The 281,387-nt window shown below is 42.0% G+C and overlaps 1 protein-coding gene across 8 annotated transcripts; it reads left to right on the top strand.

Annotated features, from left to right (window-relative positions):
• Window positions 1-80,605: 80,605 nt before the first annotated feature.
• LOC125466721 (rho guanine nucleotide exchange factor 10-like protein) lies at window positions 80,606-268,479 on the top strand. Of its 8 annotated transcripts, XM_048561632.2 has the most exons (30): window positions 80,606-81,188; window positions 109,149-109,236; window positions 146,363-146,500; window positions 149,381-149,704; window positions 151,879-151,926; window positions 153,209-153,236; window positions 172,904-172,995; window positions 189,097-189,192; window positions 190,451-190,626; window positions 195,877-195,993; window positions 197,452-197,560; window positions 199,889-199,995; window positions 202,479-202,556; window positions 203,210-203,389; window positions 203,645-203,761; window positions 206,614-206,706; window positions 208,192-208,362; window positions 215,135-215,280; window positions 217,498-217,676; window positions 219,093-219,208; window positions 220,625-220,752; window positions 226,212-226,312; window positions 228,206-228,327; window positions 235,270-235,356; window positions 235,471-235,688; window positions 246,368-246,522; window positions 247,092-247,234; window positions 256,329-256,500; window positions 261,724-261,846; window positions 262,680-268,479. In XM_048561632.2, exons 2-30 carry the CDS (start codon window positions 109,200-109,202, stop codon window positions 263,201-263,203), a joined length of 4,125 nt encoding a protein of 1,374 aa, XP_048417589.1. In that variant the 5' UTR covers window positions 80,606-81,188; window positions 109,149-109,199; the 3' UTR covers window positions 263,204-268,479. The 8 variants fall into 8 exon arrangements, with proteins under 8 accessions (XP_048417589.1, XP_048417592.1, XP_048417590.1 ...); XM_048561635.2 differs by lacking the exon at window positions 151,879-151,926 and having other exon boundaries at window positions 80,607-81,188; window positions 149,381-149,521; XM_048561633.2 differs by lacking the exon at window positions 151,879-151,926 and having other exon boundaries at window positions 80,607-81,188.
• Window positions 268,480-281,387: the final 12,908 nt, after the last annotated feature.

Here is a 281,387-nt window from a genome sequence, read left to right as displayed (position 1 = left end):
AAGGAAGGCTAGTGGAGAGTTTTAAGGAGAGAGTTCCAGAATAAAACTAGGTGGTTAAAAGCTTTTTTATCATGGTGGGCCAAAATCCTTGGAGTCCAAGAAAGTCAGTGAGTGAAATTGGGTATTAGGATTCAGAGCTGGAGATGATTCCATTAAATCTGTGCAAGTCAGTTTTCTTGAATCCAATTCACCCAACTCTTGTGAGGTCATTAGATAACTGATAAGCCTGAGTTGCACTTTCATGATTCAGCAAACAGGTACCATCAGTTTACTTGTGGTAATAACTCATCAAAAAATGATAATGTGTCACTGAACTTAGGGATTGATGGATTCTTTGGCAGACAAAGATAAATTGATCAGGAAAGTGCGCCTGAGGTTGGACATCAGCCATCATCATATCAAATGATGGCCCAGGCAGAAAGGTTTGACTGGTGGACTTCTGTTACTGATGTCCTTTTGCCACCTCTTGACTACAACATAGACAAGTTGTATACCCTAGTGGTTTCTTCTGATCATCTGTACCCATCTGGTTTGGGGAAAGAAATCTGCCATCCTTACCTGGCCTGGCCAACAAGTGTCTCCAGACTCACAGCAATGTGGTTGATTCTTTCCTGCTAACAAAGTGTGGAGCTGGATGAACACAGCAGGCCAAGCAGCATCTCAGGAGCACAAAAGCTGACGTTTCGGGCCCAGAAGAAGCGTCAGCTTTTGTGCTCCTGAGATGCTGCTTGGCCTGCTGTGTTCATCCAGCTCCACACTTTGTTATCTTGGATTCTCCAGCATCTGCAGTTCCCATTATCACTGATTCTTTCCTGCTGTCTGGGCAATTAGGAATGGACAATCAGTGATAGCCAGAGAAGCCCTAATCCCATGAGTGAATTAAAAAAAAGAGTTGTTAGATTTTTAGTGGCCACTTCTTGTCCTGCACTGTAATCAAATTGTTTTAGACACAGAGCCCTAGATAGGAGGCCTGATTTGTAAGATATGGTTCTGGATGCTCTATAAGATGTGTTATAACTTTGCATTGCCCAAGCAATTGATTTGTAAAAAGGGATATATGCCCCGTTTTTAAAAAAATTCGATATGTATTGTGGATACAGATTTAACCTGGATATGGTTTAGATTAGATTCCCTACTGTGTGGAAACAGGCCCTTTGGCCTAACAAACCCACACTGCCCCTGAAGCATCCCACCCAGACCCATCCCCCTATAACGCACACACCCCTGAACACCACGGGCAATTGATCCACCTAGCCTGCACATCTTTGGACTGTGGGAGGAAACTGGAGCACCCGGAGGAAACCCACGCAGACACTGGGAGAATGTGCAAACTCCACAAATATAGTTTCCCCGGGCTGGAATCGAACCCAGGCCTTTGGTGCTGTGAGGCTGCAGTGCTAACCACTGAGCCACCGTACTGCCCCAGTATTTCAGGACAGTGCTGAAATGTGATTGAAGAATGCATTGGTCGTGTTTTTCAATGATAAACAAAGGTATAATGAAGAGTACATCTGTAACATCTAAGAAATGTACCCAGCATGTAACATCTTTAAAGTAAAACCTGTCCTAAGGTAATTCACAACTAAGCGAAAGGAATTAGATGCTGATCTTAATGAAGGGAGGGATGAAGTGGAGAGATGGGTTTTGAGTAGTCTTTTAAAGTAGAGAAAGTGGTGGAGAGATTTTAAGGAGAGAGTTACAAAATTAAAATGTTTATTTATAAGCTTTTTCATCATGGGTGGCCCATAGATAGATGTTGTTTAGCAGTCCCTCCACTCATTGTGAGTTCCAGCATCCAGCTATGAGGGAGATTTATTGTAAGAAGGGAGCTTGCTGAAGTGATGAGAGTCTGAATTAGATGAAACTCATTGATCATTCAGGTGGGAAATCATCCTACAGGACATGCATCTTTTTGTCAAAGCTGTTCTCATGAGTACTTAATGATGAGTAGCCAGATAAGTGGCATTTGACTTGGACATTCGGTATATTAAAGTGGTTTGCACTTTGGAGCTATCCTGCATAATATCTTTCTTCACGTTGAAGGAAATGTTGGGATTTTTGAAGAGGGTTATTGAAAGATATGTTCAGGAGTCCAGGCATGTGACTTTATGTAATATCTTTGCATGCCAATGGTCAACATCCTGTCTGTACTGGTTGAAAAAAAGCTATCCAGGTTAATCACATGTCCCAGTTCTAGGGATATAAATGGGTTTGGCACTTCCAGAGCATATTTGAGTATTTATTAAATGTGATGAAGTTTCAGCCTTGAAGCAGACCCTCAATGTGAAAATAATTTCTCCTCAATTTTCCACTGGTCTTTCTGCCATCTTCCCCATAGTTATTGATCTCTGTCTGCTAAGGGAAATAGGTTCTTAGCTACTTTCTTTAGGCACCTGATTATCATATACATCTACATTACATGTTTGTTCACCTCCTTCTATTTCAAAAAACATCCTCAGCCTAGCTAATCTTTCCACTTAGCTAAATTCTTCATTCCTCACAATAACTTTGCAACATCATGTGTACCTTGTCGACACCATGGATCAGAACTCCAAATACTACAGACATTTTAATTTTTAATTCCAAAATGTGCTCTTTAACAGAAGACTATATAGACAAAAAAAAGACTATGAATGTAAATTCAGTGCTCTTGGGCAAAGTCCTGAGGGGAGCCATGGATTGTTGCACGAGGAAATTTTAAACTGAGAGATGTAACAGGAAGAGATACCGACTGACTGTCACTCCCCTTTTAGCAAAAAGCCACATTGCAAACATTTTTTGTGCTTTACCTTTCCAGGAATACACAAGAACGGTGGTAAAAACTGACTGTAATCTGATTTGTATGTGTTAGAGGAAGAAAATGAGCTAATGAACTGGGGTATTTATGAATACCCTAACCTGGGTCCTAGCACTAGTGCACTGTGAAGGTCACAGTCTGAGGGCCAACATTTCTTACCCATGTATTCCAGGTAAATGGTCTCCCTTGCTCTGAATGCCGGAAACCAACTAGTCAGCAAGCCTGTTCAAATTAAACAAGACAAGAAGACTCTCTTGCTCTGAGGTCTACCAAGAAACAACCATCAAAAGGAAACAGGACAAGAGGATAAATAACTGCAAAGCCCAGAATCCCAAATTGACTGTTTAACCGTCAATGTTCAACTGTCTGCTCTTCATGAACCACCCAGAGAGGTTGACCCCTATGTCTACTGAATTTTTAAAGCAAGAACTTATTCCTGTTATGGGTATATGTCTTGCATTATTTTTTGTTCTCAAGCTTAATAACCAATAAACTCATTCTTTAATTAACTTAAGAGAGCCTGGTTTAAATTGGCTCCTTTTAAAACAACTTCAGTTCATCTGGGAGAAAGCGAGCCATAAAAGGTGTGATCCTTTTTAAATTAACCTTGTTAGGACAAAGTGAAGGGCCAGATGAATAAAGAAGAGGAGCAAGTTTATCCCCCCTCACCTGGGAGCTTAACAGATTCTGATATCCATCTGGAACTATAATTACTTGAGGCACCTCACTCAGATCTGGTTGTAACAGCCTTGTCTACTGCAATAATTTACATCCGAGATGTAATGAACCAGTACTATAATTTTCATGTTTTTATAATAAAGATAGAACAAAGCTGTTGATAATCCTTCTGATGATAATTTTATGACATCAATCCCACTTTTTTTGCTGAAATTTTATTCCAAAAGTTTTGACTTCCTTCTGTTAGAATTCTGGTATGATATATTCCTTCTCTAGCCTTTCTGCATTTACATTTTCTCGGTTCCTACGATATTCTTTTCTCTTCCATACATTAGCTTTCACATTTTAAGTCTTTATCCATTTTCTTTTGGCATTTCCAAATGTTATACTTGTACTTTTAGCCATGTTTTTCACCTCTTCCCTTACTTCATTTTAAGCCTTTCTTCTGGTTTGAAACTTAATGTATTTATTATTATTATCACATGTACTGAGATACAATGAAAAGTACTGTTTTGCATGCTGACCGCACAAATTATACCTTACATAAGTGCATCAGGATAATAGAACAGAATGCAAAATATACTGCTGCAGCTACAGAGAAGGTGCAGAGAAAGATCAACTCTAATATATGAGAGGTACATTCATAACTCTTGATAAAAGTGAGCAGGAAGCTGTTCTTAAATCTGTTTTCCAACTTTTGTATCTTTTGTCCAATGGAAGAGGGTGGAAGAGAGTATAAGCGAGTGGGAGGGCTCTTTGATTATGTTGGCTTCTTTTCTGAGGCATCGGGAGGAATAGACAGAGTCAGTGGAAGCAATGCTAGCTTTTGTGATGGACTGGTCTGCATTCACAATTCTCTGCAACTCTTTTCTTGTGGTCTTGGCCAGAGCAGTTGCTATACCAAACTGTGATGCATCCAGATAGGATGCTTTTCATGGTGCACCAATAAAAATTGGTAAGAGTCATTGTGGACTTGACAAATTTCCTTAGCTTTCTGAGGAGGTAGAAGCTTTATTGTGTTTTCTTGACTGTGGTGACAATGTGGATAAACCAGGATACATCGTTGGTGATATTCACTCCAAAGAAATTTAAGTTCACGACCACCTCCAGCTCACCACCAATTTTACAGACAAGGGCGTGTCCTCTGTTCCACTTCCTGAAGTTGATGACCAGTTCATTCATTTTGCTGACATTGAGGGAAAGATTGCTGTCTTGATGCCTTGTCGCTAAAGACTCTATCACTTTCCTATCCTCTGTCTCGTCATTGTTTGAGATCCAACCATCTGTGGGGGCGTCATCAGCAAATTTGTAAATGGAGTTAGAACTGAATGTGGCCATAGCAGTAATCTACACAGTTGCTGCCTTTGCTGTCTGTTTTCAAGTATCTTTGGATCTTGCAGTTTGTTCTAAGGAAAATAAACAAACAGCAAAATTCATAGCCGACCTTGGAGAAACCTGTGCATGGGATCGCTTAGCAGGGGAGCAGCTAAGTGGCTTTTTAAGTGTAACCTTACTGGATTTCTTTTGCAAATCTAAAATATTGAGTAGAGTGGGGTTTTTTTGTTGTTATTGAGATCTGTCTCTTGACTAAACTTTAAAAATATAAAAGCATAAGTACTAAGCCAGCCTGGAGGATTGTTTTTAGAGTAGTAAGACTGTGCTTTTTTTTGGGTCTATAGATTGTTAATGTGCAAAGATGACCTTTAGCTGAGTGATGTGCTCTTCCTGTTGGGTGTGGAAGATTAGGGAGAGTTTCCACGTTACTGGTGATATGTCTGCAGGATGTGTATTTGTTTGCAAATCCTGTTGGAATGCATGGATTTGTTGGAGTAGCAGTTAGAGGAATTTTCTGGAACTAGGGGGTGTGATGGATAGCAGTTGCAGGAAGGGATGTAAGCAGAAGATACACTCAGGTAGATGGGTTATCTCCAGGAAAGTTAGGAGAGGGTGGCAGGTAGTGCAGGAGTATCCTGCAAACGCCATCTCAAACAGGTATGCTGTTTTGGAAAACGTAGGGGATGATGGACTCTCAGGGGAATGTAGCACTGACAATTAGGTTTCCGGGACTAAGGCAGGCTATAATGTAATGCACTCCAGGTTCCAAGCTATTGATCATGATAGGGGACCCTTTCGTTAGAGACACAGACAGACATTCCCATGAGTAACAGCAAGACAACAAAATGGTATGCTCCGTCCCAGGAGGGAGGATCAAAGATATCTTGGAGGAAGTGCAAAATACTCTCAGAGGGGAGCAGGACCAGCAGGAGATCATTGTACATAGGAAGTGAAAAGGACAAGATTCTGAGGACAGAATATAGGGAGCTAAGCAGGAATTTAAAAAGTAGGTCCTTGAAGTTAATAATATCTGGATTACTCCGAGTGTCTTGAGCTAGCGAGGGTAGGAATAGGAGGATAGAGCAGATGAATGTGTGCCTGAGGTGTTGATGCAGGGGAGAAGGGTTCACATTTTTGATCATTGAATGTCTTCGAGGGTAAAAGTGACCTGTATAGGAAGGATAGCTTGCACCTGACTTGCAAGGGGACTAATATTTCAGTCCCTTTGCTCGAGCTGCTTGGGAGGATTTAGACAGGCATGCATGGGAAGGTGGATGGGACCCAGGGAGACAGGGAGGAAAGTGATCAGCCTGAGACTGGTAGACTTGGGAAAAAGACTAACTCAGACAGGGTAGGCAGGAACAAAGTAGAGAGTGTGGCCTAACACGATGATCTCAGGGCATGGTTAGAAACATGGGACTGGAATATCATAGCAATTACAAAGATGTGGCTCAGAGATGGACAGGACTGGCTGCTTAATGTTCCAGGTAATAGAAACTATAGGAACGATTGAAAGGAGGGCCATAGAGGAGAGGGAGTAGCATTTTTGATTAGGGATAACTTTAACAGCTGTATTTAGGGAGAATATTCCTTTGAATACATCTAGGGAAGTTATTTGGATGGAACTGAGAAATACCAAAAGGATGATAACCTTGTTGGGATTGTACCATAAACCCCCAATAGTCAGTGGGAAATTGAGAAACAAATTTATGAGGAGATCTCAGTTTTCCATAAATAATAGGGCGGTTGTGGTCGGGGATTTTAACTTTCCAAACATAGACTGGGACTGCCATAGCATTAAGGGCTTGGATGGGGGGAAACTTGTTAAGTGTGTACAAAAAATTTTTCTGATTCAATGTGTTGATGTACTTACTGGAGAATGTGCAAAACCCGACCTACTCTTGGGAAATAAGGCAGGGCAGATGACTGAGGAGGTGGGAGCACTTTGGGGCTAGTGACCATAATTCTGTTAGTTTTAAAATAGTGATGTAAAAGGATAGAACGAATCTAAAGGTTAAAGTTCTAAATTGGAGGTAGGCCAATTTTGGTGGTATAAGACAGGAACTTTCAAAAATGGATTGGGAGCAGAGTTTTGCAGGTGAAGGGACGGCTGGAATATGGGAAGCCTTCAAAAACGAGAATATGCGATTCCAGAGACAATATGTGCCTCTCCGGATGAAGGGCAAGGCTGGTAGGTGTCGAGAATGCTGGATGACTAGAGAAATTGAGGTTTTGGTCAAGAATAAGAAGGAAGCATATGTCATGTATAGACAGCAGAGATTGAGTAAATCTTTAGAAGCATACAAATGCAGTAGGAGTATACTTAAGAGGGAAATCAGGAGGGCAAAAAGGGAACATGAAATAGCTTTGGCAAATAGGGTTAGGGAGAATCCAAAGGGTTTCTACAAATACATTAAGGACAAAAGGGTAACTGGGGAGAGAACAGGGCCCTTAATGATTAGCAAGGCCACCTTTTGTGGAACTGCAGGAGATGGTGAGATATTAAACGAGTATTTTTAATAAGTGTTTACTGTGGAGGAGGATATGGAATATAGAGAAAGTGGGAAATAATTAGCGACAACTTGATAAATGTCCATATTACAGAGGAGGACTTGCTGGACGTCTTAAGCTACATAGAGGTGGATAAATCCTGGGACTCGAACGGGTGTACCCTCGAAATCTGTGGGAAGCTAGGGAAGAGATTGCTGACCCCTTGCTGAAATATTTATACCATTGATAGCCATAGGCAGGATGCTAGGAACTAATGTGGTACCACTTCTTAACGAAGGTGGTAAGGAAATGCCAGGGAATTACAGACCAGTGACTCTGACATCAGTGATGGGCAAGTTGTTGGAGGGAATCCTGAGGGACAGGATTTACGTGTATTTGGAAAGGCAAGGACTGATAGGACTAGTCAACATGGTTTTGTGCATAGGAAATTGTGTCTCATGAACTTGATTACGATTTTGAAGAGTAACAAAGAGGATTGATGAGGATGGAGTGGTGGATGAGATCTATATGGACTTCAGTAAGGCATTAGACCAAATTCTTCATGGTAGACTGGTTAGCAAGGTTAGATCACACAGACTAGAGGGAGAACTAGCTATTTGGATGCAGAACTGGCTCGAAGTTGGAAAACAGAGGGTGGTAGGTGGAGCATTGTTTTTCAGACTTGAAGCCTGTGACCAGCGGTGTGCCACAAGGATCAGTGCTGGGTCCACTGTTTTTTATCATGTGAACACAGGTGTATGGTTAGTAAGTTTGCGAATGACATCAAAAACAGTTACCTCAGAGTACAATGGGATCTTGATCAGATAGGCCAATGGGCCAATGAGTGACAGATGGAGTTCAAATTAGATAAATGTGAGGTGCTGCATTTTGGTCAGGCATATCAGGGCAGGATCTATACACTTAATGATATGGTCTTGGGGAGTGTCGCTGAACAATAAGACCTTGGAGTGCAGGTTCATAGTTCCTTGAAAGTGGAGTCACAGGTAGATAGGATAGTGAAGAAATGTTTGGTATTCTTGCCTTTTTTGCTCCGTGCATTGAGTATAGGAGTTGGGAGGCCATGTTGCAGTTGTACAGGACATTTGAAATACTGTGTGCAACTCTGGTGTCCCTCTTGTAGTAAGGATGTTGTGAAACTTGCAAGTATTCAGAAAAGATGTTCAAGGGTGTTGTCAGGGTTGGAGAGTTTGTGCTCTCGGGAGAGGTTGAATAGACTGGAGTTATTTTCCCAGGAGCGTCAGAGGCTGAGGGATGACCTTATAGAGGTTTATAAAATCATGAGGTGCATAAATAGGGTAAATAAGATAAGGTCTTTTCTCGGGGTAGTGGAGTGCAAAAGTAGACGGCATAGATTTAAGGTAACAGGAGAAAGATTTAAAAGAGATCTAACGGGCAACTTTTTGGTGCGGAGTGTGGTGCGTGTGTGGAATGAACTGCCTTTGGAAGTGGTGGAGGCTAATATAATGACATCATTTAAAAGGCATCTGATGCGTATATGAATAGGAAGTGTTTCGAGGGATATGGGCTGAATGTTGGCAAATGGGACTAGATTTATTTAGGATATCTGGTTAGCTTGGACGATTTGGATCGAAGGTCTGTTTCCATGCTGAATATCTTTGTAACTCTAAGTGTGTAAGGAGTGTAGTCAGAAGTGGAGTACGCAGGTTTAGGAGGCACTGGTGTTGAGGATTATTACGTAGGAGGTGTTGTTGCCTATTTTTACTGATTGCAGTCTGTGAGTCAGGAAGTTGAGGAGCCAGGATAACAAAGTATGGGGCTAGATGAACACAGCAGGCCAAGCAGAATCTTAGGAGCATAAAAGCTGATGTTTCAGGCCTAGGCCCTTCATCAGAAAAGGGGAATGGGAAGAGGATTCTGAAATAAATAGGGAGAGAGGGGAGGTGGACTGAAGATGGATAGAGGAGAGTATAGGTGGGGAGGTAGGGAGGGGATAGGTCAGTTCGGGGAGGACAGACAGGTCACGGGGGCGGGATGAGGTTAGTAGGTAGGAAATGGAGGTGCGGCTTGAGGTGGGAGGGGGGATAGGTGAGAGGAAGAACGCGTTAGGCAGGCGGGGGTGAGCTGGGCTGGTTTTGGGATGCAGTGGGGTGAAATCCACATTGATACCATTGGGCTGCAGGGTTCCTAAGCGGAATATGAGGGTCTGTTCCTGCAGCCTATGGGTGGCATCGTTATGGCACTGCAGGAGGCCCAGCATGGACATGTCATCTAAGGAATGGGAGGGGGAGTTAAAATGGTTCGCGACTGGGAGGTGCAATTGTTTATTGCGAACCGTGTGTAGGTGTTCTGCAAAGCGGTCCCCAAGCCTCTGCTTGGTTTCCCCAATGTAGAGGAAGCCACACCGGGTACAGCGGATGCAGTATACCACATTGGCGGATGTGCAGGTGAACATCTGCTTGATGTGGAAAGTCATCATGGGCCCTGATATGGGGGTGAGGGAGGTGGTGTGTGGACAGGTGTAGCACTTCCTGCTGTTGCAGGGGAAAGTGCCAGGTGTGGTGGGGTTGGAGGGGAGTGTGGAGTGGATAAGGGAGTCCCGGAGAGAGTGGTCTCTCCGGAAGGCAGATAAGGATGGGATAGGAAAAATGTCTTTGGTGGTGGGATTGGATTGTAGATGGCGGAAGTGTCGGAGGATGATATGTTGTATCCAGAGGCTGGTGGGGTGGTATGTGAGGACTAGGGCGATTCTCTTTGGGCGGTTATTGCGAAGGCGGGGCGTGAGGGATGAGGTGCAGGAAATGCGGGAGACACGGTTGAGGGCGTTCTTGACCACCGCGGGGCGGTGTTCCGGTCCTTGAAGAACGAGGACATCTGGGATGTGCGGGAGTGGGATGCCTCATCCTGGGAGCAGATGCGGCAGAGGCGAAGGAGCTGGGAATATGGGATGGAATTCTTGCAGGAAGGTGGGTGGGAGGAGGTGTATTCCAGGTAACTCTGGGAGTCGGTGGGCTTGAAATGGATGTCGGTTTATAGGTAGTTGCCTGAGATAGAGACAGTTGCACAGGGGGGAGCAGAGTCCTAGGTCTCAGAGTTTGGAGATGAGTTTTGTTGGTATTATGGTGTTAAAGGCGGAGCTCAAGTCAATAAATAGGATTCTAACATAGGTCCTTGTTATTCAAAGTATTTCAGGGAGTTTAGGGTCAGGGAGTCGTAAACAATAAAGGTTCAATGTTTTCTTTCTGGCTGTGAGCTAAATATGTACACCATGCAGAAAAGCCAGAGCTTTCTTGCAAAGGACTTTCTACGTTGCAGTAATTGCAGTCAAAACATCTGACTTCAAATGCAGTCATGTGTGTAAACGGAAGCCCTTTTAATTATGCCACAAAGAGCTGCTTACGCTGTATTATGCAAAAAGTTAGAAATTCATTGTAAAAGCAATCTGTGAAACTCTTTGGTATTTTTCTTCTAGCTGAAACTCTGCATTATGCAATTGCAGCTTTATTTCCCAGTTTACCTCCATTTTCTTCTAACTTGAATTCTTTTTCCCTGGCAGCAGTTCAAAATCTGGCTCAAGTGGCCATTCTTTTTCTGTGAGACTATGTAGTGAGTCACACCAGGCAAATGAACCATGGTTTAGCCCATATCCTAGTCTCGCTTGATGTTCAAACACACACAGTTTTCAGCATCGAGTCACTGAATGTTGCTCAGATTGAAATTCCGGTTGAATTCTATGCTCTTTATTTTAGATAACGGACATTGATAGCAATTTCGGTGCCTCTTTTGCCACCTTGATCTTGTCTGGTTATTTGGTGCAGGTGAGCGATGAAATCTGAGACCTTCTGTTTAGTGAACAGTTGCATTTTGCAGGCCAGGACTTTTAAGTTCTGATAATGTAAGTGATCTTTCTTTGAATCAGTCCAAGATGCAAGCTGAATGCATATTAGTGTTCAACTAAGGGAAGTAGCATTGTTATGATATTGTATTATGATATAAACCCAGCATGATTGTTAAGATAGACTGATGACCACACAGACCAACAACAGGCACCCATAATACAGTTTTGAGCTTTTGGCCAACGGTATCAAAGAAACAAAACCTGGTGAATTTATCATGCTGGTATTTCTCGCTGTAAGAAATCTATACATTGACAATCAGCAGAACAAGACTTTGCATGAGGAACTTGCATGATTTAACATCATTCCAGGGATTACAATTGATTTGTATATATTGTGGGTTTCAGCAGAGGAAGATTATGGTTGTAGGTGGGTGTGGTAGTGTTGGTGAATGGGAGTGAGCTGATAATTGGAGGTAAACAAATGAGGAAGCATGTATATATAGCGTTAACCCCGGCAGCATGTTCTAAACGCCTGCCATCCTTTGTGTAAAAGATTTTCCCCATGCATCTCTTTTAACTTGCCCCCCTCACCTTAAACCTATGACCCCTAATATTTGACATATTCATCCTTGGAAAGAGACTCAAACTACCCATCCTATCCATGCCTCTCATAATCTTATATTCTTCTATTCATTCTTCATCCTCTGATGCTCTAACAAAAACAATTCAAGTTTGTACAACCTCTCCTTATAGCTAATACACACATCTTGGTAACAAAGTGTGAAGCTGGATGAAACAGCAGGCCAAGCAGCATCTCAGGAACACAAAAGCTGACATTTCGGACCTAGACCCTCTGATGAAGAGTCTAGGCCCGAAACATCAGCTTTTGTGTTCCTGAGATGCTGCTTGGCCTGCTGTGTTCATCCAGCTTCACACTTTGTTATCTTGGATTCTCCAGCATCTGCAGTTCCCATTATCTCTGATCACACATCTTGGTAGACCTATTTTGCACCTTCTCCAAAGCCTCCACATCCTCCCTATAGTATGGCAACTGGAACTGCCCACAGTACTCCAAATATAGCCTAACCAAATTCATATACAGCTGCAACATGAATTGCCAACTTGTATAATTAATGCCCCGACAGATGAAGGCATGCATGTAGTATGCCTTCTTTATCATCTTATCCACCTGTTGCCCCAAGATCTCTCTGTATAGCAATGCTGCTAAAGGTCTGGCCATTTAAAGTTTAATTTCCTCTTGGATTTGAGTTCCCAAAATGCAACATCTCAAACTTATCTGGATTAAACTCCATTGGCCATTTCTCCGCCAAACTTTCCAGTTGCCCTATATCCGGCTGCATCCTTTGATATCTTTCCTCACTATCCACAACTCCTCCAATTTTCGTGTCATTTGCAAACTTACAGTTTGATTGCTGACATTTTCATATCAGCACTAATCCTTTCCAAACACCACTGGTCACCGATCACAAGTCAGAAAAACAACGCTCGAGAACTACCCTCTCTTCTATGGCTAAGAATAAAAACCAACAAACTCTAGAGAATTTATATTAACTCTCTGACATTTATTTGTTTAATATTAGCTTCCTTCCATATAGGACAGATGATAGACATGCAGCAGACAATCCATTCAGATAGGTATCATCATGAGATGCACCTTTGCTGAAGCTGTCAAGACCAATCCTTGAGAGGCAGGATCTGTCATAAGCACACTCATGAAGCTGTCAAATGACTTTGCACGTTGTTGGTTTTGGCATTGGTGCCCATTGCCAAGTTCCCTTGCTATCGGTTGCACACCAACTAACAAAAGGTATTGCCATTTTCCACTTTAGCCAGCTAGTGATGCCTAGGCATTCTGAGTAATATGTTTGGCTTTTGGAACAAAGGTACCTGTATCCTTGAAATATTCATGGACACTCAGCTGGTCATCTGCTCTGGCTACTTCACCATACAGAAATTCTTTGGTTATGTAATCATCTTATGTCTAGTAAATGTGCCCTTCACACATTTGATTAGTACCAACACACTTCAAAGCTATGCTTTTGAAAGATCTGCCACATTCTTGATTTTGTTCTGCCAAGATATTCCTATGTACTGCTGCAGACATTGAAGATGAAAATGATTGAGCTTCTTCTCATTGTATTTCGCAGCCATATACAAGATGCATCCATATTCAGCTTAGTCCTAAGGGTTATTTTATAATATTACAAGCAATATACATTTAATCCAGCAATGTCAATAGACTTTGTAAAGAATTAACATCAATACTTTATGCTAACGCCCTTCAAAATCTTCCTGATCACCGTCTGATCACTGAACAATTCATCTCAGTGACCTGGTTACACAACAACATTATAACAATCTTCCTTATCTCATCAACATCATCATTGCTACTACTGTTTACTTTGACCTTATAATTTCACAAGTGATTGTCTTCAATGCCATTGAACCTATCTAATATTCCATATATTGGAAATTATTTTTTGGTAGTACCAGGATTAAGTTGAATTCATGCAAATATGACCCATTGGCTCAATGTTGCTCGTGAAACACTTTCATTCGTTCACCTTTAAATAATCTCTGTTCATCTTCCACCATTCAGTTGGCCTTGCATAATGTCCTTGAGTGGTTTACTTAAGCACACATCCAAGGGTACACTGATAAGACGGTCAGGAATAGCTGCCATATCTGTATTGGTTGATCTGACATCATGAACCTGATTGCTGACAGGGCAGGATTTGATTACGTCTCGGATGGGCAAATCTTTACATTGTTCTGAGCTGGAAGCGCAGCCCCTTTACGGCTAAAACAGATCAGCTGCCGACCTGATTGAGAGCAGGTGGTATTCTTTTATGGTTGCACTACGCTGGTGGTACTGATGCAGTAATTGGAATTCATGACTTATTTAATTTGCTAATTAGGTTATTCAGTGGTGCATCTTCAAAAAAACAGTTGAATTCTCTACACCCCCTGTTTAGTTATTTGAAAAATCTTTGTTGTTTGCTTGCACTTTAACCCAAAGCTCTTGATCTTTGGATACCTGGTGCTAAGGGGGCACAGCAAGTTGGAGGGATTCCACATGGGCTTGTTCCTGGGCCTGGCTAAAGTAGCCATCAACAAGTTCAGGCAATAGGCCACAGAAAGGGTTGTCAGTGGCGATTGTCTGCCTCTCTTCTGTGGCTACATTTGTGCCCGGGTATCCTTAGAGAGGGAGCACACAGTATCCACCTGCACCGGAGAAACCTTTGGAGAGTGGTAGGCACCATGGGGTCTGGAGTGCATTATCTCCCCCACCAATTCCATTTTGATTTAGTCCCCTCCCTCTTTTCCTACCATTCCTTCATTTTGTGATTGTTGCGTTACTTGTTAACTGTTGTTTGTTTCATTAGCTAATTGTTTAACTTGGTCGTAGGGCTTTCAAAAAAGAAGAGGAGTTGGAATTCTTAAGGGTTTTATAGTGCAGTGATCGTGTCGTTCCCACTGGGCTAGAAGATCAAATTCAAGTCCCTCCTGGATGAACACAGCAGGCCAAGCAGCATCTTAGGAGCGCTGCTTGGCCTGCTGTGTTCATCCAGCTCCACACTTTGTTATCTCGGATTCTCCAGCATCTGCAGTTTCCATTATCTCTCAGGTCCCTCCTGCTTTGGCAGTGCATTATAACATATTCCAGCAGGTTGATTTAAAATGTATATATACTTATGATAGTTTTAATGAGAAAAATGCAATTCATTAGATTGTTTCACTCCCAAAATCAGCCTGCAGCATGTGAAAATTGAAAACTTTATACAGTCTTGTGGTAGGACCCTGCTTCTGAGCCAGAAGGACTGGTTTGAAGTCCTACCCATTTCAGGGGTGTTGTAACTGTAGATTGTAGTTGTAACGAATAGATTGATTTAATAAAAATAATTATTAGTTGAGTACCATGGAAGCTATATCCCCCTCCAACACCATTTTGATATAGTCGTTTCCCTTGTTTCCTGCTGCCTTTTTGATTTTTTTGTTCTTGTTACATTGCCCCTTCTAGGCAAATTTGGTATTTATTCAGTTGTTGAAAAGGTGATTTGGTGATTGTATTTATTAATTCGCAACATTAGTAGAGATTCTCCTGATGGTGTTTTGGTTTCTGAACAGGGAAAGGCTCTGGAAGGGAAAGATGTAAAATATTGTTTGTACTATATGATAGATTTAAAATTAAATTTTTACAAATCTCTGAAAGTCAGTTTGATGCCTAATTCAACATATCAATATAGGTGTGTCAAACAGGTCTCCACACTTCTTTCACCCATTTCTTGCAACTGCCTTCATCCATCCAGCTTTTCCCATGAACATGGATGATAATGCATTTCTGAAATTTCTCTTTGGGAGAGAGCTTTATACTTGAGAATCAACATTGGCTTTAATCTTGTGCCACGCATAATAGAACATAGAACATTACAGCACAGTACAGGCTCTTCGGCCCTCGATGTTGTGCCAACCTGTCATACCGATCTCAAGCCCATCTAACCTACACTATTCCATGTACGTCCATATGCTTATCCAATGATGACTTAAAATGTACCTAAAGTTGCTGAATCTACTATCGTTGCAGGGAAAGCGTTCCATTCCCCTACTACTCCGAGTAAAGAAACTACCTCTGACATCTGTCCTATATCTTTCACCCCTCAATTTAAAGCTATGCCCCCTCGTGCTCGCCATCACCATCCTAGGAAAAAGGCTCTCCCTATCCACCCTATCTAACCCTCTGATTATTTTATATGTTTCAATTAAGTCACCTCTCAACCTTCTTCTCTCTAATGAAAACAGCCTCAAGTCCCTCAGCCTTTCCTCGTAAGACCTTCCCTCCATACCAGGCAGCGTCCTAGTAAATCTCCTCTGCACCCTTTCCAAAGCTTCCACATCCTTCTTATAATGCGGTGACCAGAACTGTACGCAATACTCCAAGTGCGGCCGCACCAGAGTTTTGTACAGCTGCAGCATAACCTCTTGGTTCCGGAACTTGATCCCTCTATTAATAAAAGCTAAAACATTGTATGCTTTCTTAACAGCCCTGTCAACCTGGGTGGCAACTTTCAAGGATCTGTGTACATGGACACCGAGATCTCTCTGCTCATCTACACTACTAAGAATCTTACCATTAGCCCAGTACTTTGACTTCTGGTTACTTCTACCAAAGTGCATCACCTCACAGACAAGTCTGCATTAAACTCCATTTGACACCTCTCAGCCCAGCTCTGCAGCTTATCTATGTCTCTCTGCAAACTACTGCATCCTTCATCACTATCCACGACTCCACCAACCTTAGTGTCGTCTGCAAATTTACTAACCCATCCTTTGGAATCACTTTAATTTGAGTTTTCTTTCTATTTCTGGATGTGCTAAGTTTTGTTTGCGTATGGTTCCAAATACTTAATAGCATCCACTTACTCACAAAGAATCCATTTTCCAAAGGCTTTTTCCTGACTATAACTCTAGATTAGTTTGGAACTGTGCATTAAGCATTCTTTCCACATTCACCAGGGTAAGTTTCATCAGGATCTTCCATGTTTCGCCTCCAACTCTTATATACTTTGAGGATACAGGCCTTGAGTTGAGTTATATTATTTATGCCTTTCATTCATGTAACTTTTGAAAAGTGACTATCCCTATGAGGCTGACTGTGTGGTAACTTAGCAGGATCAGTGTTTAACTATGATTTCAACCTATTCTGAGCCCAGCTATCTCCTCCAGTCGAATCCCTTGTTTGAATGGTAAGGAGGAGAAGGGCTGAGTTTGTTCCCAGTTCTGTGTGCATCGTTTTCTTAACATAAACTGTTTCCTATTGAGTGATGGCCGGATGGCAGCCATGCACCAGCAGGAATGCTATGCATCAATTAGTTTTTGTACAGAGTTTTTATTTCTCTTTATCAGAAAGTCTGGAAGAAATGCTGCATACTCTTTCTTGCCCGAGGAAGAAATCTGACTGGGCTTCAGTGCGTACCTGGATGTATTGATGCAATTTTTCTTCTTGGATTGCTAATGGATCCTAGCTACATCACCTACATACCTCATGAGAGATTGCTATTTCTAACATTTTAAGAAAATTGGTGTGGTCACTTTTGGAATACTGCATACAATTCTGGTTTTCCGGCTATAGGAAAAATGTTGTAAAGCATGAAAGGGTTCAGAGAAGATGTAGACACATGTTTCTGGGTTTGGAGAGTTTGAGCTAAAGAGAGTCTGAATAGATGGGCTATTTTCCCTGGAGCATCGGACGCTGAAGGGCGACCTAATTGAGGTGTATAAAATCATAAGGGGCATGGGTAGGATGAATAGCCAAAGTCTTTTTCCCAGGGCAGGGGAATCCAAAACTAGGGGGCATATGTTTAAGGAGAGAAGGGAAAGATATAAAGGACACCTGAAAGACAACCTCTTTCACAAAGAGGGTGGTGCATGTAAGAGTGAGCTGCCAGAGGAATTGGTGGAGGCTGGTACAATGACAACACTCAAAAGGCACCTGGATGGGCACATCAGTAGAGGGAAATGAGCGAAATGCTAGCAAAAGGTCGAGATTAATTTAGGATTTCTAGCTGTCACAAAAAAGTTGGACCAAAGGTCTGTTTCCATGCAGTTCGTTTCTGACTCTAAGTGTTATCAATACAAAAATTAAAAGTGGGAGCTACAGACATCATCTTTCCAGAAAATAATTTTGCTTACAAACATTGTTGTTTTATAAACATACAGCGAACTTTCTTATTAACTGGCACCCGTGGGATGTGGGGTTTGCTGGTTCATTTAATATTGTGGTCCTAATAATCAATGCAAAAATGCACACTAAGTAATAGGAATGTAATGTAGGGGTCATATACAACACTATTATATTTTATTTACAGCATAAATCACCTAAATAATAATGCATCTTTATCTTAAATAAAACTTCGCAGCGTAGAGCCTTCTCACCTGCACTCTCAATTGACTACTTGACACTGCAGAAATCACAACACTACAGTAAACCAGTATTTGAGGTAAATTATATTTATCGGTTTATCAAAAATGCCAGTTCAAACAAAGATTGCTGTAGCTGTCCACTTGTAATTCAAAGATCAATAGATTTACTTTGCTCCTTCACTCCCAACAACCAGGCAACAAGCACCATAGCACTTTCCCCTGCAATCACAGAAGGTGTAATACCTGCCTGATACCTTCTCCCTCCTCAATATCCAAAGGCCCAAGCACACCTTCCAGGTGAAGCAGCACTTTACCTGTACTTCACTCAATCCTGTCCACTGCATCACTGCTCACAATGTGATTTTGTCTACATTGGGGAAACAAAGTGTAGGCTTTGCAGAACACCTCCGTTCTGCCCACAAAAAAAAACCCTGACCTTCCAGTTACCTGCCACTTCAAAACACCACCTTGTTCCCTGGCCAAAATCTGTCTCAGGCCTGCTGCAGTACTCCAATAAAACGCAGCAAAGCTGAAAGAACAGCACCTCATTTTTGGCTTGGAGTTCCTACCGCTTTCTGGACTTAATCTCAAATTCACCAACTTTAGGGCTTGGGATATCCCATGTCCTTACCCCTATCCCCCCACACACCAGGCCTTGTCACATTGTCTGCTATTACACACAACCCATTGTTAGCTACTAACACTCCCCATTAAAGCTATTCACCCTCCAAGCCTGATCGTTATTGACTCCTTTGTCTGTTAAACTATTCTTCTCTGTCTCCACCTGTCGTTTACTCCATTCCCTCCCCCTCCTTACCCTGTCTTCTGCATAAAAGCTTGACATTTTCCTAGCTACGATCAATTCTGAGGAAAGATCACCAGACCCGAAAGGTTAACTCTGATTTCTCTTTAGATGCTGCCAGACTTGCTGAGCTTTTCCAGCAATTTCTGTTTGTGTTTGTGATTTCCAGTATCTGCAGTTCTTTTGGTTTTAGAACATAGAACATAGAACATTACAGCACAGTAGAGGCCCTTCGGCCCTCGATGTTGTGCCGACCTGTCATACTGACCTCAAGCCCATCTAACCTACACTATTCCATGTACATGCATATGCTTATCCAATGACGACTTAAATGTACCTAAGTTTTATTTAGATTTAATTTCATAAGCTATCTTAAGAATCATAGAATCCCTACTGTGCAGCAAGAGGGCATTTGGCCCATCTAGTCTGTATCGATCCTCCGAACATGATCCCACCCTGGCCCAGCATCCTCCTTATCCCTATTATCCCATATTTACCATGGCTGCACATCCCTGGACACTATGGGGTAATTTAGTAGGCCAACTACCTGACCTGCACATCTGGACTGTGAAAGAAAACTGGATCACTCAGACACATGGACTGTGCAAACTCCACATAGACAGTCACCCAAAGCTGGGATCAAATCTGGGTCCCTGGCATTGTGAGGCAGCATTGAGCCGTCATGCCACCCACAAGTTTCGATACTGAGCGAACTAAGATATTTTGATAGCACAAAGAACTGCAGATTCTTGAAATCTGGAAGAAAAACATTGCGCTGGAAGAACTGCAGCATGTTAAGAAAAAACAGTATTAATGTTTCAAGTCCTGTGACCCTTCATCAGAACTGGGCAGTTGCAATTTTTTTTTAAATCAACCTGACCATATTGGTTTTGAGACCCCTGGAGCAGGTAAGACTTCAACCCAGACCTTCAGCCCAGAAGAAGGGGTACTACCACGATACCAAATAACCGTCTAAATCCGTCAGTTTACATAAGCTGTGGTCAGTTCTGATGAAGGGTCACTGGACTTGAAACATTAGTTATATTTCTCTCAACAGATGCCAGACCTACTGTATTTCTCTAGCACTCACTGATTTTATAACTAAGCTACTTTCCTATCTTCACAAGGTGTGGCCCAATATTCTGTGTGTATCCAGAGTTGACCATGACATTTTAGCCTAACAGCTCATGCAGATTAGGGATATCATAATGCAAGCTTGGTCATGTGTTGCCTATTAAGATAATAAATTCAGCTAGGCTCTTTGGATAGCACCTTCCAAACCCATAACCACTACCATCTAAAAGGACAAGGATGGAAGATACTTGGATACACCACCACCTACAAGCTACTCATTATTCTGAGTTGAAAATATATAGCTGTTCCTTCAGTGTCTCTGGGTTGAAATCTTGGAAGTCCCTCTCTAATAATATTGTGGGTCCACCTAGACCAAATGGACTGCAGCAGTTCAAGAAGACAGCTCACTCCTACCTTCTCAATAATAAATAGGGATCGACCATAAATGCTGCTCAACCAGTGACATCTACATCCCACAAATAATACAAAACCATTAAGGAAGGTGCGACAAGTGATTAGGGTGTCGAATACATTACTAAGGGTGTAATAACATCGATCAATTCCACCTCTGCACCAGCTCAACCTCTGCTGAAACTATCATACATGCCTTTGTTACCTCTGGAGTTGACCGTTCTGACTTGGCTGGCCTCCCACATTCAACCCTCTGTAGTGTTGCTTGGTGACAAATTTTCTTCTCTTGTCTGTGCTGATCACATTGTTATACTAAAATTGCATTATTACATTAAAAGCAGCATATAAATAAAGTCTTTTCTGATGAAGGGTCTAGGCCTGAAACGTCAGATTTTACGCTCCTAAGGTGCTGCTTGGCCTGCTGTGTTCATCCAGCTCCACACTTTGTTATCTCAGATTCTCCAGCATCTGCAGTTCCCATTATCTCTTAGCATAAAAATGCAACTTGTTTGTGTAATTTCAGTCTAATATGATTGACATTCCTTTCTGTGTTTTAATCTCCATTGTTGAACAAACCATGAGAATGGAGAGGTTCAGTGATAGTAGACCAATCATTGATGATATCACTTCATAACATCACATCAGGATACATGAGAAAAGTCTGGATTAAAAATGAACAGAAGGATTCATCCTAAACACTGTTTGCAGTAAAGAAAATCTACAGGTTAAAGAGATATTAACATCAATCAGTTAAGGTAAGTTTAGGATTGATGCCAGAGAACAACTTCATCGAAATATATAGAATTAATCAATGTATGGAATTATAAGATAGTGGAAATAAAATCTCTAAGGAGAGATACTGTAGTCGGGAATATTAGATTTCTACCAACAGGTTGCTAGGTAGGCCAAATGACCTGCCTTTACTGTGCTTAACTAAATCCTATACAGTTTCAGTATTTATTTTGCAGCTAGAGGGCGTATGCTCATTTCTTATTACCTTACTGTTGTATCAGGATCAAAGGTAAAAGGACTACTAAAGTAAGAATTTTGACATTTAGAGTCCATCAGATTAAATTTGTGCAATTAATAATTAAAAGTAATTGGACAGTATTGCAGATAACAAAGTGTGGAGCTGGATGAACACAGCAGGCCAAGCAGCATCTTAGGAGCACAAAAGCTGATGTTTCGGGCCTAGACCCTTCATCAGAGAAGGGGGATGGAGAGAGGATTCTGAAATAAATAGGGAGAGAGGGAGAGGTGGACCGAAGATGGATAGAGGAGAAGATAGTTGGAGAGGAGAGTATAGGTAGGGAGGGGATAGGTCAGTCCGGAGAGGATGGACAGGTCAAGGAGGTGGGATGAGGTTAGTAGGTGGGAAATGGAGGTGCGGCTTGAGGTGGGAGGAGGTGATAGGTGAGAAGAAGAACAGGTTAGGGAGGCGGGGACGAGCTGGGCTGGTTTTAGGATGCAGTGGGGGAAGGGGAGATTTTGAAGTTTGTGAAGTCCACGTTGATTGAATTGGGCTGCAGGGTTCCCAAGCGGAATATGAGTTGCTGTTCCTGCAACGTTCGGGTGGCATCATTGTGGCACTGCAGGAGACCCAGGATGGACATGTCATCTAAGGAATGGGAGGGGGAGTTAAAATGGTTCGCGACTGGGAGGTGCAGTTGTTTATTGCGAACCGAGCATAGGTGTTCTGCAAAGCGGTCCCCAAGCCTCCGCTTGGTTTCCCCGATGTAGAGGAAGCCACACCGGGTACAGCGGATGCAGTATACCACATTGGCAGATGTGCAGGTGAACATCTGCTTGATGTGGAAAGTCATCTTGGGGCCTGGGATGGGGGTGAGGGAAGAGGTGTGGGGGCAAGTGTAGCACTTCCTGCTGTTGCAGAGGAAAGTGCCAGGTGTGGTGGGGTTGGAAGGCAGTGTGGAGCGGACAAGGGAGTTGTGGAGAGAGTGGTCTCTCCGGAAGGCAGACAAGGGTGGGGATGGAAAAATGTCTTTAGCGGTGGGGTCGGATTGTAGATGGTGGAAGTCTCGGATGATGCGTTGTATCCAGAGGTTGGTGGGGTGGTATGTGAGGACTAGGGGGATTTTCTTTTTGCGGTTATTGCGGGGGCGAGGTGTGAGGGATTACTTGTGGGAAATGCGGGAGACACGGTTGAGGGCATTCTCGACCGCCGCGGGGGGATCATAAGACCATAAGACATAGGGGTGGAAGTAAGGCCATTCAGCCCATCAAGTCCACTCCGCCATTTAAATCAAGGCTGATGGGCATTTCAACACCACTTCCCTGCACTCTCCTTGTAGCCCTTGATTCCTTCTGAGATCAAGAATTTGTCGATCTCTGCCTTGAAGGCATCCAACGTCCCTGCCTCCACTGCACTCTGTGGCAATGAATTCCACAAACCCACCACTCTCTGGCTGAAGAAATGTCGCCTCATTTCAGTTTTAAATTTGCCCCCTCTAATTTTAAGTCTGTGCCCACGGGTCCTAGTCTCCCCGCCTAACGGAAACAACTTCCTAGCATCCACCCCTTCTACACCATACATCATCTTGTAAGTTTCTATTAGATCTCCCCTCAACCTTCTAAACTCTAATGAGTACAATCCCATGTTGCGGTCCTTGAAGAACGAGAACGTCTGGGATGTGCGGGAGTGGAATGCCTCATCCTGTGAGCAGATGCGGTGGAGGCGAAGGAATTAGAAATAGGTGATGGAATTTTTGCAGGAAGGTGGGTGGGAGGAGGTGTATTCCAGGTAGCAGTGGGAGTCGGTGGGCTTGAAATGGACATCGGTTTGTAGGTGGTTGCCTGTGATGGAGACAGAGAGGTCCAGGAAGTTGAGGGATGTGTTGGAGATGGTCCAGGTGAACTTAAGGTTGGGGTGAAATGCAGCCAATGGTATCAATGTTGGTTTCACCAGCTTCAAAATCTCCCCCCCCCCCCCCCACTGCATTCCAGAACCAGCTCAGCTCGTCCCCGCCTCCCTGACCTGTTCTTCCTCTTACTTATCTCCTTCCTCCCATCTCAAGCCACACCTCCATTTCCTACCTACTAATCTCATCCCACCCCCTTGACCTGTCTGTCCTCCCCGGACTGATCTATCCCCTCCCTACCCCCCCACCTATACTCTCTACTCCACCTATCTTCTCTATCCATCTTTGGTTCCCCTCCTCCCTATTTATCCTCTCCCCACCCCACTTTTCTGATGAAGGGTCTCGGCCCGAAATGTCAGCTTTTGTGCTCCTCAGATCCTGCTTGGTCTGCTGTGTTCATCCAGCTCCACAGCTTGTTACCTCGGATCCTCCAGCATCTGTAGTTCCCATTATCTCTGCACAGTATTCAATATTTTATGTGAAATATGTTGTCTTTCGTTCACTTTGTTGAGTCTAACTTGTGAAAATTCAGCCAACATATATTACACATACACTAATTTTACATACATTAATGTCTTTACATTATATAGGAAATAGCAGGAGTAAAGCTTGTCATCTAGCATTAATTGTGATGCTCTGACAACTCATTTGGGTGAATTCATGGACATCTGAATCCAGTTGTGGGCAAGAGAGCAAAACTCAGGAAGTGGAGGGTTTAGCAAGAGATGCCAGGAGGTGGCCATGGATCACTGAAAACTGACTTGACAGCTGCAAGCATGCCAAGTTGCGTTAAAGGGGCATCATGATCTAGGGCTTCATCAGCAGGAACAAAGAGCATCTTACCAAGTTTGCTGTTGCGATATGGAGATGCTGGTGTTGGACTGGGGTGGACAAGGTCAAAAATCACACCACACCAGGATATAGTCTCACAGATTTATTTGAAAATGCAAGCTTTCAGAGCTCAGAATTTAGAAGCAGAAAGGTAACAACCCTAAAACTAGTTGACTTGTTGAACCTTTAATCATTTAGGAAGGAGACTACTGATTGAAGGAATCTGCATTTTGCATTTCAGTCAGTAGTCTCCTTCCTAACTGTTTAAAGACTCAACAGTGGCTAGGTGGCTAGTTTTAGGGTTGTTACCTTCCCGCTTATAAATTCTGTGTCTTACACATTCTGTCACACTATGCCTGAGGAAGGAGCTGAGCTTTGAAAGCTTGCATTTTCAAATAAACCTATTAGACTGAAACCTGGTGTTGTGTGAAGTTTACACTAATTGTAGCATTGCACAGACAAGTGCAGAGGCAAGAACCAATCCAACAGTTGAATGCTGTTTTTGGCATCTAGCAAGTTCTTCTGTCAGGAGACCATGACCTGATAAAAACACAAACTTCAAGGTCAATTTTCACTCATCTTTGTCTGATGTTAATAGGCTGCAAATGATCTTAAAACAGAGTCAGCAGTCTTGATGAAAACGAAACGTCAGCTTTTGTGCTCCTGAGATGCTGCTTGGCCTGCTGTGTTCATCCAGCCTCACATTTTATTATCTTGGAATCTCCAGCATCTGCAGTTCCCATTATCTCAGCAGTCTTGATGCCCTGTTAATAGTGGATTATGCAGCTAGCACTATTTTAAAACCTCAGGATGTCATCCACTTGGTTAAGATGACAATTACCATATTAAAATGGATCTAAGGTCCTAGGATGTATATAATATCAAAATTACATTTCTTAAGGGAGAAACTTATCGTTGTTCCACAGAATGACAATAGGCCCAGAAACACTAAGTATTAAATTATTTATTGTGGGCCTCAAATAAGCAAGAATGCATTTCCGCTGTCCATAAAAAAAAGACTTAGCCATAGCCACCCTGCGATGTGCGTTGTCCCTCATCGCGACAACCTCAGCTGACCATATGCATTTTGGCAGAAGCTGTAGCATTTTTGCCTTTGCTAAATGCAGTGGGCTTATAGCAGCCCAAAAATCAAGCTCAACACCGCAAAAATCTGCCCTGAAAATGTATATGTAACTGCTGGATTTTAATGCTGGGGCTTTAGTAACAGCTTCCTGATATAACACAAATGGTTCTAAACATCATGAATGGGATCCCACTAGCATGATCTAAGCTTGAACCAATCTACGTCATCTTATTGGCAGTGCATGGGTCGGCTGGTTGCAGAGTTCCTCTTAATGTGGCAGCCAAGTAAGGCACCTCATTGGAGTAGGGGAATCCCTTGTGGGAATCTCTTCTCCTGTGCTATCTAAGGAGGGGAAGCTGATAGTCAGAAGTTAAGCTACCATCCCATTTTTGTCTGTAAAGTTGAAAAGAACCATGGATGAAAATGTTAAATCTTTTTTGAATCTTTGAAAGCTACCAACATTTGGCATTCAGTTCAAATGTTTACCAATTTAAGATAATCAGTTAGACTTGCAATATGATGCATTTGCCTGTGTTAAAAGCAACATGTGTTAACATGCAGGAACTTGGTTTATCTCGGCAAAAGGAATTTGTATATACATTTATTTTTTTCCCATTGGGGAATAAGGGTGTAATGGAGAGTGCCAGTCTCCAGTGTATTCCCTGGTCCCACTCTGACTAATCAGAGTCTCCCTGTCTGACTTGGGAACTAAGATTAATGATTAATTGTTACTGCTTTATCTCAATGCCAAAGATGGTGTAGCCAATCAGCACCCTCTGCTCAGGCTGCATCAATAGATGTCCCTTTTTCCCAAGTTTGCTCCTTGTGTCCTAGCCTTGATGTGTACAAGATGAAACCTTTTAATGTCTTGTCATCTTTTAGCATTGTTTAAGTTATGCTCTGCCAAGCAATTCTTTAACACTTATGTTGTTTGAACTCTTATTTATCGCTTTTAGAAAGCTTGCTTGATTGATTTATTGTCACATTTACCGAGATGCAGTGAGAAGTGCTGTTTTGTGTGCTATACAGGGAGATCGTACCACACAAAGTGCATCAGGTTAGCAGAACACAGTGCAAAATACGGTGTTACAGCAGCAGAGAAGGTGCAGAGAGAGGGATCAGAATTAACATTTAAGTGGTCTATTCCAAAGTCTGATAACAGTGGGGAAGAAGCTGTTCTTAAATTTATTTGTACATGTATTCAAACTTTTTTATCCTCTGCCTAATGGAAGAAGGTGGACGAGAGTGTAACCAGAGTGGGAAGGGTCTTTGATCATGTTGGTTGCTTTCCCGAGGCAGCGGGAAGAATAGATGGAATCAGTAGATACAAGGCTGATAAGCATGATGGACTTGGCTGTGAGCACAACTCTCTGTAGTTCCTTGCAGTCTTGGGAAGAGACATTGTCATACCACGCTGTGATGCATCCAGATAGAATGCTTTCTATGATGCATCCATAAAAATTGGTAAGAGTCCTTGTAGACATGTCGAATTTCCTTAGCCTCCTGAGAAAGGGGAGATGTTGTGCTTTCTTGGCCATTTTATCGACATGGGTAGACCAGGACCCATTGTTGGCGATCATTGTTCCCGGGAACTTGATGCTCTTGACCATCTTCACCTCAGCATCATTGATGCAGACAGGGGTGTGTCCTCCACTCAGCTTCCTCAAGTCAATGATCAGTTCCTTCATTTTGCTGACACTGAATGACACGTTGTCGTCTTTACACCATGCCGCTAAGGGTTCAGTCTCTTTCTTTTTTATTCTTGTCTTTTTTAAAGATCCAGCCTACAACGATAGTGTCATCAGCAAACCTGTAAATGAAGTTGGGGCAGAATTTGGCTACACTGTCGTGAGTCTATAAGGAATAAATTAGGTGGCTGAGAACGCAGCCTTGAGGGGCACGGGTGATAAGGAATATGGTGGAGGAGGTGTTGACATCTATTCTTACTGATTACGTCAATGCACCAGGAAGTCAAGGATCCAGTTAGAGAGGGGGATCCGAGACTGAAGTCTCGGAGTTCATTGATACGTTTGTTTGGAATTATGATATTGAAGGTGGAACTGTAGTAAATAAGTAGGAGCCTGCCATACGTATCCTTGTTTTCCAGATGTTCTAGGAATGAGGATATGGCGTCAGCTGTAGACCTGTATAGACAAATTGCAAAGGATTAAGGCAATTTAGTAGGCTGGAATTGATGTGAGCCATGACTAACCTCTTGAAGCATTTTGCAATTTTGGAGGTCAGAGCCACCAGCTGGTAATCATTGAGGCACACTGCATGATTTTAGTTTGGCACTGGTGTGATGGTGGTCTTTTTGAAGCAGGTGAGGACTTCAGATTGTGGTAAGAATAGGTTAAAGATGTCTGTGAATACTCCCACCAGCTGGTCCGCACAAAATCTTTGCATAGACAGGGACTCTGTCCGGGCTAGTTGCTTTCTGTGGGTTCAGTCTCGAGAAGGCTGATCTGATATCTATGATGGTGACCGTGGGTACAGGTACATCCGAGGCTGTTGGGATGTGACATTGTTCACCGACCTCCTGTTCAAAGCAAGTGTAGACTGCATTGAGCTTGTTGGGTAGGGATGTACTGTTGACCATGATTCTGTTCAACTTTCCTTTGTAGCCTGTTGATTATGATGCAGACCTCCTCGCCTCTTGCCTTTCCCAAGGACACCAAATGGTCCATTCCATGGACTGAGAAAACTTCAGGTTGTAAAGCACAGTCAGGTGTAGCAGGAATGAGCCATGTCTCTGTAAAACTGAGCACATTGCAGTCTCTCAATTCCCTTTGGAAGATGAGTCTAGCTTTGAGTTCTTCCATTTTGCTTTCAATGACTCGGATGTTTGCCAGGAGTATACTGGGCAGAGCAGACTTGAAACCCTGAAGTTTCAGTCTCACTTGAAGTCCAACACGTCTCCCTGGGCAGATGGCTTCTCCTAGTTGACGTCAGGCATCAGTGAAGAAAGTCTGTTTCTCCAAGAGGTAAGTTACCAGCTAGGGTCCTGGGCACTAGCATTGTTCATGAGTGCTCCAGGAAAAATGTGTTCATTTCAGTCACGGTGATATTCCTTGTAAGCACAACATACTCGTTAATTCATGGTGAGAACTTTGCAACAATTCACTGTACAGCCATAGTGAACATGAATCATTTTCAATTTATGAGATTGAAAGCAACAATAAATAGAATACTTGCGCTGAAATCAGAACAAGGATCGCAATTGCCTATTATGCAACTCATCTGGTGAATGGTGTATGCTAAGTACACAAATTGGCCTGCACTTGAAATTATGACTTACAAAACCCTCGATAGGAGCAAGGTGCTGGATGGCTGAAGAGGTTAGAAAGCTGATTAGAAGAGGATTACAGCTCCTGAAATTTGACTTTGCCAAGGGTCCTTACAATCATCTGGTCTGAGCACTGACCTGATTAATTTTCCACAGGAAAGTTGGAGCTCCAACATTTAGCAAGCCTTTAGCTGAAGTGAAGAGTAGAAGTTGAGAAGGTATGATTTCTGAAAAACAGGCCAGGTTAAGGTAGGACTGGAATGGTGCACAGCATCAGAAGCTGGACAGAAAGAGCAATGATAGTAGCACATAGAATTGGACTGCAACAGATGCCTAGGACTGAGGTAATGGCTAATTATGGTTGGATCCTTCATTGTCATTTGATTCGACCTGCACAGATTTCTTTACAGAAGGATACAGGTAAAGTTGAGGGACGTAGTCACATTCAAATTGACTAGTGATACTCTGCAGCATGTGGAATGTGACTTTTCATTTTGGCCACTATCTGATGGCATCCTTTGTGCAATACAGTGGGTCATCATCAACTCTTCTGAATTCCTCAGTAATGTCAGTTGAGACTGCACACATCTGACCATGGCTGTCTTTGAACTGGGTGCAGGCTCCTCTAGTACTGCATCCTAACTGATTCTCCAGTCTTTTTATAATGTTGTTGCTATTATAACATAAGTGCTTCCCTGCACTCATACAAGTGGTGGTGGCTTCTATTCTCCCCCATCAACCTATCTGTGCTTGGTTCAGTTGACCTATATGCCTAAAAATTCAGCTGCACAAAATTCTGCAATCTTTTAAGCCTCGTAATTTACTTATCTCTTCAGGAAAAATGTAAAGAAAACTCCAGGTTATTTGAAGTTTTTTTCCCAGTAACAGGCAGGTAGGAGTAATATGCTTGTCTGCAAAAAGAAGAATAATAAAAATAGAGCTGGAAATTCAGTGTCGACTTGCCCATAAGCGAGACTATTATGATAGAGACAGTTAAAAAGGAACAAAAATGCTGGAAATACTCATCATTTTTGATGAAAGGTCTTTAACTGAAATGTCAACTCATTTAATCTTTTTACAGATGCATCTCAACCTTTTAAAAGTTTTCAACAGTTTCTGTTTCTAAGTGACTGAATTCTTGATACGCTGTGAAAGAGACAGTTTGTAATGTTCAAATCACGTTAATGGCTTTGACTGTAGTTCTCGAGGGTTGGGAATATTGATACATAAACTCCTTTCATAACTGGTCAAGGTCAGAAACCATGCAACACCAGGTTATAGTCCAACAGGTTTAATTGAAAATGCAAGTTTTATTACCCCTTCATCAGTTGAAGTGACAGCTGAAATTGAATCATACAGATCATGAAGGCTCATGAAAAAAGCCAACAAGGCAGCCCTCCAAAGTGGAACAGTCCCTCTTCCGCACCTACACAGGCCCCAAACCCCACCTCTTCCTCCGTTACATTGATGACTGTATCGGCGCCGCCTCTTGCTCCCCAGAGGAGCTCGAACAGTTCATCCGCTTCACCAACACCTTCCACCCCAACCTCCAGTTCACCTGGGCATCTCCAGCACATCCCTCACCTTCCTGGACCTCTCAGTCTCCATCTCAGGCAACCAGCTTGTAACTGATGTCCATTTCAAGCCCATCGATTCCCACAGCTACCTAGAATACACCTCTACCCACCCACCCTCCTGCAAAAATTCCATCCCCTATTCCCAATTCCTGCGCCTCCGCCGCATCTGCTCCCACGATGAGGCATTCCACTCCCGCACATCCCAGATGTCCAAGTTCTTCAAGGACCACAACTTGCCCCCCACAGTGGTCGAGAACGCCCTTGTCTGCGTCTCCCGCATTTCCCGCAACACATCCCTCACACCCCGCCCCCGCCACAACCTCCCAGAGAGGATCCCCCTCGTTCTTTCACACCACCCCACCAACCTCCGGATACAACGCATCATCCTCCGACACTTCCGCCATCTACAATCCGACCCCACCACCCAAGACATTTTCCCATCCCCACCCCTGTCTGCTTTCCGGAGAGACCACTCTCTCCGTGACTCCCTTGTTCGCTCCACACTGCCCTCCAACCCCACCACACCCGGCACCTTCCCCTGCAACCGCAGGAAATGCTACACTTGCCCCCACACCTCCTCCCTCAGCCCCATCCCAGGCCCCAAGATGACATTCCACATTAAGCAGAGGTTCACCTGCACATCTGCCAATGTGGTATACTGCATCCACTGTACCTGGTGTGGCTTCCTCTATATTGGGGAAACCAAGCGGAGGCTTGGGGACCGCTTTGCAGAACTCCTCCGCTCGGTTTGCAATAAACAACTGCACCTCCCAGTCGCAAACCATTTCCACTCCCCCTCCCATTCTTTAGATGACATGTCCATCATGGGCCTCCTGCAGTGCCACAATGATGCCACCCGAAGGTTGCAGGAACAGCAACACATATTCCGCTTGGGAACCCTGCAGCCTAATGGTATCAATGTGGACTTCACAAACTTCAAAATCTCCCCTTCCCCCACCGCATCCCAAAACCAGCCCAGTTTGTCCCCTCCCCCCACTGCACCACACAACCAGCCCAGCTCTTCCCCTCCACCCACTGCATCCCAAAACCAGTCCAACCTGTCTCTGCCTCCCTAACCTGTTCTTCCTCTCACCCATCCCTTCCACCCACCCCAAGCCGCACCTCCATCTCCTACCTACTAACCTCATCCCTCCTCCTTGACCTGTCCGTCTTCCCTGGACTGACCTATCCCCTCCCTACCTCCCCACCTATACTCTCCTCTCCACCTATTTTCTTTTCTCTCCATCTTCGGTCCGCCTCCCCCTCTGTCCCTATTTATTCCAGAACCCTCACCCCATCCCCCTCTCTGATGAAGGGTCTAGGCCCGAAACGTCAGCTTTTGTGCTCCTGAGATGCTGCTGGGCCTGCTGTGTTCATCCAGCCTCACATTTTATTATCTTGGATTCTCCAGCATCTGCAGTTCCCATTATCACCTCCAAAACTAGATTGCCAACCAAATGTATGTGGACAGGGTGCGGCTTGACTGTCATGTTCCGTTGCTGAATAAGCTGTCCAGCTTTAAAGGTGCGTCCCTTATTTGGATCAGCTAACAGTTAAGTTTTATTGTGACACCACACCCCAGTGTCATTTAATACTATTATAAGGGAAGGAATCAATCAAGTTACTCCTACTTCCAGTTTAGGTGGTGATAGCTATTTTGTCATAATTCACTATTTGAAATTGGGATCTTCAGATGGCCCACAGTGAAAGTACTCATCATCCCAGTTACTCAATTACAGAAGTTACTGGATGACACAGAATTCAGTAGAAGAATGAAGGAAGCTGTATTGTCTATTAATAATTAATGTGATATCAGCCAGTTGTAGCAGTGAAGTGACATGTAGACTAATTGCACCAGTTTCTAAGGTCTTGAATAGGAATCATTTCAGGAATCTGTGTAGTTGCTACGTAGGTTGTAAGAATGTGTTCTGACAGGTGAATGGTTACACGTTTTCTGAGTGAGGCACCCAATGGGATGTAACAATATTCAACATGATTGCCATTATTTTATTGAAAATGTAGTTGATTTTCTTGCATCCATTTCTTTCCTTGCACTCCTATCATTGCAGCCAAAGGGCAAAACAATAATTAGGGAGAGAACAGGGCTCCTTAAAGATCGGCAAGACCACCGATGTGTGGAACCACAGGAAATGGGGGATCTTACTAAACTAGTACTTTACATCAGTGTTAACTGTGGAGAAGGTTATGGAAGGTAGAGAATATGGGGAAATAAATAGCAACATCTTGAAAAATCTCCATACTATAGAGGAAAAGGAACTGAATATCTTAAGACACATAAAGTGATAAATCCCCGGGACGTGATCAGATGTACTCTAGAACTCTGTGGGAAGCAATGAAGAGATTGCTGGGCCCCTTGCTGAGGTACTTGTACCATCGATAGCTACAGATGAAGTGCTGGAAAACTGGAGGCTGTCTAATTTTGTGCCACCGTTTAAGAAAGGTGTTAAGCAAAAGCCAGGGAATTATAGACTGGTGAGCCTGACATCAGTGTGGGGCCAGTTGTTGGAGGGAATCCTGACCGATAGGATTTACATGTATTTGGAAAGGCAGGGACTGATAGATATAGTGAACATGACTTTGTGTATGGGAAATCATCTCTCACTAACTTGATTGAGTTTTTTGAAGAAGTAACAAAGAGGATTGATGAGGGCAGAGTGGTTGATGTGATCCATATAGACTTCAGTAAGGCTTTTGACCAGATTCCTCATGGTAGACTGGTTAGCAAGGTTAAATCTCACAAAATAGATGGAGAACCAGCTATTTGGATACAGAACTGGCTTGAAGGTAGAAGACAGAACGTGGAGAGTTGGTTTTCAAACTGGAGGCCTGTGACCAGCAGTGCACCACAAGGATTGGTGCTGAGTCTGCTGCTTCTTCCCATTTATATAAATGATTTGGATGTGAACATAACAGGTATGGTTAGTAAGTTTGCAGATGAAACCAAAATTGGAGATGTAGTGGACAGCAAAGAAAGTTATCTCAGAGTACAAAGGGATCTTGATCAGATGGCCAATGGGCTAAGGAATGGAAGATGAGTTTAATTTAGATAAATATGAGGTGCTGCATTTTAGAAAGGCAAGTCAGTGCAGGACTTATACACTTCATGGTAAGGTCCTGGGGAGTGTTGCTAAACAAAGAGATTTTGGAATGCAGGTTCATAGTTCCTTGAAAGTGGAGCAACAGGTAGATGGGATAGTGAAAAAAAACATTTAGTATGCTTGCCTTTATTGGTCAGTGAATTAAGTATAGAATTGGGAGGTCATGGTGTAAGTGTACAGGACATTGTTTTGGCCACTTCTGGAGTATTGCTTGCAATTCTGGCCTCCCTGCTGTAGGAAGGATGTTGTGAAACTTGAAAGGGTTCAGAAAAGAATTATAAGGATGTTGCCAGGGTTGGAGGGTTTGAGCTTTAGAGAGAAGTTGTATAGGCTGGGGCTATTTTCCCTGGAGCGTTGGAGGCTGAGGAGTGACCTAATGGAGGTTTATAAAATCATCAGGGGCCTTGATAGGATATATTCCCCAGGGTAGGGGAGTCCAAAACTATAGGGCATAAGTTGAAGGTGAGAGGGGTAAGATATAAAAGGGACCTAACGGGCAACTTTTTCATGCAGAGAGTGGTGCTTATATGGAATGAGCTGCCAGAGGAAGTGGTCGAGGTTGGTATGATGACAACATTTAAAAGGCATCTGGGTGGGTATATGGATAGGAAGAGTTTAGGGGGATATAGGCCAAATGGGACTAGATTTATATAGGATATCTGGTCGGCATGGACGAGTTGGACCGACGGGTCTGTTTCCGGGCTGTATATCTCTGTGACTGTATGTTCCTGGATACCTGGGTTGGAGTCCTAGTGTAATAAATAATGCCAAGAGTTCTTTTAGCCCAATATTCTACAACCTTTCTTATCAGCTGTGGCTCTTTTGCTGGCACTGTTCCTTGTAAATTGCAAAACTTCAAGTTTATATTCCATTCCAGGGTTGGAGTGCAAAAGTCAAGGCCAACATTGCAATGCAGTACAGACGGAGTGCTATAATGTTGGACATGTTGGCATGTTGGCATGAGACATTAAACCAAAGCTCCACTTGCTAGCTTGGCCGGATGTAAAAGATCCCCTGGCGTTATGTTATGGCAAAACAGACATTACCTCTGTTGTCTTGACCAGTATTTATCTCCTCAATCCAATGTAAAAAAAAGCTTATCTGTTTTTGTCACATTGCTGTTTGTGAGAGCTAGTTGTGTGCAAATTGGCTGTCATATTGTCTTGCCTTACAACAGCAACTACTTTTCAAAAGTAGTTTATTGATACTAACGCATTTGAGTTAGCTGGTGGTTGTGAAAATTATTACATAGACGCAAGCCTTTCTTTCTCTTTGGTTCTTACAGGATGCTGAATAAGACGATGACTTTATGTATTTGCAAAGCTCTGCAAGCTGAGGAGCGTGTTGTGTTACATCTCACAGTCAGTACATCATTATACCTTTAACAGACATGCTCATGATATCACTGCATCATAGCAGGTGACCTGAAGATATAAAGATCACAAAATCCATTTAAACACAGATCGCTTGAAGCATGTCAAGCTGCTCTGTCATGACCTATTAACTTAATACTAGCCCAGACACTCAGTATCTGAAAAATTAAATCTGTGTACATAAAGTTGTTAGAGCTGTGTTTTGGAACAGCAATATATACAGATCTCAAAATACTGAATATTCATGAAATTTAAAATGCATCTGTTGTGGCAGAACAGATGACATATGATTTGCTTAAATCAGTCAAAGTTCACCAGCGATATGACTTTGAAATCATATACCATCAGCACTAGGATGATTATGTCTGATGTGCTGGACAGTTTACCAAACCTATGCAAAGGCCAAGATATTCCTTTTGACCTATGCGATGCTGTAGAAAATGAAATTTAACATGTTCTCAATGTTGATCGTCTACATTTTGGCCAGAGCCAGTGTGAGTCAGTAAGTGCCAAAGATGAGAAACCACAAGATTTGCAAAAAAAAATCATTATCCAGGGATGCTTGACCAGACAATTCTTAAGAAGAACCTAAAACATTTTGTTCACTTTGGCCAGACAGAGATAAGTTGGTATTGCACGATCTGTAACCTTCAAGCAAAACAAATACGAATACCAAAAGCATTGCATCAAGGTTTCATGTCCTTGTTACACTTGAGTTACATAGATATTGAACATCAAAGTTGGTTAGCACGTGAATCTATGTACTGGCCAGGCATGAACTAAGTCGTCTTTTTTCCTGTATTGTCCTCTTTTAGAAAACAAATTTTGGAATTACGAGTTAAAAACACCCATAGTGCTTTGGATTTCTGATCCGTCATCATGACATAGAGAATGACTAATACTAGGCACTTGGCTGAGAGTGCTAGTTTGAAAAATAAATACAAATACTTGGGATACTATCAATAGTTTCTAGTTTTGCTACCAGCCCAGATCATAAGAAATCATTACTTGATCATTGTGCAACATTGTGAAGGAACAGATGTCAGCTCAGACCAATATACAACATACCATCATCGCAGAGAATGTAACAAAATTCTGATGATGATTGTGCGACGATGTTGAGCAACATAACCAAGTTGTCAAACAAATAGAAAAGAGAACAATATGTACCTCTCTAGGCGGTCATACGGTAACCAGATAAGTTGTCAAACTTCCTTGCATTGAAATTTGAAATGTTCATTTTGCATACCCCATTTTACCAGTTTCTGTAATTATTGTACAGATAACTTACCTCAGCGGATATACACATTTTGTCTTTGAAGGGTGATGCTTTATTATGTCTCCTAGTAAGTACGTCAGTATTCCTTTAAAAAACATGCTCAGGATATAATCACTGTCTTGTGGCATATGACCTAACTGTATAAAGATCACATACTCCATTGCAACTCAGATTATCCAAACCATGACACACTAGTGAAAGTATTCTGTTTTGTTATAACCCTTAATATGAGCCCAGGCCTCGCGTCTGAGAAATCTAATGTTTGTATGTAACTCTAACTGTAATAATAGCTGTTGGCTTCTTCAATACCATGTTGTCCACTCCCAATTTCTTACATTACGAGGGATAACACAGGCATTGCCACATCAAGTGAAATACCTTGCTGGAGGCAAAATCACATTAAAGCAAAGTGATGAAGGTTTGAGGTGCATCCCTGGCAGAAGGTACCACAAACAAACCAAATGGGCAAGAAAATTGAAGCTGATCTATTACGACTACTCACATATATTCGATGGCTGGAACATTACGACTGAACCTTCTATTCATTCCTACAATCATGTAATATTGTGGGAAAGGCCAAAAAAAGAGAAGAATACAAGGACCATAGAAAGAAACCTCTCTAAAGTTCCACTTTTACATTCTAAGGCAATCAAACCCAGTCTAGGAAATTTCATAGGTGTTACATACATTATTGTTATAAACATGCATTGCATCATATAGTTCTAATTTAAATTGGTGATGTCAGTTGCTGCATAGCATGTTGCAGCATTATTGCTAGGTGTAACAGTGTGACTGAGCATGAGGTAGTGGCCTAACAGTCAAAGAAAACAGATCTGCCATTCCAATGACTTATTGGGTTAAAAACATCACTAAATATAACAATAGTCACTGCATATCCCAGTAGGTGAACCCGAAGTGGATAGTGGAGCGCAGATGGAGTCCAGGAACCAAAGTACTGGCAATCAGTAGAGGCTGCATTTAGTGTAGTGGTGCCCAATGTATGAACATGGCCTATAAATTGATGTTAGTGTTTTCAGATGTAGTTTTGATAATGATTGGAATCTCTTAAACCTTAGCTCTCCTCAATTAAGTGGTGGACCAATGAAGATTGAGAAAGCTGATAGGGACGAAGCATGAACAATGTTTACATTAGACACAGAAGTCACACAACAAAAGGTGATAGAACAACCAGTTTATTTGAAATCACAAGCTTTTGGAGCGCAGCTCCTTTGTCAGATGAAATGAACAGAGGCCCACAGGCATAGAATTTATAGGCAAAGAGATCAAAAAAATCAAAGAAATGTTGTGAGTAGATTGTCAGCAAGCTGAATAATAAGTCTGTAGGTGATCAGAAGTGTTAGATGGTGTGAGTTGTGTGTCAACAGGGATGACCTATAATCCGATTAATTGAGGCAGCTAGATAATTGCAAAAAAAAACAAAAATAAGGTAGCGCTTGAGACAAACCAAAGGCTGGAATAACACAACAGGTATAAGAGTCACATGCCAAGGGACAATCCACGGTAACAATTAATCCAAAACTGTACAAGCCAATTAAGGTAGCGAGGTTGTAACACGTTATCAAGCTGATAGTGTTAAAATAGGACAGTAAGGAAGATTTTACAGATACAGAACAGTATGGTGGGGTTACATACAGCACGACATGAACACAAGATCGTGGTTGAGGCTGACTTCATGGGTACAGAACATGGCTGTTAGGTTCTGCTTGTCAATTCTGCGTTGTGTATCTCGAAGGCCACCTTGGAGGATGCTTAACTGAAGATCTGAGGCTGAATGTCCCTTACCGCTGAAATGTTCCCTGACTGGGAACCTTAGATTCAAATATTAAGGAGCTGAATAGAGATTTGATGGTTTTTCTCATATATTCTGCTGGGCAGCATGGTGGCTCAGTAGTTAGCACTGCTGCTGCCTAGCAGTGTGAGGGACCTGGGTTTGAGTTCACCCACCAGCAACTGTGTGGAATTTGCACATTCTGCCTGCGTCTGTGTGGGTTTCCTGCGGGTGCACTTGTTTCCTCCCACAGTCCAAAGATCTGTAGGTTAGGTGGATTGGCCATGCTAAATTGCCTATAGTACCCAGGGATGTGCAGGGTAGGTGGATTAAATATGGGAAATGCAGGGATAGGGTGGGTCTGGGTAAGATACTCTTTGGAGGGCAGAGTGAACTCAATGGGTCAAATGGCCTGCTTCCACACTGTACTAATTCTATGAACTGTCGTCCAGGGGGATTTTACTCTTGATGGTAAGATTGCCTTTTTAAAAATTCATTTTATGGGATGTGGGTGTCGCTAGCCGGGCCAGCATTTATTGCCTGTCCCTACTTGCCCTTGCGAAGTTGGTGGTGAGTTGCCTTCTTGAACTACAGCAGTGCACTTGCTGTGGATTGATCTACAATGCCATTAGCGAGGAAGTTCCAAGATTTTAACCCAGCAACAGTGAAGGAATGGTGATATATTTCAGAATGGTGAGTGATTTGGGGGGGAACCTGAAGGTGGTGGCGTTCACATATAACTACTGCCCTTGTCAGTCTAGATGGAAGTGATCATGGATTTGGAAAGTGCTGTCTGTTAACCCTGACATATTGCTGGATAATACCAGGGCTACAAGTGGACAAGTATATTTTGTCACAGTATATTCACCTGGTGATAATGAAGATGGCAATTCTTTTATGGTCAAGGGAACGCACAGTTATAATTGGTACATTGGTCACTTCACAGATGATAAAATTGCACCTTTTGTAAGGAATCTCAGTAGATATTACAACGGTACTATTGTGATGTTGAATGTATCAGTCGCAGACAGCTCCTTCTGCCTTCTGCATCCAGGAAAGTTTGGCCTTCATCTGACACAGAAAAGAATGTTTGTCTGGCTAAGGTATTGAAGGATGATTGACATGTGTGGAGCTCCACCTGAGCAAATCATTAGCATTGTAAGGAGAGAAGGGCAGAAAATGAATAAGGAAATACCTATTCAGGATTTGGAGTCACCAAAATGGTATCTGAAGCCCACAATGTCCACTAATATATATCGACAAATTCTTTAAGCATGCTGCAGTGCTCAATTTGCCAATACAAGGACATTAATGGGTGAGAATTTATGATGCTCCTTAAAAGTTGAGACTGATTTAAACAAAACCAAATGTACAAATTAATTTGATAAATGGTATTCTCATTATAACTCTGCTTGGACACATTCCCAAAGGTTTCAACACATGACCTCCTATTCAATTGCTCCACTCAGTCAGTCAGCCTTTTCCAATCCTTGATACTTTTATAACTAATAAATGAATGTATTCAAGGACAGTGAAAAGATAACATTTTTGTTTTCTACAGTCATTACGATGTTGGCTACTCTCAGCTGGATCTAAAAAACAAACCTTTAATATCTTAAGAATCAAGGACAATTTTGAAAAGTTGGCACACCGAACTGAAATTTTAAGAGGTCTGATAAGTACCAACCATCTGGATTTGGCTCAGACTCATTATAAATAACTCTGGGCCTCTGGCACTATACAGAAATTCACAAGCAGCTGAAATATGATACCAGCCTGAAAGATATAGATATTTGTGTTACATAGGAATTATAGTGTTTAAAAATATTTTTAAAAATAAAATGCAGTGATACTAAAAGGAAAACATGAATATCAAATGAATATTTAAAGCTTGAAAACTGTTCAGTCATGTGTGCAGTACATAGTAGGCAGTGGAAAGCATCTAAAAGCTTTGGAATTTTCCTCGTTTGGTCCAAGACAGATTTTAAGGGATATTGGAGAAGGTAATGGCAATAAGCATTGAAGTGGACAGTCTGCAGGCCAGAATACCATCAGTGCAAATGGAAATAAGGCTGCTTATTCAAGCATTTTATTGTTCTTAGTCAACTGTATATAGTTGTGAAGGATGCTTTCAATATTGCTTCGCAAAAGAAGACAGAACAACCAGTCACAGTTTGCACTTGAACTACAGCTGAGAAGCTGTAAAATGAAAATTAAAACTTGAAGCTTTAAAGTGATGTCAGTAATACCAACAGTCTTAATACAGGATAATCAAATGTGAGGCTGGATGAACACAGCAGGCCAAGCAGCATCTCAGGAGCACAAAAGCTGACGTTTCGGGCCTAGACCCTTCATCAGAGAGGGGGATGGGGAGAGGGAGCTGGAATAAATAGGGAGAGAGGGGGAGGCGGACCGAAGATGGAGAGTAAAGAAGATAGGTGGAGAGAGTATAGGTGGGGAGGTAGGGAGGGGATAGGTCAGTCCAGGGAAGACGGACAGGTCAAGGAGGTGGGATGAGGTTAGTAGGTAGCTGGGGGTGCGGCTTGGTGTGGGAGGAAGGGATGGGTGAGAGGAAGAACAGGTTAGGGAGGCAGAGACAGGTTGGACTGGTTTTGGGATGCAGTGGGTGCGGGGGGAAGAGCTGGGCTGGTTATGTGGTGCAGTGGGGGGAGGGGACAAACTAGGCTGGTTGAGGGATGCAGTAGGGGAAGGGGAGATTTGTACCTCAACCTTTGTGCTTTGCTGGTGGGGATTTCAGTTAGCTCAGTTGGCTGGACAGCTGGTTTGCAGTCAGAATGACAGCAACAGCATTGGTTCATTTCTCACACCAGCTGAAGTTACCATGAAGGTCTCACCTGCTCAATCTCACTCCTTACCTGCGGCATGATGACCCTCAGGTTAATGACCACCAATCACCTTTTGTCTGATGAGACAGCAGCCCAGCTTCACTTTTGGCAAAGGAAAACTTGCTTGTATTCGTCATTTTAAAGAATGGAACCAAATTTCCCATTTCTTGTAATCTGTGCCAGGAACCTGCACTCTGGTCAAGCGCAGCACTGTTTAGATGTAGCATACAGCTCCCTCTACACTATTTCTGCTTCGTGATTTTACTCATTTAGAAGCACATTCATTACTGAAATTGGAAATAACAACCACAACTAGGGCCTCTGACTGAAAATCCCAAATTGGTGCCAAATTACAGCAGTTTTAGTGTGCACACAGAATGTTCAAAATATTTTTTGCGAGGGTCCTGGCATCTGATCAAGTTTAGGAATGCACTGAAATTTACGATGGATGTATAGCAAATTGACTTGTTTTCATTTCATGAACAGCTTCATATTGATTCTATAGCTTGTGATATGATTATTCTAGTTCCAGTAAGACCCCAAACTATGTTGTATTTATATACTTCATAATATATGGCAGTGCTGTTTACTGTTTTCTCCTGTTGGTTTGTAGCTCGTCCCTTGTATTGAATCTATTTGAAGGCTTTATGCAGGAGCCCACTATAAATAAGTTGCTAAACTAGAAATTAACAACTGATTGCAGTTAAATTAAACTATTATACTAAATGGTGCAAAAGACAGATTTAAAGTTCCATAAATAATTAGAATGAACTACTGGCCCTTAGAATTGAGTATGAGGGTGAGATGGCTGTGAGGTTGGCAATGGAACTACTTCTCCCCAACCAAAGACGAGAAAAAGTGCCATTTTTTTCTTTCACGACAAAAATAATCAGCTTCCCAATGCATAGCAAACACTATATCCCCTCAACAATATTGCCACCTTCAGTTTCAGAAAGTGGATGTTGAAGTGTAATATTACTGAACACATAACTCAAATGTATTTTCTCACCAGAGTTACCAACATAATCTCTCAAATGAAGGTAAAATATTGCAGATGCTGGAAATGTGAAACAAACGTTAGTTCCGTATCTCTCTCCGCAGCTGCTGCCAGGCCTGTCAAGTTTCTCTGGCATTCTTTGTGTTTAGACCAACATCTCCTTGTTCGCAAATCTGCAATTCAGCAGCTACAAATTAGTGATACAAAATGTAACACTTCCCTCAGAGGCTGATGGACGAAAACGCTTCATTTCTTCCTTTTGAAATTGGTGCTAAGTTAAAATGCTTTGGGAGCCAGTATAGACACAGTGGGCCCAGTGAGTTCCTTCTGCCCTGTAACAGTTGTGATTCTGATTTTGCAAGTTACCAGCAGAGATAGCACTCTGGCTAGTATATCCTCTCCCCCACAATTCCTGTGTCTGAGAATAACAAGCCCTAATCTGACAATGGGCTGATTGATACAGCTGGATGTTGCATTCATGCTGCTTTTCATTTTGCTCATTTCAGGCTGCCCGTCATATGGAGGGCAATGAAAAGACTTGAATCTTTACAATGTGTTTTAATGCAGTGTGCACAAATGCACCCATTACAGTGTCATTTGTTACAGACCATCTCTGTCTGAATACTACTTCCTTTTTATGCTCTGTCAGGAATTTTTATGCTGGATGCACTGATCTAACATTCAGTTGTTCTCTGTCTGACTGTGTGTCTGAATTCACGCTCACTTTGATTATGCTATACTCATAACCATTTCTACTTACCCCATTATCCAGCTAGCAAAGCTAGTTCACAATCATTTGCAGAGGCGTGAGTGAGTGCAACAGCGTGTACACTGATTAGTTCTGTTAACTATTCCTGACATCTTGGTACAAATCTCAGTTCTCCAAAAAAAGCACTCCTGGGTCTAATCTCAACTGCATTTTAAGTTCTGTATCACCATTTTAGTGTTATGCGAACAGTATGGGTCCATTTTAACCAGTTATTTCCCCTTGTTTCCTGAGGCCAATTATTCTTTGCTAGGTTGTGTTCCACAAGCACTGCTTATATTCTGGCACCTTACCTGAGTGCATTTTTAATAAAAATTAGCGGGTGCTTATAATGCAAGGAGTAGCATAGCCAAGCCCAATCCTGTCCCTACCCCAAGTTCATACACTTTCTACAATGGGCCACTGCATAGAGAGCAAGAATACAAACTTTACTCCTGAACATGCCACAGCAGTTGTCAACTTTTTCCAGGTTCAAGCTGGTCAAGAAATGGGTGGGTATATGGCAGGGAATTGAATCATGGCCTCAGTCTTCAGTGTTTAAGTTGTTGCTGGTGTGGCCCAGTGGTTAACGCAGCTGCCTCACAGCATCAGGGACTTGGGTTTGATGCTATTTTTGGGTGACTGTCTGTTTGGAATTTGCATGTTCTCCTCATGTCTGCGCGGGTTTCCTCTTTGTGCTCTGGTTTTCTTCCACAGCCCAAAGATGTGCAGATTAGGTGGATTGGCCATGCAAATTTGTCCTGTAGTGTGCAGGTTGTGTGGAATAGCAATAATAAAATGTGAGGATGGGATGCTGTTTGGACAGTCAGTGAAAACCCGATGTGCTGAATGGCCTCTTTCTGCACTGTGAAGAATCTGTGGTAAAGCTTAGTCTTAAATTTAACAGCCTTTTTTTTTAAGATTCCCTACAGTGTGGAAACAAGCCCTTCGGCCCAACAAGTCCACACTGCCCCTAGAAGTATCCCACCCAGACCCATCTCCCTATAACCTACACATCCCTGAACACTACAAGCAATTTAGCATGGCCAATCCACCTAGCCTGCACATTTTTTTTTTGAATTGTGGGAGGAAACCGGAGCACCCGGAGGAAACCCATGCAGACACGGGGAGAATGTGCAAACTCCACACAGACAGTTACCCGAGGCTGGAATCGAACCCGGGTCCCTGGCGCTGTGAGGCTGCAGTGCTAACCACTGAGCCACCGTGCTAATTAGGGGTTCAACCCCTCAAGCCTGCCTTAGCATCCAACAATTAATAATTTCCATTTTCACACTGGGAGACAAAATAACAAGTGAAAAGAATAAACTCAGATTCAAGTCTTTTCATTGCCCTCCACATGCTGGGCAGCCTGAAATGAGATAAATGAAAAGCAGCATGAATGCAACATCCAGCTGTATCAATCAGCCCGTTGTCAGATTAGGGCTTCTTAGTCTCAGACTCAGGAATTGTGGGGGAGAGGATCTATTAGCCAGAATGCTATCTCTGCTGGTAGCTTGCAAAATCAGAATCACAACTGTTACAGGACAGAAGGAAGTCGCTGGGCCCACTGTGTCTGTACTGTCTCCCAGAGCATTTTAACTTAGCACCAGTTTCCTGTCTTTTCCCCATAACCACGCACCCAACAAGAAATGCTGCATCAATGAGACTCTTTTTGTGACTGATAACTCAAATCATATTTATTTAAAATCAATTAATTTTCAGCCACATCACAGCATGGGAGCATCAAAAGGAAGAATTGAAGAGTTTTCGTCCATCAGCCTCTGAGGGAAATATTACACTTTCTATCATTAATTCATAGCTGTTGAATTGCATAAGGTAATGATTGTTCGAATTCTCTACCCCAAAGAGTTGTGAAGGCTATATCACTGAATATAATTAGAGAGAGTTTAGATAGAAATAATTTGAAATATCACGGCCGTGTTGGGCTCACAGGAAAGAGAAGTTGAGCCCTGGGGCAGATCAGCCATGATCTTGTTGGATGCTAAGGCAGGCTTGAGGGGTTGAATGGCCTACTTCTGTTTCTATTCCTTATGTAAATGAAGGCTTTTGAGTCCCATGAATTTTGTCATCCCTTCCACACGAACATGGTAGAACAGTAGCTCAACTGACCTGAGCTGGAGAAATGAAAGGTGCTGGAGGCAGAATAAAACTGGAGGAGATTAACAGGATAAGGTAGACGAGGCCATAAAGAGATTTCAAGATGAGAACAAGGACCATCTTGGAGTATCTCAACCTCCTATATCAGGAAGTATTTTTATTCACAGACCAGGGCATTTAAAAAAAAATATTAGCCATTTATTATTTCTGTCCTCTGGCTTCTGTGACTGGAATATGCAAACCACTGAACATAACACACTCCCTGAATTCTTTTTCTCCCCCTCGCAGAACAAAAATATTGCCGTGTACCAAGTTCCTGCTCAACGATTTAACAATTCCATGTGTCTTCCCCAACACAGTTGAGGGGAGGTGGGATAATGGTTTGATGCCATTGGTAGAAGTGGTTGCCCATTATGTGTGAAAATCAAAGTCTCACAAATCACATGTTAGTATGGCAATTAGAAGCCTTCAATAAGTATTTCAACATGCTTGGATTGTTCTCCTGATGGCGCACGGTGGGGTCTGCAAATATATATATTTGCATACTTTAAATTTGTTTTCCAACTTCAGGCTGTCTTCCACTGGTACTTCCCCGGCTGTGTTTTGGAACAGCCTAAGCATTCTAGAAGGGAAGATTAACTGCAACTAGATATCAGTACTGAAGGCTGACAAGGCGAGGAACATGCAACTTGTGTTGTATCACAAAAGAGACATCTGTTGCACTTTATATTGAAATGGCTGCCAAACAAAAGAGATCTGTATCTAATGCCAGCAACTCACTCGGTGATACATTCACAAAACAATCCAAAGTTCTCAACTCTATTATTTAGATGCATCCAGTAAGGGAAGTTGGGTTGGGTTTGCTTAAATATAAACAAGTTGGCAATGGGAAAGGATTTCAAATTACATTCCAAGTCTCAGATAAGAGCCACATTTTGCTTTTGTTTGACATTGTTGCATTGGCATTTAACTGTCATTATCTCCCAAAGCTACGGGTTGTCCTAAATATCACTTTAATAGGCACCCGTTGGTACCTTAGACAAGTGGCCAATCTTCATACTCAACATGTTAGTATTGGCAGAACCTTTGACCATTTTGGGCAAAGTGAGAACTTGCTTGTGCCCAGATTTCAGACTTATGCAACTGCAATTTTTTGAATGTGAGATCGGGAAAGGTTGATGTTGGGGGTGGGGTGTGACATGGAATTACTGGGTGATAATAAAGACAAAATACCATGATGGATTGCTCCCGTTTGTTTTCCAGCAATAGTGAATGACTCCATTTGAAGATTGCTTATTATCAGTGTTGAATAATTACATTTTGTCTGTGGCAAATTTGGTAGCACCCCTAACTAGGACAGAGAGTGTATACTGCACGGTTCAAGATGCTGTCTTTGAAATGCACTATTAAACCGAGACCACACCTGCTGGGTCTGGTGAAAATATCAGAACACATGGTACTGTTTTGAAGTTGATCGGGATTTGTTTCTAATATCTTGACCAATATTCATTCCTCAATGAGCATCACAAAAACAGATGATTATTGTTTATGAGAGCTTGCGGTGGGCAATTTGGTTGCCATGTTCCCTGCATTGTTTCAGTGACTGTACTTCAGAAAATAGCACTGTAAAGCATTATGTTTTAGGTTATGAAAAGCAGTATATAAGTGCAAGCCTTTCTTTTCTGCATGTTTTACAGGACGCCTCGAGGTGGGAAAGCAAATCAGCAAACAGTTCCAAGGAGGTCAGAAAATTATTGATGTTAAAACAACAAATAATTCTGGAGATTCATTGTGTATTATTCTGAGTTCCTGATCTCAGTCTTAAATAAAAGGGTCTTTAGATTCTTCTCCAGAAGCATCAATGGCAGAAAACAATGATGACCTATGCTGCTCTGACCGAGAACCAGAGGGCAATTTCAAAGCAAAATTTATGCCAACCAGTTCTCTTTACCCAGATGTTGTATGTTAGCAGGGATAGCCAAAGAAAGGGGTTGGGAAAATAACACAAAATAGAAAATAATCTTGATATCTAAATGTAAATTTAGATACCTGTGATGTTGTCTGTAGATGCTCAGTATGTAAGCATAAAGTGTCACCACATATTAACATTCTAGATATCCCCATTGTGGCAAACGATGCATCTGGCCAGTCACTTGGTCTGTACTGCATTGCCTGTCCCTCGTGGGTAAATTTGCAAAAAAAATCTACCACACATCATGAGTCTCATCTTCTCCACTTGCTGCCTTCGAGGCAGCTACATTGGGGAAGAAACCATCCCTCATATCCTTCTGCAATGTTCCTTTGCAAAAATAGGCCTGGGAGGACTTTCAGTGGTTCAGTTAAACCTGAGCGATTTTGTAAGATAGAACTTCATGCAGGGTCACTCTGGGAGACAACCATCAACTGCTGCTTCAAGACCGTTAACTTGGTGAAAAACATTTGTTCTGCCTGAAACCTGCTGGTCTTCCAGTGCAAAGGCCTGTTGATGATGGAGTAATGCTACTAGTACATTCCAAGATCCAAGAAAAGATGGTGAGTGACACACAAAGGCTTGGGGCAGCCACCACAACAGCTTAACGGAGAAGGCCACTATTTTAGGCTGCAGTACACCTGAGAGACTGGAAATCGTGCAAAACCCCTTGGGCTGTACATTTGACATGAAATACAGATTGTTAATATAATCTGAAATTGTATGTGTAAGGAAATACCTCAGAGTGCCATATACCATATGAAATACAAGTTTGTTTTGCAGTTTATGCGGAGTTAAATCTGAACTGGAAAATCAATGTTGCTGGAAAAGCTCAGCAGGCCTGGCAGCATCTGTGAAGGGAAAAACAGAGTTAACGTTCGGATCTAGTGACTCTTCCTCAGAACAGGTTCACCAGACCCAAAATGTTAATTCTGTTTGTTCCTTCACAGATGCTGCCACACCTGCTGAGCTTTTCCAGCAATTTTGTTTTTGTTCCTGATTTACAGCAGCTGCAGGTCTAGCGGTTTTTATTTAAATTTGAACAGTTATGGAATGTACCTTTAGAAATTTTAATGGATAATGTAACCATATAGAAAAAAAATGTAATTTAGAATCCGTACAGCACAGAAAGAGCCATTTGGCCCATTAAGTCTGCATCAACCTTTCAAAAAGCATCCCACCCAGACCCACCCCCATTAACCACATCCAACCCACCTAACCTTCATATCTGTGGACTGTGGGAGGAAACCAGTGCATCCAGTAGAAACCCAGACAGATACAGGGAGAATGTGCAAACTCCACCCAGACAGTCACCCAAAGCTGAAATTGAGCACAGGTCCCTGGCACTGTGCTACCCTGTTTTGTTCTGATTGGATTTAATGATGTTTGAAATAGATGGCAGCATATTATGGGGGAGGAATGATAGTGAAATTTCTGCTCCTCAGTGCTCCCCACTGTCTGGAGCTCCTGGCCACTCCAATCGACAGGCAGCTCTGGCAGTCCCGGCAGAGCCAGAGCCCGATGGTGAATGTTGCCAGGATATCAGGCAGGCAAGCAGGAAGCCTTATGGATTTCACAATAAGGATATCAGGGGTTCCGGGAAAGTGCGTGAGGCTATGGCTGGGGTTGTTGTTACTCTGGGGAGGGACTAAAGTGGGATTGCGAGTTGGTTTTTAAAGTACATGCAGGCAGGAAGGAAGGTTGTGCCATCTTTGCCCATCAGTACCATTCTCATAGTCATGCAGCATGGAAACAGACCCTTCAATCCATCAGTCCATGCCAATTATGTTCCAAGACTAAACCTGCCTGTCCTTGGCCCATATCCCTCCAAAACCTTTCTTGTACGTGTATTTAACCAAATGTTTTTGAACATTATAACCGTACCTGCATCCACCACTTCATCTGGAATTTCATTCCACACACAAACCACTCTCTGTGTAAAAGAATTACCCTACATGTCTTTTTAAATCTTTCTCCTCTCACCTTGAAAATACGCCCCTATTATTGAAATCCTCCACACTAGATGGAAGTCACCTGCCATTCACCTTATCAATACGCCTCATTATTTTATAAACCTCCTTAAGAAGACAGGACATGCTTCCTCCCACAACACTTAAAATAAAGGGAGTCCCACACCCAACCACTTTTAAAAAACTCAATTGACCCTTAGTTATTTATTTACATTTGGTAGTTGACTTGCATATGGTAGGTGCTTACCCACCCTCTGTAACCTGGGGTAAGTCTGTGGGTTGTGGATGCAAAGTTTGATGGCCTAGCTCCTCAAACAACATTACATTCCACTCATCCTCCTCCATCGCCACCAAAAACACATCCAGCAGAGGAATGTAAGATCTAGAGTATAGTTTGTATGTTAGCAGAATAGATAGTTTAATCAAAAAGAGACATGCATGGCAAAGGTTCATTGCACAACACTGAACAAAATAATGCATATGCCATTACATTTCTCTAGCCCAAAAAACATAAAATAGATTAAAAGAGCTAACGAAAGCGAAATGAAAAAGTAAATTACAGCAACATTTAGCACTTTAGAGATTTGGGCCAAAGCCACTGTTTTGTAAAAGAACTTTGTGATTGATGACCTGTTGAAAAAATTATGGAATGCACAACCTTGAAATATCCATATAAGGCTGCTTGTGTAACTTGACTTTGTGGATCAAGCAGTCTTCTAGTGCCAATGCCAATGAAAATACTAAATACAGTACAATCAGGTATTTAAAGAGAAGTGCGTTGCAACCTGAATTCATCAGTAAGTTTTTATAACTGTTTTATGTACTTGTGAGTTTGAGGTCTTTTTACAGTTTTGAGATACCTTAACAGCCTTCCACAAATCAAAATCAAATCCAAAATATATTTGCAGTTGTGTAAAGGGGCAAACTCGATTCTCCAATTTTGAGTGTGTTCGTATATTGTTTGTGATCTAGCCTTTGCTGAGAAGTAGATAGACTTTACAATTTTGGCATTGGAAACATGGTGATTGGAATGATATAGGCCAGTTGAATCCATAGAATATGAGTTCCCTGATTGAGGCTGTTAACATATTCCAATCAGGGAGTTCTGGCTGACAGATATAAACAGGAGTGTCAGGGGTTTGCTCACTCTAGGGGCCAGCTCTGTGCTAGCTTGGTCAGTGTCATATACTACGCACATGTAAATAAAGGGTGACTTGGTGATGGCCTTCATGGTGTCATTTCATTGAGGGGTTAATATCCTAAAGGGTCAAGAGTGGTAGCCAAATAGTGATTAGAGGGGTTCAGGATGCAGGAGCACAATGAAAGAAGACAGCTATTTCTGGCCTGACTAGCAAACCATTGCTATCTCTCCCATCTGCACATGATATGAAAGAAAGAAAAGCACAATGTAAATGGACAAGGCCAGATCGAGAGTTGGATGCCAGGATAGAGCAAGGACTTATTCATGTTATTAAGACTTCATTCCTAATCTATTGAAGAATAGACTTGCTTCAACAATTTTATGTTTTTCAATTAAATACAACTTTTTCATTCTTCTGTCTCTGCTGGAGCTGCTCAACTTTACACAGCTCTGAATGACATCAGCCCCATGACAATTTATTAATTTTTCTGAACAGGTAAGGAGGATTATGGTTCCTATCTTTTTTAAACTCCACTTGATCAGTTGCAACAAATTTTTGAATTCATTTTTAAGCGCGTAGCTGCCAGATTTCAATGAAAGTGAGTTAACTAGGTTAAAAATGAAGGAGAATTAATACCAAGGTTATCCTGACTGAAAGGGAGAGCAATTTTATTCTTAGTACTACTGTCAAAAAAAATCACAACAATGCACAAAATGCAGATAATGTGCATGCAAAGAAGCTGGGGTTTGGGGTTTGGTAATAATCTTACAAAACAAGGTGAGAGTGCGGTATCTAGCTCAGACGGGAAGGTAAAAGCAGTTGTAGTTTAAGGCTCTTTTGAGTTTTTGATTCAGAGATGTTGGGAACTGCCAATTTTGGAGAATCTGAGATAATGAGGTGTAGAGCTGGATGAACACAGCATTAGAAGAGCAGGAAAGCTGATGTTTCGGGTCTGGACCCTTCTTCATTTCTAATCTTTCCTGCTCCTCTGATGCTGCTTGGTTTGCTGTGTTCATCCAACTCTACACCTTGTTATCTTAGAGTTTTTGAGCTGTGAATGAAACCTGGTCCCAACTGTTTAGTTGATGCATTGTTTCCCCAGGAAGTGACAATGTTCATACATACACTTATATTATCAGTCACTGGTGTTTTTTCCAAGTTGCTTTCTTGATGGTGTTGGCCTGCTGGTTTTGGGATTGAGAGACACAGAAGGACAATTTCCAGTATCCTTGCCATTGTCAATCCATGTTGTTTTGCTCTCTCTTGCTCAAAGCAAACTAGTGAAATATATCAGAGATAATGGGAACTGCAGATGTTCTATGCCCGAAATCTCAGCTTGTGTGCCCCTAAAATGCTGCTTGGCCTGCTGTGTTCATCCAGCTCCACACTTTGTTATCTTTAGTGAAATATATGTTGTTTTTGTATTCCAAGTCCTGCTTAAGTTTTCACACTGAACACTCAGCAAGCAACCTTTCATCCAGATTATGAGTTTACTATTCAAGCACGTATAAAGCAAGATATGTGAATTTCTTGATGCCTCACTGAGTTTCAGTGCTTTTTGATTAAAGTAGTGATTCTAATGTAGCTGGCCTCATGTATTCCATGTAGATTATCAGCTGATCACAGCTGCCATTTTAGGCCAGTAGTGTTATTTTAAAAAGACATCTTTAGTCCATGAAAGTTTGAGGTATTAAAGTCAAGTGATGAAAGTTGAATATCAGTAGTCCATTTTAATCTATGATTGGACAACCTGAAAACCTGTCAGAATTGCATAATCATTTTAATGTGGCTAATTAATGATGCAGAGAACTTCATTCCCTTCCTACTCTCTGCTTTCCTCTTGCTCTCACGGAGACCCATAGAGCTGGGATCAGGGACAGAAGTCGTGCTGCCTGATGTCAACAATATCTTTTTTGGTCACATGCTTCCATGCCAATCCAACTCAGTGCCCAAAAGTCCAGTCCTAATTTCAGTCAGTGCAGCAATTAGTCATAAGATTTGAAGTTAGTGCACTGTTAGGTTGGGAGAAGTAAACATTTAGTCACAGCTTCAGTTCCTGTTCATCATCCAGTGACTTTTTCCAGTGATGATGAAGTACCTTAGAAGTGTAGCCTCTGTTGTTAATGTAGGAAATGTGACATTCAATTTGCTTGATTCCCTAAATAGAAAATTGATAATGACCAGATAATCTGGTTTTATATTGATTGAGCATTACATTTTGGCCAGGACACAAGGAGTAACTTCCCAGTTCTTTTTCAAAATATTACTATGGACTAAGATGTCTGCCTGTGATAGGGCCTCGATTTAATGTCTCGTAATTGGATTGAGTTTTGGAGCCATGAGGTCATGTTGCAGCTTTACGAAACTCTGGTGCGGCTGCACTTGGCGTATTGCATACAGTTCTGGCCGCCGCATTATAGGAAGGATGTGGAAACATTGAAAAGGGTGCAGAGAAGATTTACCAGGATGTTACCTGGTATGGAGGGGAGATCTTATGAGGAAAGGCTGAGGGACTTGAGGCTGTTTTCATTAGAAAGAAGAAGGTTAAGAGGTGATTTAATAGAGACATACAAGATGATCAGAGGATTAGATTGGGTGGACAGTGAAGGCCTTTTTCCTTGGATGGTGGTAGCTAGCATGAGGGTACATAGCTTTAAATTGAGGGGTGATAGATATAGGACAGATGTCAGAGGTATGTTCTTTATTCAGAGAGTAGTAAGGGCATGGAATGCCCTGCCTGCAACAGTAGTAGACTCGCCAACTTTGAGGGCATTTAAATGGTCATTGGATAAACATATGGATGATAATGGAATACTGTAGGTATGATGGGCTTCAGATGGGTTTCACAGGTCGCCGCAACATCGAGGGCTGAAGAGCCTGTACTGCGCAGTAATGTTCTATGTTTTCAGTATTGCACTGGAGTATCAACCTAGGTATAAGTGCCCAAGTCCTGGAGTGCGACTTAAACGTATAACTTTTATGATTCAGAAGCAAAGGTGTTGCTACCCGGGCCAGAACGAAAGGGTAAATTTATTGAGTATCTATTCACCTAGGTAAGAGTATAGTTTGAACATTTAGATTTTGATGTTAGATTCTATCTCTGAAACATGACCTTACCTAGTGAGACTCAATGCCAAGAATGGAACCTCAGTGAATATGCCCTGACATTTTTATCAGTGTTCTGACTCGAATAACAATAGAGCTTAATGTTGGGCTTTCTTTTTGTATACCTGTATTGTTATGGTCCAGACCAAATCCCCTAACTTTTTCTTATTTTAAAGCTAATCGTAAGGTATTACATTCCAGATGCAATTCAGTTGGTCAAACAAAACACACTTTATTCATATCCTATAATTAAAATACAAGAAAAGAAAGAAGAAATTGGAATAACAACTTGATTGGAAAACTTAACAGAATAAAAGATTATTTAACTACTAAATAGTAACTGTTCCAACATAGTAACAGCTCATAAACACACACTTGATAAAGACAAATTCAGTAAAATAGATTGTCTCTCAGGCAATTCTCCAGTCTGGAGGAAAGCACCAATAGAAAACCCAGAGAGACAGAATAGCAGGGAGAGATGTACAGAAGCTTCCAAACCCAACTTCATGATCCCAGCAACAACTGCTATAGAAAAACTGAAACTAAAAATCCTGAAACTGGGAGTCCTTGGCCCCACCCATTACGGCTGCTTCTATTGTTCCAACTTTTAAAATAAACCAAGGCCTCATAAGCTGTTTACCTTACTGGAACCAAAAGGCAGCTCGATATCTCTGTCTTAAAACCTCTTAAAAAAATACACTTCTTAAAGCCATTGTAATGTCACACAATGTAGCTGACTAACTCATCTTTCATTGGGTTCATCACTTAATCTGTGCATGTCTTATTAGAGTTATTGACCTTCAGGAGTCATTGCGCCATTACTAGAGTGTTGATTTGCTCAGCTACGAAGCTCCCTATGCTGAATGACCTGCTGACATGTGCCAAGTAACATATTGAACAAGGCCCTGAAAGGGTAATGTTGGCTGTACAAGAAATAATCTGTGTAGGAGATGGGAGAGTCTGAATGAGGGTGATATGGAAATCAAATTCCTTGTGAAAGTGATTTTTTTTCAATTGGGAAGAATCTTTGAATCTCTTCCATAATTGTCCTGACATCAGTAACACTATCTGTATATTTTTTTAAACTGCCTCCCTTTATCCCAAAGTTCCCTCGATTAAATTATGACAAAAATATTGCTGGGATTTTTACGTATTAAATTTGGCCAAAGAACTTGCAAGTCTTTGCTAAACTAAGGATGGGAAGTACATATCCTTGTCAATCTGAACTTCAGATTTGATTATACAATCTTTATTGAATGTATTTCAGACGGCAGTTCCCGAGGACAATATGAAATGCAGACTAATTGTTGCAGAGGACTGCCTTTTGTGGCACAAAACATTCACCAATTAACTCATGCTTCTGTTGTAGGTGTATCATTCACATGAGGCTTCTGGATCAGGAAACACAAAAAGGAAATGGACAGTAAAATTATTTCAAAGCACCCAGCAGCTAATCTAACAAATTAATTATGTGATATTTTGATGTAATGGACCAAGGAAGCTTTAATGTAAAAACCCAAAAACTGTATGATTAGTACAACTAGTAGTTGCACCCTTGAGGTAGGTTGGTGAATAAACTTGAAGCTTTTTATACAATCAACATTTTAAATGAATTAATCAATAATCAATATTTTTATTAGTGAAAGGATTTTGACAGAGAATAAAAGTATGGTTACGTCACAGACAGAGGCCGTTCGGCCCGAGCGCCTCTCTGAAAGAACTGTCCTACGCTCTTTCTTTTCAACACTGCACATTTCCCTTCACGTGTATATTTAAAATGTAGTAAATCCAGCAGCTTTCCAGAAGCTCTGTGTGTAAATACTCTGAATATTACAGTGTAATTTAAGAAGCTGCAAAATTCTCAGATGGTCTGTGACTTTATGAAAGTCTACCAGCTAAATAACAAAGCTAAACAAACTGGAGCAGTCAGTGACTTGATTACAGCTGCAATAGCACATCAATACCCAAAGCTCTTGAGTTGCAGTTAACACTAAAGTAATACCTGTACATATGATGGTAATTCTGATGTACTTTTCAATTCATCTCGTGAAAGTGGGCATTGCTGGCTGGGCCAGCATTTATTGCCCATCTCATGTGGGCTTTGAGAAGGCGTGGTGAGTTCCCTTCTTGAACAGTTGCATTTGGTACAGGAGCCACCGCAATTCTGTTGAGGAAGGAGTTCCAGGATTTTAATGCAGCAATGCTGAAAGAAGGGTGATGTATTTCCAAATCAGGATAATGAGTGCCTTGGAGAGTAACTTGTAGGTGGTAGTGTTCTAATGTTCTGCTGCTATCCTTCTAGATGGTAGTGGTTGTGGGTTTGGAACATATTGTCTAAGGATATTCCACAAATTGACTCATTAAAAGTTTAGTTACTAAATACACTGGCCAGAATGTAATTCAGCAATATACAATGATGTGATCTCACCTCTGTTATGAGTCAGTTGATCTTAAATTGATCAATAGTTCATGTTCTGCAATGTACCTTAACATACTGGGTTACGGAGAGAAAAAATTTAAGTTGTTTTCCCAGCCTTGATCATTCACAAATGAACCCAGCTGGACAGAGTGTGAGATTTTAATGCAAAGTAGCATTGGGGTGGGTATGGAGTGGTCTGAGGGTCAAACATGCACAGTACCATTAGCTTGCTGCCCAGCATCTGCTCACTCAAAATTAGTGGGAAGCAGTTGACCTGAGGGTGTGGATGTTTGATTGCTAGGGGGACCAAATGATCTCCCCTGCATATTTGAAGGACTAACCCACTGGGTTTCAGCTGGTATCCTCTCCAAATACTGAGATGAACAGGTTAAAATTCAGAGATAATGGGGACTGCAGATGCTGGAGATTCCAAGATAATAAAATGTGAGGCTGGATGAACACAGCAGGCCAAGCAGCATCTCAGGAGCACAAAAGCTGACGTTTCGGGCCTAGACCCTTCATCATCTGATGAAGGGTCTAGGCCCGAAACGTCAGCTTTTGTGCTCCTGAGATGCTGCTTGGCCTGCTGTGTTCATCCAGCCTCACATTTTATTATCTAGGTTAAAATTCAGATCAGCTGGGGTATTGGCACATAAGTCACCCAGTGGAATTTAGTAATCTGGTTTCCACCCAAACCAAACAAATTAAAAATGGCTTCAGAGATAGTAGGACCAGCTCTACACCTTGTTATATCACATTAAAAATGGCCGTTGGACTTGGTATTGTTTGAAGATCTCTGCCTACTGCCAGGTCAAAAATCTTCAAGAATCACTGTAGAATCAGTTGGAAAAATGTTCTCCTATGTGTGCATGGGAGGATTGTTAGTGCCTGGTGGAATTGCAGGTGGCTAAGAACCAGTGCCTCCAGGAAAGGTAGGGAGAAAATTGGGAGGAAAAAGGATTGGTTCTGTGAAATTCATTTCTTTCTCTCTTTTCCACTCAGTTGCTTTCTGATTATTTCCTTTAATTGCCACCTTCACTTTCTCTTCTGTATCTCTTTGTAAATGCGTACATCTGCTGGATTTAATCCATTTGTAATTTTTACTGGGAATCCACACCTTCCGTAGGTTAACCCTGTGATCTCATTTATTTCCTAAGCATAATGGAAGATCATTCTACAGAAGTGACTGAGGGCCAACACATTTTAGGTAAGACACAAGGTTGAGAAGGTGGGATCTTCCTGGTAACCTCAGCCGGTGCTGGAATTGAGCATGTAATCTTGGTTTCCTTCTGCATAGCAAACCAGTTGTTCAGCCAACCGTAAAAGCTCAGCAGGCCTGGCAGCATCTGTGGAAAAAAAAAATCAATGTTAACGCTTCGGGTCCGGTGACCCTTCCTTGGAACTTCCCCAGTTCTGAGGAAGGGTTACTGGACCTGAAACATTAACTCTGATTTTTTTCTTCACAGATACTGCAAGACCTGCTGAGCTTTTCCAGCAACTTCTGTTTTTGTTCCTGATTCACCACATCTGCAATTCTTTCAGTCTTTGTTCAGCAACTGAGCTAGTTTGTGTTGTAGAGTCCCACAGACAGTGCAGGTTTAGTTCCCACAAGGCTACCATGAAGGACACACCTTCTTAACCTCACCCCGTCCCTGAGGGCTGATGACCTTGAATTAAAAACTCACCAAACTGGAGGAACAATATCTCATTTTCAGACTAGGCATTTTACAACCTTCTGGACTTAATATTGAATTCAACACCTTCAGATTGTAAATGTACTCACATTCCTTCCCTGTCTTTTAGCTTTACTTGTTGCATTCTGTGTCACCATGTCCCCTTTCCCCTTACCCCACCCCAGGAGGACTTCTTTCCTGTCTGGCAGTTAGACACACAGTTGTTCTGTCATCCCCACATTCTGATCACTTAATCTGCGCGATCAACAGCCTTTCTCCCCCAGCACTCCACACCCCCCAAACTGTTGCATAAATGCTGCCCCCTGCACACTTGATGTCAGCTCTGATGAAGAGTCATGTAGACTCAAAACGTTAGCTTGCTGTCTCGCCGTGGATGCTGCCTGACCTGCTGTGATTTCTAACATGTTTCACCATCAGTCATTTTTGTCTTCAATGTGAGAGCAGCCCTATGTCCTCTATGATCATGATCATTTTACCAAGAAAATAATTATTTTGGTAGCATGTTGCTTCTTTGCTAAACTATTTGCATTTCCAGAACGCACTGTCAGAGACACAGTAGGAGATTCCTGTGAATGTGCAGTGCTGTTTTCCATGTACAAAGAATGGTAGATTAATAAGGGAAAACAGCATTTATCAACATAAAACATCACACCTCATAATAAATGAGGCTGAGGACTGATTGAGCTGTGATGCAGTACACCATAACAAGCATTTGTAAATTCCTTGACCAGGGTTGATACAGAGCTGATGGACGTCCACAATTCCTTTTTCTCTTTCTCTGATCCTGCCCCCAGCCTTTAACTTCAACTATTTAACTCTAACCTGAAGAAAGGAGTTGCCTCTGGTGACCAGGTGGGAGCTGAGTGCATGGACCATGTCCTGCAGCAACAGCGGAGTGAACGTGGGCCGGAGCAACATTGGCGGAATGGACATGGGTCAGAGCAAGTCCTGGAAGGGCCGAATCCCGGAGTGACAGAGAAGCCAAGGAGCCCTGTCCCTGGAGCAATGGTGAGGCCATGTACCCAGGGCAAGGTGGGGCTGTGTGCTGGAGTGACGGGTGGCCAAGAGAGCACTTCGGTGGGAGGTAGCTTTAATAGGCTCCAGAGTAGCGACGGCGTTTTTGGAGGCAATGGCTGAGTAGGTTGGTCGGCCTGTGATGCCTAGATCAGAGTTCTCGTTTTCTACATGAACTACGCACCCCTCCACCAAAGTAATGGCATGGTATGGACTGTTTTACCCCAGAGCAGGACACTCTCCGCAGCATAACATAGGCTGAAAAACCCAGAAGGGGACTCTGGCGGTATAGCAGCGATGTAGGCAAGTTGGTGCTCTTTAAGTTCTTTAAGCTCTTTAAGTTCGATTCCTCCCACTTTCTGCAGACAAAGGGGGTGGCCATGGGTACCCGCATGGGCCCAAGCTATGCCTGCCTCTTTGTAGGTTACGTGGAACAGTCTCTCTTCCGCACGTACACTGGCCCCAAACCCCACCTCTTCCTCCGTTACATTGATGACTGTATCGACGCTGCCTCTTGCTCCCCAGAGGAGCACGAACAGTTCATCCACTTCACCAACACCTTCCCCCCAACCTCAAGTACACCTGGGCCATCTCCAACACATACCTCACCTTCCTGGACCTCTCAGTCTTCATCTCAGGTAACCAGCTAGAAACTGATGTCCATTTCAAGCCCACCGACTCCCACAGCTACCTAGAATGCACCTCCTCCCACCCACCCTCCTGCAAAAATTCCATCCCCTATTCCCAACTCCTCCGCCTCTGCTGCATCTGCTCCCACGATGAGGCATCCCACTCCTGCACATCCCAGATGTCCAAGTTCTTCAAGGACCGCAACCTTCCCCCCGCAGTAGTCAAGAACGCCTTTGACCGCGTTTCCCGCACCTCATCCCTCACACCCCACCCCTGCCACAAGCACCCCAAGAGGATCCCCCTCGTTCTCACACACCACCCCACCAACCTCCGGATACAACGCATCATCCTCCGACACTTCCGCCACCTACAATCCGACCCCACCTCCCAAGACATTTTTCCATCCCCATCCTTGTCTGCCTTCCGGAGAGACTACTCTCTCCATGACTCCCTTGTTCGCTCCACACTCCCCTCCAACCCCACCACACCCGGCACCTTCCCCTGCAACCGCAGGAAGTGCTACACTTGCCCCCACACCACCTCCCTTACCCCCATCCCAGGCCCCAAGATGACTTTCCATGTTAAGCAGATGCTCACCTGCACATCTGCCAATGTGGTATACTGTATCCATTATACCCGGTGTGGCTTCCTGTACATTGGGGAAACAAAGCAGAGGCTTGGGGACTGCTTTGCAGAACACCTCCACTCGGTTCACAATAAACAACTGCACCTCCCAATCGCAAACCATTTTAACTGCCCGTCCCATTCTTTAGACGACATGTCCATCATGGGCCTCCTGCAGTGCCACAATGATGCCACCCGAAGGTTGCAAGAACAGCAACTCATATTCTGCTTGGGAACCCTGCAGCCCAATGGTATCAATGTGGACTTCACCAGCTTCAAAATCTCCCCTTCCCCCACCGCATCCCAAAACCAGCCCAGCTCATCCCCTCCACCCACTGCATCCCAAAACCAGCCCAGCCTGTCTCTGCCTCCCTAACCTGTTCATCCTCTCACCCATCCCTTCCTCCCACCTCAAGCCGCACCTCCATTTCCTACCTACTAACCTCATCCCGCCTCCTTGACCTGTCTGTCTTCCCTGAACTGACCTATCCCCTCCCTACCTCCCCACCTATACTCTCCTTTCCACCTATCTTCTTTTCTCTCCATCTTCGGTCCGCCTCCCCCTCTCTCCCTATTTATTCCAGAACGCTCTCCCCATCCCCCTCTCTGAACGGTCTAGGCCCGAAACGTCAGCTTTTGTGCTCCTGTGATGCTGTTTGGCCTGCTGTGCTTCTCACTTTGTTATCTCTGCTCTTTAAGTTATCTTTATTTTATTCTGTGAATGGTGCTTAGGTACGAACGATGGTGCACACTTTTCACTGCATTTTATTTTGCATGTATGTGACAATAAAGGATATTCAATTCAATCCAATATGAACTTGGCAGACTAAGAATCTGGCCTTAGTTGACACATAATATTACAATTTAATGGCAAGCTGCATTGGAGGAAGATATTTAACATCTTACCAAATATTGCTGTCTGCCTCTCGTAGCAATATATGGGCTCATTGATGGTGCAGCAGATCTCACAACAGAAAATTGTAAATTTCAGTGTTACAATGCATAACTGTCAAGCCAGTGAAAACAACTGAACCAACAGATTGGAAAACCCGATGTTTGGTTGTGTAATAAAGATATCACATTGACTTACTGGAATAACCCTCCAGGCTAGCATCTAGCAATGAACTTCCTCGAGGTCAAACTCTGCTGCATATGACCTTACTCACATTCTTGACCCCTGAGCTTGCTCTTTTATGTCAGTATCCAGTTAAGCAATATTTCAACACTAAAATAGTTATATTTTCCAGCATGGTGGCTCAGATGTTAGCACTGCTGCCTCACAGCGCTAGGGACCTGAGTTCAATTCCACCTTCAGGTGGCTGACTGTGTAACGTTTGCACCTTCGCCCTGTGTCTGTTTGGCTTTTTCTCCCGTAATCCAAAGATGTGCAGTTTTGGTGGATTGACCATGCAAAATTGTCCATAGTGCCCAGGGATGTGCGGGCTAGGTGGATTAGTCACAAATGCATGGTTGCCGAGATAGTGTTGTGGGTTGTAGGAAAGTCTTCAGTGGGTTGGTGTGGACTAGATGGGTTGGATGGCCAGCTTCCACACTGTGGGGATTCTATGATACTTATTTTCAAGACCCTCCATGGCTTCATTGCTCCTGATCTTTGTAATCTTCACCACCCCTACAATCATAAAGCTTCTCCAAATCTGACATTTTGAGCATTCTCAATTTTATTTGCTTTGCCACGTATGTGCCTTCAGCTGCCAAGACCCTTAGCTATGGAATTCCCACCTTGCATGTCTCCATCTCTGTTTTTTTTTCTTCCTTTACAACAATCCTTCAAACCATTTTCCAGGTTTTTGGCCATCTAGCCTGATAATTCCTTCTGTAACTCGGAGAGTTTTTAAAAATACTCCTGTCCAGCACGTGCGGGTAATTTATTTATTAAAAGGACTGTACAAGTCCGAGTTGTTGTTTTTGAGTTCTCATTTTGTTATTTTCTGAACAGCATATCATGGAAATCATAGAATCCCTACTGTGCGGAAACAAGTCATTTGGCTCAACAAGTCCACACCGCCTCTCTGAAGAGCATTCCACCAAGACTCATTCCCCTATCCCTGATTTCCCATGTCTAACCCACCTAACAAACATCCCTCGGCACCATGGGCGATATAGTATGGCCAATCCACCTACATATATTCTGTCACCCTTGTTTAGCCATTTGGAATATCTGGAACTATTATTCTCCCCAAACAATAAATATTATCCGATAATTCATACATTTGTATCATTGTCTATATGGCAAGATCATCCCTCCTGCAATTAAATATCAATGTGTATTATCTGTCAATCGATTTGCATTTTCTCACACATTTCTATTATGAGATTTGTTGGCTGTATAGCTGGTTTGTAATGTAGACTGTTTCAGTTGGAGTCCCGCACTAGTTGAAGTCACCATGAAGGGTTCTCCTTCTCAATTTGCCCCCTTGCTTGAGGTGTGGTGACCCTTAGGTTAAAGCACCACCAGTCATTTTCTGTAATGAGGCAACAGCCCTGATCCAATTGGACTGTAGCAACTTTTATTCTGATAAATCTTTGCTACATTTCCCTTTGTTACTGTTCCAATGTCATGATTTTTGTCATATATGACTTATGATAGGTTTAATACCTGAATTGTTGCAAACTGGAATGTGAGCTTTCCATTCTGTTTTGTTCCGTTTGGAATCTGGCATGACTCACATTTCACCTCCGGTAGTTAAGGGATGCTATGGCTATATGGTTGTAGTTAAATGTTTTCCCGTGTCCACTTGATCTGTTGTTCAAGTCATTATCCTGCTCATTTAGAATCTTTTTAAAAACAATGCATCAACTATGCCACTAAAAGTGCAGCTTGAAATACTTAACAAAAGAATCTAAAATGAAAAACACCCCATTTCTGCTTAAACCTCACCTTGCCAATGATGACTAAATCTATGAACTAGGAAACTATGTATGGCTCTGTGCAGCCAACTTGAATCAAACTTGTATTTCTCAGTCACAACTAGAACATCCACATTAATTGCTGATGGCTCAGTTTCACAAGACACTAATTATGCTCAACAAGGGAACTGTGCAACGACAAACTGTGCAGCAACAGCAACTATGCATCATGGGGTTGAAATACATTAGGAGAAAATCCAAACAGCACCTCAAAATATGATCCACTGAGATTCGCTGGAAATAATTTCTAATCAACATGTTCAGAGTTGCAGTTACACACCTCTGGACCAAGTGGAACTTGAACCTAGACCTCCTGAATCAGAGGTAGGGACACTACCAACTGGGTTTAGTTGAATCAGAGACAGTGGTAATTACCAAATTAATACTTAATTAAGGTGGCGGGTAGTGCAAGTGCCACATTGGGCACATCTCAGACATTGGCTCGCCCCATGTTGTTGGACACTTTGACTTTGGCACAGGGTTTTAGCAGACACCGCCAACCCCAACACTCTCCATGTTAAAATGACAAACCCTGCCCTTGAATTAATAAGTTGGCGCCCTAATTTCATATCTATCTTCATAATCGTGATCACTCAGTTCTGGTAACAATGTAGTGGATTTACTCAGTGGGGCAAACATCCATCCTTGCAGAAGTCAGTACCTGACACTTGATTTGCTAACCACTATTAATGAAAGGAGAACTAAACCAGAAGATGGGATTTGATGACTTAGTCCATGTTGAGCAAAGCACTAGCAGATTCATGGGGCTAAATCTTGACTTTCTGAAGTAGACAGGTGACTTTTATTACCACAATGAAATTAATTTGTGGGCATAACTGGAGCTGTCGGTTTGTTAATATGCCCTATTCTCTGTTGTTGAACAAAGTCTAAATCTATCTCCGTGCATCAAGTGGCCTATTCCCCTGCAGTAGGATTTTATGTTGTTCATTAATCAAAATGTTAGTACAAATTCAAGAATATGGAAGCTCTTAAGTTGTACCCTGTTTACTGGAGTAGGAATGTTAGACAGATTAGGAACAGTTAGACTGATTTTTGATCTACGAAGAAGCCAGATGGAAAGTGGAGCTGAGGCTCAGATCAGACATTATCTGACTGAATGACAGAGCAGACATGAAGTGATGAATGGCCTGCTCTCCCTTGTATTTGTAATGTTCTAAAAAGAAGGTTCAGGATATAAAATAAGAAAAGCATAAATTTCCTTCCCTTCAATGATGATTATACCCTGGTGAGGTTTGAGATAATGAAATGAGTGGCAACGATGTCTCAGCCTTCTTTCTGAAGAGTTAGGTTCACTTGTTTCTTGGCTTACATTGACCTTGGAACTGGAGTGTGCATTGCTAATTAAGTCCAAGATTTGTCATTACCCAGTACTTTGTACCATCTTCAAAAGGGCATGAAGCAGTTGGTCAAATATCTTCCTAAAATCAATAAATGCAGTGTACATTTGTTTAAAGTTGTAACTTTTCTTACAAGAGTGACATTCTGCACATATTAGAAGAAAGAGGATAGCAAGGGAAAGAGTAGGCCCACTCGAGGACAAAGGAGGGAAGTTAAGCGTGGAGCCACGGGAAGTGAGAAAGATCCTTAATGAGTGCTTTTTATTAATAGTCACTGAGGAGAAGGGCACGACTGATGTTGAGATCAGGGATGAGTGTGTGAATACTTTAGAGAATGTCAGTATATTGAAGGAGGCAGTTTTGGGTATCCTAAATTGCATTAAGGTAGATAGATCCCCAGGGCCAGATGGTATTTTTCACAGATTAGGCTTGAGAGGCAAGAGAAGAAATAGCTGGGGTTTTAGCAGCTTTGTTCATATCGTCTTTGACCACAAAGATTCTAGAGGACTGGAGATTAGCCAATGTTGTTCCCCTCTTTAAGAAAGGAAGCAAGGATAATCCAGGAAATTATAGGCCGGTTATCCTGATGTCTGTGGTGGGGAAGCTCTTGGAGGCGATACTGAGCAACAAGATATATGCACATTTGGAAGAAAGCAGACTAGTTCATGACGGGCAGCATGGTTTTCTACAGGGAAGGTCATGTCTCACTCACTTGATTGAACATGTTGAAGAGGTGACAAAGATAATTGATGCGGGAAGGGCTGTGGATGTAGTTTCTATGGACTTTAGAAAGGCATTTGATAAAGTCCCGCATGGTAAATTGGTACAAAATCTAAAATCACGTGCGATTCAAGGTGGGCTAGCTAGATGGATACAAAACTGGCTTGGTCATAAAGACAGAGTGTAGTGGTGGAAGGGTGTTTTTCAGAATGGAGACCAGTAACTAGTGGTGTTCTAATGGCATCAGTCTTAAGTATTCTGTTGTTTGTAGTTATATACAAATGATCTGGAGGAAAATGTGGATGGTCTGATTAGTGATTAGTAGGTTTGCAGATGACATGAAGATTGGGGGAGTTGTCTATAGTGTTGAAAGAATAAAGAAGATATAGATAGATTAGTGACTTGGATACAGAAATGGAAGATGGAGTTTAATCCAGACAAACGTGAGGTGATGCATTTTGGAGGATCAAATTTAGGTGTGAATTATACTGTTGACAGCATAACACTTTGTAACATTAACATACAGACAGATCTGGGCCTACATTTCCACAATTCCCTAAAAGTGGCAACACAGGCGTCAAAGTGATTAAGAAGGCAAATGGTATGCTCGCCTTCATTGGCTAGGGCATAGAGCGCAAGAGTTTGCAAAACATGATGCAGCTATATAAAATCCTTGTTAGGCTGCATTTGGAGTACTGTGTGCAGTTTTGGTTTCCCTACTACCAGACGGATGTGGAAGCTTTGGAGGTAGTGCAGAGAAGGTTCACCAAGATGTTGCCCGGTCTCGAGGGCTTTGAGGAAAGGTTAAAAAGACAATTATTGTTTTCACTGGAAAGATGGTGGCTAAGAGGAGACCTGATAGAGGTCTACAAAATTATGAGAGGCATAGATAGGGTGGAGAGTCAGAGGCTTTTTCCCAGGGTTGAAGTTTCAATTATAAGGAGACACAGTTTCAAGGTGAGAGGGAGAAAATTTAAGGGAGCTGTGCAGGGAAAGTTTTTCACGGAGTGAGTGGTAGGACCCTGGAATGCACTGGCGCAAGAGGTGGTGGAAGCAGGCATGTTGGCGACAGTTAAACACCATCTGGATGGTTACATGAATAGGGACGGAATGGAGGAATGCACACTGAATAAGGGCAGAAGGTTTGTTTTTTAATTTAGTGAAGGCATGATGAACAGCATACACTTTGAGGGCCGTAGGGCCTGTTCCTGTGCAGTCTTTCTCTTTTGTTCGTTTTGCTCTGAGTTTCTTTCAACTTGCACCATTCTGGTCCTCTGATAATTGCCATGACAATCCAAAAAGCCTGTGATAATCATAAAGTTTCCTTGGTAGTTTTCAAACTCTTTAGAATCCCCTTTCTTGTTGATGTAAAGTAAACTGTTCACTGGAACGTAATACGTATGTATGGCTTATAAAGACTCTAAATCAACAGGCTAAGAAGAGGAAGTTCCCAAGTCAATTGGTAGTTCCATGTACTATTGTTCAAGATCGGTGCTGTTTTCCTTCTCCTGAACTAACTTAAAGCTTTTAGGAATTCATTATGGCTGGCTACACCAGAAATTTTATTATTGCCCTGGGGGCTGGAGACACAGAGCACAGTCCACTTCCACACATTGAGCTACCTCATTGAGGCCTTCAATCTGTGCAACACACTTGACCCGGCCTTCCAGTCTTCATGTAGATCAGCACTTGTTATGGAACATATGTCAGCAAAAGATATTATTCCCTCCAGACCCTGAGAATCATGCTATTATGGATCTGTTGGAGAACATTGAACTTATCAGCAAATGGGATAAAAGCATATCTTTCTCTAAATCAGGGCTTGTTTGCAAAATGTAACATATGACTGCCCTTGTTTAAATCAGAAAACAGATCAACAATGCAACCTGAGACTGCTGATCTTTAAGGCACAGTGTCAGATTGGAGGGTGCATTGTGCACTGATAAAATGTTTGTTAAATTATTGTGTAAGTAGAACATTCAAAGGTTTTTCTCTAGACAGAAAATTGATAAGAAAAGAACTTAGTCTGACCACACTTGGAGAATTGTATGCGTCTCTATATGACAGGGAGAAAGTAGAGACACTTGACAACATGCAGAGTGGATTTACAAAGATGACACCAGAAAAATGAAGTGGTTCGTAGATGGAGGATCTACTGAACAGAGGTCTTTAAAATATGGAAAGGTTTTGATGGAGTAAAGGCCATTAATCTGATAAAGTCATCAAATGGGGATTTTGAAGAAACTCCTTTGCCAAGAGTATGGTGAGAATGTGGAACATACTGCCAAAGGGAGTGGTCAAAGACTGGTACGTATGCATGTATAGACAGCTAAATAGACACACAAAGGGCAAGGAGATAGAGAGTTATGTGGAGAGAATTATATGAGGAAGATCAGGAGGAAACTCAAATGGACATAAATGTTGGCATGGACTTGCCAGTCTGAAAGGCCTGTTTCACTGTTCTATATATGTTAGAATCCTCCTGCGTAATATTTCTTCCTAGTGCATTCAGTGCATTTGAACATGCTGGGGCTATTCAGAAAATATCTATTATTCCATAGACATTTTTAAGTCCTCCTGAGTTTGAATACAAAGAGGTGTGGGGATATCATCATGGCCAGGAGGAGTTCATTGTATGATAGTTGATCATTCTATTACCTCAACCCTGAAGACGTGATCATATCCTAGCAATTAAGTTGCTCTCTATTTAACCACCCGTTCTATGTTTGATGTATCTTTAAACTGTGGTGTTCTCCTAAGCTGCAAACTCTGTCTGGTATGTTTTACTTCCTCCCACATTCCTCATTTAGTTAATGGTAGCTTCCTGTTCTGAGTTTTCTTTTTCTAAGCAAGGCTTCAAACTGTGGAATTTTTCACCTCATTTATTCTTTTCCATCTGTGCTTTTCAAATCTAAGCTCGGAATCTTCCAGTCTAAATTTCCAAAATTACCTACCTAACCAACTTCAGTGTTGTTCTGAGAGTTAGCCCTTCATAGAGTCATAAAGCATGGAAATAGACCCCTCAGTCCATCTTGTCCATGCTAACCAGGTTTCCTAAACTAAAATAGTCCCATTTGCCTGCATTAACATGCTTTATAGCAGAAATATCCGTATCTCAGTATTGTTTGTAGAATATGGGGAGCCGATTTTGGAGAGGACAGCAAATGCTCAGAGTAAATATTTACACTTCTTGAATTGGCTGCAGGACAAAATGAACATTTGTCCATGATATTGTTTATAATCTGTATCCATTGTGAAATTATAAATGAGAAGTGTTCTTGACTGTTTTGTAAAGGAATTATTAAACCTAATCAGAGTTATTCGACTGAAGCATACAACTTTCAAAGATACAATGTAAAAACAAGAATGCTATAAAATGAGTAATAAAAATGGAGCACCATTGAAACCCACAGTGAGTCAATCAGATTCTAAGGAGAAAGGTAGATCAATTTTCAGTCATACCTTTGAATTAAACCCTATTCTGACCAAGAAGTTTTATTAATACATTTAATACACATTATTATTAATACACTTGTTAATACATTTTAGACAAAGTCTACAGTATTTTAATGCAGTCATTGACTTGAAAGCTCACAAGGAAAGAACTCCATTTGAAAGGACAGAGCTCAGAAATATAAAACACTTTTTTCTATTAATGGTCACTGGCATAAATTGCTGATTCTGTTCCTCTCCCCACAGATGCTGGCAGGTGCCCTGAGCATTTCCAGCGTATTCTGTTTACGTCTTAAATTTCCAGATCTGCATATTTTGCCTTTCTCTGTCAGATGTTTTTCAACTCATCTATTAATTCTCAGTAGTTTTCACGGTTTACACCCATCAGCTGAATGAACAGGGTTTCTGTACAGATGCAAAACATTGATCAATCCTGGCTAACATTCTAACCCACAACCTGCTGTCTTAACTAGTTTCATTTTTTGGGCCATAGGTCTCTGTATTCTTGATGTCACGCTTGATGTAATCTTAGTACATCAGGGGTAATTGTTAGACATCTGTGTTTTCTCAACACTACCGATCAAAGATTGGTCATGACCAGAACACATCATGTATACATATAGCTCCATCTACAATATTTAGGATTATATTTGACAATCAACGGAATTAGCTTTTCTTTTAAACAATTTTTGAAAGTGCCATTCCATTGTTATAGGCTTGTTATTGTGAATGTCTTCCCCAATGGTTTAGGGTGAAGGTCATTACCAAGTGTGCGACTGAGCTGCATAGACAAGAACATCCATGTTCCCAATGGTTCTAAGTTAAGGTCACTATAGAAGAGTCAACAGTTTGCTTCAGAGTCCTTGGTCCAGGGAAAGAGCTATTAACTATGGTTCCCATCCTTGATGGTGTCCAGTGACATCTAAGGGTGCACAAATGGGATGCTGAGTGACCACAGAATTGGGCAATGACTGTCTTGGTTGAGTGGCCAACTGACTCTCACTTAATAACGTTCATGTAGGGAATGGTTACTCATGAGGTCTGCTGAGGGAAGGAGGAGTGGGTAGCAATGGCACTTTAGACACCTTTCGGACAAACATTGTAGCAGAAATAAGAACATTGTAGTTGCATCTTGTCAATTACAATATCAACTCTTCCAGCAACCAAAGTGCGGCTTTTAAAGCCAGATGTAGCAGCCAAGTAAAACTCTAAAATCACAAAACCCACTCACCAGATACAGTGCAAACACAGCAGCCAGGTGCTCATGAGATTAGCATAATATAAAGGCAACAGTTTATCCTGGACAGACATACATCCAACAAAGGTATCTACTAAACAAAAGAAGGCCCATATGGAAAGGCACCAGGTCTTGCTGCACAAAGAAACAAACAATAGCAAGAAAACCGAATGATTGACACTATTTCAAACTATAAAGCAAGTCTCCCTAGTTGGCCAGAACTATTGAAAGTTCCAGAAAACCATCTAAAAATGGATAAAAACAGGGTTCACTAGCAGACCAAGCTCTTGGATATTTTAGACCTTCTGAGGAGACCAACATGGCCAAAGGCAGTGACTGCTGACCATCTAGAGAGAGAGACAGAGAGTGAAAGCAGCTCCACAAACCCTCAGAAACAGAGAGAGAGAGAGCAACTACACAAATCTACAAGAGACTCGGAAAGTGGTGTAAGCTCAATGGGCTGAATAGGATTTGAGATAGAATCTAAAAACTGAAAGAACTGCGGATGCTCTGATTAAGGAGCACAGACAAAGTTGCTGGAAAAGCTCAGCAAATCTGGCGGCATCTGTGAGGGAAAAAACAGAGTTAACATTTCGAGCCCAGTGACCCTTCCTCAGAATTGTTTGTGCCTGGAAAAACGTCAGCCATCAGTTCTGGAGGGGTCAGTGGACCTGAAATGTTAACTGTTTTTTCCTTCACAGTTGCTGTCAGACCTGCTGAACTTTTCCAGCAACTTTGTTCGTGTTTGAGATAGTATTGCTTTGTAGTAAAAGCTACTGTAACTTGTTTCCGAATAAAGTTGGGTCTGTTTTGCATTAGTATTTGCTTGATTTTGTAATGATTTGACTGCTTTGGTATTATAGGACACCTGGGCAAATTCATTCATAACACTGGAGTTGTCTTAACTTGTTTAATGGAGAATCTCGACGTCACAGGTGTCCCAACTGTTTCAATCTGCATGCAAACTCCCCAGGAGTGCTCCAAGACTTCTTCATTTTGTTTGCTGCTTATTTTCTCCCTCCTCATCTTAGGAGGTTAACATCTTGAGGAATAGTTGTACCATTCATTCTCCAGTGCCAAATGGCCATTCTTCATGTATGAATCTTGACCTAGTTCAACAGCCTCTTCAACCATGATCTGTGAGTAGGTAGGGAGGTGAAGTACATATGAACATGTTCTGACAATTGCTTTCACTTGTGCTGTGTCAGATAGATATGGAGGTAGGTTTGAACGATCAGGTGAATGACCAGTGACACAGGTTAGTTGCAAGGTCGATTTCCATTTCAAGGGCTAGCTGTCATTCACATACAGGTGAGTACCTGTTGTCATCTAGCAGGTGTCTGAATGCAGCTCACTGACTTCATGTTTGAGTAAGAATCTTAACACTGGATTTTAAGCATTGGCTAGGGACGGGAACAGCGGTGGCAAGCCATGTAAAACAACCCCAATGGCCTGCATACTGGTTCCTGTACAGTCTCCATCACCCCTCCTGGGCCATTTCTATGGAGGTAGAACAAGGGCCTGCACCACAATGTTCTGCTTGGGCGGGTAACCAAATAAACTAATTAACAGCCAGTTAGATTGAAAGAGACCGGGATTTTCCTGTTGGTCTCCAGGTTGCCTGTTTAGTTGCCCAGAGACAACATCCGAGCAGCAGACCAGCTAGGACTCAGGCAGGCTTAGAGACATTTTGAACTTCCTCTGTGCCTTCCCATCATGCCTGAGTCTGATTGAAGCTGCGACACATCCTGTGGAGTGGTTGCCCCACAATGTTGATGTAGCTACAAGACGACTTTTTCATTTTAAAATTTGAAATGTCCATTTTGAAATGCTCTCTCCTTCACTTATCTGCTATGACATCTTGGTGCTGCTTTAAATTTTGAAAACCTGATTTTTTCCTACCAGCTTGAGAGCCTACTAGCCAATCTTTATTGGATAGTAAACCCATTTCTCAGTCATTAGTTGGCATTACTGAGAAAAACCAGAAAGAGTGCCCATTTCCCAAACTGTGGGGCTTCAGAACCCAATTTGAGTGTTAGAAGGATTCAGTTACCCACACAGAAACTCCGGATCCTGGAGTCCAATGGAGCTAGGGAACAGGTAGATCCAATGAGATGTTGCTGTGGTGGGGTTAAGTAAATTTGCTCCTTGTGTCCACAAAAATAATTTTAGGACTTGCCTGGAAGTTCTCTTTCTGCTGTTCTGCCAAAATTTTGTCCATTGTGAATTATAAAATAATAGAGTTATAGATATTGTAACATGTGGGTACCAAACGTTGGTGGCTTGTGGATGGGGTAGTTCACTGCCAATCCTCCCTGCTACACCATGAGTCTATAGACCTACCTAATTATCACTGATAGAGGACCTTAATAGGGAATCTTAACAAGAAGAGGCAATTGTTTTGGATAACAAGATGTGGCTTATTGCATGATAACAATTGATACAATTAATGTGAACTAGCTTGGCATAATTTCAACTATCAGGAGCCAGGTATGTAATGCATCTCTTCACTGGGATATTGTATAAGATTAATAGTTTCTTTACTCAGAAATTAGTTGATATTGGAAAGAGATAATTAATTATTTTAGAACAATTACCTTTTTTAATAGAAATTTATAACATGGAAGGAGGCTACTCGGCCCATTGTGTCTGTGCTGATCCATAGTTGGCTATCCAGCGTAGTTCCACTTGCCAGCACTTTCTAGACTCGTTGAATGATAGAGTACAAAAGAGGCCAGTCAGACCATCTAAATCTACACAGGTTTCCAACACTTGGCCCATTGCCAAGTGACAGTGCTATGACAGTTTAAGTGCTTATCCATGTACTTTTTTAAAGTTGTGAGGTCTCCCATCTCAAATACCCTCCCTTGCATTGCATTCCAGATTCCACAGCCACTGGGTGACAACCTGTTTCTTCAAAATCACTTGCCTTTCACCTTAAACTGATATCCCTTGTTATTGACTATTCATGAAAATGGAGCAGCTGCTTTCTGTTACGCTGTCCATGCCCCTCATAATTTTATGAACCTCAGTCGGGCCCCCTCTCCAGTCTTTTTTGCTCTAGAAAAAAACAACCTGAGTTTATCCAACCTACCTTCAGAACTAAACTGCTCTGTGCCAGGCAAAAACCTCTTGAATCTCCTCTGCACCCCCTCCAGTGTAATCACATTCTTCCTACATGCAGTGACTGGAACTGTACACAGCACTCCAGCCGTGAACTAACCAAAGTTTTATACAACTTCAACATAACCTCTATGCTTTCATAACCTATGCCATAACTGTTAAAGGCAAGTGTTTTGTATGCCCTCTTAACTACCTATTAACCTGTTCTACTGCCTTCCAGGATCTGTAGACAAGAACCCCAAGATTCCTCAGTGCTTCCAAGTTTCCTAGTGTCCTGCCATTCATTGAGTACCTCTTTGTCTTGTTACTTGTTCCAAAGTTCATCTCGCCACACTTATCAAAGTTAACTTCCAACTGCCACTATTCATCTGACCAATTTGTCTATAACATCCTGTAACCTAAGATCTTATTCCTCAATGTCAGCCATGTGCCAATCTTTGTATCATCCATAATCTTACTAGTCATCCCTCCCACATTCTCAACTATCTTGTTTAGATATCCCATGAACAATAAGGGATCCAGAACGGATGCCTGTGGTACACTACAACTCACCGACCTTCAGTCACACAACAGCCTTCTACCATTTTCTTGTGTTTACAGTTTTGGAAAAGGTCTGTAGCTCGGGTGGATGAGGTTGTTGACTTGCTCACTGAGCAGGCCTGTTCTTGTTCAGACGTTTCGTTCATCATTAAAGCCTCTGAAGAAGCGATGTTATTCTACTCAGCTTGGAATTTATACTGTTGTATGAACATCAGTTAGCAGCAAAACAAGCTATTGCTTGGGTTGTTAACCTCACAGTCTTCTAATACAGTGGTTCAATTTCAGGGGCTGTCTGTACACCGGCATATTTTATAAAATCTCCAAGCCTAGAAAAAAATCATCTTTTTAAAGGGACGAGGCACTCTTCCCTACCCTATCATTTTACAAACATCAAATTCTAATATGCTGCCTTCCAATCCACAAATACACTACCCTACCTTGCAATGATTTCTGCTTTTTAGAAGGTAGACAGATATTGGAGAGACAGATGAATTTGTGGCTACAGACTTCTCAGCCTCTGATCTGCTCCTGCAACCAAATATTTACAAGGCTGGTTTAATTCAGTTTTTGGTAAATAGTAACTCTCAAGATGTTGACAGTAGGACATTCAGTGATGCTAATGCTATTGAATATCAGGAAGAGATGGTTAGACTCTCTCTTGTTGGAGATGATCTTTGCCTGACACATATGTGGTGGAAATGTTGCTTGTTACTTACCAACACAAGCCTGGATGTTGTCCATGTCTTGCAGTATATGGAGGTATGCTGCTGTTGGAGCTCTGGACAGTGATGAATATGGTATAATCTTTGAACATCCCTATGTCATAGAGATATGCATCATGGAAACATATCCATTGGTCCAATTCCTCCATGATGACCAGATATCCTAAATTAGTCTAGTCCCATTTGCCAGCATTTGTCCCATATCCCTCTAAACTTTTTCTATTCATGTACCCATCCAGGTGCCTTTTAAATATTGCAATTGTACCAGCCTCCACCACTTCCTCTGGCAGCTCATTGCATTCATGCACCACTCGCTGCATGAAAACGTTCTCCCTTCAGTTCCTTTTTTATTTTTACCTTCTCACCTTAGATCTGTGCCTCTAGTTTTGGCTTCCCCCACCCTAGGAAAAAGACCTTGCCTATTTATCCTATCCTTACCCCTCATGATTTTATAAACTGCGAAAGGTCATCCCTCAGCCTCTGACACTCCAGGGAAAATAGCCCCAGCCTATTCAACCGCTCTCTATAGCTCAAATCCTCCAACCTGACAACATCCTTGTAAATCTTTTCTGAACCCTTTCAAGTTTTAAAACATCCTTCCTGTAGCATGGAGACCAAAATTGCACAATAGAATTCCAAAAGTGACCTATCCAATGTCCTGTACAGTTGCAACATGACTTTAACTCTTATACTCAGTGCACTGATCAATAATGGCAAGCATACCAAACAACTTCATCGTTATGCTAGCTACCTGTGACTCCACTTTCAAAGAACTATGAACCTGCACTCCAAGGTCTCTTTGTTCGGCAACACTGCTCAGGGCCTTACCATTAAGTGTTTAAGGCCTGCCCTGATTTGCATTTCTGAAATGCAGCATCTCACATTTATCTAAATTAAACTCCATCTGCCATTCTTCTGCCCATTGGCCCATCTGATCAAGTTCCTTTTGTACTCTGAGGTTGCCTTCTTTGTTGTCCACTACACCTACAATTTTAGTGTCATCTGCAGACTTATTAACCATAACTCCCATGTTTACATCCAAATCATATTCTTGCCTTATAATGAAGCAGCTGAAGATGGTTAGGTGTCATAGAATCAGAGAGAGTCATAGAGTCATACAGCACCAAAACAGACTCTTCAGTCCAACCATCCATGCCAAACATAATGCTAAACTAAACTAATCCCACCTGCCTGCTCCTGGCCCATATCCCTCCAAGCATTTCCTCAACACAACTCTGAGGAACTCCTGCAATAATGTCCTGTGATTTTTGATATCCAACAACTGTAACCATTGTCCTTTGTGGTAAATATCTAGTTACAACTCCAACCTGCAGAATGTTTTCCCCTGATATCCATTGAGTTCGGTTTTGCTCGGGCTCCTTGATCCCATATTTGGTCAAATGCTGCTTTGCTGTCAAAGATAGTTATTCTTAACTCTCTGGGGTTTAGCTCCTTTGCCAATATTTGAAAACATAGATGATGTCTGGAGCTGAGTGCCAGTGAACAGGTTATTGCTGAGAATGAGCACTTTGATAGCACTGTCTATGACCCCATCCATCGCTATGCTGATGACTTAGACCGATGGAATTGTTGCATTTTCCTGCTTTTTGTGGGCAAGACATACCCAGACAAATTTCCATATTGCTGGTTAAATGCTGGTATTGTAGCTGTACTACATCAATTCAGCATGGGATACCTCTAGTTCTGGAGAACAATCTTCAGTATTACTGCTGGAATGTTGTCATCGCTAACTGCTTTTGTAAATTGACTTCAGCCACAAACTGTCAACTCATGGCATTATTAAAAGAAGTCTTGAAGCTGGTTGTTTAATCTAAAAGCAAATATATATTTGAAAATTAGGGGAAAATAATTTTCATCCCAACCTCCCAATTTCATATCTGCAGATTGCAATTTGAATTCTAAAAGGTGAGAGAGTGCAGTACTTCACAATGCAGCTTTCATGTGCAAATTCTTTAGTTTTCAGTTGTGGTGTGTAAAACTATCTAAAAGGGCACATTCCAATCATATCACATTGTATATCAGTCCTGTTAATTCAATGTAAATAAATAGTCATGTGGAGCAGTCTGTTCCTTCCTGTGGCAGCTCTTTTAGATTAAGGGACATGGAATGCACTGACGGCAGTGATAGTGGAGGGGAATAGAGACTTTTAAGCAACTCTTGGATTGGCGGTTAGTAAAATGTAGGGCATGCAGGATAGATTGATCTTAGTAGGATAATAGTTCGGCACAGCATCGTGGACCAAAAGGCCTGTACTGTGCTGTACTGATCTATGTTCTATAACTTTCTTCCCTTGGGATGACTCAGCAAGTTTATCTAATGAGTAAGTGTGCCCAATAAGCATCAAGACATAGTTTGGCTGGGGGTGAAAAAGGCACTACCCATGAGACCCTATCTGTACATCTGGACTCCCTCCACCAGCACATGCTGCCCTCCAGTCAGCTGCAGTAGGGAAGAGACTATCATTCATTTCCTTTTGAAATGTGCCTTTGCAAAGAAGATCTGGAGAGAAATGCACTAGTTTTTGTTGAGGTCTGTCCCGAGCGGTTCCGTGACGCAGCACTGTGCTGTATGGGCAGTTTCCTGGGATGCACACTGAGACAAACGTCAACTGTTCAACGACACCGTGGCTCAGTAAGAGCAGCACAGTGGCTCATACAGCTGCCTCACAGTGTCAGGGACCCAACCTCAAGTGACTGTCTGTGTGGAGTTTCCACATTCTCCCTGTGTCTGCCTGGGTTTTCTCTGGGTGCTCTAGTTTCCTCCCATAGTACAAAGGCATGCATGTTTGGTGGTTTGGTCATGCTAAATTGCCCACAATGTTCAGGTATGTGCATGTAAGGTGGATAGCCATGGGAAATACAGGGTAGCAGGGTCGGTCTGGGTGGGATGCTCTTTGGAGGGTTAGTGTGGACTTGATGGGCCAAATGGCCTGCTTCCCTACTGTAGGGATTCTATGAATTGCGCTTGGAAGACCATCTTTTTGGTGAAAGTCACTCTTTGGTCTGCTTGAAACATTTTGGTCTTCCAGTGAAAACAACTTGCAGACTGGTACATTCCAATGCTCTGTGCTGAGTGACACACTAAAGCTTGGTGCAGCTACCGGCAAGGTGCAGTGGAGAAAGACCGCTCTCTAGGGTCTTTCTGCCAGAGTATAACAAGAGTCTGTTCAGTTATCAGACCGTCTCATTTTTCAATGCACGTAAGTAGTGTCCGGCATAAGTAAGAAATGCTTTTGGCTTTTGCAACTTACAGGGAAGGTCAAATTCCGATGTTTGTTTGGTTATCTTGATCCAAAAAGATTAAACAGAACTGCTTTAGTACCTGTGTCTGGGCATGAAAAAATTATGGATAAAATATATTTTTATAATTAAAAAAAAAATTCATGCAGGTGATTAAGGTCCAAAGTTTAACTCCTTGATCTGTGTTAAACTATTTAATCTCAGCAGAGATGACAATGAAGAATGCCTACACTTATCACAAGTGTCCAAGATTAGAGTTGGGTAAAATTAGTCAGATTTCTTGCTCAAGTAATTGGAAAAGATCTACATTTGGTACCAGGACACTTGAATGAAAGATGACAAAAAACATTGGATTTCATCTCTTAGCTGCTACCAGAAGAGTCATTTTAAAGTCTGTGCCTTCAGAGGGATGAACTGAAAGGGGCTTCAACATTATAGGTAACTCACTTTTTAAAAATACTAAAGTAGATAAAAAACAGAAAATGGGAAGAAACGAGTTATATTCTGATCTTACGTGATATTTTACTTATAGCAGTAACAAAATATTTATACAGAGATTCCAAGGTATAGAGCTAGATGAACACAGCAGGCGAAGCAGCATCAGAGGAGCAGGAAAGCTGACGTTTCGGGCCTAGACCCTTCTTCAGAAAGCACTTTTACAACTTCAGGACATTCCAATGCACTTTAAAGCCAATGAAGTATTTTTAATAAAGTACTTTTATGGTAGTGATGCAACATCATACAATGCGGGAGTCAATTTGTGCACAGTAAGATCCCACAAACAATTGTGTGACCATGACTGAATGATCTGTTTAAGTCAAGTTGGTTGAGGAATGAATAATATCTAGAACACTTTGGAGAACTGCTTTTCTGTTTTTCAAAATCATACCATGGAATCTTTCATATTCACCTCAAAGGGCAGACTCAACCTCAGCTTAACATCTCATGCAAAAGATGATGTGCCATAAATCTCAGGGCAACTTATAAAATTCTAGCAGGACTAGACAGAGTAAATGCAGGAAGGATTTTCTGATAACCAGGGAGTCAAGAACCAAGAGTCACAGTCTAAAGATATGGGGTAGACCATTTGGGATTGTGATGAGAAAATATTTCTTCAACCAGAGCGATGAGTCTGTGGAATTCTCTGCCACAGAGAGTGGTTGAGGCCAACACTTTGAATGTTTTTACAAAGAAGATGCATATAATTCTTACAGCTATGGGGATCAAAGGGAATGGAATTAAAGTAGTAACGGGGTACTGAATTGGATGAACAGCCATGATCATGTTGAATAGTAGAACAGGCTTGAAAGGCTCAACGACCTAATCCTGTTTCTGTTTACTACGCATCCAACAATGCAGCACTCATTCAGCACAGCACTGACATGACAGCTTGAATTTGTATTCGACTCTTCGGAGTGACTACATAGTGAATAAGAATGTTTCCTCCCGAAAACAATGTCGCTTATGTATTTATCATGCTCCAAATAACGTTATAGATATTATCATTTTGACCTAATGAGCACAGATAGGAGACGAAGCCTCAAGCCACCTGTGTTCTTACAGATTGGTTCTGTTCTAATCAATATCTTTTACCAACTGAACAGTCTTCCTGAGTTTCTTGTATATGTTAAATGCACAAAATACACCAAAAACCAGTCAATTATTGATCTTCTTAAAAGGTGCAGAGCGTATAATATTCTCAGTGACATATGTGTCTCTTATCAAGGTGAAATATGATGAGCCACCCTATTGACAACCAAATTATAGACAGTACATTTTCAGAGCTATCAGTAATGGTTCTTCAGTCCGTGGATCTAGGGTACATCAAAAGCACTCAAGAAGTAATCTTAATTAAAACAAAACTTTTGACCTCTGATGAACTGACAAGTTGAATCTAAAGGATAAGTTATAGTTATTTTACTGATGGGGTGGAAGGGAAATGTAGCTATCGTTTGTGCTCTACTTCACATGAATCGCTGCTTTTGTTCATTTTTAACAAAATAGTTACTAACAGTTTATCTTGGCTGTACATTTATAAATATCCATTATTTTGACTGCAAGCCAACACAGTGAGGGTGGATGTTTTAGGAGATATTGACACCTCTAATTATACACAGGTAAACCTTTGTCCCTCGCAGCTCACTTGCTAAATATTCTGCGCAGACTAGTCCTGAGCCACATAATATAGAGACAGAAAATGTTGGAAGTGCTTCAGCAGGCTCAGCAGCAACTGTAGAGAGGGCAACAGAGTTAAAATTTCATGTCTGTGATCTTTCATCAAAACTGGCCCAGACCTACTGACTGTTGTCTGCATTTTCTGTTTTGTTTAATTTCAGATTGCCAGCTGTTGTGTGTTTTATTTTTGAATGACTCGCATGTGATGGGCAGGACCCAGACTTGATCCCCAAAAGTGACAGTGTAGCCACTGGTCTCAGTGATCCCTGGATTAGAATGGGAAAAAGCAGAGTTCCTAATTTTAGTCACTAGCTGGTGAACAATGTTATTTTTTTCCTTTATTCATTTCAGGGATGTGGGCCAGCATTTTATTACCTGAGATAATGGGAACTGCAGATGCTGGAGATTCCAAGATAATAAAATGTGAGGCTGGATGAACACAGCAGGCCAAGCAGCATCTCAGGAGCACAAAAATTTTATTACCTGCCCTAGTTGCCCTTGAGAAGGTGGTGATGAGCTGCCTTTTCGAACCTCGGCAGTCTACCTGCTGTGGGTTGACCCAGAATGCCATTTGGTAGGGAATTCCAGGATTTTGACCCAGCAACAGTGAAGGAATGATGATATATTTGCATCTCAGGATAGTGAGTGGCATGGAGGGGAACTCGAAGGTGGTGGTGTTCTCATATGTTTGCTGCCCTTATCCTTCTAGATGGATGTGGTCATGGGTTTAGAAGGTGCTGCCTGAGGATCTTTGGTGAATTTCTGCAGTGCATCTTGTGGACAGTACACACTGCTGCTTGTGAGTGTCGCTGCTGGAGGTTGCTTGTGGATGTTGTGCCAGCAAGGGAGCTGCTTTGTCCTGGATGGTGTCAAGCTGTTTCAGTGCATCTATGTGGATATCTAACGAGGAAATGTCTGTTGACATCCCTGGAACTACATACTAAAGGGGAGAAACTGATAAGGATTTGCACTGTCATGGCATTCTGTATATTTCAGGACAATGGAGCAATTATGATTTTTTTTCAAATTAAACAGTTCAGACATGCTATGATGCTCTCCGGAGCTTGTAGGTCTTGAACCTGCACCTTCTAAGCCAAAGGTAAGGACACTTCCGTTATATAACAAGTGCCTAACCAAAATTTGTATGCACAGCAACCTCTAGATTAAGACACAAATGAGTTACAAGCAATTTTTTTCAAAAATATACTATATTCATAAAAAAAACTTTGTATACATAGTCAGAAACCAAATGAACGGAGGATTCTGTAAATCAGGAACAAAAACAAAGTTGCTGGAAAAGCTCAGCAGGTCTGGCAGCATCTGTGAAGGAAAAAACAGAGTTTACGTTTCCGGTCCGGTGACCCTTCCTCGGACCCAGAACATTAACTCTGATATTTTCTTCACAGATTCTGCCAGATCTGCTGTGCTTTTCCAGCAACTTTGTTTTTGTTTTAGTCACAAACACAGTTTGGTTCTGCACAGTAACATATCAAGGAAGCAAACAACAATTGGCGTTTGACTCAATCCAAACAAACCTAAGGCATCTCTTCCACATACAAAGCTATATTTACATGCATTTGAGGCACTGGGAGGGTATGATAACTGAATTGGCCCCCATTTAACTTCAGCAGAAAGACAGACAATGGTCTTTCCCCACTGTGCCTCATTGGCAGATGCCCCAAACTTTAATGTGTCCCTCAGGGTGTATTCCTGGACCTTGGAATGTGTCAATTTGCAACATTCGGTTGGGACCAAACTCCTTGTTCTGAAAGACCAAGAAGTTTCGGGGGGAGACCAAAGAGTGTCTTTCATTGAGTTGATGGTCTTCCAGGTGCAATCCATGTTTGTCTTGGTGTGCATCCTGGGGAACAGATCCCAGAGCACAGATTCATTCGTCACCCAGCCGCCTGGGATCAACCCCACCAAAAACCACTGCATTCTTCCTTTGCTAAGGCACATTCCAGAAGGTGTGTGACTGCTTAAAAATATTAAAAGTAGACATTCTTCCAGTATTTCCCCACACAGGGTTAATGACACAAACCGTGCCTTTGCAGAATTTCACCTTTAACATTTCATTGAATTAATCCACAGCCCCGCCAGAAATTCTATCACGTCAGCAGGGCAGAATCTCAAAATCTGGGCACAATGATATTTTCAACGCGTTTCCCTGGCCACTGCAAATTTCTTTATAACAACGAGGATGGGTTAGTGCTTGAGCAAGCCGGCTTCCCCCACAATCGAGATCATGCCTCCGCCGTCATCGCGGGAGGTGGGTTTGCTGTATCCTGGAAACCAAAGTCTAATGAAATCTGCCCGTTCCCAGCGATGAGCTTTCAACTCCCACCCAGATTTTTTTTTCCTGGCGTGTTGTTTGCTGTCGCCCCACCTCCTTTCCCAGAGAAATTCTGAAAGCCGACGAAGAGATTTGAACTGGAAATTTATATTTCAACAAAAAAAGCGCACGTTGGAGGCAGCTCAAAAGAGAGAGAGCTCAGAGAGACTTGATAAATATTCATTGCTGCAAGACTCAAACGCCCTGGAGGATTGCGGAGCGATCCTATTGGTTGTATGAATGCCCAGCTCTGTGCGGGATCTGAGGCTGTTTCTATTAATCAGAAAGAGGAGGAGGAGAGAAAAAAACAACTTGAGTCCTGGCTTCACCGCCAGACATGCCAGTGTTATTCTTGAAGGATTGCCTTTCTGACGGCTGTGCGGACTGAATGTGGCCCGTTGATGCGGAGAATATGAGCGGGCAGGCTTTACGTTGCGAGTTGCTAGGGGTCCCGCAGAATCATTGCAGCCTCTTGCTCTTCGTATGTGGTGACAAAAGCATAACCGGGTAAGTGAGGGTCTGCAGCCAAGATGCTGCGTTTCAAACAGTGAGGACATTCCAACACTGGCTCGCCTTGCCATCCCAATGTATTAGAGCGGGACTGTGTGTGCCCAGACAACTCTCCATTCCACTTACACAAAGGGAAGGGAGAGAGAGAGAACGACACTGGGACACATAATGCAAGTTCAATCTATTATCCAGTCGGAAGGCTCTGCTGAATTATTTCGCCGAGGCGAGCTACTGAGTAACTGCGAAATACCAATTCCGGGTGACGGCGGTGTTCTTTCAGGGTGTGTATCCGTACATTTCGGGATAAAGTGGGAGGGTTTTCTTCTTTAGGAAAACGACTGAGGTTCAATTCACGAACACAGACAGAAGTTGCTGGAAAAGCTCAGCAGGTCTGGCAGCATCTATGAAGAAAAATCAGAGTTAACGTTTCAGGTCCAGTGAGCCAGACCTGCTGAGCTTTTCCAGCAACTTCTGTTTTTATTCCTGATTTACAGTATCCGCAGTTCTTTCCTTTTTTATAGAGTTCACTGCATTTCCCTGGAAGTCCAGCTGATTTCTAGAACGCAGAACTAGGAAGGGCAATAGGACTGGATCATCGTTGGAAAATATGATCAAACTCACACCTTGTGATCTTATGTCTCTTTGGCCCATTTCTGGCATCTGTTTGAGTCCATGCAAATTTATTTCATTGGTTTTGGGATGGCTCAGAGGTCCAGTGCCCCAACCATTGTAGCAATATGTCAAGCATTGAGACGCATCGCCGACACGGTGCCCTTAAAATATTGAACGATGTGGCATCAAGCTGGAAGTTCCAGCGCTCTGTGTGAGACATTTGCAATTTTTCCAAAGTTTTCTTCATTGCCAATCTCTTCTGCTCTGGCGATTTTTGCTGGTCTACAGTTCTGCGGGCACTGATTATTCTCGATGTGCAAACCTAGACATTGACTATTGGACAGTAAGATGGAAAGCACAGTCATCTGTGTCCACAAGTATGCACACAAGGCCATTGCGACCCAATTATTGCCCCATTTAAGGTTGTTAACTCCATACTGTTTAGGAATTGGAACTTGGCGCCAAATGCATAGCTTTTGGTAAGGTAATCCAGGTCGTAGAAGTGAGGGATCCGTCCACGGGCTCAGTAGAGGCAGTGCCTAGTCTGGTGTTGTGCTCCCTAAATTGAGGAGGATCACAAGTGCAAATAATGGTCTGCAATAGGTTAATAGTTCCCAGTTGGTGTAGCACATAGGTTGCACTGTAATTGGCTTGTTGCTCCCAGGACTGGTGGGGAGAATATGTGGCCACTTTATTGCTTGCTCAAGAGTCATAGCTGAGACTATTAGGTAAGTTAGGGTAAGGTTTGGTTTCCATGATCAAGCAACCTGCTAAATATTATTTAAGCATTTTCATACTCACATTTCATGATTGGTGGCGTGCGTGTGTTACCAGAGAACTGCCTGGGAGGAATTCAACCTGCACAATCTCTATGATTCATTACCCATTCTCAGCCTTGGCACAGAACTACATTGTAGTTTTTTTCCTACTGCCACACTGGTTGATGACAGGAAAATCAACCCAACAAGAGATTAGATCATGGATCTTTTCAATCTTTAAAACACACAGGTAGAGCAGGCAGTGCATTTTATAGTCAGGTAAGTGAATGAATGATTCGTTTTCTGCAGTGTACAAAGTTGTTGACTCATCAATACTACGAAGCATCTATCCATTATTCAACAACAGGTTCTAACTCGCTCCACAATATACTTTAAAGCCCAGATGATGCAGTCTGGGATCACAAAATGTTCCAAAATATGATGGGCTGACAATCAAGGAGCCTGCTGTGATGTCAGTAAGAAAAGGTTGTTGAGGATCTGAATAAACAGTAGGTAAAACTAACTTATTATGTTAAAGCTTTTAATCTTTGTTGTAGTCTGGAGGAGAAACTGGTGTGGTTGATGAATGTGATTTAACATTAATTATTGATTTAAGTAGAAAAGAATCTTCCCCATTAACCCAGTTGGTTAATGGACTGACCAGTGTGTAACTGCATCGATCAGATAAGAAAAGTCTTATTTGAGCACTGGTTGGAGTGGTACAATTGGACATAACCTCTGGAAGGAGAAATATCAGCCAGAATTCCCACCCTTGAGTAATCTCTAGCAAATCTAGCTAAAAAAAATGCAACTGTTGCTATTGAGCAACTGTTGACTTGGCCAGAATGCCAACCAAGCAGAATAGCAAGCCAATGACAACTACTACCTTGGTTCATGCTTGACTGGTGCCCATTTATGTTAACCCTTGAGAAGTGTCTGCTGCCATGGAGCTAAGAGACTGAGCAATTCAAATATTGTTCAAAAATGGGAGAGGTATTAATATGGTAAGTGCAGGGCAGTCAGTATAATCTCAAAGGCAGGGTAATTACTAAGCCCATTGTACAAAGCAGCATCCATTTTAATTTGGGTTGATAAGGGACAGCCAGCATTGATTCTTTGAAAGCAAATCAGGTCTGAGTGACCTTATTGAGTTCTTTGGTGAAGTAAAAGCAGCATTTGCTAAATATGAACATTGTTTATGTGGAATTTCAAGAAAACAGTTGATGGTAAAGAAAGACTTGCATATATATTACCCTTTCACGACCAATAATGTCTCAAAGCCTTTTGCACCAATGAAGTACATTTTTAATGTAGTTAGTCCTATAATGCAGGAAGTGCAGGATTTAATTTTTGCTCAACACACTTCTACACACACCAATGTGAAAGTGACAAGATAATTTTCATTGTGTTGTGGATTGAATTATAAATATTTGCCAGGATGCCAAGGATAATTCCCAGCTCTTTGTCAAAATTTTGTCATGACATCTTTTATAACCACCTGGCTGAAAAAGCAAATTGAACCTTGGTTTAACGGTTTCCATTGTAAATAGTAGGAAATCCCTGATGGATTTATTTGGAAAATAGAAGATTGAATTGACATTTGGAAACATGGATATGAAATTGGCTAAGGGAAAGGAAACAGAATGTAGTGGCGAATGGAGAGAAGTATGTAGTAGAGTTTCCTATGGTTCAATATTAGGACCATTGAAGTGTTATGTCTCAATTACTGGATTTGGACAATGGGAGTAAAATTGCAAATTTTGTATATGGTACAGCCAGAAATGTAATAAATAATTTGGAGAATAGTAGTTGACTTCAGGAGGATACAAGCTGTTCAAAGAGGCTGACATATACGATGTGCTGCCATGTGTGAAGTGTCCTATGGAGGGAAGTTGTACAATGTTACTTGTTTGAGAATATTGTAATACAATTTTTGATACTATCCGCGTTATTCGCGTTATTAGTATTTCTCCCCGTAGCAGTCAACTGTATAGTATTAATCTTACCTTGGTCCTTTTCCTCTGAGCTACCTTCTGTACACAGAGAAGGTTGACCAAAGTGTTTAATATTTAGAAAATTACCCTTCACAATGAACCATGGCCCTTTCGCTAGAATTTTCATATTTATAAAAACAACCAATGAAGCAAATTTATTGCAATTTATACATTCTGAATGCACAGCTTTAAGTTTGCAACCTACAGCACTTCCCCCATCTCCCAACTTAAATTCCGTGTTTCTTGAAGGTTGCTAAGCACAAGGCAGAAAGCGAAAGAGAATTTAAGGAGCCTGGCATCAATGTGGGTAGTGTCTCATTAAAGTTTATTTATGACTCGTTTGTGTAGAATTACATTGGTTTTTGACCGCCACCAACTTCTTGACATCTCCTTTGTGCTATTTGTTGTGAGGCTATCACATTTCACAACCTCAACCACCATCTCCCCCACCCATATCCCAATGACTGCCTGTTCACAAAGGCTACAAAATGCCATTTCTTTTCAAAATTGCCCTTATATTAGGTTTTGTAGAAACTGAGGAGCGATGGACGTTCCTCCAACTGATTTGGCAATGCCACACGACAGTCACACAATCACACGCCATTCAGACATATATATATTTCTGTTTTTTTTAAAATGAATTAGGGTCTTTATCAGGGATGCCATCAATATTATTGTCACATACTGTAAGCGGGTCAGTAACCTACCTCTGCTAGACGCACAGCATTGCTAAAGCTTCATTAGATCACCCTGCTGTCAACTTTGATGCAAATGAATAATTTCACATTGCCGTTTGCACTAACATTTGCAAATCAGCAACACACATTCACTAAGCAAATCACGGATACAGCAAAAAGTTCATACTTACACCAGACACTGTTGTCAGTCTCATGAAAGGGCAAAGAGTCAAGGTTTGCTCCCACATGTACCGATGTGCCTGCTTGTTCAGTGTTAAATATGGCATTCTTTCAATGAACAGCTCACTTGCAACACTGTAATTCAAGTGAATGGTCCCTTCCCTGGGACCTACTACAATGCTTCCATTTTAAGACGGTCCACCTACATGCCCTTTTCTGCATGCAATAAGTTACCAAGCTCTCATTCATACTCTCCTTTTATAGCTGATTCCAAGTTTTAGCAAACATATTGTTGCTTGCACAATGCTGTTAGTGTAATAATAACTTAATGAGTACACAGGGTGTAGGAGTACACTTAAGAAGGAAATCAGGAGTGTGAAAAGCTGACACAAGATTTCTTTGGCAGATAGGTAAAAGAGAATTCAAAGAGAGTCTACAAGTATACCAAGAGCAAAATGTAACTAGAGAAAGAATAGGGGCCCTTAAAGGTCGACAAGGTCATTTATGTGTGCAATCACAGGCGATGGGCAAGATCCTAGATGAATATTTCTTATCAGTATTTACTGTGGGGAAAGACATGGAAGCTATAAAACCTGGGGGAGTAAATAGGGATGTCGTGAAAAGAGCCCATTTTGCTGAAGAGGAGGTGCTTAACGTCTTAAAACTCATAACGGTAGATAAATCCCCGGGATCTGATCATGTATATTCCAGGACATTCTGTGAAGCTAGGGAAGAATTTGCAGCACCCCTACTGGAGATACATGTATCACTGGCAGCTACACGAGAGATGCTGTAAGACTGGGGTATGGCTAATGTCATGCCAGTATTTAAGAAAGGCCGCAATGACAAGCCAGGGAGCAAGAGACCAGTGAGCCTAACATCCGTGGTGGGTAAATAATTGGAGGGGATTCTGAGGGACAGGATCTACATGCATTTGGAAAGACAAGGACTGTTTAGGGATAATCAGCATGCTACTGTGTGTGAGAAATCATGTTTCACAAACTTGACTGAGTTTTTAGAAGAGATGACTGAGAGGATAGATGAAGGCAGTGCAGTTGATGTTGTCTATATGGTTTTTAGTAAGGCCTTTAACAAGGTACCGCAGGAGAGCCTACTTAGTAAGGTTAGATCACATAGCATTCGGGGAGAGATAGCCAACTGGTTATAAAATTGGTGACAGTAGGAGACAGAGGATGTTGGCAGAGGATTGCTTTTCAAACTGGAGACCTGTTACCGGCAGTGTGATGCAAGGATCAGTGCTGGATCCACTGTTGTTCGTCATTTATATAGCGATTTGGATGAGAACAAAGGAGGCAGTTTAGTAATTTTGTAAGTGACACCAAAATTAGTGTGATAGTAGGCAGTGAAGAATGTTATCTATAAGAAAAACAGAATCTTGATCAAATGGGCCAATGGGTTGAGGAATACCACACGCAGTTTAATTCACATAAATGCGAAATGTGTATTTTAGTAAGACAAACCAGGGCAGGACTAATTTTGGTCACCCTTCTACAGGAAGAATGTTACTAAACTGGAAAGAGTGGTTTAAGTTATAAGGAGAGGCTGGATAGGCTGGGCCTTTCTCCCTGGAGTGTAGGATGCTGAGGGGTGACCTTATAGAGGTTTATAAAATCTTGAGGGGCATTGATAAGATGGATCGCAAAGATCTTTTCCCCAGGTTAGGGGAGTCTAAAACCAAAGGCATAGGTTTAAGGTGAGAGAAGAAGGATTTAAAGAGGACTTAAGGGGCAACTTTATCACCCAGAGGGTGGTGCACATATGGAATTGGCTGCCAGAAGAAGTTGTAGAGGTAGGTGCAGTTATAACATTTAAAAGACATTTGGACAAGTACATGGATAGGAAATGATGAGAAGGATATGGGCCAAATGCAGGGAAATGGGACTAATTCTGTTTTGGAAACCTGATTGGCATGGATGAGTTAGGCCAAAGGGCCTGTTTCTGTGCTGTGTATATGACTCTTTGATTCTATAACTTAAATGAAAATGTACATTGTGAGCATCCCTGGTACTTATGCAAGTTTATTTTTCCTTTGTGCTTGTGACAAAATGTGCTTCTAAGATTGATTTGTTCTGTCCTGTTTCTCTTGAACAGGGGTGTTGTAAACCTGGTGAAGAGGTGTCTGCTCTATGGGAAGCAGAGTAAATAGCTTTGGGTTCTTCTTAAAATTAGACAAAAAAGCATGAGTGGCTAGAGTCAGGCTCACACAGACTCAGGGTTATAGTTTTGCTTTCACTTGTTGAAGTTGATGTTTCTGGATTTGAAGCTGCTAGATACAGCTCTGTCTCTGCTGCTGCAGAAGCTGGAATTCTTTCTCTGCTGCTAGATTCATTGTGTCAATTTTCCTTCTTCTAGACTGGAGGAGATAGCAAATGAGGGAAATCTGTTTTGATGCATTTGCTTTTGCCAAAGATGTGTTTATGGGATGCTGCTTTATTGGAACTATTGATGAGTAGCAGTTAAACATGCATATTGTTTTGTTAAGAATTATGCAAATTCCTATTTTGTCTGTATTTTAACTACAGTGTAACAATAAAGTGTGTTTTGCTTAAAGCCGAGTGGTTTGACCAGTTGATTCACATTTGGAACGCAGCACCTTATACTTGCCTCTAAATAATATAAAAGGGAGGGTCTAGACTATTTCTTTGATGTGTTTTAAGGGGGTTTGGTCTGGTCCACAACAGTGCTCATGTACAATGTGAGAGTTCATAGAACTCTCCTCTTCTCCCCAGCTATTCTAAAGAGAAGTAGTCCACTCACAAGTGCACTGCTCTTGTCTAGCCCAAGGGGTGTCACGATTTCCTCTCCTGTGTCATTCCCAGACGTGACTTCAGTTGGTTGCTGGATCTATGTTGACGTGTTGAGGTATAATAATTACAGGGGTGAAATTAAGAAGTACTGCACAAGTAAGTGGCGATAGAAATTTGGGACTTGTTACCCCAAACAAAAATTTTCCAAAATGCTGTGAATGTTGGAGATCCGAAAGACAGTTGATGCTATATCGGTTGACAGTTTTAAGTCGGAGAGATATTTTATTTACCAGAGGTGTTAAGGGAAGTACGTAAAATTGCGTACGTGGAGTTAAGTTCTGACTCAGCTGTGATTCTAATTTAATGGTGCAACTGACAGCATGGGTTGAATAGCCTATTCATGATTGTATGTTCTTGGCCTGTTTTGATGGTTCATAGATCATAGAACCCCTACAGTGTGGAAACAGGCCCTTCAGCCTGACATTCCACACCAATCCTCAGAGCATCCCACCCAAAACTACCCCACTATAAACCTACCTAACCTACACATCCCTGAACACTACAGACAATTTAGAGGGGCCAATCCACCCAGCCTGCACACATTTGAACTGTGGGAGGAAACCAGAGCACCCGGCAGCACGCAGACACAGGGAGAATGGGCAAACTCCACACAGACAGCTGCCCAAGGGTGGAATTGAACCCGGGTCCCTGGTACTGTGAGGCAGCAGTGCTAACCATTGTGCCACCCTCAGGGGAAGCACGGGTTGTATCTCCCCAATTCAGCCACCTAGCACCAAACATTTGCCAAACCAAAACATTTTTTGGACAATGAGAGATCATATGTCAGGATCAGCAGGGGAGTTTTCAAACCATTCCTTCGTCTACTCATGCTTGGCTTGTCCAATATATTTGGCATTTCCTTTTCACAGAATCCTTACAGTGTGGAAACAGGCCCTTTGGTCCAACAAGTCCACACTGACTCTCAGAGCATCCAACCCAGACCCATCCCTATAACCCACCTAATCTACACACCCCTGGACACTACAGGCAACTTAACATGGCCAGTCCACACATCTTTGGACTGTGGGAGGAAACCGAAGCACCCACATGGAGAATGTGCAAACTTCACGCTGACAGTCACCCAAGGGTGGAATTGAACCCAGGTTGCTGGTGCTGTCAGTTAGCAGTGCTAACCACTGAGCCACTGTGCTTCTGTGAGAATTGTTCTTGTATCACTTGCACTAGCATAATCTTTTGTGAGTGGCAGACTAAGCAGGTTACTGCACCAGAGAATCCAAATTCAGGAGGTACAACCCTGTACCTGATGGAAACAAATGCTGGTAACTTGGGGTTCAGAAAACAGGAGCTTGTTCCATTTGAAGATGATTTAAATACCACGGGTGTTTTAACCAGCTTAGCACTACTTATCTTCAAGTCTTTGGCTGATTGTTGAAATCCAGTTAAAGCCAAGTCAGCAATGCGTCTGGGAGTCACTTTTGCTACAAGGTGATGGGTTTGCATGCCTTTTACCCTGGAAAGCTCTACATTTCCCTGGAAGAATGAACAAAAACACCTGCCTTCATAAGTGATATTCCTGTCAACCTCTGAGGGATTAGTGTGCATCAGGCAGCAGGCTACTATAGTGAAATAAGAGTTTTGTATGACATTGCCTCCCTAGAGATTGACTACATTTTTGCAATGCAATGTCAGCAGCCTGGCCTCATATCCATTGTGGGTAGCAGAGGAAGCAATAGATAGAAGGACCGTCATGTATTGTCATGCTGAGACACATGTTGTTTATACTGAATATTGGTTAGGCATGGAAAACAGACCTACTGGTCTCAGTGGATACATTATCCCATTGGATGTCAGTGTGCAAACCTTTTGGGAACAATATGCCAGGGAACTATCCCGGGAATGAACTTTTTTAGAACATATCTTGTATAATGAGTTAGAGTTCATTAACAATCTCATATGAGGGATCCTCTAGGGAAGAGTGATCATAATGTGAAGAGTCTCATATTACGCTTGAGAATTATGTGATTAAGTTGTAAATTTTGATAAAATTAATTGTATTTTAAGGGGTTCGTTGGGAAATTGGAATGAAACATATGCTAGTAAATAAGAAAGGGCAAACACTTAAAGAAATAATACAGGATTTTCCATGAATATGTGTTCCCTCATGAATTAAAAACTCCACTGTGTCACAACTATGGCTGACTGGGACAGTTAAGGTTAGTATTTGATTAAAAGAAGCACTTAAAACTTTTTCAAAAAGTGAAGGAAGCCTGAGGGTTGGAAGGCTTTTAAGAAAATCAATAAAAGCTGACCAAGAAATTGATAACAGAGGGAAAAGATAAAATATTACACTAAACAAGCAAGGCAATGTAAAAGCAGTTTATTCAGGTGATTATTCACATTGTATAAACTTAGACGACTGATTCTTTGGTAGTGAGGTGGTTGTACAGCTACCTTGTGTATTCAAATGCACTTTAAACTTTAAGCATCTGTTTGGCCTGCTGTGTTCATCCAGCTCCACACCTTGTTATCTCGGATTCTCCAGCATCTGCAGTTCCTATTATCCCAGGGTATCAAGAATGTAATGTTTAGGCTGACTTTTTTCTCTCCACAAATGCTCCACAGTGAAGGGTAACCAAGGACAATTATGCTCCAGTTGTTGGTATATTTAAGGTTGTTAACTCTCAGAAATAGAAACTTGGTACCAAATAGAACATAGAACAGTGCAGCACCAAAACATGCCCTTTGGCCCACCATTTTTGGGCTAACCATGATTCTATTCTAAACTAATCCCATCTGCCTGCTTGTAGCCCATATATTCCCTGCTGATTCATATGTCCGTCTAAATGCCTTTTAAACTTTGCTGCCCTACCTTCTTCTACTGCCTCCCTGGTAGCACAGTTTCAAAGGGTTGGTAATTGAAGAATGGAGATTTTTAAAATGATTGCTTCTGTTTTTTTAGCTGATGGAAGGAAAGAGTATGGCTTTTGGTGAGATACTCCAGGTATTAGAGGTGAGGGATCCATCTTGAGCTCAGTCAGGGGAGTACTTCATCTGATATTGTGTTACGTAGGCTGGGAAAATCCACAAATACTGGTTTCTGCTTATTTTAGTTCTTAACTAGTGTAGTCATCGTGTTTTGCTACGGTCAGCTTAAGTGGTGCCACTACCGGTAAGAGGAATAAGTGGCCATTTTGGGTAAGGATAGGGCGGGGTTTGGTTCTCAGGATTAAACAATGTGCCATTTATTATTTCAGCATTTTCATTCTCGCAATTCAATAGTTGGTGACTTATTGTGTGTGTTTTATGAGAAGACAGTCTGGAGCCATGGAGGCTGTATGATACTGTACACTTTGCTGCCCCTTCTCAGCCTGGGCACTGAGCCAGATTTTAGTCCATCATCTGCCACCTCAGGATCTTCCTGGTCTTCCACAGGAAAAGAGTTCTCTTTGTTCATGGGATGTGTGCCTCACTGTCAAGGCCTACATTTCTGGCCCAGCTTTAATTGCCTGTGAGAAAATGATGGGGAGCTGGCTTCTTGAATGACTAGCAAGTTTATGGTTAAGGCTGTCCTTAACCTCTTTCTACATTATCAAATGCTATTTGTATCTCACATTTAAGACTTAACAGGAATTAGCAAGTTAAATTCAAAATTCAATCTAGGATTCTGGATAACCCAAAGTGGAAGATGGGAAAAAAAAGCTGTGGCGGTAAGAATTGGACCTTTTTTGAAGTATTTTCGGTGTTAGAGCTGATTTCCTTGACTCCTACAAGCAGTAGTTACTGTTTTATAAGTTGTTGCATTGCTTTGAAATTTTGGGAAAAGGAGATCAAAACACCTGCACTTTTAAAAGGAGGAAAAGAGACAAATCAGTGACCATGTGGGACAACATTTAAAAATCATCTAGGTGGGTATATCAGGAGGAAAGGTTTAGAGGGATTTGGATGAAATGCTGGCAAATGGGAGTAGAATAATTTAGGTTATCTCGTTGGCATGGACAGTTTGACTGAAGGGTCTGTTTCCATGTTGTACAGCTCTGTGACTGTAGGTTTGAACAAGGACATTCAAGCTCGCTACTTAGAAACACCTGAAGTTAGTTAATTTAGCAAAATATCTGAAACTGGTTTTATTCTAAAAATGGCGCTGAAATAAAATGTGGCAAGTGATGTAATCATGGCTGAAGCATATGGGAACTTCTGGATGGTGTTGTGACACAGGGCAAACACCCACTGTAAATTTTTGTAGCTTGAGGACCGTCAGCTCAGAGTTTGTGAGCTGGAGGCTGAACTGGACACAAGGTGTCCCCTCAGCAAGCAGGAAAGGTGTCTGGATATTTTGTATCTAGATCATATCCCTAATATGCTAATATCTTCAGATTTGGTAAGTAGTCTTGGAAAGAAGATTATGAGTTAACCAGGCAAGGGGATCCACAGGGCAAGAATGCAGGAGTCTCAGCCTTTGCAGTTGTCCACCAGGGTTGAGATTTTTTTTTGGATGAAAGTGAGAGCTGCAGGGTGGATGAGCAAACTGACTATGGTACCATACTCCAAGTTGCCATTCATGTTGGAGGAGCAAAAGAGAATGTGGTGTTAGAAGGTTGGTTCACTGAGGGGTACAAACACTGTTCTGTGTAGCTATGTGTGTGAGATCAGAAGGCAATGTTGCCTACTGGGTGCCAGCATTCTGGACATCACTGTAGGCCATACAAGAACTTGGGGTGTGAGGGGGAGGATGCAGTTGTCGTGGTCAATGAAGTATAGCCAGGGCAAGAGGTTCTATTTAGATAATATGAGGAGTTAGGCATTGAATAAAAAGAGCAGAATTTCAAGGATAATAATCTCTGAATTAGTACCTGAGGTGCTTGCCAAATGTCAGTAGGTACATAAGATTAGTTAAGTGAATGTGGCTGAAAGTTTAGTGTGGGAGAAGTGTTTTCCAATTTGTGGTGTGATGGGGACGTAGGGGCGCTGAGCAGTTGGGTCTGCTTGTTACAGAGATAGTAGGAACTGAAGAAGGGTCGCGACCCAAAACGTCTAACTTTCCTGCTCTTCTGATGTTGCTTGGCCTGCTATATTCATCCAGCTTCACACCGTGTTATCTCAGGTTAACTCTGCTTACTCCCCACAGCTGCTGCCAGACTAGCTGAGTTTCTTCAGCAATTTCTCTTTTTGTTTCAGATATCCAACAATGGCAATTCTATGTTTTATTATAGCAGGCTGTACTAGACTTGGTAATGTGTAATGCAATAGGATTAACTAATGACCTTAGAGTTCAGAAACTTCCAGGCAGTAGCAACAGTGATTGAACCTTACATTTGATTTGAAAGGGGGGAGAGTGGATCTAAAACTAACATTTCTAAGCTTAAATGAAAGCACCTATGTGCAATGCAAGACCAGCAAGCTAAAATTAATTGGGATTCAAGGCTAGAGGATAGATAACAGAGAAACCTTATAAGCAATGTTTAAGAAAATTGAGAATAAGTATGTCCCCACTATGAAGAACAATTCTAAAGGAAGGACCCATCAACTGTGATTAACTAACGAAGTTAAGGAAAGTTAAGAAAAAGGTATTGTTGCACGAGAAACAAGCAAAAAGGTGATTGGTTGTTTAGATGATTGGATAGAATATAACCAATGGAAGAGAATGACTAAATGTTTAATTAGCAGAAAGAAATTCGGACATGTGAGGAAGCCAGCTGGAAATGTAAAAATGAATAGCAAGAGTTTAAGGTAATTACGAAGGAAAATAATAATTAAAGTGCATATTGGTCCTCCTGAATGCAAGAATGGAAAGTTTAATTTTAGATAATGTGAAATCAGTCAATGAAATGGACAAGCATTTTGCTTCTACGTTTGCTGTATAGTATATGAAAACTTCCTGGCAATAGACCTAAATCAGGATATAGAAGGAAGAGAGGAACCTGGTGAAATTACCATCACCAGCAAAGTTGGTACAAATAAATTGGAGTGGCATGGTGGCTCACAGCACCAGGGACCTGAGTTCAATTCCAGCCTTAGGCGACTGTTTGGGTGGAGTTTATACTTTTCCCTGTGTCTGCATAGGTTTCTTCTAGGTGCTCTGTCTCCTCCCACAGTCCAAAGATGTGTGGGTTAGGTGGATTGGCCATGCTAAATTGCCTACAGAGTCTAGGAATATGCAAATTTGGTGGATTAGCTATAGGAAATAGAGGGCTATGTGGATGCCCTTTGTAGAGTCAGTTTGGGCTGAATGGCCTGCTCCCACACTCTGGCAATTTTATGAAGTTGTGGGTTGACAAATCCCCAGGTCCTCATGGACTTCATCTTAGGACCTAAAATAAGGTAGCTGATGAAGTAGTACCTATATTGTTGTTAACTTTCCCAAATTTGTTAAGTTCTGGAAAAGATCTATCAGATGGGAAGCTAGCAAAAATTCTCTGCTGTATCTACACAGGGAAGGAGACTAAAAATCAAAACTATAGGACAGCTGGTTTGATATCTGTCATGGGAAAGATAGTAGAATCGATCATTTTAAGGGCTCCTCTGGTGCACTGGTAATGCCTCTACCTTTGAGCCAGGTTCAAGTCCTACCTACTCCAGATGTCTATAATAGCATCTTTGAACAGGTTGATTAGGAAAATATATAGAATTGAACATGTAAGGAGGTTATAGCTAGGCACTTTGAAAACTCAAGTTAATTGGTAAGAGTCAGTGTGGTTCTATGAAAGGGAAATCATGTTTAATCAATATATGGGAGTTCTTCTTTTTTGATGGAGTAACTTGCGCTATGGATAAATGCAGGCTGTATTTGGAATTCCAGAAGTCATTAGATAAGGTGCCACATAAAAGATTATTGTATAAAGTTGGACGTCATGTACAGGGGATAACATATTAGAATGGATTGAGAATTGGCTGGTTGGCAGAAAGCAGAGTATATAGAAGTCTTTTATTGTTTGGGATGAGTGGAGTCTCATAGGCATCTGTGCTTGGACCTCAGCTTTTTAAAATTTACATCAGCCATTTAGATTTGATAAAATTGGACAAAGGCATGGTGGCTAAATTTTCAAATTGTACAAAGGTAGATAGGAAACTATGTTGTGATAAGGACATCAGGATATGGAAAAAATATAGATTGTAATCCACCTGCCAGATTTTGCACAATATGGCAAATGTTAAGTTGTTCACTTTTGGAGGAAAAACGAAATAGGGAGGCAGTATCTTAGTGGAGAATGACTGGAATTCTGAGGCACAGAGCGATCTAAATATTCTAATGCGTGTCACAAAAAGTTAGTGCGAAAGTACAACAAATAATTAAAATGGCTAATAAAATACTATCCTTTATGATGAAAGAAATTGAACGTGTGGGTGACAAAGTTGCATTTTGATTAATCAGGATATTGATGAAACCGCATTTTTGAGTGCTGTGTCTTTTGGTCTCTTTAAGGAAGAATGTGAATCATTGGAGGTAGTTCAGAAGGGGTTTACCAGATTGATGCCCAGAATAAATGAGGAATGATTGGACAGGGTGGGCTTTTTCTCGGTGGAATTTAGAGTGAGGAGTGACGATTAAATATATCAGAATCTAACATTCTTGACAGTTTGGATGTAGAAAGGATGTTTCCTTTTGTGGGAGAGTCCAGAGCTGGGGCTAATGTTTTAAAATTAGGCATTGCCTTTCTGGGACAAGGATGAGAAGAATCCCTTTCTCTCGGAAGATTATGCAACTTCAAAACTCTCTGCCTGTGGAAGTGGTGAAAGTGTGGGTCATTCAATATTTTAAGGCAGATGTAGACACATTCTTATTAAGGGCATTGGTATCAAAGGTTTTTGGCGTAGTGGGAATGTTGGATCAGCCATGGTTTTATTGAATGGTGGAGCAGGCTTGAAAGGCTGAATTACCTCCTTCTGCTCCATGTCCATATGTTTCCTGCAGTCCCAGACTGCTGTTTGTATGGAGTTTCAAGATTTGCTACAAAGACTGCAGAAGAATGCAAATATAGTTTAACAGTTGAATGGTTTGTATCTTGGATGAGAACATGCAAATGGCTCTGTTCTTAGGCACTTCCTGTCCTTATCCTTCAGCGTGGTAGATGTCATAGTCTTGGGAGGAAGTCTTGGAGAATTTGCTGCAGTGTTTCTTGTAGAAAGTACACACTGCTGCTACGAAACCCCAGTGTTAAAGGGAATGAATGTTTGAGATGGGAATGGGGTATCAACAAAAGCAGACTGCCTTGTGCTGTGTAGTATTTGTTCTCTTGTGTTATTGAAGCTGCGTGCATTGAGCAAAATGGGCAAAAGTGTAAGACTCTTTGTTTGTACCTTGTAGGTGATTGACAGGTCTTTGTGTGATGGTGGTTATGGTCGGGAACCTTTGCTCCTGTAGCTACAGTATCATTGGCCTCAGTCTATAAGTATATTTGTATAATCATTAAAAAAAGAAGGTATTAAACATGCGTTCTGTAGAGGTACAGAGAGAAGAAATAATAATGGGAAAAGAAAGCTTTGAGGAGTGTGAGAATAGGCTGCACAAGGAGATAGACTGATTAAATGACAAGGCAAGGAACTGCCAGATGTGGAAGTGTGAAATTATTCACTTTGGTAGGTCAGATTAAAAAGCAGAATGTGAGCCAATGATGAGCTCTCAGAGTGTCTACGATGCATATGCCTTCCCTGAAATAATCTCATGACTGCTACGCTGGAACTTACAGCCTACCCAACTGGAACTCATCAACTGAGCATTTTATGAAACAGACCACCCCTTCCTGCTCTCCCTATCTCTACCCGTAAGGGGCTTTGCCTATACGTATCTAATTGGCTGTATGGGTGATTTAACAATGATAGTCAATAGTTGGGGAAGAATAAAAGGTCATGGTGACTAGGTGGTTGGAAAACCACTTGGTTGTGTGTAAGAGCACCTCCAGGTATATATATTCAAACAGCAGACCCATATTTAAAGGAAGAAATAATGCAGGCCGAGTGCCTGTGTCTCCTTGGAGAGGGCGCATACAGTGTCCACCAATTCTCTCAATCCTTTCATCTCCCATTCCAACTCCATTTTGATTTAGCCCCGTCCCCTATTCCCAACCTCTCCGTCACCTTTGATGGTTTGAAAATTGGAGCCCGGGCACCATGTAGAAAAAGAGAAAGGAAACAACAAGTTTCAAGTTGAAGTTAATCTTCCATTGTTCTAATAGTGTGCATGATTGATATGAGAACATTGATCATCATATAATCCCTACAGTGTGGTAGCAGGTTATGTGGCCCATCGAGTCCACACCAACCCTCCAAACAGCATCCTAACCAGATTCACACCCGCTTACAGCCCTGCATTTTCCATGGCTGGCTAACCTACCTAGCCCGGGCTACCTAACCACATCTCTGGGCATTATGGGAAATTTAACGTGGCCTATCTAGCTAGCCTGCACATCTTTGGACTGTGGGAGGAAACCAGAGCACCCAAGAAAACCCATGGGGAGAGTGTACAAACACAGACTGTACCTGACGATAGAATTGAACCCAGGTCCCTGGCACTGTGAGGGAGCAGTGCTAACCACTGAGCCACAGTGCCAGCCCATGCTGCTGTCCAGTACTATTGTCTTGCCTTGGATAGCAAGGAAAGGAAAGAAACTAACACTGAATCTGATATAACTCCACAGTGGCCAGTATTCCATCACCAAATCTCCCTGTATTTACACATGAATAGTATTTATGCCTCATTCAGAGTCAGGGACCAGAGTGTCAGTATTTCTGTCATATTGACTCCCATTTTATATGTCTGCCAGGACTCCCTGTTTGGACCAGATTAACAGGAAATTCACATTCTATGATGTCCAGCTGGCTGGTCTTGTTACAATCACTGTAGAATCCTAATTATGGCTGAATCTCACGGGCATAAAGGGAGACACAGACATAGAGTCACAGGGTGAACTGATGCAGCTGTGTAGGGTTGGGAATGAAGGGAAAGCCTCGAATGTATTGCATGTGCTAAATTTATTTTAGAATGTAATGGCAAAGGATACATATAAACAAAGGTAAAGTCAGAACAATACACTGACCTAGCACCTGAAGATGTGTTGTGCCGGTGGACAGCTGCATTTGATCAATCTCACTGTTATGGGATAATAAGGTGTACAGCTGGATGAATACAGCAGGCCAAGCAGCATCAGAGGAGCAGGAATGCTTTCCTGCTGCTCTGATGCTGCTTGGCCTGCCGTGTTCATCCAACTCTACACCTTGTTATCTCAGATTCTCCAGAATCCGCAGTTTCTACTATTACTGTTATGGAATTGATTTTACGCCATTCTTGAATTCAGAGATCAAAAATTATGATTCACACAATCCCACACTATAGTTAACGCCTTTATTGAGGTGGGACTAGTACAGACTGGATGGGTTATGCCTGGGCAGGACCAGGACTGGTATCCTAGGGCAAGTATTTACAAGGGCAGGTTTAAATAGAAAGGCAGGAGTTTGGGAACCTAAGCACAGTGTCAAGAGAAAGAGAAACAAATATGGTAATAAAAGAAAGAACAATAAAATGCAAAAATGATAGTGTAATCGAGGGCACAAGGCAAAGAGGTCCACAACACAAAGAAAAGTTAGGAGAATTAAAAATGTCAGAAAGGCAAGCATAAAGGCTTTGTATCTTAATTCAGAATAAAGTACCTGACGTGACGGTGCAGATTGAAGTAAATGGATATGATCTTGTCACCAATACAGGAGATCAGAACCAGGAACTTAACGTTCAGGGAAATTTGACCTTTCAGAAAGACAGAGAGGAAGGAAATGGTGGTGAGATTGCATCTCTTATTAAGAATTCTGAGGATAGTTATAAGTGATGATCGAGGCTGAGATGAAGTAGAGTCCTTTTTGGTGGACATAAATAACAGCAAGGGAAATGAGACATTGGTAGGAGTAGCCACATGGTAGGAAAGCATATAAGTCAACAAATAAGAGCATGTAAAAAGAATAGAACAATAATTATGAGTGATTTTAATCTTCATGCTGAGTGAGTCAATTGAATTGGAAAGGGTGAATTGAACTGAATTAGTTTGATTATCATACATACTGAAATGAGTACAATGAAAAGTTTATAAGTCACTATTTACTGTGCCATCTTAGGCACAGAAAGTTCATAGAGTGTATTATGGAGCATTTCAAAGAGCACTATATAATGGAGCCAACCAAGGAACCAGTGATCCTGGATTTGGTAATGAGTAAGGAGGCTGATTTTAATAAATGACCTCAGAGCAGTAGATCCCCTGGAAGTAGTGATCATAACATGGTAGAATTTAGTATTCAGTTTGAGTGTGAGAAACCTGGGTGTAAACCACTGTGTTCAAACAAAAGGAACAACAATGAAATGTGGGTAGAACTAGGTAAAGTAGACTGGACAGATTGGCAGGAAAGATTGTAAGCAAGCAGGGGCAGACATTTTAAGGATCAAATTCATGACTTAACAAAAATATGTACTAATGTAGAGGAAAGATTCAAAGTGAGGGATAAACCGATCATGGCGAAACAAAGAAGTTAGGGAGAGTATAAAGTTGAAAGTAAAAGCACATAAGGAGGTTTAAAATTAGTGATAGCCCCAAAGACTGGGATGAATTCAAAGTCCAGCAAGGGAGGACTAAAATGAGAAGAGAAAATAAACTGAGGACAAACAAGTGAGTAACACTAAAAACTGACAGCGAGAGCTTCTTCATGTATAGATAAAATGAAATGAGAGGTCAAAGTGAACATGGGATCCTGAGAAAATGAATTTGGGGAGGTGGTTATGGAGAAGCAAAAAAAAAGCAGAGGAGTTAAACAGACAGTTTGCATCAGCCTTTATGATGAAAGCCAACGTGCTATTATTAGTAAAGAATATAAGGGAGGAATTAAGTACCATCACCATCACTAAAGAAGCTAATTAGCCTAACCTCGGACATGGGTAAGATTTTAGAGTCCATTGCGAAGGATGAGCTTTCTGAATACTTGCAAGTGTATGGTAAAATTGGGCACAGTCAGCATGGCTGCATCAAGGGGAGGTCATGCCTGACAAATCTGCTAGAATTCTTTGAGGAAGTAATGAGCAGGTTAGACCAAGGAGTGCCAATGGATGTTATTTACCTGGACTTCAAGAAAGCTTTGACAAGGTGCTGTACAGGAAGTTGCTGAGTAAGATAAACGGCCCATGGTGCATGAGGCAAGATGCTGGCATGGATAGAAGATTGGCTGTCTGGCAAAAAGCAGAGTGAGTTTAAAAGGGTCTGTCTCAGGATGGCAGCCGGTGACAAGTGGTGTTCCAGAGGGGTCAGTGTTGGAACCGCACCTCTTCACTTTATACATGAATGATGTAGATGGAGGAACTGCAGGCATTCTGGCTAAGTTTGCAGACGGTACAAAGATAGGTGGAGGGACACGTAGTATTGTGGAGGTGGGGAGTTTGCAGAAGCATTTGGACAGGTTGGGAGAGTGGGCAAAGAACTGGCAGATGGACTACAACATGGGAAAGTGTGAGGTCATGGGCTTTGGTAAGAAGAACGGGAGCATGGACTATTTTCTAAATGATGAGAAAATTCAGAAGTCTGAAGTGCAAAGAAACTTGGAAGTTCTTGTCCAGGATTCTCTTGCAGATTGAGTCAGTATTTAGGAAAGCAAATGCAACTTTGGCATTTATTTTGAGAGAATTTGAATATAAAAGCAGAGATGTACTTCACAAAAGAGGAGGAAAACAACAACAAACAGCCATTCCTAGATGTCACAGTAGAGCGAACAGCCAATGGGGAACTTCAAACCAGCGTCTACAGGAAAACAACACACACGGACCAAATACTGAACTACAGGAGCAACCATCCCAACACCCACAAACGAAGCTGCATTAGAACATTATTCCAATGAGCCACCACACACTGCAGCACAAAGGAACTACGCAGAGCAGAGGAAAATCACCTATACAGCGTATTCAAAAAGAACGGGTACCCTATGAACACAGTCCGCCGATTTCTCAGCAATAAATACAAACAAACAGACAAAACGGGCTCAGAAACCATAACCACTCTCCCCTACATCAAAGACATTTCTGAAATGACTGCCAGACGACTCGGACCTCTTGGCATCAGGGTAGCCCACAAACCCACCAACACACTAAAACAGCAGCTAATGAACTTAAAAGACCCTATACAGACAACAAATAAAACGAACGTCATCTACAAAATACCTTGCAAGAACTGTGACAAACACTACATTGGACAAACTGGCAGGAAGCTAGCCACCAGGATACATGAACATCAACTAGCCACAAAATGACATGACCCACTATCACTCGTATCCTTACATACAGATAAGGAAGGACACCACTTTGATTGGGACAACACATCCATCCTAGGACAAGCCAAACAGAGACATGCACGAGAATTCCTAGAAGCATGGCATTCCAACCGGAATTCCATCAACAAACACATTGACTTGGAGCCAATCTACCATCCCCTGAGAAAAAGAACAGGAAATGAGATCACCAACCCAAGGAAACCTAACCAGATAAATAGAAAGCGGGACATAACACCAGCGCTTCGTCGGAGGCTCAATGATGATGTTACCTAGAATGGTGACGAAACGTCTGAAAACTAACCTTCCAGCTCAGCGAACAAACTCACATCCAGAACAGAGATAGTCAGTTAAGTTCTTGGTTGTAAAAAGGATTAGGGGTTACAGGGATAAAGCGGGAGAATGGGATTGAAAAACGTATCAGCTAAGATTGAATGATGGAGGAGACTCAGTGGGCTGAATAGCTTTTATGTCTTAATGGTCTTATAAGTAGGACTAATGGGCCAAAGGTAGGTAAGTCCTCTCACCCTGATGGCTTGCATCCTAGGATCCTAGAACAAATAGCTACAGAGTTAGTGGATGCATTGATTGTAATTTCCCAAAGATCCTTGGATTCTGGAGCAGTACTGAAGACTTGGAAAACTGACACTCCTCTTCAAAAAGAGAGATAAAAAACAGGTAACTATAGCCAATTAGCCACCATCTGTTATTGGAAACATGTTGGAATCAGTTATTTAAAGAAGTAATAACAGCATGCTTGGAAAATCATAATTTACTTAAGCAAAGCCCAGCATGGCTTTAGAAAGGAAAATTTTTGTCTGACTAATTTACTGCAATTTTTTTGAGGAATTCTTAGTCAGACTATGTAGAGAGGAACCAGTGGATGTGTTTTGAATTCCAGAAGGCATTCAACAGGTTACCTTGCAAAAGGTGAAGTCACAAGATGAGAGCCCATGTTATTGGAGTGAGTATATCGGCATTGCAAGAGAATTAGTGACTGGGCATAAGACGTTCTTTTTCAGGTTGGCAACTTTTACCTAGGGCCGGGTGGGTGATCAGTGGTACGACCACAACTGTTTACAAAATATATTAATGATTTGGAGAAAAGAAGTGAATGTATTATAGCCAGACTAGCAGATGACACAAAAATAGGTGGAAAGTCAAGTTGAGAAAGGGATACAAACAGTTTACAGAGAGATATTGATAGCTTAAGTGACTGGGCAATAAGTTGGCAAATGGAGTATAATGTGGGAAAATGTATATTATTCATTTAGGAAAGGAGAACAAAATAACAGTATAGGAGAACTGCAGAAAGCTAAAACACAAAGGGACTTGGGTACTTGTGCTTAAAACACAAAGCTAGTACACAGGTGCAGCAGGTAATTAGGAAGGCTAATGGAATGTTAGCTCTGATTTCAAGGAGGATGGCATATAACAGTAGGGAAGTTTTAGTGCAACTGTACAAGATGCTGGTGAGGCCATATCTGGAGTACTCTGGGCAATTTGGTCCCCTTATTTAAAGAAAGGTATCATTGCATTGGAGGCAGTTAAGAGAAGGTTCACTAGGATAATCATTGGTAAGGCGGCATTGTCTAATGACCAAAGGCTAAAATAGCTGGGACTCTGTCATTGGAGTTTAGAAGAACGAGAGGTGATCTCTTTGAAATATAGGATTCTTCAGGGGTTTGACAGGGTAAATGCTGAGAGGATGTTTCCCCTCATGGGAGAGTCAATGACAAGAGGGCTTAGTCTCAGAATGAAGGGGTGCCAATTTAAGACAGAGGTAAGTTGGAGGGTTGTGAGTCTTTGGAACTCCTTGTCACAGAAAGCTGTGGGAACAGAGTCCTTGTGTAATTCTAAGGCTGAGATACATCAATTCTTGGTCAGTAGAGGAATCAAAGGTTACAGGAAATGCAGGAAGGAGGACATGAGGACTGTCAGATCAGCCATGATCGTACTGAATAGCCGAGCAGGCTCGAGGGGTTTAACATCCTATTCCTATTCCTTATGGTCTTATGGCCATATAGTTACTTCTTAGGTGGCTAATCTGAGATGACTGCATGTCATTCAGGAGTGATCTTTGACTGAGGTTTTCACGCTTAGTTCAACGGGATTTGTCCTGTCACAAAGCATTTTTTTTTGAGCGCTTCTGGGGTTTACACACACAATATCAAAGGGATATTGTGCCACATCACTACCTTTCTTTTGGGGTTAGAAAGGTTTGAGTCCCCTGGTCCAGAAGTGTGTTGTAACATGTCTGCGCAGGTTGATTATCTTCTGAATGTGGATAGATTAGTTGGTTACATGATCAGCTGATGGTTGGTTAGCATATTCCCAAACTGTTTTCCTTTGGTTTAGCCAATTAACGACTCATACCTGTCCGGATGTGATTACCTGTCCAATTTCATGAAACCTTGTCTGATTTCAGTGAGTTTGCTGTAATTAACATTTCAGTTACACTACTTAAATCCGCAATATCATTGTAATTAATATATATAGATGTCATTTGCAGGTATTGCACCCATCAGGTTTCTGCTCAATAAAGACAGCTCTGAACTCATAGCTGGATTATTAATCCCTTCCTTATGGTTTTTCATGGCCTGGTCATGGCAGCCCTGCAGTACTAAAATAAAGCCATTCATTCTTTCATATGGTAAAATGACCTGAGGAATATAACCTTAATGTTCAAGCTTTAGTATTCAGTCAAATCCTTTCCCGGTATTTGCTCCTCACCCCAAGCGCTGTCCTTGATGGGGTGCATTTCTGTTGTTGTCGATCTTCCTATGAGACCATAGAAGGGGTTCCATTTGAGTTCCATCAAATTCCACGGACAGGTCCTTTCAGCAGGAATGGGGAATGTAGTGGGTTTCTCAACTTTGCCTCGAGCTAGGGAGAGGACTTTAATGTATACTACCCCCTGACTGAGATCAGCGGATTCAGACCCGCCTGTACATCAAATGTGGGGTCTTCATAGGCCATGTCAGCCATGGCTCTGTTGGTAGTACAGTCACCTCCAAGCCGGAACGCCCTGAATACAAGTCCAGGGGCCGTGTGTGGAAGTGTAGGCTGAGGAAGCATCACCTTGTCAGAGGTATTAGTGTTTTCATGAAACATTAAAATGAGACTCTTTGCCCTGTCTGGGTGCTATTAAAATCCCAAAGAGAAATCTTTGGGGAAGTGCAGGGGAGTAACCTCAGTAAGATGAACAATAGCCGTCCCTTGATTGCATCACAAGAGAACTAACTTTCTGGTCATGATTCTGTTGTATGTTGGAGCTTGCTTTGTGGAGTGAGTTTCAACACTTCTTACAACAGTGACTGCACTTCCAAAAGGCCTTATTCGCTAGAAAGTGCTTTGGGATGTCTGGTGAACATGGGGAAAAATTTCATTTCGTAATGGCTGAGAATTCTCTTGTGAAACTTCAACGTCTAGAAGTTATTTGACTCAATTCATCATCTATTTAATTATTGTAGAACACATGTAAATGAGACGTGACAGATAAAGGTGACATGATTTAGATCTCCTAAAGGTGCAGGCTGTTTTACACGGATCTGAAAGGGTTAATACTGTGGCATGCCATAAGCATTAAACTGCTATAATAATGTCACATGGACCGAACAGAACAGTTTAGAATCTTAAAGGAATGAATTAAAGAAAGAGCAAATGCGAGGCGAGGTAAACATTTTTTGCACACAGCGACTGGTTCAAACATGGAAAGCATTGCCTGCAGGCAGGTTCAGTTGAGGCATTCAAGAGTGTTTTGGTTGGATATTTGTTTAAAAATAATGTGCAGAGGTACGTGGAGAAAGCAGGAAATTGGTTGTGGTTAATGATGCTCATTTGAAGAGCCAGTGTAGACAAAATGGGCCAAATGGCTTCCTTCTGCAATGAAATACTTCAGTGATTCTGAGTGTGAGACTTAACACCTGCTCCTTCTCAGTAACAATGTCTGTCATGTCATTGTAACCCATTAACATGTCGACATGCAATTAGCTATATCTTGGTAACTAAAACACATTCTTCTAGTTAGACCAGGAGTAGCATTCCATTATCACATGAGACCAAACAGATAGTTTCCAGCATTTAAAGAGAAGGGCATCAGAAATCTTCTTCATGAGCATCAGGTCATAGAGTGTAGTGAGTTGGGATGCCCTCTCAATACAAAAGGACCAGTTAAGCAGTGGGACATCCTAAGACTGATCTCTATAGGCATTGATTCCAGTGCTGAAGTCCCATGGCTCTCTTTCTAGCCATCTGAACTTGAAAAGATAATTTAGGTATCCTGTGCCTGTTGAAGGAAAATCAAAAATCACAAATTCTTCAGTAGCTCCCCATTCTGTGAAAAGTATTAATTTTTTTTGTTTAAGAAAAACCTAACCTGTGAAGCTGAGAAGTTTAGAAGAAGCTCCATTTATTCCACAATTCCTTACACTTTACTAAGGTTCTTCCCCTTTTTGATTCCAACAATTGGATTGATACAAGTAAAGCACAGAGTAGAAAATCAGAGTGCTTTTCAGCTGTCAACAGCCCATGCATCACGTAAGGAGGAGGTGGGCAGTCGCTGACAACTGAACAATGCCTCTAGGCAGACCATTCGATGTTGCAGGCAAAACACATCAATATTTAGCGAGCTCTGTAAATGAGTAAACCACAATTCCTGATTCCGGAGGGAGGCTGCTTAAAGGTGAAAACCAGGACCCTGTTTACCATTATCAGTGAGAAATGGGGGGAGTTTGCACCACTCAGCAAGCTATGTCTTTTTGGGATTTGATTCGTTTTTCTCCCTTCATTCATTGCGGCAATGAAGATGTCACTTGTCAGGCAGCATTTATAGCACATCCCTAATTGGCCAGAGGGCAGCTAACAGTCAACCACATTGCTGTGGGCCTGGAGTAACATGTAGGCCAGACCGGGTAACGATGGAGTTTATTTCCCCAAAGGATATTAGTGAAACAAGTGGGTTTTCCAACAATCAACAATGGATTCACGGTCATCGTTTGATTTTAAACCCCAGATAATTTATTGAATTCAAATTTCTCCATCTGCCGTGGCAGGATTCGAATAGATGTTCCCAGAACATTATCTGGGTCTCTGGATTAACAGTCCAGTGATAATACTACTAGGCCATCGCCTCCCCTTCATAGCAGCCTGACCTGTGGTTCCTGCTGGCTGGCCAAGGAGATATCCAAAGATTTGTTTGAGAGAAGTGTTGTGCAATCAGGAGAAGGAGGTGTGCTCAAAAATACATCAGAAATTAGGCTTGTAGTTGACCCGTGGGCAATCTGCTCTTGGCCCAGCTGTAGGAACCGGACAGGGTTTTTTTAACACGCTAATCTTAACTCATGCACACTAATGAGAAGGCCTGAATTTCAATGTGGGCCATTAACACTAGATTAGCAGTCTCAGCAAGGTAGAGTCATAGAGTCGTACAGGATAGAAAATAGGGCCTTCTGGTCAACATGGATAAGTTGGATTGGTTTCCTAAACTGGCATTGAAATAGTCTTATTTTCCTGTGTTTGGCCCACATCCCTCTAAACCTTTCCTATCTATGTACCTGTCCAAATGTCTTTTCAACGTCAGAATTGTACCTGGCTCTACACATGTACGCATCACCCTCTGTGTGAAAAGGTTGCCCCTCAGGTTCCTTTCAAATCTTTCCCCTCTCACCTTGAACCTGTACTCTCTAGTTTTGGATTCCCCTTCACTGGGAAAAAGCCCTTGACTGTTCATCTTAAACGTTGCTCTGGAGATAGCAGTTCAAATCCTACCATGGCAATTGGCGGACTTTAATTTAGAAATACAATTAATTAGTAATTCTGGAATTGAAAAGGAGTCTCAGTAATGATGACCATGAAATCAGCACTGATTGTCATAAAAATCAATCTGGTTCACCAGCATCCATAAGAGAAGGAAATCAGACATCCTTGTCTAGTTGGCCTCCACGTGACTTCCACATTTTGATTCACTTTTAACCATTCTTTGACATGGCTTAGCAAGCCACTGCAAGAGTGATAATGGATGATTAGCAAAATCCTTGCCAGCATTCCACACACCCCATGAAAAAAAGATTTAAAATAAAAAACAGACCTTAACCACTGTTCATAGCTGAAGAGGTTATTAGTGCCAATCTTCTAAAGAAGGAAAGGTTATCTGTTTGAAATGGAAGAGGTGGGGAAGTGACAAATCGAACTATTGGTCAATTGAAGCACATTTCCTGTTGGAATTGACTGACCAGTGTCAGTATTGTGAATAAATCATCCACTTCGCAGAGATTGGAAAGCTTTTGCCTTCGTTGTAACCCAAAAGTAGTAACTTCAGGAAAGGAAACAAGAAAATTGAGGGAAATATGCATTGTACTCCCTTGATTTGTTCTCCAAACCATTCATGTCCTGAATTGGAAATATAGCCGTTCCTTCAGTGCCACAGAGTCAAAATCTTACGACTCTCTCATTATGGCCTTGTGGGTCTACCTACAGAACAAGGCCTTCAGTGGTTCAAGAGGCAGCACAGTGGCTCAGTGGTTAGCACTGCTGCCCCACAGCCTCAGGACTTGAGTTTGATTCCAGCCTCAGGTGACAGTCTGTGTAGAGTTTGCACAATCTCCGTGTCTGTGTAGATTTTCTGTGGATGCTGTGGTTTCCTTCCATGGTCCAGAGATATGCAGGTTTTATGGATTGGCCATACTAAATTGCCCATAGAGTCCAGGGAGGTGCAGACTAGATGGATTAGCCATGCAGGTTTACAGGGATCAAGTCGGGGAGTGATTCTGGGCAGGGTGCTGTTCAGAGGACTCAGTGTGAACTCAATAGGCCGAATAGCCTGCTTCCACCCAGTAGGGATTCTATGATTCTAAGAAGGCAGGTCACCACTGCTTTCTCAAGGAGGATGAAGGGAAGACAATAAATGGTGGCAGGCTAGCAATGTCCATTTCCCAAAGGTGAATTAAAAAAAACAAAAATCCCTTTTTAATAGGATCCAATAAAGAGCAGTTGTGTAGAACCTCATGTCCCAGTGATTTAATGAAAAAAACAATTTGGGAACATCATGATTTTTCACAGAAGCAATGTTTACTGAGTGGCCCATTGGATATTACCAGGCAGGACCTTGACAACCTCATTTTTGTTACCTTTGTTGAGTTCACTGATCCTGGCTTAGGTAGTTTCCAAAGTACTTCATTTTGTCCCAGTAGCCTTGAGCAGGTTGGTAGGAAAAGAAAATAAGTGAGATACCACTGTTGACAAACCTATTTCCAAGTTGGCAACAATTACCAGCCTACTCTTGTGCCCAGTAGTGATGCACTTAAGCACAATATGCCGTGTTGGAATGTGAAAATATATGTGTTTCAACAATAGATATGGATTTGAAATGACTCACTTTGTGGTGGAATTGCTTACCAACCCGGTATAAATGGTCACTTCTGTCTAGGTACTGAGGGCCAACTATGTAACTACTCCAATGCCAAGTCAAAACCTTTTTAGAAGAATCAAGATTATCCTGTACTATGTGAAGCTTGCTTGTTCTGGTCGTCTATGGCAGATTTCACTAATATCACTATTGTATGGCTAGTTTGTACAGTGTGTAGCTTGCTTCATAACTCAGGGTTCTTCACAGGTTGTACTTAAGAATAATATAAAATAATAACACAATGGCTTTTACTGACAGGAAAGGCCTGGGATTTTCTTGCTGATGTGACAGAAGGCAGGACATTGTGGAATGGCTTCCTTGGAATCACCTCTTTTCCAGCCAGAAGGTAAGATTTGCTAACTTTTGTCCCCATCTACTCTGATATACCATTGAGGGTTACAGGGAGAGGTGATGACATGATGCTCGGGGCAATTGGATGTGTGATCCAAAGGCCCAGCCTATTCACGTGGTATATGAGTTCAGTTCCCATCATGACCTTAATGTGGAGTTCAGTTAGTCTGATGGCTGCTTTGAAACCTGATGGGTCCTTAAAGGAAGGAAATTTGCCTTGCTTAACTGGTCTATCTTATTTATAACTCCAGACCCACAGCAATGTTCTTGATGCTTAAATGACGAAGCAAGCCAGTTAATTTGAGGGCAGTTATGGAATGAGTGACAATTGCTGGCCTTACCAGTGACCATAATACCATATGACACAATACAGAAGCAAAGATCATTGTTTAGTACAACATGAGTATGAATGTGCTGAGGGATAGGCTCCCCCTTTGCACTACAATACACTGGGGTAGGACAGCATATTAAAATATTTGCTTATAGAACTCCAGAGGCAACATTTATCAACCTAGGCAAGTGGTGGCAAAAATAAATGGAGCCAGAGTTATTATCTTATTGTCAGAGCTACCATTTTAATTGTGTCATCAGTCGACTGTACTGGCCCATAATCTCTTCTCCAGAATGGATCTGTTGGAAATGTGCTCCCCAAGCATGCCCATAAATGTTTCATTTTAAATGTGTAACATATAGGAAAGAAATTCCAACTGGTAGAGTGGAGTTTGGGAAAATAGTTAACATTGTTTAAGCCACTGCATCCCTACTAATGTACAGCCTTGTGTAAAATTCCTTCTTCAGGTGGATTGTCACTATTCCTTAATCTTGCTCAGAGTTATGAAAGCCTCATCATAGTCCCAAATTTAAATTCGTTACCCACTGAGAATGACCTGCAGTTTACAATGCATCCTTGCTCTATGCTAGGCTTGTGCTTATTGACTGTAGGAAATCAAGGATATGAAGAAAAGGTTATGATAAATCTCTGATTACTAATTTTAAAATTGAAGACATTTTGATGACAATTAGATTGGAAGCAAAGTCCCCAGTTATTCTCATTGATTTGTTACAGGAGGATGAAGATATCCAAAGGCAGGGGTCAAGCCATAGAATAGGAGAACTGTTTTGCACGTCATTAACTGAATATCTATCTGTACAACACCAGGTATAGTTTGCTGATAGTGCTGAAGAACTGTCCACATGTTTAGAGTTTCAGTAATATGCAGTAATTGTTCTGCCAGTAACAATAACTCAAGTTATGGCACCAAATCCCTCTAGGTCATTACAAGTAGTACATTTCGAGTTGGAATATACACATGTATCAAACAGGTGCCTACTGCATTATTCCAGGACTTGGTGATTCATTACCTTATGCATTGAACATGAGGGATTGCATTGCTCACCCAAAGTACATGGTGTCATTGTGGTTAAATTTTAATGGTTTCTTTGAAGAAATAGCTAAGTGCCTTAAAATTGGAAATAAAGTGGACTTTCAAACGTCTGTGTCTGTGTCTGACTTATCCCAGTATGAGAGTCATTTTTGAAGCTGGTATAACTGCAGTGAGGAAGAGTTTCCAGCTTTTGTGCACCATGCACAATAAGTACACTGTTATGAATTTTGAGTTACGCAAGATATTCTCTTGGCTTGACACCATCCAGGACAAAGCAGCCCACTTGATTAGTATTACATCCACAAGCATCCATTTCCTCCATCACCGACACTCACTGACAGCAGTGTGTACTATGTACGAAATGCACTGTGGAAATTCACCAAAGATCCTCAGATAGCACCTTCCAGACCCATGACCACTTCCATCTAAGAGGGCAAGGGCAGTGGATACATGGGAGTACCAATCCATACAATTTACCCACCAAGCCTGACTTGGAACTATATTGCCATTCCCTCACTGTCGCTGGGTCAAAATCCTGGAATTCCCACCCTAAGGGCACTGTGGGTCAACCCAGAACAGTGGTCTGCAGCGGTTCAAGAAGGCAGATCATGACCCCCACCTCAATGGCAACTAGAGACAGGTAATAAATGCTGGCCAGAAAGACATCTCACAAAAATGTATAAATTTTAAAAATTACCCTAAGTAAATGCATGCACTGTATGATCAGAGTTCCGATATCTTCTAGTCAAATATCTACTCATATAATGATAGCGTGACCTGAGAGAACTTGAACAGTGAAAATTCATTTTACATAGTGAACACAGTGTTCTCACGTGTTCTATTGTACTACTGTAAACTCTTAAATGTGTACTAAGGGCAGTGTATGAGATGAAGCCAAATATAAATAAACAAGTTGATTTCTACAAGCATGGCCATGATTATAGTGGAATACAGCAATTTTATAACAGATTTTTTCTCATAGGATATGATAAAACATGCCACACATGCCCAGATAACTGGCTAAGTACAATATTCTGGCTAGGCATTTTCCTAAACCAAATAATCACTAAGTTTCAAAAGAATATATTTACCTGTATCGACCTTCTCCATTTGATCTTCCAAGTGGAATTTCTGTGGGTTCTTTCAAAGCTGGATATGACGTCAACATTTTGATCACTGATTCTCCCCAGCTCCCTCTGTTCATAGTTTGGCTAGCTGAGCTTCCAATAAAATTAATTAACAATTTGCTTGATGAGAGTTCCCTGGCAGATATTCCATGTTGCGTATCTTTGAATATAGCTGTTGGAGCATATTGAGCTGAATTATTGTCTTGGCACAGAGCGGCATTCCACCTTGTAGCGATATGTTGATTTTTTTTAGGAAATCGGATTTTAGCCTATATTTCTGACACCTACCGTCTTCTTCAGACATTTTTATGGGTTGGGAATTTTTAATTTGCTGCACACTGTTGAGGTTGGGTCTGCCCATTTTACAAGAAGAATTGGATTTCCTCTTGCTCATCAGTTTCATCTGATGATGCAGATTATTGGAAGTCCAATAGAAACATGACAGTTTTGAGAGTTCAGGAAGAAAGTAGAATCCCTGCTCAGGAATCAGGAGTGTTCTGAAAACTGGGTGTTTTCATACCTAAACATGTCACTGTTAACTCCTGTATTGTAGTGTAAATGTGATTTTTATGCAGTGATTCAAAAGTGAGCTGGCTTTTATGTCGATCTGCATTGTGCAATTGTTCACTTGCATTGCAGTAATGGAAAGTACAATAATTGTAAGAAAAAGAACAAAATAAAACCTATCCTATGCGCTTTTTATGCTCAATCATTTGGGCTGGCAGTATTTTTGCATGTCTCCTGAGAACTGTTTGTAGAGCTTATTGAGTGGGTGTTTATGGAGGATATGTGAAGGGCAGAGGCGTGGCAAAGAGATTGCATTGATTTGTTATGAGGAATGTGAGATAAATTCGAGTGTGGGTGAGAGATTGAGGTAAAGTGGGTCTTTAAATGATAGACTTGGGCTGATGTTTTGATGAACCAAGGCAGACTTTTGGATGAGTACACCTCCACATCCACACTCTTTTGCTACTTACAAAAGGCATTACAAACCTGATCTTCATGTGAAAACTTGAAAATCACTCTTAAAGTGCGACATGGCCTAGGAGTGCATTTTGCAACCTGTAGAAGTGTGCAAGGTTGGGTTTTTCGAAGTCCAGATGAAAATTCAATCCGTTGGGTTCAAATATTCAAATATAAAGCACATTCTTCCTCATTTTGATTCTGACTGATACAGACGAGATTTTTGTGCCAAGTCTACTGCACAGCTCTCAATGACAGAGAGCAACCTTGAAGTATCAAACAGGATAGTTCTTCCTATTGTCCAAGACTATTCCTATGACTATTAACCTTTGGTAAGTCTTTGCAACAGTTTGAAGTTGTAGATTTTCCCTGTTATTGAAGTTGCAACACTTCTTTTCACTTCTGGCTCTACAACCTGCTGTGAGGCTACGGCAGACTTTTAAAGTGCCTGCAGCAATGCAGCCTAGTTCTGGCCATGCACCGATGAGCTGGTGGATCTTGCCTGCTCTCCGGAAAGAAGGTGCTTGGAAAACAAGAGTTTGACAGAGATCCGACTGCACCCCCTTCCTGCCCAACTGTGTTTGCCAATGGAATGATTGTCCATGTCACACTTGTGGAGCAGGGTTTGCAGCTTCATCCTGCAGAAATGTAGAAAGAACTTTCATGCATATAGCAACTTCTAGCTAACCCAGGACATCCCAAAATCCTCCCCAGTTTAGGAAATAATTTGTGATGTGTTCACAGCTGTAATGTAGCAAGTGTGGGAGACAATTTACTGACAATAAGATTCCATGAACAGCAAAGTGTTTCATGAAGTGTATACAGTGTTTCAGTAATAAATAATGATGAAAAAACCCCCACTGCGGTTCAGTGATGTAGCACCATTAGATGTTTAATGTTTACCTGGGATGGTAGACGGTATCTTGGTTTAATGTAATATACGAAAGAGACACCTCTGACAGTGCGGCACTGCATTAGCATTGCATTGAGGTGCTTAAATAGCTTTGCTGCTCTAGTCTCTGGTGTCAGACCAGACCTTAAAAATCTTCTGACTCTGACAAAAGAATAACAACTGAGCCAAGACTGATCCCGTAGTAATCTTCTGAAGGCGAAAGATTTCACCACGTTGCAGACTGAGTGCTCGGAAGACTGCTATTGCATATGTCTGCTTGGCCCAGAAACATTGGTATCAATGGCAGACTGAGCGATATTTGGAAAGGAAAGAGCAAATCTGGATTTTACATTGGTCACGGATATTCCAAGTACCATGATGTGTTTTGCAGCTCTTGTTATAACATCATTGCCACCACATCAGGAGTCCAGACTTATCCCTGCAAGGAGACAACATTAGATCTTTGGTAACTGCTGCCAACTAGCGGGCACTCCAAACCCAATCCACAATGTGCGATATTTCTAATAGTAATATCTATGTGACTCTTAATTACATGCCTCAAATTTTGAATAAATACCATTTGTTTTTTTGAAAAGCGATGGCTTATCCTATTACCAAATATAATGAATTGCAGGCAATTTCAAAGTCTGTATAAAAGATTATAATGGACAAAAAACACACATGGAGTTGATTAAAGACAGTCGTTTTAAAATCTTATGAGCATCCTATTGATTTATCCTGCCTGTCCAGTGTGGAGTTAGAGGAGCACAGCGAGTCAAGCAGCATTGATGTTTTGGGCCTGGACTGTTCGTCAAGACCTGCTCCTCTGATGCTGCTTGATCTACTGTGTTCTTCCACACTATACTGACTCTGACTCCAACATCTGCAGTTCTTGCTACGTCCTACTGAATTACCCTGAGCATTCTGAAGGGAAACTACTGGAATTACCTTGAGGTTCCACGCCAGTTTCTATCAGTGTGGCACAAGCAATAAATGAGTTTATTTTCAGTGCTCTTGAGATGCTGCTTGGCCTGCTGTGTTCATCCAGCTCCACACTTTTTGTTATCTTATTTTCAGCTCGATCCTGTTCTTCTGAAGGTGCCTCCTTACACTTAGTTTTGTATCAGTTGTCCTTCACTGTCTTTGACTCATGTTTAAATAAGATACTGGACTCTTGGGGCCATACTAACCAAGCCCAATTCTAGTTATCAGTAGGTAGCATTCACAGATAGCAGGATAGGGGGCCATTACTGATTCTTTCTTACCCCGTGAAGTACTGAGGTCGGCTGTAGCACTCCCAACCACTGCTGTGATCAGATTCAGGCGACTTCAGTCCAGACTGTGGATTGATATTTCCACTGTATGGCTTACAGGCCTAGAATTTAACAATGGAATTAAAAGGCCCCTGTAACTGGATATTACTGAAGATGCACAAGTCCAGATTTTACCTGAGTTTCAGGCATCTTGTTTATACTAAAACACTTCTTGACTTTAAAATGTTTTGTCCACTAAGTTGCTATTAATTCTGGTGGTTACAGCATTGCTGAGGGCACCAGGACATTTGGGACCTTGCATAATAATTGGACCCAAAGTTTGTATCAGGAAGCATTTATTAAGCTGGAGATTGGTAAATCTTTTCTTAACTGAGTGCTGCTGGGAATGGAAGATTTGAGTTATAAGGAGAGGCTGGATAGGCTGGGACTATTTTTGCTGGAGTGTAGGAGGTTGAGGGTTGACCTTATAGAGTTTTATAAAATCATGAGGGGCATAAACAAGGTGAATGGCACGCATCTTTTCTCTAGGATGGTGGATTTCAAGACTATGCGGCATATTTTTAAGGTGAGAGGAGAAAGATTTAAAAACAGACATGCAGGGCAGTTTTTTTTTTACACAGAGGGTGGTTGTGTGTGGAATGAACTTGAAGAGGAAGTGGTGGATGCAGGTACAGTTGCAACGTGTAAAAGACTTTTAGATGGGTACCTAATAAAGATTTGGAGGGATATGGGTCAAACACAGGCAGGTGGGACTAGTTTGGTTTGGGATTATGGTTGGCATGGACTGGTTGGACCGAAAGGCCTGTTTTGATGCTATATGACTCTTTAACCAATGAAATTTATGAAATCAGAAATAACCACTGGAGAGCACCTCAAATTGGGGTGGCTAATTTAAATATCGACAACAGAAGAATAGAGGGACTGGATTAAGGGTGAAAGATAGAGACATGAAGGTAAAGTTTCTTAAAAAGTGATATTTGGAAAACGCCCAGCAGTAAAGAAATGAGACTCTACACTTCTTAAATTGTTCATTTTCTGAGCAAGAAAGATTGTTTGCAAGTCATCAAGTCATTAAAAGGGTGCGCATCCTGTCTAATTACGATACTTGACTTTCAGGAACAGGTTTAAAAAGTAATTAATGCACAAATGTAGAAACTGAAAATCATGCTGGTGGTTATGTAATCATTTTCACAATACAAATGACAGAGTGTTGTTAATCATCCAACAACTTGTGGTAACATGTTATTCGGAATGTATTGCTTCCTCATCATGAATCATTGGCAGATTTGCACATTATAATGGCATGAGTCATTCAAATACATGTACGTTTCCAGGCAGATCTCGACCATAGCATCTCTCCCGCTCTCCCGCTCTCCTGCTTTCTCATGCACACGCACACACGCACACATCAGTGTGCTGGTGATCTTCACACTATGACAAATATCCACATTCATATTCTGTTCTGTCCTTAGATGGTCATAGCTGTGACCATGGCGGGTACACTGTTATTAATCTCAGTATCATCCTAACAAGCAGAATGAAATCCACTACACATTATCACTATTCTTGAAAGATGAAGACTCCACATGAGAATGTGTTCCATAATGCCTTGGATGTCATTTTAATCCTGTTTGCCTGAGTGAGTATTGACATTTGGCAAGCATGAGCCAATGGCTTCTGGGGATAAAATAGAAAATTGGTGGTGAATGGGAGCCGAGCTGTTTGTCATGGGAGCTGACATCACATCTGGCCCTGCAGGGAAGATCTGCCTTGAACAATAGGCCAAAACAGTTCTCTTCATGAAGTCAGGGGAAGTTATTGGACTAGCCTTGTATGTAGCATAGTTTCATGCAGAAAAAGACATTGCTTGTATTCCAGAGAACACTGGGATTCTTTATTTAGCATCTAGAATCTTGACACAGGGTTGCCCAATTCAGCTGAAAACAGTTGATCTACAGTCAGGCCTCAATGATGGGTAATGCAGCACACAATCCTATTTGCTAGGAAGGCTGCACTAACTCACCAGTGAAATTTTTAAAAATCAAATATTTTCAAAAATTGTGAGGAAACTGCTTTGTCAGTCTAATTAACAAATATACATGGTGTGCTATGGGATGTCAGGGGGCTTCAACAAGAGTATATGAATCATTTTCCCCTGCCTTGGAGATGCCGACTTCTGCTAACTTCGAGTCCTCCCAAGTTCTCTCTATATGTGCATCAAGGCAGTGAATTTTTGCAGGAAACGTAACTCCTGATCCTCACCCCAGTGTTCACATGTAGACTTTTCCTGACAGTGGATTATGATCATAAGTGAGAAAACGGGCAGAATTTCCTCTTGTTGTCCATGTAGTGCTGAAGCCAACTATAGTTCCCATTCTGTAATCCCCTCAAACCCCAGGGCTCTCCTATTTACACAGTACGCAACAGGGTAACCAAAATCTGTTTGCCTCACCCCTAATCCATATGATCTATTTTCTGAGGGTGTTTGATAAAGTCCTGGAAAGATTCTGATTTCTTGCCCCCAGTTGATTTGGAAGTGATTTTGTGGGTCAGTTCAAAGTGTGATGTTGCTTTGCCCTGGATCCAATTCACAATGGGCTAAACTCTTAGAGACAAACCACCGGGCTTAAAGGCTGTCAAAGAAAACACACAGATTGCCGGAAAATCTCAGCAGGTCTGGCAGCATCTGTAGAGAGAAATCTGAGTTAACTTTTTGGGACCAGTGACCCTTTGTTAGAACCCAGCAACTTGTGCTTTTGTTTCTGATTTCCAGCATCCTCGGTTCTTCCAGTTTTATGTCTTCTGGTATAAAATGATATCTTCTCATACTGGATTTTGAAGCATTAGCCCTCTCCACATGTGCTGCCAGACCTTATGAGTTACTCTGGCATTCTCTGTATGTTTCAAACTATTTGACATATTGCTTTTACAAAGCAGGTGTAATACTAGATGCTTCAGGTATGCATGTAATTGCATTAGGGAATTTAAAATTGAGACAGCTGGGGGACTCATTCACATCATTTGAGAGATGTTTCCACGTTAAAGCTAGCTCCACCCAGTGATGTAAGCCCATGTCTCTGACACAAACTGAGGAGGCTGAGGCTATTCTGTGTTTGTATGATTATTGCAGCATGTTGTTATAAGGCAGTTATATGGTGGCTTAAAAAGGAGGAACATTGAAGAGTATGGGCAAAAGTGCAAGATAGTGAGATTTGTCCTGGTTTGTGTGAAGAAAAACAGCACAGACTTGACAGGCCAAATAACTTGTTTTAGTACCATAAGTCAGTAATTCTATGATGACTCTGGGCAGGATTGTTTCCTTGTAAGTATGATGTGAAGATGCCAGTGTTGGATTGGATTGTTACAAGATCAAAAATCACACAACACCAGGTTATAGTCCAACAGGCTTATTTGATAACACAAGCTTTCGGAACTTTGCTCATTCTTCAGGTGTTAGTGAGAGCGATGGTATCAGACACAGAATTTATGTGTAAAAGATCAAAGGATTACAGAACTGATGCAAATGTGTTGAACATAGCTAAGTTGGCAGTTAAATCTTTAATCAGTTAGAAAGGAGCTGCAAGTTTTGATTGATTAATATGCACATCCCCAGAATTTCTTTCAAGTCAGATGTTAACATCTCAGGTCAGACACTGCATTTTAGGTGTGAGGCCTTGTTTAGAATCTGTCTTTGTTTTAACTTGGAGTTAGATTTGGTTTTATTTCCAAAGTAGGAATTTATAAAATGCCACATTGACAGACTGTCTACAAATAGTGTGCTTTTTGAACAAAATAGAATGTATCTGCATTGCAATCCTGCAAATGCAAATTCACCCTGTGTGTGTGTGTGTGTGTGTGTGTGTGTGTGTGTGTGTGTGTGTGTGTGTGTGTGTGTGTGCGCGCGCGCGCGCGCAGGTGTATAGTGTGCTGGCGTCACCTGTAGCAGACAGTATGACAATAGTCGAGGACATTTGGCCTCAGATCATCGGGTAAACGTCCTCTAATGGGGACTTTGGGATACAGAACAATGCAGAGTCACTGAGTGGAGGCTGATAGTCAAGCTCTGTAACCATGAGGATGGCTTCAGCCGATATCTTGGGTTCATGTCTCTCACTCTGTCTCTCTCTCTCTCACAGATGTTGCTGTTTCCAAGTATTTACTGTCCTTCTCCTTCAAGATGACAATAGTCATGAATTTCAGAGAATCTGTCGAAGGAGACTTGGGCAATTTCTGCAGTGCACCTTGTCGATGGTACACAATGCTACTACTGAGCATCCAAGTTGGAGGAGTTAACATAGTGTGGAGCTGAGGAACACAGCAGGCCAGGCAACATCAGAGGAGCAGGAAAGTTGACGTTTCAGGTTGGGAGCCGGCCTGCTGTGATCCTCTAGCTCCACACTGTCTTGTCTCTGACTCCAGCATTGGCAGTTCTTACTTTCTCAGAGTTGGAGGAGTGATTGTTTTTGGATGTGCCAGTCAGGCAAGCTGTTTTAATCTGGAATGTGTCAAGTTTCTTGAGTGTTATTGGAGCAGCACTCATCCAGACTAGTGAGGAGTATTCAATTATACTCCTGACTTGTGCCTTGCAAATGATGGTCAAGCTTTGAGAACTTGGGAGTGAGTTATTCGCTGCAGGATTGAAAACCTCTTGTTGCCACTGTATTTAAATGGCAATTCCAGTTCAGTTTCTTGTCAGTGGTAACCCCCAAGATGTTGATAGTTTGGGGATTCAGTGATGGTAATGCCATTGAGTGTCAGGATACAAAGATTAGATTCTCTCTTGTTGGACATACAATAAAACACCAGTTGAAGGGAATTGAATAAGTGTTTCAAAATGAATGGTATAAAAGGCCAGGAGAAAAGGTGCAGTGTTATAGGATGAGAACAGCTAAGTCCAGTTGAAAGATTAAGGCACAATATTAGCTTGCTTCTGCTGTGTATTCCCTGTGCCTCTATCTCAGCGAGCCAACTGCCCTCTGAAATGGCCTGGCAAGCTACTCAGCTGTTTCAATCATTACAAAGTCGTAACAAAGAAATAAAACTGGATGGACTACCCAGCTTTGACCTAGGCATCAGAAAAGATGATGGCAGAAAGAGTCCTGCTGACCCTGCAAAGTCCTCCTGGGGCTAGTGCCAAAATTGGAGGAGCCGTCTCACAGAGTACTCAAGCAACAAACTGATGTAGTCATACTCATGGAACCATACCTTACAGACAATGTCCCAGACGCCACCATCGCCATCCCTGGATACATCCTGCCCCATCAGCAGGACAGACCCAGCAGAGGTGGCCGTACAGCGGTATGCAGTCGGGGGAGTTGCCCTCGGAGTCCTCATCGTTGACTGTGGACCCCATGAAGTCTCATGTCTTCAGGTTAAATATGGACAAAGAAACTCCTGCTGATTACCACACTCTGTCCTCCCTCAGCTGATGAATCAGCACACCTTGATGTTGGACAATAGACTCGAAATTTTTCTTATCTTAAAGGCAAATATGAAGCATCATGTTCCTAATGCAGTGCGATTGGTCAAACTACTCGACGTTAAGCAAAACACAATTTATCTAAACGTTAATTAAAGTACAAACAAAGGGAGAGGAATTTATAATAACCTAACTCTATTGGACAACCTAACAGAATAATAGATACAGTAGCCATTACTAATTAAGAATTCCAACATGGTAACATTCCATAAACACATCACTTGTCTAAAAGAAAAATTCAGAACCAGATTCTCATATGCAGTTCTCCCATCCAGGAGAAAAAAAGCATTATAGGAAAATTCAGAGAGAGTAGCAGCCAAGAGACATTCACTGAAGCTTTCAACTCTTTTGAGACCCCAGTGGCTTCTGATGTTATTGAGAAACCAAAACCCCGAAATTTGGGTCTGAGAGACCTGGTCGCACCCATTCAAGCTGCTTAAAAAAGAACCATGAGGCCTTCCAAGCTTTTTACTCAAATGGTATACTAGCCAGCTTGATACCTCTGCCTTACAACCTCACTTCAAAAAAAAGAACAAAATAACTTCTTAAAGTGACAGCATTGTCAGAACATTGTATCACACCTTTATCTGATACAGCGGATATTAGGTAAATTGCCTGTCTTGGCCCAAGTGCCCATGCTATCCTTTGCTTGTGAGTCTAGACAGTGAGACTTGTCTATACCTATCAATCAGGATCATGAACCTGCTTTTGGAAAGGACAAACATAGGCACTAAGTGCAGTTGCACTTTAAATGAACAGAAACAAGGAGGTAACTTAAAATATTTACATGAATGAACACTCCATTTATCAGTAAAAGTCTCATTGTTTTTATTCTGAAGGATAGCTACTGTGGATTTTTAAAAGCAATGCAGAGTAATTACTGGAAAGCTCTGCTTTGATAGAACATAGAACACTACAGCACAGTACAGGCCCTTCGGCCCTCCATGTTGTGCCGACCTGTCATACCGATCTCAAGCCCATCTAACCTACACTATTCCATGTACATCCATATGCTTGTCCAATGACGACTTAAATGTACCTAAAGTTGGCAAATCACTACCGTTGCAGGCAAAGCGTTCCATTCCCTTACTACTCTGAGTAAAGAAACTACCTCTGACATCTGTCCTATATCTTTCACCCCTCAATTTAAAGCTATGCCCCCTCGTGCTCGCCGTCACCATCCTAGGAAAAAGGCTCTCCCTATCCACCCCATCTAACCCTCTGATTTTTTTATATGTTTCAATTAAGTCACTCTCAACCTTCTCGCTAATGAAAACAGCCTCAAGTCCCTCAGTCTTTCCTCGTAAGACCTTCCCTCCGTACCAGGCAACATCCTAGTAAATCTCCTCTGCACCCTTTCCAAAGCTTCCACATCCTTCTTATAATGCGGTGACCAGAACTGTACGCAATACTCCAAGTGCGGCTGCACCAGAGTTTTGTACAGCTGCAGCATAACCTCTTGGTTCCGGAACTCGATCCCTCTATTAATAAAAGCTAAAACGCTGTATGCCTTCTTAACAGCCCTGTCAACCTGGGTGGCAACTTTCAAGGATCTGTGTACATGGACACCGAGATCTCTCTGCTCATCTACACTGCTAAGAATCTTACCATTTGCTCTGTACTTTTCCTTCCGGTTACTCCTACCAAAGTGCATCACCTCACACTTGTCCGCATTAAACTCCATTTGCCACCTCTCAGCCCAACTCTGCAGCTTATCTCTGTCTCTTTGGAACCTACAGCATCCTTCGTCACTATCCACAACTCCACCGACCTTAGTCTGCAAATTTACTAACCCATCCTTCTACGCCCTCATCCAGGTCATTTATAAAAATGACAAACAGCAGTGGACCCAACACCGACCCTTGCAGTACGCCACTAGTAACTGGTCTCCAGGATGAACATTTCCCATCAACTACCACCCTCTGTCTTCTTTCAGCAAGCCAACTGATATTACCATTTTCGCTGTCGCTAATCATTACTGTGTGTAGCATTAAAATAAACATCTGTACAGGAATGTCAACATTAACCTAAAAGATAAACCCAGTTTTTAGTTGATCACTCCCTTGTGAAACATAAAGGTGACAATATCCCCAGACTGGATCATCAGTCTGTGCCGGGGCTACCTTTGATGTTGATGGATCAGGTCTAATTTGGCCTTGTTGGGCGACAGAGAGGAAAATTGAACCAATTGCAGGTCCAGATTAACATCCAGTGATTGCTGTTTGTAACAAGTTCTGCACTCATGCCGCTACTGGGCTATGCTGTGATGTCACATGCATTCGAGTAGCCAGTGACGCTGACTGGGCTCTTACACAAAGAGGGATGGTAAGTGCAATAGTTGTCCTCAAAAATGAAACAGAAAAATTGGAAGAGTAATGAAACCCCTCAAATGCTGAATACCATTTAGTGCTGAAAATGTTTCAGTTCAAAAGGACTACTGGAAAACCCAGGCAGAGCTGAGAGGCTGTGTTTCAGTGCAGTATTCTTTCTAATAGTGCATCGGATTCTTTGGCTGGCTCTGGTAAACTTGTTGACAAAGCGAGGGAGTTGATGCCTGGAAAACTCTGGACTGGAAATTGTCTCTTGGCGGACCACTGACTTCCTGTGAAAGGTCATCATCAGATGCAACGGTGGAAACATTTTCCAGAAAGAGGTTGAGCAAGACCATCTGCTTCCGATTAATATTTTAGCTGCTGAAGAACAAAAACAAAAAGCCTTAGTGGCTGCCAGTTGTTGGTGACAGTGAGCAGAACAGAAGAGTGATTGTTTTTAAATACGTAATAGGGAACGTTTTTGTTTGGGGGAGAATTTCACACAATTAAAACGTGAAGCCATTATTAGGTGTTCAAACTCCAAACAAGAAAAGCCTTCTCTGATTCTGGATGATCTAAGTGGTTATTGGAAGTTTTTGCATCTCAGTGTTTAAGGTACTCTGCCACTGCAGGAAGGCGATTCTGTGCTGAGCCAGTTTTGAAAAACACAATTTTCCCTCCTTGTTGATTTTCTCCTTTACCTGCTTTTCTCAAAGGCATAGTCAAAATACAATTTCATAGAAGTTATCTAACTCTCCACAACCTTATCACAGCCATTAGCCCTTGTCCATTAGTTGCCTTCTGCATTTGAGCCCTCACTTATCATTGCAACCAAGGCAGATTTATAACTTACATTTAACACCCACCTGTTTGACTGGAGTCACCAAATGGGGATGAAGAAATTTTTTGTTCTGTCTGCCCCTTTCCTTTCCAGGGGTGCAGAGGCTGTGTGTCATGCCTCTCCAGTTGGTTTTACGGAGGCCACGTAATTTGGCATTGACAGAATTGAACCTTGACTCTTCTTGGGTTATACTGATCACCTACTGCACTGCCTTACCTAGCTCGCACAGGTTCCACGGCTCCTGGTCCTAGCCTTGTATGCCTCGACATTGTAAATACTGCCAAAATGTTCTGAAGATTTTGTCCTCTACCACCATTACATTCCCAAAGCTTTATTAGAAATGTTGCACTTCGACATGTTGGAAGTTCTTGCAGCAAAATGGTAGTGTCCCTTCCTGTGAGCTAGGAGGATAATGTTCAAGTCCCATCTCCTCCAGAGGTATATGATAACATCTCTGAACAAGTTGATAGAAAATACCTTCCAGCGCGTTGAATTGGGTTACAGTAGCTATCTAGTGTGCATTGAGTTGATCAGATACAATCTGTGAGTATCTGTGCATGTGCTGCAATCACTGTGACACTGGCTCAATATGAATGGGTCAGCTTCAGGGGATACCACAAGTGTCTGAAGAAGCTAAAAAGTCTGTAGACATCCTCCTGAACTCGAAAGCATCATTTTTCTTCTTGTTTTATTCTCTTTCGCACTGCCCAATAGCTGGGAAAGGACCCCAGATGGCAAGGAGGTCCCTGGAGAGGGTTCCTGGCGGTGGGGCAAGGGTAAAACTGGGACTGTAGGACAGAGACAAGGAGCTAGTGGAAATCGAAGAGGCAGTTTGTGATCAGCGAAGCTGAAAGCTTCCTTGAGGAGCTAGGGAGCGTTCCTACTCCTCCCAGTCTGCAAGAAGAACTTAAAGAAGACATCTAGTTTTTGGAGCCAGCATTTCCTTCTTTCCTTTCATTGGTAGCATTGTTTAACATCATTTAGCACACTTTCCTTCACTGCTCAGATCTTTGAGTATAAGAGTTGGGATATCATTTTGAGGTTGTATAGGACGTTGGCAAGGCCTCTTCTGGAGTATTTTGTTGATTCTGGTTGCCTTGTTATAGGAAGACTATTACGATCCTGGACAGTGTTCAAAAGAGATTTACCAGGAGGATTTGAGTTATAAGAAGAGGTTGAATAGGCTGGGACCTTTTCACTGGAGCGCAGGAGGTTGAGGGGTGATCATTTAGAGGTTTATAAAATCATCAGGGGCGCAGATAAGGTGAATGCAGGTATTTCTTCCTTAGGGTGAGGGATTTCAAGAGTAGGGGGCATATTTTTAAGGTGAGAGGAGAAAGATTTAATGAAGACATGAAGGGCAGTTTTTTTACACAGAGTGGTTCGAGTGGAATGAACTTCCAGAGGTGGTGGTGGATGCAGGTACAGCTACAACATTCAAAAGACATTGAGATAAATACATGAATAAGAAATGTTTGTAGGGCTGTGGACCAAGTGCAGGCAGGTGGGACTAGTTTAGTTTGGGATTGTGGTCAACCATGGACTCGTTGGACAGAAGGTTCTGTTTCCATGCTTTATGACTCTATGATTAGTTTTGTTAACCACTGAGAAATCTGTGTAGCAACAGTGAATTTTAAATCAGGCTCCCTATTTCAATGAGAGAGCACACTTTGAAAATGTTCATTATGTTTAGCCATTCATGCACCACCAGATCTATGAATGTGGTTACAAAAAAGCTGCTGGCCTCAGTGTGCTCTGTGTTAGGGAGTGTTTCTATATTAAGTATTAACTCTGACCTGTCCCCGAACTGCTGCTGCCCATTGTTGGGGGTGGTGGTCACAGAGTCATAGAGGTCTACTGCACAGATCAAAGCCCTTTGGTCCATTGGGTCTGTGCCAGTCAAAAACCCACCCCAACCATTCTCATCCCATTTTACAGCGCCCAGTCCTAGCCTTGTATGCCTTGGCATCGCAAGTGCACATCTAAATACTGCCAAAATGTTCCTAAGATTTCAGTCTCTACCACCTTTACAGGCAGTGAGATCCAGATTCCCACCGCTGTCTGGGCAAAAAAGGTTTCCTCACATTCCCCTCTAAACTTCCTGCCCCTTACTTTAGTTCTCTTATAGACTAATAATGCTATCTTTCACTCTCTTCCCTCTCCAAGGTCTTTGTGGTTTAAGGGCAAGTCTGTCCAATATGTTTACTTATAATTATGTACCTGTGCAGTGAAATCTAGGTGTTTATTGATAATGTTGGAGATATTTGGGTCCATGTAGTTGTGTGCACTGACTGCCATCTTTGAGCAGCATTGGATCTTGGACCCTGAGATAGGATGAACACAGTTGTTGCATGGTCCAATATTTATGTAGACTAAACATTCCAACAGTGGTTAGAAACAGCCAGAAAGGTCTCATGACATAGCGTTCAGCTGTCTGCTGGTGGGACACTTGGACAATTTACAAACTGTTCTGCCTCCAAGCATCCTTAACTGTTGCATTTGATGTATTCATCCCTGAGAACGATTGATTTAGAAAGCAAGCTAGCACTCACTTATCAACTGGATAATTCTTCAGTTATCACTCAAACATTTTTTTGCCCACCTCCAAAATTTTTGTAACTAATAAGCCAAAATTATTTAAAACAAATTGAACAAACATATAATTCAATTTGAATATCCAGTAAAACTTCTCCTGGATTTTAGCTTCTGGGAGATTAATCTTTCATTCCTGGAAATTCTAGGACAGTGTGGGGTGTGCCGCAATCCTTGTGTGTGTGCATGCTTCTGTGCGTGAGAGTCTCTATTGAAGAGTATTTAGTCACACCCTAATAAAAGGAAGAAGCACTTCATTATGTAGAGCTGTGTCATGTTTAAAAATAAAACCACAGTCCTGTTCTTGAACAATTTAGAAATCTTTCTTAAAACATATATAATGGGAGCATGCCTTGCAGAAGAGCTTAAATTTTCCTTTTATTCCTGAAATAATACCAAAACTGATCATCACATAAATGAGTCTCATTAATTTGTTCATAGGGAAACCAGAAGAAACCTCGTAACAATTGACTGATGAGTCAGAACAGTGCAAGGCAGCATTAAACAGATTAAATAGCATGTAACATATTTGCCAAACAGAATGCACAAAGGACACCCTGAAGCTTTACAGTCAAGTTTCAGATGGAGAACTGCAGCCAGTCTGGTCACTGTGACACAGCACTTGCATTGAGGCAGAACAGAGAACACTTGCATTAATCTGAGAGGGAAGAATTATGAGCAAAGATACAAGGTCTTGAGGTTTCAGCTTTGTCAAGTGATACCTCAAGACAGAACTTTGGTTGTGAACGAAGATTGTGATAATGCAAACCTAAAAGAATATTTTCAGGTCTGGCAGTATAATATGACTCAGGTCCTGTGTTTGTGTCTGCACTGTGAAGGACAGTTTTGGGACAGACATCCTGAAGGATTTATTTCTCATGATGGTGATCAATAGTTGGCATAGGCTTCTGTGAAGATTGGTTGAGGCCAGACTTAACCACGTCAAATGTTGTAAATGGAAGACGTTAAAGCTGGCATCGTGGAACAGTAAGGTGAAGTGGGCTGAATTTATTTACACCTAGTTTGTATTTTGTCTTAGCAGCATTTGGAAGGAAAACAAAAATGCGTGACATTGATGTGAATTGATTGTGTTGGCCCATAAATTAAGGATGCAATGACGCTTACCATTCAAATGTTTTCATAAGGACTGAATCTAATGTTTATTTGTTTGTCAGTTTCATCAAGTTTATTGGGAGAGTTTCTCGTCATAAGACTCAGCAAATTCTATTTACAAGTCATACCAAATGTGCCTCATTGACTATTTATCCAACTCCTATGGTGTGCCTCTCTGCCGATTCTACCCCCATCTTACCATGCGTCCTTCCCAGATCAATTCGCCACTTGGAGGCACTGGTGTAAACACCATCTTTAAAAGGCTACTGTTCACCCAGGTAAGTGTTGACAATCGGGCATTGTTCCTCACGAACAAAGTAATGGGACACCAGCCATGAAGTTCCGCTGCTCATAACACATTGCTTATCTCTAGTCACTGTTTAACCATCAGGCCACACAGTTTACCTGTCCTTAGCTATATCCTATCTAAACACCCTCTCTATTACCCACTGACGAACTATAGCCTGTCATTGTCCAGTAAAGGAATGTAGAGGCAAACGGTTGGATAAATCCAGACATGAAGTTTTAGTTGCTGCCAGCAAAAGTGAACACAAGCAAAAGCGATAGAGTCTGCACTTTGCCCCAAAAAGCAAACTTAATGATGATGAATGACTACTTTACATTTCATGATGGTCTGCTGCATGCAGCTGTCATCGACTGGAACTGTGTCTCAGTCAGATCCTGGCTGGCTTGAAGCCCCAGTGCAGCTTTCATGGACAAAGAGAGCTTCATCCTCACCTTGTCCTCCTCACCTCAGATGGAAACTCCTGTTCTCCTTCCTCCTTAGCATCTATCTCATTGCCTCGTTGCCTGCTTCAGTTGTGAAGAGTACTAGAGACCAGGATCATGCAGCATAGTACGTTTGAGCTAAACAGGAGCATTCCCGTGCTGCCCCCCCCCACCCCTGGCCATGGCCTGAGCCCTGTTTGGTGAAGGTGCTATGCTGGCTGAGTGAGCAACACGTTATACCATAAAGGGAGTACGAGCTGCACTCTGACCCCCTTCCCACCCTAGACCCATATCAATCAGGCAACATTGCATTGCTACCAGTAGGGTCCGTTGTCATATTTACATGACAGATGATGCTGAGATTTTCTCCTCACCCTCCAGTACCCTTGTCACAACTGATTGGACACTTCTGGTCAGCTGTCTCCTCATTTTAGATAATTGCCACTGACTTTTGCATCATTGAGGTGGCAGCGTTAGATTTGCATTCACCAAGGGCCTGGTGTAAATTGCCTTTGATCAGCATTTGAACCCTAAGCACATTGACTCCACATGCATTGTAATCGGGAAAGGAATTGATTGGAAATTAAGTGCAGCTGGAATTTACAAATACCTGCTTCATGCATTTGCTCCTTTCAATGTTGTAGTGTCCAGCAGACATGCTCCTGCACTTTTACTGCTCAAACTGACACTGATTCTGTCCACCCTGGCACTGTGCCAGCCATTTTCCAGTTGCATTTTGCACTGAGAAAACAGCAAGTGATGGCAGAGAACACAGCTTGTGGTGGGCATTATCAGCACAGTGCTCTGCCCAGTCACCAGGGACCCCCCCCCTCCCCCCCACCAGACTTTTCATGCGCCCTTTTCCCTCAGTCTACTCTGACATCCCATTTCTATCCAATCCCCAACTACCCCATGTGGAGACCTACCACAGTGAACTTTGCCTCCAACTATCCACCTTGTCCCCTGAATCTGACATTACCTCTCAATTATGCCCACCATGCTTCTATAAGCCCCCCCTGTGGAGGCCATCCCCAATAACAGCCCACCATTCTGATACTGTTCTGTCTTGTACTTTTAGATGCCCCTCATCACTGTCCTTATCTTCACCTCAACGCATACCTCTGTTTCCCCGATCCCTAGCCTTAATCCACACTTGTTTTGGTCATGCTCCCATCCACCTTCCTCAAGGATTAACAGCTGGGCCACCAAGACTTTCTTCACCCAAGACCTCTGATGGACTTTGATCAGTAACCCTGACCCATGACTGAACAGAACCCCGAGCACTGCCCTTTGCAGCTTCCCAACTGACCATAAGCTGGTGAGGACTCATCAGGATCAAGCATTGCCCACTAACTAGTCTGCAGTTGGACCGATCTCCTGACTGGACAACTGACTGTGGCCAAGCCTCTGGCCCGGAATGGAGACTGTTCCCTGACTTAACAGTGCTGGGCCACCCTGACAGACAGCGTTACCCTCCCCCACTGACTTGACTGATGACCAGCCTCTGCCAACTTCCCAGCCTGGCCATTTGCTTGAATAAACATGCAGTGTTTGCTGCACAGGGAACTGGTACATGCTGTGCGTGTGAGATTAAAGTCTCGGTGTGCTGTTCATAAAGACATCCTCCTCCTCCCTTGCCCCATCCCAGACAGACCCATAATGACAAGCAACCTGTCTGTGCATCTGTGCAAAGGAAAACTTCAATACGGCAGTACTGGTGGCCTTTAGGCTTTGGCTGACATGCCAGTTAGCACATTGTCATGGCAAGGCATTACCGGACAAGGCATGGATACTGTGAGCATGCAGGTTGGAAGTAAATGAGCAAGTTGCAAGAGAGCACGCACCTAAATACAGTTTAGTCCAAACAGTGAGCCAATGCAATTGTTTTGTCCAGTTTGTCTTAGCATACGTATGCCTTAGAGACATAATGTTTTAGAGGTTTGCAGCACAGAAAAAAAGCTGTTATTTTAAGGAAGTTGGAGTATGAGTAGAGAAATCTTAATGCAACTGTACAAGGTGCTGTGAACAGTTTTGTTCCCCTTATTTAGTCTTTGGAACTCCTTGCCTCGGAGAGCTGTGGGAGCAAAGTCTTTGTGTATATTTAAGGCTGGTATAGGTAGTTTCTTATTAGTCGGGAAGTCGAGGGTTATGGGGAAAGGGCAGGAAAACAGATGTGTGGAATGTTGGATCAGCCATGAGCCTATTAAATGGCACAACAGGCTCGAAGGACCAAATAGCCTACCCCTGTTCCTATTTAGTGCGGTCTTAAAGAGAACCTTTGGCTTATTAAATCTGTTCTGGTCAAAAACAACCACCTAACTAGTCTAATCCAATGTTCCAGCATTTAGCTTATAGCCTTGTATGTCTTGGCATTGCAAGTAAACATCCAAATGCTTCTCAGCAGGTGTGGCAGCATCTGCGAAGGACAAAACAGATGCTGCCCGACCTGCTGAGCTTTTCCAGCAACTTTGTTTTTGTTCCTGATTTACAGCATCTGCAGTTCTTTTGCTTTTAATCCAAATGCTTCTTACGGGTTATAAGGTTTTCTGCCACTACATCCTTACAAACAGTGAGTTCCAGATTCCCATGACCCTCTGGGTAAAAAGGCTCTCCTTCATGTTCCCTGTAAATGTTCTGCCCCCTTCCTTAAATCTATTTCCCTGGACATTGATCTTTCCACCAAGGGGGAACGTGTCTTCCTGCCTACATTATCTGTGCCCTCCAGTAATTTTGTAAATCTCAGCCTTGTCTTCTGTCAGATTCTGCTTCAAGAAAAACAACCCCAGTCATCCAATCTCTCTATAACTGAAATTCTCCAGCCCGGGCAACATCCTGGTAGATTTCGTGTGCACCCTCTCCAGTGCTGTCACATCCCTCTTTAGATTCTACAGCTGCGCACAATACTCTAGCTGTTAACTAACCAATGTATTATACAATTCCAGCATAACCTCTCTCCTCTTAAACTCTATTCCTCAGCTAATAAAGGCAAATATCCCTCATGCCTTCTTAACAACTTTCTCTACCTGACTTGCTACCTCAAGGGACTGACGTACATGCACACCAAGTTTGTTCTGATACTTGGTGCTTTCCATGGTCCTGCTGTTCATCATGTTGCATTAGTGAACTGCCCAAGCACCTCACCTCACACTCATCTGGATTAAGTTCCATTTGCCACTGATCAGCCCTATGACCAGCTCGCCCATATCCTCCACACTCTTTACCACTCCATTAGAACAAAGAACAAAGAAAATTACAGCACAGGAACAGGCCATTCGGCCCTCCAAGTGTGCGCCGATCCAGATCATCTATCTAAACCTGTCGCCTATTTTCCAGGAACAGCAACTCATATTCCGCCTGGGAACCCTGCAGCCATATGGTATCAATGTGGACTTCACCAGTTTCAAAATCTCCCCTTCCCCTACTGCATCCCTCAACCAGCCCAGTTCGTCCCCTCCCCCCACTGCACCACACAACCAGCCCAGCTCTTCCCCCCCACCCACTGCATCCCAAAACCAGTCCAACCGGTCTCTGCCTCCCTAACCGGTTCTTCCTCTCACCCATCCCTTCCCACCCCAAGCCGCACCCCCCGCTACCTACTAACCTCATCCCACCTCCTTGACCTGTCCGTCTTCCCTGGACTGACCTATCCCCTCCCTACCTCCCCACCTACACTCTCTCCACCTATCTTCTTTACTCTCCATCTTCGGTCCGCCTCCCCCTCTCTCCCTATTTATTCCAGTTCCCTCCCCCCATCCCCCTCTCTGATGAAGGGTCTAGGCCCGAAACGTCAGCTTTTGTGCTCCTGAGATGCTGCTTGGCCTGCTGTGTTCATCCAGCCTCACATTTTATTATCTTGGAATCTCCAGCATCTGCAGTCCCCATTATCTCTGGCCTATTTTCCAAGGATCTCTATCCCTCTGCTCCCTACACATTGATGTATCTGTCTAGATTCATCTTAAATGATGCTATCGTGCCCGCCTCTACCACCTCTACTGGCAACGCGTTTCAGGCACCCACCACCCTCTGTGTAAAGAACTTTCCATGCATATCTCCCTGAAACTTTTCCCACTCACTATTTCTTTTGTAACATTTGTGAATTTATTGATGAACTCTCTTACATTTAAGTCTTAAATCATTTATATATACACAGCAGCAAGGGCCCCAACACTGATTCCTGAGAGATCCCACTGTGTACATTTGATTATTTATGTGTATATATGAATGTCACGTGTTTATGTCTCCTAGATCAGTGCTGAAAAGGTATTTACTTCACAATGTGCAGGGAAATTGAGCAGCTGATATGCACATAGAATGATTCCAAGTAGACATCAGATAAATGATCTACTAATCCACCTTCTAGTGGCATCAATTGAGGTAGGATTACAAGTCTGTGGCACAGTGGTAGTGACCCTACCTCTGGTCCAGCAGGTCAGGTTTCAGTTCCCACCTGCCCTGGAACTATGTCATAGTATGTTTGAAAATGAGGTGATGACAATAATTAATAGGTCCTTAATTGGCATGGAGATGCAGCAAGAATAGTAAACGGTTCATCTTCATTCTTAGACTAGTCAGGTAAATTTGTTTCTCATTCTGTATAAAATGTTGTCTCTTTTTACAAGTCTGGTTCTTGCATCCTCATTCTGACAATAAGCCTAGGCCTCCTTTTAACAGTGTTTGTGCTTGGCTTGTCAGGTTGGTTGAAATTCTTTTTGTCTTTTCATTGTTAACAGTGGTTGGCTTTTCCTTTTCGCTTCTTATCATCAGTGCAGAGGTGTTATCCCCAGCCTGTGACCTTCTCTACACGTTAATCCAAAATGTACGCAGCCCAGGGGTTCCAGATGGTTTTTAATCTCTGCTTTGTATATTCCTGAAAGGGCAAGATACAAATATATATTTTGACTCCTAATCAAAGTCTGGAGTAAAACCTACAGAAGATGTTTCCTGCTTGGAGAAGGTAATTAGATTGCCTTTCACCTTTGCATTTTTGAAGTGTTGCTCTTTGAGACTTCCTTGCCCTGTACAAGTTGTGACACTCCAGGAGGTTTCACACAGGAATCTTTCAGGAGTCAGTGAATGATCCTAAGTTACATTATGTCATTTTCTTACTTTATGACCTCTTTGTTTTTTTTAAAAACAAAGTTGTAATTAAAAGTTCAGTACATCTATGTGTTTTTAGGATTAAGATCTGTTATCATGAAAGAACAAACAGTTAGCAATTTGTGATAACAAGGCGTAGAGCTGGATGAACACAGCAGGCCAAGTAGCATCAGAGGAAAGCTGACGTTTCAGGCCTGGACCCTTTCATCCAGCTCTACACCTTGTTATCTCAGATTCTCCAGCATTGGCAGTTCCCACTATCTCTGAAGCAATTTGTGGTGTTGCCCCAAAGGCAAATTACTCATGCTCACCATCCAAATGAGGCACCGATAAACAGCACGGAAACAGACTCTTCAAAATCCAAATCATAGATGGTTCAGCAGCTTCAGTAATCCACAGCAACCAGATATTCTAAATTGATCTAGTCGCATTTGGCCCATTTTCCTCTAAACCCATGGAAACATCTAGATGCCTTTTTATATGTTGTAATTGTTTTCGCCTCCACTACTTTGCCTGGCAGCTCAATCCATAGATGCACCATTCTGTGTGGAAAAAGTTGCCACTTAGGTCTCTTTTAAATCTTTCCCCTCTCATCTTAAACCTATGCCCTCTGGACTCTTCCACCAAAGAAAAAAAATGGCAGTACTGCCTATCCATGCCCCCCATTGATTTTATAAACTTCGGTAAGTTCACCTCTTAAATTCCATCACTCCAGAGAAACTAGTCCCAGCCTATTCAATCTCTCCCTACAGCTCAAACCCTGCAATCGCTGCAACATTCTTGTAAATCTTTTCTGCGCCCTTGCAAGTTTAACATCTTTCCTATGTCGCAGTATTCCAAAAGCAGCATAACCAATAGCTTGTACAGCTGCAACGTGACATCCCAACTCCTGTACTCAAAGCACTGACTAATAAAGGACTTTAGTAGTGTCAGTGTTTCACTTTTATCTCTGCCCAGCTATTTGGGAAGAGGTGATAAAGAGTTTCATTTGTGCAGTTTGTTAGTTACACCACATTTAATATGTACTTCAGTATGAATGAGGCAGTGACCTTTACCTTGGATACAGTGGATTGTCAAGGGAGCATGAATGAAAGTGGTTGAAGCATTGGTCAATGACTAACCTTTGCATCCCCAAAGCATGGGTGTCTTCTACATTCTGTTGGAGTCAACTGAATCAGGCTAACATTCACACTTCAGATCAGAAGACCTTGGGTTCAAATCCATTCAAAGAGTTTGAATTCATATATTTGATGGATTACTGAAGCTGCTGAACCATCAATGATTTGGATTTTGAATTTAAACCAAGATTAGTTCTGGTGAATATTTTAAAAAAACCTCTATAGGACAATTTCAAGTAAGGGAAGCTAAACCCTTTCTAACTCTGACAGCTGCAGCAGCCTGCTGTTTAAATATTCAAAGAGGCAAGAATGTAAAAACTACAGATCATGACCGTTATGTAGTCCTTATCCACCCTTCAAGCGCATTTACCCTGTCTTAGTCAATTCATGACTCCCACTGTCCAGGTTACAGCCTTTGCAACAGCTGAATCGGGAATAAAAACAAAATCGCTGGAAAAGCTCAGCAGGTCTGGCAGCATCTGTGAAGGAAAAAAACAGAATTTATGTTTTGAGTCCGGTGACCCTTCCTCAGAACTGAATCAGGGTCTGTTTGAACTCCACGCTGACGTCAGATGGCCCAGGTGAACTTACCTTCTCCCCCCCCGGCACTAGATCCTGTACTCTACCAGCAATCTTTGGATCTGTCAATAATGAATGTGGCACTTTAGCATCCTGTCTTCCAATTTCAAAGGACTCAAAATTCTTCCTGACTTTTTGAAAATCTGACGCTAAACACAATCCATGAGCTGAGACATTCCCATTGTGAAACATTGGGTCTTCTACAAGTGATTAATTGAGTTTATTCATACAGGCAAGGTAGTTCCTGAAAATGTTGCTCACACCCTGTTTCTGACTCACTTGGAAGTTTATAAAGGTGAGCTTGACATTCTACATATTGTCAATTGGATACATTTAGCTTGACATTAAGAATTGTGCTTTGTTTATTTTCTGTGACTCATCAGCTCATCACACTTGGTGATGTTTGGAAATATTGGATTACTTGCTGCGCTGTAGAGAACTGTACTGTATTGCAGGAACCCACTTCCTCTGATTAACATTACAGGTGGGTTTCTGTAGCTGTGGTAAAGCCCTTTTATGTATTGGCGGAGTTGTGAGTGGATGATACCAAAATGCTTCCATATAGTCCACTTCCTTGTATTACTTTCCTTTCCCTCAGCTCCATCATGCGCTCGCAACATGCAACGGTGACAGTCGGAGTCCAGAGGACCATCTTTCAGCTTTCTGAATCGGCCTCTGACATGACCCTGCAGCCAAGAGAAGCAAAGTGACCGAGTTGATTTTGCAGCTTTAATTAAAAAAAACAACAGTTCAAGATTCCGCCAGAACTGAACTCAGGATTTAAGGAATTCTTACGCCACCATCCAATTTTATGTTAAATGGGTGGGAGGCACAGCGGGAGACTCACGAAATAATTGATTTTTGTTGCTGTTGGTTGTTGAAGTTTAACTGTGCAAGTTTGACATACGGGGGGTCAGTAGTACAGGAGTCAAATAAAAGCACTTCTGTATCAAACCAGATTTCAATGTGAATTCTTGCAGATGTAAAGCAAGTGTCTTTGTTTATATTGTACATGAGAAGTAATTGCATAGAGGCTGGTATCATCTATTACATGTGCATAGTACGTGGGCTCTGACCAGCCAGCTGAGAACCAGTCCCCAGACTGAGGAGGTTTTCTGAATCTACTGTTTATATCAGTCAGCCAGGGCTCCCTGACTGGCCCAGGTTAATAGTTCCAATCAGGGATCTCATAGTCAATGAGATCCACCTGGCCCTTGTTCCAATCACTGTAAGGTGTATTTATTATATTTAGGATGGTTTCTGTGTTAGCTTAATGACAATGACCTTGAACTTATCTTTCTGATCCACCACATGTCATGACTCCATTAGCTCTATTCCTCTTACAAGAACAATGTTGTTGAAAGGGTGCTTCTGGGTGAGGAAGGCATTTAGTTGGATGGTGTGACATTCTGAGCGTCAATGTTTGACTCACCAGGCATCTCTTGTATTTACTGGAGGGTGGTATACTGACATAGTAAAAGGTTTAGCATCCAAATAGATGTAACTAAGATTCCAGGCAAGATATGCCAGTCCTTTGTTAAACAAAAAATAGTCTCTTATCTTCTTGACATGAGAAAGAGAGCGCTTTGATAGAGCTTCCATGACGGGCCCTGATTCCTCCCTGCATGAGCACCTATTTCATTAACTCCACTCAGTGATCGATGTGGGACTCCCAAAATGACTGAGACTTCAGCCCATGGCTAGACCCAGGTGCCTGCATTGGTGGTTCCAAAAATCCTTATGGAGCTAAGACTTAAACTTTGAGATCTGGACGTTTTTCTTACCTTTTGCTTTTCTTTTATTTGTTTGTGGTTTTGTAACTAAGATGGCACCAGAGAATGGTGACTTTGTTCACTTTTCACTGTATTCCTATACTTGAGTACACGTGACAATAAAACCTAATTCTAATTCAGATGTGAAAATAGATTGGAAGAAGCTGTGACTACTTGTGAAGGCAAGAAGGCTGAGAGGAGTTCTGATTGAAGTATTCAAAATCATGAGAGGCATGGAGAGAGTAAATACGGAGGGAATAATTGTTCCCACTTGTGAAATGATTGCGAATGAGAGGTGACAGATTTAATTAGTGAGAAAAGAAAAATAATACGAGGAAAAACATTTCATTCAACAAGTCATTAGGGTCTGGAATGCACTATCTGAGAGTGTGGTGAGGCATTCAAATGGGAATTTGTTTGAAATGGAAGAGTTCTGCAAGGGTGCTGGGAGAATGGCATGAAGTGAGATGCAAATTTGGAGAGCTGGCACAGACATGATGGGCTGATTGGCCTGCCCCGTGCTGTAAGTGTTCTGTTATGACAATTAGACAACGGCATTTCTGGTCACACAAAGTTAGTGAGTGCTGGAAATTAGAGTGGTTTGGGAACCGCCTGGGCTTGTGTCAACCTGCCCTTCTGACAACCCAGTTAACTATGCTGGGGACACAGAGCTGTGTAATTCCAGTGCTACTGCCAGTGTTTCAGCTCTCAGGTTTTCAGGGCTGTGGCGTCTCTGGCCTGTTTCAGTGCAGATGAAGCTCTATAGATGCCATTATATTTTTGGATATTATCTATTTCTGTGGAACCTTCCAGATTCTGATTCTTTCAATTAGGCTGCAGCATTTAAACAAAATTTTATTTATTTTGCAATTGCAACACGTTTTAATATTTTGAGTTTACCAGCTGAACAACGAATCAATGTACAATCAGCAGTGCTCCCAATTCCGTAGCTGTTATCCGTGACCATTGGCTATAGGCTTAATGATTAATGAGTTTATAAATAGTTTGTTCAGAACTGAGTAAAATGTAAACCTGCCACTAGAAGTCTGTATTTTTGTCCCTGAAAACAGAACTACCATTTCCTTCTTGCTTCTGTGTTTTGTTAAGCAGAAATTTCAGAATTATTAAGGTTTTAAAACAAATTTTCATCAGAATTACAGCTGACATCAAGTCAATATTCTGTTCTCGATTCACAGAAATGTACAGCATGGAAACAGACCTTTTGGTCCAACTCATCAATGCTGAATAGCTATCCTAAACTAATCTAGTCTAATTTGTCAGCATTTGGCCCGTATCCCTATTAAAACCTTTCTATTCATGTACTGTCCTGCCCAATTCGGGTTTGGACTTACCAAAAGGCCTCTGTGGAATCAGTACACATTGCAACTCTGATACTAACAATAGAATCAGAGATAATGGGAACTGCAGATGCTGGAGATTCCAAGATAATAAAATGTGAGGCTGGATGAACACAGCAGGCCAAGCAGCATCTCAGGAGCACAAAAGCTGACGTTTCGGGCCTAGACCCTTCATCAGAGAGGGGGACGGGGGGAGGGAACTGGAATAAATAGGGAGAGAGGGGGAGGCGGACCGAAGATGGAGAGTAAAGAAGATAGGTATCTTCTTTACTCTCCATCTTCGGTCCGCCTCCCCCTCTCTCCCTATTTATTCCAGTTCCCTCCCCCCGTCCCCCTCTCTGATGAAGGGTCTAGGCCCGAAACGTCAGCTTTTGTGCTCCTGAGATGCTGCTTGGCCTGCTGTGTTCATCCAGCCTCACATTTTATTATCTACTAACAATAGAAGTCTTGTTTTAACAACAGTCTGGAACAGTTGGGTACAGTGTCTAACAGTGAAAGGTTCCTTAGCATTGACATTGCCCAAGGGCCAGGTTCTTCTGCTGTTGGTCTCCAAACAATCTTCAGAGGAACTATGTTCAGTTCACCTCGTGAAAATATGAGCCCATAATTGGAGCTACTTCGTACAAAGTTTATACTGAAACTTCAAAACACTTTTGTCAGGCCACAGCGAGAGTATTACATTCAGCCCTGTTGAGGAAGGATCCTTTGGGCTCCTGTGGTACAGTGGTAATGTCCCTGCTTCTGGGCTAGAGATCTGGGAGGAAGGTCCATCTGGACTGGAGATCTATCACAACATGTCTGAATAAAATCCTTCAGAATACTGCAGGATTCAGGTTTGGAGGGCACTGTTATTGTATATAGTGGTAGTGTCATTTGCTTTGAGTCAGAAAATCGATGTGTCTTCACAAGTCCAAACAGGTTGTTTAAAAATAACTGAGGATCCTTCAGCAGACACAGAGTAGATTTACCAGAATGGTTTCAGGGATGGGGGATTTTAGCCTCAAGGTTGGGGTGGAGAAACCAAGTTTACTGTCCTTGAGGTAAAGGGGGTTGAGGGTAGATTTGAAACATAAACCGAAATTGCTAGCGAAACTCAAAAGGTCAGGCAGCATCTCTGGAAAGAACGCAGAGTTAATGTTTTGAGCTCTGAGGAAGGATCAGTCGACCCGAAATGTTAACTCTGATTTCTCTCCACAGATGCTGCCAGACTTGCTGAGCTTTTCCAGCAATTTCTGTTTTTGTTTCTGTTTAAAGCATCTGCAGTTCTTTCTTTTTCTACCATCCTTTAGTTCCTCATTTTATTTGAGAGAATATTAGAAAAGGCTAATAGGTAAGATTGGATAAGAATATTTGATGGACCTTGGGTAAACATTTTTCTCATGAGTTTTATTTGTGTTATCATATCACAAATTCTAACACCAATTACGTGCTCAGAAAAAAACAAAGAACTGCTGGAAATTGGAAATATAAACAGAAATTGCTGGATAGCTCAGCGTGCCTGGCATTATTTGTGGAGAGAAAGCAGTTAACATTTGGGGTCCGGCTCTGGAGAAGGGCCACAGGAGCTGAAACACTATCTATGCTCAGTGTTCTCCTTCTATGCCATTATAATTCAATAATCCAGGACCCAATCAATCCACTGTCAAGTCAAGCTCATCGTTTCAGAAATTTAAATTTGGCCCCACCTGTCTCAGCTGTAGAGATGGAATCTGTTGTTGTGACATTTTAGGTTCAACTTCAGCTTCACCCTGCTTAAGGGTGTGTCAGTTTCATTTGTGCAACTAGATAGAACTCGCCCTGTGGCAAATATGGCTGTGGATAGCTCAGCAATTCTTGCAGTGGGAAAGCAAATAGGAGTTTGGTGCCCTGCTGTTACCTGATGGTTCAAAAGTTCTGATGGTTTATTTAAAGAATACCTGGTAAGCGTTCACTCACTGTAAGGTAGCAGTGTAACTTGGGATCTCAGAGTGGACACCTACAGTGAAGCGTTCTGATCTCCTCAGTCAACTTAGTGATAATGGGAACTGCAGATGCTGGAGAATCCAAGATAATAAAGGGTGAAGCTGGATGAACACAGCAGGCCAAGCAGCATCTCAGAAGCACAAAAGCTGACGTTTCGGGTCTAGACCCTTCATCAGAGAGGGGATGGGGTGAGGGTTCTGGAATAAATAGAGAGAGAGGGGAGGCGGACCGAAGATGGAGAGAAAAGAAGATAGGTGGAGAGGAGAGTATAGGTGGGGAGGTAGGGAGGGGATAGGTCAGTCCAGGGAAGACGGACAGGTCAAGGAGTATGGATTAGGTCAGTAGGTAGGAGATGGAGGTGCGGCTTGGGGTGGGAGGAAGGGATGGGTGAGAGGAAGAACTGGTTAGGGAGGCAGAGACAGGCTGGGCTGGTTTTGGGATGCAGTGTGAGGAGGGGAAGAGCTGGGCTGGTTGTGTGGTGCAGTGGGGGGAGGGGACGAACTGAGCTGGTTTTGAGATGCGGTGGGGGAAGGGGAGATTTTGAAGCTGGTGAAGTCCACATTGATACCATTAGGCTGCAGGGTTCCCAAGCGGAATATGAGTTGCTGTTCCTGCAACCTTCGCGTGGCACTGCAGGAGGCCCATGATGGACATGTCATCTGAAGAATGGCAGGGGGAGTTGAAATGGTTCGCGACTGGGAGGTGCAGTTGTTTATTGCGAACTGAGCGGAGGTGTTCTGCAAAGCGGTCCCCAAGCCTCCGCTTGGTTTCCCCAATGTAGAGGAAGCCACACCGGGTACATTGGATACAGTATGCCACATTGGCAGAAGTGCAGGTGAACCTCTACTTAATATGGAAAGTCATCTTGGGGCCTGGGATAGGCGTGAGGGAGGAGGTGTGGGGGCAAGTGTAGCATTTCCTGCGGTTGCAGGGGAAGGTGCCGAGTGTGGTGGGGTTGGAGGGCAGTGTGGAGCAAACAAGGGAGTCACGGAGAGAGTGGTCTCTCCGGAAAGCAGGCAAGGGTGGGGATGGAAAAATATCTTGGGTGGTGGGGTCAGATTGTAGATGGCGGAAGTGTCGGAGGATGATGCGTTTTATCCGGAGGTTGGTAGGGTGGTGTGTCAGAACGAGGGGGATCCTCTTTGGGCGGTTGTGGTGGGGGTGGGGTGTGAGGGATGTGTTGCGCGAAATGCAGGAGACGCGGTCAAGGGCGTTCTCGACCACTGCAACTTTCCCCCCACAGTGGTCGAGAACGCCCTTGACCACGTCTCCCACATTTCCCGCAACACATCCCTCACACCCCACCCCCGCCACAACCGCCCAAAGAGGATTCCCCTCGTTCTCACATACCACCCCACCAACCTCCGGATAAAACGCATCATCCTCCGACACTTCCACCATCTACAATCCGACCCCACCACCCAAGATATTTTTCCATCCCCACCCCTGTCTGCTTTCCGGAGAGACCACTCTCTCCATGACTCCCTTGTTCGCTCCACACTGCCCTCCAACGCCACCACACTCGGCATCTTCCCCTGCAACAGCCGGAAATGCTACACTTGCCCCCACACCTCCTCCCTCAGCCCCATCCCAGGCCCCAAGATGACTTTCCATATTAAGTAGAGGTTCACCTGCACATCTGCCAATGTGGTATACTACATCCACTGTACCCGGTGTGGCTTCCTCTACATTGGGGAAACCAAGCGGAGGCTTGGGGACCGCTTTGCAGAACACCTCCGCTCGGTTCGCAATAAACAACTGCACCTCCCAGTTGCGAACCATTTCAACTCCCCCTCCCATTCTTCAGATGACATGTCCATCATGGGCCTCCTGCAGTGCCACAATGATGCCACCCGAAGGTTGCAGGAACAGCAACTCATATTCCGCTTGGGAACCCTGCAGCCCAATGGTATCAATGTGGACTTCACCAGCTTCAAAATCTCCCCTTCCCCCACCGCATCCCAAAACCAGCTCAGTTCGTCCCCTCCCCCCACTGCGCCACACAACCAGCCCAGCTCTTCCCCTCCCCACACTGCATCCCAAAACCAGCCCAGCCTGTCTCTGCCTCCCTAACCTGTTCTTCCTCTCACCCATCCCTTCCTCCCACCTCAAGCCGCACCTCCATTTCCTACCTACTAACCTCATCCCGCCTCCTTGACCTGTCCGTCTTCCCTGGACTGACCTATCCCCTCCCTACCTCCCCACCTATACTCTCCTCTCCACCTCTCTTCTTTTCTCTCCATCTTTGGTCCACCTCCCCCTCTCTCTCTATTTATTCCAGAACCCTCACCCCACCCCCCTCTTTGATGAAGGGTCTAGACCCGTAAAGCTTTTGTGCTCCTGAGATGCTGCTTGGCCTTCTGTGTTCATCCAGCTTCACACTTTATTATCCTCCGTCAACTTGACTGCTTTTCCCAGATAACCTTTCACCCTCGGGCAGCATCCTTGACCAGTGCCTATTGTCTCCCTCCCACAGTCATCCTTTAGGCCCCAGTGAAATAAAGACTGTCGCCATCTGATGTCAATCATAGCCTGGGATAGAGGAACCCGACACAAGGAGGGCGCATCACAGGTTATTCACTGCAAAGTCCGTAGAGTATAATTTTTCACCTGTCTCAGAGCTCCGTTACTCAGTCTGAAAAGAGAAGGCACACGTTGCTTGTGAAAAACTTAATTTGGAAGCAGAACTTAATTCATTTGAGTTAGCCTTTTGTAAAACACGTGCAAGATGTAGATGTGTGCAGAAGGTCTTCCTGGTGCTTGCCACTGAGAATCTTGATCTGCTTTTAAAATTCTGAGAAATTAATTGCAAACTTTCATTCCACTGTCAAGAGCCTTAGTTTTGGCCCTTGCACGATTTAGTTCCTTGACCTGCTTTACTTTCTGTTCCCAAGAACTGCACAAGTTTGGATGTGAGGTCTGTTTGTGCAGTAGAGTCCCAAATGCGTGGGGAGAATAGTACATGGAGAGCAATATCCCAATAAGAGTAAAGAAAAGAGCAGGAAGTGTAAAGGAACCTAAAGTTGACAACACTGGATGCTATTAAACTCATAAAACACACAAAGCTTGTTTTTACAGCAAAATGTACTGTAATTCTGTAACTCACCATCAGGTGGAAGACATTTCAGGCAGACCACTGGCACTGTTATGAAGGATCCAAGCAACAGAGAACTGCATTTTTATTAACTGACATGTGAACTCTTTTAAATTTAATTTTCATTCATTTTCATTGGACTGTAGTTTCTCTTGACAAGAATCCTTTTTGAAATTAGACGTGAACTGAATATGCATCCCATTGTTGCGTGTCGGATTTTGCTATGTACAAACAGAACAAACGGCTAAAGAAAACAGTTGCAACCCCATGGCTTGAAATTTTCAAGATCCATCTTCAGATCATTTCCATGTATAAGTTTTCATTATCAGGACCACCATCTCAGCATGCAATGCATTGTGTAGCTGTGTAAATGTTGGGGGTGATACAGGTATTAGTCTGTAATGCTGACATGACTAAAGCAAAGGCAGAATGGCCACATAACAATACTCAAAAGGTAATTCGTTGTTGGGAAGTACTTTGAAAGAGTTCAGAGAGATGTAGGAACCATAATTACATAAATGAAAGCAGTTTGATATAGTACTTTATGTTCCTTGGTGATGTCCCCCTTGATAACTTTTTGTCTGCATTGTTTCTGTGTAATGAAATGTAAACTGCTTTAATTTTTTATCCACATGGACCATTCCCATTGCATTGAAGGGCATTTTCTGTGCGGTCGGAGTATCCCAAAAATCATCTTTTCAGGCAATAAAATACCTTACAAGCCTCTTTATTGTTGCCAGCTGGAGAAATGCAGGCAGTCAGTTTGCAAACAGAAAGATCCCACATCCAACAATGATATAATGTACAGATAATCTACTTTTGTGATGTTCCAGAAGGATAAGTATTTGTCAGGAGATCTTTGAGTGGCTGTGAGATTTTGCATCTTCCTGAGAGGGGATCCCGGAGCCTCAGTTTAATGTCTCATAGAATCATACAGCATGGAAACAGACCCTTTGATCCAACCGGACCATGCTGACCATAATTCCAAATGAAACTAGTCCCACCTGCTTGCTCCTGGCATATATTCCTCCTGACTTTTCCGATTCAAATACTCATCTAAGTGTCTTTTAAACATTGTAATTGTGCCTGCGTCCACCACTTCCTCAAGAGGTCTGATCCAAAAATTACTAGCTGATATTTTCTTTTGCTGGTTTCCTGGCACAAAACCTGCTGATGGTGTAAATGAAGTGCTTGTGGTGAAGTTGTGGTGACGGGCCTGAGGGAACATTGACCATTAACCTGAAATGACAGGGATGAGGAGAGGTACCAGCTGGGCAGCTGTGCTCCATAAATCTTTAATACACTATTTTTCTAAATTGTCATGAGAATAAACAGTTTTCAGTGTACGCTTCAAATTGGAAATTATCTCCCTGCTTAGAGTGGCACGGTGGCTCAGTGGTTAGCACTGCTGCCTCACAGCTCTAGGGACCTGGGTTCAAATCCACCTTCAGGCGACTATCTGTATGGAGTTTGCACGTTCTCCCTGTGTCTAGGTGAGTTTCCTCTGGGTGCTCTGGTTTCTTCCCACAGCCCAAAGATGTACAGGTTGGATGGGTTGGCCATGCTAAATTGCACATAGTGTTCAGGGATGTGTGGGTTATAGAGGGATGCATCTGGGTGGGATGCTCCAAGGGTTGGTGTGGACTTCTTGGGCTGAAGGGTCTGTTTCCACACTCTAGGGATTCTGTGATTTACTATAACCCCTCATTATGTCATTATGGCCTGATGCTCAGGTGAAGAATAGTTCCGTCTCCTTCCCTTTTGGATTTTTGCCCATTCAGTTTGTTCATGGCAAGTTTGCCCTTGGTATCTGAAAGCTTTTTTTTTGCCATTTGGTCATTTTCTCATTTGCTGCCCATGATATTTATTTTCATTTAAGCAACCTGGTCATTGCTACCTGAGGTGGAATACAGTCCCCTGGTAGGCACACCAACCACCTGGCCCTTCCATCTCCAACACATCCCTTACCTTCCTGGACCTTTCTGTCACCATCTCAGGCAGCCACCTACAAACCGATGTCCATTTCAAGCCCACTGACTCCCACAGCTACCTGGAATACATCTCCTCCCACCCACCTTCCTGCAAAAATTCCATCCCCTATTCCCAATTCCTTCGCCTCCGCCACATCTGCTCCCAGGATGAGGCATTCCACTCCCGCACATCCCAGATGTCCTCATTCTTCAAGGACCGCAACTGCCCCCGCAGTGGTTGAGAACGCCCTTGGCCATGACTCCCACATTTCCCGCACTTCATCGCTCACACCTCGCCCTTGCAATAACCATCCCAAGAGAATCCCCCTAGTCCTAACATACCACCCTACCAACCTCCGGATACAATACATCATCCTCCGACACTTCCGCCATCTACAATCTGACCCCACCACCAAAACCATTTTTCCCACCCCACCCCTTGTCTGCCTTCCGGAGAGACCACTCTCTCCGCGACTCCCTTGTCCGCTCCACACTCCCCTCCAACCCCAGCACACCCGGCACTTTCCCCTGCAACCGCAGGAAGTGCTACACCTGCCCCCACACCTCCTTCCTCACCTCTATCCAAGGCCCCAAGATGACTTTCCACATCAAGCAGATGTTCACCTGCACATCCACCAATGTGGTGTACTGCATCCGCTGTACACGGTGTGGCCTCCTCTACATTGGGGAAACCAAGTGGAGGCTTGGGGACCGCTTTGCAGAACACCTCCGCTCAGTTCGCAACAAACAACTGCACCTCCCAGTCGCAAACCATTTCCACTCCCCCTCCCATTCTCTAGATGACATGTCCATCATGGGCCTCCTGCAGTGCCATAATGATGCCACCCGTAGGTTGCAGGAACAGCAACTCATTCCGCTTGGGAACCCTGCAGCCCAATGGTATCAATGTGGATTTCACCAGCTTCAAAATCTCCCCTCCCCTCCACTGCATCCCAAAACCAGCCCAGCTCGTCCCAGCCTCCTAACCTGTTCTTCCTCTCACCTATCCCTTCCTCCCACCTCAAGCCGCACCTCCATTTCCTACCTACTAACCTCACCCTGCCTCCTTGACCTGTCCGTCCTCCCCGGACTGACCTGTCCCCTCCCCATCTATACTCTCCTCCCCACCTATCTTCTCCTCTATCCACATTCAGTCTGCCTCCCCTTCTCTCCCTATTTATTTCAGAATCCTCTCCACAAACCCCTTTTTCTGGTGAAGGGTCTCGGCCCGAAACATCAGCTTTTGTGCTCCTGAGATGCTGCTGGGCCTGCTGTGTTCATCCAGCTTCACACTTTGTTATCTTGGATTCTGCAGCATCTGCAGTTCCCATTATCTCTGATCTGTTCCATTGATTCTTTTTAGAGTAAAAGAATTTAGATGTGACTAAATCAAATATCCCTTAACAGTAGCAGCCTGCTGCCATTAACTTGCCTGTTTAAATCGTTCTGATCATTCCTTTTCAGATCCGAGGGGCGAAAACATTGAACTCTCATTGTCGAGCCCACCTGTGGATCAGACAGTGAGGGAAGAAGAGAATGTCACACAAGAGGAATCTCTGTCTGAGGGTCAGCTAAATGAGGAAGGACAACAGGCAAAAGCAGGTAAATTCCTGACATGAACAACAAAGGAACAGAGAATAAAAAGAGAGGAAAAAATAATCAGCAGAGATGGTACAATATGAGTGTTAACTCCTTCAACTTCAGGTCATTATCAATAGTTTTTTTTCTCTAACATGCATGGTCTTGTTCCTCTTGTTCTCTGTCTGTTCTCATTTTTTTCAATTGAGGATGTAATATTTAATCATTTGTAGGAACTTTCCAAAGGAGGACTAAATTAAAGAACACCCTTCATGACTTCGAGAAACCCCGAAACACTTTAAGGTCGACAAACTGCTTTTTAGAATGAGAGTTTTTTTAATTTCAAAAATATACTTTTATCATAAAATGTCTTTATATACATACATAGTGTTTAAACCAGTTAGGTTCCAAACCGTAGCAAATGAAAAAATAAACTTCAGAATTAGGCATTAGAGTCACCTGTTTAATTTACTAACTGTGTCAGCTAATTCACACATAGAAGGCTGTCACAGATAACAAGGTATCGATGACCAGATCCTCCTTTTTAATGACACTGTTTGCAGAATCTTGCCCAAGTCCCATTCTTCATGTGGACACCTAGACAATGATTTGCCGGTGATCAGGCCAGTGCTTCTCTCAAGGTGCTTCCTCATTCTGCACACCTGAATGTTGGGAGAGCTGATGTTGCTCCTCTAAAGCAGCTTCTTTGCTGCTGATTTTATTGGGAACTTCTGCACAAAAGTTAAGACAGGCACTTGACCAAGGTTTAAATCTATCTGGGTGGCCATAAACAATTTGCCGTGAAAATGCATTCAGGGATGGGTCAGGTGACAAGCCCGCCTCCTTCGAACCGAGCACTGCCACTCCTGATCTCACTCAGAAGGATGAAGTATGGTGGAAAGGAAGTGCATGTGCTGGGGCTTAAGGTTCTTAGTAAATATAATGAGTTTTCATGTTGTTAGTTACATTGTGAGGACATGGGGTCACCTGACGTGAAGGAGGTAGGAATGTAATATGCATGCAAAGATGCATGGATACACCAGATATGAAGGATGTGGGAACGTAAGATGCATGGAAACTGAGTCATACCTCACCTCCAGGATTCTTAGAGGAGGTGTTTTGGATCCTGTGATGGAATTAAGCTTTAAGGATCAAAATGTTTCTGGCTCTCTGTTGTAGTACATTGATTAGCTGAGGTTGTGTTAACTTTCTGAGCCGCATTTCTCCTCAGCGTGTGCTGAAACGTTATCTCTTGGATGTCATAAAATCAATCCGTGGCCTTATCTCCTCAGCAGTAGCTTTTGAAAATTTTGGGGATTCTCCACATAACTTTGGTACTTGTCCTCATCCACTCATTTCAGGCTACTGCTGCCTCCTTTGGCATTAACTGTGCCCATCCCTTTAAGCAGCAGCAGCTTGTTCAATGTGGGAGCAACACCACATTTCCCTTCAATCCACTGGTAATGAACTAATGGTAGAAATGTGCTTATCAAATAACACTCTCTCCACTGTAATAGACAGTGATGTCACATGTGCAGACAAAAGTTTGGTGGATTGCCTTTCTCGTTCCGAGGACAGTCCAGCTCCAAGTGTCTGACGTTGCTGAACAGCAAGCTGAAATTACACTGATATATCATTCCTAGTGTTGGAACAGTCATTTGAAGTGCTAAACACTGCCAAGGTTAAAGGATGAGATAAGCTGTGATGGGGAAGTTAGACAAAGCAAACTTTGCTTCCAGAAGCTTGCAAATTTCACATCTGCTGACATACAAGTTTGAAATTCTTGAAATGAGTAAGTTAGAGAAGGAGGTGGTGCAGTGAGTTTTGATTGCAACATAGGGAGAGCAAACAATGTTTAGGACAGTATATTTTAGTTAGAGGAAGACCTGTATTTGAAGGAGGAATGAGCATCACGGTAAGAATGAGGAACAGTTGCACGGTGTTTACATTATTGAGATGGTAATCCAGAAGCTGACCAAATGATTCAGAGATAGGAGTTTGAATCACACCACAGTAGGTGGGGGATTTATATTTGATTGAGTGAATAAAAGTACAAGCAATGAAGAACATGTGGCTGCTTGATTGTAGCAAAACAAAAACTGGCTTCCTAATATCCTTCAGGGAAGGAAATCTGTCATCCTCATTCAACGTGGGCAATATGTGATTCCACATGCTGAACAATGTGGTTGACTCTGTTGTTTGTAAGGGCCTAGTGAACCCCTCAATAGTGTCTGACTCACAGGCAACTAACGATGAGCCTCTGCAGGGGACACTCAGTAGTAAATAAAAAGAATGAGGTTGGGAAAGAACATAAAAAGTTGCGATAGTTAGTGCAGGGGGAGGATGCAATCCAGGAGGTTAGTGTTGTCAGAAGAAATACTAGTTGAGGTGCAAGTAGTTTTCTCATTGAATCCAGCATTTCTTGCCACATGGTCAGCAGTGGTTAGCAATGGTTCAGTGGTTGCTGCCTCACTGTGCAAGGGACCTAATTACACCCTGGAGTGACTGTGTGGAATTGCACATTCTCCCTGTGCCCATGTGGGTTTCCTCCGGGTGCTCTGGTTTCCTTCCACTGTCCAAAAGACTTGCAGGTTAAGTGGACTAACCATGCTAAATTGCCCATAGTGTCCAGGGCTGTGTAAATTATATGCGTTAGCTATGGGAATTGTACAGTTACAGGGTTAGGATAGGGGGTTGGTTCCAGGTGGGATACTGTTTGGAGGGTCGGTGTGGAGCCGATGGGCTGAATGGCCTGCTTTCACACTGTAGGGATTCTATGATTTCAGGAGAAGTGTTAATGGAAGTCTCAATGATTATGCACACACTGTTGTGTAACAGAATTTTGAATAGGAATGACTTATGAAGCCAGCCACTGTGACCTGAATTCTACTTCTGTTGGAACAGATGGCCAATTGACTGAGGCATTGGAGTCCTCTTCAGATGAAGAATATGGGGAAGAGTTTGATTTTGATGATAGTTTGCCTGAGGAAGAAGACACCACTTTCAGAAATGAGCCAGAATGTAAACTCTCACAAGAAAACACAGGTGATAATGAGACTGTTGACACAGTGTCCAATTTGGTGGAGTTTACCCAAGCTGTGCAGGATTCAGTGTCACCAAACTCGATCACATCTTCCATAGTTCATGCAATAGACACTCAGACATTGACATCTCCCCTGAATAATTTCGCGTCTTCCACAGATTCGATTGCATGTTCTACCAGCACAGGTAAGGAGGAGAGGAACTCTCCAAGTTAATTGTACTTGTACAAGTCAACATATCAAGGTGGATTTGCCAATCAGTAACAGCGTTAGAAAGATTAGTATGCCAAATGTTCTGTAAAGTTTTGGAGGGCTTGTTCTATTGTGACCAATAATATACTTGTCTGGTTTGAACAATGTGAAACATTATCAGTTTATAAACATTTGGATATTTGGAGATTTTAGTTAGTTGGGAACATTGTGGATTACATACAGAGATAGTAGGAACTGCTGATGCTGGAGAATCAGAGATAACCAGGTGTAGAGCTGGATGAACACAGCAAGCCAAGCAGCATCAGAGGGAGATATTGTTAGTTGACCTGTCCAGTATTGTTATTATGCCCCTCTGGGGCATGAGGAGCTTCAACCCAGGTCTCCTGGCCCAGAGGTAGGGACATTACATAAAGAGCCCCATGAATTACGTATCGCTTGTGAAGGCCTGGGCAGAATGAGATGACAAAGATTTTTTCACATTCTCAATATGTTCCCATTCATTTCCCTCCCAGTTCCAGTCAGTGTCAGGGACTGGCTGGAGTACTCTTCCACAGGCATGCAACCCTCTGTTATCACACCCCAGCTGACCAGTCATCGGGTTTGGATGATGGAGTGTGTGATGACTGATCATTTCTCTGTGTGCACCCAAAGCCAACGCACAAGAACAAGAAGGTAGGAGCAGGCCATTCAGCCCCTCAAGCCAATTCCCCCATTCATTGAGAGGGATGGCTAATCTGTCAACTCTAGCTGCCCTTGCCTAGCAATAAAACATTCCAGATCAAAAATCAAAAACAAGCACAGAAGTTGCTAGAAAAGTTCAGCGGTTTTGGCAGCATCTGCAAAGAGAAATCAGTGTTAACATTTTGGGACCAGTGACCCTTCCCCAGATGGGCCACTGGACCCAAAACATTAACTCGGATTTGTCTTCACATATGCTGCCAGACCTGCTGAACTTTTCCAGCAACTTCTGTGCTTGTTGCTGGTTTTAAGGTATTGTATCCTTGTGTACAGTATGCAGCTGTCAGTAAGAATTACAGAACAACAGCCAGGAGTAGGAGCCCTGGGATATATTCCCATCTGTAACTTAACAGACACTAGATGCATTGACTATAGCTTCAATTGATCAGCTAAATCCACATAGTCTGCAGATCAAACCTCAAACCTTATCATATGTCAGGCTTAGTACCTGACAACACAATGCATTTACCCATTGGACCTTTGGTTGACTGTGTGTCTCATTTTCAGAAACACAAATCGGGTCAGATAATTGAGTTGTAAAAGGTTATGTAATGCTTTTAGCAAATGAATTGACATTTTCCAAGCCTATGATCATTACAATGGCCATAGTGAGGAGTCGTCCCTCCCATTTGGTTGAGCTAGAATCAAAGTCTCGTCTCAAAGTTGAAAGGTCAGTAGTGGAGTCAAATTTTGATTACTCGATGCTGAGGCTTTTAAACGTCTTGTGCTGTGCACAGATTTCCCTCCAGAATGCCTGGAGAAAACTTTTCTTCAGTACCGTGTCCAGTTCTGGTCATTCTGTTACAAGAAGGACATTATTAAGCTGGAGAGGATTCAGATGAGATTTACCAGGATGCTGCCGGGAATGGAGGATTTGAGTTATAAGGAGAGGCTGGATAGGCTGAGACTTTTTTCACTGGAGCGTAGGAGGTTGAGCGGTGACCTTATAGAAGTTTACAGAATCATGAGGAGTTTGGATAAGGTGAATGGCAGGTGTCTTTTCCCTTGGGTGGGGGATTTCAAGATGATGGGGCATATTTTAAGGAGACAGGAGAAAGATTTAAAAAGGGCATGAGGAGGAAACCTTTTTACACAGTGGTTTGTGTGTGAAATGAACTTCCAGAGGAAGTGGTGGATGCAGGTACAGTTACAATGTTTAAAAGGCATTTAGATAAGTACATGAAGAAGAAATGTTTGGAGGGATATGGGCCAGACGCAAACATGTGGGATTGTTTTGTTTGGGATTATGGTTGGCATGGACTGGCTAGACCAAAGGGTCTGTTTCTGTGCTGTATGACTCAATGTCAGAGAAAAGCCCACATGGAATATTGCTGACGTAATTCGGAAGAATGAAATAAAGTATAGCACTATGTAAAGTAATTAATTTATTTATAATAATTAACATTCCAGGTGATTTTGCCTCTAGACTTCGAGCATCTTGGGAATCTGACAGATGCAGTACGTGAGTCTCATTCAGGGGAATTAATGATTGGAAAGGCTCAGGCAGTGTCTGTTGATTTTACTGGATGTACACTTGCTGGCAGTACAGGATCATGGAATTACTCACTTTGTTTTAAGGCAATTGTACATATATTTGACAACATTGTTTAAAAAAAATAACTTTTCATTTCATGGAAACACATTATAACAAACTGTTCCAGGGCCTCTCAATGATCTAATTGGGAAATGTATAGCTCATAGATTCATAGAATCCTGACAGTGCAGATGGAGGCTGCAGATAGGTGCAGGTAGACCCTTCAAGTCTGTACCGATCCTCTGAAGAGCATTCCACTGAAACCTGCTCTATTACTGTAACCCTGCAGTTACCATGGATATCATGATTTATCAATGGGCGGCACGGTGGCTCAGTGGTTAACACTGTTGCCGCACACCACCAGGGACCCGGGTTTGTTTCCAGCCTCGGGTGATTGTCTGTGTAGAATTTGCACATTCTCCCCATGTCTGCGTGGACTTCCTCCGGATACTCCGGTTTTCTCCCACAGTCCAAAGATGTGCAGGATTGGATCAGGGTGGGGTTGCTCTCTGATGAAGGGTCTAGGCCCGGAACGTCAGCTTTTGTGCTCCTGAGATGCTGCTTGGCCTGCTGTGTTCATGCAGCTCCACACTTTGTTATCTCGGATCAGGGTGGGATGCTTTTCAGAGGGTCAGTGTGGACTTGATGGGCCAAGTGGCCTGCTTCCACACTGTAGGCGTCCTATGATTCTTAAATAATCCATCAGCCTGCACGTGAATAGATGCTATGGGGCAATTTAGCATGGCCAATCCATCTAAGCTGCACATTTTTGGACTGTGGGAGGAAATTGGATCACCCGGAGGATCCCATGCAGGAGAATGTATAAACTCTACACAAACAATTGCCCATAGCTCCTTGTTAACTGAGCTATGCACGTCAGAAAGGCCCCGTTTCATTCTGAAGTCTGTCCTGAATTAGTTACCCCTAGTCTGAGTATTGCTGGGAGATCGTGGGATGGGGAGAGCAGCAAAGGTAATTTGCCCCCAGTCTCTCACCAGTATGGATAGTGTCAGGCTACTTGAAGTTTACGTATGAAGTAAATCTGATTGAGAAGCCTGAAGAGTAGCTAACATTTATGGAAGGGGACACAATGTAAATCAGCACATTCAGGAGATTGTATTTGGAAGGATTGACTTGGGAAAGAAAACTAACAACCGGCAAAACAATAACTGCAAGAATCCTGAATTTCTGTCATTTCTATTTCAGACTCTCCTGTCATTGCCTGTGCTTTAAGGTGAGCCTTTCTTTACTATATTTATCAGTTTCATAATCAATGTAATTATCTTACATTTTAAGGTAGGTACTTGCTCTGCTAAATCAGATAAAAGTTAATTTTTGAAAAATGTTTGCCCTCTGGGAACAGTATTTAACTCACATAACAATATCTCTTCAGGGAATAGTGGGGAAGTGTTGGAAGGATTAGCAGGCTAATTATCATCTGTCGAACCGTATCATGAATGCTCCTTCTATGGCCAGCAAGCCGTGCAATGGGAATTAAACTCAGTTGTTGACTTCATGGTTGGGTCAAACCCGTTGGAGGCCACAAGTTGGCTGGAAAGGTCCTTTCTTTGCTGCAGCAGTGCTTCCACAATGATACTGTAGGATAGTAATACAGCAAGGGTCAGAGGGCTGTAAGACCCATGGGAGGCCTTGGAAATGATAGTTCTGGATGGTTTTGGCAGTAGAAATTGTAAGGCATGGAGTTGCTATCGGTGCTTGAATAGTGGTTGAATGGTGGCAGTCCATCCTCCAGACAGTAATAGTGAGGAGGGAAGGATTCCTGAGTATAGGAGTGAATTGTTCTATTTGGGATGATGTTGAGCTTCTGAGTGATGTTGCACTTGTGGCCATCCACAAAAGTAATGAGTGTTTCATCATCATCCTGTGGACAGAGTTTGAAGAATCATCATGTGAATCCATTATCACAGTCTTTGCAATCACAGTATTGATATGGCATAGTAGTGAGGGATTTTGTGATGAATCACGTGTTTATGGATCAGGAGTCAGTGGTTGGGCCATTTCTTGTCGGTAGCAGCCATTGCCAGGCATTTGAAAAGTGTAGTTGCCACTTCTCAGGCCAAGACTCGACGTTGTCACTTCACTTTGTGGGAAGATGTATCATAGAATCCCTGCAATATGGAAGCAAGCCATTAACCCCTTTGAATCCACACTGACCCTCCATACAACATTCCAGCCAGACCCATTCCACCCATTTAATCTTGCATTTCCCATGGCCAATCCACCTAACCTGCACGTCGTTGGACTTTGGGAGGAAACCCGAGTACCTGGAGGAAACCCGCACAGATACAAGGAGAAGGCGCAAACTTCAAACGGACAGTCTCCTGAGGGTGGAATTGAACCCACGTCCCAGGTGCTACGAGGCTGCAGTGATAATCACTGAGCCACTATGCTGCCCCAAGTTTAAGACTGAAATAAAAACAGAAAATACTTGTGAATTGTAGCAGGTTTGGCAGCATCAAAGAAAGACAGGGTTAACGTTTCCAGTGCAGTGATCGTTCATCAGGACTGTTTAAGTCTGTTTATACCCTGGCAAGGTTGCTTTGCTTGAAAAGGAATTGTGAATGAAACTGGAATCTGTGATATTACTAACAAACAGTTACACTCTTGACCTTTCAATGAAAAGTGCTTCCTCTTTACTGTGACTCCATTCCCTCTGTTGGAGATTGTTGGTGTACCAGTGTGTGAAAAACATATATTTACTTGGATCAGGTCAATTGACGTGAGATTGTACTTTAATAGAGGATGCAGTTTGATATTATTTTCAAAGTTTATTGTAATTTAATCTTACCCGTCCCTTTACAAATTGAGGGAGGCTCACTTTTTGTCAATTTCTGGCAGACTGATGTTGCTAGAAATATACAAAACAATGTTGGAAATCACTCTATTTTACAGCAATTTCAAGTATTGAAGAACCATGTACACTTTAAATCCTGCACAAGGAAACCCTTTAATGGCACGTCTGAACTGAGAGCACGCACTGCAATAGCTCTTTAACTAAAGGAAAGAGCGAACAGAAAAATACTATTAATATTTCATTACTATCAGTTCAAAATTTTAATGTGAGGCTGAACATTAGTGGAGATTAGATAGAGATTTAATTGCAGGAAAAGGACAGTTTTTTTTGCACTCAGGATAGAATCACGAGAATATTAAATTTCAAAGCGAACAACTATTTATTTTACATGAAAAAGGGTGCTGACTTGTTGGCGTACTCTGATAGGTCAAAGTGCTGCTACGGTCAATACACAGGTGACAGTTATTCTTAGACTTTTGTTTAGATTCACATCAGGCCAGCAGTCTCAATTTGGCCCAGTATGGGAATACTCAAAGGAAATATTCTCCCACAAGCTTTTCTTTAATTGAGAAAAGCAGCAATGCTGGACATATTTTTAGTAATTATGTAGAGACAAGGACACTGACTGTAAATATATGTAGCTTGTATCAAGTGGTGAGTCTGACTTACCATCTTGTATTGGTCGTTAGTGTAATTCTTAGTTCATTTGAGATTGTTAGGTAAGTACAGCCTTACGACAGAATGACATGCGCTGTTGGACCCTAAGTCCTGGGTTTTGTAGTCGTGGTCTGGCAGAGTAGGATCTGTACTCTCTGATGCAAACAGTCAAAGGGATGTGCTGTTTGATATAATCCACTAATTATTGGCACTACAGCCTACATACTTGGCAATATGTGGTACTGAAATTCATACACCACATTACCTATTTCTGTGGTTATTAGAACATCTTTTTAAGATAAGTAAAGATAATAAAGATTAATTTTGCTGCTTCCAATTCAACCTAATTCTTCATCTTGGAATCTTGAGGTTTCCTTTTCTTTCTGAGATCTCCCTTAATAGATAAGCTTTACAATACCAAAACATTGTTCCTCTATTAGTATTGTTTTCAGTTAACATTTCTTTCAATGTCAGCAGTTAATTATCGAAGGTAAAATGCTGATTTGAAAATATTCCCACTCTTTGCAAATTGTGCAGTCTTGCACCATGTAAGTTTGTATCTTTACCTAGATTCCTCAACTTAAAAAAGAGTTTAAAAATGAGCAGTGGTGAACACTTCAATGTGGCCATCTTCAAATGAATCCATGTCTCATTGAAAGACACTCTGGCTAGCAAATAATCATAGTTTCTTGATAAATGTCTAATCCATTTGAAGAAGGTCAAAAATCTAAACAAGGTTAAATTCCCTACAGTGTGGAAACAGGCCCTTCAGCAGAACAAGTCAATGCCACCCTTTGGAGTGTCCCACCCAGATCCATCCCCCTATAACCCACACACCCCTGAACACTACAGGCAATTTAGCATGGCCAATCCACCTAGCCTGCACATCTTTTGGACTGTGGGATGAAACTGGAGCACCCGGAAGAAACCCACACAGACACTGGGAGAATGTGTAAACTCTGCACAGTTACCTGAGGCTGGAATTGAACCTGGGTCCCTGGTGCTGTGAGGCTGCAGTGCTAATCACTGAGCCACCGTGCCAAGAGACCCCGTCCAGTAAAGGTTTGGGCTCCTTAAACGTATTTTCCTTTATTTAAGTAAATCAAACATAATGATTTGTATAATTCATTCAACAGTAAAGCCTTGAGGTGATCTGACAACTTGATTTAAAGATGCCAACAATTATTGGTCTTCCTTTTGTGACAAATATAGAACATAGAAAAGTACAGCACAGTACAGGCCCTTCAGCCCACGATGTTGTGCCGTGGATTAATCCTAATCCAAAAATACAATAACCTAATTTACATTCCCCTCAATTCACTGCTGTCCATGTGCATGTCCAGCAGTCGCTTAAATGTCACTAATGACTCTGCTTCCACGGCTACCACTGGCAAACTGTTCCATGTGCTCACAACTCTCTGGGTGAAGAACCTCCCTCTGACGTCTCCTCTATACATTCCTTTAAAGGCATGTTTTCTACTGGTGTCTTTTAGAGAGAGATTAGGGCACAGGTATCAAGCAATCTGAGAAAAGAAACAATTTGAGACCATGGGTTTTTTTTTAAAAGAAAAATTGGAACAATAAAAGCAGCCTGGTTGAGCGTGGCCAGCTTTTGCAGTCCAGGATTTCTGGGCGATTTTTTTTTGGCTTATTAGGCTTGGCTTTAAGCAGTTGCTGATGTGGGTCTGAAGAAATGGAAAGTATTTTTCCCTCTGTCGATTACGGCCAAATGCTGTGGGTTCTCTTCCTGGGCTGCTGGCTTGCAAGTGAGACAAAATCTGTTTTCTAAATTTACCTTTTTGCCAAAGGGTGTGTTTATGGGATGTCACTGTATTAGAACAGTTAATTAGTAATAATTACCATATCTGTTATTGTGTTAAGTTTACAAATAAAGTTGTTATTCTAAGCTCTGTTTTTCTTTTGTTGTATTTTAACTGCAGTGTTTGAACAAATTATGTTTTGCTTAACGTTACTTTACTTTGACCAGTTGAATTACATTTTGAACACAGCACTTTACACATGTCTTTAAAATAAGAAAAAGTTACTGTTTGAGCTGCCAACTTAAAATATTTTGAGGGGGTCTGGCTTGGTCTGGTCCATAATACTTTATTGAAGATAAACTGCTTTCCATATTCTCTTTGCATAAAGGCACTTATAATGACTTGTATAGTCTGTAAATTTCTTTAACATAAGTTCCAAAGAGCCAAAAAATTGGGACAATGGCTATTGTTTGCCTTCTGATGTTCAGTTGCCTCAGGTTGGAGAAAAGGTGTTCCAATTTGCAAAGGTACCTCAGCAGAAATAATGCTTCTTGAGCAATTCCAACATGTTGCTGAGTAAGTGAATATTAAGAGAAAATAAGTGCATGAGAAACTACAGGAACTTTGTCCACTGTCTCCCATGGAGCTTTAAGCACATAATTAGACATAAACAGCTCAATAATAATTCCTCCACTGGCATTTACTGGATTTGAATCACATAAGAACTACCATATTATTCTTCACATTAAATCTCAGAAAAAACCTACTTGTGGTTAGTATCTAGTCAGTCTTATTGAGTGTGTGGGTAAGAATAATATAGCTGAGATACGCTGGTGTAGCCAAGAAGCTTACCTGTACTTGTATTGTCTTATTTATAAATAATCTCCATTAACTGAGCGACTAAAATTTCATTAAAACCAAAAGAACTGCGGATGCTATAAGTTAGAAACAAAAACAGAAATTGCTGGAAAAGTTCTGAGGAAGTGTCATTCGACCCAAAATATTAACTCTGATTTCTCTCCACAGATGCTGCTAGGCCTGCTGAGTTTTTCCAGGAACTTACATTTTTGTGCTGGAATTTCAGGCATGTCTACAGAGTTAATGTTTTCAGGATAGGAGCGAAGGGAGTGAAGACTAATGTAAATAAGTATTTTTCAGACCAGGTAAAACTAATAAGCCCAAGTTTCCAGAGTTTTTGAAGATCAGCTCCTTTTATGCGATTTCTCACCAGATTCAGCCTTTTATTGTTGTGAAAATATACTTTTAAAATTCACTCATACTGTCTTCCTACCTTGCTAAAAGTTTATCTGCGCTCTAGTCCTACCTTGAAAACGTACCCTGTTGCATATGTTTTAGATGAAAATGTTTAACTTTGATTCTGATTCCTCACTGTGATTTGAATTATTGTTAACATGAGAGATTTCTTGAATCGAGCTCTATGAATCCTTGTTGTCATTGTTATGCCGTACTGGTGTAGCAGTCTGGAAATCAAACCCTACTATTCCAAGAGTCATCATAAAAGTTAAAGACATTAAAAAAGAACATAGAGTTCCCCAATTTGCCTGTTTTTTAGACCCAGATTGACTGAAATCGCAGACCAGGTTTCAGTTAGTATTTTATTGCAAGTTATTAGTATCAAGCTACAGCTAAACAATTATGAAATCTCAGTATATAACTCCACTGTTTTAAAACTTTAATCCCCTAGAGAACTATACACAAACAGGAAAAAAAACATACATATTATGACCAGAGGGAATGTTGAGAAAGTAGTACATTGGTCCCTATTGACAGCTCTGATAAGATGGTTATGCTGATTGGAATGGTGTTTCTCAGTCGTCGTTCTCTGAATGCTTCCATGGGATTGCATGAGGCAGAGGGTGGCTGGTTCACTTATAAAAGGTCTCTGACTAATCAATTAAAAGTCACAGCTTTCAGCAAGTGCTGAAGGAAAGACAAATTGGTTTTCTTTAGGCTCAAAGTAACTTTTACTGCAGAGAACAGGGAGAGCTCCTGAGCTGGTAAAGGTCTGAAGGCTTTTATAAGGTTATAAGAAGTAGAAACAGGAATAGGCTATTTAACCCCTTGAGCCTAGGATCTGTCTGATCCAACATTCCTCAAGTCTATTTTCAAAGCATGTAGTTAGCCCTAGTTTTTAAAACAGTTCTTTTAGTTCACAACTCAAAGTACAGAAAAATAAAAAAAAGCCTTTACAGAATGTTGAATAAAATCAATTAACTCAACTTAAAGTCTCCTGTTTAGTGCAGAAAACCAGCTAAATTATTTTTACCTCTGTTCTTGGCTTAAATTCCTAACAACCACAATCACTCTTGTCACTGGCTAAATCTCTTGGCCCATTGACATGGTTTGCTTTGGTGACCTGCGGTGATCACACAATGGCCTCTAGGCTGCCCAGACTAAAGGTTTTGTATTTAATGCATGCTAACTTTGAACCGGGGAGAACACTCCAAATGGGGAAAGTATTCTAGCATACGTTGGCACAGGGATTGTTTTATTCTGAGGTTTACGATGACAGAAAATTAACGTTCAAGTGCCACTTTGGTACAACTGGTTCCAGTCTTGTCTCTGAGCCAGAGGGTAAGATTTCACCTCCTGAAACAAACATGAGCGTATAATTGTGGCAAATATTAGTGCCTAACTGAAGGAGGGCTGCTTAGAGGGAGGTGCTGCCTTCTTTATGTGGTGTTAAGCTGAACTGCTGGCTACTAGCTTGGGTGAATACAATAGATCCTATTCTCTACTCAAGTAACAGGAAATTTTGCCTGCGCTCAGGCCTATGTTCTTCCATCTACCAGCTTTACCAAAAAATGGATTAGCTGATCATTCACCAGCTTTTTGCATGGCTTTTACTGTATTTAGGTTAGCTGCTGTTTTTCCCAAGTTGAAAAAAAGGGACCAAACTTGAATTCTCTACATAAGATACTACAAGCCGAAATGCTGACTGAAGTGTCTCAGAGAAACTGAAGCTGAAAGGAAGATAAAATGAAAGGATGTTTGGGGAGGTGCAGCAAATTACAATTCTGACACAGTAAGGAGGCTGCGTTTGTAGGGTGTCACATTGGACCAACCCACAAAGTCACTTTGGATTAAACTGTCCCAAAACCAGTCCAGGTGTGGCTGTGAGAGTAGCTGGCCCATGTCTTTGCTTCAGTGCAGCCTCAATGCTGTTGATTGAGGACTGGCCTGTTGTTATGGATTAAAACTAGGATTAGAAACCTTCCTTATTGTTCCCATGTAACAAAATGCCTTTTTCTGGTCAGACTTGTTTACACAGAAACCAAACTTTACTGTAAAACAATCAGGATAATAGAGGATAATCATGAGCAGTGATGGTAGAATGGTGGGAGTTGGTACATAAACCATAAAATCTCTGGAGAGATTAAAAATTCTGGAGATTAATTTGCAGGGTACAAGTGAAACCATTACTCTTTAATTTGACAGGTTGTGAGAACTTGATGAATGCACCAGTATAAATAGAAATGCCAAGTTAGGGGTGGGCATGTTGTGGGACATTTTAGGTTCAAGCCTGGAGTTACACAATCAAGTAAACATACAGTCCTCACCACTTAAAATGCCCGTAAATATATAGGCCCTTCTTCATTGGCACTCAAAAATCAAAAACCAACTGCATTAACACTGATTTCAAAGTTGTTGCTGATTGTGTCTTAAGTGTTCAACAAAAACCAGCTGTGCTTATTGAATTGTTCACACCTTACTCTGGTGCACAGGAACAGGCAAAGTAAATAGCGATTCGTTTTAACATCCAAAAACTTATAGGTACTTCATCTATCGCTCGTTAGAAATCCAGTCAAAGCTGGCTGTGGCACCATCTACCCTGATGTTCTGTGTGAACACCTCCAGCTTATCCAAGTAAATCTTTCACATACACTTATCAAACCAATCCGAGGAACAAATTGAAAAAGCAACTAGGAACCCTAAACCTTTATTGTACCTGGCCTCTCGTCCTTTAACCAATGTGATTTATTGATGCTCATAGTTCTCCCCATTTTACAGACAAGTTTCTCCACAACCCACCATGCCACACCAGTTACAGAAGCCTGGTTTTTATACAGACATGGAATCTGCCTCCTCATGACAGAGACCCCAGTGTGTACTGTTCAACTGGTGAGCATTCATCTGGCAAAGGAAGAAACAGGAACTGATCTGCCTTCTACATGGGTTTATTCACAACACAACGTACAATGTATGTGCAGCCCACACTTTCTTTCATAGGCCAGCCCATTCCTAGCCAGAAACTCATTCTTACAGAAAAGAATAAGTCAACCTGCTTAGACTTCCCTCCAGAGCTGGTGGGAGTTGAGCCGATACCTTGTGGCCCAGAAACAGGTACACTCAACTGTCCCGCAAGACCCTTCATTTTGTTTTTTCTATATCCACCCTAGTCGTTCCCCAAAAAGTATCATTTGTTGTTTATCTCATCTAGACCGTACGTACAGATGTAGTTGAGCATTTGTAACATTGGCATTCATCATTTTGGAAACAGCAGGTCAAGGCTCCTTTATGTGGGCCTGAAGATTTAACCTACAATGGTGTTCACCTGTTTGTGGTGGGATGGTTATATACAGCCTTCTTCCTGAAATTTTAATAGTTTTGTGTTTGACTGCACAGAAATTTTCTTGATCATTTATCATTTCTTTAGGAAGAAATGCATTCTGAAATTATTAGGGACGTACTTCTCATTGTCCTCATGAAAGCCTCTCCTTGCTAATATTTGACCAGTGCCTGTAGATACAGGAGAGTGAGTGATTCGCTCTGACTGCTGTGTCCGGGATTCCTCTCTGACACTTGAACCCAGTGTTTGAAGTCATTGTTAAATGGAGAAACAAACTTGGCCTCTTTCTATCATTACTCTTGAAGCACGAATTCTTTGGCATCTCCAAAACCTGTTTGACAGAATGTTAGTTTTAAACTTTACAATTCACCTTATAGATCTGGAAACCAGACAGATCTAGATTCTCAAGCATCCTTGTCTCCCAGGTAACAGGCCAATAAGCATTGTTTCAGACAGATCATCGAGAATGATTCCAGGTAGTGAAGATCAGGTTAGTGTATATTGCTCTGTTTACCCAATACACAGCTAGGTTTGGATTTGGCTCCAGGGCTGGGGTTTGTTGAGGTGGAGGTTAAGCAGGACTGGTAGTACTTGGTGTGGGCCCTCTGCTGTTGCGTCAACCACAATCTGAACAGGGATCGGGAATGAGGCTCAGGTTTTATAAAACAACTCCTGTTTTAGCCTTGAGAAATGTACGATTTTCTGTGTTTGGATTTGAGTCTCAATCAATTATACAACTTTCTCCTTGTTTCAGTGCCCCAATGGACCACCTGTTGCGCAACACTGATTCAATCGTCCATCATTTCTGAACCCTGTTCTTTACCTTCCCAGCGTCAATGCAGGCACAGAAGACACTACCAGGACCCTTTCATATTTTTTATTGGCAGGAAGAATAGAAAAGCAGAAAATTGTTTAAACTGAGAGAGAGCATAGAATGCTGCTGTATTGAAGGCTTTGGGTGTGCCTGCGTATGAATCACAAAAGGTTAGTATGCAGCCCGTGATTAGGAAGGCAAGTGAATTATTTGCCTCTATTATGAGGACCATGATGTAACAATGTAGGGACGTCTTGCTGCAACTATTCAAGGTATTACTGAGACCACACCTAAAGGACTCTGTGCATTCCTGTGGTCTTATTTAAAGAGAGATTAACTTACTTTTTGAAGAGTTCAGTGAGAGTTCACTCAGCTGATTCCTAGCATGAACAGATTGTTTTATGAGGAAATGTTGAGCAGGTTCGATCTCTACTCTTTGGAGTTAGGAGAATAGAAGATTATCTCATTGCAACGTGTGAAATTCTGAGAGGTTTTTGACAAGAGATGGTGAGAGGGTGCTGTCCCTTGTGGGGAATCTTGAACTAGGTGCACTGCTTCAAAATAAAGAGACTCCCATTTAAGACAGAGATGAGGAAAAAATTCTTCTCAGAGGGCTATTGGTCTTTGGAATTCTTGCCCATAGAAAGCAGTGGTGGCTGGGTCATTAAGTATATTACTGTATGAGATGAATAGACTTGGTTTATCTACAAGACAAAACAGTTATTTTGGGGTTGCTGCGTGGAATTGGAATAGGCACAAAAGTGGAGCTAAGGCTGTAGTCAGATTAGCCATGTGATCTCACTGAATGGTAGAACAAACATCATGAGCTGAATGGCCTACTTCTCCTCCTTTTACTTTCTATTTTATGTTTTCCTGTATCTCCATCCAGATTCTTGAACTCTGCTTCTGGGTTTTACCCCCAACTGGATACTCTGTCATCTCCTGTCATAATAAGATCTTGCTGTTTATCAGTGTTGCATGACTGCTTTGCTGAATAACTAGATTCCATCTGCATGTGTAATACTGAGTTTCTATTAGCTTGAATTTTCTATCCCTCTCTGACCTCTCTGTCCTTGACCATCCACAGTGCTGCAACAAAGCTTAATTAAGGCATCTCTTCTTTCTATGAAGTGCTTACAGCCTGATGGGCACAGCTTTCAGACCCGACTACCATTTTCTTTTCAACAGCAAGTGTTGAAGTATAAGATGATGTGGCAGTGCATCCAGGAATAGGGGAGGTTGTGTGCTAATGTTTGGGAGAGTCATGTATAGTTCATAGCTGGCAAGGTGGTCTGCACCCTTGGTTTCACTCTTTTTTTTTCCCACTACGCTCTGGGAACGTTGCTGCTTTCTTGGCACGTCCTGATTTTTCAGGTCCCCTGGCCCTTTCCTTTTCTGCTGTTCCCATTTTCACACACTCTGGCTTTTTGATCAATCTTCTACTTCCCTGAGGCCTCCCGTTATCACTTCATTTTGTCTTACTTGGTCGCTCAGTCATATCCTCAGCCTTTCATGTTTTCACAACCTATTCATTTTTTCCTTCCTTTTAAATTTCTGCAACCCATTTCTAGTCCTCTTTATGTGCTGCCTGTTTACAGCTTCTGATGATCAATTCTAACATTCCTCTCTCCAGAGCTGCTGACACCTTTCACCTGGCTCTCATTTCATTTCAGATTCCTGCATCTCAAGCATTTTCCTTTTGTTCTATTAATTGACGAGATGAGATGGGGATTTTAATAGTTAACACAATCTGCTCCAAACTGAAATGAGGTCAAATTGATTTCATATTGGCACGCTTGCCATTTTTTGGAAAACGTCACCACTTTTGCACTCATCCAATGCAAGAAGGGTCAAATTGTTTCTCATTAACTTGACAGTGTTGAGTAAACTTTTCTGAGCTGGTCCACGTCAGGTACACCAGCAGTGTGAGGATGGGTAAAATACAACTCATGTCACTGTTTCAGGCACTCTCAGTCCTACATGGACAGCTGCTGTATAAAGCCTCCTCTTCTCAATCTCAGTAATGTGCCTTCATTATAACATGAAAGAAAAATGAGATGACAGTGGTATAGTGGTAATGTTGCTGGACCAGTAACTCAGTCTCAAACTAATTCTGTGGGGATGTGGGTTCACCATGACAATGAATGGAATTTACATTTATTCAATAAATTGAGAGGAGCATCGGAGGCTGAGGGGATGACCTTATCAAGGTTTGTTAAATCATGAGGGGCATGGATCGAATGAATTGCCAAAGTCTTTTTCCCAGGGTAGGTGAGTCTAAAACTTGAGTTGAGAGGGGAAAATTTAAAAGGACCTAAGGGGCAAACTTTTAATGCAGAGGGTGGTGCATGTATGGAATGAGCTACCAGAGGAAGTGGTGGAGGCTGGTACAGCTACAACATTTAAAAGGTATCTGGATAACTATATGAATAGGAAGAGTTTAGCTGGATATGGGCCAATGCTGGCAAATGGGACTAGATTAATTTAGAATATCTGTTCGCTGTGGGTAATTTGGACCAAAGAGTCTGTTTCCATGCTGTATATCTCTGTGACTCTATAAGATGAAAACCAGACTCAGTCATGGTGGCCTTGAAACTATCATAAATTGTTGTAAAAGCCCACCTGGTTGACTAATGCCCTTTAGGGAATGAATTTGACTGGTCAGGCCTGACTCCTGCCTCAGTGTCTCTTTACTGTCCCCTGAAATAACCCAATAAACCCCTCAAAGGCAAAAAAATGCCCACATTCTATTAAATGAGATGAAAACCCATACTTAGAAAAAGAGTCCATTGTGCAATTCCATTACACCAGCCATCCTGTGAAAATCTTATCAGTTTTGTGTCAAACACCCATGCCCTGGGATTGTCACAGAAACGTCATGCAGGACCCTCAAAGTTGCCTTGTTTTGCACGACACTGTTGTGTATGACCACTAGCTGGTATTCCAAGAGCACTCCTGATTTTATGCCATCTGTAAAACTGCTAACACTGTGGAGAAAAAACTCTCAAATGTTAACGTTTAGTCAGCATTTAAATGCATCTAAGACATTGATTTCCCTCGGCCAGATGATGGCGCATTGGAACAATGTACACTGGCTGTGCGCGCCCAGTGTTGCTTTAAGTGACTTAAACTGAGAGCCACAGTGTAAATACTCCTTAGTCAGTCAGCAAAGCAGTAATAATGTGTGAATATCAATTATGCAAGAGACATAATGACGCTAAATCCTATTTGTTATGGGAATGATGTCAAAGAGTTAGCTCCTATGGTAGAATGCAAATAATGTGCATGTGATTTCTGACTGTTAAGCGTGTTTCTTCACTGCGTCACTAGCTCCACCCAGCAACAGAGAAAACACAGGAACCTTATTCCTTGTGTTAGAATGGTTTTTTCATTGCAGAATAGATGTGTGACTGGATTGAAAAGAATTGATTTTAAAGAGAAATGCCTCTTGGAGAAAAGGATAGAGGAGGAGCATTATGTGTGGTGATGTATGTATGTATGTGCTGCATGTGTTAGAGATGGGGCAGCAGGAGATGGACTTTTAAATCCCTGAGTAACAACATGATCTGCAGTAGTGGAGCCTGGAACAGGTATGTGCCTGGCATTGTTTCCATTGGCTGATTGCAGTGTGGTGGTGGTCGCTTACAGTCCCCAGTAAAGAATTGTACAGTGGAGTGGATGTACTGGCTGTTGACAGATGTTCCTACAAGTTCATTCAATCTGACTTGTGACTAATCCAAAATAGTTTGCTAGGAAGGATCATCAGTTTAGTAAGGCGGGTTACAAAATTAGACGATTCATTTTTATTTTTGTCTCCCCTTTTAATTTTATTTCCCTTCTTCCTTCTGAAATGAACACATTTGGATCCTGTAGTTCATTATGCCCAATCATGTACATGAATGAGTTATTGACACTTTGAAATGAAGCATTTTCTTTCTGGTTTGCAATAACAATTGCATTTCCAACATTATCGTTTTTTTTTCCCCATTTCTTAAAGGTACAAACTCATGGTTATTGTTCTACAGAGATTGGCCATTGTCCATTACTTCCCATACTAGTCACCAGTGTTCATTTGTCAGCCTAGACAGCCAAGAATGACAGGCTATTTTTCCAGAGAATGCTTAGCAGAGGATCATCCTGTTCTTACTTGCAAACCTGAGACTTTCACTTGGCAGAAGAGTAGTCAGTGGTAGAGTAATAGAGTCATACAATCATATAGCACAGAAACAGACCCTTTGGTCCAGTCAGTCCCTGCCAACCATAATCCTAAACTAAAATAGTCCCACCTACTTACGCTTGGCCCATATCCCTCTAAACATTTCTTATTCATGTACTTGTTCAAATGTCTTTTAAACATTGTAACTGTACCTGCATCCACCACTTCCTCTGGATATTTAATCCACACACAAGCCACTTTCTGTTTTTAAAAAAAATTGCCCCTCTTCTTTTTTAAATCTTTCTGCTCTCACCTTTAAAAATATGCCCATAGTCTTGAAGTTCCCCACCCTAGGGAAAAGACACCTGCCATTCACCTAATCTGTACCCCTCATGATTTTATAAACATCTATAAGGCCAACCCTCAACCCCTTGCATTCCAGTGAGAAAACTCCCAGCCTTTACAACCTCTCCTTATGACTCAGACCCTCCATAACCAGCAACATCCTGGTAAATCTCTTCTAAACTCTCTCCAGCTTAATACTATCCAGAACAGGACAACCAGAACTGGACACAAAACTCCAGAAGAGGTCTCATCAAGGTCCCGTACAGCCTCAACATAACATCCCAACTCCTGTACTCAAAAGGTTTCAGCAATGAAGGCAAGCATGCCAAATGCTTTCTTAACCACCCTATCTATACATGATACAAGTCTCCAAGAATTATGTACTTGAATCCCTAGGTCTATCTGTTCTCCAACACACCTTGAGGCCCTACTTTTAATTGTATAGTCCTGCCTTGTTTGTTTGACCAAAATGCAATAGCTTGCATTTATCCAAATTAAACTCTATCTGCTGCTCTTCACCTTGTTGACCCATATGATTGAGACCCGTTTGTAATCTTAGATAACTTCTTCACTGTCACAATACCACCAATTTTGGTATCATCCTCAGACTTACTAGCCATGCCTTCTGTATTCTCATCTAAATCATTTATGTAAATGACAAACAAAAGTGGACCCGGCACCGATCCCTGCAGAACACCATTGGTCACAGGCCTTCAGCCCGAAAAACAACCTCTTGCCATCTGTTTGTTTAAGCCCATTTTGTATCCAATTGTCAAGCTCATCCTGAATCGAAGCAATCTGACCTTATTAATTAATCTACCATGCTGAATCTTGTCAAAGGCTTTACTAAAGTTCAAGTAAACAATGTCTACTGCTCTGTCCTCATCAGTCTTCTTGGTTACTTCCTCAAAAAGCTCAAATCAAATTTGACAGACGCGATTTTCCTCACACAACACCATGCAGACTATCCCTAATCACTCCTTGCCTCTCCAAATGCATATAAAACCAAATTTTCAGAATCACCTTCAACAACTTAATGTAAAGAGAATGCCGGCTAGTTTCTCAGCATGGGAATGCTTAGTGTAACTACTTCCACTCCAATTATAAAAGTTAATTTGATACAGAGTGAGCACTGAACCGTAGACCTCTCTGGACTGTGACAGTTAGTACACTGCAACACTTCACACCAGTACATGTTGTACATTTTTGACAGTGAATGTGATAGTTTCTGTCCAATTCAATCTGCCCATGCTGGCTGTCATCAGCTGTCTGGAGCAGTTTTGAACCTTAAATATAGGAAAGCACCAGATATGAAGAGTCATTTGAACTGAATTAGCTGATCTGACCAGGGATGAGGAATTTTAGTTAGAGAAACTGGGTGTGTTCCATTTAGAGCAGAGAATGATCAGGGGTGTTTAATGCAATGCTCAAAATTGCGAACTTTTTAAAAAAAAGTAGACGAAGAAATGTTGTTCCCATCAACAGGATTGTCGGTGACTGGGATACAAGTTTAAGATAATTACCAAAAGAATCAGAGAGTACTTGAGGAAATATTTTACAGCAATGATTCTGTGCTCTGGAATACACTCCTTGAAAGGGAGTTGGAATTTTGTTTTTAACTCATTCATTTGAGGGTATTTCAGTTATTGCCCAGAGGGCAGGTAAGAGCCAACCACATTGCTGTGGGACTGAAGTCACACATAGGCCAGACCAGGTAAGGATGGCAGTTTCCTTCCCTAAAGGACATCAATGAACCAGATGAGTTTTCCCCAACAATCGATTGAGATCATCATTAGACTCTAAATTCCAAATATGTATTCCCCAACTTGCAGAATGAATTGGAGTTATGGAGTATAACAAGGTATGGGATTAATCGGATAGCTCTCTGGAAGAGGTAGAATGGTCATTATGGGCTGAATGGCCTACTTTTAGATGTGTTTTTTTAATCTCAGTTGGGATGATTATAGGGGCATACAAACCACGGGGAACAATGACGTGTTTGCAAAGCCTGTTGTCATGACAAGAAACAGGATCTCTTGGTCTCAAAAGTACTCACCAAACCAGCTTTTCTTTACAGCTGTGAAAGGGTCATTTGGTTACAGATGTGTCAAGACAAGGAGAGAGCTATGTGAAATATTACTGGTGAGGTGACAGCTCCAAATATTGCTGTGTTGCCTTCCAGCTGCCCTTCATTCTGCTGTGCTGTCCATTTCAGACTTGTACGCATTTTACTAATAGTCAAGGCATCTGTGCGTTTATAGCCTGATTGCAAAGCTTGATGGGATCAGCCAGACATGAGCTACAAAATGCAGGACTGACCATCTGGAGATGTCTTTGTCAGTCCTTCCTATTAAAACCTTCAAGTTTTAAAAATCAAAGCATAGTACCATCCAGTTGAGATTGATTTATGTCATTTTCTATCTGGTCTTTTACTTGCTTTTTAAATAAAAGGTTCTAAGCACTTCTGATGACACAACTCGGTCTAATGTGGAACTGCAGAAATCTTCGGTGTCCATGATCACAGCTTCATGTTTGAATTTAGGCAGAGCAGCAGAAGCAATTTGAAATAATCTCGAGTGTTCCGGAGCTGGGAATCCTGATTCTGATCACTGACCATATGAACACGTAGCATGATGTATACATGATTTAGATGACAATATGGAAGATTACAAAGAAATCTTGATCAATTGGGTCAATGGGCTGAGGAGTGGCAGGTGGAGTTTAATTTGGATAAATGCAAGTTACAGGTAGCTTTCCTATAACGCGATAGTTGCGTTCTTGTGTGACCTTGCGCTGTAGAGAATTGACATAGAAAATCACATTCTAGGGAAATCGCTACACAAAATTGCTGTACCTGTACCGTAGAAAGTTTGTGTTATCTAAACAGCATCCACTGTTCATCAGTCGAGTTACAGCCAATTCACACTAATGAAACACATGTTATCACAGAACTACCTGTATTGCGTGTTGGTAAAACTAACAAGGACTAAAATTATACAATTAAAAGTAGCAACTTGGGTAGTGTTGTAGGATAGAGACACTGAAAGGTTTAAGTATATAATTCTTTGAAGCTTGCAGCGCATGTCAACATGGTGATTTAAGAAGGCTTTTATCACACTTGCCTTTGTTACTCATTGCTTTGAATATTGGATTTGGGACGTCATGTTGACGTTGTATGGGATGTTGGTGAGGCCTCTTCTGGAATACTGTGTGCAGTTCTGGTTGCCCTGTTATAGGAAGGAAATTATTAAGCTGGAGAGGGTTTAGAAAGATTTACCAGGACTAGTGCATTGCAAGGAATGGAGCTATAAGGAGACACTGGATAGGCTGGGACTTGTTTCACTGAAATGTAGGAGGTGGAGCGGTGACCTTAGAGAGGTTGATAAAATCATGAGAGGTACAGATAAAGTGAATGACAGGTGTCTTTTCTGTAGGGTGGGGGATTTCAGGACTAGGGACCATATTTTTGAGGTGAGAGGAGAAAGATTTTAAAATGAAACAAGGTGCAGTTTACATAGACAGTGGTTCATGTGTGGAATCAATTTCCAGAGGAAGTGCTGGATGCGGGTACAGTTACAATGTTTAATAGACATTTGGATAAGTACATGAATAAGAAATATTTGGAGGGATATGGGCCAAATTTAGGTAGGTGGGACTAGTTTAGTTTGGGATTATGGTCGGCGTGGTCTGGTTGGTCCGAAGGGTCTGTTTCTATGCTGTAGGACTCTGAGTGGATATTTGACCCTTTGAGCCATTCACCCATTGAATAAGATCATGGCTATTCTAATTGATTATCTAGATTTTGCACTGCTTTTACTTTACTGTTCTGGAGGGAACATGAGGTGTGTGTGTATTATATGCTAATGATTTTTATTTTAAATTTTAAGTAAGCAGTGGATGCAGGATACTCGCTTCCGTGTTCTGTATATAACCAATGGAGGTATAAAATGCTTTTCTTCGAACGTTAATTAAAAAAGGCAATCTAAGGTTTAAACGAAGAAGTAGCATCTTTTTAAAATCAGTTTGTGTTGTTCATAAGATTTCTGGAATTTGCAGAAGTTCTGGGTGTATGACATTTGTACTTGCCACCCAATTGTACAGTGAAATCTGCCCAAACTTGACCTGAGCTTGGTGCGAACAATCAAACGGTTGGCTCATTCATACAGCACCTTCCTTACAACTCTCAAACTTCCCAAAACAAGGAATATAATTAATCAGAATTTCAATTGCTCTTGTTATGTCACTAAATAGGATAGGTAGTTTGCAGATGTAGAAGTAGTTATTAGTTATACTGGCATGTCACTAGTAGCAACAGTAACTTGAGCTGACTGCTATTGCACGATCAGTGTTTTTTGACTTGAATTGCTCCCATCCTGTCTGTGTTGGGCTGTTCTGCAGTTTACAGATTGTCCTGTAGATTAGTAAATTGAGTGCATGATGTGTTAATAAGTCATACATACCCCCAGAAAATTCACAGTTGGTTACTAGTTTATATTTAGCTAACTGACTTCAACAAAGGCAGAGGTTACATTGCTCCAGAGCCCAAGTTTAGGGTTAACGGTATCATTCTGTCATCAGCAGAATCAGCCATCACTTACTTGGCAGTGCTTGTGCCTCTGAGTCATAACATTCCTGTTCAAGTCTCTCCAGGCCTCCAGTACGAAAATCTATGCAAATACTCTAGTGCTGTAGTGAGGAAGTGCTGCACTGTGGGAGGTGCTATGTTTCAGGAGAGATGTTCAACTTAGACTCCAGCTGCTGCCAGGGATAAGTTTAAAAGATCTGCTTATCCACTCTTTCGACAACGAACAGGCAAGTTCTCTCTGATATCTTGGTTAAAACTTTTCCCTTGATCGTTATCATGAAAGAAAACATTATTATTTGTTACCACACTGCTGCTTATTGGAGCTTGCCTTGCACAACTTAGCTGTAGTGTTTCCTGCTTCAAATCAGTGACGAAGCTGTAAAGTGATTTTGAGAGGTAATATAGTTGCGCAAAGGATGATATAAATGCAAGTCTTTGTGGTAACAATCGCATCTGGGGGCAAACTGCTGTGTGGACAGATTTGAGCAGGCTATAATATCTTATTAACCTTTGAATTATCTGTTAACACTTAAGCTAAGGTTTGCATTTAAGAAGTGCCCATTTGAGTAATATACCTGGGTACTGTGGCTACAGTAAGATACTTGCATTTACAAAGTGCCTTTTGATATCTGTGGGATTTTCCAAAGTGCTTAACATTCATTCAAGTACATTTGAAGTATAGCACTGTTAAAATGCAGAAAATGCAATCGTCAGTTTCTTAACAAGGCTCAACAGACAACAATGCAATAATGGACAGACCATTTGCTTCTTAGTCATATTGATTAAGAGATAAAAGTTGGAGATATGGAGATAATGGAGCCAGGAGTTATGGAGCTGTGACCCAGGATGGCAACATTGGAAAAAAACAAACATTAGCACAAATCACAAAGTGTGGAGCTGGATGAACGCAGCAGGCCAAGCAGCATCTTAGGAGCAGGAAAATTTACATTTCGGTCCTAGACCCTTCATTTCTGATGAACATTTCTGATGAAGGCTCTAGGCCCAAAACGTAAGCTTTCCTGCTCCTCTGATGCTGCTTGGCCTGCTGTGTTCATCCAGCGCCACACCTTGTTATCTCAGATTCTCCAGCATCTGCAGTTCCTATTATCTCATTAGCACAGATCATTTTCTTCATTAAGCAGTATCTTATGTGTTGTTCCCTTGTCTTGTGTTTCTAGGAGACCTTCAACTGTCCTGTGCACTGAATCTAATAGCAGCTCTGAGACTGGCATCGAAGATTTCTCTTGGAAGAAGAACATCCTGTGTAATGGTAAGGTGCTGTCAGTGGGTGTTTGTGCTTGTTCTCCATGCACTGTGGTAACATGAATAGCACATAGAGGAGAGCTGCATGATTTGTTTTCTTATGTAGCTGGTGATAAGCAGCAGGAGCTGGTGAAGAGGAAAGCTGGTTCTGATCAGAGCAGACTTTTAAGGAACAGTTGGACTTTTGAGAACACGGTAGGGTAGTGATTTTGGAAGTATGAACGATCACCCTTAATGGTTTAACCTTTTGTTTAAAGAACTCGTACGGTGTGGAAGTAGGCTATTCAGCCCATTGAGTCCTTACTGTCCCTCCAAAGAACTTGCAATCCAGTCTCCACACCTACTTCCCTGTCTCTGTAACCCTGCATTTCCCATGGTTAACCCACCTCACCTGCATATCCCTGGACACTAAGGGCAGTTTAGCATGGCCAATCCACCTAACCTGCACAAGTTTGTACTGTGAGAGGAACCTGGAGGAAACCCATGTAAACGCAGGGAGAATGTGCAAACTCCACACGGACAGTCACCCAAAGCTGGAATTGAACTGGGTTCCTGGCACTGTGAGGCAGTAGTGCTAACCACTGAGCCACCGTGTCGCCCTTTCATGTCCCCATTCTGCATGTCTTTGTTGTATAGTTCACTTTCCTCACGTTAAACAACTTTTGTTTATTGCAGTTTCTTTCTAAGAGGGGATCAGATGTTGGAGTTTGCTGGGGTCGCTTCCTGATTTATCTGTCACGAGTAGGGGTCTCGATCAGAATGCATCTGATAGTACAGAACCCCTTTGATATTACGCTGAATTGCAAGCTGAAATGTTTAGATTAAGTCTTTAGAATGAGACTTGAACTGAAACCTTCTGACTCAGAGTTCCTGATTTTTTATTTAAAAGTAACATCCCAAGCACTGAAAGATGAGTTCAGCAGATTAAAGAAATCACGGGTGTTGAATTGAGTTCATTTGAAAAGTGTTAATGTACTGCTATAACAGAGAAAAGTGGTGCCCATTTTACTCTGGTATGTCTACCAATGACAGCCGTATCCAGGATTCATCTGTTAATGTTAATGTCCCCAAAGGGATATGACAAAGTAACTGGGGAACTGTCAGCAGAATCTACTGTCTTAAAGCTGACATAAGGAACTTTTTTACTGTGTGCCAGCTGTGGCTGTGTTATTTTTCCCAAGTCACAAGCTTCACTGTCCATGTTCCATTTTATTTAGAAGAAGAAACAAGGATGTTTCTCCTCTAAGGGAATGTTGGACTTTTAGCAGTGCTGATTTCTGAGTGAGACTTTAAACCAAGGGCCACCTGCCTGTTCTAGTGATGTAACGGATCTCATGGCATTATTTGAAAAAAGAACCAGGGACTTCTCCTTGGTGCTCTGACAAACCACTATCAGGTCAGTATCACCTTACCTTTTGAGGGAGTTTGCAGTGTGCAAAACTGTCTGCCTACATGCCAAGAGTGACTACCTTTAGAATTGGCAGTCAGCCCTTGAATTGTCCAGTGACCATGAAAAATGCTGTATAAGTATGTCTTTCATTTGATGTTTGCAGATAGCATTCAATGATTCTTTCTATCTTACTGTGGGCATTAAGAAGTCAAGAACCTACCGTAGTCTATTCACAGAAGATCTGTGACTATTTCTAACCAGGCTTACTGATTTAGACTAACAGAATAAATGAAATTCTTTGCAATAAAATTAGAAGTTTTTACTGCTTTTTTAAAACATTGGATCCTGATCAGTTGATATGAAAATGAAAAAATAATATCCTTGGTTGTGATTGATATTTTAATGATTTCCAAGAATTGTGAGGTAGTTTGGCAGCTCATTTGATATATACAAAATAGAGAAAATGCAGGAGTGGTGGGAAAGACAAGGAGTTTCTGTAACAAAATGTAATGAAGGACTCTCCTTGCCCAGCCTGTGTATTGGAATTGCTTGGCTCATCTGGTTTTGGTTTGTAACTTCATTGTTGAAACTTTTTAAGAACAAATGTCTGAAATTACTTTCTGTCACTACTTCCCTATTGGTGGCACCAGGATAAAAGTAGAGGCATTTGTAAAGAGGATTCCAACAATTCAACTCATTAACTTCAGTATATTAAACTTTCTTCTCTTCCAATAGTTGAGGAGTTCTTGCATCCTAAAATGCTCTAAACTTAAACAAAAACCAAAAGACCTGCTGGAAATCACAAACAAAAACAGAAATTACTGGAAAACTTCAGCAAGTCTGGCAGCGTCTCTGGAGAGAAATCAGAGTTAACGTTTCAGATCACTGTACCTTCTAGATTGGCAGCTGGGATAAGTTTGTACTGTAGAGAAGTTTACCCCAATGTGGCAAGCCAAGGGTAACTTTTTCTTTGTTTCTGTGGAAATGTAAGCAGTGCCTTCCAGATTATTCAGGGAGATCTGTCAGAAAAGGTTCTTTGGAAATGTACGGATGATTTCCAAATGCTCATGGTGTTGAATGGTGAGCATGTGAGTAGCAAGTTTTAAAAAGTCTTCCCTCTACACTCTGGCCTCACCAAATCTCACACCTATGAGACACTCCTCTGGCCGTGCCACCTTTGGGCCAAGCATGGCCAAGTAACCAAAGAATTGTGATGACAAATGCCTTTGTTGTTCATTTGTCTTTTTGTCCTCACTGCAAGGTACCTGACCTTTCTCTGATTGGAGCCAAAACCAAATGGAATGGATGCAAAATTAGATTGGAAAGCAAGCTATCAGTAGGATTATTTCTATCCATACCACTTAAAAGCTGGTTTCAGAAAAGCACCAATGGAAGCCTAGAAACTACTTGACTGCTTTCACTCTTGGTGACTGGTGCAAGGCGTGAGGATTTGTAAAAAAGGGGTGTGGAAATAATGATCTTGAATTTATGTTGAACCAACATTACTGAAATTTTTTTTAAGTAACAAAGAATTGACAAGAACAACACAGGATGTGGTAAACCTAAAATACAAAATTGGCTTAACGTAGAGAACAGAGACTGGTGGCGGAGGGTTGTTTTTTGAACTGGAGACGTGTGATCAGTGGTGTTCTACAGGGATCGGTGCTTGGTCAACTTTTGTTCATCATTTATACAAATGATTTCAATGAGAATATAGAAGACACGGTTAGTAATTCTGTGGATGACACCAAAATTAGAGGTTTAGTTGATGGTGAAGAAGGTTATCCAAGATTACAAAGAGATCTTAATCAAATGAGTCAGTGGGCTGAGGAGTGGCAGATGGAGATTAATTTGGATAAATGTGAGGTATTGCATTTTGGTAAAACAAACAAGGGGAAGACTTATACAATTAAAGGTAGGGCCTTGAGTCGTGTTGTAGAGCAGGGGGACCTCGGGGTTCAGGTATATAATTCTTTGCAGTTTGCGTCACATGTGGAGAGAATGGTTAAAATGGTGTTTAACACGCTTGTTTAAAAGACATTTGGATAAGTACAGGAATAAGAAAGGTTTGGAGGGATATGTGCCAGCAGCTGGGACTAGCTTAGTTTGGGATTATGGTTGGCATGGATTGTTTGGACCGAAGGGTCTGTTTCCATGCTGTAAAACTCTATGACTGTTTGATCATTTTCCTTCCATAGATCATGACTTCTGGCTTTTTCCATTCTCCTCCCCACCGACTCCTTCGGCCTAGTACCCCCTCCTACCCTGTCAAAATTTTCTACACCCGCTGTGCTGCTGTTTATTCTGATAACAGGGAAGCACCACACCCAGTGTGACTTCTGATGCTGACCGCAGAAAGGCCAGTTTCTATCTTGATTATTGAAGCCCCCACAATCGATATTTTCTCATCAACCTGTTCGGAGATGTTATTGGAGACCTCTGGAGTAGTTGTGACTTGAACTTGGGCCTTCTGATGCAGAGGTAGCCTTCCTAAAGTTTACTGTTACCTCCAGTTCAGTCCTTCAGCCTTGCCATGCACTAGATTGCAGTCCTTTGAGATGTTGTTACCCTCTCTGGCATTCATTACTGAAAACGAATTAGTGAGATGTTATGCAGGGTCTAAGTATAATGGCCATGGTAGCTGAAGTTGGATTCCAACAAACAGAAAAAATTGGAACATACCTATAAAACAGAAAACAGGATAAGAATTAAGGGAAGATTTCTCAGATTGACAAGAAACAGAAAATAGAATCACTGGAATCCGCACACTTCTGTTAAACTTGTACCTAATGGATTTCAACAGAGGAGTTAGAATATGTTAACAATTTATAGTTGGTGTGATGGCTGCAGCTAATAATATGAAGGACTGCACCATAATCCAGAAAAACACACAGACTTGAAAACTGGGGAATAAATTGAAATTAAAATTTATTTTGTAAAGTATGAGCAGGCTGTTTGTGTCTTTAGAAGGTAGAAAACTAAATGAGACTGAGGAGCAGAGCGATCTGGAAATATAAACAGTAGCAATGCAAGTTGATATAACTGTAAGGAATGCAATATAATTCATTTCGAGGGGATTAGCATACAAAAGCAGAGACATGGTTCTACGTTTATATAGAGACTTGTTTAGAATGTGTTTGAAGTTCTGTACGCAGCTCTGAGCAAACGCAACAGTGAAGTATTGGAGATGGTGCAGACAGGATGTGTAAGGATGAGACTAGAATTGTGAGGATGCAACAATGAAGCACAGTTGAGTAAACAGGCACTCCTTTCTCTCAGGACCAGGGGGAGAGGAGGCCTGATAGAATTTTAATTTTAAATTAAGAAAGGCTTTGATAGTACAGACATGGAAGAACTGTTTCCATTTGTGGCAGTCTAGAACAAGTGGGCAGAAATACAAATTAATCACTGTCAAATCAAATAATAATTTCAGACAGCACAAAATATGTAGAACATGCTGTCACAGGAGTAATTGAGGCAGATGTATTGTATCTAAAGCCATTCAGCAATTACATGAACACTAGGATATGGGAACGGGGGGAAAGAGGTTTTTAAAGTTGGAGAAGGCTACTGTAAAACATAACCACTTCTGTTGGGTTGACTGGCCTGTTCCAAGTTAGAGTTTTTCTGTCAGTATGACTCTCAAGTAATGGTAATTCCAGACAACTGGTTTGTATAAGTCTATTTTTATTTCAAAAATATACATTATTCATTAAAGATATCTTTATATATACATATAGTCACGAATGCAGTTCGGTCTGTACAGTGGCATATCAAGGAAACAAACATTGGAGTTTGACTCTATACAAACAAACCCAAAGCATCTCCCAATTGGTTAAGACTATATTTACATGCATTTGAGGCACTGAGAGAGTCTGATAACTGAAATGACCTGAACTAATGTAGAGGTGTTACATGGCACAATTTAAGTTAACTTTGCAACAGTTTGTGCTTTGCTAGCAGACAGATCTGCAATAAATTTTGGTATTTTTCAGTGTGTAGGTGTCAGAATCCAGTTGTAGTAATATTCTTTTAAAATTAAAACCCTCTTTCATTCTAAACTATCTAGGAGATTCGCAGTTTTGAAGAGGGCCTTTCTCCTTGACACATCTCGATTATATCTACATTGCGTCTCCTTTTTAATAGTTTCAACCAGAATGCTGCTCTTATCATTTGAATGATGGTAATTAAGAAGATTCAGCTTAGATTTCCTGAAGGAAAATCATGTTTAACTGTCTCACTAGAGTTCTTGTAGAGGTAACAAGAGGGTTGCTCAGGGCAAAGTTGTGGATGCAGCGTTCATGGACTTTTGGAAGGCATTTGGTACAGTGGTATACAACTGAACTGTGGCCAAAGTTTGAGCTCATGGAATATAAGGAACAGTGGAAACGTGGTAACAAAACTGGCTGAGTGACTGGAAACTGAGAACAGGGGTGAATGAATGCTTATTGGATGGCAAAGATTTGTAGTGAAGTTCACCAAAGGTGAATGGTGAGACATTTTCATGCAGGAGCATAAATGGGAGTTTTAGGGTCTTTAATAGGGTAGATTTAATTGATAATATAAAGGAACTTGATAGATAAAACAACTCTGACAAATATTATGTTAACATTCTAGATCTTGGAGTACCAGAGCAGAATTTCAGCATTCACGTAACTTGAAAGTTCTATCAACTGTGAGGAGGACAGTTTAGAACTGCAAAAGGACATATAAAAGTTGGCAGAGTGGGTGGATAGAAGTAGATGTAAATCATTGCAGAGAAATGTAAGACAATGCATTTTGCTGGAAAGAAAATGGACTGTGTTTAAACTGAGGAGTACAATTCTAAAGTGCAGAATGAGCTTGGTGAATATATGCATAAAGCAATAAAGACGCTTGGATGGGTGGAGACAGCAGTAAGTAAAGCATACAGCATCCTCAGCTTTATTAATAGAGGCTTAGTGTACAATAGCTAGATACTGCTGAACTTATGTAAGATACTAGTTTTGCCTCAGCTGGAGTATTGTGTCCAGTTCTGGGCACTGTACTTTAAGAAAGATATGGAGGTTTTGCAGACAATATAAAAGAGCTTTACAAGAATGGCTTCAGGAATAAGGAATTTCAGTTATGAAGATTGATTGGAGAAGATGGGTCTGTTCTCCTTGGAGAAGAGCAGACTGAGAGAAGTATTTGAAATCATGATGGGTCTGGAGAGAGTAACTAGGGAGGAAATACTCCCACTTGTGAAAGGCTTGAAAATGTGAGGCAGCAGATTTTAAGTGCTTAGTAAAAGAAGCAGAGGAATTTGGGAAAAAAGCATTTTAATGCAGAGAGTGAGGGGCTGGAAAGTGCTACCTGTAGGTGTGATAGAGACAAGCTCAATTGAGGCATTAAAAGGGAATAAGATTACTATTTGAAAAGGAAGAATGTGCTGGGTTATGGAGAGAAGGCAGGAGAGTGGCGCTGAATGATGAGATGGTCATTTGGAGAGTTTGTGCAAACACAAGCCTCCTTCTGTCCTGTAACTATAGTGATTCTGCATAGTGCATGAGGAAGTAGGCTACAGCTCTTTCAATGGCACCAGGTTAAGTATGAGATTGGAGTGCATTTGATGAGATGAAAGGTGAACTTTTTTTTAAGCAAGATTGATGAAGGTCGGAGCTGGTTGTATTTTATATTCCACAGGATTTAATGATTTTTCTTCAGCTGGCCAGGGCTGATTAAAAGAGACATGATGTAGATGAATCATTTGGAATTTTGCAGAATTTTCATGCAGGTGCATAAATAAGAGGTTTAGAGTCTTTAGTAGGGTAGATTTAATTGAGAATACATAGGGACTCGATTGATCAAGTGCTTGTCGCATGCAGCACATTTTCCAATATTGTTATGTACTGTTTCCCAAGTTGGGTAAGTGATGGCTAGAGCTGAATGTTTAAGTTCAACAAATCCATTCTGGGTTTGTTAAGGTTGGCATTGCCTGACCTGATGTTGCAAATGAACATTTAACTTCCAGGTGTGGGATTTAATTGCGTTGATTGAAAAAGGTTAATTTTCCTTTTCTATTGCTAAAATACACCTGGTTATAAGCCAACCCCATTGACAGCAACTTCCAGGACGAGAGATTTTTCTCTGTCAATGCAATGGGTGAAGCCACAGTCTTAAAAAGATATAGCAGAGAACGAGATTGTTCATTCCATTGTTTCAATGCTGCCACTTCAGTAGGGCTTTCTTCTTATGAGCATGCAACTTAATACTGTACCTGAGCATGCTCTGCTCGCTATTCACTAGATCATCAGACTGGGAGTAATCCAAAGGTTAGCACCTTTTGAGGTTCTCTTTGTTTTAACTTTCTTCCCAACTCCTCACTGCAGAGCCTCCGATGATTTTCCTACTTTTGTTATTGATTTTGGTTATGGACCATGCCGTCTGGCTATCTCTACTCCTTCCCTGCCACTTGTTCCCCTCCAAACTTTTCCATGATACTTTATATTCTACCATGAGAGAAGCATCACACCCAGTGGGGAGAGATAGTAGGAACAGCAGGTGCTGGAGAATCTGAGATAACAAGGTGTAGAGCTCGATGAACACAGCAGGCCAAGCAGCATCAGAGGAGCAGGAAAGCTGACACTTTGGGTCTGGACCCTTCTTCAGAAATGGGGGAGGGGAAGGGGGTTCTGAAATAAATAGGGAGAGAGGGGGAGGCAGATAGAAGATGGATAGAGGAAAAGATAGGTGGAGAGGAGACAGACAAGTCAAAGAAGCGGTTATGAAGCCAGAAAAGGTGAGTGTAGGTGGGGACCTATCTCCTCTCCACCTACACTCACCTTTACTGGCTCCATCCCTTCCTCTTTGACCTTTCTGTCTCCTCTCCACCTATCTTCTCCTCTATCCATCTTCAATCCACCCCTCCCTCTATTTCAGAACCCCCTTCCCCTCCCCCATTTCTGAAGAAGGGTCTAGGTCTGAAACGTCAGCCTTCCTGCTCCTCTGTTGCTTGGCCTGCTGTGTTCGTCCAGCCCTACACCTTGTACACCCAGTGGGGACTCAGGTTGATTGCCGCAGAACTGCCTGTCCATTCTCCTGATTATTGAAACTCCCTATAACCATTACAATTTGTTATTCCCTCCAGTTTGGTCCCTCATGTCAAGGCTACAGTGCTCCAGATTGCACTCCTTTGAGACGCTAACACCTTCACCCTTATTCACTCTTGGAAACGAGTTAGTGAGTACTGCACTCCTTCAGAATTCTGCACTGCCTATACTGATGAATGACCATCTAATTAGTATCCTTATCTCTCCATGGGATGGTATGACCTCCCTGAGAACCTGCAGCCCAGGTCATTCTCAGCCCCTGTTTATGACTTGCAATGTTTCTGATTCCCTCACATTGTGACAGGGCACAAGAATTTAAAGCAGCACATTTCAGCTGATCCACAAAACGAATGAATTTCCTCCCTTTATATATGTAACATATTGTTCACTGGTTTTATCTATTTATTATCATAGAATTCCTTCGGTGTAGAAACAGGCCATTCACCCCATTGAGGCCACACCAACCTCCGAAGAGCTTTTCATCCAGATTCAACCACCCCTACCTTATCCTTGTAACCCTGCATGTGCCATGGGTAACCCACCCAGCCTGCACATTCCCAGACACTATAGGCAACCTAGCATGGCCAAACCACCTAGACTGGACATCTTTGGATTCAGGGAAAACATGCAAGTAGCACACAGATAGTTGTTCGAGGGTGAAATCGAACTGGATTCCCTGGTGCTGTGAGGCTGCAGTGCTAACCAGTGTTTCACTCTAGGTTTTGATTATGTATCTTACTTTTAAAAAAAACACATGTATATGCAGAATGACCCAAATAATACTGAATCCAACAGAAAGATCACAAGTAAGCCAAATCATTAAACCTAATGTTGTGCATCCACCATCCTCTATGTCTATGTATTGCAGATCCCTGATTAATACAATTTTGGAATCTTCATGAACATATTAATTTGGAAAAAGAGTAGGCCATTCAGCCCTTCCAACCTGTGCCTTTTCCAATAAGATGTTGGCTGATCTGACTGTTATCTCATCTCCATATTCTTGTCGATCCCTGATGTTTGACTCCCAAGTTGGTCAATATATGAACATAGTTTTAATGCTTGCATCCCTGACTTGTTTGTTCTAACCCCTTTAATACTTATCCTTAATACTTGCTCTGACTGCTTATTCTGAATATTTGCCCGAAATCCTTGTTCTCACATGCTGCAAGATCTGGACTACATCCAGGCTTGTACAGAGAGGTGGCAACTAACTTCAAAGCCACACAAGTGCCATGTAATGAGTGTCTCCAATAAGAGAATCTAATTATCACCTAATTTGATGTGGAATAGCATTTTCATCATTGGAACCCTCACCATCAACATCTTGGGGTCCGCCACTTACCAGAAACTGAACTGGACTAGCTATATAAATACGCTGGCTTCAAGAACAAGTCAGAAGCCAGGAATTCTGTGGCAAGTAACTCACTACCTGACTCTCAAAGTCAATGCCCTACCTTAAAGGCGCAATTCAGGAGCATGATGGAATACTTCTACTTAACGTGATGGGTGCAGTCTTCACACTCAAAGTTTAACCCCATCCAGGACAATCCCATTGATTAGTACTTTGATCACCACCCAAGCAGTTATTTCCTTCAACATTATTTAGAATCATGTCACCATTCCTTCATTGTCATTGTGTGCGAATCTTCACACTTTGTGTCTAGGAGCACTGTGTGAATATCTGTACTAGTAGAACTGCAGGGGTTCAGAAAAGGCATTGCACCACCATCTTCTGGACAGCAATTAGGAATGGGCAATAATAATTTTAAAAATCCTAATACCTATCTGCAGTTCCATGGGCTCCACCCTCTCTGCTGGTTGTGGTGTTTCTCACTGTTGTATTGGTTCCTTGAGCCTCCCACAACGCTGTCCGTCATTCTTGCCACATCCTGCATTATATTTGTGCAGTGTGGGTGATGAAATAAATCAAAGGAATAGCAGCTTTGGAGATGGTAGGGGGAAGGCTCTTATACATGATGAATTTGTATGGTCTGTTTGCTTTTGTCCAACTCCTATACAAGACCCTGTAGGGCAACTATGATTACAGAATAGTAAATAAAATGCTGCCTTATGCCAGATGTGTCATCTTGCGTGTTGCGACTTATTACATACATGTGACTTAGTGGAATTAGATTTTTCTCCTAACCTGTATCTCAGCTCCTGGGACTGCAAGACAGAAATATTTTTGGGTAATGATAAAAATGGAATTTTTGCTGATTAATATGTTTGAGTTTTTTCTGTAATGTTTCACACAGTTAGCTCAGAGATAAGGAGGAAACTATTCCCTGGGGTTTAAAATCTGTGGAGTTCTTTATCACAGTGGGTTGTAGAAGCTGGTCATTAAGTCCATTCAAGGTTGAGATAGACAGATTTTTAATCAGGAAGGGAATCAAGAGATAGTGGTTAAAGCAGGAAAGTGAAGTTGAGGATTATCAGATCAGTCGTAATCTCATTGAGTGGTAAAGCAGACTCAGTGGGCTGAATGGCCTGCTTGTATTTCTAGAACCAATGCTGTTATGGACTGTGGAGATACAATTCATGAAAAACAGAACTGTTGTCTTGTAACTAGACATAGCCCTGATATGAAAGATTTTGAGAGATTAATTTATATAAACTTATAAAGCTGCTTGGCTGAAAATTGACAAACTGCAATAAGACATGCACCTGAATTTTCCCATTTTCAGTTAAAGTCTTACATTGAATGAGATTTGCGTTGCCCAGTCTGGCATGGCTTACAGCTAATCTCAACCTTAAATATACTGAGTCAACCAGCGTCAACAGCCCTCTGTGGTAAAGAATTCTATAGAATCATTATCTTCTAAGAGGAAACAATTTGTCCTCATTTTTAAAAAAAAATTCATTCATGGGATGAGGGTGTCACTGGCCAGGCAGCATTAATTGCCCATCCCTAATTGCCCAGACAGCAGTTGAGAGTCACCCACATTGCTGTGGGTCTGGTGTCATGTGTAGGCTAGACCAGGTAAGGATGGCAGATTCTTTCCCTAAGGGACATTAGTGGACCAGATGGGGTTTTCCTGACAATCAGCAATGGATTCACAGTCATCATTAGATTCGTAATTCCAGATATTTTATTGAATTCAAATTCTGTCATCTGCTGTGGCAGGATTTGAACCTGGGTCCCCACTACACTATCTAGTTCTTTGGATTAATAGCCCAGTGATAATACCATTAGGCCGTCGCCTCCCCATCTGTCTTAAATGGGAAACCCCTTATTCTGACACCATTGGACTTCAGATACTGCAAGGCAGGCACTGGCCCCCACAATGTGATTAAAAACAAAAACAGACATCACTGGAGCAACTCATCAGGTGTGGCAGCATCAGTGAAGTGCAAGCAGAGTTAATGTTTCAGGACTGAAACCTAACACTGCAATACTTGATTGAAATCATTGAGAACGTTAGCCCAGAGGAAAGTATAGCTTGCTGCTCATTTATGACAGGGACGTGGAGGTGCTGGTGGATGGAGAGGAGGACAGTTCTTCCTTCCAACCTGAAAACAACAAATGCTGGAAATCCCAACAAGTTCATTACCTTGCTTTCTCTCCATAGATGCTAATGTTTCAAGTTTAGATGAGTCTTCCTCAGAGTTGATGTGAAGTGTGGCGGGAGCAGCATTTATGCTATAGCGGGGAGTAGAGTGCTGGGGGAGAAACAATGTAGTTGGTGCAGTTTGACTAATTGGGATGAGAGTGACACAACACTGGTGTGTCTAATTGCCAGGCTGGAAAGAGCAGACGGTGCCACTCGAGTGAAGGGGTAAAGGAGGGAGGACATAGTGACAGAGAATGTAACAAGTAAAGCTAAAAGAAAGGGAAGGAGTAGGAGTGGGTTCATAATCTGAAGATGTTGAACTCAATATTGAGCCCATCATGCTGAGACCAGACAAGTGGTCATGTGAGCAGGACACTGTGTTAAAAATGACCAATCTGGTCATGCATGTGCACAGACTGAAGCTGTCCTGCAAAGGCTGTCCCCCAATCTGCGTTTGGTTTCTCCAATGTAGAGCACGCCGCACTGGTTCAAGCAAATTCAGATTGATCTGTTTGGGGTATGTTGAACCCAAACATCTGACCGAGAGGTAGGGCTACTCCCACTACTCTATGAAGCTGAAAAGTGTTTGGCTATGATTATTTATATTGCCAATATTTATTCATTCACAGGACAAGGGTGTCGCTGGCCAGGCAGCATTCATCACCTATACCCAATTGCCCAAAGCACAGTGAAGAGTCAACTACATTGCAGTGGCTCTGGAGTCATATGTAGGCCAGACCAGGGGTGGGTAATGCTGTAATGGTGCAGCTGTCTCCTACAGAACCATTTAGGCTACCTCAGGTAGATTTGTAGATTTACTGCCATCAATCCTCCTTATTGGTATTAATCAAATTCCTGATACCAATTGGAGAAAGGTGCCCATATAAAGTCTTGACAGGATAGTGGTCCTGTCTTGATAAACAGTATGGGCTTGTTACAGAGAACTTAACAGTTACATTATATCTGAGTTACTTGATATTGTCTAAAGACATCAAGCTCCAATTAAAAGTATACACTCCTGTTAACCAAATGGACTGAGCACTAAGGACAAAAATTTAGAGACCCTAAAAACAAACATACACAAATAATTCAATTGGTTATCTCCCGCCAGGAAAACCACTTTCTATCTTGACAGGCAGAGCTTATCTCATGACATCAGTTAACCCTTTTGGGCACTAACTGTCTTGTATAACAAGTGAGTGGCTGGTCTGCACAGGTTTGGAGAGAGATAACAATGATAGCTCTTTCCTTTTTATGTTGACTAGATGCCATAATCCCCCACATGTCCTCTGTGTAACCTTCTAAATTTTAATTATTTTGCACAACTCTGTAACAGGAGGGAAGCTTGAACACGTCCCTACTTCTGAGCCAGGAGGCCTATTACCACTGAGCCACAAGAACACCAATCCACTTCCTTTTTGAGAAGGAAATTGATTAATGCTTTGGTGAGGTGAAGTCAGGTTCAAATTGTTGAATGTTTTCATTTTACAGATATTATTGAACATACAGACAAATGTGTGGCTAATCTTGACTGATCTTCTCAATAAATAAGAAAAATGATGAACTGAGCATGTGTGGCAATGCTTCTGATGGTAGTGTCATAAAGGTCTCATGTCACAAAATCAAGATAAGGCTTCCTTCGGGTCTGATGAACTCAAAGCCTTATCCAATCTTCTCACAGATCTTTCCAATTAACCGTGAGCCCATGGGTACAGGATTTTATCCACATGGTGCACTAATAGCTGTGCACAGCAAAGTTTTAGTAAGGACATAATTAATAAGCATTCATTTTTGGATATTTTCAAACATCATTCTAATACTGCTCAAATGTGTAAACTTGGATATCATCTGGAACATAATTCAACACAAAAAATGTTGTTACAACTTGCTTGACTTCTGCCTGAAATACTCTTAGGCTGCTACTGAGCTCCACTTGTTTATTGCTCTCTCCATTAACCTGTGCAGTGGACACTTCAATCTAGGTGGGAACCACTTCCACACCCCCCCATCATCATCATAATCCAATCCCTACAGTATGGAAAAAGGCCATTTGGCCCATCCCAAACCTCCAAATAACACCCCACCCAGACCAACCTTGTCCCTGCATTTTCCAGCCTAGCCACTATGGACAATTTAGCATGGCTAATTCACCTGACTTGCACATCCTCAGACTATGGGAGGAAACCCACACCGACATGGGGAGAATGAGCAAACTCCATATAGACAGATGTCTGAGGGTAGAATTGCAACTGGGTCCCTGGCACTGTGAGGCAGCAGTACTAACACTGAACTACTGTGTCACCTCTAACCATTGAATAGCCCAGTCAACAAACCTATAGAAGCCCAGCACACACTCCACTGCACCACAGAGCCTCACCTAACACCTCCTAACACTTCTCTACTTGCCTATACTTTCCACATCGCCCAAAAACTAGTTTGCTGTTACTTCACCTCACTGTCAGTAATCCTGAAGATTGGGAAACTACTGTCCATGTGTTAGGGTGACATAGTGATCATTGTTAAAAAGGCAGAAATCCTACCTCCTGACATCCTAAAACAAATTGAAGTGGCTGGATTCTAGCCACTACTGACTCGAAGATTGATGCTGTTCAGCTGAGATTTGTTTTGCTTAAAGTGCTCATTGCCTCAAATCTGGTTGCAGCTGAGTTCTTTCCAGATTTCATCCATTTTCCCCTCTTCCTGTGAAGTTTATTTTTTAGAAAAAAAAGCTTTTCCTTGTTTGTGAGCATGAGGTGCCTTTGTTGTACCATCTCTGGTAATTTCCTCTTTTTAGTTCTTTGTGAAGTGGTGCCTATTTCCTTAATTACTTTTTAAAATCAATTCCTGGTGTTTTCCCTATAAGGCTGATTTGGGCATAACTATTAGTCTTTTGGGTTCTTCTGAGATTTACTATTTAGAATAATTAGCTTCTCCTTGCTTTCTCCTCTTGTGCATGGTTTTTTTATAATTATCTTTGCTTTTAATTTTGAAGTTATTGCTTTAAGTTGGGGGTTTACTTTTTTCAGACTTCAATTTTTGAGGGGGAAAATATTTAATCAGTTGCCTAATTGTCCCACTCTGTCTCTCTTTTCATGTAATTTGAATTAAAAAGTGACTTTACAGAAACTTGTTGTTCCCAAGCCAACTATCCATTGTATTTCTGGTATCTTTGATTTTGAAAAGTATTTTAAATGTAAGGATCTGCTGTTTTTAATCTCTGTGGGTCACATACTAGTCATGAGTGAGCAGCTCATTTCCTTGTCCTTATCTTTGTTGGTAGGTTTCTAAAAATAGATTTAAGGCTTTTTTTTCCAAGCAAATGTTTGGTCCATCTGAGACAAATTTAGGCTTTTAAAAAAAAAACTTTGTGATTTGTATTCAGTGTTTATTATGTTGCAGCAAAATCTAGAGTACCATCTTCTTGGAAAGAATGTCCAGTTACTTATTTCTATTTGATATTCCCCACACTGCTTCATATAAAGATTAAATCAGGAATTTAGATCAAGAGGTAAGAAGTAAATGTTGATAGTTAAAGAATGTTGAACAGACTTGTGTGTATCATGAACTTATTGAGCTAAATTACTGTTTTTGTGCCGTATATAATGAACACGTGCAAATCTTGCTCAGTCATATATTTGGATAATGAATCCAAAATACCTTCTTTTTCCAATTATTTTTTTTCCCCCCCTCAGAATAATAGCTTAGATTGCAGCCAACCAGTGTCATTTATGCCAGTTTGATCGTTTCAGTGGATGCTTAACTGGAATTTTGGTTTGAGCTGGTGACTTTCAGGCTCTCTGGTGTCTGAGGGCTCTTGTGGCATAGTGGTAGTGTAGAGGAGACCTACCCCTTTCAGATGACATCTTTTGAATAAGTTGATTAGAAAATATCTCCCCTAGCGTGGTAGGTAGTCTTCTTAATATGTTAGATTTCTCTTGAGGAGAAGGAGACTTCTGTATGTTTCACCTAGCACAATTTGTTGCAGCTAAGTAAAAATTAATAAAAGTTTGATTGGATGCTCTAGCCTTAAAATGTATTACAATGCTACTCACCAATTTCAACTTAAAAAATACTTATTCTCTATATTGCTCCAGCCCAGACCGCCTCAGCCCAGCATAAATCACCAGATGTAGAAGATGATGTGATCTATGATGATGTCACTAATGAAGATCAGTTTGTCCATGAGCAGGGTAAGAGTGTTTCACTGCCAACCTGCCACTTACCTAGTTCTTCTTCTCCAGATTGTTTTCTTCATCTCCTGCAGCTCCAAATTCACACTGGCTTAGGATTCCATAGTCATCAGCCACACTCTCCCACCCAGTAGGCCATTTCCTTTGTCAGCCCAGGTAGATTGTGTTGGAAGTCTGCAGTTCAGATCATAGCCAATTCTTTCCTCCATGGGGCATCTCCATTCATGCATTACCAAACACAATGGGAATGGAGTCCAGGATGAGCATTCTGACAGATTTTCTTCATTTCTTGTCTGCCTCGGACTTATAGGGGAGTGAAAATGGAAACAATAGTCATGATTTTTCCTACTAAGATACTTGGCTTGATGCCCAGACCCATTTTGGCAGGGTGGACTAGCACAGGATAGAGTCACTTGGTGCTGCCAATTTCTGAAATGGGCTGGTTAAAAAGAAATCATTGATTCTTTTGGGAAGTAAAGGCTGTCAAACTCAACTGGTCCTCTCGTTCTGCCAGTTTCCCCCCCCACCTGCTGTAGAGTCGGCACAAAGGGGACATATGAATGAGATCTATTGAAGTTTGCTTTTTTAAAAAGATTTCTGAATTCCACCTCTGATTTATGACTTCTGAGGTGAACTCCAGTCATGGGGAAGCTGGCTAGAACACATGAAAGTTGCAAGAAGCTAAGCGATGCCAAAGCGGTCAGGTTGGGAGTGCAGGGTATGGGCTCATTTCCCGCATTCTTATCCTGCGCCTCTGAAAATTGAAGGCACTGTGAATTCCAGAATTGGGTTCCACTCCCTGTTATTTTTAAATGACTTTGCACATTGAAAATGTTGAACTCCTTTCATTTGAAGATATCTGCATTCCAAGCAGGTTTGGGCACTTGTAGCCACTCTCAACAGAAATGCTATATGCATATTAATAACCATTGCTGTCAACATAGAGCAAACAAAACCTGTTTTTCTACAGTGCTCCCTTTATCTTACGTTTTCAATAGCTCATACAATTATTCTCTCAAATCTCCGTCACTAATAGGGGTTGATATTTGTATCAAATCTATATCCTTGCTGTTCCTCTTGGTGTGCAGAATTAATTACTAAAGTATAGCTGATTGAAATTCCACAAGGTCCCTGATAAACTCTTGGCATTTAATTATTTTCAGTCAAATCCCCCTAAGACCTTTATTGATAATTATCACATGCTCTGTTTGTCAATCGGTGGAGTTGAAAAGCTGCTTTGTAATTTCATTTCATGCAGTTCCCATGGAAGAATTGATCTATGATGATGTGAATCGGGAAGCAAGTTGTATCAGCCCAGCACAGCTAGAAGATGGTTGGAGTTCCAGTGAATTTGAGAGCTATGATGAACACTCAGATGAAGAAAATAAACCGGGAGGGGAACAGCGAAAATCCAGAGCTGTCCTTCAGCCAAAGGTGAAGGTCATGGTGATCAATGATGTTACCAAAAATTGCAGTGGTCAATCAAATGATTGGTGAAGTCTGACTTTTGCAGGTCCAGTTATATTTTCGTGTACCAGAAAGACACACATTGCTCCCAGGATTGTGTTTACAGCCGTAAGGATGTTTGTTGTTCAGTGAAGCTTTCTTCCTGAGAAGTGACATGGGATCTTGTAGAAAGCTTGCAGAATATAAATCGATATAATATGGCACCATCTGTGCAAATTTGGGTTGAACTAAAATACATTGCCACTGGAGGTGAAGGTAGTTTAGCTGGTGCAGACCTGGTAGCCTGTAAGTTCAGTGCAAGACATTTCTAGAATTAAGGGTGTGATTCTTGGAAATTGTTGTTTTCCAATTCATGTAACTTTTATAGTGGAAATTTAAGTATCCAAGGTCCATTTGAGTTGGAAAACTGTGACAAAGAAAGCAGTATAAGTGCAATTGGGGACTATGATTGCTGATTTAAACCAGAATAAAATGCATTATCCCCAGATGCCAAAGGACTTAGTGAGTTGAGATATGTCAGAGTTGGCTGGACAAAATGTTGTTAAGCTAAAAAAGCTACTGGCTGAGTACAAAGGTGAGTGGTTATGATTTGTGTAGAGACTTTGAATTTCCCTGACTGTCTAAAAAGATCACATGGCCAGATTTTAAAGTTGTTTAATGTAATAAACTAAAAGCAGTACTGGCATCAAGTGTTAATCAGCCTATACTTTAAACTTAAAAAAAATTTCATGTAACTTTCTACATGACTAACAGCTCGAGGCACTGTTATATTTGGTTACTCTTCACTTTACACTTGTTCCAAGAAAATAATTCCCCTCTTTTTTGGCCTGCTTTCTTTTTTCTTTTCAGGATTAAAACTTAATAATCTAATTACCTCCAGTCTCACAATTGGCGCAAATATACTTGCCATTGTTTGTAGATGTCAACATCTTCCATCTTCTTCCCAGAACAAAAAAACCTTTAACTTTCAACAACCAAGCTATGCAAGGTTATTCTCAGACAGAACTCAGAGCAGGGCACCTTTGACCCAGTAGGCCTTGGTTCAAACCCCACCTACTTCTAAGTTACCATAACGCATCTGAACAGATTTTAAAACTATAAATATATTTTTATGTAATTTTGTTAATGGGAAGCAAAGCTCCAGCTGTGAGAATACTTAAAGCTTTTAATCAGAAGGTCAGGGGGAAACAGTATAAGAAGCAAAGTAAATGGATTTGCTTTGTCAAAGTAACCAGAATGGTTAAGGATGCAACCACTTAAATTAGTGTGATTTGTTAGGAAATTCTATTTTTGTGCTTTTCTGGTTGGATCTTTGGACAGTTATATGGGTTCCAAGCTTGAAACATTTGTCTTGTCAACTCAAATTTAATGTTTTAACTTTATTCCTCTGTTTCAAGAGAAATAAAAGGCTTGTAGTAAATTCAAATGAACCTTTTGAAAACTTGGATTGATGACTCAATGACTCATCAATGTGTTATTTCCTTTTATAAGGTTCTTGAAATCTTGGGTTGAGAACCAAATAGCTTGACATCTGCCTGGCTACAGTTTCTAGAGAAATCTTGGTTTGCTGTTACAAGGGTATTGTATCATTGCTAATAATTCTTGCAGCTTTGGTTAGGTTGAGTAAATACGTTAAACCTGCCTTTGAAACATTGTAATAGAGATAGTGGGAACTGCTGATACTGGAGAATCTGAGATGCCAAGATGTAGAGCTGGATGAACACAGCAGGCCAAGCAGCTTCAGAGCAGCAGGAAAGCTGACGTTTCAGGTTGAGACCCTTCTTCAGAAATGGGGGAGGGGAAAGGGATTCTGAAATATAGAGAGAGAGAGAGAGAGAGAGGGAGGCGGGTAGAAGATGGATAAAGGAGAAGATAGGTGGAGAGGAGACAGACAGGTCAAAAAGGCGTGGTTGGAGCAGTAAAGGTGAATGTAGGTGGGGAGTTAGGGAGGGGATAGGTCAGCCCGGGGAGGATGGACGGGTCAAGGAGGCAGGATGAGGTTAGTGGGTCGGAGATGGGGGTGGGGCTTGAGGTAGGAGGAATGGGTAGGGAGATGGGGACATGCTGGGCTGGTTTTGGGATGCGATTGGGGGAGGGGAGATTTTGAAGCTTGTGAAGCCCACATTGATACCCTTGGGCTCAGGGTTCCCAAGCGAAATATGAGTTGCTGTTTCTGCAACCTTCGGGTGGCATCATTGTGGCACTGCAGGAGGCCCAGGATGGACATGTCGTCCAAGGAGTGGGAAGGGGTGTTGAAATGGTTCGCAACTGGGAGGTGTTGTTTGCTAAAGGTGTTAAACAAATGCAGGTTGTTGTTGAAAGGTGGCACTATATGGAAAGCATGATAGCAAAGGGGAAAAAAAAAGTGTTCCTAATAGGGTTGCATGGAATCAGCACTTGGTCTTGGTTGTTCTCTGTACATATCGTAAGTTAGTTTGGACGTGGCTCCCAAATATAAAGTTTCTAAGTTTGTTAATGACCATCAACTAGATGGAATGCACGCTTCAACTGGATTTTGACATACTTGATGAGTGGCTGATAGAATATAATATGGAAAACTGTGTGAGGCTTTCTTCAATTGTGGAAGAATAGATCAAAAAAGCATTTCCGAAATGGTAGAAGTGTGTATGTAGGAAGGAATTTGTACATCCTTGTCAATAAGTTATTGAAGACTGGTGTACAGGTGCAGCAAGAATTAGGAAGGCCAATGGAATGTTAGCCTTTATTGCAGAGGTAGTTGAGACATTTTCTAATCCGTCTGTTCAGGGATGTTATTATGCAGCTCTTGTGCGAGTGGAACTTCGACTCGGGTCTCCAGGCTCAAAGGTAGTGCTGCTGCCACTGTGCCACAAAAGCCCCTACAAGAATGGTGAAATTTGGCTTCCGTTACATATAAGTTTGATTAGGCTGCACCAGGAGCGCACAAAGTGCAGTTTTGGTCTCCTTACCACAGGAAGAGAGTAGAGCAAAGGCATGCCCATGGAATAGTGGGACAGTATTACAAGGTGTGTTTTGGTGAACTGGCCCTGTATTTTCCAGAGTGTCAAGAATGAGAGGTGATTTCATTGAAATTTACAAATATTTGAAAGGAAAGACAGGGTAGACGCAGGTAAGATGTTTCTCCTGACTGGGGAGTCCAGGACCTGGGGCACAACTTCAAAATAGGGGCAAGTCACTTACAGCTGAGATAAGAAGTTTTTCACTTGAAGGTTGTGAATCTTTGGAATTCTGTACCACAGAGGGCTGTGGGAGCTCAACCTTTTCATTATGCTTAAAGTAGATTGATTGACACTTAATAAAGGGTTATAGGGTTAATGTGAGGGGGGAAGAAAAAAAAAGAATGATGTAGATGGTCAGCTATGATCATGTTGAATGGTGGAGCAGTCTCGATATGCACCAATGTTCCTTTTGGAGCACAAGGGGTCAAATCAAGACATTTAATGAATTTTCCGGAATCAGTCGCGCTCTCTGTGAGTGAATAAAAACCAGCAAAGTTTCTGGGCGTGTGTGAGACGTTTTCCATAATACATTGAAATATGTTTGATCTCATGGAGACATTAAAACGGGACGTGATTTTCAGGAGGAAATGTTCAAATCCAGTAATGCATATCCCAAATGTACAAGGTCATTGGTGAGAAGGGCAAAGAATTGAAATATAGTTGTACAATACAATGCACATAGCACCAACCGCAACCCTCTTCCACCCCCACCTCAGGACTGGGCCTTTGTCTAGCCATAGGAGCTCATATACATTCAAAACACAAACACTTTTATATTTCACAGTTGAGTAAAGACAACACATTGATGTACAAATTGCATGCCTAACAGATAATTTTACATTTGGACACCAGGAAAAGGATTTAAGATAATCACACTGGGAAAACTGTATCAGAAAATGATATGAGTAAGGACTGTGCAGAGCCACTTCCCAAAGCAAGTGTTTGGATGCCAAAGGCGTTGATATTTTGGAGAACCACACTCTGAGACACAGTGGACATCACCGTGGAACTCTAACCAAATTATAACAGCTATGCTCCTCTAATAGGCCTCTGTTCTCCCACACCACCTCCCACCAACCCCGAGTAACCCAGTGAAGATTTGCAACAACGTTCAGCTCTTGAGACTGGGTAACATGGTGGGGGGGGGGGTTGCGGGGGAGAGTTTAGGAAGCACTGCATTAGATGCCACTAAAGGGAAAATTGAAATCATTGCAGGTTCTGAGGCGGTCTGCTAGACTAGTGCATACAACCTGTATGTAAAATGTGCTTTTTAAGAAAAAAGTAGTCTGCAACCCACAAAAGGTTGAGGTGCTAAAGTTAATTAAGCCAAACTGAGAAGCAGTTGGCTACAAATTGAGATCAGCATAGGAACCTGTGGCTCAGGGAATGTGATTGTCCAGTGGAATTTGAATACAATAAAAATCTGGAATTAAGAACCTCGTGATGACTGTGTAACTGTGTTGATTGTTGGAAAGTCCCATCTTGTTCACAAATGTCCTAACTGGTATCCCTACCTGGTCTGGCCTATATACCTGACTCCAGACTCTCTGTAATGTGGTTGACGTTTAGTTGGTTTCTGGGAAATTAGGGATGGACGGTGATGATGTAAACAGCACCATCCACATTGCATGAACAAATTTTAAAAGGTAGTTTGAGGCTCTGACTTGCATGGTTTTCTAAGAAGTTGGTAATGTAGTTGCCAGTGTACAAGTTTGGACCAGAAATGGTTGAATCTAGTCATTAAAATACCATTTGTTTATGTATGCTGTATTTTATTTTGCTTGGGTAACATGTTTGTATCTTTCGACATTTGGACTTGGAACTGGTTCCTTTTGATATCACTGGGTATCTGATTTTGCTGAATAGGGCACACTGTTTGCTTCAACTGTGCTTATTCCTACTCTTGCACTAAACGCTGCCTATGTGACGATATCAGTTCTTGCTGCAGATGTTGGTATGCTCAAAGGAGGCCTTTATTAATCTTTTGTGAAATTGTAAAGCCCATAGGATTAGCACCTGACCTCCAACATTAACCTCATTTTCTTGTCTGCAGTGCTTGTATCTTTTTCTAGTGGCAGTATTGCACTTTTCATTAAATGTTAACGGGCATAGTATCTTTTCATACTACGTCACTAACTCTCATGCACTTCTATTCCTCTGCCACCCATCTTTATCTCTCTTTCATGTACTTGTCCCTCTTCTCCTGGTTGCTGCTCAGCTTTCCCCGGATCTCAGTAGACTGAAGGAGAAGTACACCAGGACTAAGAGAGAATTCCTGGCCATGAAAGTCAGGGCCAGAGACGTACAGCAGCTGAAACAGCGATATGACTGCAAGGTACCTTTCTCCTTCTCCTCAGATTAGAGAACTCCAGTGGCACCGATACCACCAGGGAGTAAAATTTTTATATTGTGGAAAAAGACAGAAAGTGGGTTGAGTCTACCCAAATTTTAAAGGCATGGCCAGACGTAGGAAGTGACCCCAATCTCTAAAGTTACAGGATGGCAGGATTGAGATAAGACACCATTGCAATAATGTTATTTTCTGAGGTTGGAGATGAGATGTATTGTTGGGATCAAGCACAGGCAGAAAGCTTTAGTCTCTATCTGTCTCTTCAATTCTAGCCCTGCGAGTGCTTGAGCTAATACTGGGCACCTCAAGTGAGCAATGTTCCACTTCCCAACACTACCATTCCTCACCTTGCCAATCTTGAAAAATCAAGGATCGTAAACAGATTCATTTACGTTACACAAAATACCTTATCAGATACTACGTTTCTTTTTAAAAAGTGCACTGTCTGATGCCTCACAAGACTGCTTTCGTTCTTTATGCTTCCACACTCCAGTAACGCCTTTTGAAGTGAAAGTGAGCGTTGGCAAGACTCAACCCAGAGTGTGATGATTGGTTTTGGTTTCCAGCCTTAAGCAGAGTTAGATTTGCATTAGAAGCAGTTTAGAAAAGGTTCTCTACGCTGATTCCAGTGAAGAGGTTATAAGGCAAGGTTAAGTAGGATGGACCTTTTTCGATTGAAGTTTCAAAGAAGTTTTTCTTTAACATATAGGATCTTGAGAGAGTTTCATAGGCTAGTTCTGGCGGTGGATAGGGTGTTCTAGAACTAAGAATAGAAACAAAGGCTTTTATGACAACCTTAGGAATTTCTTCTGTGGGATTTCTCTACCCCAGAAAGCTCTGAGGCTGAGATATTCAATATATTCTAGGCTTTGTAGAGAGGTTTTTGATATTTAAGGGAGTCAAGGTTGGAGTAGTCAGGAAAAGTGGAGTTAAAGCCGTGATCTTATTGAATATCAAAACAGAATTGAAGGCCCAAATTACCTGTGTCCTCATTCCATGTGTTATGGTCTCGTGGGAGTGATTGCTCAAATTCCATAACTTACTAACGTTAATCAGTGGTGTAAACTATTTGATTTTTGATGATGAGTGAAGAACATGTTGAGAACTTGCATGTCAAGCTTCAGAGAAACAAGACCAGGAAGGTGCAAGGATCATAACAGCTTCAATAACAGAGAAAACTGTGCGGATGATCAATTTGAAGCCCAGTGATTTTCTGGATTCTGGACCTTGATGTGATTCTTTCCCTAAAAGAAAAACTTTATTGCTGGAAGAATATCTGCTTGACGTTTGCTTTTATTTTGAAAGAACAGCTACCTGGAGGAGTGGTCCCTCCAGATGTTGGTAACCTCAGTTTGATTAGTATCACTGGTATAAAGCTAGTAGCTCTAGGATGCCAGCTCTGTTGTGCATGCATATTAACTGTCATGTTTTTCCGTTACCCAGATGCAGCAGCTAATGAAGGCAGCAAGAAATGGGACGAAGGATGGATTGGAGAAAACAAAAAATGCAGTAATGCGTAAAGTGTCATTCCTTCAAAAGAGAGAGCCTCAAGGTATTGGCATTAGTTTGAATTGCATTCATGGGTTCTTTAATCATAATTGATGTCATTACTTTGGAACTTTGTATGGAAGTGCAACACTTCTTCTATCTTGTGACTTCTTACACATTTTATAAAGGTATCTTTTCTGTTGTTTTACATTTTGTTATCACATACAAGCTGTAGGCTGCAATGGGCCTCTGACTGTGCTTAGAAATGGACCATACTTAGTCATTAATGGAAAGTTAGCACCCTGTCAAATAGGGAAGATGGGTTAGGATTTTCTTTAGCAAATGCCTAAAATATGAAAGAGCACTTGTTCTAATAATCTCACCGCCCTGTTACTTTTGTCTTGGTCTGATCTTTCAGCCTTATCAAAACATCGTCCGACCTCCTCTAGACATTTTGCTGCTTGTTTACTCATAGGCTGTTGTTTGTCTTCTCTGACAACTTGCCTACTGCTCTGGTAACATAACCTTCATAATCTTTGTCACCGCCCGGTTACTGATGTTTAAAGGCACCACAATTATCAGCATCAATCCCACCACATTAGGAAAGCTGGAGATCATCCCCAGGGAAGCATTTGGAACGTGCACATAGAGGGTTGATTTCAGAGAAATGTGAAATTAACAGAATACAGTCATGGTGACGTGAGCAACATTCACAAAAAGTATTGGGAAGTCAGAGTTTGAGAATTTGTAAGGTTTTTAATTGCTGTTGAGGGAGACTTTAGGCAAAATTCCAGGGAGTGATGAAGGAGCTCATTTAGACCTAACTAACTTCATGTGTTTGCAAGGTGTTCATCCGGCCATCTTTTTGTATGCTGGAAAGAAATTTTAGTTGCCAGTCACAGTATTTAACTGGGAGGTGATTGTAGAGTTTTTCCTGCAGTATGCTACTGCTTAGCTCAGTTGAGTATTGTGAAGCCTGTTTGCATTTAAAATATATGGTTAATTGAGTAAAAGCTGGAGTGTAGGGGATATACAGCTCATTGTGATGCTCTTTACGAGTAAGTAAGCTTACAACACTCGGTGAAATTGGTCTTGGCTGGTGGTGCCAAGCACCTGTTTCTATATCAGGCTCTGGGTAGAAAAGAGCATTGAGCAGGTTATAAAATTGGCTGGTGATACACGATTACCTAAGTAGCCCAATTCTTGATGACCACCTTCACCTCTCCACAAGAGTCTGAGTGAGAACTGCGCAAGGCAGCTAGTGTGTCCAGCAGCATCTATTTTAAAACACAGGCTGGTGCTAAAGATTTGACCTATTGTGAGAAGATTGATATCATTTTTTCCCATCCAGATACCATCGTTCAGCCTCTTCTGCAATGTTAGTTTGTAAGTCTGTTTGGTATAAATACGCATTCAAATGATCTAATCTATGCAGTGAGGGTTTCCTGCTCAGCTATAATTTATGACTTCCTTATGTAATCTTATTGACCTGTTCCAAAAATAGAAGCCCATCTTTTAGGGAAGCACTTGCTGTTGGAGTTGCATTTTGAGCTGTGTTGCTGACAAAGCCGACAGAAATTGTCATTTTAAAAATGCTAAGTTTTCTGTAGACCATAGCCTCCTTTTAGATCTATCTGTTTACATGAGTGAAACAAGACAAGACAAGTATGATTTTGGAAATAATAAGATTGTTTGTTTGTTTGTTTTTGTTTCTTGGCCTTCTCTTTAATTTCAGAATCACACTGATTATTTCCAGGAGTGAGAGCTGTCCTCATCTATAGCAACCATACTTCACCTTGTATAAATTTTGCCAATGAAAGTTAGCACCTGTCTTCTGTCCTTGCCCATCTTCAATCTGAACAGTTCATGAAATGACTGCTAACAGGAAGCTTGGCTGATTTTATTTTTAAAATACAAGTTCTTCATTCCTTGCTTGGAGGTGATGAGGCTACTGTAGTGTTGTGCACTTTACTCCTGGCATTCTGGCCTGGTCAGAACTTGTGAATCGCTTTATAAACAAAAAGCAAATAAACTAGAGAGACTGGGAATTTCAGTACACCAGAAGATATTGACAACACCCAGCCTATTGGACATAGCATCTACAGAGAGAGGAGAGGAGTCCACATTTCATATATGGACTGTTTAGTGTGGGAGATATTAGAGATGGAACAACAAGAAGAAAACAGAATAATGAGAAAGTTGAGGGAAGAAGAAATATTAATCACCAGTTTGAACTCTGACTTCTTTTTCTGTTTTGTTCTGGTCCTTGTAAAATGCCACTTATCTTTAATATCCTCCATCTCCTAATGTATCCATTTTATGAAACAGCAGCGTATTATGGGGTCACTTCTAGTGTTTGACATAGTTTTGAATTTTGATTTTCTCTTTCCAGATCAATATGAGGAGGATGACGCTGGATACCTTGATGTCCAGGTATCCGACTCAAAACATCCTCCCCCAGAGCTCGGTCCCATGCCTGCAGGGCTGACCCCTCAGCAGGTCTGTAGCCTTGAATACTTCAACTCTGCATCCTTTGATACCTCTTTTTTTTTCTGCACAGCTCAACAGCTACGTCATTCAAAGTGGGAATGTCCCAAGATTATTAAACTGCTTGATCTCTGCCTGATCAGGAAACTTGCAATTGGTCTTGCTGACTCTGGTTACAAAAATGGAAAATCTGAGGTTTCCTGCTGTTGCTTGCTGCATAGCAATTCCTCACCATTCAGGCTTGTGTAAGGAGGATGGGCACATAGTTTCCCAGTTGGCAAAAATAAGGCAGAGAGCGAGTGAGGGACTTGTTCCCACCTTTCTGACCATTGCGCTCATGAGTTGATACTTACAAGGAGGTCACTTATCGTTTTATTGATTTGGCCTCTCTCGACATTTCTGACTTCATCCAACCAATACTAGTGATTTTTCTTCACTGTAGTGGTTTATTCGAATGATTCTGGATGTTCATTTAAAAGGGATAATTTTCTGTACTCTTACTACAAGTAAGAGTAGTTCTGGTTTCAGATTTAAAAAAAAACCTTCATGGAATGAGGATGTCACTGGCCAGGCAGCATTTATTGCCCATCCCTAACTGCCCAGAGGGCAGTTAAGAGTCAACCACATTGCTGTGGGTCTGGGTCACATGGTCAGATCAGGTAAGGATGACAGTTTCCTTCCTTAAATGACATTAGTGAACCAGGTGGGTTTTTTTGTGACATTTGACAACAGATTCATGGTCTTCATTAGACTCTTCATTCTAGATTTTTAAAAAATTGAATTCACGTTGCACCATCTGCTGTACTAGGATTCGAGCCTCAGTCTCCAGAACATTACCTGGGTCTCTGGAATAACAGTTCAATGACAATACCTCTAGATCATCAGTTCCCTTAGAGGTGGAGGGTCCTTTGTCTGCTTTTGAGGGTTGCAATATTTGTTTCATCTGAGCAATAGGCCATCTATACGACCTTGACAAAAAAATCACAAGAAAGTGGAGAAAGGCATTGACTATGCAACTTATTGTGCTTGCTGTGTGATCTCAGTATGATCATGGCTGAACTGTGGCTTCAGCTTCCCTTTCCCACCTGTTTTCCATAATCCATGATTTCCTGAGAGTCTAAAATCTTGACTGTTCCAGCCTTCGATGTATCCAATGAGGCAGCATCCAAGACCCACTGAAGTTAGGATTCCAAAGGTGCACAGCCTTTGAGTGAAGACATTACTCTTAGTCCAGAACGATTGCCTCTTATCCAGGGATTGTGCACCTGTGTTTAATTCTCCAGCCAGCAAGAACAACTTCTCATTATCTGCTTTACTAAAGCCTCCTCAGAAACATGAATGTTTAAATGAGATCAGCTGTTGGCCTCTAAACTCTATAGAATATGGACCTAATTTACTAAGTCTGTCATGATAGGACAACCCCCTCAGCCCAGGGAGTCATCCGATGAACCTTCACCTGTACTGCCTCAAGTATGTCCTTTTTTAAAGGTGAAGACCAAAACTGCAGATTTCCACACATGAATGTGCCAAGGTCCTGTACAATTGTAGCAGTGTTTCTTTATTCTTATACTCCAATCCTTTTGTAATGAAGACCAACATGCAGTTTCCCTTACTTGCGATAGCTGCATGCTTTACCTTTCTCTGCTCTCTGTAAGAGTGTACCCAAGTGTGTCTGAACAGCAACGCTTCTGGATTTCATCCCCTTTGAAGGAACATTCTGCCTTTCGTGAGACCCAGCTGAATAACCTGACACATTCCCTACATTATACTCCATCTGATACCTTGTTGCCCGGGTACTGAATCTGTCTGTTTCCACCTTCAGGTCCTCCTGCCAGCTAATGTTTCCACCCAGTTTTGTACTGTCGGGAAACTCTGATTCATAACTCTCTCTCTGTCTAAGTTGTCAGTGTTGATTTTATAAGTTGTTGAGGCCCCACAGCTAATCCTTGCAACATTCCCCTTGCCATACCTGTCAAGTTGTAAATGCCCCAATCGTGCCTACTCTTAGTTCCCTGTCCTTTAACCAGTCCTGTATCTATTCTGGTACGTTACCTCTAACTCCATGAGCACTGGTCTTGCCTATCATGCTTTTGTGTAGCACTTCATCAAATGCTGTTTGGAACTTGAAGGATTAAATCTACTAATTTCCCCTTCATGTACTCTACTACCATATATTCAAAAACTTAAAAAATGTAAGTGTCTGTCGATCACTGTATCCCTTTTTATAAACTATGTTGATGCTGGCCAACCATACAATGATTTTTTTTGTTTTAAGCACTTAAGATGCGATAGATATTATAGATTGCATTAGTTTTCTCTGTTAACTGATGTCAAGCTAGAGTTCTGTTTCTCTCTCTCTGCCTCCTTATTTTTGACTTTGATTTTGTCACCAGCAACACTTCTTCTAACATAATTTCTACGTGGTGATTGTAGTGTGATACTTCTTGGAATATCCTTCATTGACAATAAATTGGTATGTGCATCTTTCCTTACAGATTGTGCGAAGGCATATTTTGAGCTCTATTGTGCAAAGCGAGCGGAGTTATGTTGAGTCTTTAAAGCGGATATTGCAGGTAAGATTTAGGAACTCTCTAATATGCCGTTGCTTACATTCCATGTTGTTAAGGGACAAACACCAAATCAAGGCGACATGACTTTGTTTGACAAAAGGTCTGTGTATGAACAATGTTTGTGAGGGTCATGTGGCAATTCTGGTGAAAAGCTTTGTGTAGTAACCGAGGCGGGGACAGGTTGGGCCGAGTGGGCTGTTATTGTATCATTATATCCTGCGTTTATTCAGGAATCATGCAACATTCTAAATATACCTGCACAGCTTGGACTTGCAAAGGTGCAAAAAGATATCTTAGCATCACCTTCATGGCAATTTGGAATGGGCAATAAATCTCGGTCTTGCCAGTGATATCCACATTGCCTGAATGATTAAACTTCTGATACCACCAGGATGTATTTGTCTCAAACTTATCACCACATGACCAGACTTTCCTAATTGGGGAGCAAGCAAAAGTAAAAGCATGACACTCTGCAGTTCATCACATTATTGTAAGTGCCACAAGTTGGGGACCACAGTGCTCCATCTCTTTACCACAAGCTGTCGAACACACACTGACAATGTGATCCTTGACGAATCTGTATTGCCCTAGCCGAACGAATTTCGTTAATGTTTCTGATCACTCACACTTTCCTCCTCTCTCCCGCTCTCTCTCAGGAGTACAAGAAACCATTGCTGGAAGCAGAGCCAAAATTGTTGAGTCTGAGGAAGCTGCGGGTGGTCTTTTACCGTCTGAAAGAAGTTCTTCAGTGCCACTCAATGTTTCAGATTGCCCTGTCTTCACGGGTAGCTGAGTGGGATGTCTCGGAGAAAATTGGAGATCTCTTTGTAGCTTCGGTGAGAGTATCTTTATGGTCTTTTACATCCCCGCCCATGTTCAGTGTACCCCCTCAGGCCAGAGTGAGCTGGCTTGGCTGTGACAAGAGAGTCCAATGCTTTCCTAAAGCACCACTTGGGTGTTCGTAATAATATTGAGGGTTTGGTTTACAGCAGCACAAGAAATGCACTTGATTCATGTTGACTACAAATTGGCATCCTAACCTGCAGCTGCAACTCTTGTGGAATTTACACTATTTTCTTGTTTGCTTGCAGTTCTCAAAGTCAATGGTGCTCGATGTATATAGTGACTATGTGAATAACTTCACCAATGCAATGGCACTCATTAAGAAGGCTTGCCTGACTAAACCAGCTTTTCTGGAATTCCTGAAGGTGAGTTCAGCTAAAAGGAGACTTCCTAGCCCTGTCATTGATCATTTTGCCTGTGTACTTTTCAGCCAATTTGCAAGTAGTTTTGTTCAACTCCTCGTGAGTATAATGACTGTCAAAAATGTGAAAACACATGAAAAACAACCCAATATTTTCCCACTTAAAAAAGAATTTTCTTGGGAGCTGTACAAAGATACTCAAAGGAATCATCTGATATGGATCTTGTGCTTGAACTGAGGCTAGCTGTTTAATGTTTGCTGTCCCCTCCAAATTCCTGTTAAACAAATTGGAGATGGATGATGAAGTGTTATACTGCACACACATCCTTCTCTTGATAGGTCAATGCAGAGAATGCTGCATTTCGTATCTGTACCTCCTAATGCACACCAGTAGCACCTCAGCAATCCCTTTCTACATTGTTTTAGTTTGAACAGTGCAGATGTAATGATTGGGGTGGCACGGTGGCTCAGCGGTTAACACTGCTGCCTCACAGTGCTAGGGTCCAGGTTCAATTCCACCCTTGGGCAACTGTCTGTGTGGTGTTTGCACATTCTCCCTGTGTCTGTCCTCCCACAGTCTGAAGATGATCAAGTTAGGTAGATTGGCCATGCTAAATTGCCCATACTGTGCAAGCTGGGAGGATTAGCCATGAGAAATGCAAGGTTACAGGGATAGGATAGGGATGCTCTTTGGAGGGTTGTTGTGGACTCGATGGGCTGAACAGCCTGCTTCCATACTGTAGGGGTTCTCTGATTTCTAATACCCGAAAAGGTCATGATTGCGTTCTGGTACATGGATACAATGTGACTGCTGTCAGATACATTATGTTGTTCTCTCAGCTTGCTTAATCTTGCATCACTCATTTTATTTGATCCAAAACGAATCAATTAATTGTAACTTAGAACAATTATTCTGCATTTTCAGATGAGATCTTGCAGCAAAAATGGCAAGTTTATCTGTTTCTGTAGATTATGCTTCCTCAACCCGGAATTGAACCCAATCTACGGTAGTGGGGAATCCAGATGACTAGACTGCCACAAGTAAAGAACAACCAAGGGGTGCTGTAGCAAAAACTGAAGACTATAATGAGCACTTACTGAATAGAAATAATGCTATCAAGGATGTTAATTGACTCCAGACCCTCGGCACCCACTGGTCGCAGAAACTTCAAGCGATGCCAGTGGAAATCACCTGCTTCCTTTCCTAGCACACCTGGTCTCAAATGTAGCCATGGCAGTGGGATAGGCACTGAGGCTGAATGGCCACTCCCTCAACCATCCACTGATTGTACCAGAGATAGTAGGAACTACAGATGCTGGAGAATCTGAAATAACAAGGTGTAGAGCTGGATGAACACAGCAGACCGAGCAGGAAAGCTGGCATTTCGGGCCTAGACCTTCTTCAGAAAATTTCGAAACGTCAGCTTTCCTGCTCCCATGTTGCTGCTAGTACCTGTCAGTAGACGCTGTGGCCAGGCTAATGAGGAGGGATCCATTTATCACTACTTGTGTAGAACTACACAGACCATTAACTGAATTAACAAACTAACAACCCCTTAAAGGGAAACTGTACCCAAGTCAAATGTTATGATGCAAACACTTCTAATTGGCTGAAAATATAATTTCTGAAGCGCAGGCCCTTCTCATATGTGCTCAAGATATCTAATTAATATCCTCCACTGTCAATCTGCCACCTAAACAATACAACTAACTTAACACTAGCATCTCACCATCTAGCCTGAAGGCCATTGAAGCCATCGATTGTACCTGTTCTTGCTAAAACTTGGCTAGGTTCAGCTTCTTCATCACAGATGGCCCTTCAAACCTGCTGTTCTCTGTGGCTTGGTGCCGTACCGGATGCAAACAAGAACCCTCTCCCCATCCCCCTCTCTGATGAAGGGTCTAGGCCCGAAATGTCAGCTTTTGTGCTCCTGAGATGCTGCTTGGCCTGCTGTGTTCATCCAGCTTCACACTTTGTTATCTTGGATTCTCCAGCATCTGCAGTTATCATTATCTCTGAATTTATTTTATTCTGCTTGCATTTTGGAAAGGAAAGTGGTTATGACTGTCTTCCTTTTATAAAAATTAAATGTCTCCAGTTGTGGTTTTTCGACATGCTGAGGGGTTTCTGTGAAACGTTTGAATGTACTGTTTAAAATGCTATCGGTGAGGAATCCTTGGAATTGATTCCACTAGGGGGCAGCAAGTCCAATCTTTTGTGTCTCATTGTAACAGAAAGCAGCTGGCTTGGAAAGTGCAAGTGTTCCATTGCTCATTTAAATGAATTAATACTGAGTTGTTAAACATTTCATGTCCTATATTAATCTTCCAAAGAATGTGATATCTAATTCAGCTGCTCCAATTGCATTCTGTTCATTTTTACAGAAGCAATTAATTGTATTGTGGCTCTCTTCGGATGTGCTGTTAAAACTGAGGGAGTAAGTCATGTGGACTGCATTATCTCCTGGTCCGCTGCATTCCTTTGTGTATCAGAAATGAAAGTGGCTTTCCTAAAATAAAACATGTGTTCTTCTGGTTTATTTCCCTTTCCTACTCCTACACCTAACTGCAGAGCCCAGGTGGAAAATATGATTCAGTTTCCTTTGTCTTCTTATCTCTGAGAATTGGTTTTTGAGCTGGGATTGCAATTATGGCCCTCGGAACTTCGAACATATAGCACAATGTTGATGTTACACAATGTTTCCTTCCAGTGCTAATATGCAGCGTAGCCTTTTGGAAGTGCAGAAGATCCAACAGGAAACTTGTGCTACATGTTGAGAACACATTTTGGCAAATGGTATATGTAGCGGACGTGGGCAAACGGGTGACTTACTGAGTTTGTCTGATCCTTCACAGCGGAAACAAGCCTCTAACTCAGACCGGATAACACTCTATGGGTTGATGGTGAAGCCAATCCAACGATTCCCACAGTTTATTCTATTACTTCAGGTGAGGGCAAGTTAAACCCAACTGTGACTATCTCCTCCTTCGTTCTAATCAATTTGGTTAAAATATTGTCAAACTCTGTCCTGTTTAAATGTGTAAATTCATGGCCTGCACATGCCTTGTTCCGTGGGTATGCGGCTGAATCTCTGGTCTGCACCGAGTTAGTTTGAACTGATTAATGGCTGTAGTTTTGGGATGTCAGTGGCAATCAAGAGTGAGGAAAAATTGGAATTCTCGCTCCTGGTAGCCAGAACTATCCAAGATTAGCAATGTGATGCACTATGGGTAGTGCCCTTCAAGTGTAGAGACTTCCCATCCACCACCTACTTAAAACCCACCAACTCTAGGTTTACATATATGTACCCAAAGGAATCAATATCTTTTACAGGGAAAATGAAATGCAATGAATTTGAAGCCCAGTGTCTCGGTGATTCTACGACTATAATTACATTTCCTTGGGCCATTATTTCCGGCAGATGAGCACAACAATGCTGGGTTTTTAAAATTCATTCTTGTAACGAGGGTGTCACTGGCTAGGTCAGCATTTATTGTCCATCCAAGAGGGCAGTTGGATGGATCTGGGTGGCAGCTTTCTTCCCTAAAGGGCATTAGTGAGCCAAATGGTTTTTCCCAGAAAAAAAGTTTTGTGGTCATCATTGAACTCAATTCCAGATTTTTAAAATTTTGAATTCAAATTCCAACATCTGACATGGCAGTATTCAAACCTGGACTTCACCAGTTTCAAAATCTCCCCTTCCCCTACTGCATCCCTAAACCAGCCCAGTTCATCCCCTCCCCCCACTGCACCACACAACCAGCCCAGCTCTTCCCCCCCCCCCACCCACTGCATCCCAAAACCAGTCCAACCTGTCTCTGCCTCCCTAACCGGTTCTTCCTCTCACCCATCCCTTCCTCCCACCCCAAGCCGCACCCCCAGCTACCTACTAACCTCATCCCACCTCCTTGACCTGTCCGTCTTCCCTGGACTGACCTATCCCCTCCCTACCTCCCCACCTACACTCTCTCCACCTATCTTCTTTACTCTCCATCTTCGGTCCGCCTCCCCCTCTCTCCCTATTTATTCCAGTTCCCTCCCCCCATCCCCCTCTCTGATGAAGGGTCTAGGCCCGAAACGTCAGCTTTTGTGCTCCTGAGATGCTGCTTGGCCTGCTGTGTTCATCCAGCCTCACATTTTATTATCTCCAGAACATTATCTGGGTCACTTGGAGTAACAGTTCAGCAATGCTACCATTAAGCTGTTGCCACCCCTTGGACAGTACAAGGATATTAAACATTTAAGAAATTGTGAAACCTTATTCCCATTCCTTTGTTCTACATTTGATTTTTGACTTGATTTCCCCTGTAATTCCTTACCAAGCTTCTGTGGAACAGATATATCTGAATCAGTCACCTGCCTTTTAACTTTTGGACGCTAATGGTTGTATTCTTGCCCACTCTAATTCTGACTGCCTATGCCGCTGGTCCCAGGACATGCTGAAGAATACACCAAAAGGCCACCCTGACCGGCTGTCCTTGCAGCTTGCCCTGACGGAGCTGGAAACGCTGGCCGAGAAGCTCAATGAGCAGAAGCGGGTGGTGGATCAGATTGCAGAAATTCAGCAGCTGGCGAAGAGTGCTGGAGACCGCAACCTCAACAAGGTCAGAAACATTGGTGACCTAACTGGCTTTGTGTAAACTCGTGCAACCGTCAGTCATCACATCCCTACCACATATTCCATGTTAATAGTGAAACAAAGTGTGGACAGTCCTCCAGGTCTACACTGTTATGAAAATATTTGCAAACTAGACAAAATGACCGTTGCTAACATGAGATTTGCAACATAGTGAAATTAAAACTTTTGATGACCATAAAAGCTGCTCATAATCGCACTTTAAGAAGAGCAGATATCTGACACCAAATTTACAACTTAAACAGAAATTAACAATTTATTATTAATGCCATAACTTCAGTAAATATAAAAGATAACATAGTTAGTGTCAATTATAATCTTCTTTGATTATAATCCCTACTTTTACATAATGACAGACAATGGTAAGGGATAAACTGAAAAGAAAATAAGAGTTGTAATTTGCCAGTACTGTAACCATCTCAGTGATGAGTACATGTTTAATGGAATCCTTGAATGATTTGTTGAATTACAGGCACATGGGATTGTATCTTAGATTCTGAAATTAAACTCCATCTGCCACTTCTTGCCCCATTGGTCCATCAGATCAAGATCTCTTTATAATCTTTGAAAACCTTTTTTCACTGTCCACAGACTTACTAACCATACCTCCTATGTTCTCATCCAAATCGTTTATATAAATGACAAACAACAGTGGGCTCTGAACCAATCCTTGCGAAACACAGCCGGTCATAGGCCCCCAGTCAGAATAGCAGCCTTCTATTACCACCCTCTGTCTTTTACCATCAAACCAAGTTGTTTCCAATTGTAATCTAACCTTACTAACCAGTTTACCATGAGACACCCTGTTGAAGGCCTTGCTAAAGTCCATGTAGACAACGTCTACCAGTCTACCTTCAACTCCCTTCTTGGTAGCCTCTTCAAAAAGCTGAATCAAATTTGTGAGACATAATTTCCCATACACAAAGCCATGCTGACTATCTCTATTCAGTGCTTACCTTTTCCAAATATATGTTGATCCTATCTCTTGGAGTCTCCTCCAACACCATATCTATCACTGATGTCAGACTCACGGGTCAGTAGCTCCCTGGTTTTTCCTTGTGGCCTCTAAGCATTGGCACAATGTTAGCCACCTTTCAGTCTTCCAACACCTCACCCATGATTATTGATAATACAGATATCTCTGCAAGGGACCCCACAATCATCTTCCAATGTCCTGGGATACACACGATCAGGCCTCGGGGATTTATCAACCTTTTATACATTTTAAGACCCCCAGCTCCATGCGTTCTGTAAAGTGGAATCTTTTTCAAGACTTTTTTTTTATATCCCTGAGATCCCCAGCTTCAGTATCCTACCCACAGTAAGCACAATTTTAGACAAAAGCATTGCTGCAAGTTTGCTGTACCATTGAAGAGAACAATTTTTGCATGAGATGTTCGACTGAGGCCACCATTCAGTGGGACCATGGCTAATCTGTGGCCAACTTCATGTATCTGCTTTTGGCCCATATCCCTTAATACCTTTGCTGTACAAGTATTTATCTATCTCGGATTTAAAAGTTAATAAGTGAACCAGCATTCACTGCCATTTGTGCTAGGTTTCCAAAGAGTTCCTTCCCTTTATGTATAGAAGTGCTTCCTGGTGCCCCTGCTGAATGACCTGGCCCTGAGTTGCTCACTTTGCCCCCTAGTTCTAGAATCCCCAACCAGTAGAGATAGGGTAGATAAAGAGAAACTGTCTTTTCCTTTTAATATCTTGAAGGTTTCAATCAGATCATACTTCACCTTTCTAAATTTTAACAAAAAAAGCACAGATTTGTAAAATCTCTCGTGGCTTAATTCCTGACGTCTAGGTATCACTCTAATAAGCCTGCATTGTACCCCTTCAAGGCGAATTTACCCTTCCTAAGGTATGGTGTCCAGATCTGCTCTCAATACTCCAAGTGGGCTCTAACCAGGATTTTGTACAACTGCAACCCTGTATTCTAGTCTTCCAGTTACAAAGGCCAGCATTTCATTAGCTTTCTTGATTATTTTATGCCTGTGTTTGTGACATTTTAAAGATCAGTGCATCTAATCCGCTGTACTTAACTTCATGCCACCTTGAATGTACCCTGAACTATCCTTTTTGGCCCAATGTGGATGACCTTTCTTGCTTACTCCATCTACCATGGTTTTACCTGTTTCATTTCATCTATCAGTACGTCCTTTGTAACTTTATACTTTCATCTACACTGTCTACAATGCTGCCTAACTTTGTGTTGTCAACTTACATTGATGTATAACTTTCTATGCAATTATCTAACTTGTTGTAAATGTGAATAATTGAGGCCCTTACACAGATCGTTGTGGTGTACCACAAGTGTCAGATCTTGCAATTTGAGTACCAACCCATTATCCTGACTTTGTCACCTGCTCTTCAAACAGTTTCCCAGCCATGCCAACAATTAGCCCTCAATTCAGTGGGTGTCTAGCTTAGTTAAAAGTCTCTTATATGGAACTTTTTTTCTGGAAGTCCATATGAGCAACTTCTATAGACATTCCCCTGTCCACTGTCTTAGTCACCTCTTCAAAGAAATTCAGTGAGGTTTGTCAGGTGTGACCTACCCATCGTGAATCCATACTGGCTCTCCCTTTATTAACTGAATTTTTAAGGTTTTCAGTTACCCATCCTTGATTGCAGACTCTTAACAACTTCCCTATCACATATGTTAGACTGACTGGTCTGTAATTTCCTGGTTTTCCTCTTTTGTCGTTCTTTGAAAAGTGGACTGACGTGCAGTTTTCCAGAAGGATAACCCCTTTATTTAAGAAGCTGTGAAGGATTATAGTTAGGGCATCTTCAATGTGCTCCCCTATTTCCCTTAACACCCTGGAAAGGAAACCATTGGATCCTGGGGATTTGCCTGTCTTTAATTCCATTAGTTTCCTAATTACTGCCATTTTATTTCCATTAATTTCATTCAGTCCCTGTTCTCAATCTACTGTAAGTTTCCTCGGGACTTCTGGCAAACTGTCCTGCTTTCTATAGTAATTATTGAGGCAAAGTAATTCATTAACCTGTCTGCCATTTCCCTGTAGTCATTGACAATCTTTACTGAGCCAACATTGCTCCTGACCACCTGCTTTTCATTTTATGTAACTAGAAAATGTCTTATTGGTTTTGGTGTCCCTAGCAAGAATCCTTTCACAATTCCTTTCAGAGGTACATAAAAGCTGCTTTGTGGCCCTTTGCTTGTCTTTGCATCTTTCCCATTCAGCAAGATTTGTGTTTTAGTTTGCATTTCTATAAGCCCTTTCATTTAACTCTTATTTCTCCTATTGTTTCAGTTGTCTGTGACTTTTTTTTCTGTGAAGTGCAGCTTTCCCTCTTGGTACAAACCGATTTTGTACCCTGTTAAACATTTCTTTAAACATCCTGCACTGGTTTTCAGGTGTTTTACCCAGTAACAGATTTTCCCAGTTTACCTTGTTGGGTTTTTGAAAAAAAATTGCACAGCACTATTTTAGTAGTAGCGGGTTGTCTTGACCAATGAATGTTCGACGGCCGGTCCTGTAGAAGCTGAGGCTGTGGGAGGATCACATTATTTGTTTGGAATTATTCCCATCTCTTGTATTTAAATTGACCGCTGCAGTTTCTGACATTCTAATGGTGACGACACTTCAGTAGTCGTCATTGGCTTTAAAGCTCTTCAGACATCATTGGTCATTAAAGAGCAATGTAAATACATGCCTCTCTTGGTAAAGAGGCAATGTGAAGGGGAAATAGCAGGAGAAATGAAGATCTTGGGATAAATCACAAACCATTTCTTTTAATTATCCATTTATCATCCCTCCTTCAGGCTAGCCATCCTTCAAAATTTTGTCTATAGGAAGTCTGTTATTTTAACTGGCTGAGCTCAATAGCAGGTGCCAAGAGTGGAAATTGTCTGTTGTAAAGCTGTTAGAAACTAGGGTGAAGGGTTTAGAAATTTGGAAAATTATAGTTTGTGCAGTTGCTTTTGTTATTTCAGACTATTCCTGATTATACACGTCCCTGGAATGATTGCCTATTTCTTTTTCCGTTGTCAGGGTGTGTCTGTCTCTCTCTCTCTCTCGGGCGCTCTCTGTCTGTCTGTCTCACGCTCTCTAGTTGATTCCACTCTGTTTGCCCCACCTCCACCCCCTCCCCACCAAAAAAAATACTTGCTGCAATATTGGAAGTAGCAGCATTTTCCTCCAAAGAGAACTTTTGTTCCATTTGCACGATTTAAAATCCGAGCACAGAATATCAGCTGATTATTTGGGTTGGCAATAGTCTGCAAATTAGAGACACTTCATTCGCCGCCAGATTTTACTTTCTTACACAAGGCAGGCAATTTAGTTCAAGAACAGCATTTTGCCCCTTGATTGAGTCGTTCAGTGGCCATCTGAATGGGGCTATAGCAAAAAGAATGTGCCTTTTGTGTCTGAAATCCATTTACATTAAAAGCCTCTAATCAGCTCTTCTGTGATTTCACTGCCCGTCCAGTGTGTGGTACAGTGTCACACCAATCGTGGTAATGCTAAGTTTGATGCCTGCCTTGAACCTGGGTACATGCCGGGCAGTAGCCTTGCTGCTGGTGATTTTTCAGGCCCCTGGGCAGAGGATGGGAGTATTCAGCCAGGATTTCTCTGTACAGACTGTGCACAAATATAAATGGCCTGTACATGTGAACAAATCGCCTGTGTGCCCTGAAAACAGATTGTGACTTCCACTCCCATACCTCATTCAGTGATCCCCAGCTGTGTGCGTATGTGGAGTCTAGATGAAATTAGAAGTTAGTTGACTGGCAATGGTGTTCATAATCTGGCAGTGTTCACCCTCCTATGAATTCACATATAATTAATTGCCATTCTGTGTCAGAAATGAGGGCACTTGACAATGCATCGGGAGGTTGTTAGATTGGCAGTGTCTAGGCATTGGCAGGCATCCCCTGAATGGAGAATGGAAGCTCACTTAGACAGAAGGCAGCAAATATTAAACAGTGGGTAGTATACAGCTAGCTGCTGCATTGTTTGAGCAGACAGAGGTGAGCTGTCTTGGTGCTGATGGGTTCTCGGGTGTCAGATCATCCTCTGTGTAACCGAGCTGCGCGTCAACACGTTTACCAACTGCACCATGAGATGAGCTGAGACGCAGCTTTTCCGAGCTAACTGACATTTTGTGTATGGCCATGTGCTGCAATTTGACTAATGTAATTAACATAATGTGCAAGGAAAACTGCTGAGTGTAGAGCAGTGGTGCCCTTTCTAAGATTATGCAATATCTCTTCTAAATGTAAATTAAGCTCAAAGAAGGCTGAACGCTACCTGGTGTTAGTGGCTGGCCAGCAGCTACATCATAAAATACAGTATTAAAACAATTTTAATAATTTAAGCTTGCAGTGTTGACATTTGATTATTTAATAAGCGAGCAATTGACATCCTGCGCACGAAGTATAACAATGTGACGATGCCTTCACACACCCGTGAATCTGACTGCATTGGATTTATTTGCATGGGGCTAAAGTTAGATTCTTGGGTAATGAGCAAATTTGATAGCATTTGTGTAAATGGCACAGACTTTATTAAAATCTAGGAGAAAGGAAAGCTTGGAAAAAGTTGAATACTGCTTAAGTTTGAAGGCATTGCTTTGCAGTGATTTTGTATGATATTCATGTATTATGGAAAAACTATGCACCGTTCTTCTTGCATTCTGAATATTGGCATATTTGTCACTGTGTAACTCTCTCAACATGCTCCCCGTGTGCGTTCTGCTCCCCTCCCCTCCCCAACACTCCCATGAAAAGTGTACACACTTTTATATGAAGTTTGGTTCTAACAGTGTTGAATCCTACTGGGTGTTAGGGGCTGCTAAACAGTGTAGTGATTTTAATTAACCATCTGCTTTGTTGACAGGTTAATTTATGAGCTGGCAATTGCCATTCTTCATGCACTGTACAGTGACATACCTGGGTTCAGTTCCACCAACCCCAGGCTAATGCAATGCCCAAATAGCTATTCATCAAATGCAAATGCAGACAGTGAACCTCAGTAGCTATTCACTATGGGATGCATGACTGCTGAGACCAGTTTTGGGTTCACCCACATGCGCTTTATCAGCCTGGTCACAGTTCAGCTCTCTGGTATGAGAAGCTGATAGATTTTAATTCTCTCAGTTTCACTTGTCTAATGCTCCAAAGAGGTTGGTGTTAAATCTGGCACCTGGAAAATCTGTAAGGCTCAACTGCATGATCAGTCAATGGGATGAAGAATAGGAAAGAGCTGTATAAAATCATAGAATCATGTAAAATGGGAGCCTGAGTAGGCCATTCAGCCCTTGTGAGACTCATCTGCTATACAGTCTAATCATGGCTGATTTATTCTGCTCAGTCCTGTGTTCCCATTCTTTCCTCCATACCCTTTGGCCCTAAGAACAATATCTAACTCCTTGAACATATTCAATGTTTGGTCTCGACCTCTTTCTGTGGCAGAGAATTCTATAGGCTCACCACTCCACGGAGCTGGGTGAGAAATTTTTTCATGTCTCATCCTAAATGGCTTACCCCATATTCTTAGACTGTAACCCCTGGCAAATTGCCCTTTTTAAATCGTAAATTGCCTTTGTCCGCTGCACAAGCAAAGCTTTCACCTGGATGCCTGCCCTGATGAAAATGATAGTGTAACCTGCTCCCATCCACATTATTAACTTAGTTTATAACCTCCCATCATAAAGTCTGTGTGTACAGTTTTTCACTGTGTCTTCTGATCCTGTTGCAGTTGCTAAGTTCTGGCCAGCGGCAGCTGATCCTGTGTGAGACTCTGACCGAGACGGTTTATGGAGAGAAGGGGCAGATCCTCAAATCCAAGGAGCGCCGTCTGTTCCTGCTCAATGATCTGCTCATTTGTGCCAACATCAATGTAAAGTAAGTACCTAATGCTGCCAGCCCAGGCTGTTGGTGTTACTTCCCACTCACCCTCACATACAGTCCTTGTTAAACTGGCTCCAATTTATGATCTGATGATGTCCAAACAAATTACCATTCCCGCTCCCATTTTCTCGCTGTCTCGGAAATAGTACAATGTAAATACAATTGGTAAATGGCTGTCCTATGTTGCTTTTGCTCCCTGGTCCCTATGCCTCGGTAGAATCTTAACATGATGGCAAATCTTTGAAAAGGGCTCTATTACTGCTGTGTAGGAGGTGAAACTGTAAATCCTACACTTTTAGTTGTCATTATGGACCTGAGATAAACATGCCTTTTAAAATAATTTCCTTGATTTCTCTCACTGGAGAGAAATAGAGTGAGTAAAGTTGCACAGTGAACATTCCAATGTCAGACAAATGATGGTCCCCTGAAGCCAACTAGGTGTAGACCTACTAATGGAGGGTGGATAAATATGCGTTTTTTTGAAAAATATTTATGCACAGATTGTAAGCATCACTGACTTGGTGAGCATTTACTGCTGCTCACTGATTGTCCTGAATCAGGTGGTGATTTTTTTCTTGAATCGTTGCAGTCCATAAAAGGTAATAGAACCACACTGCTTTTACAAAGGACGTCCCTGAATTTTGATTTGATTTTATTATTGTCGCCTGGATGTAGGTACGGTGAAAAGTTTTTGTTTTGCATGCAGTTCAGGCAGTTAATATCATACAAAGGACATTAGGGTAATAGGACAGAGTGAGGAATACAGTGTCATAGCTTCAGAGAAGGTACAAAGAGTGAGATCAATATTAAATTGAAAATTTGAAGAACTTCTTCAGGGGAAAAAAAAACAACCAGGGAGAAGCTGTTCTTGAATCTCTTGGTATGTGTGTTTAAACTTATGTATCTTCTGCCCAATGGAAGAGGTTGGAAGACAGTATAATTAGTGTAGGAGGAGTCTTGGATTATGTTGTCTGCCTTCCAGTGGCAGCAAGAAGTCAATGGGTGGAAGGCTGGTTTGAGTGATGGACTAGGCTGTGTTCGCAGCTCTCTGTAGCGTCTTACAGGAGTGACAATGAAGGATCTGTGGTATGTTTTCAAATTGGGATGGCATGTAGTTTGGAGGGGAACTTGTGGATGATGCCATTTCCATGTATCTGCTGCCCTTGTCCATCCAGAGAGTAGCTGTTGAATTTAGAAAGTACTGTCTAAGGAGCCTTTGGTGAGTTAGTGCCATGCAGTTTCATGGGATTAGTCACTTCTGCTCACTAGTTTAAAGTCCAACCCAGATTTTGTTGAATGATAAGTCCCTCTAGTGGTTAACTATAGAAGTGAACCGAGTGCCAACCTAGTTATTGGCGTTGACTGTTGATGCATGGCAGGGAATCATTTCTGATGTGACACTGGTTAGTAATTTGGGGTGGCAATGTCGCAAAGTGCAGCGGTGATGTTCTTTTCTGAACTTGAGATTTATGTAGAGGGAGCTTTAAATAATACTTGCTGTATGGCACCTGATCTGAGACATACTATTGCAGAAAAAGGGTCCTTTGCACACGTGTGACAAGCCCAGAATTTACATTGAAAATGGTCTACTACTGTACCATAAGGGAGCAAAACCTCAGTCTGAAATCGTGATGAACTCGTAACTTTTTAAATATTTTTCACGTTTCTTGTCCTCTATCTCTTCCGTACGTGTATGCAAGACTTCAGAATTGCTGTAAATGCTTCTTCATATACATCCTTTGAACTGCTTCTGTTGAAATGTATTAGACATGGCTTTTTCCATTGGGCTCAGTGCATTGATGCATTTGCACATAAAGGCTGGAAGGTCATGATGCAATCTAATCTGTGCTGAGGTGTCTGATATCTGATGTGGGGCTGTTACCACTCTTAAAGTCACTCCCATTGTTTCTGGATTCAACTGAGAAAAAGATCTAATTCTTGTCCCCATGTCCAGAACAGCCCAGTGAAGCCTACTGGAAAGTGAAGACAAATGGATATTGAATTGGTCTTGGCTGTGTGATTTTCTCGATGGATAAATAGCTTCCCACCAATTGTCTTTTTCTGACAATTTGGGAGTTGGCATTCTGTGTTCCTCCTCTTTTACTTTATTGCACAACAATGCTGAAATTTATCCAGGTTTAATTTCTGGTTAGGTAATAGTACAAGATTGTGCAATAGTATTTAATTCCTGTTCCATAACTTCTGTTCTAGGAGTCAGCCAGACATTGGCAGCCTGGTTCCTGTTGGCCCGAAGTACACTGTGAAATGGAGCACCCCGCTGCTGCAGGTTCAGGTAGTGGAGGTTGGCCTAGAAGGGAAAGGATACAACAAAGATACAATTATCTTTCAGCATCCAGGGAGCAAAAAGACCTCCTCGACCTCTCTATCAAGTAAGTTTGGGTTTGCTTGTAGATCTACCAAATTCAAAATTACCCCCAATAGAGTGCCTGAAAAAATTGAAGCCTGTGAGATTAATGGAAAAGTGACTGCATGGTTACCAAAAAAAAGCTGGCCAAGTGAACAACAGTCAATAGTGTTTGTTTGTAATAATCTGGGATGCGATGCCTCTCATAGGGTGCTGGGTGGAGATTCAGCAAGAATTTTTTGAAGGGTAATTGGATAATACTTGAAGTCCAGAAAATTTTGGGGCTCTGAGAAACAATCAGGCTCCCTAAAGCCTGTCCATCATCTACAAGGCACAAGCAGGAGTGTAATGGAATACTCCCCACTTGTCTGGATGGCTATAGCCCTAACAACAGTCAAGAAGCTCAACACTATCCAGGATAAAGCAACCCACTTGATTAGTGTCCCATCCAGAATATTCAGTATTCTGGGAGGCGGTGGCCGAGTAGTATTATCACTGGACTGTTAATCCAGACACCCAGACAAAGTCCTGGGGACCTGGGTTTGAATCCCGCCACAGCAGATGATGGGATTTGAATTCAATAAATATCTGGAATTAATAATCTAACAATGACCGTGAATCCGCTGTCAATTGTCAAAAAAACCCATCTAGTTCACTCATCCTTTAGGGAAGGAAACTGCCATCCTTACCTGGTCTGGCCTGCATATGACTCCAGACCCATAGCAATTTGGTTGACCCTTAACTGCCCTCTGGGCAATTAGGGATGGGTAATACGTGCTGCCGAGCCAGCGATGCCCTCCTCCCGTGAATGAATAAAGAGAAAAGTCCACTCCCTTCAATGCATCGTGGCAGCAGGGTGCACTGCAGAAATCCCCAAAACGCCCTAAGATAGCACTACCACTAAGAAGGACAAGGGCAGCAGACACATGAAAACACCACCAACTGCAAGTTTCCCCTTCAAGCCACACACCTGACTATGTTGCCATTTCTTCAATGTTGCTGGGTCATAATCCTGTAACCTCCTTCCCAACAGTACTGTGGATGTTCCTACATTCCCCAGAACTGCAGTGGTTCATGTTGACAGCTCAGAAACCCCCTTTTTCTAGGGCAATTAGGACAAACATAGCTGTGAACAAATTAGGGAAAAAAAATGCCACTGCAACAAATTCCAATATGGAAGCCATCCACCTCCCAAATCAGCCAAATTTTCAACCGTTTGTTAAATTTGCTCTGGAGAATGGAAATTTAGTTAAGGAGCCTAAGAGCAGCAGGTAATCCAGAGCTAATATCTTCAGGAATGGGCTATTGTATGTGAGATTTCACAGTGTGGACAGACCCTCACTGATTGCTTGTTGATGCAGTCGAGTTCTGACATTCCTGTCGGCTTTCCATAAACTTCTGGATACTCCACTCTTGATTTCATTTTGCTTTTCCTCCATAGGCAAGATTTATATGGGTCCTCCACGGCTTTACCAAGAGCTTCAGGAATTGCAACAAGATCTTATTGTTGTGAACCAGATATCGCAGCTCATTAGCACACTTCATGGCACTTACCAGGTATGACCCTTGAACATCCAACAACAACGTCAACACTGAATTTCCAAACCATTTTTGGCTTTATTTTCTGTGCAAGATCAGGGCATCTTTTTGTAGTGGTTGGGAAAAAAGCAGCAGTGGCCATGTTTTTTTAAAAAAAATTCCACTCTGATGTCTGTCTCAACCAGAAGGGCTCCTTCTACCTTATCGTAAGGATTGTTTGAGACAGTGAGCGATGGGCACGTGTTGCCTCTCAGAGGAAGAGATACTGGAAGATGTCACAGTGCATCTATTCCACAAAGTTTGGCTTCTCTACGAAGATAATATTTGTTGATGGTTGATGGGTGACAAAGTCAACTCCTCGACATGGATGATGACCTAAGACTTGCCCAAATAACAGCAAAGGCCTATTTAAAGGATGATCATTGAGGACTGTCTTAGTCTAAAAGTGGCACTTTTACTATATTGACAGGCAGGAGGTGTTGAAACAATTTGGTCCTGTGCAATTATGCCAGTGTTTCTTATTAAAAACAAGCCCGATTTGGATGCTTCTAGAAAGGAAGCTCACATTGCCTTAGAGATGAAAGGACATGAGGATTACCATCACTTCCCATGACTCAACAATCAGCACCACTGGTTTGACACCATCTCCTGAATAACCGTTGTCTTAACATCTTCTCCCTCCCATACTGAATTGATCTCTCCATCCAGCACTTATTGAGTACATTGCAATACACATGGCATTTTTTGCCCCTGCATGACCATAGCAATAACAATGATCTAATTTGAAGTAATAGTTTTAAGAAAAAGTAACAGTCCTTTCTCATGTTCCACAGGTAACACAGCGCAATATTGCATATTCTCTCTTAATACAGCACGGTGGCTCAGTGGTTAGCACTGCTGCCTCAGCGCCAGGGACCCGGGTTCAATTGCAACCTCGGCCGACTGTCTGTGTGGAGTTTGCACGCTCTCCCTGTGCCTGCGTGGGTTTCCTTTGGGTGCGCCGGTTTCCTCCCATCATCCCCAGATGTCCAGGTTAGGTAGGTTGGCCATGCTAAATTGCCCCGTGATGTCCAGCCTAGGTGGATTAGATCCAAACAGTTGGTCACAAAAGCAAAGTCAAAATAGTGATCCTTCTGTCAGGGGTGGGGGACCGATAGGATTATAACTTGAAGGAAAATCTCTTCACCTGAAGAGCAACAAAACCGCAAACAAATGACAAAGTTCATTGATGTGGATGAAGTGCTGAGAGATGTGATTTGGTGAAGATGATTTGTTAAATGTGACCCTCCCTCCCTTTCCTGCTTCTGTGATTTTTTGACCTTTTTAAAAGGGAGCACTTGCATGTCTTATGTTTTGATTCCTTTGTGGGATCTTTGTGATAATACCTAGTCGTCTCAACCAAGGTGGCTAACTCTACTCTGTCCCCATCTCCAGAACCTAAACCTCATTGTTGCCCAGGATTGGATCCGAGCCCTCCAGAGGCTGATCAGGATTAAAGAGGACGAGATCCAATCAGCAAACAAGTGTCGTCTCCGTCTCCTGTTGCCAGGGAAACCAGACAAGTAAGCAGCTTCGGGAGGGCAGTGGGGGATGGAAGGCTGATGGTGATAGTGATCAGAGGAGAGTCCAACTTGCTGGTTGAAATGTTATTTATCAAGTTGGTGCCTGGGTCTGAGAGAATGTTTGTTTAATTTTGACCATTTACACTTTATTGCCACAGAACTGAAACAGACAAGCTAAGAAATAAAATTCCTTGAATTCAGTTGTTTTTCTTTTAATTGCAACATGTAGATATCTCACCACTAAACACTTTTGAAGGAATATGCTTTTCCTGATTATATATTTGGCCGACAGTGTCTTTCTGTTCCTTTTTTTTGTCTAATTTGGGCAGTCTTCACCTGTCTGGTCGTGAGCATTCTCCTGGATGGCCCCTTCCGAGACGCGATCTTTTAATTTTGCTTTTCAGATGCAAACTGAAATGTGTTTGCACCCTTCTCTGCTTTCTGCTTCACGTCTCCAGCAACACCTGAATGTGTTCTTTGGCAGTAATATCTGGTTAATTATTTTTCATGTATGTTTGTTTTCTTCTGGAGGATGTGATGAGAGGAAAAACCAACAAGGCTGGCCATGCAGTCTGTGTCTAGATGATTCCATGTTGCATCTGATGCGTGTGAGCCAGTGGCAAGGATGTGGATGATAATTTGTGCCTAGTCCCTGGAGGAGAAGCTGCACTTTTCTTTTCCTGCCCCCCACTTAACTAAATGTAGACTGGAATTTTCAGTGGTTTCTAAACCCTGTCAACTGGGGAAGTGAAGTCCACACTGTTAGAATGGATTCTTGTTGTGATATTTCTGGGGGTTGGTGATGAATGGCCAGAGCAGAAATAAAAGCACAAGTGCTGGAGAAATTCAGTGGGTCTGGCAGCATCTATGGAGGGAGAGCGAGCGAGAGAGACCGAGAGCGAGACCGTTTTGTAAACGGTATGACTCCTCTTGAATTGAAAGCACACGTTTGCTGTCCAGTTGACGACAAAGGTTGGACTTTTGAGGTTGAAGGGCCTGTGGGAAACCTTCTCTCTTCAAAGTAGCTGCTGCATGCTATGATGGAGGTGCTCCATCTTTCAATCTGAAGGAAATCGGTGACCTTCGTCACTAGGCTGCCACAATGGAAGTTGGAAGATTGGCAACAGAGTGGGTCGTTGTTAAACAGCCAGTAGTCACTGCTGGTGCCAAGCAAGTGTAGAATGGCAGCAGTGAGGAGGCAAGTGTCTAAGCCCATCTGGAGCACTGCCCTTTCAGTCCTTTCTGATCTACCACTGAGAAGTTACCTTCATGCAGCTTTAAACCCCCTTGTGCCACCTAAAATAATTATATTCCCTACAGTGTGGAGACAGGCCCTTTGGCCCAAAAAGTCCACGCCGCTCTTTGAAGCATCCCACCCAGACCCATCCCCATCCCCATCCCCATATAACCCACTTACCGCTGAACATTATGGGCAATTTAGCATGACCAATCCACCTAGCCTGCACCTTTTTGGACTGTGGGAGGAAATGGGAGCACCTGGAGGAAACCCACACAGACACGGGGAGAATGTGCAGACTCCACACAGACAGTTGCCCGAGGCTGGAATTGAACCCTGGTCCCTGGCATTGTGAGGCTGCAGTGCTAACCACTGAGTCTCCGTGCCACCCCCACATACAGTCCAGAAGAGGCCTTTTGGCCCATCGAGTCCATACTGCCAAAGATGCATTATTATCTACTTTATTTCAACTTCCAGCAATAGGCCATTAGCCTTGAGTGTTGTGCCATTCATCCAAATACTTTTTTTTAAAAGTTGAGGTTGCCCGCCTTAACAATTCTCAGTGCATTCTGGACCCCCCCCCCCCCCCCCCCCCCCCGACCCTCTGGGTGAAAAATGTTTTCCTCAGATCCCTTCTAAACCTCCTTGCATTCGCTTTAAAAGTGTGCTGCCTTGTTGTGACCCTTTGAATGAGCAAAACAGCTGCTTTCTATACAACGTTTCCATTCCCCTCGCAGTCTTCTACACCTCCGTCATGTTCACCTTCAACCTTCTCTACTCGAAAGAAAAAAAATGCAAGCTTATTCAGCCACCCTTCAATGGTGAAATTCTCCGTTCCAAGCAACACCCTGGTGAATCTCCTCCATACCCTCTCGGGTGTAATCAAATCCTTCCTATACTGCGGAGACTAGAACTGCATGCACGACCAAGACACCAACTGGGAAAATTAAGTTGCGTTAATAGATGTGCTCAGCTCAGTTAGCTAATTCCTGCTGTGCTCCCGTTCTGGGATGAGCATGGGACTGGGGACCCAGGTACACCAGCCAACGATCACCTACCTCCAATCCCAGCAGAGGTTTAAAAAGCCAGTACTACTTATAAAGATCAGTCGAAAGCTGAACCACACCTTGAAAAAATTGATTTCTATCATCTGCAATTACTGCTACATTTGGCCTCTGTTCCCCTGAATTAGGGAGTGGGAAAGATCGGAGTTCTCAGAACCCATTCTGTTCCTGTGACCTTCCCTGCTGGAACGTATCTGGGTGTTGGAACGGTTGTATAAAGGATTGATTTGATTGTTTGATTTGATTCATTACTGTCACGTATACTGAGGTACAGTGCAAAGTGTTGCCTTTACAGGCAGATTGTTCTGTTATCCCGATGAACTTGTATAGTTCAGATTCGGGATACAATGTTACAACTACTGAGAAGGTGCAGGGAGAGATCAACATTAATGCAAAAGAGGTCCATTCAAAAGTCTGATAACAGCAGGGAAGAAGCTGTTCTGTTATCTGTTCATGTGTGTATACAAACTTTTATATCTTCTGCATAATGGAAGACGTTGAGGAGAGTTGCAGCAGGGTGAGAGAGCGCTTTGGTTATGTTTTCCTGATGCAGTGGCAAGTGTGGGTGGAGTTAACGGATGGGAGGCTGGGTGCCTGATTGACTGGGCTGTTTTCACAACTCTGTAGTTTCTTTTGGTCTTGGGAAGAGCAGTTGCTACACCACGCTGTAATGTGTCCAGATATGATGCTTTCTATGGTGCATCTGTAAAAGTAAGTGTCTTTCTTGCTATGCTGAATTTCCTTAGCCTCCTGAGGAAGGAGAAGTATTGATATACTTTCTTGATTGTCACTTTGACGTGGATGGATAGATTGTTGGAGACCGTCACTCCCAGAAATTTGGAGTTCTCTATCATCTCCACGTCAGTGCTATTGATACAGTTAGTCATAGAATCATAGAATCCCTACAGTTTGGAAACAACTGGCCCTTCGGCCCAACAAACCTATACTGAACCTCAGACATCCCACCCAGACCCGTCTCCCTACAACCCACCTAATCTACACAACCCTGAACACTATGGGCAATTTAGCTTAGCCAGTCCACCTAACCTGCACATCTTTGGACTGTGGGAGGAAACCAGAGAACCTGGAGGAAACCCACGCAGACACGGGGAGAATGTGCACAGATGGTCGCCCGAGGGTGGAAACAAACCAACCAACTCATAAATTCTGATCTTTAAACACATTTTGTACCGTGGGTGACCATCAAATCCTTTGAATAATTTGTTTTATGATTTAGGCCTTTTCATAATTACTGTCTCAATACAATTTTCAGATAATTGATCTTTCATGTGATGCAAACTTCAATGCTGGTTCTTGGTGCTATGAGGCAGCAGTGTTGGAGAGATTGTCTTTATACCATGCTGTTAAGCACTCAATCTTTTTCCTGTATACCATCTCGTCTTTGGAGATCTGACCTGTAGCATTTGCACTTAAATGCGGCGAACTTCCCAGTCAATTTGTTTTCTTCTTTTCATTCATGGAATGAGGACATTACTGGCTAGGCAGCATTTATTGCCCAGAGGGCACTTAAAAGTCAACCACATTGTGACTCCAGCCCCAAAGCAAAAATACTGGCCAGACCGGGTAAGGATGGCACCTTTTCCTTCCCTGGTGGACATTCGTGAAGCAAATGAGTTTTTCCAACAATTGAACATGGATTCAAGGTCATCATTAGAATCTTAGTTCCAAATTTTATTGAAATCAAGTTACACCATCTTCCATGGTGGGATTTGAACCTGGGTCTCAGGATTAGCAGTCTAATGATAGTCTCACAAAGCCATTGCCTTCCCATTCCCTAATGCTGTGTGTTTTAAGGTTACACATGCTATTTGACTGCTATAGTAAGCTCTCCAAGGGTTTTCAGTTTTCTTGGGGACAATCAATACCTCCAGGCAAGACTTATACAATTAAAAGGGGGGTTTGGGTTATGTTGTAGAACAGAAAGACCTAGGGGTTCGGGTACATAAGTCATTGATGTTTGCATCACATGTAGATAGGGTGGCTAAGAAGGCGTTTGGCACACTTGCCTTCATTGCTCAGATCTGGGACTGTAGGAGTTGGGGCGTTATGTTGAGGAGTACTGTGTCCGGTTCTCGTCTCCCTGTTATAGGAAAGTTTTATTATTAAGCTGGAGAGGGTTCAGAAGAAGTCTACCAGGATGGGGCTGGGAATGGTGGGTTTGAATTCTCGGGAGAGGCTGGTTAGGCTGGGAATTTTTTCACGTGGATCATAGGTGGTCAAGAGGTGACCTTACACAGGCTTGTAAAAACCATGAGGACTGTAGATAGGGTGAATAACAAGTGTGGTTTCCCTAGGGTGGGAGATTTCAAGAATGGGGGTATATTTTAACGTGAGTGGAGAATGTTTTAAAAAAAAATTCATGTGCGAATGAACTTGTAGAGAAAGTAGTTGATGCGGGTATGGTTACAATGTTTAGAAGATATTTAAGTATGTACACGAATTAGAAATGTTTGGAGGGGTAGGGCCAAGCACAGGCAGGTGGAACATGTTTAGCTTGAGATCATGGTTGGCATGGACTGACTGGATCAAAGGGTCTGTTTCTGTGCTGTATGACTCCATGACAAATAACGAGGGGAGAAAATTACGAAAAGCAAAAGAAGAGGTTCTGAATGCATCACAGGAGGATGAGCTGCGTTTGTTTAATTTTGTACAAGTTCAGCATCTTGCTTAGCAGTGTGTCCATAACAGACTGCGTCAGCGCCACACAAATCTGATTATAAATTTTCAGCCAAGGATTTGCGATAGGCTCTTTCACAGTGATATTTTGAAAATCCTATATGTATTAAATGACTCTTTTTTTTAATTTAAAAATGTGGTGGGTTAACATTTCTTAATAAAAATGTATCTCAGCTGCATTGGGTACGAAGTGCCTTTATTTAATATCTGATTTAGCGGGATTTCTTCTAAAAGATGCATTTTCTAAACCTGTTTCCACATGTCTTTTATGGAGGTTGAGGAAGCTTAAGCTTTTAATCTATAATTTACAGCTGCTTATTTCCTGAGAGACTTCTCTAGAAACAACCTAATAACAACAAAAATCTTATGCTTTGCTTTTTCAGAGCAGTTGAAGATTTCTGCTGACTAGTAAACAAAACTGATTATATTTTTCTCTCTCCCTCTTTAATCCTTTCCTAAAGGTCTGGAAGACCGGTCAGCTTTATGGTGGTATTCAATACTCCGAATCCTCGCAGTAAGATTTCCTGGGTGAATCGGCTGCATATGGCTAAAGTTGCACTAAGTAGGTAATGGTCTGGAGGAGCCAGAATCTACAGCTTAAAAGTGTAACATTTAACCACCTCTTACTTTTTCAAATCAATATGTGTAGGTTACACTCCACAGGTCTGGCAGCATCTGTGGAGAGAGAACTGGTTAGCTTTTTGAGTCCAGTACGACTCTCCTTCAGGAGCCTTCAGGTTAACTCTGTTTCTCTCTCCATAGATACTGCCAGCCCTACTGAATTTCTCCAGCATTCTCTCAGAGTATGTTTTAGATTTCCGCAGACCTGTCTTCCCACACTGTTGGATGTGGATTCATCTCCTTGTTGCTGGGCCTTCATTTAGGAGCATTTCCCACAGGTGGGAGCACAGAATAATTCTGAACTTTGCGACTTTACAGTCAACTGCCCACACCAATGTTGTAGTGAATGGGTGGAAACTTTGGCCGTAGGTTAAATGCATCTTAGTTTTGGCTTGGTCATCCATTGAAACTTTGAAACCTGACCAATCAGGCACAAATTGTACAAATTCCAGTACATCATGGAGTCCTTGGATTATTGGTGGTTAACAAGTGTAAATCTCGGTGTGCAAGATGGGTTGTGGAACTGCATCTGGATTTGCAATTGTGCTTTGCTAGAAAAGGAGAGATAATTTGCTGACCATAGTAGTGTGTAGAAATAAAGGCTAACAGTAACTTGAGAAAATCAAAGCTTTGTTTGGGTTCAATAAATTGCTGGCAGAATGCAACATAAAATTGTGGTGACCTTAGCCATGTCCTGGAGCTTGTGCTGAAGCAAGTGGAGAACTCCTAAACAGAAATGGTTTCATTTTCTGTGGAAGGTGATCAGGAAACAAGTAAAACAACTCCCATTTATTGCCCACTAACACTGAAGTGATCCCAGAGTGTTTATCTCCACCCACCTCCCCACCAACCCACTTTCACAGTACCTTGTTTGAATAATTATAGCATGTCCTGAATCAACCTGCCACAATGGATACGTCCTGCTGAGCATTGTGTGCATTGGTACCAAAAAAATTGCCACATCTGACATGATTCACTTCATAAATTTGATCTGTCAGCTTGTTATTGAGATTAATTAGCTGCACTATTAAGGTGTGTAGGAGTCTCTTCATGTTGAGCGCACTTAATTAAAAGACGCCAGTAATTCATAGAACATTAGCAGAATTATACCCAGCCTTTCATTGTATTGAATGGATGATAATAGCTTTTCAGCCGGCGTGGGCTGCCACATGGTCCCTTGTCCATTGTTTTAGATCAAAAGGGTGGCCAATAATGGCTGAGTGGGAATTATGTGATTGCTGTTCAGTGCAACTTTCCTCTTGAATCAGTGGCTTCAACAGGGCCACCTGTTCAGCGTTTGAAAGATCAGTTCTCCTGAAAGCTGTGGTATATGCATCACCCAGTGTAACACTGAAGCCTGCCAACTCAGAGGCAGCTAGATTTGGCCACTCCTTGTCAGTCAGGGTGGCTGTAGGGATGTCATACCTGGAATATCAATGTGCCACTGTGCCCATTAGGTGGTGCTTAGTTGGAACTCTACCCTGAAAGACCCATGGGCATGAGAAACGTTGTAACAGAGCTAAGGCTTATGATGAATGAGCTCCCAAACAAGGAGTCACAGGATGATCAGAAGCCGTACCACGGTTCCATGAAGCAAATGGGTCATGTCAGGAGCAGTGGCAGAGAATTAAAACTGGACTATCCCATTTTTTAAAAAAAAATCACTAGACCATATTTTGAGTGAGTTGAAGCCATAACTGAATTGGGAATTCAATGCTTAAACTATTCTGTAGTGGGCTTAAAGTCTGTTTCTTTTTAAGCTGTCTTGGTATATGCCTGATTTATCTTGCACGCGCACTCTCTCTCTCTCACTCTATCTCTCGCACACCTGCAGCTAAGGATAACCAGCCTGGCTGGCTCTGTATTGAAGATGATGGAAAAACAAAGGCTCCACTTTGGTGTCCTTTGCTGGCCTGTCGTATGCCCATGTACAGCTCAAAATGCCCGGACCTGAAGGTGAGTTCGAGATAAAGCAACAAGGTATCCATCACCTTTTTATAAAAATAAATTGGCACTTCTCGCATGTTTGATCAGCGATTCGCATTTTAATCCTGGCTTTGATGTTGTGGCCTTTGATAGAAAGAACTTGCATTTATAATGATGCTTTTCACAACCGCAGGATATTCCAAAGTGCTTTGCAATTACTGAAGTACTTTTTGAAGTTGATTCACTGTTACAGTGAGTGCTGCTTCTGAACCACAACGGACACAGCTTTACATAATCTTAGGATTATGTTTTTGAGAATTATAATATTCCCTATTCAAGATCTGGGCTCCATACGCCAAAGTTTTTACATGAGCCAATTCCAGTCGTCATTTGTAGTATGTTCCCTTGGTGCAAATTAAAGTTGAAAGGTTGGATTTTCAAGTGCAGGGGAAAAGCCATTCAGCCACTTAAACTGCAGTTGTTTTCCACAGATCAGATGTGCCTTGCTGCGTTGTTTTTATGCCGTACCTTTTATCCCAAGACAGCTTGAAATGATTTGTATTGCTGACTTCAGAGGCCTACATCCAGCTTCTTGCTCCTGCCTTGCCAATGTTTTTAAACTATATCTGAATCTTTTACCTAAGTAAACACTGTCTCTAGACTTTTCATTATCCAAAATCTAAACAAATGGTCAGCAACTTTGCTTCAAATACAGGGGAAATAATTGAATTTGTACTTCCAAGTTATTTTCACAAGCTAAACTGTGTTTTGGCATGCTGCACTTTCAATTTCCAATTCCTTTCAGTTAGAGATGTGGAAATAATAGTCAATTTGCACACCATTCCACTGCAATCTACTTTATGGTGCATTTAGCAATTTGAGAATATTAATCCAGGATATAAAAGAAGAAAATGTTGTGAATGTTGGCCGCCAATTACCCCATAAATAAATGTCCAGTTTTTGTTGACAGTTAATCTGATTATTTCGCATGGGGTGGGGAACGGACTTAGTGGTAGCAATATTTTCTATTTGCCTATCCCAGGCACTGTTTTATTTGGACAATTGCTCTTTACTATTTTGACTCTAATTTTTGGATTTGTGGGGAAAGTATGGTGGTTTGGCTTAGATGGCTAGCATATGATGCAACACTGATGGCAGCAACATGGGTTCAGTTCCTGTTGGTAGTTCAGAGTCACAAAAGGAGGCCCTTTGTGTCCACATTCTTGCATTGTCCCACGCATCTGGAGTTGCGGCTGTCAAACTGTCTTTGATCAGTTGTTTGAGTATCTTTGAGAGGTGCCAGTGGTTCTTTATGGAGTATACTTCATTATCTAGGCATGACACTGAAACTATGAATTGTTGTCTGAAATCCAATGTTATCTAAATGCTAATTGGAAGCAGATTGTATTGAATGAAGCTGGATGAAGCATTTGGCTGAAAACTTAGTGAAACATTAAAACTTTTTATTCCTGATTTGCTTATGCAACGATATATGGTAGAGACGAGCTGGATGTCGGTGAAATGAAACGGACGCGTGTTCAAAATTTCATTGTTGTTATGTGGGCGGTGGCTGCCAATTAGATAAGATCTTGCGATTAAGATTGAGAGTTGATCATTTCATTGCAGACATTCAATGGGATTGCAGATGGTGGCAGGGTCGGAGGATGATGCATTGGAATCAGAGGTTGCTGGGGTGGTACGTGAGGATGAGGGGGATTCTGTTTTGGTTGTTAATGCGGGTAGGGAGTGTGAGGGATGAAATGCTAGAAATGTGAGACATGGTCAAGGGCGTTTTTGACCACTGCGGAGGGGAAGTTGCGGTCCTTGAAAAATGAGGACACCTGCAGTCTGACCCCACTAACAAAGACATTTTTTCCTTCCCCACCCTTACCTGCTCTCCAGATGAACCCCACATTCTCCGTGACTCCCTTGTCCTCTCCACACTTCCCTCCAGCCCCACCACACCTGGCACTTTTGCCTGCAACCGCAGGAAGTGCTACACCTGCCCCTACAACTCCCCTTCCCATCCCAGGTCCCAAGAAGACCTTCCACATCAAACACATGTTCACCTGCACATTGGCTAATGTGATATACTGAATCTGCTGTTCTTGTTGTGGCCCCCTCTACATCGGGGAAACCAAGCAGAGGCTTGGGGACCACTTTGCAGAACACGTACGCTCGGTTTGCAACAAACAACTCCCCCCTCTGTCTCCTTGGACGATGTGTCCATCCTGGGCCTCCTGCAGTGTCACAACGATGCCACCTGAAGGCTGTCGTAACAGCATCTCCTCATCTTTTGCTTGGGAACCCTACAGCCCAAGGATATCAATGTGGACTTCACAAGCTTCAAAATCTCCCCTCCTCCAACCACATCCCAAAACCAGCCCAGCTCATCCCCGCCTCCCACGTCAAGCCCCACCCCCTTCTCCTACCCGCTAACCTCATCCTGCCTCCTTGACCTGTCTGTCCTCCCTGGACTGACCTATCCCCTCCCTAACTCCCCACCTACATTCACCTTTACTGGCTCCAACCCCACCTCTTTGGCCTGTCTGTCTCCTCTCCACTCCACTTATCTTCTCCTTTTATCCATCTTGTATCCGCCTACCCCTCTCTCTGTCTTTATTTCAGAATCCCCTTCCCCCTCCCCCATTTCTGCAAAAGGGTCTAGGCCTGAAACGTCAGCTTTCCTGCACCTCTGATGCTGTTTGGCCTGCTGTGTTCATCCAGCTCTATGCCTTGTTATCTCAGATTTTCGAGCATTTGCAGTTCCTATTATCTCTGTTAAATATTTGAGGTATTTCTGTGCACTGTGGTTTGGGTGTAGGTACCATGAAGTAATGATGCTTGAAAAGCTTGGGGATTTACAAAGCCAAGAAATAATGCATCAGTACAAAGCAGAAGTTAGATCATCACCACTTTTTGAGTGTTGATGGTTAGTGCAGCCATGTAGATGGATGGAGAGATAGAGACCCAAATGGAATGTGAAAGAAAATATTAGATTGTTCTTTTCTCCCAGTATGCTTCCAATGAATATGTGCTCTCCATAAATTGATCTGAGCAATTTGATCTGTTTATTTCACAAACATTTGTTTCTGTGTGAAGTTTTATTTTTCGTTATTCATTCACGTGATATGGGTGTCACTGGCTAGGCCAGCATTCATTGCCCGTCTGGGCAGTTAGGAGTTAACCACGTTGCTGTGACCTCGACCCAGGTAAGGATGGCAGTTTCCTTTCCTAAAGGACATTAGTGAAGCAGATGGGCTTTTCACACAACTGACAATGGGTTCATGGTTGTCATTAGACTCTTTTTAATTCCAGATATTCACTGAATTTAAATTCACCATCTGATCTGGTGGGATTTGAACCCAGGTCCCCAGAACGTTGTCTGGGTCTCTGGATTAACAGTCCAATGATAATAGCACTAGGCCATCATCTCCCGGTATGAAATCCTGTTTTGCAAATTTTACCTTCCTGACATTTGATGGAAAAGATGATCTACACTCTTTTTGTTTTTCCAGGGCTGTAGTTGTATTTTAGAAGAAAGATGTGGACAAGTCCTGAGATTTCACAGGAGTCACTGAAATGAACGAAAGGACTATGAGCTTAGGTTGACTTTCTTGAGTTTGGGAAATAGAGGTTTATGAAAGGATTCTAGTTGGTACTTTGTTTGAAATCAGCCAACTCGGCACAGTGCCAGACCCAGGCTCAGTTCTCTAACCCTTTCAGTTTTAACTTCAGGGTGACGCTGGATGGTACATTTGCAGCCTCCAAATTGTGACAGAGTTCAAGCTTGCGTGTGTATCCCAGCAAAGTACTGCAGATGCTGGCGATGTGAAATCAGAACAGAAAGTGCTGGAGAAACTCTCTGCAGGTCTGAGAATAGCTTTGGAGAGAGGAATAGAGTTAACCAAGTGAGTGGTAAGTCTGTGGAATTCACCACCACAGAAAGCAGTTCAAAACACTAAGATTTCAAGAAGGCTTTCAGTATAGGGCTTGGGGCTAAAGGGATCAAAGGATATGGTAGAAAAGCAGGAACAGGCTATTCAGTTAAATGATAGCTATGATCACAATGGCGGTAGAACAGGTTCAAAGCACTGAATGTCCCACTCCTCCTATTTTCTATGTTTCAAATTTTAAATCTAATATGACCCTTCAGAATGTGTGAATCAGTCAATTAGTTGGTAGTTACAAAGAGTACTTGGAGACCATAGAACTCATTGGTCCTAGTCCCCTCAATAGTGTGTGACTGGCAGTTGGATATATAAAGGTTTTTTTTAATTATGAGGATAACATAGAGGCAAACTGCAGCTGTTTGGCCTTTGTGTAGTGACTGGCAGAAACAAATAATTACAGCTTTTAATCATATTCCAGCAGAAATAATAGTAATTTGCATGAGTGACTTCTACCTATGTCCCTTGCTCTTTTATTTTAAATGCAAAAATTTCTACCATCTGTCAACAATTATACAGCATTTACTTTCTGAGCATTTTAATCAAATGTAAGGGAAGCTGATGACAATCGAACACGCTTATATGTTTGTATAAGGATGTAATGCATCTCAACCCTTTGGTTGCCAGTAGATTTCTGGATTCCTATTCTCTCTGTTCCAGCTCCTGCTTTTGTAGCAGAGGCAATCACTACTAATATTGCATTTTGTATTTTTGGGTAGAAATGAAAGGAGTACCCATTGAACATGGCAGCCACTTCACCAGTTTGTTTCAAAGGAGTCCAAATCCAGAAGAATGTTCAAACTGCCACCTACTGCACAGTTTATCAGCAGTGTTGCTTTGAGCAGTCTGTCTGCAGAATCTGGGAGTTGGTACGTTCATTTTATTTTAATGACAACTCCTGGGTTAGCCACTTCAATTCAGACCTGTCTTTCAATCTCATTGAGGTGCATCAACAATATTTACCAGTGTCCCCCAAGGCAACCTAGAAATGGAGAAAAGAAGCTGATTCGATTGAATACTACAATTAGTCATAGAGATGTACAGCACAGAAGCAGACTCTTTGGTCCATGCCGACCATATATCCTAAATAAATCAAATGCCGTTTGCCAGCATTTAGCCCATCTCCCTCAACCCTTCCTGTTCATGTACCCATCCCAATGCCTTTTAAATGTTGTAATTGTACCAGCTTCCACCAGTTCACCTGGCAGCTCATTCCATACATGTACCACACTCTCTTTGTGGAAAAAGTTGCCGCTTAGGTTCCTTTTAAATCTTTCCCCTCTCACTTATACCCTACCCTGGGAAAATGACCTTGGCTATTTGTCTGATCCATATCCCTTGTGATTTTATAAACTTTTCTGTCTAAATATTTACTTGATGTAGATTTCCTTCGGCATGATCTCTGGATCATTAGAGACTGAATGGAGTAGTAGTTGCCAACAGATTATGAAAATGATTACTGTGTACAGGCTAATGTTACAGCATTTGAGGTGACAAGTAACTGCAGTTGTCCAGGTTACAATGTGAAAACTTCTGTATTTGGCATGTAAGTGCATGAGTTCAGACTAAGAATGAGAAATTGGCTTGACATCTTCTTCCTGGAACCAGCTATCTGGAAGCCAATGATAGCACCTCCTGCTGGTTATCATGGCTAAAGTATGTTGTCTTGCAGTGTTGAGGAGCTTCTATCTTTCTCCTGGTGAAGGATAGTTAAACAGGGTGGTAACTACACCTTCCCAAAGTTAGCCACTTTTCTCCTGCTATCAAGTTTCACAAATCTTGTGAAGGTTTTAAGTAACATTGCATCCCTGCAGTGCGGAAGCAGATCATTTTGCCCATCAAGTTCACACCAACCCTCTGAGTGACTCACCCCATTCCTGTAACCCTGCGTTTCCCATGGCTAACCCACATCCCTGGACATTACAGGGTAATTTGGCACAGCCATCGACCTAATCTACACATCTTTTGGGCTGGAGCACCTGGAGAAAAACCTGCCCAGACTCTGGCAGAGCATGCAAATTCCACATAGACAGTGCCTCAGGGTAGGATTGAACCTGGGTCCTTGGCGCCATGAGGCAGCAGTGCTAACCACTGAGTTACCATGCTTCCCCAGCAGTAGTACTGGTTTGTAACTCTGCCTGAAGTGTAGCAATTGATTAGGAGAACAGTTAAATATTTTCACATGAGCAATTTGTTCTGTCTGTGTTGGGTAAACCTAGTGAAAATTCACAGAGCTCTTGGTGTTTTATTTTCTAATTTGGGAAACCTAGAGTATGTGCTGACATAAACAAAAAGGTTTGGTGTTAAGCAGAGTTAAATTGAGTAGCAATGATTTTAATGGCCCCAGACTGCTGTGTTTATCAGTGATGATACATTGAGTAGTCTTCCTGCGTAGATCTAGGACTGGGTATTGTGGTTTTACCACAACAATTGGAGGAAGATGGTAATTGATGAATAGAACTCCTTTATTCAAGTTTTTATACCATAGAAAGTGAGTGCAACAGGACTAAGCAACAGAATTTAGTTTCGGTAACCAAGGAGCTGGGGAGCAGCAAGTGTGTATGAAACGGTTTCCTAGGCTTTGGACAGTTCAGAGGATCTTTGCCCTGACCATCGCAGACATGTGCAGAGTGAAAAGACAGCAAGTGCAGGAAACAACATTGAGATCACCAAGGCAGATGCTGATTCTGATTTGGGTAATTTTGTTCTGGAAAAGGGTAATGGACCCGAAATGTCAAGTCTGCTTTCTCTCCACCAATGCTGCTAGACCTACTGACTTTCTCCAGCACTTTCTGATTTTGCTTCTGATTTGTGGCATCCGCGGTCCTTTGGGGGTTTTTTTTGTATAATTGTGTTGATGTGAATAGTAGGAAATACAAATAGGAAGTGGATGTTGCTTCCACATTGTATGGGCATCCTCATTTGGAGAGTGAGGATTACTCCGTTCAGTGGATGGTATATGACAGGCAAAAGAAGAATGTGTGCGTTTATTAACCACTTAAATGTCTTCCTGTCTATCTAGCCGGAAACAGCTCTTCACACTCCAGTGCAACCATCCTTACTTGGGATCTCCATTGCCAGTACCTGTCTTGCACAGGGATACCTTTGGGTAAGTCATCCTGACATTAGCAGGAATCTGTTAATGATACAAGTCACAGCCCCCTTTTCGGCAGCAGAACAAAACTTAACATTGTTCCTTTTCTTTCCTTGTGCCCTTTCACAGATTGGCAGTGGGCGAGAACAGGGGCAGGGGCAGGGGCAGGTCGATCTCTTCTCCTTGAACAGATCTGCTCCCAAGCTTGTCAAGTCCTTCCAGGTTAGCTCCTGGGTCTTGTGCATGGAGTATATCCCTGTAGCAGTCCGAGAGGAAGATGACACTGGTTGCCTGATGGAGAAATCAGGAGACAGCCCAATTATTGTTATGGGCCTGAAAGATGGCAGGTAAGGCATCCATTTTGTGTTGGGGAACCACAATGGCTTAACTTGCTGTCCAGAGTTGCCGGTCCTTCAAGTTCCTTCCTTAATGTTTTGCTGATCAGTACATTTCGTGTCACCAATAATTTATACCATTTCCTCCGTGATGGAGAGGGAAGAAAAAGTCTTTGGCCTTGTAATATATCTTGGGGAATTCCACGTTGTTCCACAAGCAGTGCATCACTTTGAAATGAAGGCGTAATTATCATGTAGTCAAAAAAGGCAGCCATTTCATATTGAACAGATTGTATGAGTGTGAAACAAATGATCAGTTAATGTAAGGCAGTTAATCACTGCTTGCCTTCTCCCTTTTGAATACTGCAACAGGGTCTTTTATCATCCAGTTGATGTTTGTAGGAAGATTGAACTTTGAACTTTGCTTTTTTGACCTCCAATCCCTCCCCCCTCCTCTCTCTCACCTCCATGCAAAAGTCCGTGCAGTACTCCCTCACTTTGCATGGGAATGTCAGCTTCGATTTTGGGGCACGTGTTTCTGAAGTGTGATCTGAACCAACAACCTTCTGACTCTGCAAGTGTGCTATCCATGTACCCACAGCTGACTTGTACTGCTCTCTCAGTTGTCTGAGGAACATCTTTGCCAGGGTCAACTAAATGTGTGGACAAATAAGTGATTCATTTAATTGTTTCTTCAATGTCACTGGTGCTTAATGCAATAAATGCTGCAATCTAAATGAGGTGCATTCCATAGTACTAGCAAATTGTAATAGGTGGTTCTGTAATATGACCATACCACTACTACTTTTTGAGATTGTGCGGTTTTAGTAGAAATTTCGTTGTTATATTAACCATGCGTCTTCTGAACAACAAGGTTCTGGATATGAGACAAAAAAAACTGCAGATGCTGGAATCGAAAGTAGACGGTTCCGGATATGTTGCGTATACGAGTCCAAAGGGGTTAATGCTTCACTGAGTGCAGTAATTAACAGCCACTGTGAAAATGTCAGGGAATTAAGAGTTATGGGAAAGATGCAAGGATTTGATTTATTTTTGTCACATGTACCCAGGTACAATAGAAAGTTTTGTTTTGCATGCAGTACAGGCAGATCATAATGCACAAAGCTCATTAGGCTATTAGAACAGAGTGAGGAATACAATGTTACAGCTGTAGAGAAGGCATGTAAGGAGCGAGGCCAACACTAAATTTAAAATTTGAGAGCTCCATTCAGAAGTCTATTAACAATGGCGGGGGCGGGGGAATGCTGTTCTTGAATCTGTTTGTACACGTGTAGAAGCTTTTGTATTTTCTGCCCAATAGAAGAGATTATAACTGGGGTGAGATCGGTCTTTGATTATGTTGGCTGCCTTCCCAAGGCAGCGAGTAGTGTAGTTGGAGTCAGTGGGTGGAAGGTTGGCTTGCATGATGATTTGTAGTTTCTTACAGTCCTGGGCGGAGCAATTGTCATACCAAGCCATGATGCGGAAAGTGAATATGAAGGATATTGTGTCAGAAGTGATCCTATTGAATGGCAGAGCAGGCTTGAGGGGCCGAATGGCCTACTCCTGTTCTTATTTTGTATGGTCTTAATGTCATGGGGCTTCAGTCAGAATAAAGGAGGAGTTTGTGGACGACAGTTTTGAGGTTAATGATACTGTAGATCATGTTCATGCTGTAAATTTACATAAGCTTCATATCGTGTACTCACTAAGAGTCTTTCAGGTAGATTAGAGCAGTGGTACCCCAATCCATACTTGATCACTTAAGGCATTCACCCCACGTATACAACACCCAGTCTGTCAGGATTGAGTCGAACATCTCAGCAGAATCTGATAGCACCTTCTGCAGATGAGTGTTTCCAGCATTTTCAATTTTATTTCTATTTTTCAGTGCCCTTGTTATTTTGCTTTCCTTTTAGAATGGCTTGAACAGGTTCTTTGAAAAAGCAAGCAAAAGAATTTAATCAGAAACATGTTATTAACCTCCTGCGACACAATTTCAAAGCTTCTGCAGCGAGGGATTTCCCTGATCTGTTCAGTTTTATCCTGTGTTTACTTTACAGTGTTAAATGTTTGTTTGTTTCTTGACCAATACTTCTCAAATAGTGTGTTTCTATTTGTGTGGAAGCTCTTAAAAAAGAACAAAACATAGGCACTGAATTGTTGATCTCGTTTTGAAATTGTGATGTTTGATGTGGGAAATGGCGCCTTCTCTGACAAGATTGAAGAAAATACTTGTGCTAGTTTGAATGAGGACCCTACAGACATCCAGAAGTAATGCAAGAAACTGCAGATGCTGAAAATCTGAAACTAAAACAGTAATTGCTAAAGAAACTCAGCATCTGTGGAAAGAAAGCAGAGTTATTGTTTCAAACTTGGTGACCCTTCAGAATGCTCTGAAACAGGTTCACTGGATTCACAATGCTAACTCTAATTTCTTTCCACATATGATACCCAACCTGCTGAATTTCTCCAGCAATTTATTTTAGTTATCCAGTAGTGTTAGATGCTCATATTGTGGAAGAGTTTCAATCAACGGCACTAATGTAACCAGCATGAAATTCACAGAGTAGCATGTTTGTTTAAGTATAACTTCTGTCGCAGAGTTGTCAATATTGGCAAAGATGAGCAGCAGCTCTGTACAATGAATCAGCAATCTTGACCAGGGAGTGGAAAGATTTGTGCTGTAAGGAGAGGCTGGATAGTCTGGGTCATTTTTCACTGGAGTGTAGGAGGTTGTGGCGTGACCTAATAGAGTTTATTTTTAATCATGAGAGGCATAGATAAGGTGAATAGCAAAGATCTTTTCCACAGGGCAGGGGAGTACAAAACTAGGGGACATAGGTCTAGGTTGAGAGGGAAAAGATTTAAAAGGGATCTGAGCAGAAACATTTTCACACAGGATGGTTTGTATGTGGATTGAACTGCCTGAGGAAGTGGTAGATGCAGGTGCAGTTATGACATCTGAAAGGACATTTGGACAGGTACATGAAGAGGAAAGGTTAATAGGGATTTGGGACTAATTTGGTTTTGGAAACTTGATCTGCACGGATCAGATGGATTGAAGGGTCTGAATCTGTGTTGAATGACTCTGTTTCCAAGCAGTGTAACGAAAGTGCTGAAATAATCTTTCAGCACAGCTGAGTGAATGTAATATCAGTTTGGAACAGAAGGGGTCAGTCACGTTTTGTTCTCTTGTCAACTCCAAAGAGACTCTTGTTTGTGTCTCCCCCAATAGTTCCTCATGAGCTTAATGTAGTTTAAATATTCAAAATAATTTTTAATTGTTAAATTATAAACTCCTACTACTAAATATAACATTCTTAAATATTGATTTTACCTGAACTTCCAAAATGCATGTGATGGTGTGCCATGTAAAATTACCATAAAATGGAAGTGCCAGCAAAGTTACAGCCCAAGGTTTGAACAGGGGATTGGCAGCATGGATATTCCATTGGCTAGATGACGGAAACAGAGTGGTACTGCAGTAGATGATAGTTTAGTAGATAAGAGGGTGACATATAAAATGATGTTCTCTAGGGCTTGATACTTGAATTGCTGCTTTTCATGAACTTATGACCTAGCCTCGTACAGGAAATGATAGCAGAAGTGCTGAAGACACAAAACTTGGAAGATTTTTGAAATGTGAGGAATAATGATGGATATCATGAAGATGGATGTAGGCAGACTGGTGGAATGTAAGAGGTCTCCATTGACCTATATGACCGTAGGGCTGCTCTCTCGTTAGACCAAGACTGTCAGTTTCATTCTGTGTCACCAACCAGCCGTTCAGCCAACTGAGCTAATTTTCCTGTCTCACTGCCGGTGAATGAGCAGGCACATCGCAGATTAAGCTATAGAGTAACGGAGTACCAAAACAGACCTTCTGTTCAACTCGTCTGTGCTGACCAGACTTCCTAAACAAAACTAGTCTGTTTGGCCCATATCACACTCAACCTTACTTATTCATGTATCTGTCCAAATGTCTTTTAAATTTGTAACTGTATCTCCCAACAACACCACTACTCTTGGCAGTTTATTCCACATAACAAACCATCACCTGTGTGGAAAAATCTGGCTCCTGGGTACCTTTGAAATCTTTCCCTTTAAAATTAAGCTCTTGAGTTTATTACCAAGATGTGTGAAGGGATATATTTTCGTAGGAAGAACAAAGAAGTTGAATCCTACGCTTTGCTCAGCAAAAGGAAGGAAGGCAGGAGCCAAAGAACTGAGTTGGGGGTTTAGGATCCAAGGTTTTATAAACTGTAGCTTAGCAAGAACATTGTAGTGCATGTTTTTCGAAACACAGGCCTGGTCTCAACTGGAACTTTGTCTCAATTTCTGTTCGCCACATTTTAGGAAGAATATGAAGGCAGTGGAGTGAGTGCAGCGGGGATTTAAACTAATTATCAGTGGATGAGAATTTTCAGTTTCGTAGATATACTGGCAGAGCTGGGGCTGTGCCCCTTTCAGAGGAGATGAATAGACACTTGATAGAAGTGGTCAAAATCATGGGGGTTCTGAGCAGAGTAAACTGACAGAAACATTTCCAATTGCGAAAGAGGAGAAAGCAGAGGAGCAGGACTTGCTGAGTTGGTCTTTTTAAGAGCTGGCAGATGGAAGGCTGCTATTCGGCCTGTTTTCTGTGCTTCTGTTATTAATTAATCCAGAATGGTTTTTCTTTTCAACAACAATAGTTAAGCTGCAGCTGTGGCTGACTCACTTGCCACCACGTAAGAAAGTTTTGGTTCAAGTCACTCTCCGTGAAATTTAGGCTGATGGTCCTACTGCAGAGATGCTGCATTGTCTGAGATACACATACCATGATCAAACAGAGACTCTGTCTGCTCTTTCAGCAAAATGCAAAAAAAAAATCCTATCAGGCTACTTTAAGGAAGAACATGGTGCCCTGGCCAATATTTATCCCTCAAACAAGATCTGACAATCCAGTTTTTATCTCTGCCATTTGTGGACATTTTCTGCGTGTAAATTAGTTGCCGTATTTCCTACAATACAACAGTGAAGACTTTTCAAATGTGCTCAGTTTAGTCAAATCCTGGGATGTTTTGAGAAGGTAAAAGGTGCTAGAAATTATTTTCTTTTGTCTTTCGGTTCAATTTGCATTATTTTGTTTTCCTCCCTGCTTCCAGTTACTTCAGCAGATGCTGATACATGCTGAGAACAGTTCTGAAAACACTGCTAGCTACCTTTTCCTTTCGAAATGCCTGAACTTAGGCAATCTTTTGGACAGGCTACTGAACTGTAAGGGGGCAGCTCAACTAAATTCAATTTACATTTAACCTGCCATTTTGCGGAGGTAGTCTGTATTTGCAAAGGTATCTTGCAGGAATGCTGTCAATCCAAGGTTAACACCAGGCCATATGAGCTATTAGGTCAACTGGCCAAATTCATGCTTCAAGGAATAGATTTTGAGGATCAATTTCAAGGCTGGGAGAAATTGATGGAGCAGTTCAAGAGGGAATTCTACTGCTTTCAGCTGGGAGCTGAAGACCAAGGATAGAGTAAAGGAAACCAGATCTGAACAAAAACAAGCCTGAGTTGGAGGAGCACACAGGTCTTGGTTCAGAAGAACCAAGAGATGGCCATAAAATTGGGAAGGAATTTGAACATCAGTTTGAGAATTTTAAATAGGGGTCATTATTGGAATGAGCACCAATTTAGGTGAGTACACAAGTGGCCAAATGGTGAACAGGATATGGTCAGAATTGGGATGCAGATGACCAATGCAACATTAATTCTGGCATTTTAACCAAGTGGCTATTACTTACATTGGCAGATTGTGAGCGTTGTCCAAATCACTGAAAAGTGAACTATCACTGTTGATCTTGGTTCTCAATGCTCGAAAGGAGCCCTGTGTTGGAGCTGCCATTTTCAGGATGATGGGTGTTATAATCCTGGCTGACATTACTACTTGACAAGCCTGATCCCAGAATGAAACGTGACTCAATAGATCAAACTTTGTTTTTTTTTCAATTTAAACTGGTGGTCTTCCATGTTTTAATAACAAAATACAACTGAGAAAAGGACAATAAATAGATCAAAACAAAAGTAGAACCCATTTTAAAAGATTTCAAATACGCAGCAAACTAAAATCCCATCTACTCTCCAGCACCATCACTTTACTGTTATTCAAAATCCAGATAGCTTGTGCTGCCCTATCAAATCTGTGAGTTTGACTTTCCTGCTTTGACCTCCATACCAGTGCTGGAAAGCCTTTTTCCTTGCATATTCACAGAACTGAGATCTTTGCCTTTCTCAGCTTTGAATAATAAATGCAGGTTTATAACTGAACACACCTGGTCTGGAAGTTTTAACAAACAATACCCTTTCATTGAGCTAATTATTTCCTCAATTGTTCTGTACAGATGTCTTATTCTTGGAGAAACTATTCTTGGAGAAACTATTCTTGGATCTGACTGCAGTCATGTTGTCTTTGAGCTAAATTCAGAGGCTTTTATCTAAATTTAAAGAGAAACTGCTTGTGTTAACTTCTGCTAAGCTAAAGGGTTAATTTTTCTATTCTCCTGTCATAAAGCCCTACTATATAAACAAGCTTCCATGAACACCCCAGGAGGCTTTCAATCATCAGCTCTATGATCCATTAAAAACAGATGCAAAATGATTGGAGATAACAAGGTGTAGAACTGGATGAGCACAGCAGCCAAGCGGCATCAGAGGAAGAGGAAAGCTGATGTTTTGGGTCTAGACCCTTCTTCAGAAATGCCATTTCTAAAGAAGGGTCTAGACCCGAAATGTCAGCTTTCCTGTTCCTCTGATGCTGCTTGGCCTGCTGTGTTCACCCAGCTCTACACTTTGTTATCTCAGATTCTCTAGCATCTGCAGTTCTACTATCTCTGCAAAATGATTAACCTAGTTAGCTATTAATCACCTCACACGAATATACAAAACTAGTTACAAGCTTAATATCTGTTAATGTAAATGACAAACCTTTCATCACAAACATTAATCTCTGACTATGACTGTCCTGTTACTGTGGACTTAAAAGATTCCTGGCACTATTTCAGAGAAGAACAAGAAGCTCTTCCAGAGTCCTAAAGCAATATTTATTTCTCGACCAGTTTGAGGGGCTTTGCTGTATGCAATTTAGTATCTAATTTGCATGTGTTACAACATAGAAATCCTACAATGTGGAAGACGACCATTCAGCCCATTGAGTCCACACTGACCCTCTGAAGAGCATCCCAGCCAGACCCAACCTCCACCCCTATCTCTATAACCCTGCAGTTCCCATGGCCAAACCAGCAAGCCTGTACACCTCTGCACATCTTTGGACCGTAGGAGCCGGAGGGGTAAAGAACCAGACAACCTGGAAGAAACCCACGCAAAGAATGTGCAAACTCCACACTGACATTCGCCCAAGGCTGGAGTCAAACCGGGGGGTCTCTCACTGAGAGGCAGCGGTGCTAACCACTGAGCTACAATGCCATCCTGAAACTTTTCATTGACCATGAACGTGTGTTGGACATTGAGGTGCCATATATATGCAAATTATTTCTTTTGTTTTACTTGATGCTCAATGCTTATTCTCCAACAGAAAAATTGGAGAGAAATGAGCAGATGTTATGTATGTCTTTGGGGAGACCCTAAGGTCCATTTCCCAATACAAATTCACTAATTCTTATTCTTGACCAGTGATTGGATCATGCTGTGTATGATAAACCATTGTGAAGCACAGTGCATTTAATTGAGATTAGATTAGCGAAGCAACTGACTGCTAATTGTTCATAAGTAATCTTCATCATCAGAAATGGAAACAGATATGTATATGGCTTCAGAAAAATTGTGTTCCACCTACTCTTAGTTCTACAGTGACCTTCAGTGCAGTACTGAGGGTATGCTACACTGCCACATGTGCCATATTTTATATGAGCCATTAAATTAATGTTTCATCTGATAGCTTGGGTGGATGCAAATGATGCAATGAAACCACTTTGAGACAAGGGCAGGGTTTTTTCCCCTGGTGTCCTGACTAATATTGATCCCTTGATCAATATCACACATTCTCTGGCTGATAATACAATATTGTTTTATTTGGATAGCTGCTGTGTGCTAATTGGCTATCCCACTTGCTACTTTATAACACCAACAATACTTTAAACATCCTCTCTGGCTGTAAAGTGCTTTTGAAGCATCCTCTGGTCATGAAAATGTTATATAAATGCAAGCCTTTCTTTCAAAAACAAGATGGTTATGATACAAACGTATAAAATATTGGTTTACTATCAACCAGAGTACTGCATCCATGTCTGGGCACCACACTTTACAAAGGATATAAAGATATTGGAGAACATAGAGAACAGATTGACAAGAATGGTTCCAGGGTGAAGAATATCATGATATCGACAGACTGGAGAAGCTGAGACTGTTCTCCTTCTGGACAAGGGATTGAGCAGAGACTTGATCAAGGTGCTCAAAATCATGAGGTCTGAATAGAGTAGATCGGGGAAAAACGGTTACAGTAGTTGGAAAGATCGAGAACTAATTGAAGATGATTGGCAAAAGAGACAATGACAACGTAATGAAAATCTTTAAGTAACAAGTCAGTAGAAATTGGAAAGACTCATCCTGAGAGTCTGGAAGAAGAAGATTGCAGCTTCCAAATATTTTCCAATCAACCTGTTCATAGATGCCATTACACACCTCTGTAGCAGGTGGGATTTGAGCCAAGGCTGCCTGACTCAGAGGTAGGGACAATACCACAGTGCCGTAAGAGCCCTAAAATGTTATACTAGTCTTTTTCATCCAACCTGTTGGGAAATGGTAGGACACGCCTCTAGGCAGGTGGGAGTTTTACTAGAACTCAGGCCCCCTACATCAGAGGTAGAGGCACTAACAGTGCATCGCAATGCTTTTCGTTGCTGCTTTCAATAACGCATTTTGCTCCAGGTAATTAGCAAATAAGTTTGTAGTGCTATTAAAGCAGGATAAGTGGAAATAGCTTCATTGCTCCTGCAGGGAGCTAATACAGACCTGGGTGGGTCAAATGGCTGCCTCCTGAGCTGTAACTAATTTGATTTTATTCAGGACTGATCAGCTAGTCAATATCAGGTCCACTGATGAAAACAGTAATATCATGACACCTGCAGTAAAGAAGTAAAAAACTGTCCTGAACTAATGAACCTCCTGTGCACCCGAGAAAAGTACCATATGATGATCTCTTTGAACTGATGACCTAGGGCAAACAATTGCAGGCACTGCACCCCCTGCCTCCCCATTGCCCAAGCAAATGTTGAGTGTTGACAGACTGCATACTTTAGTTACAGCTGAATGTAATGTGAAGACTGGGCAATCAAAACACAGCAGAAATTACTGAAAATGCACAGGAGCATGATAAAATGCAAGTAAATAGTTGAAGTGAAACACCTTCATGAAGCTAAACTGAGAAAGTTAATCTTCTAAATGCGAAGAAAGTTTTGCGTATTTTGTCCTTTTGGTTCAAATTCTGCACATTCCCTCCCTTCCTACACCCCACGGACTGCAGCAGTTCAGGAATATGCAGCTCTCTATCTCTTTCTGTAGCTCAAATCAGAATGGGCAACAAATGCTGCAACAATTAAAAGAAGACCTTAACATTTTCCCTTATTTTCTGGCAAACCCTCTTTTGGACTGTTTAGGCCCCTGGTGTGTTTTTTACCTTGAACTTTCCTTTTAATGTGCACAGTTCTGTGTGCTTGCACCTGACTCCTACCTGTGTGTGGTGCTGCAGACTTACCCAAGGGCAGGTATACATTTTAAATGAACCTCTGAGGTGGTAATTTGAACAAAGTGTACATTAGATGCTGTAGGTGGACATGTTGAAAATAAATCTGTCAACAAAATGGAGCTTTCCGTTGTCTCTGAGCCTGGGGGGGTACTTTTTACATGGGGACCGCAAACAAAATCACGCACAATTTAATGTTACAAACTCCGAATATAGTCATCAGTCAAACAGCCCCTAATTTTATGAATGGATCTCTTAATCTGTACTGAATATTCCCCATGTAAAGTTGGAAAAATTCAAAGTTTGAGTTTAATTCCAATCAGGCAGAATGTTTGTTTTGTTTATTTGTTTTCAGTATTGTTTCAAAGTTTTTCCGTCCTTCACCTCTCCTAATCATCTTGTCAAGACTCTGACTCCTGTAGTGAAGAACAATTTCAAAGGCAGCGGTTAAAAGTATAGGAACTAAGAGCAAGAACAGGCCATTCAGCCTATCAAGCCCTTCCCGACATTCAATAAGGCCTTGGCTGCTCTGATTATGGTATCAGCTCCATTCTCCTGGTCGCCCCATCTCCTTTTGACTTATTTTTCAGTCAGGAATCTAACTACTTCTGCCTTTAAGTATATTCAGTGATGCTGCCTTCATGGCTTTCTGGGAGAGATTGTTCCACCAACTCACTATCCTCTGAATAGCCAGAGGTATGATCCTATATAAACGTTTTGGTTGGTGGATGGGTAGAGCAAAGGGAGACGGTGGTGTGTGAGAGAGTAATAACAGTTCCAGGATCTGGAGCATGGAGGAGAATGTAAGATGCCAACAATTGTCTGCCAGTGTTAGCACAGAAATACCCTTGATTGTGTGTGTGCGTCTGTGTGCGCGTGCGTGATTGTGTACCTAATTTTGATTTCAATCCAACCAGATGCCTGACAACTAATCTATCTTTCCTTTCAGTGTTGTGGGATATGCGAGTGTTGACATGGCAACCCGGTGCTTGTTTATATTTAAAAGCCCCGGAGAGGTGCCTGTTGTGTGCCTCAAGCATTTGATGAACGTTTTGTTTGCTGGCCTGCAGGATGGGACTGTCGCAGCATACACCAGGACAAGTGGTGAGTGTGTGGTTAAATGTTGGGTATGTGGCATTACTTCCTCTGCCCAACTCCTGACCTCCAGCTGTAAGATGGCACGATAACATTCTCCTGGTTACTGCGGGACCTCTCATCAGGCCCTTGGGCAATGTGTAGGGGTCGGTTTTCTAAAACTGATCAATCAAACCAAGCAAGAACGAGACTGTAGATTTTCAATCTGGTCTCACCAGTCACTTGGGCATGTCTCGCTCAAAATATCTGTTTTTGTTTTAAATACTTACCTATGGGCTTGAACTTATGGACGTCACTAAAATCGATGGAGTCATCACTATGTGCAATTCGACCAGCTACTGGCATGGAATAAAGGTGAATGCCCTCCCTCCCTTACTCCATCTGATGAGCCTCTGTCAGGGACTGTGTTGGGAGATAAATGGGTGTCTTTGGCCGTTTGTAAATTTTCAGGCTCAATTTCACCTATTGGATACCTTTTGTGTTTTACTGCTGAATTGATTCCCAATAGTGCGTGATGGTGATCAGGGAATCTCATTTTGCTCCAACTCATCCAATCTTTTTCTTCTTCCATTCTCCAGATGGGAAATGGGAATGGGATACTCCCCACTTGGTAAAGGTTGGCTCTGCTACAGTCGAATCTCTGCTGGCAGTGGATGAGATGGTGTGGGCTAGCTGTCGGAACAAGGTCACGTTGATCAATGTTGCTTGCTTCACTACCCGGGTATGTACGCTGGTATTACTGAAAGTTGGTCCTCCTTCCTTGAGCATTCTGCTGCATGACCAGCCTTTAAATCAAGTTCAAAATCAGACAACAGAAGTTTCTGGAAAAGCTGAGCAGGTCCGGCAGCATCTGTGAAAAGAAGTCAGAGTTAACATTTTGGACTGAAAACTGAAACTGACTTCTCTTCACAGATGCTGCCAGATCTTCTGAGCTTTTCCAGCAATTTCTGTTTTTGCTCCTGATTTACAGCATCCACAGTTCTTTTGGTATTTTTAATCAAGTTAATGAGATCTAGGTTCCCTCCTTTTTGCTGCAGCAAATCGAGCTTGAATCTAATGCCTTGAGGTGAACTTACAAAGTGAATTGTTGAACTCTTTCATCCCCCTCCCATTTCTGGTTGCTTCAATGTGAAAATTCGAATATATTAATGCATTGAGAAACTGTATTTCTCTCTCTCCCAGATAGTAGTGGCCGAACTGGGTACCACGACCCTCTAGCTCCTTAATGTATCAGTACTGTAGGTGTACCTACATGACGTGGACTACAGCAGTTCATGACGGATGTTCACCAGCACCCCCTCAAAGGATATTAGAAATGGGCAATAAATGTGGCCTGAGGTGATAGTGTCCACATCCATAAATGAATGCATTTAAAAAAACTCAAACGGCTCAGTAGAGACTTTTCAGATGTTGGCGGCAATGGAAGGTTTGAGTTACAAAGAAAAGCTGGATAGGTTGAGACTTCTTTCACTGGAGGATACGAGATTCAGAGGTGACCTTTATTGTGGTTTGAAAGGCCATGAGAGGTATAGATTGGGTTAATGGTAAGTGTATCCCCCAAGTATGGGGGATTTCAAGACTAGGGGACATATTTTTAAGGTGAGAGTAGGGCGATTTTAAAAAAAAAAAGACATAAGGAGCAAATATTTTACACGGGGTGGTTTGCATGTGGAGGGAACTTCCTGAGGAAGTGGTGGTTGTGGGCACATTTACAATGTTTAAAAGCCAATTAGATGAGTACATCAATTGGAAAGGTTTGGAGGGATTATGGGCTAGGAGCAGACAGGTGTGATCAGCTCAGTTTGGGATTGTGGTTGGCACGGAGAGGTTGGAATGAAGGGTCTGTTTCAATGCTCTATGACTCTATAAACTTGGGGAGAATACAAATCGTGTATGCTGTCTGCCATATTGATGTCCATATTACAATGAGAAAGAAAAATCTAAATTCTTTGCAGAATTACAATGGCTGTGCCATTTGTGTTTTTCACTTTAAGTGTTTATCCTTTGTTGACTGACCTTGCAGTGGCGAGGTGCACAGTTCTTTGTCAGGATGGGATTTCCATAAAGGCATGCGTCAGGAGGTAATGACTGTAATTTGCACGATCTGTTGTGTCTGCAGGTGAAATGAAAATGATTTAATGAAAGCTACGTAGGGTAGATTTTTAGTTAGCCATTCTTGGGATGAGGACATGCAGGGGAAGGTTAATATTTATTAACCATCTCTGGTTAATGTAACAACTGAGCAGCTTGCCAGGCCATTTCAGAGGGCAGTTAAAAGTCTACACTGCTATGGGTTTGGAGTGGTGTGTAGGCCAGTACAGATTGAAGGCCAGACTTCTCCTGACATCCCTTAGTAAACCAGATGGGCCTGTACAACAATCTGATAATTTGATGATCTGCATTAATAACATTTTATTACAGATTGTGTGCATTTTTTATTCTACCCAGCTGCTACGGGTTGACACTGATCTGTATGTTGGTTTCCACAATTTTCATCAAGCTACTTCTACATTAGCTCTAAGTTTGTAAGTAGCTGCCCTGTTGACTCAACTCCTTAAGGAAATGCTAATGTTGAGAAGGTTGGGAGAGAAAATTGGATGATTTTAAAGTAATGCTGGAGAAACTCTGCAGATCTGATGGTACATGTGGAGAGAGGAACTGAGCAAAAGTTCCAAGTCCAGTATGATCTTCGGAGCAGTTCTGTTTTACTTTGTGCTTGGGACCAAGTCATTTCTGGATTTGTGAATTCTCTGGATTATAGAATTGACATTTGAAAGCCTTATCTCACAAGTGTATAAGCTAGAAAACACAGCATAAATATTTGTCTGTAAAACGAAGCATTTTGAAGCTTTTCAACTGCACTTGTCCAAATATTTCACAAGAAATACCAACATAAAGGGAAAGTGAAATGATTGTTTTATTTTCCTGAAGCATAAAACAGTGAAATAACTTCACAATGCATTAATGATAGTTGTTTGAGTTAACCAAATACTGTATCCTCCATACTTCCACTCCCAAAGTACTATAGAAGAATGATGGTGTTGTTGAGAATTGGCCTGCTATCTCTATCTCTGGCCAACCAATACAGTTTCCAGACCAGAGCAGTCAGTGTGATGAGGTTGTAGAAAAGTAGGCTGCAGATCATTGTAAGGGAGAGGGATGCAAGGAGTTTTGACAGCCTTGAGAATCTGAGGGTTGAAGATTGTCGGTAACATGGTGCGGTCGGGTCATTGAAAGGTTTGTGGGCTGATGCATTTGGCACTTGGATCATGAGGAGAAATTTGAGAGGAGCACCAAGCAGAAGTTTCGAGGCAGTCTGAAAATGATGAAGTTGCTTCTAATTTGATTGATTTGGTACTAAAGTATCTGATGCTTGCAATCTGTCTCACTTTTGACACATGGTGCATGTGCTATCTGTAAGATTTTGTTTGTGAGTGCCATATCAGAAGCCTTTTATTTGTAGGCATAACTCCTATCTGCTGACTACTTTTCCTGGCAGTCAGTAAAATCTTTGCACAGCTGGAGCCATAAACCCATCTCTTTGATGATGGAGGACAATTTTAAAATTTATTTTTAAATGATAGGATCTCTTAAGGCTTTGCATAAAACATTAAAAATTCATATTAGCTGTGAGAAGCTTGAGCCATTTGCATTACAAAGTGGGCAGGAGTGTGCATACTCTGCAGAAAATGATCTTTGATTAATTTCTGTGAGAATATTTTATGAAAGCCACATGAAGCAAAAATGGATTTAGATGCTCCCACTAGCAGCAATAGAATTAACTAGCAGATGTTGCTTACTGCTCTGACACCAGAGTATTATTGCAGTTTCTTTTGGCACAAAATGTGCTCTAATCCATTTAACCTTAAAGGGGCACTGTTGTCTTTCTTGGCAGACTTGGACATACACCACAATTCTTCAGAGTCCGTGAGTTCATCAACAACAAAATTTTCTAGAACAGAAAATTACATTAAGCTTTGGCCAGCTTGTTTTTAAAAACCTATTTCTCCGTTCCTTCTGTTTTTATAAATGCCCCTACTTCAGGCCCGAACAGATTTTTTTATGCATCACTGGCTCTTCATGTACAATTCTTGTTCCTTCCAGTGAAAATAAATTCTGCCTGACTTTTATTTCTGTCTTGATTTTAATTTTTAATTTGTATCCCTTGGTATATGAACCATTCACCATCCTGCAACCACCAGTTCTCTGCCCTATCCCTGTGCACTCTGCTGTCCTCCTCTGATGCTGTTGTGCATGATGGGGTTTTTTGTGCAATTGTTGGCTAGAGCGGGTTCAGAAGCGTTATATCAGCATGTTGCTGGGTTTATAAGGTCTCAGCTATAAAGAAAGACTGGATCGACTGGGACATTTTTCAGTGGAGTGTAGAAGACTGAGACATGACCAGATAGAAGTTTATAAAATCATAAGATCTATAGATAGGGTTAAGGGTGGGTGTCTTTTTCCCTAGTATTATGACTAGGGGCATATTTTTAAAGTGAGGGGAGAGAGATTTAAAGAAACGAGTGGCAGGTTTTTTTTTACACATAAGTGTGAGTGTGGAACGAACTTCCCGAGGGAAGTGGTGGTTGTGGGCACGGTTACAACATTTAAAAGTACGTAGATAAGTACGTGAACAGGAAAGGGGTTGGTGGGATATGGCTAGGAGCAGGTAGGTGGGATTATGTTTAGCATTGATTGTTTGGACCAAATGGTCTATTTCCCTGCTTTATGATTCTATGACTATAACAGCCACTTTGCAGACACCCACAAATAGCAATGAAATTTTTTTAAAAATTCTGTTTCAGTTTACGGTTAAGGGATAATTATTGGTTCAAACAACAGGAGGCACATCACTGAACTTCTCCCAACAGTTACTTCATATCTCATTGTGTACCTGAGAATAGATGGGGTTAATTTGCTACAGCAGCATCATTTTCAACAGCGGAGCAATCCTCCAGTACTGTCCTAACAAGTCAGTCTAAATTTTGTGCATAAGTCTCTGGAGTAAGATCCTGATCTGCAACCCTTTCAAAAGGGGGAGAGAATGTGCTCAAAGACTTCTGCAAATGTAAGCTTAACATTGGCAGCAATGATGATGAAACCTTGTCTCCACATGGAAACAAGGAAAACAGAGTCACAAATCGCACTTTAGCAATTACGAATCTAGAAGGGGATGAAGTAGCAAATGATTGCAGGAGTGCAAATATACCAATGATAAATGTTGTAACTGTGGGTCAATAAAGCCATAAAATGGCAAACCAAGCACTTGCGTTTATTTCCAGAGGAATTGAATTTGAAAGAAGAAAAGTTATGTTAAATGAGAGTACAGTTGATATATTAGAAAATGGTAATAGAGGCACTGGAAAAGGTGCAGAAGATGACTGAAGTTATCTGTGAGGTTACACCAGGTAAGAAAGGATAAATAGGCTGGTCCCCTGCTATTGGGAGGGGCTGACTTAACACAATCGAGTATTAGCTTAGTAAACACACTGGGCTGATTTTAAAAGCTTAGCCACTTGCAGAGTGTGACTGAATTGAGATTTTGTACAAAGATTATCTTTCCACTTGGGTGGAAGGGGAAAACCAGAGACTGTCAGTATTCACCAAGAAACCCAAGTGGGAATTCAGAAGAAACTTATCTACTCAGTGATGAGAGAATGTGAAACTTCCTAACATATGGAGTAATTGAGGCGAATTGTTTAGATACACTTGAGAGAAGCCTTGAGGAGCATACTAAAGAAAAGGGAATGGAAAGTTAAACTAATAGCTAAATTAGGCTAGGCAATGGATTGAGTAAGGAGTAAAAACTGGCACAGAGTGGTTAGGCTAAATGACCTGGCACCAGCTGTGGAGAGAAATCATTAACTTTTTGGGTCACCCACAATATTAACTCTGATTTCTTTCCACAGATGCTACCAGACCTGCTGAGCTTTTCCAGCAATTTCTGTTTTTTTTGTCTCTGATTTCCAGCATCTGCAGTTCTTTTGGTTTCTATTTAGGCTAAATGACCTGTGTTGTGTGTTTCGTGTTCTTGAATTTCACATAATCACCTGGCACAGAACTGAATGCTACCATTGAGTGAGGTATAACCCAATGTTGTAACAAATGCACATAACTCTCTCTCTTTCTTTTTATAATGATACATCGGGAGAATGTTTTTATTCACTCCTTCCATAATTATTACACACAAAACCATCAGATTTATAGAATGAATTGTTGAATCACAAATTAACTTGATTTCTGTTTGTTTTTGCGTCCTCCTTGGGCTATTGATGAGATATTCTGACAATATGCAGAGAACTGCTGAAATTTTGAGAGGCTGATTTTCTTTGTGTGAGATTATTTTTGGATGCGCTGTGAAACTAGAGGAATAGGAGAGAAAGAGAAATCTTGATCTCAGCTACTCTGTTGAAATATTCTTGACAGGGACTCAATGTATTCTATTTGCTAAAGCATCTGTCATCAATGAACTGGAAAAAAATTAGTCTAGCTTGCAAGGCTGACTGGGCTTTTTCAACCTCCCCTTTTTTAAAAAAAAAATGCTTAATCTAGATCTCAGTAGATTTAAGCTGAATTTGACAGCCTCTGAGCTGTAAATTTCAAACGTTCCTGGCACTGTTCTGTTTCTCTTTCTCATCCCGTTCACTGAAGACGTGGACCCTTACTGAGTGTTGTTCCTCAGGCACTCTTTTATTCTCACATGCATCTCTAAAGAGTCCATTCTTGAAGTGTCAGCCTAGATACACTCTAAGCTGTGTGAAGGGCGTCACGACCGAGCTAAATCTCATCACGCAAAACATTGTCCGCTGGTTAGCAATCAGAAGGAGAAATAACAGTTGGAAGGCTTCGTGACCTCTGCTTCCTGCTGCTGATTTATAGCATTCTTTTGGGTGTCTTGACTTAGAAGAAATAGCAGAGTACATCGGTGACATTTATCCTGGAATCTTCATGAAGTGAACAGCTCAATAATACTTTGGGGAATCTTAAATGTGCTGTGTTCTATGGTGTTTGTTTGATATTCACAATTATTCTCATTGATTTTCTTTTTAAATTATAAGAGCTGCATCTGTGTTGCATTACTTCTAATAACAGTAATGCACATGTTTGTTCTGAAATAAATGGACACATTACCTGTTCACATTGTCAATGGACAGTCTGCTTATTTAACAAAAATGAGACTAGTGTGTTTCTGATTTGAATTGGAGTAAGGGTGAGGGGCTTGATTTAAATCACAGGATTGTACTTCAGTATGTTAATCAGTTCATAGTCTGCCATTGCAGGGTGATGTTAGCTCCATCATTTACAGCACATATTAATGAAGCTTCTGGAATGAATGGCCTTTTCATCGATTGGGAAAGATTTTTTTTCATCCTTTTCTGTCACAAACTGGGAGACTGTAGGTTTTAGTTTCGAGTGTTTCAGGTCAGTTTTATAATTGGTTCAGATTGGAAAATACATAAAGGGGACCGTGTCAGTGTCTACATGATTGTCCTCCAAACAGTTTGCGTTTATTGAGTTAGGCTGCGTTGTGAATAATTCTATGACACGATAGAATTCTTTTGAAATGTTTATCTGTCGGTGGGACTGCATGGTGTCTGTTTGTACACTAGCGTTTTGCCATTTGGATTTCAGTCCAATGCAAACTGATGGAGTGGAAATCTTTCTTTCCCTCTCTTTTTCACTTATTTATGAGGATACCACACAGAACAAAACCAGGTTGGTTAAATCTAATCTGTAGTGGGCAAAGACCTACAGTATGAACCTGCCTAAATTTTTTGAGCTAATTGCTTCAAGATTGAAAGCATCAGTGGATTTCCAAAAGGAAAGGTGTCACTCGGGTACACGGGGCGGGGGTTGGAGGGTCCTCTTTCAGGCAAGGGAAGAATACAAATACCTTTTTTTTTCACTCAGTTAATTGTGTTGGTTCTAAACGAGGAGTTCTTTACTGTAGATAACAAAGTGTGGAGCTGGACGAACACAGCAGGCCAAGCAGCATCTTGGGAGCACAAAATCTGACGTTTCGGGCCTAGACCCTTCCACAGAGCTCTCTGATGAAGGGTCTAGACCCGAAACGTCAGCTTTTGTGCTCCTGAGATGCTGCTTGGCCTGCTGTGTTCATCCAGCTCCACACTTTGTTATCTTGGATTCTCCAGCATCTGCAGTTCCCATTATCTATGATACAGTTCTTTACTGTAGCATCAATTACATTGGGGTGCAAGTGACTCAGGCTGTTTCGTCCATGCCAGCGTGAAGCCTGGACAAATGTAATTGCTGGGCCTCGGCTGCACGGCCCCTTTCACTAACAAGCTTGCAAGAGGCAGGAAGTAACAGCTTGGGTTCAGTGCCTAGCATTTCTGCCCTTCGGTACCAGAGACCCAGGTTCGATTCTACCCTCTGGCAACTGTCTGTGTGGAGTTTCACATTCTAAAGTTCTCTGCGTGGATTTCCTCTGGGTGCTTTTGGTTTCCTTCCACAGTCCAAAGAAGTGAAGTTTGGATGGATTTGCTGTACTAAATTACCCGTGGTGTTCAGGGATGCGCAAGCTAGGTGTATTAGCCATAGGAAATGCAGGGTTCTACAGATTGGGTGGGTTTGGGTTGGATGCTCCAGAGGGTCAGTGTGGATTTGCTGGGAGGAATTGCCTGTCTCCACAATGTAGGGATTCTGTGATCAATGGACAGAAAAAGTATTGGTTTTCAAGGGGCGGTTATTTAGTGCTCATTTAATTTGTGTTTGATTTATAAGAGTCTGTTAACGATTCTGTGCTCAGTTCATTAAGTCTGGATGTGGATTCAGATCAAATAAGCAGTCATCCCAGAAGCAATGACATGGTAATTCAGACCTGCAGCCTTTTATTCTGGCATGTGGGCTTGAATCTCAGCATGGCAAATGGTGAAATTTGAATTAAATAAAAATAAGTTTAGAAATTAAAAGTTAGTCAAAAGAACCCATCTAGTTGACTAATGACCCTGAAAGCAGGAAATCTGCCATTCTTTCCCGTTCTACTTGTGACTCCAGACCAATGTTAATGTGGCCAATCAGTTCAAGGCTGAGTAGGGTGGGCATCAAGTGCCAGTGATGCCCATACAGAATAAAGGATTGCTGCTGGCAACTGGAGCTGTGAGCAAGATGCAAACATTTTGAGATTGCAGAGGTATTTTAAAGCAGTTGTAAATAAAACCTGTTGCACACATTTTGGAACAATGCAGCGATATGCTGAGACACATGAAAAATACACAGCAGCCACCAGGGACCTAAGTGGGAGTCCTGAGTATTCCCTCAATGGGACAAGTCTGCTATTCTTTGTTGCACAAGCAAAGCTGTGAAATGAAGTTTCAATATATACCATCTTGAGCCTCTTCTGTGCCCAGCGCTTCTGCTTATCAGACTGATCAGTGTCCTCCCCCAGCTCATGTCCCAGGGTTAAAATAGTAACCTGAGCCTCTTACTGAGGAGTCTTAGCTGCATGCTTTTGATAGAGGAACATCCTACCCATCCAGAAGAGCAGGGTAAAATTGGAGAGCAATTAATTCATCGGTGCAGTTTGTCAGTGTGGGTGAATTGCACTGGACAACTTAGCTGCCAGAGTAACTTATCTGTCTGCGATCAGATGTTCTGTTTGCTGTCTAAAAATTATGTCTGGTGTTGCATGCAACAATTCAGAAGAAGTACTCTTATTTTGAAGCAGAAGGGAGTCCCTTCTAATTTTCAGTTTTCCAAACAATTAAAATGATCTAGCTTGGCACTGCTTTGAAAATAAGGTGGTGGAGTTTCTGTAACAAATAAACTGATTTCTCCATTCCTGTATCTGGCAGTGTTTTGAGGTCCACCCTGATGACGAGGTGAGAGTGACTCAGATGGTAAAAGCTGGTGGTGGGGTGTGGATGGCATTCTCAGCCGGCTCCTCCATTCGATTATTCCACACTGAGACTCTAGAACATCTGCAGGAAATCAACGTTGTTCCACGCAACACGTTCTTCAGTCCAGGTAAGGTACTTGTCACTCCATAGAATATTTTGACCGATTTGTTTTAAGTATGAAAGGCAGCAAAACAAGCCTCATGTTGAGCATTACTTGTAGAAGCAATAAGAACTGCACCAAAGTGTGATGAAGTGCAAACCTAGGAAAAGGCCATTGATATCAGAGCAGAGATAGGCCAAGTGGCCCATTGACTTCCATGTTCAATGAGATCACAATTGATCACTTGATCATCAACTCCACTTTCCTGCCTTTTCCTCATAACCCTCGATTCCCTTGTTGATTTTAAGAATCTGTCTGTCTAAGCCTTGAATATACTTAGCGACCCAGCCTCGACACTCTCTGTAGTAAAGAACATCATAGATTCATTATGCTTTCATACCAGAAGTTTTTTGTCATCCCTATCATAAATGGTTGACTGCTAACTCTGAGATTATGCCGTCTGGTCCTAGACTCTGCTACAAGGGGAATCTTGTATATTACAATAAAGTCATCACTCATTGTTCTAAACACCAATGAGTGCAAGTTTAACTTCTCTCTAAGACAGTCTCTCCGAACCTGGGATCAACCTCATGAACCTTCACTGGAGTGCCTTCAATGCTAATATATCTTTGTTTAGAAAGGGGATGAAAATCTGTGTTCCAGATATGACCTAACAGGTACCTTTGTTATGTTTTGGCAAAGCCTCCCATCATTTATACTCCATTCCCTTTGAAATAAAAGCCAACATTCTATTTGCCTTTTCTCTTACCCACTGAACTTGGAATGCTAGTACTTTGTGATTTCATGCATGAGGATTCCCAAATCCTGTGTCCTGTAGATTTCTGCAATCTTTCTGCCAATAAATAATATCCAGCTCTTCTGTTCTTCCTGCCAAAGTGCACAACTACATTTTCCCGCATTTATTTTCCAGCTGCCAAGTTTTCAGCCACTGACTTAACATGTCTGTATCCTTCTGCAGACTCTGTTTCAGCCTCACCACTTGATTCCCCACCTAATTTTCAGTCCTTAGCAAACTCAGTACATTTACATCTCTCAACCAGCTCATCAATATATATCTTGTAAATAATTTTGGCTGCTGCACTGATCCATGTGACACTTGACTAGTTACAGTTCCATCTTGAAAATGCTCCATGCTAATATACCGTGTCCAACACTATAGATTCCTATAAAGTAATCGTGTGCGGAACCTTGTCAAGTGCCTTTTGGAAATTCAAATATATTACATCACCTGGTTCCCTTTATCAATCCTGCTCACACCTTCCCAAAGAGTTGTAGCAAACTTATTAGGCGTGATTTTCCCTTCATAAAACCATGTTTAACTTATTATCTCACAGTTTATTATAGACTAATGACTTCCGAATGCAAGATGTTAGGCTAACCAGCCTGTAGTTCTGTTTATCTGTTATCTCCTTTTTGGAAAGATTAATCAGTAAGAATAGGATCCCTTGAAATAAGTAATGAACATCATTATATTGAAAGAGTAAAATATGTAGTTCCTACCACAGCCCTCGGATATCTGAAGCATTACTACCTGTTAAGTAGCTTAAATAGCTTGAAATATAACATTGTTTGTACTGACAAAGGCATGCAGCCAATTTTCGACACGAGATCTAACAAGCAGCTATGTAATGGGGTCGCACGGTGGCTCAGTGGTTAGCACTGCAGCCTCACAGTGCCAGGGACCCGGGTTCAATTCCAGCCTCGGGCGACTGTCTGTGTGGAGTTTGCACATTTTCCCCTTGTCTGTGTGGGTTTCCTCCAGGTGCTCCGGTTTCTTCCCACAGTCCAAAGATGTGCAGGCTAGCGGGATTGGCCACGCTAAATTGCCCGTAGTGTTCAGGGGTATGTGGGTTATAGGGGGATGGGTCTGGGTGGGATGCTTCAAGGGGCAGTGTGGACTTGTTGGGCCGAAGGGCCTATTTCCACACTGTAGGGATTCTAATCTAATCTAAGAATGACGTGACAGCTCATTTGTTTAGTGAAGTTGGCTGAGACAGTGCATTTAATACCTACAGTGTGGAGAGAGGCCATTTGGCCCATCGACTCTGCACCAACCCTCAGAGCATCCCATCCAGAGCACCCCCCCCCAATTTCCCGAAGAACTGCATTTCCCATGTCAAACCAACCCAGCCTGCATATCCCTGGACACAATGGGCAATTTAGCATGGCCAATCTATCTAACCTAATCATAGAATCCCTACTATGCGGAAACAGGCCCTTCAGCCCAACTAGTCCATGCTGTCCCTCCGAAGACCATCCCACCTAGACCATTCCTGTAATATCCCATGTCTAACCCACCAACCCGGCACATCTTTGGACTGTGGGAGGAAACCCATGCAGACATGGGGAGAAAATGCAAACTCCACACAGACAGTTGTCCGAGGTGGATTCGAATCCGGGCCCGTGACTCTGTGAGGCAGCAGTGCTAACCTCTGACCGACAGTACCTGGACAAGGGTTTGCAACAGAGCCCAATGACATTGACTTGGAGCTGTAGGGGGCTTGTCATGTTTTGGGGCCACTGTTTTGGGGCTGGGGTTCAGAGATAATGAACTTGACACCAAGCCCCCTGATTACTGTCTTCACCCTGGACTGGCCTGAGTGCCAGAGGGAACTTCCAAGCTGCTTTTCAAAACCGTGGTATCAAATCTTTTTAGGCTCATGTGCAGGCGTTGATGGGGATTCAGTTTAATATTGCATCTCAAAGATGGCAGCGCTATCGAAAGCTGGGAGTCAGAAAAATGTGTTTAAAGGGGTCCTTCTGCTTCATCAATATTTTCTGGGGCCATCACCGTCTTCCTAGAATTTATCTCAATGTGACCTCCATGCCAAGGTTTGAAAGTTATCATGACCTCCTGGTGAGACTTGTTTGAGCTGAAGCATGGCTGTTAGAGCACAGAGCTCCATGTGTTCATGGCTGCCTCCAGGGTTCATGACCCCAAAATCTCAGTTCAAAATTCCACTTGGGCTCTCTGATCCCACTTCAGGACTTGCTGAGTTTTGAGCACTGACTTCCGCCAGAGCATGACATCACTGGGATGGCTCCATTCCGTAATCCTAGTTCTTTGTGCCAATGACCATTAAGCAAATGGACAAGGAAGAGTAAGAGATCATGCTGTCAGACTCTTGCAGTAATGCTGGAGTTGAGGGGAGATGGGCTGCATTGTGAGTAGGAGTGAACGTATCCAGTTTCTGTCACTGTAATTGCGACATGAAACTGGAAGAATTTACAGTGTGGTCACCTGAGCTGTTGACGTTAAGCAACATTTAATTTTAGTGTCCCTAGTGCTCTCTTTCCTGTCCCATTGTCGTAAAATTTTATCTTTGTGTAAGAATTGCTTTAAACTACTCCTGCTTTAGCATATCAGATTAACATTCAGTCAAAAGACTTTTGAGTAATTCTCTCAATGTTTGCTGGACCCCATTGACAAGATTATGGGGCAGTTGTGGATGGGGATGATCTTGAGGTCCCTGACGCTGGTGAATCCACGAAGTGGAATGTGAAGAAAATTCCAAAACAATAGCATTTCACAGCAATTTTTCTGATGAGTGTTGTATGCGTCTAGCTTAAACGATTTTTAGGAAGCAAACTCCTGTTTCAGAAAGGTTCAGCTCTTCCTGGCTGTCTTGTGTAAACTTGGTCAATCAGGGCCAAGCATGTATTTGCACAAGTTCATTTACCAAATTGCTTCAACTCAACGCTATGCTGGATAGCAAAATACTCAGGATGTCAGAAACCTGAAATAACAGAAAATGATGGTAATACTTGCTGTACAGCTCTCTCGATCAAGCCTGCCTTGTTACCACAAAGGGCAGACCTTTTTCAAACCCCTGCACATTCTTTACCAAGGCATCATAGTCATGATTCCAGTATGTGATTCGCCAATTATACAGCATTTGATCTATACATTGCATCCATATCACTAGTAAATCAGCCAATAGATGAGTAGAAAGCAAACGCCAGTAACAGCATTGACCCAGCAAAATGTACATATCCCATTTCAGTTTGTTCCAATCATTTTATCACAGCCATTGATTGAAGCATTGTTGGAAAACTGCCTGTTCAAGCCGGTCAGAAGTCATCTTTGGACTCCGAACGTTGAGTCTGTTTCTTCCTTCACAGATGCTGCCAGACCTGCTGAGTTTCTCCTGCAATTTGTGTTTTCATTTTGGATTCCAACAACTTCTGCTTTAGAGCATGGGCACTCTTGTGGTGCAGTGGTAGCAAGCCTACCTCTGGGCCAGAAGATCTGGGCTAAAGTTCTACCAGCCTGGAGGTATGTCGTCATGTCTAGGCAGGTTGATTTTTTTTTTTAAAAATAAAACTTTAGCTGTAAGTAAACAGTTCTTGCATTAAACACTCTGGACTTGAGCAGTATAGTGTTGGGAGACCAAACAACTGTCTCGACCTTACTGCAAAACAAAACACAAGCATGGATAAATAATTCAGGTGTAAGCTGTAGCTGCTGTGAATGCCTAGATAAGCAGACACTTATACCACCGCAAAGGTTAAATTTCATCACTTTTTCCAGGAAAATACAAATTTTTAGGGATTGTCAAAAGGTAACGAAATCTTGATTTCTGGATTATTAAAGTCGACATAGTCTTACCAGACCAGAGAGATGATGTCTCATTAGGGAGAGAGAGGTTCCAGTGGTGGTTACCTGAAGGTCATCATGCCTCGCATGAGGGGAGAGGTTGAGAAAGAGAGCCCTTTGTGGTCGCCTCTGCTAGTGTAGGCATTGAACCCACCCTGTTGGCATCACTCTGCATCGCAAACCAGCCGTCCTGCCAACCGAACTGACCATCTCCCTAAATTTAAGCAAAACCAAAATTCTGGAATATTCTGTATATTATGAAATTTGCTGTGCACTTACTGTCATCTCTCTTTTGGATTTTATTATCTGGTTACTGGCTGCTGAATGGAATTGCAGTGGTGATAAGAAAGACCTATCGAGGAAAGGGGATTTATTTCACAGGCCAGAGATACTCCATTTCAGCTGGCTATGTAAAGCCAAACTGATGCTCTGATTAAACCACCATTTGGTTGTTACTCTATTATTAAGCTTGAACACTAATTGTAATTCGACACAAGGTAAAGAAAATGTCTAGATATTCTCTGATCTTTTTGAAAATGAAACAAATGATTGCGACTAGTCTCTCTTTTTGCTTTAAAGTAGTGTGGACAATTTGACAATGATATTTTACGACTTACTCCTCCTTTAATCAGGCCAGAAGAACATTTTAGTGACGTGTTTGCTTGTTTGCCAAGGGATGCTGTGGGTTGGGACCAATCTAGGAATTTTGATCACTTTACCAGTACCAAAACTGGAAGGAATTCCAAAAGTAACAGGTAAAAAAAAATTTGTATCACTCATTTTTGCTCCCTATGTTGCTTACTGTCACATTTTTAGTTTCGTCGCAAGAATTCTAAAAGGAACAGATTAGTTGACATGATTAATCAAACTGCATATAGATAGGAATGAATATCCTGTGAGATAATGCCATCATGAATGAAGATGTGCAAAATAATACGTAGATGTAAATTTAACATTTCACATCATTTACTGTTGATTAGCAACAAGCTGGTGCTGAGATTTAGACAAGTTAGAAGGGCTTGGAAATGTCTTGTATGTAAAGCTGAGGCCACTGTTTTAGGGTAGGGGCTGACTTGTTGAGTAATGTGGAAGGAGATTAACTCTCCTTGAATCAGTTCTGTGCCTGTCTCAGTGTTTGTGAAGGAGGGCGTGGTGAAGGAGGCTTTATTTGGTAATTAATCCACATATTTTTGACTTGATAAATGTTTAGCGGTCTGCAGTAAGGTAAGTCACTAAACTGTCAGCCCTGTGCCTGCTACTTTGGAATTGGAAGTAATGTTGAAGTCATTCCCAGGCGACTTTATCTCGTCCTCCTCATCACACCTCTCATGTTTATCCACTCTTCCCCACCCCAGGAGACTGGGGTATGATCGAACATCAAACCCTTGCTTGATGTTGAAATGGTTTTTGAGATATCCCTCTCTTTGCATCAAGACCAAAACTGGCATCCCTCCTTCAGAAAGCACCCTTCGTTTGAGTGGTTCGAGTAAAGATGGTGACTCAGGGAGACGTTAGATTGTGGAGATTCTGCATTGTATTTAGTAGTATTTCCAGTCATTGCTCAGTTCTGTTTCTGTCTTCTGTACAGGAAAGGGAATGATCTCGCTGAATGCACATTGTGGTCCTGTGGAGTTTCTGATCCCTACCATTGGCTCTCTGGACTTGGACTTATTGAAGAGTGAGTCAACTGAGGACATGCATGAGCACCAGGAACTGAATAGCAAAGAGGATTCCTCATCCCAGGAATCCCTTCAGGATCAGCATGATCACACAGATAAGAAGCAAGGAATCTCACTGTGTTACAGCCTGCACTCCACCTCTCACCTACCCGGTCAGTTACTGTCAGCGCACGGTGCTGCAGCTCATGCCAACGAGAACTCGCTGGAGCACAGCGTTGAGGACGGTTCCATCTACGAGATCGTCGATGACCCAGATGTGTGGGTTCGAAGCAGGTCTTCAGCCCGAGAGGTTGTTAGAAAAGAGAAAGTCAGCTCGGTTGCCGTTGCGTCCGGAGGCAGGGGCTACCAGAACTTTAACAAGGACTTCAAGCCGGCTGTTCACAACAGGAATGAAAACATGCTGCTGATTTGGCAGATTCCGCTGTCTTTGTAGAGTTCTGATGGTGTACAGATATGCATTTATGGAATGTGTCTGCTGGAGCTATACTCTATTAGCAGACGCACCATTTTCAAATGCTTGCAATTGGAGAAGACTCCACTTTGCAAACAGGGTTACATGCTCAATTAGCAAGAGGTTGTGCATCCCTCTCTTGGTTAGCATGAAGCTTTCAAAGCATTCTTGACCGTTATTGCTGACTCCATTCACGTGTCAGAGCTCCCTTTTTAAGGAGGGCTCCTAACTCTCTAACTCTTTCTGCCCTATATTCCCAGCTGTTGGGTGAATGGTGCGTTATACAGAAAGAGGGAAAAGATATGTTGTGCCATAAGGTTTGTCTTTTCTCACTCCCTTGCCCTTTTCTTAATTCTCCTGTTCTCCCCCCCCCCCCCAACAAAAGTCACTAAGGTGTCAGCCCTGTGTTCGCTGCTTTGGGAAGTTGAAGGAATGTTGAAGTCATTTCCAGGCCACTTTATCATCACCTCCCTCCACCTCCACCTCCACCTCCACCTCCACCTCCACCTCCACCTCCACCTCCTTCACCTCTCACCTCTCACCTTTATCCACTCTTCCCCACCCCTGAAAACTGGGATATAATTCTATGGGTGCCGGCAGCCCTTTGACACTGTGCCCAAGTGGCCAATCTTTGTACAGAAACCTAGACATTGAATGTCTTTAGGCTATTTGACTTTGGAGGGCGTCAAAGCTGAAGCTTATCTAGGATCAACACAAGTGCACTTTCCAGCAGAAATCACTGGATAACGATGGGGTCCCATCCCACTCTCTTCGTGCCTGGGGATTCTGAAGTCACTCTTCCCATGCCACTGTTATATCCTACCTGGTTGGCTTACTAATGAAATACATGGAAGGGCATGATCAGCTCTATCAGCCTTAGGGAAGAGTAGTTGGGAGCAATGGAGTTTTGTGAAAATAAAGTTCTCTTCAGTCTCTGCAACTTATGAGCTTGATAACTCCATGATTCTGTTTCAATCATCTGTGTGTATGTTTAATTTGTGTAATAGTTGGACAGTTTGAAAACTGGTGCTAATGATCCTGGTCTCGCTTGAGACATAAATGCAAATATTCAGGTTATAGAATACCCTAATTCATCATAAACCCCTCTCTCTTTGTGATAATCTATCATGTACTACCAGCAAGTTAGAGTGTGGCTTTTGTATACAACCTCACCAATAGTAGTACCTCTTCTGATGAGGCATTGTCTTTTTCTAATGGTTTCATCAGGTCTTTCACCAATTTGTTTGAGAGGTTAGACTATGTTCCTTGAGTCTTCTCCAGTGCTGTACCATTACTGGTTTTGGACAGCACGTAAACAGCTGAAACTTCCCTTTTGTTTTCATTCTATTGAGACTTTCAGGCTACCATTGTAACTGAGTTTAAAAAAAAATTACCTGGCATAAAATTTCAAGTTCCCAATGCTGGGTACTGCCAAATATCACCCACATTACATGTAACTTCTAAAAACCAAGTTACTCAACTGGCAAGAAAATTCAGCTATTTTAAAAATGGAAGGCTGTGCCAGAAAACAAGAATTCCTCTCATTTGTCTTTTCAAAAAAGAAGAAAATTTATGATTTATTTTGCTTTCCCTGGTTGATTTTTGTATATATGAGGGTAATTCTGTTTTTAAGAAAAACCTACACTTTCACACTAGCAGACACATTTTTATGCTGCCTTTGAACTGGAATATGATGAGGGAATGCTTGTATTTATGGTGTTAAATACCTATTCTTGTTGGGAATAGTTAAGATCTCCAAGAAGGGGAAGCAGAAGAAGAATGTTGCATGATAATTAATGCTATAATTTGGGAATTCTTAGTCTGGTTTTCAAGCCATGTAACTACAGAGAGCTACAGCCTAAGGAGACTGTTAATTTGCCTATTCTTTGTGCTAGCTCTTTACAAATTACAGACTTGTTAAATTCTGTAAATAGTGACTCTTTGAGAACCATGCAATTGATATTTACTCAGGGTTCAAGATCCCCAAAAAAGGAAGCCATTCTTGGATACTGGAGATTACAATCCAATATTCAAGGGCAACATTTCATCGTTTTGTAAATCAAACACATCCTCTCCTGTCCTTCAAGCAATGAAGTGAGCAAAGTAGGAGGTAGTCATTTAGTTTCCAAGCATTCGCTCCAACACCATACTTTAGCCATGGGTAACAATTCCAAAAGCTAGTAAAACTCATCCAAATCACTGCACTGCAGGCAACCCTTGGAACTGTTATGATCTATCATTTGGAACTTTAACTGTAGAATCATTAAAGATCTGCCACTTAGAACCTGAACCTTGATGAACTTTCATGTGTTTGTTCTAACAATGGAATCAGTCCAGTTGGTTACTAGAAAAATCATTCATTTTTATTATTGGCCAACATCTAATTCTGAACTTGATTATCTCCTCAAAAAAGTCAATCAAAACGTTTGAGGGCAGCATGGTAAACATTTATGTGGATTTCAGTGAAACCTTTGACAAGATTCTACCTGGTAGACTAATGTGTAAAATTAGATCCCATGGAATTCAGGGAGAACTTGCCAATTGGATTCCAAATTGGCTTGATGGTAGGAGGCAGACGGTGGTGGTGGTAGAGGGTGTTTTTTTGGACTGGAGGCACGTGACAGGAATTAGTAATGGGTCCACTTCTGTTTGACATTTGAATGAGAACTTAGGAGCCATGATTAGTAAGTTTTGAGGATAATGCCAAAATTGATGGTATAATTGGTGAAGAAGGTTATCTAAAATTACAAAAAGATGTGGATCAACAGGCTGAGGAGTGGCAGGTGGAATTTAATTTGGGTAAATGCGAGGTATTGCATTTTTGGTAAAATGAACAATTAATGGCAGGGCCTCAGGTAGTGTTGTAGAACAGAGACACCTAGGGGTTCAGGTACATAATTCTTTGACATTTTCATTGCATGTAGAATGGATGGTTAAGAAGGTGTTGCACAGGTTAACCTTCATGCTCAGACATTTTGAGTATAGGAGTTGGGTGTCAATTTGAGGTTGTATAGGACATTGGTAAGCCCTCAATTCTTGTCATCATGCTATAGGAAAGATATCAAATTGAAAAGGATTCAGAAAAGATTCATCAAAATCTTGTTGGGACTGGAGGATTGGATTTATAATGAAAGGCTAGGATGTTTTTGTAGGAACATTGGAGGTTGAGGGGGTGACCTTATTGAGGTTTATAAAATTGTGAGGAGTATAAGTAAGGTGAATTGCAAGGGTCTTCTCCCTACAGTGGGGTAGTTTAAAACGAGTGGACAAAACTAGGTACAGTTACAACATTCCAAAGATATTGGATAAGTACATGAATAGGAAAGGTTTGGAGGGACATGGGCTGAAGCAGGAAAGTGGGACGAGTTTGGTTTGGGAACATGGTCGGTGTGGAATTGTTGGTTTGAAGGGTCTGTTACCGTGCTGTATGACTCCATAAGTCCCACCTACTCCAGAATTGAGTCATACCATGTCTGAGCAGGTTGATTTTTTAAAAAAAAAATTTGCAAGATCCAACAAGGATCTAGTGACACGGGTTTGTGACCCTACCTCTGTGGGACCAGGAGGTCCAGGTTGAAGTCCCACCTGCCCTGGAGGTGTGTTATAAAATGCACAAGCTCCCACCAACTGTGGTGGTTGAAATGTGACCCCCTCCTTTATTCTCTTGTTTACTGATGAGCCTGTTGTGAGCTCAAGATGAAAGCAATTGAGTTGATCCATTAACCTACACTCACAACGGTCAATTGTTACCATAACTGACATGAAATTTCTGGAACGTGCACACAACTATCAACCACGGCATTGTATTGGCTGCAGGATTAAAGGAGTGTTTGCCAGTGCTCTGCAGTACATAGTCATTTGCCATTACCCATCCACAATATCTTTGAACATGCAATAAAAAGTGAATTCATTGGGGAAAAGAAATGCAGTCTGGTCAATCTAACACTTTTGGCAATGTCTTGGCCTGTTTGTACATCAATGCTTTGTGACCCTAGGTACCTAAGTGGCTAAACAACTGCTGCTTTTTGTTCATGGCTAATCTGAATTTTTAAATCAGCATGGCGTTTGTGTGAATTATTCAGAAGTGCATTGGCTGGTGTCTTTGGCTTAGTTTAGTGTTAATTACCAGCTTCTTCTCAAGGGTCATGATACTGCACGGTATATAATGTGAGAGCCAATCTTGGAAACTGTACAAAAGAATGATGGGTCCATCACTTTCCAAGTCATTTATCCTCAAAAATGTTTCCAAGAAGTTGCCAAATAGTGGCCAAGAATAAACTGAGTAGAATTTCACCAGTTCTGTTTTGTAACCTGTTCTTTGAATATAAGGACATAAGCAAGGGAGTAAGAGTAGGATATTTATCACCTCAGGCATGTCCTGTCATTCTAGATATTTTCTCATCAGCCTGTTCAGAGATGGTATTACATACCTCTGGAAGCAGGTAAGACTGGAACCCAGGTCTCCAGATCCAGAGGTATGAACATTACCATTGCCCACAAGTTCAAAGCTGGTCTACCCCAGGCCTCCCACCTTTGGTTTTAATGACTTTTTAAAATTTGCTCTGGATATACATCCCTGCCTTCTAATACTAGGATCATTTTGTCCCACAGGTGCGTAAATGATTTGTGTAAGGGAGTTGTTCTGTTTTCAAGTTCTAACACTTTAATTTCAGGGTAACTGGAGCTGTGCAGACAGTCACCATCGTGGCTGTGCTGAGTATGACTGGGAAAGACGAAGTGAACTGCAAAAAGCATTGGGTTGCTAAAAATACAATGAAATATTAGGAGAATTTATCAACTTCTGTTTATGTATTTTCTGGAAAGCATTCCTAAACATTTTCCAGATGTTCAATCAAAATTCAAAGTTCGGAGGCTTGTCAAATTCCATGTGTATTTTCTGGACAAAGAATGATTGGTGCTCAGGGTAACAAACAAAAGCAGGTAACAAAAGCTTATAGCAGGGAGGATATTTTGTATTTTCTCTTCATCCATCCTTCAGTAGCAATGGTTTGCATTTTCATATGTTGCTACAATTAAATATTGTTGGTTATTTTCGTAAGGATGAAGAGCAACGCTAACTTAAGTGTGTTTGTAGATTTTTGACGAGCTGATCAGCACAAGATTTCCAAAGCATTACTGATCCATACCCAATCTGTATCTAGTATGTGTTTTGGTCTTTATCCCTGATAATCTGCAAGTGACTGCAGAACTGCTTTCTTGTGAAATACTGTATTGGATAAAATAGAAAGTGAAGGAAAGTTCTCCTTTCCTATTCTAATGCTGTTAGACTGCATTCTTGGTCTCAATTGATATTATTGATTTTTTTTCTTTTGAAGTGAATTCATAAGCTTTTAACGCTGCTGTAGCAAATCTGGAATCATTCACTGTGAATCCAGCCCCTCTTTGTGCCCCTTTATTTGAATCAATTTTTCTTCACAATGTTGTAACGAGGCAGGGGGCATGATTTACACTCGATCAGCTTTATCTTGGCATGAATACTTTTCCATTACAATAGATGAATAATTTTATATAGTTTAGAAGTAAATTGTGGGCAAAATGAGTTAAATTTCTAACAGCTGGGACTTAGACCTGCTCTCTGTGTATGTGAGGCTCCTGACTTGAGTTGATAAGACACTTTTAAGATTGACTAACGTATGGTGATGCTGTGTGAGGTAATGGTGAAGCATAAATTCTCCCCATTCTTGCCTGACAGTACAACATGGCACTGCTCTGTTGTGTTCAGCCGTGAGGTTTGGATTGTCTGACGTATTTATAAAATAAATGACCCTCCTTTCTGCTTGTAACTGGGCTTACTTAGGGACCATGTTAATCCAATGTCAAGTAAACTGCCCATATTCTCGTAGCTACTTTTATATTAACACCTTTGTCAATTTGAATCTTTCAATCCTCATAACTGTGTTGCTAAACTTGCCTTCCATGTCCCACTTGTAGAAGCACTGGAAATTTGGGAGTACTATTTAATCAGGCACAGCTCACCTTTCAGGAAATGTCCTGTTTTGTGAAGCTAACATTGCATTATTTATGTTCTTGGGTTTTGTAGGATGGTATTAGTTCCCAATGCTTCCACCCAGTGGATTTGGGTAATCAGATTGAACCATGATTATTCATTGAGGGAGCCATATCTAAACTGAAGGAAGTATCCTGGCCATTAATGCCAATTTTAAAGTTAATCAATTAAAAGAAAACAGTTAAAACACTTTCCACAAATAACATAGTTGTACAATACACTATCTGCTATCCTAGTATAGAACAGGAACACTGATCTCAGTTGCTAGTTATCTTCTGTACCTCCAGCCAAGAGAAGTTACCAACAATAATTGGTCACTGATTTTCAAAATCTGATTTTTTTGTTTGTGTCATTAGAGGGGATCAGAAAGAGAGTACTTAGTCCTTGAGCCTCTTTAGATCATTGAGCTCTGTCAATTCCATGGCATGAGAATCCTTAACACATTATCCTTTTCCTGACCAAAATCCATCCGTTATAAAACTGAAAGAACTGCAGATGCTGTACATCGGAAACAAAATAGAAATTGCTGGAAAAGTTGAGCTTGCCTGGTAGCATCTGTGGAGAGAAATCAGAATTAATGTTTCAGGTCGAGAGAGAAAGGGACCTGAGATATTAACTCTGATTTCTCTCCACACGCTACCAGACCTGCTTAGAAATCTATCTGCGTTGGACTTGATATTTTTGAGTTGACCTCCCCTCCCTCGACTTTATGTGGGGCCCAAGTTTTGGAAACTCCTTGCCTTTTGTGTGCCGATGCCTGTGACATCATGTTTGAAAAGCCTTGCTTAACTTTGCGATTATGTCACCGTGTTCTGGTTTCATGGGTTCAGAAATATGAACAGTTAAGTATTTTGAGTATGCCATTAAATTGATGGGTCACCAGGTTTTGGCGACTGCATTACCCTCAGTAAATGGTGTTTGTTGTCAGATTAACCATGATCTCGTTGAATGGCAGAGCTAGCTCAAAGGGGCTCAATGCCTTAGTGCTGTACCTAATTGCCTCTCAAATGCTACTCCTTGAATTTGAGGGAGCAGGTGCTGATTAATGGAATCCCTACAGTGTGAAAACAAGCCATTTGGCCCATAGAATCCACACCGACCCTCTGAAGAGTATTCCATCCAGACCCACATGCCTAACCTATCCCTATAATCCTGCATGTCCCATGGCTCATCCACCTAGACTACACATCCTTGGACACTACGGGCAATTTAGCATGGCCAATCCACCTAATCTTTGGCCCGTGGGAGGAAATTGGAGTACCTGGAGGGAACGCACATAGACACTGGAAGAATGTGCAAGCTCCACACAGTCACTCAAGGCTAAAATTGAAGCCAGGTCCCTGATGCTGAAATGCAGTAGAGCTAGCCACTGACCCTCTTGTGGCACCCCTAAACATTCATTGCAAAATGCTTCAAAGTCATTTTGTTCTTTGATATCTGGGCTTCCATGGGTGGAACACTGGCTTAGTCTGCTGAACAGCTGGTTTGTGATGCAGAATGGCACCAATAGCTTGGGTTTGGTTCCCATACTAGCTGAGGTAGCATGATAAGTACTCCTTCTCAATGTTTCCCTGGGCCTGAGGGAGGGTGACATTTTGGATTAAACTCCCAACCAGTCATGTCTCGCTAATGAGAGCAGCCCTGCGGTGCATTGGGACTATTGTGACTTTACTTGCTCAGGCAGTTTCAAAGAACAGAAACTAGGGGAAGAGAACAGATTGCAATCTATGTAGCAATACCAGAACAGACTGGGTTTTTATGGTTTGAAAGTTGTTATTATTTCCATGTAACTGTGTAAATAATGTCATCTTGGGGTCCAAATGATAAATCACTTCAGTGTTACAATATTTAAACATCTGAATTCTTTGAAGGTTATTTTACTGTAATTGCACCCATTCATTATATTCCACGTAATAACATTGCAGTGAGTCATGACCTATCTAAAAATACAATTTGAATTTAAAAAGCTGTTTTGAACCATTTTAAAATGTTTACTTGTGAAAAGCTGGCTGCAAAACAATGGAGGGTGAATTCTCTAACTGCCCAGTTTAGTGCTGGGCTCTGGGGCAGTGGTCTGAAGATTAAACGAAAACAAAACCCCAAAGAACAGCAGATGCTGAAAATCAGAAACGAAAACAAAACATTTCTGGAGAAACACAGCAGCTCTGGCAATTTCTGTGGAGAGAAAGCAGAATTAACCTTTTGGGCCCAGAGACCCTTCTTCAGAACCAGAAATTATGGGGTCTTGGGGTCACTGGCTGGACTAGCATTTGTTACCCATCTCTTACTATCCTGGAGAAGGTGGTGGTGGGCCGGGTTCTTGAACTATTGTGGTTCTTGGGGAGGTGGGGGCGATGATGTAGTGCTGCAGGAGTGAGAGTTCCAGGATTTTGACCCAGCAATGGTGAAGGAGCAGCAATATATTTCCAAATCAGGATGGTGAATGGCTTAGAGGAAAATATACAAGTGATAGTGTTTCAGTGTATCTGTTGTCCTTTTGCATATTAGTGGTAGAGGTCCTGGGATCAGAAGGTGTTATCAAAGGAGCTTTGGGTTACTGCAGTATGTTTTATAGATGATACAAACTGCGGCAATGTGGGTTGGCTACTTCTCTGTAGCACCAGTCCTTTTTGTAATACTGGGGCTCCCAGTTTGAACCACAGATATATAGAGCATACTATAACAATTGAAACCATATGAATGAGAAGGTGATGAGGATTAGTAGTTGGTCATTTAATGTATTGCTTTGGGTCTGGTGTTACTTGTAGTAGGTGGGCACCTCAGTGCTTCAGATTGAGTAGGAATAGTTTTGGGAATTTAAGATGTGAGCAGGATGGGGTAGGAATATTGAGAGATGCTAAAACACACTCATAGAATCATGCAATCCCAACAGTGCAGAAGCAGGCTGTTTGGCGCATTGAACCTGCACTGGCCTTCCGAAGAGCATCCCACGCAAACCAAACCCCCTACCCGAGCCCTGTAACTCTGTGTTAGCCATGGCTAATCCACCGAGCCTGCACATTACTGGATAGTATGGGTAATTTAGCATAGCCCATCCATCTGACCTGCAAATCCTAGGACTGTGAGAGGAAACTGGAGCACATGGAGGAAGCCCCTGCAGACACGGGGAGAATGTACAAACTCCACACAGACAGTCACCCGAGGGTAGAATCGAACCCAGGTCCCTGGACCTGTGAGGCAGCAGTGAGCCACCATGCTGCCAACAACTACCAAACCACCCTGCACTCCTTTCCCAGCCCTCTTCTCAAGAGGAAAAATAAGAAAGGCAAACCATTCTTTGCATTGTTTTGCATGTTCCAATTACACTTATCAAGGTTGTAACCAACAGTGCCTTGAAATGAGGTTCTACTCTTGGATCCAGAAGATTTTCCTTTGACACTGTTTGCACTACTAGCTGATAGTAGAGTGCAAGCCTTAGCACTGCTGCCTCACAGTGTGAGGGATCCAGGTTCAATTCCAGCCTCGGGTGACTCTGTGGGGGTTGCATGTTCTCCGCGTGTGGGTTTTCTCCGAATGGCTCAAATTTCCTCCTGCAATCCAAAGATGGAGAGTGTTGCAGAACAAAGAAACCATGGAGTGCAGGTTCATAGTTCCTTGAAAGTGGAGTTACAGGTAGTCAGGATGGTCACGAAGGTGTTTGATACACTTGCCTTTATTGGTCAATGCATTGAGTATAGGAGTTGGAATATTATCATGCAGCTGTACAGGACATGGGTTAGACCACTTGTGAAATACTGCATTCAATTCCGGTCTCCCTGTTGTAGGAAAGATGCCGTGAGACTTGAAAGGGCTCAGAAAAGGTTTACAAGGAAGCTCTTCCCCTCCACCCACTGCATCCTAAAACCAGTCCAACCGGTATCTGCCTCCCTAACCTGTTCTTCCTCTCACCCATCCCTTCCTCCCACCCCAAGCGCACCTCCATCTCCTACCTACTAACCTCATCCCACCTCCTTGACCTGTCCGTCTTCCCTGGACTGACCTATCCCCTCCCTACCTCCCCACCTATACTCTCCACTCCACCTATCTTCTTTTCTCTCCATCTTTGGTCCGCCTCCCCCCCTCTCCCTATTTATTCCAGAACCCTCACCCCATCCCCCTCTCTGAAGGGTCTAGGCCCAAAACGTCAGCTTTTGTGCTCCTGAGATGCTGCTCGGTCTGCTGTGTTCATCTAGCCTCACATTTTATTATCTTAGAAGGATGTTGCCTGGGTTAGAGGGTTTGTGCTATAAAGAGAGGCTGAACTGGTTGGAGCTATCTTTCCTGGAACATTGGAGGCTGAGGGTTGACCTTAGAGGTTTATAAAATCATGAGGGACATGAATAGGGTGAAGAACCAAGGATTTTTCGCTGTGGGTGGGGGGAGTCCAGAACTAGCAGGCATAGGTTTATGGTAAGAAGGGAAAGATTTGGAAAGGATCTAAGGGGCAACCTTTTCATGCAGAGGGTGGAGCGTGTATGGAATGAGCTGCCAGAGGAAGTGGTGGAGGCTGGTAAAAATACTACATTTAAGAGACACCTGGATGGGTAGCTGACTGTGAAGGGTCAAATGGTGGCAAAATGGAAGTAGATTTAGATAAATAGCTCCAACCAGTTCAGCCTCTTTATAGCACAAACCCTCTAAGCCAGGCAACATCCTTGTAAGTCTTTTCTGAACCCTTTCAAGTTTCACGACATCTTAGACAAGTTGGACTAAAGGGCCTGTTTTTGTGCTGTACATCTCTATGACTGCATACGCAGGTTAGGTGGTTTGCCATGCTAAATTGATCTGCTGTCTCCAGGGATGTGCAGACTGGGTAATTGTGGCATTATGTGCCACAGGGTTGGGCGCTGGATCTGGGAGGGATGCTCTTCAGAGAGTCAGTGTAAACATGACTGGCTGAATGGCCTCTTTTTGCTCTGTGGGGATCCTATGATTTTGAAAAGACTTTAGAATTGTCTCAGGGACTGATTATTCTGTGCATGTAACAACAGACACAATGAATCCAGGAGCAGAGGTCAAAGACTGTCCTCGTGGTTAGGAAGGTCATCAATGATGGTGGTGCTGAGGCATTTTGTTTGAATAGAGCTAACGAACGTGAGAAAGATCTAACATGTCCATACCCCCAGCTTGGTTTTCGGATGTATGAAATAACTACTCTGCTGTCAAGTTGCTGATTGAATTAAATCTTTTGAATGGTTGAATGCTCCCTAACCAGTGAGCTTCAGCCTGGTGCCTGATAGAGGAAGACCATATTCATTTAGATTGCTTCTATCACTTACAGATAGCGTGGTGTTGAGAAAGGCTTCTGGGAAAATGAAAATAGTTTAACCATCTGGATAAACATTTAAATCACGCTGCCTTCAGTGAAGTCTTGATTGCTTGCAATGCCTCCTTTTTAAACACTTTAAACCTAGTTCTATCCATCTATACAGCATCCATCCACTTGTATTTCTATTAATGGTTATTCAATAGGAGAGAATCCTTCTACGTATCTTATGAAAGAATCTAAGCAATTTACAAATTGCTCCCTTGCTGTTTTGCATAATTGGAAATTCCATTCATTTCTGTTCTAATTTGTAACAGCTTCCTTGCTCACTAGCATACTCTCCCCTACACACCCCCCCGCCCCAAACCTCCTGAATGGCAAAGCCAGTTGTTTGAGAAGAAGAGTTTTATGAATTGCTCCTAAGTTTAAGTTGCCTTGCACTGTCTGATCGTAGAAACTCTGCAGTGTGGAAGCCGTCCACACCAACCCTCTGAAGGGCATTCCACCCACACCCCATAACCTTTCATTTCCCATGGCTAATCCACCCAGCCTGCACGTCCCAAGATACTATGGGGCAATTTAGCATGGCCAATCCAACTAACCTGCACATCTTTGGACTGTGGGAAGAAACTGGAGCACCTGGAGGAAACTCATGCAGACATGGGGAGAATGTATAAACTCCACACAGACAGTTGCCTGAGGCTGGAATTGAACACAGGTCTCAGCACTGCTGCCTCACAGTGCCTAACCAATGAACCACTGTGCCACATCCTTCAGACCATGTCATCCACACCATAAACTTTCCACACAATTTTCAGTTTTGCTGTACATAAATTCACTGCCTTTTTTTTTTGTCTAAAATACAACTGAGACTACATTTCAAAAGTACTTGGACCATCCTAACCATGGCCATGGAAAGCAGTATTTAAACTGTGTGAGAGATGATGGGAACTGCAGATGCTGGAGATTCCAAGATAATAAAATGTGAGGCTGGACGAACACAGCAGGCCAAGCAGCATCTCAGCCTCTCTGATGAAGGGTCTAGGCCCGAAACGTCAGCTTTTGTACTCCTGAGATGCTGCTTGGCCTGCTGTGTTCGTCCAGCCTCACATTTTATTATATTTAAACTGTGTGCCTTTCTGACTTGTTCACTGGCTGGTCTGCTATTCCTAACCAAAGTTCTCACATTTGTTTCTGCCATTTACTTGTTGCAGGAAAAAAAAAATCTGCATTTCTTTCCTCTCCCTAGATTCTCTTGGGAAGGTGGCAGAGCACTGCCAAGTTGACCTGCTGTAGTCAGTTAGGTAGTAAGTTCCAGGATTTGAAGGAATGGTGCTATAGTTCCAGGTTGGGATGGTATGTTTCTGGAGGGGGGCTTGAAATTGGTGGACTTCCCAAGCATTTGCCGTTTGTAATAGATGGTAGAAGTCAGGGCTTTGGCAGGCACTGGTAGAGCCCTATCAAGTTGCTGCAATGCATATTATAGACATTGCACTTTGTGGCGACAGTGAGCTGGTAGTGACAATAGAGAATGCTTATAGTGGAATATGGGTCCTAAGTCAAGAGAGCTGTTTTTATCCTGAAGGCTGTTATGCCTTTTGAGTGTTGTTTGAGACGTATCCTCGCAGGTAAGGGGAATGTATTCAATCATACTACTGACATGTGCCTTGGAGGTGGTTGAAAGGGTCTAGGAATTTGGGAGTGAGCTGTTTGCATTGAATGCCTTGTATGTGACCTGCTTTTCTAGCCACTTCATATGTGTGGCTGATCCTGTTCATTTTACTCAGTGAAGAGTCCACAGGATATTGATGTTGGGTGAGTCAGTGACAGTAATGTCAAGGGGGAGATGGTTACATATTCTTGTATTGGAACAGTTAAAACGGCTGCTATTTGTGTGGCGCATATATTATCTGCTGCTTATCAATCCAAGCCTAAATGTTGTCCAGGTCTTGCTGCATGCACACACAGTCTGCTTCGTTGTTGGAAGATTTGTGAATGGAACTGAGCACTGCGTAATCCTCAGTGGAAAATCTCCATTCATCTGGAAGAATGTTCTGGATGAAACAGCTGGAGATGGTTGGGCCTCAGGTATTGCCCTGAGGAACTTCTGCAACCTTTTCTGCTTTGCATTAAATATGAATCTGTCCAGCAGAGAGTTTTCCGTGGATTTCACTTACCAAGTTCTTCCACCAAGTTTCAATGAGGATTAACAACATAGTTTTGTATCTGTTGGAGTTTGTAAGAGTAAGGGGTGACTGGATTGAAATATTAGATCCTGAGTGGGCTTCAGAGTGTTGTAGAAAGAATGTTTCCTCTTATGGAAAATTCTAACATGAAGGATATCCCATTTAAGACGGAGTTTCGGAGAATTTTTTTCTTAGAGAGTTGAGAATCTTTGAACTCTATGTAAGATGTTGGAAACAGAACCTTTGAATATTTTTAAGGCAGAGAGAGACCAATTCTTGCTAAATAGTATGGTGAAAGGTTATAGGAGCTAGTCGGGATGTGGAGTAATCAGATCAGCTATCATCTTATGGAATGGTAGAGCAGGTTGAGTGGCCTAATCATGCTCCTAATTTGTATATTCATATGTCCTCACTTCAACATAATGTTCAATAAAACCCAGATGATTAAAATATATTGAAGTCAACAATTTTCCAATTGTACACAGAACTAACAAAACCAGTGCGACCTAATGAGCCAAAACAAGCTACGTCCAAATATGAGTGCAAGCTACTTCATTCTAATTAGGCCTCACACTTGGCATTTTTTTCAATGACTGTTTGTTTGAATGTGTTTATATATGGATAATGATGCAATATGTGTTTCTGATCAAAACACAAGATTACCTTTTTGGTCTAAGTGTTTTGCTTAGATAATTGTGTTATTTTTTGTTGTGTTGGATTGGAACTTGGCATGAATCTATCTTGGTCCACACATTCATCATTTTATAATTCTCAAGCTTTGTGGAATGAACACTTTTTTTTTAAGTTGACCTACTATAGAACTCATTACTCTAGTTCCCTCAAGTCTGTGGAACATTTGTCATTTTTTTTGGCAGATTCTTTTCATCAGTAGAGTGCCATTGCTCAGATCTTTCACTGACCAGACTCTCGTTATCCCAGCAAAGATGGGTCATGTGTATGAGAACCCTGTGGAATTCCATTGTGCTGGAACCTTCGGAAAGTCCCCATTTAAATTGAGGGTTTTGAAGAAATCAAGTAGTTACTTTTGAAAAGTTGGCCTATAATGTAACATCTAGGTAACTATTCGACAGATTCCATGCTTACCTCTCACCTTCAGACTCTGATCCAGTGCCTACCTGAATGCAAACAACCCCCTCTCGCCCCGGACCTCCAGAGACCCGACATCCATACTCCCTCGCTGCTGAACCTGATTTTTTTTTTCCCCCACCTACACCATCTCACTGTAAACATGCATTGTTTACCTGGCCCTCTGGTACCCTACCCCTTACCCAGCTGGCACCCTACTTACCAGGCAACCTGTCAGACCACCTCCCCCCCCCCCCCCCAACTTCTCCTATAGCTGGTGTCCTATCTCCCAACACTCTAAATCACACCTAACCATTATGCACCTACAGTAGAAAGCAGCTGTTGAAGTGGCTGCCAGCATCTTTGAAATTTCAGTTCTGAACTCCAAAAGAATGAAAGTATGGCTCTGCATTTCTGAAGGCACCCAGAGTTGGATCTCCTGTCAGAAATTCTGACCTCCCCTCTTTCATGATGAAAGTATAGATTGGTCAGCATCTCCTTGAAAATTCAAGCCTGCTGTATTATAGAGATAGTAGGAACTGCAGATGCTGGAGAATCTGAGATAACAAAATGCAGAGCTGGATGAACACAGCGGGCCAGGCAGCATCAGAGGAGCAGGAAACGACGTTTTGGGTTTAGACCCTTCAGAATTGAGTTATTTCATCCCTCAATCCTGTCTTATGATCATGGCTATGATCTTTGAGCTGAAATGTTTCCAAAGGTGTTGTCAGATCGAGGACTGTGCAAATTTCTGGCATTTGCAGAATTTTGCTTCTGTGATTGTGTCTAACTTGTATTTTAATGCCGTCTGAGTGCCTTGAGTCCATAAATCTTAATTATTTTATCCAACGGAAACAATAACCTCTGTTTTGGTGTTTTTAATTAATGGCTGGGGTTTTTACTTTCCCTCCATCCAAAAATAAAAGTTCCGGGCAATCCACTTTCCTCTTTCTGAAGAAACGTGTCTTGTTCTTAGCCCTGTGCAACCTAGCTATAATTTTACAGATAATAAAATGTGAGGCTGGATGAACACAGCAGGCCCAGCAGCATCTCAGGAGCACAGAAGCTGACGTTTTGGGCCTAGACCCTTCATCAGAGAGGGGGATGGGGTGAGGGTTCTGGAATAAATAGGGAGAGAGGGGGAGGCGGACTGAAGATGGAGAGAAAAGAAGATAGGTGGAGAGGAGAGTATAGGTGGGGAGGTAGGGAGGGGATAGATCAGTCCAGGGAAGACGGACAGGTCAAGGAGGTGGGATGATGTTAGTAGGTAGGAGATGGAGGTGCGGCTTGGGGTGGGAGGAAGGGATGGGTGAGAGGAAGAACCGGTTAGGGAGGCAGAGACAGGTTGGACTGGTTTTGGGATGCAGTGGGTGGAGGGGAAGAGCTGGGCTGGTTTTGGAATGCGGTGGGGGAAGGGGAGATTTTTGAAGCTGGTGAAGTCCACATTGATACCATTGGGCTGTAGGGTTCCCAAGTGGAATATGAGTTGCTGTTCCTGCAACCTTCGGGTGGCATCATTTTCACTCCCCCCTCCCATTCTTTAGATAACCATTTCCACTCTCCCTCCCATTCTTTAGATGACATGCCCATCATGGGCCTCCTGCAGTGCCACAATGATGCCACCCGAAGGTTGCAGGAACAGCAATTCATATTCTGCTTGATACCATTGGGCTGCAGGGTTCCCAAGCGGAATATGAGTTGCTGTTCCTGCAACCTTCGGGTGGCGTCATTGTGGCACTGCAGGAGGCCCATGATGAACATGTCATCTAAAGAATGGGAGGGAGAGTGGAAATGGTTATCTAAAGAATGAGAGGGGGAGTGGAAATGATGCCACCCAAAGGTTGCAGGAACAGCAACTCATATTCCGCTTGGGAACCCTGCAGCCCAATGGTATCAATGTGGACTTCACCAGCTTCAAAATCTCCCCTTCCCCCACTGCATCCCAAAACCAGCCCAGTTCGTCCCCTCCCCCCACCGCATTCCAAAACCAGCCCAGCTCTTCCCCTCCACCCACTGCATCCCAAAACCAGTCCAACCTGTCTCTGCCTCCCTAACCTGTTCTTCCTCTCACCCATCCCTTCCTCCCACCCCAAGCCGCACCTCCATCTCCTACCTACTAACCTCATCCCACCTCCTTGACCTGTCTGTCTTCCCTGGACTGACCTATCCCCTCCCTACCTCCCCACCTATACTCTTCCTCTCCACCTATCTTCTTTTCTCTTCATCTTCGGTCCACCCCCCCCCCCCTCCCTATTTATTCCAGAACCCTCACCCCACCCCCTTCCCTGATGAAGGGTCTAGGCCCGAAACGTCAGCTTCTATGCTCCTGAGATGCTGCTGGGCCTGCTGTGTTCATCCAGCCTCACATTTTATCATCTTGGATTCTCCAGCATCTGCAGTTCCCATTATCGCTGATATAATTTTTAAGATATTGCTCCCCTTGTCTGACACTGACAATTTTCCAATCTAAAGGAAAACTTCTTGAATTGAGAGAGAATTAACCTGCAGAGCGATATATATAGGTTAAATGAGTAGGCAATGGTCTGGCAGATAGATGACCTCACATTTACCAACATTGTACTCTATTTTGATAGATGATTATTTAAATGGAGAAAAATTGCAGCATGCTGCTGTGCAGAAGGACCTGGGTGCCCTTGTGCATGAAACACAAAAAAATTGGTTTGCAGGTGGGGCAGGTCATTAAGAAGGCAAACGGAATATTGTCCTTCATTGCTGGAAGGATAGTGTTTAAAAATCGGGAGGTTGTGCTACAGCTGTATAGGGTGAGGCCACACCCGGCGCTCTGTGTATTGTTTTGTCTTCCTTCCTTGAACTGGCACTGGAAGGTATACATAAGAGGTTCACCTGCTTGATTCTGGAGTTGAGAGGGTTGGCTTATGAGGAGAGATTGGAGTACAGGGCCAGTCTACTCATTGGAATTTAGAAGAATGACTGGGGATTTTATAAAAATATATTCATTCCCTTCATAAATTTTTAAAGAATGAAGTGGTGAAGTTTTTTCCATTGGCAGATGAAACTAGAACTAGGGGCTATAGCCTCAAAATAAGGGGGAGCAGACTTAGGACTCAGTTGAGGAGCATCTTCTTCACCCAAAGGATTGTGAATCTGTGGAATTCTCTGCCCAGTGAAGCAGTTGAGGCTACCTTGTTGAATGTTTTTAAGGCAAAGATAGATATATTTTTGAACAGTAAAGGAATTAAGGGTTATAGTGAGTGCTGGGTAAGTGGAGCTGAGTCTACCAAAAGATCAGCCATGATCTTATTGAATGGAGGAGCATGCTTGAGGGGCCAGATTTGCCTACTCCTCCTCTTATTTCTTATGGCCTCATGCATCGTGTTGAAGAATACCCTGGGAAAATGACACCAGTGATTTCTAAAACATCTCTTTATTTTTTGAGAAGACTTAGTGAAGGGCAAAGGACACGGATGCTCTTTCCTGACCCATAGACAATGAGAGAGAAGACGACGGGAGAAAATCAAACAAAAACGGTTAAAGAAATGCACACTTTAGGATTTAAGATCTTGTAGATCGCAGCAAAAGGAGATTGAAGGACTTAAGCTCAAAAGTGTACTCCTTAAG

Source organism: Stegostoma tigrinum, chromosome 28, assembly GCF_030684315.1.
Source record: "Stegostoma tigrinum isolate sSteTig4 chromosome 28, sSteTig4.hap1, whole genome shotgun sequence".
Lineage (NCBI taxonomy): Eukaryota > Metazoa > Chordata > Chondrichthyes > Orectolobiformes > Stegostomatidae > Stegostoma > Stegostoma tigrinum.
Note: the sequence above shows the minus strand (reverse complement) of the source record. Positions and strands in the feature narration are given on the sequence as shown.

Excerpts from the sequence above, each read along its gene's own strand:
- LOC125466721 (XM_048561632.2), top strand. The coding sequence starts at position 109,200 with ATGGCTTCCTTGGAATCACCTCTTTTCCAGCCAGAAG. Across the intron at positions 189,193-190,450 it reads TCAGTTTGTCCATGAGCAGG|TTCCCATGGAAGAATTGATC; the intron begins GTAAGAGTGTTT and ends CATTTCATGCAG. Across the intron at positions 220,753-226,211 it reads TTGCCAGGGAAACCAGACAA|GTCTGGAAGACCGGTCAGCT; the intron begins GTAAGCAGCTTC and ends CCTTTCCTAAAG.